Here is a 288,358-nt window from a genome sequence, read left to right as displayed (position 1 = left end):
TCAGTCCACTCCACACATTCATTTCCAACAAAGTGATTAATGTTAGGTAACAATTCTATACCCTCTTACCTAGTAGCAAACCTCATGTCTAGCTTCTGAGTAGCATTAAGCTCTTTTGTTCCCAGTAGTTAGAAAATTACTGGAGGGTTTCTAGTTTAATTGACTGGTAAACATGACACTGATCAGTTGATTTCCTCTCCCCCCATTAATTTACCAGAAACACCATTATTTATATGATCAGTGGCAACGGCCATTAGGCATGATGGCTGTTCACAACCATCAGAGGGAGTATGAACTTCTGATCCAATAGAGTTCTTCTTATTCTCAGTGTGTCCAGCAGTGAATTCAGTTTCAACTGCCCATCTGGCTTGCTTCTGTGCATGCAGATCTTGTCATCCTCCTTAGCTAGCAAAATGTCTTGGACAAGTCCTGCATACAATTAAGAGAACAAGCACATGTTTCAAATGATGGGGCGTTTATAAGGGTGAATTAGTCTTCTTTTAGTCTTGAATAAAGGCTTTAACAGGTACATTAGGCTTCTATCATCTTTGTATAAGAACAAATTTCACACTTGTCGCATTTTGTAAGCAGCTTAACAGCAGTAATAATCAGCCAACTATCTTCCTCTATTATTCCACTAGTGACTGGCTTTTGTGCTGGTGTTTAAAAGATGCACCTAGTGAAGAAACACAAGATTAAATAGCCAATGATACAGGACAACAGAGCTTTCTGGCATTAATATGAGTAATTCATTTACCACACTTTGCTGGTATGAGTAAATAGATTCCCCCACCCCATGCAGCAGAAGCTAATGACTGATTATAGTTGCACATTGCCATAGAAACTAGAAAGAGCTCATCCATAAATCAAAGGTTATAAAGTGAATACACTCAAAATGTGTCATTAGAGATTGAAGTCACCCTAGACTGATTCCTTTGCAAAATGCCCTGCGCCCAAATCTTATTTTTTTATTATTGTGTGCATCGAAGGAGGATTTATCTGCAAAGTGTTCTACAAGACAACTGACTAGATTATTTGTATTTGTAGCTATGTTTCCAAAGGCCAGCGTGAATGGCAGTGCAGGCTCTCTGTGGGATGGAAACCAGGCGCTGATGAGTCACTGTGTATGATGCTGTTTTACATCGGAGTTGCTTGCTGAACATACTGAGTATGTGTGCAAATCAATGAGAGAGATGCAGGAAAGGTACGTGCGGATTGCCCAGCATGCATCATATCAAGAGTCGTTACACCTCAGATCCTTTTGTTGCTCTCCCTGCAGCTGAACTCATCAGTTGACTAGGTTAGAAGAGGCAGGGCAGCAGGAGGGATGTAGAAGGCCTAGTACAGTGATTGGGAATTTCTTGTTATTCAGCCTTTGTTGGACTCCATCTCCCATGAGTCCCAGCTAGCATAGCCAATGGGCAGGGGTGGCGGCAGGTGGAATCCATAAATCATTGGGGGCACACCATTTCCCTTCCCATAAGCCCCAGACAACATGGTAAATGGTGAGGGCCCATGAGAAATGTAGTCTAGCAACATCTGAATAGCACTTGAAACTGCCTATGTCTCCCACCTCCTCAGTTCTGGGAAAGACATTTCTGGGTGCTTTACACGGTCATTCATTTTCCTTCTCATTTCACTTTTATCAGTACATGGGACAGCATGGCACTCCCCACATCTTTCTGAGTTATGTTTTTGCATCCATGGTATCCCAAGGGGTCAGTGCATATTTGAAAGCCCCAGTTTTGTTCAAGCATAAACCTCCCTCGTTCTCCATGCTTCCCATGTTACATCTCACTGCGCCAGCCTTTGTTTCCACGAGGTTCCTTAGAGGCAGGGCCAGCCTAACCATGAGGCAAGTTGACATAACTGCCTCAGGTAGCAGCATCCATAAGGCAACAGATCCCAATGTAGATATTATTTCCTCCTTTGTTCCTGATGTAACAACAACAACTTATTATTTCTATCCCGCCCATCTGGCTGGGTTTCCCCAGCCACTCTGGGTGGCTTTCAACAGAACCCTAAAAACAGAATAAAACTTCAAACATTAAAAACTTCCCTAAACAGGGCTGCCTTCAGGTGTCTTCTAAAAGTTGGATAGTTGTTTATTTCCTTGACATCTGAAGGGAGGGTGTTCCACAGGGTGAGCGCCACTACTGAGAAGGCCCTCTGCCTGGTTCACTGTAATCTCACTTCTCACAGTGAGGGAACTGAAACAAGGCCCTCAGAGCTGGACCTCAGCTGAGTGATGGGGGTGGAGATGCTGCTTCAGGTATACTGGGCCAAGGCCATTTAGGGCTTTAAAGGTCTGCACCAACACCTTGAATTGTGCTCGGAAATGTACTGGGAGCCAATGTAGTCACCAGTCTAGCTGCCACATTCTGGATTAGTTGCAGTTTCCAGGTTACCTTCAAAGGTAGCCCCACGTAGAGCGCATTGCAGTAATTCAAGTGGGAGATAACTAGAGCATGCATCACTCTGGCGAGACAGTCCGCGGGCAGGTAGGGTCTCAGCCTGCGTACCAGATGGAGCTGATAGATAGCTGCCCTGGACACAGAATTGACCTGTACCTCCATGGACAGCTGTGAGTCCAAAATGACTCCCAGGCTGCGCACCTGCTCCCTCAGGGGCACAGTTGCCCCATTCAGGACCAGATTTTCACTCACCCCTTCTTCCATGGTGTGGAGGGAACCCTGTATAGGGAGATTTTCAAATGTTTAATGTTTTATTATGTTTTTATATATGTTGGAGGCCTCACCGAGTTGCTGGGAAAACCCAGTCAGATAGACGGGGTATAAATAATAAAAATAGGTCCCTATTTTCGTCAGAGAATTGTTGGAGGGTATGCACTTATGTGGGTGAGTGTGGTTGCACAGCTGCAGAGACCTCCTCTAGCAGATGAAGTTGCATCAGTTACTTTATTTGGAAGAAAATGAGCACGCTCGAGGCATCCTTCCCACTTTGTAGTTTCGATTCAAAGTCTCTGATGGATTTCCCTATGCTGTTGCTAGGAAACCAAGAAGCTGTCTAACAAGGGCTGTATCGACTATGAATTATTCTTCCCCACCCCAAGAAAAGCCTGCTTTGTTATGGTAGATGTACTTTCACCGAGTGTAGGATTTATTGACAGTGGAAGCGGCAAAGCTGGGTGCATTTATTTGTTTATTTATTTATTTAGAGGAAAAACTTGTCTCCCACGAGGCAGGGCAGATGCCTCCATATGGTTTTTTTGCAAATGTCAACCAGCTTGCCTGACACCCTCAAACCACAGAAAGTCTGTAATGCTTGCTATGCTGATTGTTCCTGGTCTAAATCGATTAGGAAGATCAGCAGAGGTAATGCAGTTCAAATCCATAACTGAAGCACTAAACCTCCACGCTTGTTGTGTTCCCTCTTCCTCAAGGTAGCTGTTAAGTTGTCGGTGAACATATCAGACGAAACAGCGATTCTTCAAACAGCTCTCATTTATTCACAGCCCAGAACAGAACTGAACTGAAAGCCAGCCTGCTTACGGTATATAGAGCTCCACTAGAATGCAACAGTAACCATTTTCTGTAACTATCCAATCACTGAACGTCACTTTCAATCCCTTATTTGCATATGTGGACCTGAGTGAAAACTATCTACAGTATCCTCCTGCTAGCCCAGGGTGAGAACTTCAGTACATAACAGTACTGTAGCTTCCTCTCCTTAACCTCCAGGTTAGTGCTGCAGATCAAATTCCTCAAGACTCTATATGACATTATGCCAAGAGGTTGCGACAGTGAAACCTGCCCAGCTAGAACTTCTGTGCTGTTGCCAACTAGGACAGGCAAGTGAGCCCTGGATGGCAGAATAATATTTCTTCTCTCCCAGCAAAAGCAAACAATAGGGAGAGATGGACCCGTGCATTTTGGTTTCTTGTTTTCCAATCTTAAATTCAGTTTGGAGCATTTCTACTTCAGGTTGTGATTATATATGTATTTTTAAGTCATCACACAAAAACTTCCTTAGCATCTTAGTGTACATATGTCCTAATATACACATTTTCGTCTGCACCTTTCCTATGCACACATATTTCTGCAAGCAATTATCCTTCACATAATGCATCCTGTATGTTCTTTTCACTGCTAATTTTTATGCACACTAAAGATACACACATTTTGTAGGCAAATGTTATACACTGGTTTTGCTAGAAAGCAACACAAAACTCACAAGCATGAATTCCAAAGGGCTGCTGTGTTGTGATTCGTATATTGTTTTGCGAAGTGCAAATTGGGTAGGTTCACGTTTTAATGATTTTCTCCTTATCTCTAATTAGCAGTGTCTTTCTTGGCTCTACTGCTATCCAAGATAAGCAACCACCCATGGGAGGTCATCACCAGGTTCCCACTACACATCGCTGAGGATGAGGCCAGAGACAGTGACTCTTGTTTCTGACTGGGTTGCTCCAGCTGCTCTGAGTGGCTTCCCTGTGCTGGCAGGGGCTGATGGGAGTTGTAGTTTTAATCATCTGGAAGGCTCCAGGTTGTCGAAGGCTGCTCTACCTGCACAATCCTTTTGTTCCATCCTTCTGCTCAGACAATTATGGTGTCACAAGCTGGAGAGTGGGCCGCTCACCCAGGAGTTATCATTTCAAGCTGTCACGCCGAGAGATGAAGAAGCAGAACCATGAATCATTTGCCATTAGAAAGTTTCCTTTTTGCAAATGGTGGGAGTGCAACTGTTTGGCAGTTTTTTAAAAAACAGAAACTTAATTTCTGCCAAGACCAAAGTCTCACCAGCAGGTCACACAAATCACCTTGGCAAGGCATTTCTTCTGCCCACAGAAAACCCAGAACAAAACAGTGTATTATTATTGATCTCTGCTAAGTACTAGCACCATCTAGTGTTCCCTGAATGCCAAATAGCCCGTGTACTTCGAATTGCTTCATTTGTATTTCCAAACTGTAGCTCCCCCCCCACCTCAATTCTACTGTATATTACAGCTTTGAAGTACCATGTAGCAAAACAGCAGCTCAAGGCATGTGTGACACATGCATCAGATACATACCAGGCCTGGTGTCATCCCCCTGGCATCCCAGGGCAGCTGTCAGGGTCCACCAGTGCTGATACCTTCTCAGGGTCCTCCACACTGGGTAGCTGTGTCTGTGAGAGGTTTTAATTTCTCACCATGTTCCCGAGTGACATTACTTCTGGCATTCCAGGGAAATTTAAATGGTGGCTCCCAGCCATCTTGAAGTGCTGTTGCTATCACAACTGTCAGATGAGGCTGAGAAAGCTCATCAAAGCATGAGGAGACCCACCAGAACGTGTTTTTCTAAAGGCCCCCCATTTCAGAGCTCACCAACTCTTTGGGGCCAGTAGACATGTTTGGAATTTTGAGTAGGTGATGTGAGTACCAGTCACAAAATGGCTGTGGGCGGTGGGTGGGTGGGGAGAAGGGCTGCCATGAGAAATGTCTGCTACCTCTAAAAGAGCAAGAAAAGAGCCAGGATCACAAGGTGTGCCTGTCCACTCATCAACCCCCACTATAGTAACATAGACTGCCACTGTACTGTCTTGTGTAGAGGAGGTCTTTCCACCTCTCCTCCTTTGGGTGGCAAATGTGACCATGTTCAAAGGGTGATGTTCAATATAGGAGAGTGCGAACAGGAGCAGAGTTGGAAGAACATCTCCTCACTTTTACTGAGCAGAACAAGAACTTGACTGTGGATTTTTTCTTCTCAGCCCCCCACACTGAAATTACCCCTTGAGCCTGAAAAAGCACCCCATGAGTCCTTATTCCCAGGGCTGGCTCACCTACGAGTCAAGTTGAGGTGACCACCTCAGGTGGCAGGATCCACAAAGGCAACAAGATCTGGCCTCAAAGGAATATATCGCCTGCTGCCGCCACCACTGCAGTAGCAGCAATGACTGAGGGGCGCTTCTTGGAGGCCAGATCTGCTGCCTCTTAAAGAGCCCCCCCCCCCAAAATGCCATCTCTGCAGCATCCTCTCAGTGTATAGTAAGCACTGCAGATCCCCTCCCAGCCCTCAGGAGAAAATGGCAGGGCAGGGCTGCCCTCTGGGGTCTCTTGAGGTTTGATTCAGACCCTTTCCCACTAAATCAAGGCAAAATTTGATTTAATTCACCACCTCCTGTTGCCAGTGGAGATCTCCACTGCCCCCTTCTTCTCTGGTGGGAGGTAGCACCATTTTGTGGTTTGTTTCAGGTGGCAAAATGTCTTGGACTGACCGTGCCTTCTACATAGAGGTATATTCTCATGCCCTTGGATTAATCATTACTCTTAAGTGGTTATCTATCCTCTAATCCTCCATACACTTTTCTTATCCAGTTTTGAGCTGTGCTACCTTGTCTGCCAGTGCCGCAAATTCCATGCATCCATTTAGGCTTGGCATTTAAAAGGCTATTTGTTTTTCTTGGCTTTAAACCTGTTGCCTGTAATCCTGGTATAAGCTTGCAAATAAACCAGATCAGCTTTACTTTCTCCAGCCCGGGAAAGGGTGAAGAAGGTATTCCCTGTTTGCTTTTTCGCTTTGATCAGCATCATCCTAGATGAGTCATCTGTACTGGCAAGACATCAGTCAGAATTATAATTGTCAGTGATAATACCCCCTACGCTGCGATGCAGATGGTGGAACAGCTAACTAGTGTTGGCCAAATTCTATTTTCATTAAAGTTAAAAGGAGTTGCATTATGTACTTCCCCAGGATCATATGAAACCTTTAGCCATAATACGACTTACCCATGCAAAGCTTTGGTTTGGAGAGATGCAAATTAAAGAACAGAACAACAAACAGAGCATATAATGAAAGGCTGAGAAACCTGGCAATTTTCACTGACTGTGAAGACAATTAAGGCAGGACGTAGGAACAGAGATGAGTTGGCCACAGCTATCCACACTCTAGTAGGATTTGATCTGGGCTTCTTCAGTGTCTTATATGCAGGGCCTGTCTTTGAAGATTGTCAGGAAAGTGCAATTAGTTCAAAATACAGCTGCAGCAGGGCTATTTGCAACTGCCTCCATCCCTGTCTATTTCTGAATGCAAAACAATGGCTGAAATGGTTTGAGGCCCAGGTTACATAAGCCACCCCACCTCCCCTGTGAACCCACCTTGGTATTTAACAAAATGCTTGCTCTCTTCCTCGCTGCCAAGTCTGATGGAGACTTGAATGCAAACATCATTTGCATTCATTTATTTAATTTTATTCATTTAAACTGAATTATACCAATGCACTGATTATTGGCTTCAGGCTATATGGTGGAGGGATCGGTGACCTACAGTCTTTTCACCAAAGAGCCATGCTTTGTGAATATCCCAGTCTTCCTGGCAGGGCTTTTAACTTTGGGCTGCAGCAGGATAGTCCAAAGCAGCTATTTGGTCCTGCAGGACAATACATTGACAGGTGGGTGGGCAACCCACCTTTGGTCACATGACATAATTAGGATGGCAGATGATTGACAGATGGGCTGTCCTGCCCACCTGCCAAAATCTTTTACAGCAGGTCAAATAAAAATATCACACAACTTTCCATCCAAAAGTAGCCCTAAAACTGATCGTAGGAGCCAACTCCTAGGGGCTGGCCCCCGCGCCAGGTTCATGGGCATTGCCATTCAAATGGTGTGTGTGCACCATGTCATGTGATTGATTATGTGGGGCTTACCTGTGCCCCCCACAATATTTTATTCAAGTTGGCACCCCTGAAGCACATTAATGTCATGCCAGTCTTTTATGCCTCAACCCCAAAGACCAGCAAATTCCTTAAAAGTTATACTGGAAGCAGGTATCTTGCTTTCAGGGCTGAATGGTTGGGCAAGGCAGGTGGAAATAGGCATCTCTAGATGGCGAACATCGAAACTAGGGTTGCCACGCCAAGAGCATCTCAGACCCTGAGATTTCAGAGCCCACATCAAGGAGACCCCTGGTGATGTCACAAGGATGGGTCCTGGAGATGGAGGTTAATTGGTAGAAGGCAATGGAGCAGCAAAGATCCTCACCCCCGAGTGCTTATGCTGTAATTTGCTTCCAGCTCCTGCCAAGCTGAAGGTCGCACACTGCATGCACAGTCTCCTTAATAATTTCATTTTTTTTATTAAAAGCACCCTTGCTCTCAGCCATCTGGAGATCCAAGCCCTCGATCTGCCACCTGGATGGAGCCAAGCAAACCTGGAAACCTCAGGTCAGACCTGGAGGTCTGGCAATCGTAACAGAGATTCTTTCCCTACTTCAGAGGATGAAGCTATGGGCTTGCAGGAGCCACCAGAGAGTGAGGGAGTATTGTTCACAATCGCAGTACCAGCACAGGAGGAGTCCATTCTGCCAACATCTCTTCAACCTGAGAAACTCACTCTGCCACATTCAAGTCCTGAGGATTCCAATGGAATCAGCATCATCTCCCCAGTGCCATAGGAGTCTAAGGCTAGTGAAAGAGACAAGCTCCTTTAATTAATTATTATTGGCTCATTATTTACACTTGTATGCCACTTTGCCATATAAATATGCTCAAAGGTTCAAAACAGAACAACAGCAAAAAAAAGCAAATCAATGCATCATTACAATAACAACCCAATACTAAATTACTGCAAAACAGAACACAAAGATCCAACAAATGACTCAGTTGGATTATATGAATGTGACAATATTTTAAAGTCATCATAAAAGCCAAACTGTCCATCATACAACAAATAAAATAAGCATCCCAATGTTGCAGCAGGCCAGCAATAATATAACCACCACCAATGCCTGGCAGTACGAGACCAAACACTACAAAAACTAACAAAGCATATGATCATTTTCATAGAGGCTAAAATTTTAAAGTGCACTGGCAGTTTGATCACACAAAGAACAAAGTGTTATGTACTGAAGTTCTCACCCTGGGCCAGCAGGGGGATACTGTAGATAGTTCAGGTCCACATATGCAAATAAGGGATCGAAAGTGACGTTCAGTGATTGGATAGTTACAGAAAGTTGTTACAGTTACATTGTACTGGAGCTCTATATAAGCAGGCTAGCTGAACCCTTCAGTTCAGTTCAGTTCTGGCCTGTGAATAAACAAGAGCTGTTTGAAGAATCGCTGTGTCGTCTGATATGTTCACCCACAACTTAACACAAAGCATGTAATAAATCTACACAGTGGTACCTCGGGTTACAGGCGCTTCAGGTTACAGACTCCACTAACCCAGAAATAGTACCTCAGGTTAAGAACTTTGCTTCAGGATGAGAACAGAAATCGTGCGGTGGCAGTGGGAGGCCCCATTAGCTAAAATGGTACCTCAGGTTAAGAACAGTTTCAGGTTAAGAACGGCTTTCCAGGACGAATTAAGTTCTTAACCCAAGGTACCACTGTACTATAAAGGGCAACAAGAATTTGCAGAGGCTAAAAGATAAAATGCACACATTTCCTACAGGAGCGTCTCCCACTTGGGGAAGTGGGGCATGTAGACGCAGGACACATGCAGGTGGTTGTTTAATTGTCAATGTGTACACAACATGCAACTGATACATTAATAGCACACCTGAAGTGGATTAAGGTCACATTCACACCATACATTTAAAATACCGTGATGCCACTTTAAACAGTCATGGCTGCCCCAGAGTTCCCGGGGAAGAGGGGTTGCTCATTCTAGCGTTCTGGAAATTGTAGCTCTGTGAGGGGAGAAGGGGTCTCGTAAGAACTCTCAGCACCCTTAAACAAACTATAGTTTCCAGAATTCTTTGGGGGAAGCCATGGCTGTGAGAGAGTGTGAAAGAACAGGGCAAGCTCCTCCTCTTACCCATTTTTCATTTTTACACTCTTAAAGTTGTTTACGTTCAGGTAGCTCTGTTAAACCTTTGCGCGTTTTCGCCCCCACAAAAACCACAATCTAAAAAGTGATGTCTTTAATATTATAGGAATCTGTAAATGATGTTATTGCAACGATGGGGCTGTGTCTCTCCCCCCCCCCTTATTCTCACATGGGTGACCTTTTATTCCTCCTTAAACCTCATCCTTCTGTCCTCTTCAGAGATTTTAAAAATATCTTGACACCTTTTTGTTGGAAGTAAACCACCATTTAATAAGAATTTTTTTAAAAAGCCACCTACAACCTGTCAGACTCCTGGCAAGTGTTGAGAGTTAAACTAGCAATTTCAACAACCTTTGCAGATTTTGATGCCTCAGCTAAATGTGCTGGTGGCTTTCTCTCTTGCCTGGCTCTTAAAAAAAAAATTAGGAGTCCTTAACAATCTGCCTCAGGGGAAACAACAACAACAACAACAACAACAACAACAACAACAACAACAACAACAACAACAACAACAACTTTATTTAATGAGTATCCTGCGTTTCCTCCTAAAAGGAACCAGGGCTGCAAATAACAAACAATAGCATCTTTAAAAACAATTGCAAATCCGATGCACAGTGTGAAAGATCTCTAATCAAAAGACTTATTGGAAGAGGAAAGCTTTCGACAGGTGCTTTTCCAAAGCTCCAAACTAAAATCTCAGCTGGAGAAAAATCCTGGCTTCCCTCTTTGAGACAAGAACTCAATCTTTCATGGGTCACTAGACACAAAAATGGCATCCTGATGTGCCGTGCAATAGAGAGCCAGCACACCAACTCACGAGGACTCCAGGGAAAGATGATGGAGAAGGGGGGAACCTGCCTCTATCTCTTTCTCCATACACACTTTTCTTTCTTAACTTATCGGCGTACATCAGAGTGGATGGTGCAGGGTGTGTCTCAGTGTGTGTGTCTTTCTGTTTCTGTAACCTGAGATGGGGAAGGACATGAACTTCAAACCAAATATTGTGAGATGCTTCTTTTTATCAGATCTGCCAGGAAGGAAAAATAAATACACAACTTCCTTCAGAACAAAATTAAAAGGTAGCTTCTCTCAAGAAAGCTGCAACATTGGCACACATATAACTGAAACAGCTTTTCTCGTAAAAGCCCTTGTCTCTTCGAGCCTAGGTATCTGGTCAATCCTTGCTGTGTAAACATGGTCCACCATCTGCTCCAGGGTTGTCCACAATTCAGAACCATCGGTTTCAGTGGTGCTTGAGCTTGCAAATTGTGTTGGACCGTCATGACTTCATCATTGTTTAATTAGTTTTCAATCTGGTGTTCTCAGAAATGGGGGGGGAGCCCCATTCCATCTGGACTTCCCCTCCTGTCTCCCTTTACCCATGCTCCCTATTAATCAGAATTTTGATTAATTGTTGCATCGTGGTTTTCTTTATTCTGCATGTTATATACTGAAGTTCTCACCCTGGGCCAGAAGGGGGATACTGTAGATAGTTATGCAAATAAGGGATCGAAAGTGACGTTCACTGATTGGATAGTTTTAGAAAATTGTTACAGTTATGTTGTACAGGAGCAGGCTGACTGAACCCTTCAGTTCAGTTCTGTTCTGGCCTGTGAATAAACAAGAGCTGTTTGAAGAATCGCTGTGTCGTCTGATATGTTCACCCACAATTTAACACTGCATATATACTCTGTCTGTCTGTGTGTGTGTGTGTGTGTGTGTGTGTGTGTATGAGAGAGAGAGAGAGAGAGAGAGAGAGAGAGAGAGAGAGAGAGAGAGAGAGAGAGAGAAGGAGAGAGACTGACTTGTTGACCACCTTGGAATAATTTCTATCTTGAAAGGCAGACTAGAAATACTTGCCACAAATGCATAAAATAAACATATTGCCATAATACAGGAGCCAACAGTTGTGGTAACCTTTCTAATTTATTTATTATTATTTTTCACTCCAAGTACCTTTTGATGATGCTAGTTGAGGCTGATGGGAGTTGTAGTCCAACAGCATTCAGGAGGACTGTCCATGCCATAAAAGGATATAACATGGAACAGCGTATCATCCTAAAGAGGCATATTAGGGGTGAAGGTGTTGCCTAAGGCAAGCTGGACCCAATCTGAATAAGTCTCCAAAGCAGACAGGGAGAACCTGTGATGATGTTGGACTCAAACTATCTCCATCCCTGACAACTAGTTATGCTGGCTGATGGGAGCTGAGGTCCAATAATCAGTCAGTTTGGGGTCCAATAATATCTGGAAGGCCACAAGTTTCCCTGTTTTAGAGCCCAGCATATTGATAGCTAATGCTGTTGCACTGGAACTGAGCTGATAAATTAATCATCTCATATTAGTTAATGACCAAGCTATATAGTTCTACAATAGCAGCGAAACTCACAACAAGGCCTTTGCAATGGTGGAAATAAATTTAATAAATTCTACAATTTAATAAACCCAGGGCAGTTTAGGAGAATTTCCAGAGCAGCTCTGGGCTCCAACTCTGTCTTCTTCTGCCCTCTCCCAGTCCTGGACCCAAACCTTGACCACAGTCATTCACACCATGCTTAGATGTTCATCAAGGAGCCTGTATTAACCGCCCAGTTGTGTTATCAGGAAATTAGTCCTCAGCCAGTGGAAACGTGAGCTGCCAAGTATAACACTCTTAAGTAAATATGGAAACAGAGATCATTGTTTATGGTCCACCTATTCACCCATCCGAGTTACAATGCCTTGCGGCTTCCAAAATGCTGGGAAGCTGGAGGTTAAAAGTACAGAGATTATACTTTTTGTTGTTCTTGTTCTTTCTCCTCTCAAGAAAGCCACATGCTGGATCAAACTCTCATTGAACTCTGAGCATCTCTGCATGAACTTCACCAAACATGGCTGTACATTGTTGTTGTTGTTATAATATTAAGATACCGGAACTCACTCAGGCCTTTCTGAAGGAAAGGTTGGGTTTGGGGGCTCTGGGTCGACTGCTCTCATTGGGAGGAAACTCGAAAACAAGGAGGACACTACAGTAAGAGTCAACCAACAGTCCAGATACCTTCTGGATGTGGGATGGAGAAGGTGCCATCTTGTCCTTTGCCTCAGGCAACAAAATATCCTGGGTCAGCCCTGCTTACCCTCCATCCTTTTAAAACTGCAGCTTCTTAAATATTGGAAAACTTTGATCAACTTAGACTGTCCAAAATGAATACACAAACCTGGAATTGATTTAGAGTCCCAACCTGAAAATATGTATGCAATGCAGGGCTGTCTGAGTGATCTTAGCAGGTGTGTACGAAGCAAATCAGTAAATCAGAGAAGCTTTGCAGCTCTCCGCTTGCCTGCCTGTCTTCATAAAGGTTTCACCAGCTTCTCTGCTTAGTCATTGATTTGCAGAGCCAAGAGTTTCAGAAAGACCATTAGCCATTTCCATGGAGTGGAAGCTCTATTTTAAACTTATCCTATGCACAGTGACTGAAAACAAATGGCACTTCATGTTGTTGTCTGGTTTTGGTCATATTCTGCCTAACCTCACTGAGTCTTCATTTGCTCCTATTTGAAAACAATCCACACAGATCCGCTCATGAGAAATTGTTATGAATGAGAAACTTGTGGTCACTTAAGAGTGCATGGCACTTTTCCAAAATGAGCCAACCCAGCCAGCTGCAATCCTAGTTTATTTTCTGTTTGTTTCTTTATTACATTGATTTCCTACATTTTCTCCAAGGATCTTAAGGTGGTGTGCATGGTTCCCATTCTGCCTGTGCATCTTCACAACAACCCTGTTAGGTAGCTTAGGCTGAGAGGTGATGATCTAATGAACTTACTCAATGAGGAAAGCTTTTTCCTGGTGCTTAAAAGTACAACCAGATTTAGTGCTGACTCGCTGCTGTCTAGTAAAACAATAGGGAGACAAAGTTTAGAAGATTGTTTGAATAAACCACTAATATTATGAAGGCACCCATCTCCATAAGCATTGACAGTGGTCAGTGATCAAGATGGAACGCAGAGGACATAATCGCTGGGATTCTGGCACACAAACATCCAGCTGCTTCTTTGAAGGAATGTTGTTATTTTTCCTGTATTGGAGCAGGAAGATGACTCACTGGAACAATTTCATTTCCAAGCTGCATAACTCCTGAGCATGGCAGACTTCCCTTCATAGACACCATCGTTCCTGAGATCCATGATGAGAGGAGGGAAAATTAAAAGCAGGAGAAATATAATTTGTTGAGTGGATAATATACAGGCTACAGCACTGTGCAAACAGCCATTGATTTTCCTGTAATCTCCTGGTTTGAATAGTTCATGGCTGCAATCCCCAAACAGCTGCTTGAACTACCTACCTACATTCTTTACAGAATTTATTTTTAAAAAAACAAAGAGTTGTTGTTGATATTTTCTGTGGATAAGCTGCCACCATGTAAAAGGAGAGAGGCACAATCTATGATTACAGTGGAGAGATGGCTCTAAAAACAAAGACGTAAAGATACAGCCCCAAGGAATGGTTGATAAAATTACTGGACTTAGCTATTATGGCAAAGTTAACGTGTTTAATTAGAGAAAAATCATTACTAGCATTTATTAAGGACTGGAAACTTCTTATTGACTTTTTGGTGAAAGAGAAAAAATGAACTTGCAATATCTGGATTAGAAGACTGAAAAAATATTGTCTTATATAAAATAGAATAGTTGTGTGTGTGTGTATGAATGAATAGTACATTTAGCTACAGGACAAAGAACCGGAGGACTTTTGATCTTTTTCCATTTCTCTCTCCCCCCCCATTCATTCCCCCCTCCCTCTCTTTCCCTTTTCCCATCTTTCTGCCTCTATTCTTCTTTAGATTAGACTTTAGAAGTGTTTATTTTACTCTGGCGTATTATAAAATGGTGCTACACTCAATATGCCAGCAAGTTTGGAAAACTCAGCAGTGACCAGAAGATTGGAGAAGATCAGTCTACATCCCAATCCCAAAGAAGGGCAGTGCCAAAGAATGCTCCAACTACCGCACAATTGCACTCATTTCACACGCTAGCAAGGTTATGCTTAAAATTCTACAAGGAAGGCTCAAGCAGTATGTGGACCGAGAACTCCCAGAAGTGCAAGCTGGATTTAGAAGAGGCAGAGGAACCAGAGACCAAATTGCAAACATGCGCTGGATTATGGAGAAAGCTAGAGAGTTCCAGAAAGACATCTACTTCTGCTTCATTGACTATGCAAAAGCCTTTGACTGTGTCGACCACGGCAAACTATGGCAAGTTCTTAAAGAAATGGGAGTGCCAGATCACCTCATCTGTCTCCTGAGAAATCTCTATGTGGGACAAGAAGCTACAGTTAGAACTGGATATGGAACAACTGATTGGTTCAAAATTGGGAAAGGAGTACGACAAGGCTGTATTTTGTCTCCCTGCTTATTTAACTTATATGCAGAATTCATCATGCGAAAGGCTGGGCTGGATGAATCCCTAGCCGGAATTAAGATTGCTGGAAGAAATATCAACAACCTCAGATATGCAGATGACACAACCTTGATGGCAGAAAGTGAGGAGGAATTAAAGAACCTTTTAATGAGGGTGAAAGAGGAGAGCGCAAAATATGGTCTGAAGCTCAACATCAAAAAGACGAAGATCATGGCCACTGGTCCCATCACCTCCTGGCAAATAGAAGGGGAAGAAATGGAGGTAGTGAGAGATTTTACTTTCTTGGGCTCAATGATCACTGCAGATGGTGACAGCAGCCACGAAATTAAAAGACACCTGCTTCTTGGGAGAAGGGCAATGACAGGCCTAGACAGCATCTTGAGAAGTAGAGACATCACCTTGCCAACAAAGGTTCGTATAGTTAAAGCTATGGTTTTCCCAGTAGTGATGTATGGAAGTGAGAGCTGGACCATAAAGAAGGCTGATCGCCGAAGAATTGATGCTTTTGAATTATGGTGCTGGAGGAGACTGTTGAGAGTCCCATGGACTGCAAGAAGATCAAACCTCTCCATACTGAAGGAAATCGACCCTGAGTGCTCACTGGAAGGACAGATTGTGAAGCTGAGGCTCCAGTACTTTGGCCACCTCATGAGAAGAGAAGACTCCCTGGAGAAGACCCTGATGTTGGGAAAGATGGAGGGCACAAGGAGAAGGGGGCGACAGAGGACGAGATGGTTGGATAGTGTTTTCGAGGCTACCAGCATGAGTTTGACCAAACTGCGGGAGGCAGTAGAGGACAGAGGTGCCTGGCGTTCTCTGGTCCATGGGGTCACGAAGAGTCGGACACGACTAAACGACTAAACAACAACAACAATTATAAAATGACACGTTGTATTGGGTATGAACTTTTGTATATCTTTGGACAAGTTATCAATAAATATTGATATTATAAAAGGGATGGGGGCATTTATTTTTTTTGTCAAGAGTCTCATTGAAAATCAATTTTTCTTGATTTTACCGTTTTATCTTTTGTAAACGGCTTTGAGGGTTTTTTTTATAATCAAGCAGTGTATACATTTTATGAAACAAACAATGAATAAAATTACACTAGTGGAAAGTGTCAGGGGTCACATTCCAGTAGTGAGTGGGGCCAGCTCCCATTGTGGGCAGATCCAGACCAACATACAATCACACACCTTTCACATACACACAAATATAAAGCCACCCCTATTTTCCATGGAAACAGAAGCATACTGGTCTTAATGACTCCACTCAAGTTTCACTTTCATTTTCTTCACATACATTTTTCTTTCACACTTTGGAGAGGGGGAACCAACCATCTAACATCCTTTATCTCTCCTGGCTCTGCAAAAGTACAGTGGTACCTCAGGTTACAGACGCTTCAGGTTACAGACTCCTCTAACCCAGAAATAGTACCTCAGGTTAAGAACTTTGCTTCAGGATGAGAACAGAAATCGCACGGCGGCAGCGGGAGGCCCCATTAGCTAAAGTGGTACCTCAGGTTAAGAACAGTTTCAGGTTAAGAACAGACCTCCGGAACGAATTAAGTTCTTAACCTGAGGTACCACTGTACTCAAGTATCCCAGCAGAACACAAACAAGGCCAATGTACTCCGGAACTGCAAGCCCTGTCTTACAGTTATTTATGACTTCAAAATGCAGTTGCATTTCTTTACCAAAATAAAAATACAGTTGCATTTTGAAAAACTGTGTCCATGAAGTTGCAAAACACATGGGCTCCATTTTACAGATTTGCAAGGAGTGCAAGGCTGGATCTACACTGACCATTTTAACATTATCAGAACAATGTTAGATATATCGTTCTAAAACGTCACAGGGCATACTGTTAAATTAAGAATGTTCCTTACCTTGTTTTGTCCGTCCAAACACAATTTCCCTACTGCTGGTTTCTAGTTGCTCTGCAGTGCCTTCTGGTGTCACATTTTAATAGCACCTTATTAATGTTACAAGCAAAACGTAATGTGTCTATCTACGTTATGAAAATCATTCTTTAACCCTTCCTTAACTTCATAAACCATGAGTGTAGATCCGCCCCAAATCTGCAGCTATTTCCCTCTCTGTTTTAACCTTCTTGCTGAGGAAGACTCGGGGGCAGCACATTTCTCACACCAGGAAAATCCATTTCTCTCTCAGCTGCTCCCCACGGAACAGCTGCTGCGTGGGAGGACTAGATAATGCCTGCCCACAGTTGGCATAGAGAAGGGGTTACACACCCCTAATGTATATATAACATTCTGATCTGCAAATATTTGTTTGAATAAGGCTATATAGCACCGTATCAAGGCTCTAAACCTACTGGAGCGTCTGAACATATCCGAAGATATTAGCAAATCCTCTCCACTTCCCCATGGGGAGGAGTTGCGGTGGACCGCATGACCACTCACTCCCCTCCAGGGCCATGTCAGAGCCCGGCCAGCCAATCCGCTGGCTGGGGGGAGTGGCTGGGACCATTTAAACAGAGGTACGAGCCAGAGGACTTCCTCTTTGGCTCGCTTCCTCAATCACCCGTCCTCCCTCCCTATTTTGCAGGTTTTAGGTACTGGCCTTACTATGGACTTCAGTTGGTTGCCATTGAGGGGCCTGGTAGTAATTTTTCCACTTGGCAAATTGGCACTGGCCATTTGGTTATCGCCTACCTCGTAGCAATCGTCACAACTTTGTTAGGGTTGCGGTTAGGCATTGTTTGAGCTTGTGACGGGGGAGGGGAGGTGTGGCCATCACCTGCCTCTCCAAGCTTAAGGGTATTCTGTTAAAGGAATCCAGGAGTGTTGATCTTGTCCGAAGCCCGGGGTGGGGCTAGGGCCATGACATGACCCTGACGGGAACACCAGAGGGAGCTTGAGTTGGTCTGCATCAACAGGGCTCCCCCTTCCGGTGGTTTACCCTTACCGGACTTCCTGCGCATCAGGCAGGAGTCAGATATAGTCGGGTCCATTCAATGCCTAAGCCAATAAAGTTGTGGCCAAAATTTGCCCAGTAACATTAACCTAATATCTGTGTCCTTGTGTGTGTTATTTCTCAACGAGAGGGTGGCTTCAGGGTCTCGACACACAACCATCACCCATCCATCCAGTAAAGTACTAAGGTTGTGTGCCCAGGAACCATCATGAGACATCAGCAACTCTATGCCAGGACAAATTGTTGTGGTTGCTGTGCAATAGGCATCCACTGAGCAAGAGTCAGGAGACATGCCCAGGAGAAGCCAGGAATGAAGGATTTGATGCAATGGATAAACTAGAAATAAAATACTCCCAAAGAAGTGTATTTTGGAGCAGGCGAAGAAAGTGAGAATAAAATGTTTATTCTTGGGGGGGGTGGAATCTCAGTGAACAAAATATAGCATTTTTCATTAAGAGTGGTCACCTGTCTTGAACATCCAAGTCAGTTTTTTAAAAAAAGAAACACACTTATTGGCACACAGGGGACTGCACGGCAGGGGACAGTGGCTAATTTGGACAGTGACAAAGAGCCCTTTGTATTTCTTGACTCAAGTGCTTTCACACCTTAATGAAAAGCTGCTTGTAATGGACAAAGCTTTGAACCAAGCTCTTGCACATTTGCCAAGGATGTTTTCTTAGAAGTGTTGTAACAAAAAAAAACAGGAATCTACATCTTATAAAACAGCTTTATTTGCAGGCTTAATGAAGTAATTTGTTGAGTCGCCTCTTCCTTCCCTTTTTGTCTGTTTTCACTAGTGACCCTTACTAATTTGCATACTAATGTACGGTACTCCTGGCAGCCATATTTTATGGACAAAGAAAGCAACACACGTATATTTGATAAAGTTTGATTTTTCTCCCCCAAATGGTTGCAATATGACAGGTCTTCTTGAGCCTGGGAAATAATTACAAACTGTTTTTGCCTGGGGGTAAAATTTTGCTGCGTTTGCTGGGAGAAACAGCGAAGAAATTCACTCCAGCCAAACATGAAAATGGATTCATATAGCTATTATCAAATTTCATCCTCCTTCCTGCACTTTAATCTCTCTTGCTTATTGATCCACTAATCATGATGTCACAGTGAGAAGCCTCTTCTCCCACCCCCACCCCCGCACCACCCCCCACTCTCCCTTCCTAGGCTGTTGCTAGAATTAGATCTACTACGTTGAGGTCTAGTGCCTGGTTTGCCTACCAGAACTGGGTTGATTATTTAGGGAACTTTCAGGTCTTCTCCGAGATCTCCTCTGATTGCCCATTTGCTTCCAGGCCAACGTCAAGGCATTACTATTAGTGTATAAATCCCTTAACGGTTTTGGGCCACTTTACTTGCTGGATTGCCCTACCCCTTATTTGTCCATTGGACACACGCATACACACACCATTTCCCTGATTTAATTTTCTACATAAACCAATGTGACATCTTTCATCCCTTCTGGAGAGGTGGGCGAACATAGGTGGTGCTGTGGTCTAAACCACTGAGCCTCTTGGGCTTGCCAATCAGAAGGTCAGCTGAAATATACTCTATTTGCACAATGGGCCCCACATAATTGGCTAATTCCGGGATTCTCCTGTAGGCCAATCAGGTTGCGGATTCACTTCCAGCTGGAGCTGGCTCCTGTGGACCAATCAGACTACTGCATTCTGAATCCTATTGTTCTAGGACCAATCAGACTGCTGCATTTTGGATCCTATTCAACTCAGTACATAACATCAGCGGTTCGAATCCCCGTGATGGGGTGAGCTCCTGTTGCTCTGTCCCAGCTCCTTCCAACCTAGCAGTTCAAAAGCACACCAGTGCAAGTAGATAAATAGGTACCACTGTGGCGAGAAGGAAAAGTCTTTTCTGTGCGCTCTGGTTTCCATCACAGTGTTCCGTTGCACCAGAAGCAGTTTAGTCATGCTGGCCACTTGACCACCTGGAAAGCTGGCCACCTGGAAAGCTGTCTGTGGACAAATGCCGGCTCCCTCGGCCTGAAAGCGATATGTGCGCCACACCCCATAGTCACTTTTGACTGGACTTAACCATGCAGGGGTCCTTTACCTTTTTACCTCTACCTTCTGGAGGGGTGGGGAATGCAGGTACTAGCCAGCTGCCTATAATATTATTAATACCAGCTCAGCAATACAACTCGCTAAAGTTTTGGTTCAAGCGTTTAAAATCATGATGCTAACTACATTTGTGGATACATCTCAATAAGAGAACAAGGGTGTTGACCTTGCAGTTTGTTCAATTCTTTTAACTGTTTATTGTGGCAGGAGAAACAGCATATGTGTGACTCAGTTAATTCATTTAACACAAAAAACAGTGCTAGCTTGGCTTTTCTACTGCATTAAACCTCTCTTTGGGGGCATCCATCCATCCATCCTTTGTTAACTCATAAGCTTGACATGCTCGATGGATGAAGCTATTATGGAAGCTTCCCCAGCTCTTGTAATGACACATGATAGGCTCAGGTCTGTAATGTACTGTTATCATACTTACCTGAATGGATTAAATTATCCGTCTTTCAGAGCACAAGACACCCAGTTTCTAAAAGCCCAGCAAGAAGAATGATTGCAGATTGCAGAGGAGAATGTTCATTTTTTTGCTAAAACAACGTGAACTGAATTCAGAGCAATTATGATCCCAGTGTTTTGATGTGATTAAAAAGCTTGTTTTCCTCAAAATTACACCTTCATAAACACAAGATTTCTAACCACTGCTCATGCAGATGTGTATTTATTCCTGGATTTTGCAGGTCTGTGAATTACCCAATCTTGTGAGGCATGGTGTGAAGAAGTTGGACAGAGATGGGGGTTTTTCTCCCTCCCTCAAAATACTCTGCATTACCTTCAGGTAACATGCATCTGAACACCAGCCACTGAGGAACAAAAGTGGGAGAGGACTTCTGCCCTTATGACCTGCTTATAGATTTTCCAGAGGCATCTAAATCATTGGTCGATGTGATCCAACAGTGCTCTTCAAATAGTCTCATGAAAATCTCAATTTTTTGTTTTGATTTCCAAATTTGGTACGGTGAATGTGCAGTCACAATTGAATAAATGTTATTGCTTGCAGTCATAGGTCATTGCTTACAGTACAGATAGAAGAAAAATGTCTGAAACACAGGCATACAGCATGACCAGTTAAGCTACCAGGACAAAGTACGACGAAAACAACAGCTTCCAAAAGCTTTCTCTTTGATCAAATTAGTGAATCGCTTTTACAGCCCACTGCCACTTTTTGCAAAAGGCCTGCAGGGATTTTCTTTGCTCAGTAAGATTTATCTGAGTGTTGATAAACCACTGCACAACTTATACTGGCCATACTAGTGCGCAGGGACATCAAGAAAGTCCACTGCAGACTTGGCCAATGCTCTCCATTCATGGATACACATAAAATGTCTGAGTAACATAAGGATGTAAAGGATTTACAGTGCAGGCCTTCTACAGGACTATAAAGAAGAGAGTCCCATTGAGGTAAATGGGATTTAATCCCAGGTAAATGTGATGGATCCATAGTTTATCTAGAATTAGTTTCCATTTCCACAAAATGGAATGAAATAACTTGCCCTCTGATACTCGTTTGCCCAGACATGCGCATTATGTGACCCATGAGAGCAGCAAAATAACCAGACTGTACAATGGTGATGGGATAAAATCAGGCCAAATCTCTATTGACAGCAGCAGGCAGGGCAAGGGTTGGCATGGCATTGGGTCCCAGGATCAGTTCATCATTCCACAAGCCCCATGTTGATGATAATAATAATAATTTATTGTTTATACCCTGCCCATCTGGCTGAGTTTCCCCAGCCACTCTGGGCGGCTCCCAATCAGTGTTAAAAACAGTACAGCATTACATATTAAAAACTTCCCTGAACAGGGCTGATGGAATGGATCCGCTGGGTTTGGAGCGCTCCAAACCAGTACGATGGGAGTCCGTCAGTGTTGAACCTGGTGTCAGGGTGGGACCAAGGTGCAGATTCCAACCAGGCAAATGCCGAACCCATGCTTGGACGTGCAATGGTCAATCATCCCCTCAGCCCCCTTTTTTTGGGGTGGGGGTCCCTATACTATGTTGATCCTGTCCAGTGCCATTTCTGCCCTCATACAAACAACATTCTTCTGCCTAACAGAGGAAAGCCATAATTTCACTGAGGGAAAGGCGAAACACCCCCCCCAACCAATTGCCAATCAGGTTGAGAGAGAGAAAATTCTTTTACAGCCCTGTCAACCAATGACCCAAAATTGCTCTAACTTGAGGGTGGGTGGAAAACTCTCAAAGCTCCAGGGGAAGTAGCCCTATATAGGCTTTCCCTCCCTCTCTTCAGCAAGGGTTCATGGGACAGGCTTTTCCCATGAGCCCATCACATAGAGGAGAGCATATCTGAAGGAACATCTCCACCCCCATCATTCTACCCGGACACTGAGGTCCAGCGCCGAAGGCCTTCTGGCAGTTCCCTCACTGTGAGAAGTCAAGTTACAGGGAACCAGGCAGAGGGCCTTCTTGGTAGTGGTGCCCGCCCTGTGGAACGCCCTCCTACCAGATGTCAAAGAGAACAACAACTACCAGACTTTTAGAAGACATCTGAAGGCAGCCCTCTTTAGGGAAGCTTTTAATGTTTGATGCATTACGGTATTTTAATATTTTGTTGGAAGCCACCCAGAGTGGCTGGGGAAGCCCAGCCAGATGGGTGGGGTATAAATAATACATTAATTATTATTATTATTATTATTATTATTATTATTATTATTATTATTATTAGCAAAACCTACCTACCTTCCTTCCTCCCTCCCTCCCTCCCTCCCTTCCTCCCTTCCTTCCTTCCTTCCTTCCTTCCTTCCTTCCTTCCTTCCTTCCTTCCTTCCTTCCTTCCTTCCTTCCTTCCTTCCTTCCTTGCTTCTTTTACCCAGTAGCTTAGTTTAAAGGTTGTCCTCCAACCCTAGCTAGTTAGAAATGCCACAACAACAGATGAGTGCATGCTAGAATATACTGTTACGATGAAAAGCCCAGCAGTGTAATAAATTACTATAAGTGTGCATGTGTGAAAAATCGTCTCTACTTTCAACCTTTCTATGGGTAATTTGAAATATTGGCTTTCAGCAAGTTGCCCTGAACACTTTTGATTTTCGGCTGGTTACTTTACTGGCACAATTGATGGCTTTCCGTGGCATGGAAAATATTTCATCCTGCTTTATATGTCTTATATAAATTGGAAAGTGGAAACACAGACAGCAAGGGTGGGGGGAGGTGGGGTGGGGGAGGGGAGGTGCAATAGCTGGAAGGAAGCAGATACAAAGCTGATTACCAAGCAGCTGTAGTATCTGGGGTGTATTTTTTGAACACCGACAGAACTTCTGCCTATTCCTGTTATGTTTTCTGGGCTGATTTCCACAGTCACCAGTGTGTGGTAACTGCTAGAAATTTGTGGAACCTGCTGAATTATTATTATTTTACAATGCATGGTAAATTAAAATATTCATCTCACACACATATACACATCCTTCCAATCTGAGGGCCAAACGAGACACGACAAGTGCATATTTGCATTTATATGCCTTTTTTAAAATGCAAATGACATCAGCTGAAGGGGTGGGTGGGTGATAATGATGAGGACTGCAGCAGGCATATGGGGGAATGTAACCTTTTCCTTCCCTGCTGGTGTCCTAAGGAAAATCCCTCCTCTGAAACTTTGCACTGGGAAGAAATCTGCAAACCCAACCCAGCACTAATGGGGCACCTGCTCCCAAGGCTAACACTTCAGAGGAGGGAATTTCCTTTTTAGCAGGGAAATTGAAGGTTTCAGTTCCCCATACACAAACTGTTGCGGCCCTAATAATTGCCACATACATTTTTTAAATGTGAATTTCATTTGAATTAAAATGCAGGTTGATAAAATTTAAAGAGACAGAACAGCAATTTCAGAAAAAAAGCTATTTCTTGCTTGCTTGCTTGCCTCCCCCCATACCATCCTAATGCTACCAAGGTGGACTAATGATATAAGTACTTAATGAGTAGACCTGGCATCCAAAATAAATTATTATTATTATTATTTATAGCCCACCCATCTGGCTGGGTTTCCCCAGCCACTCTGGGCGGCTTCCAACAAAACAGTAAAAATACATTAAACGACCAAGCTTTTTCAATAGGTAGACCAGGAGTCTGAAAATCCCAAAGCATCTTGTATATGTGTATTTTTAGGGAAGGGAAGCTTAGTGTCTCATGTTGGGCATTGGGATGGAAGAATATATATCTCTATCTATCATAACTGTTTCCGTCACTTCCTCCAAGGAACACAGATAGTCATACACGAGATTTTCCTTACATAACATTGTTTCATTCCCACCCCACCACCCCCCAACAACCTTGTGAGGAACTTTAGGCTGCAAAATAGTGGCTGGTCCAAAGCCATTGCCTCAACGGGAACTGGAATCTAGGTATCCCAAATCCAAATCCATGTTTTGCTCACTGCCGCACCATGGCTTAGTCTTTGAGGTTCCAGGATAACTAGACTCCTCCTTCAAGGGGGAGGCAAAACAGCTGGGAAGCAACAGTCCAGAGCTCCATCCCAGATGGTTGGCCAGCCAGCTGGCTGATGCCTCAAGCCATCCCTGAAGAGTGTGCACTGGAGTCAGGAACTGCTAACTAACCCATATGGTGATGGGACACTTGTGGAGAGCCATTGTGGTGTGGTGTGGTGCTTGGACTAAAACCTGGGAGACTAGGATTCTAGATCCCAATCAGCCACCTCACTGGGTGACTTTGGGCTGTCACTGTCTCTCTGTCTAACCTACCTGGCAGGGTCGGTGTAAGGCTAAAATGAGGAGAGGTAGAACCCTGGACTTTGAGCACCTTGGGGGAAAAGATGGGGTATTAATAAAACATCAAGTCATGCCTACTGATTGAACTCTGTGAAGTGTGAGGTTCAAGAGGGGGTTGTTGTTGTTGTGTGTGAAAGAAGCAAAGGCAAGAAATCCAATGATGCAATGATTTGCAGCTGTGGAAAAACAATTTAAGCCACTATCAATGTAAGCCTGGTTTGTGCACCAAAATAAAGGAGAGACAGCTGATAGGCACTGCTAACAATGTTAAACTGAAGGAAGTTGTACCTCTTTATCTACATTGCTAAGGCCTCTGCTCTATGACATAAACTTGGCTTTGACGGGTTTTGGCCCAGGGAAGTTGTTGGCATCATTTCCTGACTCACAGAATTGCTGTATTCTGAAGTGGAAAGCTACACCCAGTGAATTGAAACAAACAAACAAACAAACAGGAGTCTGGGCACACACACACACACACACACACACACACAAAATGGCATAGAAGTCATTGCAGCAATGGAATGCACAAACTATCATCAGGGCAGGATCACACTTCAAAACGACCTTGACAGATTAGAGAACTGGGCCAAAACAAACAAAATGAATTTTAACAGGGAGAAATGTAAAGTATTGCACTTGGGCAAAAAAAAATGAGAGGCACAAATACAATATGGGTGACACCTGGCTTGAGAGCAGTACATGTGAAAAGGATCTAGGAGTTTTGGTTGACCACAAACTTGACATGAGCTAGCAGTGTGACGCGGCAGCTAAAAAAAGCCAATGCAATTCTGGGCTGCATCAGTAGGAGTATAGCATCTAGATCAAGGGAAGTAATAGTGCCACTGTATTCTGCTCTGGTCAGACCTCACCTGGAGTACTGTGTCCAGTTCTGGGCACCACAGTTCAAGAAGGACACTGACAAACTGGAACGTGTCCAGAGGAGGGCAACCAAAATGGTCAAAGGCCTGGAAACGATGCCCTATGAGGAACGGCTAAGGGAGCTGGGCATGTTTAGCCTGGAGAAGAGGTGGTTAAGGGGTGATATGATAGCCATGTTCAAATATATAAAAGGATGTCACATAGAGGTGAGAGAAAGGTTGTTTTCTGCTGCTCCAGAGAAGCGGACACGGAGCAATGGATCCAAACTACAAGAAAGAAGATTCCACCTAAACATTAGGAAGAACTTCCTGACAGTAAGAGCTGTTCGACAGTGGAATTTGCTGCCAAGGAGTGTGGTGGAGTCTCCTTCTTTGGAGGTCTTTAAGCAAAGGCTTGACAGCCATATGTCAGGAGTGCTCTGATGGTGTTTCCTGCTTGGTAGGTGGTTGGACTTGATGGCCCTTGTGGTCTCCTCCAAATCTATGATTCTATGATTCTAGGTTGGCTTGCTTAAAAAGGCACACTGAATAAATCCTAGTGTCCGCTGAGCTAGATGAAGACTAAGGCTGCTAAACCAGTGCTAGAGTATCTCAACTCACAGGAAGCCCCAGATAGCTGCATATAAACTCTGTAACAGCCCTACCTCAGAAATATTTAGAGTGGTTAAAGCAAGTCACCCTTGGGGTGACAGGACTGGATTTTGGTTGTGTAAAAGGTGCCAGGAGTGCTTTTGCCCAGCTTTGGCTAGGATGCCCCAGTTGTGCTCCTTCCTGGAGAATGCAGATCTGGCCATGGTGATACATGCTTCTCATTTCGATTTGTGCAATACACTCTCATGGAGCTACCCTGGAAGACTGTTTGTAAACTTGAGGGGTTGTAAAATGCAGCCACCAGATGGTTGTCTGACGTGTGCTTTATGAACTATTGAAGAATTATCTTTTATCCACTGCACTGGCTTCCAAGTTGCTCATTCTTGCCTATAAGGCCTTAAATGGATTGGGACCAAGAAAGACCACCTCCGTCTCTTGCGAGCATGCCTTGTATGTCCCACACTTAGGAGAAACTAGGCTCATTGGTACCTGGGACAGGGCCTTTTTGGTTGCAGCACCCCTCCACACTGTGGAACTTCCTCTCTAGGAAGTTCGAGTTGGCCTGAACCTGCAAAACTTTCAGCAGGCTATAAAAACTTTTTTTTTCTTTTGCCTGGCCTTTGATTCAAAACAATCTGCCCTCCAGTTCTGTTTCAATAAAGGTTTTGTCCTGTTTAAGTGGTGTTTTTTTAAAAAAAAATCTGTGTTGTTGTTTTTGATTATTGTATATTGCCAGGTTGCGGGGGCAATATACAATTCTTGTGAGCCAGGTTCTTGTGAGCCAGAAGGCAATAAATAATCAATCAACTGCTTAGGGGCTTACATAAAAACGACATCAACTATCTCTTATTTCACAAAAGCCACAGCACTGTCATGATTTTGTGATTTTATTCTACCACCACAAGGGCTGAAATGTTTACAAGATAACTGAGTTATCATTGCCCATGTCCATTTAGCTTAAATATTTTTTCACCCAACCGGTCCATCCTCTCCTCCCCATTTCCATTCCTGTTTTCACGTCGCATGTCATTTGCATTAGGATGTGATTTGTACTTAGATAGATAGCGGTTGAGCTTGCACAGTCTTTTGGAAAATTGAGGCCTGGCCCCGACACACAGCTTCTGTTTTGCTTCGTGAGAGACAGCCAAGAGTATAATCAGAGCATGCATTTTGAATAACAAAAGATGCCAAGGAGACTGACTCACTGTTTCCGATTTAATTAGCTTGGATCAGGATGTGGGGCTCATAAACACATATTGGGATGGGGGACTTTATATGACACAATTATTCACAGAGTCCGTGGGCCTCAGTTTTGCTTTGCCTTGTCTCAGACTTCCAATCTCCTAAGCATGATGTTTTGTCTGGCTGCAGCCAACCAATAACCTTTTCCTTAATGGTGTATCAGGTTTTGCTTCTGATGAGCTGCTAAAGATGAACAAATCAACCTATTCCCATGTCAGCTCTGCATGCTTTCAGTCGTAAGTCTGCTCTGTCCCCTTTTTTCTTTTTAAAAGGCACAACATTTAAAATGTGTGTTTTAATTGCATGGAGTTTTCCCTTACGTATGCACTTTCCCTTAAAATATACATTTCATATGCATTTCCTGCCCTAAAAATAAGCACCTCTGAATGCATTTTCTGGGAGGAGAGTAGGATGAGGTTATTTCCTTAACCAAAACTATATTGCAAACTTTGGAGCAGTGCACAAAGTTAATTACGAAGTGCATTCTGATAAGTCCAGGGACTGCAAATTAGCTAGGTGAACATTAAAATATGGACTAAGCTAAATTCTCTTCCAAACCTTACACATTGCAATGCCAAGAATATTGCTCTTTGCCTCATCCAAAGATGGATATGGGCTGGCACTTTCTCTTTTCAACAATGCATAGCTGTCAACTTTTCCCTTTAATTCTGAGGAATCCTATTCGGAATACAGTGGTACCTTGGGTTACATATGCTTCAGGTTACATATGCTTCAGGTTACAGACTCCGCTAACCCAGAAATAATACCTCGGGTTAAGAACTTTGCTTCAGGATGAGAACAGAAATCGTGCTCCAGTGGTGCAGCAGCAGGAGGAGGCCCCATTAGCTAAAGTGGTGCTTCAGGTTAAGAACAGTTTCAGGTTAAGAACGGACCTCCGGAACGAATTAAGTACTTAACCCGAGGTACCACTGTATGGGAATTTCCCTTAAAAAAGTTGAAATGTTGACAGCTATGCAACAATGTATTATTTACTTCCTTACGTACAGACTTCTAGTCTGCCTTTCACACACACCTCATAAGACACCTTACAGATTTAATTATAATTATAATTGTTATAAAAACTATAAATTCAGCAATATGAGCAAAGCATTAAAATTAAATTTAAAAAACCAGCACAGCTTAAAACAGAACAAGCCAGTTGGCACACAGAGAAATGAACAATAACACCCTTCTGGAGTAAGGTCACGACTACACCATACATTTAAAGCACATTTAGAGTTCATAGCTCCCCCAAAAGAATCCTGGGAACTGTAAATTTACCCCTCACAGAGCTACAATTTCCATAATCCTTACCAAATTACAGTTCCCAGAATCCTTTAGGGAAAGCTGGGGAAAATGATAATTTTGAAATTGAAAAATATGCAATTGTTTTTTCCAGCGCCTTTAGAGATTGAAAGGCATTTGGTTACTTTAGTAACAAAGTATTATGTATAACTTGATTAGCCATTAAAAGATTATGTTTGGTATTTTAAAAATACAATTAATTCAGTCAATAATTAAACATTGAATTTACTTTTTTTACAAAAATTTAAAATGTTTGTTTGTTTGTTTGATTGATTATACTCTGTCTTTCCCCCAACAGGATTTATTTCTAGCTTTAATTAGAAATCCAAGTTAGTCATGATGATTAACTTCAGTGGGCCTACTCTGAGTAGAGTTAGCACTGAATACCACGCAATGTCTCCTACAGTCCTCTAGAGCAGGCATCCCCAAACTCGGCCCTCCAGCTGCTTTGGGACTACAACTCCCATCATCCCTGACCACTGGTCCAGTTATCTAGGGATGATGGGAGTTGTAGTCCCAAAACAGCTGGAGGGCCAAGTTTGGGGATGCCTGCTCTAGAGTGTCAAGCAGACATCAAGCACTCATTTCCACAAAAAGAGCCGTGAAAACAAGCCAAGATTCAATTAATAGGACTTGAAATGTAATCAATCCATGTTGCAACACATACTTCCCTGCTACTAAATTTGTATCTGACAAGGGAAGGCAACTGAGCAGTTCTTGCCCATGATGTAAATTATTGCCAAGAAGGAGGATCGGGAATGGGCTGTGTTGAGGATTATGTGGAAGGGCTGAGGGGTTTCAGCAAGGTGGGGAAATGACTCAGTCATAGGACTGAAAATACATCATATGCTTGTCACCCTAGGAGAGATGATTGAGGAAGAAATAGCGTTGCTTGTGGCAGGCCATGAAGACAACAATGACTGCAGTAACCAGCCAATCAGTTGCTTTGGCTGAAGATCACCTTTAGCTTCTCCTGTGAACCTCCTCCAGCTAATCCTTAGATTACAGTAGTACCTCGGGTTATTTACGCTTCAGGTTACATACGCTTCAGGTTACAGACTCCGCTAACCCAGAAATAGTGTTTCAGGTTAAGAATTTTGCTTCAGGGAAGTTCATGAGAACAGAAATCGTGCTCCGGCAGCGCGGTGGCAGCAGGAGGCCCCATTAGCTAAAGTGGTGCTTCAGGTTAAGAACAGTTTCTGGACCTCCAGAACAAATTAAGTACTTAACCCAAGGTACCACTGTGTCTGGTTCTGAAACTACTTTTGCTCCCCTCTTCTCTAACCTCTTGGTTCAGTCCTCGGGGCAGGGGCTAAGGAAAGGAAGATGAAAAATTTGTCTGAAGGCAGGAAAGCAAACTGATGGCTTGTCTTTCATCACTTTATTTCCAGAAGTGCTCAGCTTATTTCTTCCTCTCAGTTGCTTTAATAAGCTGTTCCCCCAAAATGATAAAAAATAATATGAGGAGTGAAGAAAAATCAATTTGAAATTGCATGTTACCTGAATGAGGACATACTGAAGGTGTGTTAGCATAGGTAAACAGAGATATAGCTATAACCATAGCTATAGCTATAGATGAGATAGAGATAGAGATAGAGATAGAGATAGAGATAGAGATAGAGATAGAGATAGAGATAGAGATAGAGATAGAGATAGAGATAGAGATAGAGATAGAGATAGAGATAGAGATAGAGATAGAGATAGAGATAGAGATAGAGATAGAGATAGAGATAGAGATAGAGATAGAGATAGATACACTGTAGATATATAAAAACTGTGAATCTGGTCCTCTTCTCAAGCAAGATCTGCTCCCTTTGGAACCTTTCCTGACCTCTGAGGCTGAAGAAGAACAAACTAAAGTAGTAACAAAAACACGATTGCCTGCCAAGGAAAAGGAGTTCCTGCTAAAGGGCTGAAACAATAAATCTGAATTCCCAGAGGGAGTCTGTCGTATTTCCTCCTGTTCTTTATCAAGCTCCCAAAAATAAGCAGGACTGGGCAGTGGCCATTCATATGGGGAAAGAGTTTGGTGCTTTACTGCCTTTGGAAAAGGAATGCCTACAGCACAGAGAACAAGCATTATGGAGCTGTTGGGCAGAGTCCTCCTCTCTGTGGCTTTGTTGACCCTCTGCTGTGTCCACGGTAATGGTACATTCCTCTTTGCTACTCTTTTCTGGCTTGCTTGCTCCCTCAGAGCAGCTGGGGACAAGTAGAGGTTCCTGGCTAGGAAAAGGTTTGCCTGCTATACTGCTTTTTCTTGGGCTATACTAGAGAGTGCTTCATTGCCACACATGCATGGACTGGCTGATTGCATGACTAGAGAAGGAAGGAAGAAGGTTGTTTCTTATGGATCTCAGTGTATTCAGAGAATAATATCTCTTGCTGGTCAGCTCTTCTGGAGCTCTAGTATTTGAGAGTGGGCAGATTTATTTACCTATTGCATAGGGCCCTTAGGCCATGGTCACTTAGCCTAATTCACCACGACTGGTAGCTCCTTGAACACATCATACCTCCTGGAGATTAACCCCATCAGACTTTTTATTACAAGCAAAGAATAAGGCTGCATTTCTAAGCACACTTACTAGGAACTAAGCGTCTTTGAAGGTAGTAGAAATTGCTTCTGAATACACATGCAGATATTTGTACTGTTAAGAGTGGTAAGTATTGTTCAAAGGAGATTGAAACAAGTAGAGGAGTAAAACTGAGAGGGGAGTGTTGCATTATTGAGGTCATTTTCTAATTTTGTTCTTTTTTAATTTTAAATTTTGAAGGAAAAGGGACATGGAGAATAAGAAAAAAAATACAGAGATTAACACAGATATCATTGGGACTATGCAGATCTAGGATTCTTTCTTATTTTAACTTTGGATTCTAATCATTGTATATCATTCAATCAGTTTTTGCAGGCTGTAGTACAGAATTGTTGTGTTTTTTACAGTCCACAGTATTCAGTTTTAAAGCAAAACAAAGGCTGATAACCAGAGAACTGGAACTGTTATTTGAAAAGACAGTAATTCCATTTGATGCTAGGAAATGTTGTTTTTGCAGAAGGTGCTGTTTTGTGCAGTTGTCTCCTTTAAAAAGATGCAAAGTCTATACCCTTTCACAGATATATTATAAATAGACCAGTTGATTGAATGGTTACTAACCATGTAGCCGAATGCCGGCTGCTAAGTAATCACAAGTATTGGATCAAAGTCTTTTCCTCGGCTTACTCATTAGAATGGAAATAAACAGAAGCTTAGTGTGGCATAACCCGTGTTGTTGGGCAGGCTCGCTGCTGTTCAAAATGTTGACAAGGAGATTGGCACCAATGGTACCATCACTGAAAGATCTGCTTTCAAACCCATGTCATGTCAGCATACACTCTGAAAATGCTCATTGGAGCCCCATTGGTGTCCTTCAGCATTTAGAAGAAGGAGCCCCGATGCCTTGGTTAAACTTTGAAGGGGTTGTATGACTTCTGCAATTCAAGATGGAAAGGGGTCAATAGCAGCAGAAAGAGCTCGGTGTCCTGGTTATGAGAAAGCAGGGGTAGGGAAATTGGTCAATTTCAATTCTTCCAGTCTTCAGCTTTCCACATTTCCTCATCAGTTTACAAACTCTTTTTTTTAAAAAGCAAAAGTCAAAGCATCGCAAGAGGTGTTGAAATTTTGGGAGGTTGGATAGTTACAGTGGAATGGTCTTGAGGGTGGGGTGCACATTCTTATTTTTATTTATCATTATTACTTTGTTTTAAAAAATTTTAGTGCAAATTTATGCTAATATACATGTGTTTGTATGCAAGTTTGCCTAATATACCATTTCTGCTGAGCAATTCCCCCCATTATATGCACTTTTGTACATGTTACTTGGCTGCAGAACTGCATTGCAAAATTCAGAGAAGCGTGGCTTTTGAAAGATGACTTGCGTTGGGTCATGGATTGTTTCAGCAAGTGCAAGTGCAAAGATAGGTTTACCTTTAAATACAAATGAAATCTAATTCCCCCACCACCCCCCACTGCAACCCAGAAAGTGCCCCCTCTTGGTATGTGATGTTTCTCCCCTGCTGTGGCCATGCTTCATTTTCTAAGTATCTCTCTTCTTTCCAAATCAATGGCTGCACCTTTCCCCTCCCCCCCAAACTGGTGAGTAATTACTACAGGTTGGAGAGGTATATTTCAGCCTAGGCAGGCCTTCTCCATTAGAGCTTCTTCCTAACTGAGTTCAGAGTGGAAGGGTAGCCAAATGACAACTTTGGATAGTGACTTAACCCAAACTGCCTAATGCTGAGTTTCATGACACCCCACATCCAAAACGAACAGCCTACGCCAAGGATGGAGAACTTGGAACTCTTCAGTTGTTGATGGACAACAACGTCCACCATCCCTGACCTTTAACCATGCTGACTGGGTCTGATGGGAGTTGTTGTTCAACAGCATCAGTAGGGCAACCAGTTGCCCACCCCTGTACTATTATTTGAATGGAGGGGCTTGCATTTTCAAGCCCCTTCCCCTCTGCAAATACGTAAAGGTAAAGGGACCCCTGACCATTAGGTCCAGTCATGACTGACTCTGGGGTTGCAGTGCTCATCTCGCTTTTTTTGCCAAGGGAGCCGGCGTACAGCTTCCGGGTCATGTGGCCTGCATGACTAAGCCACTTCTGGTGAACCAGAGCAGCGCACGGAAACACCGTTTACCTTCCCGCCAGAGCGGTACCTATTTATCTACTTGCACTTTGATGTGCTTTTGAACTGCTAGGTGGGCAGGAGCTGGGACCGAACAACGGGAGCTCACCCCGTCGCAGGGATTCGAACCGCCAACCTTCTGATCAGCAAGCCCTAGGCTCTGTGGTTCAACCCACAGCGCCACCCACGTCCCTTGCAAATACATACCCCATCCCTAATTGTACATAAAGATATTTAAATTGTGTGGACAATGCCCCTAGCAATTAGTAACCATTTTTCCTCAGTTCTTCTCTTCCTTGTTGGCATAAATTAGAGAAATATTAAAACTACTTTAGGAATAATCCAGTTCTTAAGACATGCTGCTAATAAGTAAAACCATTCACACAATTACCCTAATCCTATTTGTGTTGACCTAGTAGCATCTTCCATATTTTTCATTAATTAGAGATTAAAATGACCTGACCTACTTAGGGGTATTATCCAGCTCTTTGAAAGGCAGTATATATATATATATATATATATATATATATATATATATATATATATATATATATATATGCAGGTTTTGGTGTCCTCGGGTGTCTTCCCGTGTAAAAGTTGGGGTGTCTAGGCGACGTTTCGACGAGGTCTCACTCGTCATCTTCAGGCTGGTGCTTTCGGCTTCTTGTTACTGGAACAGAGCAGGATCTCAGTGTTTGAGTTCCTATAAATACTGTTGAGGGGGTGTGGTGTATAGCCTCCAATGTTCTGGGCAGAGAGGAAGTTCCCAGGCTAGTGTGCCTTTTCTTCTTTTGTTCCTTAATTACTTGAGGGATATCTTGAGTGATTTCTTGAGTGATATCCTGAGTACCACTTAGGTGGGTCATTAGGTGTGGATTAGTTGCTAAAGTCTTTGTGTCTTGACCTCTTGAACTTTGTGAAGAGTTTTTCTGAGAAGATGGCTGTACTGCACTTAGTTGTGCTCTGGCTTGGCTTCGTGTATAGGGGCGAGCTGTGGTTTTGTGGCCTGTGTCAGCCAGATCTGTGTAGGGATTGCAGGTCTGGCTGACACAGGCCACAAAACCACAGCTCGCCCCTATACACGAAGCCAAGCCAGAGCACAACTAAGTGCAGTACAGCCATCTTCTCAGAAAAACTCTTCACAAAGTTCAAGAGGTCAAGACACAAAGACTTTAGCAACTAATCCACACCTAATGACCCACCTAAGTGGTACTCAGGATATCACTCAAGAAATCACTCAAGATATCCCTCAAGTAATTAAGGAACAAAAGAAGAAAAGGCACACTAGCCTGGGAACTTCCTCTCTGCCCAGAACATTGGAGGCTATACACCACACCCCCTCAACAGTATTTATAGGAACTCAAACACTGAGATCCTGCTCTGTTCCAGTAACAAGAAGCCGAAAGCACCAGCCTGAAGATGACGAGTGAGACCTCGTCGAAACGTCGCCTAGACACCCCAACTTTTACACGGGAAGACACCCGAGGACACCAAAACCTGCATTCCTGTACCCGTGAAAATCTACGAAAGCATATATATATATATATATATATATATATATATATATATATATATATATATAAACACACACATACACACATATTCCTTCTTTGAATATATTTTCCACAGCTTTGTCCAATCAAGGTTTTTAATTTATATGTCTTGAATGCCAAGGGGTTTAGCTACTCTCTCTCTGTCTTTTCATTGCAGGCTGATGTAATGGGCCTCACCACATGGTTATTTTGGGTGATATTCCATTTAATCAAATGCTATGACTGTTTAACAAAAATAAAAACCCACCCTATTGCCCTGTGAAATGGTCATCCCATTTCCCTTTATCTAGTTTCCATCCTTCTTTGGTTTTTGGCATTCTGATTCTTTGTGGGGGTTTTTTGAAATTGTCATCCTTAGCTGGGCTTCTCAACCCAGTCATATTGAGAAAGGGCACACCCTGCTAAGAATGGGTGACCCAACTGCATCCCCACAAGTCATTGCTTTTGATAATCAGTAATAGCCATGTGTGGCGCTATGGGTTAAACCACAGAGTCTAGGACTTGCCGATCAGAAGGTTGGCGGTTCGAATCCCTGCGACGGGGTGAGCTCCCATTGCTCCGTCCCTGCTCCTGCCCACCTAGCAGTTTGAAAGCATGTCAAAGTGCAAGTAGATAAATAGGAACCACTCTGGCAGGAAGGTAAATGGCGTTTCCGTGCGGTGCTCTGGTTTGCGAGAAGCGGCTTAGTCATGCTGGCCACATGACCAGGAAGCTGTACACCGGCTCCCTCGGCCAATAAAGCGAGATGAGCGCCGCAACCCCTGAGTCGGTCACAAATGGACCTAATGGTCAGGGGTCCCTTTTACCTTTTAATAGCCATGTGTAACTTTCTACTAGATGCTTTTTACAAGCATGGGCTTCCTTTACAAAGCTCTGCATGCAGCAGGCTGTTATCTCTGCCATTTTATTCAAAGTAGCCTCATAGAAAATGTAGGAAGCTGCCTGATACCAAGTCCACACCTTCCAACACGACGCAGGGAAAAACCAGGATGCCATCTTCTGGGGCCGCATACCCATGCAAGTCATGTGACCTGTATGAGATCGTGGCCCTGGGGAAAGTACTTTTCGGGGATGAGATTGCATCCTGAAAGAACACAAGAGCACAGGGCCCAAAATGGCCATAATAATTTAAAATTCAGACTTAAAAACAGTTAAATTAGGTTACTGTCACAAGAATAGGCTGGGTCCTGAAAACACACGACTCCAGTGTACAAGAACGAGGCTAAATCCCAGGTGAGGGCATCTGGTGAGTTTGTTGTTGTTGTTTTTTCCCCTCAGCCTAAGTCTGCCTCTCCAGATATCACAAAAAAGAGCACTCCACAGCTTTTGAAATGGCTTTACCATAATCCTTTGGGCTGGCCAAAGTGTGCTCACCTGAACAAGTAGATCTTTTATATGGAAACTACAAGTGATTCTTTGCTGAGGGGACTAATTGCACACAGAGAATGCTGTTCAGCGCGAGAGACCATGGTGGAAGTGCCCCTTCTGCTCCTTCAACAAGGCTGCTCATCCCTGCTGCCCAAGAATTTCAGGCAGCTTATCTTTCTGCGAGTTAAATTAAGAAGAGAGAGCCCTGACCATCCATCAAAATAAACTTCAGTATAAGCCGTAGGATTTCAATGGGGGTGGGGGAGAGAGAGTGATAATGTCAAGAGTTTGGATTCATTATGCAACGGAACCCTTTTTCTTTCAGGAGGGCAATGTGAAGCAATGTCAGAAGCTGCCTCATACTCTTTGTTCACCCAGCTCAATACAGTCTGCTCTGGCATCAGCTCTCCAAGGTCTCAAAGCACACATCCTCCCCTTCTTTGCTACTTGGTATTTTTCTGTGGAGGTATCAGAGACTGAACCTTGCACCTTTGGTTTGAAAAGCATATGCTCTGTCACCAACCTGTGGTCCTTCCTACCTCATTAACGTCCATCAGATGTTACTTTGTTTCTTCATTTAGCTATCTTCTACCAAAGGCTCCTCGCATGTAATCATCATCTGGATGATTTGAAGTTCTAGGTGTGTATTTTCAGTGTCCTGTAACGTGCCATATTCCACATTTGTGTACATAGACAGACTAACCTGGGTCATGGCTCAGTGGCAACACATCTGGCTTGCATTCAGAAGGTCCCAGAAAAACTAGATAGACCAGTAGACAGACACTTGTAAGGCAGGTTCCTACGATCCTTTGTTTACAAGGGAAGGACCATGGTAGAGCATCTGCCTTGCTGCCGTCTTCCCTGTTGGTCCCTGCAGGACTGCTTAGGTTTCCCATTGCAGATTAGCAGCCAGAACCTTTGATGTAACCTGTAGCTGTGTACTTCATAAAAGTGTACCAGCAGAGATGCTGCCTGACAGTAACATTCCCTTCCCCTGATCTAGGATATTTTGACATGTGATGCAGCTGTTTATACACACTCAGAGCACTTTTAAAAAATATATATTTATTTGGTTTTTCAAATTAAAATTTTACTGTCACATGTCCAACTTGCAACATAAAAACAAGATGACTTCTCTCCTCCCCTTTGTGGGTCCTATTGTTAATCATTTCCTCCTGCATCTTTTATGATAATCCAAAATCGTTTACCTCTCAATTGTGTCCAAAACTCACCATTAAACTACAAGTGATATTCCAATCCTACTAATGATTTTAACTGTTTACAATGGTTTCTAAGATAAGTTATAATTTCCCCCCATTCCTTATTAAACATTTTGTCTTCCTGATTTCTGATTCTTCTGGTCATTTTGGCTATTTCGGCATAATCCATCAACTTGATCTGCCATTCTTCTCTGGTGGGGGCTTTATCTTCTTTCCATCTCTAAACCAATAACATCCACACAGCCGTGGATGCATAGGCGCCGACTCCATGGGGCCTGAGGGGGCCCGAGCCCCCTCAAAAATTCGTTTTGGGGGGGCTCTGCCCCCCCAATAATTTAAGAAAATTATTACCGTATTTTTCCCTCAAAAAGAGGAAGCGGCTGCTTTCCTGCATTCTGCCTCAGGGTCTTACTGCCCACCCTCCTCTGTTTCCAGGGAAAGCCCCTCCCCTCCAGGCAAGCAGGCAGGAGAGAGAGAGAGAGAGAGAGAGAGAGAGAGAGAGAGAGAGAGAGAGAGAGAGAAGAGAGAGAGCTGGCTGGCTTGGGTGGGTAGGTGAGGGAAAACTTTTGCCTTCCTTTCCTCCTTGCCGTTATACCCCTCCCCTGCACCCCTCCCCTGCATTCTTAGCCAGCTGCTTCTCTGCACACCCCTCTCGTGCTCCTTGTCCGTTCTGTGTTTTTCCTTCCCTCCCCACTTAAAATTTGGTTTAAAAGCATGGATCCACATGGATCCTCAGGATCTTTGCATTGGGTCACCCCAAATTCACCAACAGATCACATAGCATGTCCATGGCTACAGCCTGCCCCCCCAAAATCACACACCCACTGTTGCCTGGGGCTGCAATGGTGCAAAAACGTGGTTACAAAGCATGGATCCACAGGGATTCTCAGGATTTTTGCATTGGGTCACCCCAAATTCACCATCAGATCACATGTCTGTGGCCACAGCATGAAGCACAAAAATGATACATCATTAATATTCACCGCCCACGGCGGCAGCCAATCGGCTGCCGCAAAGGGCGGGCCCTCACAGGTTCACTTAAGGTCGGGGCAGCCCGGGGCTCGCCCCTTTCGTTCCCCCAGCAGCAGCGGTTTGGAGGTCTTGGGCCCCCCCAATATTTTTTATAAGTCGGTATGGGCCCCCCCAATATTTTTTATAAGTCGGCGCCCCTGCGTGGATGCATACATAAATAGTCTTATCTGCTCCCTTGGGATTTCAGCACCTAGAATTCCTAAAAGGAAGGCTTCGGGGGGGTATTAACGAAAAGGTTACTTTAAACATTTTTTTTAACTCATTATATATCATTTCCCAAAATTCTTTTTACTGCCTTACATTTCCACCACATATGATAAAAGGTGCCTTCTTTTTCCTTACATTTCCAGCATACATTTATTCCCATTTTATACATTTCTGCTAATTTACTCGGAGTTAAATACCAGCAGTACATCATTGTCATAAAAAAAAAAATCTTTCAACGTGTAACATGCTGTGAATTTTAAATCCCAACTACTCCCATGCTGTTAGTTGTATATTATACCCAAAGTCTCTTGCCCAGTATAGTACATACGTTGTTCAAAGACTCATTTTAATGGCAGTCACAGGATGAGCCCAGACAGGGGTGCCATCTGGGGAGCCGAGAGGCTTAGGACCCTCCCAAAAAATTCAAGGAGAGGGCTGAGCCCCCTCAATATTCCACAACGACTGTGCACATGCTGGGCATGCACAACATGCAATGTGCTCACATCACACACTGCATGCCATGCGGCATGTGGGCAACACGCAAGCCATGCGGCATGTGGGCAACACATCAGCACGTCACATGGCATACGTGAGTGACATCAGCATGTCACATGGGCCCAGCTCCCTCAATCATGGGGGCAAGCCAGCACGCTTGAGCCCAGAGATCACCTCTTTGTCCAAGCAGCCACTAAACTTTAGACTCGAGTTTTCACTTTCTGGAGAAAACTGAGCATAAATAAGTCTGTAAAGAGGAGTGGGCAGCCATTTTTGGGGGGGGATGCAGTTGGAACCACAGTAATAACTCCTGACATGCTACCTCAGTTCACACTAACTGTTCCTCATATGGAGAAAGGTTGCCATATCTGCAAACATGTCTGTGTGATGGTGTGGAGGAATTCAGAAGAGGAGCTGTTAGTACAATGATAGGGTTGCCTTTACCTAACTGACACGTTCTGAAACCATTTGCCAATCAAAACACAGCCATCCTTTGAAATTCTCACTTCTCCAAATTTAGTACGAAAATGCATGATATAGGGCAACGTGTGCACAGAAATGCATATATCAGTGCAAAACAGCATGCAAAAATACATTATATTTGCTTTGCTAAAATGTGTGCATGAGGCAAAAGTGCATTGAAAAATCGTATATTAGGAGATGTTTGCACTAAAATGCGGTTGAAATTTCATGAGGATCTTTGGGGGGGGGTAGGGAAATGCCACAAACTGACGTAGAAATGTGCAGAACCTAGCTAAAGAGTGGGTTGGTGGGAGAAACGAAGAAGAACCAAAATGGCCAGATTTGCACATGTAAGAGAAGTCAGCAGATGGGGTGGGGGAACAGCTCTTCTGTTGTGTAGCAAACGATGGGCGGTGTTCTGTTTGCATTATTCAGTCGTATCTCGGTGTGTTGCTAGCTTGACCTTGCAGCTGCGGCTGTAATGCTCATATTTTTAGCATATCCTGTTATCTTCCACACACTCCCTGCAGCCACACCCTCACCACACTTCTCCCCCTGACACATTCCTGGAAGTGACTGCACTGGGATCAGGGAACAGAGACGGACTCCCACACGAAGCTTTCCGTGGGAATGTTGCTAGTCACTTCCACCAGGGATGGCAAATCCCTGCTGAATCCAGCCCAAGAGAGCCTTTCCTCTCAATGCTTGACAAGATGAAGCTGTTGCAGCTAAAGGGATATCAGAAAAGCACAGGCTGGGGGAGGAATAAGCAGGTGACTGCTAAATAGAGGAGGCCATGAGAGGACGGACAATCTTTCTATCACTGTAACAAATAAGGGGAACAAATGAGGGGAAGGGCCATAGCTCAGTGGATAGAGCATCTGCCTTGCAAGTGGAAGGTCCAAAGTTCAATCCCTGGTATCTCCAGGTAGGGCTGGGGAAACCGCTATCTAAAACCCTGAACAGCTGCATCCGGTCAGTGTAGACAATACTGAGCTAAAGGACCAATGGTCTGACTCAGAATAAGACAGCTTCTTATATTCCTATGACAGCCTTCCCCAACATGAGCCTTCTAGATACATACATACATACATACATACATACATACATACAGTCCAGCAACATCTGGGGGAACCACCCTTGAATTAAAGCAGGCATGAGGAGCCCTAGTCATCCCTGGTCATTGGCCATGCTTGCTGGGGCTGATGGGAGTTGCAGCTCAGCAACATATGGAAGACCACAGGTTCCTCTCACCTGGATTAAAGGATTAGTCCCATCCCTAAGCAAAATAGCTGACTTGTTGGTAACCATTCTGTGAATGCTCCTAGACAAACATTCATTGTTGACTCTGCCGCTCATGTGTGCAATTGTTGCTGGGGAGTTTTGCAGCATCCACACAATACTGCTGACATCAAAATGCCAACTCTATTCCTCCCCAGACCATTCCAGATCTACCCTTTCCAGGGAAAACCTCTCTCTCTCTCTCTCTCTCTCTCTCTCTCTGTGTGTGTGTGTGTGTGTGTGTGTGTGTGTGTGTTGCCAACCACCCATTTACAATATGAAGCCCCCCTTGGAAGCCCCCTTCCCTCATCCTTGTTCTTTGTCATCAGCTTGCTCCTCATCATCCTTGCTCTTCATCATGGACAGAGAGCTTTATTGGAGCTCTTGAGTGGACCAGAGGATTAAAGTTCTCCCTCTGGTCCACTCTGAGGCACCTAGTCCAACTGGCACCACTGGGAGAGTAAATGGCTATCTTTCACTTTCTTACTACTGTTATTATTTTTAAAATCTGCATACCGTCCTTCATCTGCAGATCTCATTGCACACGATGTGTCCTGGCTGAAGTGGGGACCACGTTTTTGAAAGACCCACCCATTTCTTCACTATCTATAGGAAAGGGCTACTGACATAAATAGTAAGCCTGATAAGATAGGGAAACAGGGCAGAAAGCTTCAGGTAGAGATATCAGAGAATTATGCAAAAGAAAAAGACATTGCTTTAGTCTGTGTGTTCACATCTGCAGTTTACATTTATAGTTAGAAATGGAAATCAGTCAAGTGGCTATGATTGATATTCATTGATATAATTGTTTTAAGTTCATACATAATTAACTATGGGGGGTTTTCTGCATTGATGTTCCCTTTACATTGAAATTAATGTAAGTTATAGAAGTTATATAAATACTTAATTTATGTAATTTACATTACATAGTGGACAGTGAGATGAATAATGCAATATTGGAAGAAACTGAACTGCAGCAGACCAGAAACAGCACCGATTGTGATGAATACAGGTTGGAACAGAAATTGCTGCCTTCTTCCATCTCTAGCTCTAGGCTGCAATCCTGTCTACATTTACCAGGGAGCAACCCCCATCTTACTGAGTGTGACTTTATCCAGAGTAAACATACACATCATTTAAGAGTAAATAAGCTATTAAAATGTGAACTTAAAAATTGCCCCCCAACAAATCAGGGGCCTTAACAATAAACAAATTCTCTGAAATGACACGCTCTTGAAGGGAGAGGTTCACAACTAAAGTTGCTTAAAATCCTATAAACTTCAGCTTCTTCTATAGATGCAAACCAGCCTTTTCATCCATTCATGAAGTAATAAGATGGTTCGAATGTCACATAATTTTCTCTGCCTATGTGATTTCCCCAAACATCTCCTCCTGTGCTGCTATATATTTTCTGCAATAAGGATTGCAATTTACATTGCACATTTGCACTGAAAAATTCAGACCTGTCATCACTGGCAATGGCTTTTTTCTGTGTCTGGGTTTGCTACTATAATTTGCTTTTCACACTGTAATAACTGCCGTATAATTAAGCTTTTCATAGTGGATTGACCCCTTGCACAGCAAAGTCAATGTGTTGAGAACAGGGGCACTTAAGTCTATTTACTGGAAAGAAATTATACGAAGCCCAGCTCTCCATATATTTAGCCTAGCTCCTTTTGGCTATGCAGCCATGCTATCGACTTCTGCTTATAGGTGCAAGTCCAGGAAAAAGCTTCCACTTAAAGGCACCAGCCAATTCCTGTTCCTGCTTTGAAGAAGAAAAAGAGAGAGAGTACATTTTTCATAAACAGGAAGCAAACTGTTCTTTCTGCAAACTGGTCTTTTCCTAAAATTACAAACCTGGTATCTCCTACTGTAGCTGTGAAATCATCATAATTTCAGTAAGGAATATCAGCAAAACACAACTGCCCACATTTTAACGAAAGGAGGATGTAAAAGAACAAAGTTGTAAAAAAAATTCCCCCAAAATGAATGTGATAGGAATTTTATGGTCTTAGATATATGGTAATGTTCATAAGTGTACCAACCAAGCACGTACATAGATCAGCACAGGAAGACCAACCTGGAACCATTTTGATTCCTAAACTGAGGCAATGTTTCTCTGCAAGGTCAAAGTGGGAAACCTCCCCATTGTCTTTTCCTTCACAAATCCTGTCTTAAGGGTATGTCTGTGTTTGAATAGGGTGTGAGCCTGTGACCTGGCCCAGGAACTAAGTATTTATCATTACAAAAGACTGGCCAGGCTACCCAGGAAATCTAACCTGCCAGACAGGAGATAAACAAGGACAGGAGAAAAACAACATTCAAATTTCTGTGATGTAGATATGATATATCTGAGGGGTGGTCTTAGGTTACACCCCTTCTGTGGTGTATGTATGATGTTTCTGGGGGTGGTCTTGATCTACAGGGTGGCAATTTCAAAAGTCTTTATAAGGCTTTGCACACCATTTTTCTGGGTCCTCCTCCTCTCCTGCGGGTGAGGGGAGCACCCTGTTGCAACAGATCAATAAAGATCAAGCTTACTAGCTGCTTTGCTTCTCAATATTCTCTGGTTGGCCTCTGTTATTTTCTTCTACCAATAGGGAACCTATGTAAGGATTCTATATGGGCTCTTGGATACCCCATAAGGGTGAAAGGGCAATTTTTGTTTACAACATGAACAAGCTGCCCTGAACACATTCTAGTACTGGTAGATAATAGGGAAATGCACCCAAATGGTGATTGGAATGGTAGCGCCTTATACCATTAAATAAGTGATGAGCTATAACAGAAAAGGTTAATCAATAAACCATCAAAGGAAAGCATTACCAACTGTTCAAACAGCTGCTCAGCAGAATGACTTCTGCTTTCATGGCATTGCCTCTGAGTGCTAATTCTTCATTTGACAGAGATTGTTGAGAACAATGATTAACACTCAAACTTATGTGTGTGTGTTTTTAAATCTTCAGGAGACATGAATACAACAACCAGCAAGGCCCAAACAACTCCTGGTAAGCAACAACCCTTTATTGTCTTATTTTTAACCATCTCTTGAGAAGAAAAATAAACTTCTTCCTTGTTGGTGTTTATCAGCAAAGCACATCATGGGTCCCTGCTGATTCGGGGCTTAACTATGATGGTGCATGAGAGCCAGTGCAGTCAGCTTAGTGGTTACAGTGTCAGGCTAAGATCAGAAAGATCTGGTTTAAATCGCTTCCCGTGCCCAGGGTGAGTATTCACTATCTCTTCCCAACCTACTTCACAGAGTTGTTGTGGGGATAAAAGAGTGAGAGAACCATATATACATCACCTTAAGCAGGGTATAATGTAAACAGCAGGAGTAATAGTAATAGTAAATATGTAATGCCTTGCCTCCTCTGTCATTCCCAAGGATTGTCAGAACTCCAGGGGGTCACTAACTTTCAGAAACCCTTATTCTTGCAATCTGGGGTGCTCATATCATCATTGATGCTGTCTGTTAGTTTGTTTTATTTCTCCAGGTATTCCTTTTACGCTCCCACAACCTTCCTTTAGCATAGGTCCCCTGCCTTATGAAATCCCTTCTCAACAATTATTATTAAGATGGCTGTTTAGTGTAACATTAATCTGAACTGCAAGATAAATCACCACAATGAATGCTTAATGTTATTTGTACAGGATCAACCACAACTATCTCAGCAACTACAGGTAAGCTATATAATTGTATATAATCGTCTGGAATTTTAAAGTCACTGCATATCATTTATACTAATTCATGGAAACAATTGTTTTTAGCTTACTTCAGTGTCCATTGAAGGGTCCACTCGATTGGGTTAAACGCCTTTGCATTTGGTTTCCATTGCATTCATTTGCAAGGACTTTGCTTCAAGGTTTCCATTTCAAATCGAAATGGATATATATATATATATATATATATATATATATATATATATATATGGAGAAGTTGGAGATTAGTGTTATAGTAAGTGTAAAAGGGAGGCTCCTTACTGTGGAGGTGAGAGGAATCCAATGGAAGAGGAGATATAATATTCAAAAGTGAAGCATGATAGGGCAATGGAGTCTGCTCCATTAGAGCAAATGGGCACTGCCCCACTAACCTTGATTCCACGAAGCCCACTTGTCTGCCTTCTGACTTGCAACCAGTCCTTATCTCCAGATAAGGTCCAGGCAGAAGGTACTATTTGTAGATCTCTGGGTTATTTGTAGCTAATCACCAATAACATCTGACTCCCAGTGGTTCAAAAATAGCACCAGCCTTTCCCCCCGAATTAGGCTTCTAATTTGTGTGGTGGGGGACTAGGATTTTTTTGTGAAAGAACTATGACCTCATTTCTGGTACTGAAGACAAAGTCTTGGGCCGAGAGATGCTTTGTTCTTTCATTCTAAGTGTATATGTGCCCTTCTTACATTTTGATACAGCTGGTATTTGGGTTTGTGGGTGGGAATCTGATCTTATAGGTTGGCAGTTCACCCAACCCTGCTTTAGATAATGATCAAGAATCCAGAAGTGAATTTTGAAGCACGCACTCACACCCACCATTCATATTTTCATAATAAAGCTGATACCAATTTGCAGTTAACTAGGATATCTTAGGGAACACTTTCCCTCAAATAGATCTGTCCTGTCACTAAGGTCTTCTTCCTGGGGCTACTTTTCCAAATTTTAAAAAACCAGGTTCTCTACTTAAATCATGATTTGTGTGCAGGAGTAGCTTGTCCCTCAAGTATCATGGTATGAAGACCTTTACTTCTCAAATAAAGTACAGCGAAATTGAAGGGTATTGTAACTTCAGAGGCCAATAAAAATTGTCAAATGCCTGGCTGAGCTCAGGAAGAGAATAGATTTTATTTTATTTTTTAAAAGGTATATTAAAGCTGTAAAGACACAGCAGTTTCATATACCAAAACCGCTCTCTTCATTTCCTAATACAAGCACAAAAGGGACAGGCAATGCTGCGAGATGGAACATTTGGCATGGTATATTTGAAATATGCTTTCAGGTAACTTTTATTTGAAATGCGGCATATATTGCCATGATATATTATCATGTTCCAAAAGACCATTGGTCAACATATCTGAACCTTCTCCTTTCCCTCAAGCAAACTTGGTTGTTTTTAATAATAAAACTCATTTTGCTTTACCTTACCCTTCTCATAGCAAGCCAAGAAACCTCTTCCTCTTCCTCTTCCACGACCACAAGCAAAGCTGAAACTGCAGGTAATTTCTTCAACATTTGAATTTTTTTTTTTTGCATGTGATTTCCTTCTTCTAGCTTCTGCTCTTTGATTAATCCATATCAGATGCTTTCCGCACGGGGTGCTGCACATAAAACCATGTTTGGCTGTGAAAGTGAGTTACAGTGAAGTTTGAAGAACACATTCTATATCTTGGCCACATCTGCACCATACATTTAAAGCACTGCTATACCACTTTAACAGTTCCAAAGAATTATGGGAGCTGTAGCTCGTTAAGGGTGCTAAGACCCCTCCTGCCCTACCAGAGGTACCATTTCCAGTTGCCTGGGAAGCAGGATTGATTGTTAAACCACTCTGGAAACTGTACATCTATGAAGGGAATAGGGTTTCCTAATGACTCTCATCATCTTTAGCAAACAGCAGCTTCCAGGATCCTTTGGGGGAAATCATGACTGTTTAAAGTAGTATAATACTGCTTCAAATGTAGGGTGTGGATGTGGACTTAGATTATGATTATGATTATGATTATGATTATTATTGCTGCTGCTGTTGACCTACAACTCCCATCATTCCCATCCATGCTGGTTACAATGGTCAGGGTTGATGTGGGTTGTAGTTCAACAACATCTGTGGAGGGACCCAAGCTTAGACAGCTGTCAGGCTTTGGGGACTCCCCCCCCCCTTTGGCCGTAGATAAGCAGGACAAAATGAAAAGAGTCGCTTATCATTTAAAGAGGCTTTAATGATCACAGCAAAAAACAACAACAGCCATTCTCAGAATGAAGGTGTTCCAATTAAGGTTTATACCCACTTCCCCCCTTGTCACTTCTGCTTCTTGCAACCTGATCTCACAACCACTGTGATTTTTTTGCTCCCCTTGACCTTGGACTGATAGGCTGCACACTTTCCAGTGAAAGAGTCTGTTAGCTCACTCTCTTCCTTTTCTTCTTCACTTTGCTGATCAACACACCATCCCACCCCGTTCTTCCCAACTTTTGTCTTCAGAACTATGCCCCTCTGCAAACCACTGTTCCAAATATGTACTGTTCCATTGCTCCTGGGCAACTTCAGGATCCTGGTCAGGAGCAAGGGGAGGGGGAGGTTCCCACGATTCCTCATCAGAGCTGTACTCCTCAGCCTGGTCTCTGACAACAGTATTGTAGGCAGTACTGTGCATGAGAGGCCTCTGGTCTGACTTGGAATAAGCTCGCTTCCTGAACTAAGCAGATCCGGAGCCGTCTGGGAAACCTACCTGAGAAAACCCAATGCATTATGGTTGAAAGGTAGGATATAATTGAGATGATGTATTTATTTACTAGTGTAAAACATGTTCATCCTGACTTTTGATATCAGGGTGGTGCAGAGCATTAAACGAAAACAAACGAAACAACAGCAAACCAGCTAGAACTTGCACAGTTAAGGCTGAAATCCTATGCACACTTACCTGGGAATAAGTCCCGCTGAGTTTATGGGATTGCACTGTAAATCAGTAAAATCTATTAAAATGTTTCAGTTTAATATCTAAATGATGGTGGGGTTGGTATTAGGTGAAGCCCTTTGGGGAGGCCATTCGGTAACTGGGCTACCACTGCTAATCAAGCCCTCTTCTTTTTAGATGATCTTCATACCTTTGATGGGAATATTTGGCTCAACCCTATCATTTTAGTTGACTTTCCCAGTATCTTCTTCCCTTCTGAGTCTTAGACACTTAACACTGCTAGCATAAGAAGGGAATGGAGCTGCATACACACCCACCCACCCCAGTTTAAAGGGAAAGCATGCACTGGCATCCGGAACAGTGTGGCAGTAAAAAAGCAAATCATGTTTGGAATGATTTCCTCAGAGTGCCATTTACTCTTCTTGAAGTGATTAATTCTGTGCCACTGTCTACGAGTGAGGCTGTGCTTTCCCTTTGAAGAGCTGCACTCTGATGAAGGTGAACACTTTTTTCATTTTCGAAAACGCTTTAGCGGCATTTGCTAATTCATTTTTTGCAACTCCTCTGCAACGTAAGTGGGTAATAATATCATCATTCCTGCTTTATAGAGAAGCCCAGAGCTATTGCCAGAGTCAGCGACAGAAAAGGAGGGCAAAAATGGAAGCTGTAGATGGAGGTAGCTTTCTCAATAGCTCTGACTTCAAAGCTGCTCTACTGTTTATGTGGGTATTTAAAACAACAATTAATTTTTTAATCATGGGGGGTGGGGGAATGCTACGAATCAATGAACACCCATATAATATGGGCACAATTTACTGCACTTCCATGTTCCCCCCCTCAAATTAAAATCCCCATATGCTTTCTAGAACATGTAAACAGTGATTTCATCATGTGGAGTTGAAATCATAGAGCACCTGACTGTGCAAAGCTTTAATAGAAATGGAAATTTAGGAAAGCAGCATTTTCCATTCCATTCTATAATTGCCACATGCAGCACTGCTCCCATTCCGCAGCAGTTCCATCTTCTGCCCAAAACTATGCTATTCATGTCAACTTAAGAGAAGTCGTCCCTGAGAAGCATCCTGAAACAGAAATAAAGCACGTCATCGACAAGGAGTGGGTGAAGTTGGTCCACTGTGGCAAAATTACATAACTTATGTGAATTACACTGGGTGGCATTCAGCTAAGTTTTACGCAGGGAAGACCTATTGAATGAACATGACTGATGAAATAATGAACATGAATGTGTGGACACCGTCAATTTTCACTCCTAGTTTTATTTTCATGTGAATTTTCTGACATCCCTACAGGGCAACAAAAATTAGACCTGAATCTCTTGTTCTTTCTCTTTGGACTATATTTCTGTCTGTGACAAGGATATATATATAGTCTCAGGTATAGCCACAGGAAGTGAATAATCACACATCTGGATCAACAGGAGTGTCATTTACATATGCAGACAATGGCTTGGAGCTGCATCAGGAACACGGAAAGTAAACAGCATGGAATGCTGGGAGTTCTGTTGTCTTTTCATAAGCAGTGTTAGCAATAAACCATAAGCATGTCACAGATCGGCTATGTTTATTTGGCAGAGGAAGAGTAACAGAAAAAAAATGTGTGTTCATTGTTTCAGGTAATACGACAACTACTGCGAATTCTTCAGCAATAGCCCGACCAACCCAGGCCTCTGCACATGGGTCACTATCAACACCCAACAACACAGCAAGCAGTAGGTATTGTGTTTCTCTGGTTCACTGGTGAATTCATTATAAGCCATACCTGAGGGTGAGAAAGGGCCACCATGGCTGTGAAGCAGGGCATTGGTTTGTGGCGAAAGTCTTGACTCACTGACGGAGCACATACATTGCACGCTAAAACCTCCCAAGTTCAATCCCCAGAATTTGCAAGAGACTCCTATGTGAAATCTTGGAAATCTGCTACCAATAGACCATAAAAGGTAAAGGTAAAGGGACCCCTGACCATTAGGTCCAGTCGTGACCGACTCTGGGGTTGCGGCACTCAGCTCGCTTTATTGGCCGAGGGAGCTTCCGGGTCATGTGGCCAGCATGACTAAGCCACTTCTGGCAAACCAGAGCAGCACATGGAAACGCCGTTTACCTTCCCACCGGAGCAGTACCTATTTATCTACTTGCACTTCATGCTTTCGAACTGCTAGGTTGGCAGTAGCAAGGACTGAGCAACGGGAGCTTACCCCGTCACAGGGATTCAAACTGCCGACCTTCTGATCGGCACGCCCTAGGTTCTGTAGTTTAACGCACAGCGCCACCCGCGTCCCACCAATAGACCATACTGAGCTAGATTAACCAATGATCTAACTTGGTACAAGGCAGTTTTCAATGTGTGACCCAGCTTCTTACCCCTGTGTTGGAGAACATGGGAGTGAAGAGTACTAGCGTAAGAGTGTTGGCTAGTCTTCATGCAGCCACAGCTGAAATAAAGGCTATGTACATGCAGGAATCTGTAGATCCACACCAGCTTAAAGTCTGCCCACCCCTGCAGTAAACCAGCATATTAATTGATGATGCTATCATTCTACAATATTTCCAGAGGGGTAGCTATGGTAATCTGCTGCAGCAGGAACAACAAAGAGGTCTGTGGCACATTAGCAATAAATCTGTTAGATCCTTAACACACTGCAAGACTCTTTTTCACGGTAGGCAGAAAAATGATGATGACAGACAGACAGTGTTGTATCTGCTCGCAAACTGCTCTCTGCAATGTCTCCACTGAACACATCTTGAGGAATAAGGTCATAGACCTGCATATGTAATTTTACAATCTATTGATACTTCATATATTTCAAAATAAATAGAGGAGAAGGAGAAATACTGGACTGGATATTACTTTTGTAGGGCAGTTAGTGGCATAATTCATATGAATAAATGTTGTGGAACCCCTCTGTCCCCTAGATTTTGGAGAAAGGTAAAATGGCAAGGGATCCGATTTCAAATCTCCACTGTCTCTTCTGTTTTTGGCCCTCAGTCTTGGGGATCAAGTGATAATGAAACCCAGTTTTCTTGCACAGGGTGCATTAGGCTAGATGAAGACATTTTCTTTGGCTTCTGAGCAGTTCTTTTGGGTCCACAGCTCAACTTTCAACACCTAAGCCTCTCTGAATATGAAAGGCCCCTAAGGAAGGGGGAAGTCTGACCCTTCAGTTCTTTGCAGAAGGTCATTCCAGTTGACTCTCGCATAACTCAAGCATGGCTACCGTCAGCTTTCTACATAAGGGTGTCTTATGGGGAAACTGTGGTTCTCCAGATTTTGTTGGACTCCAACTTCCGTCAGCCCCAGTCAGTATAGCCAATGTTCAGGACTGAAGGGAGCAAGGCCAGCCCACTCATGAGGTAAGGTGAGGTGACTGCCTCAGGCGGCAGCATCCACCAGTGCAGCAAATCCTGATGTTGATTTTTCTTCCCCTCTTGTTCCTGATGTAAATATTCCCTCACCCCTTCTTCCCTGGTGGGGAGGGGGTGCCATTTTAGGGATTGCCTCAGGTGCCAAAATGTCTTGGGCCTGCCTTTGATGGAAGATGTAGCCCAACCAGATCTGGAGGGCCACAGGTTCCCCATCTTTGCTTTAGTATGTGAATGGAATACTGTAGACATTAAAAAAAATATGTACCCATAAATAATTGCACACAAAGGCATCTCAATTAACCATAGTCTTTGGATGCACATCTTTTATTTTATACTTACCTACAGCACTAAAATACTGAACTGTCTGTCTCTGCTGTTACTGCACCAAAGGAAGATTTGCTGATGTAGAGCTGATGCTGTAGGCTATGAAGAAGCTTTAGCTTTTGTTTTGCTTTTGCCGTTCCACTTTATAGCAGAAGTCCTAATGGATAGAAACAAAACAAAACGAAAAGCCCACAAATGTGACTCCTTTTCTTTTAGGTCATGGAGAAGTTCCTCACTTGAGGGTATCCATAGAACACAACCACCTATAATTAACCTGTACTGAAAGCTAAAGCTTGTGGCATGTAGGGAAAAGCTAATAAGCAACGGCAGGCCTGTCTCTACAGCTTAGTTCATGGTAGTGCCCTGAATGAATACTGGAAGTTGACTACTTCCTTGCCCATAGTAGACCAACCTAGAACAATACCATTGATGATGGTTTTTACGATCAGCTTCAAAGCAGAGCTTCTCCACCCATTCCAAGTGACTTCCACAAGGGGTTTCGAGAAGAGGACAATGGCAGACGAGGCCTACCATGCCCACAAACTGCTTGTGAGCTTCTCACTAGCATCTGGTTGACCACTGGAGAAAAAGGATGCTAGATAGGAATTTGGTCTAATCCAGCAGACCTTTTCCTGGGTTCTTCACATTTATTTTGTGCTAACATTGTGGAAAATAGCTGTAGAAAAGACCTGGGAGTGCTGCAGCTTTTGGATTGGGAGAGGCATAAAAGCTGTTTCTCACAGAACTACACACCTTCCAGCAACCATAAAAAAAGACAGCTCTCGGGATTCTTTGGGGAAAGCCATGTGTTTTACACGTACGGTGTATATGCAGCCTCAGTCAGCACTGTGCAAGTGTTGGGCAGCTGCTGACTATTCACCCTTTCTGGCATCACCCCCACCCCCCAGATCAGCTTGCAGCAGTCAGTGGTTTCTTCTTTTAAAAAGATAACTGTGTCACTACTAGTCGGGTTGAACAGAACAGTCTATTTCTGGCCAGCGTGGTGTAGTGGTTAAGAGCGATAGACTTGTAATCTGGAGAACCGGGTTTGTGTCTCCTCTCCTCCACATGCAGCTGCTGGGTGACCTTGGGCTAGTCACACCTCTCTGAAGTCTCTCAGCCCCACTCACCTCACAGAGTGTTTGTTGTGGGGGAGGAAAGGAAAGGAGAATGTTAGCCGCTTTGAGACTCCTTCGGGTAGTCATAAAGCGGGCTATCAAATCCAAACTCTTCTTCTACTACTACTCTTCTTTAAGTTTCAGGTGGGTTCATTCGTAAGACCTACTTCATACCAATCTGTGACTCTTTTAAAATGTACCAAAGCCATTTTTTAGATATGTATCAATGCCTTTTATCTCAATATATACCTTTCCATATGCATTTTATCCTAAAACACTTTTTAAAAATGAATTTGATACTTTTCATTGTCTGGAACAGCATTGTGACATTCAGAGGAGTGCAGAATCTGAAGAATAGTTGCATTCCTATCAGTGTATCAATCCAGATGAGGTGAATTAGGCCAGTATGCCCCATGATTGTAAGATGAAGGGCGGGATAAAAGTGTACCAACTAAATAATTAAACGGGCATCAAAGGAAATCCTCCTCCTTCCCTATCTGCCTGCCCCCAATAGCTTGAGCACTCCCTCGGGTAATAAAAGTTACTGATAGTCTGAAGAGGGATTAGCAGATTTTGCTGTGGGAAGATGTGCTTTGCAGCATATCTAAGTCTCTCCTCTGAAAATCAGAATTTCAAACCAAGGCATTCCTGGCCCTTTTTTCTTTTATATAACTTTATATTCTAGGTTTATATTCTAGGCTTTATATTTTCTAGGTTGGTCCTGCCAACCTAGAAGTTCGAAAGCATGTCAAAGTGCAAGTAGATAAATAGGTACTGCTCCGGCGGGAAGGTAAACGGCATTTCCATGCGCTGCTCTGGTTTGCCAGAAGCAGCTTAGTCATGCTGGCCACATGACCCGGAAGCTGTACACCGGCTCCCTTGGCCAATAAAGCGAGATGAGCGCCGCAACCCCAGAGTCGGCCACGACTGGACCTAATGGTCAGGGGTCCCTTTACCTTTACCTATGGAATGATGTTCTTCAGGTATTCAAACATTGCGGTGCTTAGAACAAAACACCCCAAAGATAATCCCACCCTCTGCACACCCAGCTGATCTCTGTATTCTGCAGAAGAGGGCATCATACAACCAGCATTTCATTGTGAGGTCCATTGTCAAGTGCCAGAATCAGGCCTTTATTGTGACGGCGCCTACTCTTTGAAATTCACACCATCAGATAACCTCCATCCCCATTGTCTGTCTGGGAACTTGTTGAATATCTTCCTCTTTTAACATGATTTTTTCAAATCATTCATTGTTTATTTAATTGATTTTCAAATTGTTGTTTAAATTGATTTTTTTCTAAATTGCTTTTATATGTGTAATTGTTTCATGAATGTTTTTATTGTATTGTAAATCGTCTCAAGAAGACTCTTGGGAAGTGATTCAGAAATGAAATAAATAACTATTAATAATGATGATGATGATGATGATGATGATGATGATGATGATGATGATAGGCACAGTTTTAAAGAAAAAGATGCAGGGACCTGAGGATGTTGAGACAACAGCTCTGCAGGATTACTCTGGTTTTCCCCACACTTGCATACTGATTATTCCTTTGACAAATATGTTTTGAGAACAGCAGTTAACACACTGTCATTTATCTTATCAAAATATCAGCAGGGAAAGCTGAATCACCAGCACTGAGCTCTGTGACTTCATCTCACTTGGCTCTAACAACTCCTGGTAAGACATCCCCTTTATAATCTAATTCATAATCAACTGTTGACAACTGGCCCATTAAACAATTATATGACTGTATTATAGCAGCGGTTTTGCTTCTGTGCGGCAATGTTGAGTAAAGCTTCGGTTTCCTTGCAGTAGATGCAAGGCAGAGGTTTTTCATGCTTGATTTCCCCCTGTAGCTTCTGGTTGTCGGGTAAACTTGATGAAAGGCTTGCAGAGGATGGGTCCAAGGAAAAGCATTGCCCAGCATGCTGCAGGGAGCAAACAGAATAACCTTTCAGGGGATGCTGTCCCTGCAGTCGGTTTTAGGGCATCCATGTGCTTTCCTTTGCAGAGATGCTTGAAAAGCTATCCAGTCCCAAGCCTGGTTTAAATTGCCCACCAGCAGTTATCATCAGGACAGGGGACTAAATAGGCACCCAGATCACTATCCTCCCTGCTGTGATGAGATATATTGCATTTAAAAAAAAAGACTATTTCTAACTTTGCATCCATAAAATAAAGCAGCATATGCACAATTTATGAAAACCTGTGCTTTTTATGGGTAACGCATTTTCTGATTCCCACCACCACCCCCATGCATAAGCATCCATACTAGTTGACAGCGCTAAACTATATATAGACCAATGCTCTACCTTGGTATAAGGCAAGTTTCTCCTGCTCATATGTCATCTTGCAGCACTTGGGAAGGCTACAGATCCCAAGGGTTACTGCACCTTTTGTCCTGGCATGTTGCTACAAAGCATGATGAGGCCTCTCCCATTGTGCCATGGCTACTCCCACCAGCCAGATAAGTAGAGGAAAATGTTCTACAGATGGGTTGTGGCGTTTGCCCTCCTAGCTGTGTGACATCATACTGGGTTCATAAGGAAAGGGTTAACTAATTGTAAAATGACTAACCAATGGGAACCCAAGGGGCAGAGTTAACTGTGTATAAAGTTTAAGCACAAAGGGGTTTTTTTGGGAAGAGTTAGAGTTACGGTGGTTGAGAAGACAGTCTGGAGTTAGAAGAGACAGAGAAGATAAGTCTGTGGGTTGGGCTGGTCTGGTGTGAGAGAGTGAGAGAATTTGTTAAGAGGAGTCAGTCAAACAGTTGAGATAATCAGTCAGAAGGTATTAGGAAGGTATAGGCCGGTAAAGAAACTAAGGTTAAGATACTGACAGGAATATTATCTGAGAAACCATAAACTTGTTAATGTTTGTACAATAAACTTGGTGGGGGGTTTTTGGTTCACTTTTAACAACTTTCTGGACTCAGTGTTCTACCAGAGAGTAACTGGTTGGTGGCAGCAGGGAAGCGAGCACAGTGGTGGCACAGGGATCTATAGACTTAAACGTCTGGGGACCCTGTGTGACCGTCACAGTGGTGGACTGGCAAAGAGGGGATTCACCTCTACTCTGCCCCTCCAGATTCACTTCCACACTATCTCACCAGATCTTTCAATGTCTTATGAAAAGTCTGGAATGGGCACTCAGAAAGAGAGGGAGAGAAACTGCCTTTGTTTCTTACTGCAAGCAGTGCTTCCTACCTAGACAAGAGTCTAAACCTTAGGGTGGTTTTTGTGTTTTAACATGAGATTTGCTTCCTTACAGTTCAACATAACAAGACAACGACAACAACAAGGGCACTTCCCAGGGAGAAGGCCACTGAGAGAAGCATACAAGACACGCTTCAAAAAGTAACTGAAGTTCCAACTGAAAGTAAGTAAAGATTGTCTCCTATTTTACCTCCAGATTGCCAGCATTTTGTGGGAGGGATTCCAGTGAATATGGAAAATTTAGCAATTGACATGGGTTAAAGTGCTTTATTCCCCCTGGTGCATCAAATTCACTTCAAAAAACCAGTATTGCCTGTAGGGAAAGTTTTGGGGTAAATGCATTAAAATGTGTGGAATTAATAAATGATTAACAGGAAACCATTCTCCCATTCACACAGTGATTCCACTCCCCTTCCCTTCTTGCTTTGTGGCAAACCATAATTTGATATTATATATACAAAGGAGCAACCTTTCAGCTTGCCCTATAAATCTGAGTTGATAATCAGGACTCATAAATGAGTCACATATGGAGCAGCCAGTCTGTGCTTTAAGTTCTTGAGATCTTCTACTTTTGTCCTTTTTTCATTATTGAATTTCTATCCCACCCTTCCTCCCCCAGGAGCCCAGGGCAGAAAACAGAAACACAAAAACACAAAAACAAAGCAAAAACAAAAATAACACTGTAAAAGCAATTTAAAAGCTGTTACAGTTTAAAACATCTCAAAATAGTTACAGTTAAAAATATTCTTCCATCCAACAGTCTTAGGGTTGCCACCAAATGCTGGGGTAAACAGGAATGTTTTCAATTGCCTCCTGAAAGCTCCAGGTGTTCACTCTGAAACTCACCTACAGGTGGTACCTAACACCAAGAAAACTAGCGCTAATATGCCCAGGAACCTCACCAAAATGCTGGAGAGGGTGCACCTCCAGAGGCACATACCTCCAAATGTGGTGGGAGTGCCCCAAAATCCAACTATTCTGGACAACAGCCACACGAGAAATATGTAAAATAACTAAGCAAGTATTAGACATCTCCCCAGAATTGGCCCTACTAAACATCTTCCAAGATAACAATGGCCATTTACACCACAAAGAACTCATAACCCACCTACTTTCAGCAGCCAGAAACACCATAACCAGACACTGGAGAGACCTGTCAGGAGTAAGCATGAACCAATGGTACCAAATAGTATGGGAAACAGCCCTACTAGAAAAATTAACCAATAAACTGAAACTAACACGGGGCCAAACAGAAGAAGACGCCTTTACCCCGGTATAGCTCCCCTTTATCACATACACAGCCCAACAAGGCAATGACAATAATCCACCAACAGCATACAAATCAATATGGCTAACCTGATCCAAAACACCCACCCACCCCACTCACACAAAAACAAAGATCACCATAGCCAATCACAAACAAACAACCACAGCCTAGGCCAACCCCAACCTCTCTCACCACCAAAGGAAGCACAAGCAACGCTGACACAAAACCCTACATACATTAAGCATAATAGAAATATCGCCACCCAACCCCACCCCCACCCATCTTCCCTCCCTCCACCCCCTTTTTTTTTCTCTCCCCCTAATGTCTCAACAAACGAAACAGATTTGTAACAATGTTACATGGAAAAAAATATGAGAGACATTACACTTACTTCTGTAAAACAAGAAAATCTTTAAGAAAAATAAAATAAAAAATGAAAGCTCCAGGTGTTCAGGATAAAGGACCTTCCCCGCTGTGGGTTGATTTGTTCATTCTGCTTTCGGCAGATTTTTTTTCTATAATTTGGAGAATTGGGAAGTTTAGAACAACATACGTATGTGTCATTTTTAAAAAATGAAAAAGCGTAGATCTTGTTTGAGCTCCTCCACCTCCAAATTACAAAAACATACTTTGTGTATTTTAGCATCCCCTTTGAGCAATCAGTCAGGAGCGTACTTGAGCTTAGCTTCATTTGGTTGCCATCCAAAAAGGAAGGGGGGAAAGAAACAAACAGAAGAAGACTGCAGTTGTTTAGTCAAAGGGCCATTTGAGAACACAATGGAGGGAGGCTGGTTTGGGGTCTCTGTCTCCCATGCCATCTGCTGGTCTGTTAGCCACCTACTAGAATGAGGCAAGGCAGCAATGCAAAAAAGAAGGGGGAAAACAGGAGGCTTTCTCTCTCCCCGCTTCATAGCTCATTGCCCAACAACAACTTATTCCAGACAATATTGCCCTCCTCATTTTTCAGTAATGAGTCTGGAAGTCTTCCCAGATTCTTTTTATAGGGCAGCTGCCCCTCTAAACTCACAGCCCCCAAAGGAGCATAAGGTTGACATGGAAGAGGCATAGAACAAGTTCAATAAGTCTGCCAGTCATTGTCAATTTCTTGGGCTTTCTATAGCGATGACGGATGCGGTGCAAATTGCTCATTAAAGGCGAACTGAAAAGCATGATACTGTTGACCAGATATGCCTAACAGCACAAGGATATAAACAGCAGCTTGAGATTACTTGTCCATCTAGATAAACACAGTAGGGCTTATTCTGACTGATGGCAACAGTCTGGTGGCTACAGGAGATCCTTTAGGTCAGGTCTGGGGAACCTTTGGACTTCCAGATGTTGCTCAGCTACAATCAACTTCAGCCCTAGCAAGTATGGCCAATGTCGGGAGATGATGGGAGTTCTGATTCAGCAACATCTGGAGGGCCAAATGTCCCCTTCACCTACTCTTTGTGACCTCGGGAGATACCAACAATTTAACCTGTAGCTTTATAGCAAGGGTGGGGAGAGTTTTTGCAGCCCAAGGATTGGACTCCCCCTTGGTCAGCCCTTCAGGGGAACATGGCAGTGGCCAAGACAACAGTGAATGTGGCCAATGTGAGCATTTTCGCTTTTTCCAAGCCTTGTTGCTGACGGATGGTTACCCATTCCCTCCTCTGCTGCTTTTTCCAGGAGGACCTTCCTTTCCTCTGAAGCTATGAAAATGGTTCCATCACACTGCAGTTAGGCTTGGGAAAAGCCTTCCATTGGTTCCAATAGAAGGCTTTCTTCCAGCCTTGTTGCATCAGGAAGGGGCAGATGAGACTCTGTTGGCTGGGGGGAGGAGTGTGGCAGCAGGAGCTCTTACGGCCTGCAAGTTAGTGATTCCACACCCTTGTTTTACAGGCCTTTGCAGACAACGTTTATGTTCTGCTACCGTGCTATAGGGCATTCAATTCTCGGCCATATGGCAAACTTACCTTTCACAAATGGAGGGAAAGGAAACCCTAGGAATAAATATAATGATCACAATTCACAACAGAATTTATAGCAAGGTTGCTGTCCTTTGATATGCCCTATTTTGGTAAATACTGACAAAAATATAGGAATTAAAGCATCTCAGAAACTTGAGGAGGTTAATATGTGGGCTTTTTATTTTTAAAAAAATTCACCTGGGATTCAGATAATAAGGTAAAGGTTAGTGTGAACTGAGAAATGCTATCACTCAAGAAAAAAAGTAAAACAGATGCATATTTTTAAGACAATAACATAACCTAGAATGTAGGTTTCTTAAGTGTGTATGAAAATTCAAGAAAACATAATAATGGATGCCAGATTATTTTTCAAATAAATAATATCACATAGTAGGGAGGCAGAAAACTGCTGACCAGCATAAGATTTTGGTTAATTCAATAAGGTTGAACCTGGATCAGCAAAAAATGTAATCTAGTTTTAATGAGACCAGCAATGTCAACGAAGAGGGCTATAACAAAATCCCTGAAAAGCATTAAATAAGCCATATGCTATTCGTGTGCGTGTGTGTGTGTGTGTGTGTGTGTGTGTGTGTAAGGGGGGAGAGATCTGTGAAGTTGAGGTACTTGGATTTAATTCAGTCTAAATCTCTTGGAAGCAAATTATATTTAGTTGGCTTAAATTCTAAGCACTCAAAATGGAATCAGGGGAGTGAAATTGGGTTATATCCAAGTGGACTCGGCTAATATTTGAGTTATAGATCGTTCCTAGCTTGGGATGGAAAAGAAATTTGATTCAGTTTATATTTTAAGCCATATCTACCCGATTTGCTCTTTTTAAAACAACACATGAACTGAAGTACAGCCATCCTTCTCCAAATTTTTCAAGGAAGTTCATCGCTCAAGCAGTATATGTATACTTTAGGGTAAAATGTGCAGACCCATATATTAGTGAAAATAACATGCAAAAATGGGGAAACAGATTTGCAAAAATGTGTACATTAAGCAAAACCAGGGCTTTTTTTTTCAGCCAGAACTCACTGGAACGCAGTTCTGGCACCTCTCAAGTGGGCACCATTGTCATTCTAAGAGAAGAAGGGAGGTGTTTGTGGCGAGTTACGGCACTTCTTTTTCTCGAAAAATAGCACTGAGCAAAACTGCGTACAAAAAGGTGTCTTTGGGGAGAAATTTGTTACTAAAATGCTGGTGAATTTTCCGATGACAAAAATAAAAAATCGCAAGCTACTGTGGAAATGTGGAGAACTGACACTTGGAAAATGAGAAGGGAGAGAGGCGGACCAAAGCAGCTTCTCTTGTCAGAATAGTATCATAATAATTGCTCTTAAGTCTACTGGTGACTTGGAACTGGACAGCAGTGGGATGTGGGGAGATAAGGAAGTTGCAGTTGTGTTCATCTAAAGGCAGCCCTGTTTTGGGAAGCTTTTAATGATTAATAGATTATTGTATTTTAGTATTTGGTTGGAAGCCGCCCAGAGTGGCTGGGGAAACCCAGCCAGATTGGCGGGATATAAATAAATTATTATTATTATTATTATTATTATTATTATTATTATTATTATTATTCAACTGCTAGCTGAATTATTTTTTTAAAAGCAGAAACCATGAGAGTGAATGTTTTACTTTAATCACAGTTTTTCTTTCTCGTAGGCAACACTGTAAATGCACACGCCGAAAAACAGGATCACCCCTCTTATACCAGTAAGTACACTGAGTGTGGTGGTTTTATGGCAGCTGCCGAAATTAATTTGTCAGCAACTTAACTTCAGTCCTTGGTGGACAGTGAACCTAATTACAGAAAGCTGTCTACCTGCCTGCATAAGAGCTATCTGCAAGAGAGACAGGCTCTAATGAGAGCAGAACTGACATCGCCTTTCACCCTCTGAGCCCTGAAATTATTCTTGAGGATGGAGGTCAAAGCCGCAATATCATACAAGTGATAACCCTGGATCGGGTCATTCTTACAGAGAGCATGAACAGGGGGGATATGTCTGCCCAATAACATCACAAATACAACATAAATCATAGAGAATAATTAACAAATCATCAGTAAAACAATGTGTGGCATTTGCCTCCTATCAAAGGCAGCAGTTCAGTCCTGGACAAAGAAACCCACACACACACAAACATAACGTAATGACATAACATAGGATAACAACATAACGTAACATGCACGCACAATGCAATGCGCACACACAAATTGGAATTTTACTGCAGTCGCTGCTGACACTTTTTTGTAATCTCATCCTTAATTCCCCTAGGAAAAGTGTTATACACCTTTAGGCCTGTCAAGGAAGGGTATATATGGACGCAGGCCTCGCAGCAAGGATATTGCTGTTTACTGCAGAGGGAGGAAGTCAGGTTATGGTCTTTCATAATGGCTGTAAGCCTGCCACCCAGTGGTTGCACTGGAAAATAGGAAAGCTGGGAAATTAGGTAAGAATTTCCACTGCAGGCACTGTGTAGAAAGGGGTTAGGGTGGAACATGTTTTGCGTGTTTTTTTTCTTTTAAAAAAGAATCTAAGATGTTGACATGTATGAATTAAAACAGTTTTCCTCCATTGCATGCAGCCATTATTTTGCCGGTCATCATTGCCTTGATAGTCATATCCCTTTCCGTATTCCTTCTGGTGACTTTGTACAGAATGTGCTTGAAGACAACTCCAGGTATCTATTCAACTTTTAACCCACAAATATTTTTATTTTATTTTTTGAAAAATATATAAAACGGGTTTGAATTCTATTTCCCGTTGTAATTTCAGCTGCAGCATATTTGTTAGAATATTTTTGAACTGATTGGGATTTTTTGCGATTTGTAATCATGATGTTCAACATGTTGCACTGAGTTGTTGCTTATCCAGCCTAAGCATCATCAACCAGCCTCCTTGCCACAAGAGGGAGCTGTCAGCAGGCTTTTGGACACCCCACGGTTTGCAGAAGAACAGGAAACGAGTCCAGTAGTAGAGTAATGACTGATTGCAGAGGGTAGCTAGAATCCCAAACATCAGCTCTATTCACAGCAGTATTAAGTTGCAGATCAACATACCCATAACTAAACAAATAAAGCTTCTGTCTCTCTTCCCTGGGGGGTTGTCTATATGAGTTTGTATTTTATTTTGTATCTATATATATATATATATATATTCAGATGCAAGGGGGAATAGGGGGGATTCAATTCAGTTCACATTTAAAGGCGTTTCTGCCTAATTCACACTTTCTGAAACAATATGCAAACTAAAACACAGCCAGCCTTCAAAATTTACACTTCTCAGAATTTTGCAATGCAGTTCTCCTGCCAAGTAATGTGTACAACAATACATATGTTAGGGTAAAGTGTGTAACAACATGCATAGATTAGTGAAGATAACATACGAAAATGCACTATATTAGAGAAATTATAAGTATTAGGGGAAATATACTTTGCAACTAATATGTATATTAGGCAAAAGTACATGCCAGAAAATAAGGGTGTAACTACTTTTATTCTGAATTTTGAATTGTTTTAACCCACTCTGGGGCTTGCTGCTGAGCTAATATGGAAAGGTAGAGAACTGAAGATTTGAAACCTGAGGGATTGTGAGAAACTGTAATTCACATATTTACCCATCCGTACTCAGAAAAGAGGCGGTAGTTAGGCTCCCATTCTTATTGCTCCAGAAATTGCTTACAACTGTATAACCCTAGCAAGTAAATCATTCCTTATTGCCAAATTCAGTGAATGCTCACATAGCATGATTATTCTGATATGCAAGAAGGAGAAAATCCTGGCATGTGAAAGAGTTACATGTGATGGAGAAGACTAGGTAGGAATCTTACTCCCTGACAATTAGCGCTGGGATATCCATATCATGTGAATCTCCTTTTCCTTTCAGAGAGACAAGAAAACGGAACTGAACAGTAAGTTGTTTTCCTTTCCTTCCATCCTATGCTAACATAAAGGTGCCTTATGGAAGCAGTCCCTTGAAGGCAGCGAGAGCCAGGATAGTACCCTCCAGATGCTGTGGGGCTCCCCACACCCATCAGGATGAGAGTCGTAGCCTCGCATTGGCTACCTCTGCTATAATGGTCCAGGTTTTGAAAAAGAACTAGGTCATTCTGCCACTAGAAGCAGTTCGGCTATCTTGCAATTCCTGTCCCTTCAACCCAGCCGTGCATGTTCTTCAAATTCAGAAGAACCCCACTGTGGCACTGGCTTTCTGACAGCTTCTTTTGAGCTACAAATCCGGACTTATCAAGAAGGTCTTGACATCTCTACAGTACATGGTCAGGGTCATTCCCATAAATGAGAGAGAGACGAGAGATTTGCAGAAGTCCGTTCACAAAAATACACTCTGACACGGTCCTTCTTGATCTGTGTGCATTGCCTCTTCATATTTGTCACTATGTGAGAACAAAACACACCTGATGTCTGCACAGATTCATGCAGCTTTATCAGCGTGCCTCCTCTATTCAGTAGCTATCAGCCTCTGTAATAACCAGTGTGGGCTTGTTTGGGAGATAAAACTTCAGAATGAGGGCAGCTGGGAAGATTGATTTCTATCACTCCCCTGATAACACAGAGCCAGGCAACATCTTTCTTCCATAACTGCTTCATGGAATCATGGAGCTGGGATGGTCAACTGCAAATGCAGAAAATTGGCTGCTACAGAATCCCTCATAGCCTTTTAACAGGTTATTAAGCCTCTGCTTGAAAACTTCTACCACTTTCAGTGCTATTCAGTACCACTGCTGAACACTCTGTATACCCTGGGGTAGCCATTCCCCGTTGGGATTGGTAGGGCAGAAGACAAGGAGGCTGACAGTAGGTGGCGCCAGAGCCAACAACAGATTTGTTGTTGTTTAGTCGTTTAGTTGTGTCCGACTCTTTGTGACCCCATGGACCAGAGCACGCCAGGCACACCTGTCTTCCACTGCCTCCCACAGTTTGGTCAAACTCATGTTGGTAGCTTTGAGAACACTATCCAACCATCTCGTCCTCTGTCGTCCCCTTCTCCTTGTGCCCTCAATCTTTCCCAACATCAGGGTCTTTTCCAGGGAGTCTTCTCTTCTCATGAGGTGGCCAAAGTATTGGAGCCTCAGCTTCACGATCTGTCCTTCCAGTGAGCACTCAGGGCTGATTTCCTTCACAGTGGATAGGTTTTGTCTTCTTGCAGTCCACGGGACTCCCAAGAGTCTGTTCCAGCACCATAATTCAAAAGCATCAATTCTTTGGCGATCAGTCTTCTTTATGGTCCAGCTCTCACTTCCAACAACAGATAGTGCCAGCTTATTCTCACTTTGATCCCTGTTGATCTGTGTGAATCTTCCTCCCTGTTGAGTTCTAGAAGGCTAAGGAGGAGGAACTGACAGCCAGGACCTCCCCACCACCTCACCCTTCCCACCCTCCCTTTCTCCCTCCCAATAAGCAGCAGCAACTCTGCTGCCAGGAGGTCATGTGAGCACCACCCTCACAGTCTGCTACAGCAGCCTCAGGACCACTCCTTGGAATGGGAATAAGTAAGAGGGCAGGCAGAAGGGCATATTGAAGTTATTGGAACAGTGTCCCATTTGCCCTAACAGACATGCCTTTGCTGATTATTCTGCCAGGAAGTCCTTCCTCACATTAATACAAATCGTGTCCTCCCTAAAAGAGGGCACGTGTTGCAGTGAGACCTGGAGACTGACCACCTGTGTTGTGGGTGGGTAAGATTGGTCAGCCACAACACACGATTGGTAGGTCCCTCAATGTTGGGTTCAGTCTGACCAATGGGGTGCAGTCTAAACGGATCAAGGGACCTATATATACCCATGCATATGACCCAGAGCTTCCTCTTTTGGCGCGTGCATTCAGAACACCCACCCACATCACCCTACTTTTAGGGAATTTTGTGATTGACCTTGCTATGCTGTCGTGTGTCGTCTGTCATTGGGACAGGGGCATGGCAGGAATTTCCCCACTTGGCTGATTGGCGGTTGCCATTTGGGTTTTGCCTACCGTGTAGCAAATCATCACAGCTTGTAAGGTTGTGGATAGGCACTGGTTCAGGTGATAGGGATGGGAGAACGGTCTCACTATCCCTTTGTGAAGGGTATTCCGTTAAAGGAATCCAGGGACTCAACTGGGGGTTGTGCCCGTGTCTGAGTCCAGGGGGGCATCTGGGTGGTGAACATAGTCTGTTCCTGGCTTTTCACCTACCCAGGTGTTCACCCTAGGCTGACCTAGGCTGGTGCCTTGGGTCAGCACTGCAGGGAGCTAGTCGAACCAGAGCCTATGTAACCACTCACCTTCTGTAATCAATAAAGCTGTGGCCTAAATTCTACCAAAACTAAAATTTGAGTCAAGTGTGTCTTTATTTAGTGGGGAGGTCTCTGGGTCTGAACACGCAAAATCCTCTTTTTTATAATTTGAATGACTTTTGTGTTGTAAATGTATTTGGCAGAAAGAGTCCCAGGTAGCTCACTATCGCCAATACACACCTATATTGTGTAGCAGCAGTGACTGTTCCCAGTTCTCAAATGGCCCAAACCTTGTCCATCCTTGTTTATATTGTTTTTTTAGAAATCAATTATGTGCAGGAAGAAGTTGCCTTTTTCTTTATTAAGTCCTTTATTTGCTGATTCAGGTGGACTTCCTGGAGAGGTTTGGCACATTCCTCTGCTGCTGACCCAAATACCAAGCTATACTCTCTAACTACAATAAAATTCTTGACAACTTTTTTCAGCTCACTGTTACCTCTGGAAGATCTCTTTCAAACTTTTTCAAACAGTATTTGCCAAATAGTATTATGGATTTAGTCCGTTTGGCTATTCTTTCAGACAGAGTTGGTTTTTCCAAAACTCTACTGTCCCTATCTGGTTCAGAGAATGCGGTTGCTGCTTACAATAACATAGAGAGTATTCACCTTGAAAATGCATTGATACAGAACCTGTTTCCTTCACAAGGGGTACTTCTAGACTCTTGCTGTTTGGGGGCAATATTCAACCGTAGATTGGCAGATTAAGGTTGCACAATTAAAGTTGATTCCATGCTCTTGAGCAACAAATCTATCCCTCCCTCCCCCCAAAAACTGATTATTTTTTTTCTGATAAGGAAAAATACACTGAAAAGTGTGAGATAACTATTGTTCGATGCAACATCCAGCTCTGTCCCAGAAGGTGCAGGTGTCCTCAGTGGCCAGGAGTTTCTTTTACCAACTTCAGTTGGTAAGACAGTCCTGGCCATTCCTGTATTGGAATAACTTGACCACAGTCTTATTTATTTAAATACAGTATTTATGTACTGCTTGGATCGGCTAAATTGAATCCTCTTCTAGAAATGTACTCTGTCCCCCTCGTGCTTTAAATGTCTCCAAACACCTTCAACATCTCCCAACAGAGCCCCATCGGATAAAGAGAATGTGAAGCTTATTTCTGTGAAGACAACTTCTCCAGAAAATGGTAAGTCATGATTGCTCATCACTGCCTATACAGTGGTACCTTGGGTTACAGATGCTTCAGGTTACAGACACTTCAGGTTACAGACTCCGCTAACCCAGAAATAGTACCTCGGGTTAAGAACTCTGCTTCAGGATGAGAACAGAAATTGTGTGGCAGCGGCAGGAGGCCCCATTAGCTAAAGTGGTACCTCAGGTTAAGAACAGTTTCAGGTTAAGAACGGACCTCCAGAACGAATTCAGTTCTTAACCTGAGGTACCACTGTACTGGGAACTAGCAAATAGTAAAAGGTGGGTTTCTTTAAAAATGGTTAAGTTTAAAGGAAACATCTTTTTTTCTATTACCATTTCTATTAGACGTCATAGTTGGCCTGGGCATGAAAAGAGTGTACCCTTGTGGCACTCGGGGCAGAGTCCCATGTGACACAAATTTGCATTAAATTTGCATATTCTAAATTATGGGTATAAGTGCCTCCGCTGGGTGAATAGAGTCTCACCCAGTAAGTTTCTTAAAAGCTACAGAATGGGGCGAGAGGTTTGGAGCACAGCTCAAAAAACCTGAAGCTCAGCCCCTCTAACAATGCCCACAGCACATCCTCACCATGCCCAGCGCACCTCTGAGGCTCCCCATTACAGGGGAAAAGCAGTCATACTTTTCTCTATTTACTTACCATTACAATCCCTCCCCTCTATGGCTGGCCCTACAATGAGTCAGAGTGAATCTGCTGCCTCAGGTGGGTGCATGCTGTGGGAGGGGACGCCATCTTGCCCTTCTCCTGAGGAGACAAAATATATTGGGCCAGCCCTGCTCCTTCCTTCCATTACAGAACTCAAGTAGGTATATAACAGGAGCGAGGCAGCAGTAAATCATGTCATGCAAGTTGGAGTTCACTCTTTATAAGCAAAAACACGACATGCACAGGAGTGTTAGGCCTCATGAGCACAGCAACTCATATTCAGTAGGTCTTGCCCTCATGAAGCAGTTGCTAAGACTGAAGGCCCCTGTCTCCCCACAGCTGCCTAAGTCCCTTCCTTGCTTGGATTTTTTTTCCAAGCAATCAGAGTCTGTGTCTGTGCATCGCCCATCTCTCCTCCACCCTTTTCATGGCACTCCTGGTTCTGGGAGACAAGGGGGAAGGGGAGACACCTGTGACTCTTCACCAGCCTGATTCATCTCTGCCTTTTGGCCTCTCTCCTCCCATCCTCCTGCTTCAGTTTCTGCCTCTGATTTAGGATCTCTTTCTGCCACAGACTTTCCCAGCTCACTAAGCCCTGTTGCCTCCTCAGCTTCCAACACCTGCTCCGAGTCTTCTCACCTCTTTGATGACCCACCAGCACTCCCCAGGCTCTGAGCCTTCTTCCCTTGGGCGTTCCCCAGCTGGTTCCTCCTACCATTCCTCTGTGTCCAACCAGTACAAGACAATATACCTGTGGTTCTCAGGGACTCACTCACCCCTGCACTGACCAGACCCACACCTGAGCTCCAGCAAGATGGTTCCTTCAGACCAGACCCTAAGATTGATTATCCCACTAAAAAATCCCTAATAAAGCCTTCCCAAAATTCTAGGATTCAGTGGAACGCAGTTCAAAAAACACTACTATAGAGTTATCAAAGTATTCCTCTTAGCCTTGGTGATGTCTAACTTGCAGCAACAGGAGAATCACACTGACAGATTCTTTATTTTTTTAGGAAATTGGGAATGAGCTTCTAATGCCTCTGGGAGCTTCTGAATCTTCCACCTTGGCTCTGAGTCCTCTTTTTGCAGAGCAAAAGCTTGATAAACTCGTTACTGAACAATGTTGTGTGCATACTATATTTGGAAGAGAACTGAGTCATAACCACTCGAGAAACATTATTTTTCCCCGCTTCCCTCTCACACACCAGCTAATTTGATTCATATTTAATACACTTTGCAGCTGAATTTTCAGAAGTTTAATACCTTTTCAGCTCACACATATTTCCATAAGTATAAAATCCACTTTTGCCTTTCAGGTCCTATAGAATGTTGAGGGGTTTTTTTTCAGGAAAAGAGCTTGAAAGTGAAGGTTCTTCTCCTTCTAAATCCTCCTTGGATGTTCCTTTTTCATATGTGTAATCACATTCACCTTTATCTGTGTCTTCTGAAGGAGTGAGGCTAATTTTTTGAGATCTGTACACAACCCAGGTCAAAGCAGTTCAATAACAGCAGGAAATTCACAGAAAGATGGGCAACTGCCCAAAAGGTACAGCTTAGTTCTGTGCTGAAGTGTAGATTTAACACATAATCATGGTTTAAGAAAACTTAACCATGGTTATGGGTTATCTCTGCTCTGGTTCACACAGTTACTGCTTGACTTGGGATGCGAATGAAATTTGATTCAGTTCTCATGCAAAGGTGATCTTTACATCCACATTTCCCAAAGCAAAGCACGAACCAAAACACAACCATGCTCTGAAATTCGCACTTCTCTGAATTTGGCAGTGCTATTCTCCCACCATACTAGGGTAAATAAGCACAACAACATGCATGTATTTATGAAAATAGAACACACAAATGTTAGGAGAAATTGCTTTGCAAGATATATTAGGCAAAATTGCATATTAGGAGAAATTAGCGTAAAAATGATGGTGAATTTTCATGATGACTTTTTAAAAAATCACTAGAAATGTGGAGAACTGAACTTCAGATTAGAGGTATTAGAAATGAAGAGAAAAATTACAGATATATTTTTGGCATAACATAGACTATTGACCCTGTCAGTCATCTTTGAGTGATGGCACATCTAGTACCTGTTTTATATTCAAGACAGTGAATTAACTGTGCACTGTCCCCAGTGCACAGTCCATCCTCTCTCTTTTTTCCTTGATCTGGGGAATGGGGAGAACTCTTGCAGGACTGCACTAAGAGCCCTGACAGAAAGCTCCATAAAACCTTGTTAATACACCAGTGATGTTACCAATATCTGTTTGGGGCCTGAATTCCTTAACTGTGAATCAATAGACAGCGCAATGCCTTTGTAAGCATAATAAGCACCCTACTGGATCAGACCAAAGGCCTATCTAGGCCAGCATTCTGTTTTCACTATGGCCAACCAGATGGGTCTACAAGCAGGATGTTAGCACAATAACATTTTTCTGCTCATGATCTGTAGCCTCTGGCATTCTGTATGCTGATGGTGCTAAGCAGATTTGGTTTTCACCTAATATAGTTTAGTAAGATTTTGTATTATGCTTTACATCTCCGATATATATCTACTCCCCATTAACATTTATTTTCCTTCTGGGCCAGGAATGTCCAGTTTCTTGAATCTTTCCTCATATGACTTGCCTTTAGGCATGTCATTACCTTTGGAGCCCTTCAAACCAATGTGAGTACTCCCATTGGTTACAAGATCTCAGGCAAGGTCCATGCATTTGACTGTGTGCTTAGAAATTTGGTCTAAATTGATGCCATGAAGGTTGGGCTTAAGTTACTTCCAGAAGACATTTACCGTGGTGGTGGAATATATATGTGTGTGTGTAGAGCTACATCAGGGGAAGCCAATGTGGTGAGACCTCCAGATGCAGTGGACCACAACTCCCATCAGCCCCAGCTAGCATCACAAACTATAAGTGATGATGGGAGTTGTAGCCCAAAACATATCTCTGAGCTACCTATACTTGGGAAAAGATAAACCTTTGCCCCCCCTTTTTTGGAACTACAAATGAGTAGCTGAACTCATTTCTAATTATGCATCTATATGCAATGCAGACATACTAGATTAATATGTGGGCCACATTTCTCTGGATAGCTCTCATTTCTCTGGCTCTCCTCCACTGACTGCAATGGCCTATGGCTAATACAGCAAATTCTGGTGTGATTACGCCTTTGTGCCCTATTAATTGACATGCACTTCCTGTTTCTTAGGCGATCAGGCTACTCAAGGGAAGAATAGAACTCGGCAGCAGAATGATTCGTCTTCTTCGCACCTTGGCAACAAACGGGTATGTTCAAGACCTTCCATTTGCTAAACATGGCCTTGATATTTCTTTTTTTTTTTTTTAGTGCTAATCAAATTTTTTCGCTGGGAAAGGCAGAGAACCCTTTTCTTAGATAAACCTTCAAAGGGTTTGGAGCAAATTCTGCTATGGATTCCTGAACTACAATGGCAAAGTGGATATGGTGCCATTTGGAGCTTTGGAGCATCGGGATTTATAAGCCCTGGAGAGAGAAAATGGAAGGTTGTTTATGGAAGTTTTAGGTAGAATCTGGCCAGAATTTAACTTGGGCCTCATAAGACACTGCATAAAGGTAACATGGCACCTCCCAGCTGTATCATGAAGCAGAATACTTCAGCTGAGACCATCAAACAACGAGTTTCTTCACTCCCACTGGCAATGGCATGGGTGTGAATCACAGGTGGAGGAATTCAAAGTGTGATGACCCACCCAACTTATGCAATGAATTTTTTGCAGTACATCCAGGAGGTAGAAAACTTGCCACCAGAAGACAGTTTGTCATGATGTAGGTCAGGGATGTCCAACCAATTAACCACAACAGGTCGATCCCCGGATGGTCACGGTCTATCTTGGTCAATCACAGGAAGAGAAAAACAGGGTTGAAAGGGTTGCCCCCTGCGCTTTGTTCCTCTGTTGCGTCAAATGGGCAGTCTTCAATCATCTGTTGCCGATGAGTTTGCATACAGAAGTACTCATTACTGCTGCATTGTGGTTTAAATTTGCAAAAAAAACACCCAAAAAAGCTCAACAACTTTGGCCTTATACTGGGAGTAGATCACAGTCTCTTGGGTTGGACGTGCCTAGTGTAGGTAATGTCTCAACTGGTTCTTAGGTTGTGGTTAGGAAGGACTTGGCTTCTACGTTCACTTGTCCTAGAGATGTTAAGATAAGATAGAGTGGTGGGAATTTACATCTCTCCAAAGTACTGCCCATATCTGCAAATGAACCAACTCCATCTAAGAATTTAAGCTTTATAACTGCAGCTTGATACAACAGGGCTCATTTTGTTTTAGCATCCTAAAAGCAGCCTAGCTGACCTTCCTTTTATGGACCCAGAATAATCTTTCTGGAATAAATAACCCTGTGTAACATTACCGTGTTTTAGGTGTGAAGACATCCTGTTTCATGAATTCCTCCTGGAAGGAGTCACTCACCAAAGCAGACATTCCAATGGAGCAAGGTGGATTCATGGCGTCTCCATATCTACAGACAGAATGTGCACACTTACTTCATAATAGTTTTATCTACAAATTGCCACTTTCCCCCCTTATATGCCTGCTGTTTTTATATTTTTTTATAGTGGCTCTGTTAACTGGTGTATAGTACATATTTATTGATTTCCCCGTATGTAAAAGCACTGAAATGTTCACATTTTATAATACTAATGTCAAATCGATATTTGACTGTTGGTGAGAAATTCTGTATAAATAAAAAATGTTCTGCCTGTAAAGGGGGGAAAGTTAATACATTTTCTTGTACTTCCAGTTTTTCAAAAATACTCATACCACATGGAGGGCTTTGTGTAGGCAGAACTGCACACTGGTGTCCTAACTTTCCATCCATAAAAGGAAGGAGTTTGTGGAATGGAGCTTTCCAACCACTCCCTTCCCTTTGCAGTTCCCCGTGCCCCCAGAAAACTCTGCTCCCAGTGGTTGGGGAAGAGCCAATGTGGTGTAGTGGTTAAGAGCGGTAGACTCGTAATCTGGTGAACCGGGTTCGCGTCTCCACTCCTCCACATGCAGCTGCTGGGTGACCTTGGGCTAGTCACACTTCTTTGAAGTCACTCAGCCTCACTCACCTCACAGAGTGTTTGTTGTGGGGGAGGAAGGGAAAAGAGAATGTTAGGCGCTTTGAGACTCCTTCAGGTAGTGATAAAGCGGGATATCAAATCCAAACTCCTCCTCCTCCTCCTCTTCTTCTTCTTCTTCTTCTTCTTCTTCTTCTTCTTCAGAAAGCTGTGTGATCTGTGGCAGAGTACCACATACGGAGTGTGTGTTTGCAGGGGAGAATTTCCCCCCTGCTTTACTTGAACTTCAAGCACATATCTAATTCTTCAGATAATGACCTGCTTCACATATCACATACGGTAAACCAGAGTTTAAAAATAAGCCATGGTTTATTGTGAACTAGCAACATGCTGGGTGCATCCTACTCAAAAAAGTTTCCATGGCACTGCTCTCCCACTGCTGCTATGCTGTGGATGAAGCAGGCCAAATTCTGCCTTATCATGTCATCCATACCTGTACTGATGGTTAGTTTCCCCTCAAACAAATCATGAGCGGTAACAAAGGTTCATAGTTTGTTTGGAGGAAACAAAGTATGAGCTCAGGTTTTGATAACACGACAAGCCAGACTATGGCTTGGTTTATCTGTGGCATGGCGGCAGCAGGAGTGGGGAAGAACTTCCACAGGGAAAGCGCACGCTGCCTCATCGCATGAAACCATTGTTTACAGTATTTAAAACTATGGCACAATGCAGGATTGGAGATCCTGCGGCCATCAATATGTTGCTGGACCACAACTCCCATCATCCTTCATTGTTGGCCATGGTGGCTGCAGTGGCTGAGGTTGATGGCAGTTGGAGCCTAACAACAACTTGAGGGTTACAGTTACCTCAGTCCAGGTTTTACATGATTTGTCAGCTGTGCCGATATCACAAATGGTTGCAGTTCCTTCGATAAAGCTTTCCAAAGCTCGAGCTCATTAAAGCTTATCTGTTCCCAGTGGCTGATGAGAGACTGACATTCCTTGCTATTTGATCGAATGAAAATGCCACAGACAAGTCTTTGGAACGCAGCGATGCTGTGCTTCATTTTCCAAGGGCAAAGGTGGAAAAATGACCTTTTGAACTAATAGACCCAGGCATGCTGGATTCTAAAGCTGTCATCTGCTGTGTCTGCTCCACCCAGAGGAGGTGCACAGTTCCTGGTGTTACCACATTCGTTATTCTTTAAAATTATAAAGTTTCTGTAAGCTTGGGGGTAATACATTAGTTTTATTTACTTATATATGGCAGGAACAAAAAAAAGATGTACAGAGATCCATGTGAATGCAATAAATCAAATGTGCAAATTGTGCATCAAAGCCATGAGATGGGATATAAATGCATTAAAAATAGAGTATTGGAGAAATTGAGGAGGTGCTGAGTAGGCTCCTAAGCTTGGGTTCCACTTGGGGCTTTCTTAAATTAACAGCATTATTTAGCTATTTATACCATATTTCCCTCATATGAATTAGACCAGAGTAGTTCACACCCAGGAATGCAGGTGGCGCTGTGGGTTAAACCAGTGTTTCCCAACCTTTTTTGGGCAAAGGCACACTTGTTTCATGAAAAAAATCTTGAGGCACACCACCATTAGAAAATGTTTAAAAAATTAACTGTGTGCCTATATTGACTATATATAAAGTAACTCTCTTTAATAGGCATCAAATAAACACAAAGAAAGTATTTTATAATTACTTTATTATGAAATACGACGCACCTACTTTTTTTGGGGGGGGGAAATAAAGGAAAAAATTTTTTCCTTTATTTCCCCCCCCCCAAACCAGGTCGGGGAACAGTGGGATGGCGGTGCTGCGCCTCCCCGCTGTCCCCCGAGCTTGTGGGGCTGGCCCATGTCTGCCTGGCGCGAGGGGCGCTCTGCTTCAGGGCGCCCCGCGCGTCGGGCGGCAGGCTACAGTCCGCAGCATGGGGAACCCTCTGTTTCAGGGTGCTCCGCGCTGCCAGCTGCCGCCCGCAAGCCTTGCGCTCTCGGGGGGAGATCCCCCGGGTGCGCAAGGCTGGCCAACACCAGCGCGGAGCACGGGGCGTCCTCCGAAGGGCGCCCCGTGCTCCGCGCTGCCAGCTGCCGCCCGCAAGCCTTGCGCTCTCGGGGGGAGATCCCCCGGGTGCGCAAGGCTTGCTGGCACCAGCGCGGAGCACGGGGCGTCCTCCGAAGGGCGCCCCGTGCTCCGCGCTGCCGGCTGCCGTCCGCAAGCCTTGCTCCCGCCGCCCGACTCGCCCGCCTCCCTCCCACGGCACACCAGGCAACGTCTCGCGGCACACTAGTGTGCCGCGGAACACTGGTTGGGAAACACTGGGTTAAACCACAGAGCCTAGGACTTGCCGATCAGAAGGCCGGCAGATCGAATCCCCATGACGGGGTGAGCTCCCGTTGCTCGGTCCCTGCTCCTGCCAACCTAGCAGTTCGAAAGCACATCAAAGTGCTGGTAGATAAATAGGTACCGCTCCGGCAGGAAGGTAAACACATTTCCATGTGCTGCTCTAGTTTGCCAGAAGCGGCTTAGTCATGCTGGCTACATGACCCAGAAGCTGTATGCCGGCTTCCTCGGCCAGTAAGGCGAGATGAGCACCGCAACCCCAGAGTCAGCCACGACTGGACCTAACAGTCAGGGGTCCCTTTACCTTTTAGTTCACACCCACACATATTTGAATTTGTTCACGAGGAGCACATTTGGTTGCTGATTTTAAATATGGACCGGGCATATGTAGTAGTGGGCATGGAAAGGGGAGCAGAAGGACCAGAGGTGACTAGCATTAGATGAAGGTTGAATTCTTCATGTGTCCATCTACTTAAATAAAAGATGGGGCACTTTGGACGACTGGTGTGTGTGGAAAGTTTCTTCTGCATCTCCCCCCTTATCAGTTCATGAGGGGGGGATTGCATTTGAACATTAGCAGGGGGAGAGAAAATCCTGAAGCAAATCTCATGGGCTAGGTACATAGGTTTTGTTGTGCTTATTTTAAATTTGAGGTGGCTGAGGAGAGTTTTGTCAGTGCCCTGAGAAACAGGAGGGGAAACAAAGGATTACCGTATTTGCAGAGGATGGGGGGGGGGGTTATATTGTTGAGAACTGCCCTGAGACCTGAGGGTATACGGTGGTATACAAATTTAAATAATAACAACAGCAATTTATGAGGGCAGCTTTCGGCACAGCACCACCCCTGAAACTCCTGGTAATCTTCTTCAGCCTTCCCACTTGTGGACTTTTAAACCTGGATCCAGATTCTGCAATGCAGGTAAATATTTGATAATGAGTGCTGTATGGGAGGCAGAACTGGTTAAGACTTCAACTCTCTTGTCATTATGAGAAAGGTTAAGCCTCCTGGTTTTATAATCGCCCAAACCTGCCTCATTGCTTTCGAAATTGAGAAGTGAGGATGATTTATTGTGCTGGAAATTCCTTATCCTCTGTTGCTTTTCAGCTTAGTTGTCACTGAGCTTCTTACAAATCTCACATAAAGGGCACGGATGTGGCAATTTGCAAATGCTTGAAGGTAATCCCTATAGTTTTATCTACACTTTCAGCTAACTTTGTTGTCTGCTGCAAGCATTATGCAAACAAGGATACAAAATCGGAAAGATTTCTCACTCAGAACTGAACAGATTATCTCAACAGAAGCCAAACCTTATTTAAGGGATTATACTTGAAGAAGGATAAATAAATATTAGATGTTTTTAAATAGAGCTGCTCCAGAAAGCCAGCAACCATTGTGTTCAGGTAGGATATTGGGAGTTTTCTGTTGTATCTAAATATTGCTACAAAAATTCTGGTATACTTAATCTAATCCACAGTACTTTCCTTGTAAGCATCTCAAAGTTTTTCAATAGGTTCATGTTGTATCAATACTATTCTCTGCTATTATGGTATATTTTTTTACTCTGTACTAGAATCCTTTCAAACCAGCCTATCCTCTCCCATTATGCTGAACCCTGCAGTGTTATTTTTACCTTAACATTGAACATGCACTTATAAAGACATCACATCACAAACCCAGGAAGGTACTATAACAAATAATATTTTTGGGTTAAAGTAATTCAGTACACCAGGCAAAAGCAGGGCTTTAAAGGATCAGAAGGAGATTTTGGGCCCCTTTGCACTACACATTTAAAGCATCATCATACTGCATTAAACAGGCATGGCTTCCCCCAAAGAATTATGGGAACTGTAGTTTATCAAGGGAACTGAACATTGATAAGAGACTCGTATTCCTTCAAAGGAATTTCTGCCATTTGGAGAATTTGCACAAACATCCCATTCTCACTTTTTCTACCCAGGCACCCCCCCCCCAAAAAAACCCCAGACATCCCAGAAAATGTTTCTGTACATGTGCAGCGGGAAAGTTTATGTTGTTAATTCATTTTTCCCGGGCTGAGTGTCATATAAAGAGGCACCAGGATAAGAAATTAATCCCTGGCTGTATCTGTGTATGACAATGACCTAAGATGATCATATTTCCTAGAGTAACTCTAGGAGGAAAAAGTAAAGGCTTTACCTTTCCAATTCTGCATACATGTCTTTTGGTTCACAAAGGTGAACCACCCCAATATGAATATGCCCTCCACATCAGCCTTCCCTACACCAGAGATCCTGCAAGGCTTAGCTGTTGAACCAAGATACAGACATCTAAATTAAGTCAATAAAACCCCCATTATTGCTGTTGGGGTGGGAAAACGGAGATGGGAAATTATGAAGTCTTATTAAATGTTTGCTCAGGCAAACTCACTTTGCTGCACATTTGCATACCATTTTCATCCCAAGGTGCCAGGCATTTCGCAGATATGCAAAACCTGCATGCTAAATGTTTGTGTCATGCCAGAGATATAAAAAAGACAGGGCAGTATTTTTTAAAGAGCAACCATGACAGCGAAATTCATTGCTTTCTGTGCAATTGCTTGCCAACTTCCTGCACATACTTTTTTCCTAGCCGTAAAAGTAGCAGCCATTTGCAGTCTTTTGATGCAGGACCCAAAATGGATTACAGAATGTGTATTGTTCATGCTCCTTCCTTCATTCTCTTTCTTAACAGGCCTAAGCATAGCCATCAATCTCATTAGTACCTCCTCCTCAACCCTGCCATATAACAATACTAAAAGCTTATTGACAGTCTCATTAACAAATGGGTTAAGGAGTGTCTGTGTGTGTGTGTGTGTGTGTGTGTGTGTGTTCATTTCATTGTGAAGTGAAACGGCTTGTAATGGCCTTGAACGTATTTTCTGGTGTGTCGTTTTTCCTCTCTTGCCTTCTGCATTGATAACATTCAGAAAGACACAGGGCAATCTGCTGTTTCCAAGTGAATACTGGTGACAGCCTTATGTTCATGTCAGTTAATCTTCCAATGAATGAGAACCTGTAATCTCGGCAGGGCATGGGCTTTCTTTGAAAACTGAGTTATTGGCGGGCCAACCTGAAGATGCTCTCGCTAAACACTAGATGGTGCAGTGTGCGGGCTCTGACCTTTAGTTTGCAGGAATTGCTGGTAACTGCTGGTAAAGTAACTGGAACTGAGCATTTTACCATTATTTCTATCTAAGCATATTCTAGCCTTGTGGCAAGGGAGATGTGATTATTTCTAATTTGTCATTCATCATATTTATGCATTTGAGGTAATTTGATGAATGGCAATATTGGTGAAGAACCTGCCTTATAATGAGTCATATGAACAGTCCCATCTAGTTTGGTAATGTGTACAACAAGCAGCAAATTTACAGGGTTATGGGCAGTGGGGGAGACCTTTGTTTCAGCAGCACCTTGCTGCTAGCGAAGTGCTTTGTAGCTGCAAGTTTGGGCATTCAAAGCACCAAATGGTGCCATCATTGCGAGATCAGGTGATTGACAGATGGGTGGTCCCACATTCTATCAAGGCTAATCCTGATAAGGATCTGGCCCATGGAGTCAAAGGGTTTTCCCACCCCTGCAACAGATGCTCGAGAAACAACATTAGTAAATAAATTTTCTTTTTCTGTGCATAATATCTGCATGAAATCCCAGGATCATAGACTTGGAAAGGCTCCAAAAGGTCAAGTAGTTCAATCCTCTACTTATGCAGGATATCCCTTACTACAAGAGTGACCATCCAGCCTCTGCTTCAAAACCTCGAGAAAAATATGTACAAATACTCAAGCTGAATAGGGAGATGTACACTGACAACAACAAGGTAGACAACACCGAATTCCCTAAAAGCAATAGCATTTAGCCCTCCTAAGAATCTATTTGACTGCTAGGTACACTAAAGCAGGCTTCTACAACCTTGGTCCTCCAGATGTTTTGAGACTACAATTCCCATCATCCCTGACCACTGGTCCTGCTAGCTAGGGATCATGGGAGTTGTAGGCCAAAAACATATGGAGGGCTGAGGTTGAGGAAGACTGCACTAAAGGGTAACTCCTTCCTCCTTCCTCCTTCCTCCTTCCTCCTTCCTCCTTCCTCCTTCCTCCTTCCTCCTTCCTCCTTCCTCCTTCCTCCTTCCCTAGCTGAAATCAAATTTCATATTTCATATTTTGTAAAATATTTCTATCCTGCTTTATGTCAACCAATATCCGTGTAGGGTACCTCTTCCACAAAATAGTTAATTCAATGCAACTGAGCCACATGAAATTACGATCGACAATAATATCAGCTACCAGGAAGATCAGAAATCAGCTACCAAGCAGAAGGGATTTGCTTAGCTATTCCCTTTGGCACCCACCCAAAGAAGCAGTAGGGCATCTTATATCTAATAGCCGCCAGCCAGCAAATACTGTTAATCAAGCGATCAACCTTGACACAAGAGGTCTGCCATAAAGCCACAGCTCTATATGCGTGCATCCTTGGAAGTATGCACCACAGGACTAACGGTGATGACTTGTGCATGAATATGCATGGGATCATGGTTGCATACAGACTGAATGTGTAGTAAGCTGATTGAGAGCATACTTTTTCCTATCAAAAGTTACATGTAGTGCAAATAAGGTCTTTCTCCATTGATAATCCTTTACTCGGTTCAGCTTGATTCATTCATGGGGGTTTTAATATACCATTCCAGAAAGTATTTCCTGATCTTAAGAAGTACCCTATTGCTAAGATCACTTCAGAGAAAGGTCTTTGCAATAATAAGGCATCTGCTTCAGGGATATGTTCCGCTATCTCGGTGACATCTGTTGCAAACCGATAATCCTGTTTTATATCGCATACTGGTTTCTCCACATTACTTGATTCTCCCCCTTTGGTTTTGAATTTTATTTTATTTTTACAGTCAGGCAAAAGAAAAATGTTCAAGCCTCCAATGAACTTAAGCTCCATGCTTAACGCATGGAGGCCTGGCCTCCAGCATTTGTTTGTCAACCTCAGAAAGAACATTTATAGGGCAATCCTATCACCGTTGACTCAGAAATGAGTGCCATAGAATTAAATGGGGCTGACTCACAGGGAAGCTGCTGTCTTATTCTCCAGCAGACCTCTCCTGTCTTTGTAAATAAGCTGTAACCATTGTGTGATAAGAAGCAAATGGTCTAAAGTTGGTCTTTGTCTCACTTGCATGCTACCTGGAAATATGAACTAGCTGAAAGAGGCAACCCCCTACCATTATGCAGGGGGGCAATCTCTATAACATATTTAAAGTAATTGCTAATCCTGCCCCCAAATATTACTCATTTCCAGTATGTCAATGATTTCACTTAGGGCAAACCCTTCCAGGGCACCTCATGTACATTGTTAAAAACATAGGGTGGTAAGCAACACCACACCTGCTCAGAGTAGACCCATTGAAGTTAATAGGTATTACCAACTTAGGTTCATTCTGTTATGTATTAAGATTAGTGGCAGTTCTCTGTTATGTATTAAGATTAGTGGCAGTTCTCACTCAGGACCACCAGTATGTAAATGAAGGATTGAAAGCTGTCGCTCCTGATTGGTTAGCTAGTTGTAAGTTGTTACTGTTTCAAGTTACTTAGTATTATATAAAGCAGCCAGCTAGGCTGCAGTCAGTCTGATTCCAGGAGCAGTTCTAACTGCTTCAATAAAGAGCTGTGAATCCAACAGAGCTGTGTCCTTCGTCCATCTTTCCCACTATTCAACACATTCACTTCAATGGGTCTAATCCAAGTAGGATATAGTTGAATACAACCCATTACAATTTAAACAGTATCTTCACCATTTTTTACAAGAGGATAGAATCTGGATGAGTAGTTGGGGTTGTGTGCTCAAGCTTGAAAAACTTCCATTCGCTTTCAACCTTTGTTGAAGCTGGTTGCTGTCTGTGAACTCTCTGGGCTCTGCACACGAGCGCTACAGCTTTTAGTTTATTAGCTATCTCTGGCTGATTTTGGAGTATTTCCCCTTTTCCATCAGGGATAATGCCTTCTGAAAGTGTCCATCTAAAATGCTTAAATTGGTCTTCAATATGTTCTTCCGGGGCATCGCGGAGTTTTCATTTCATACTTTTATTCATGCCCGTCATTAGAAATTATACACCATTGTGCTGCAGTGAAAGAGAGAGCACTTAAAGGAAATGATAGATCTGACTTCTTGTGTAAAAATGGAAGGAGCTTGTCTGCTGCTGCTGCTGCAAAAAAAAAAAAACGTTCATTCTCAAGAAGACGTGTGTCTCCCCTTCATTTCTCTAAAAGGCATGGTTTGTCTAGACTTCCTCCACAACAAATCAAGCTGAAACAACCAGATGAGGGATTTAGAGATATCTTTCAGAGCAAGAGCTGGATAAGATTCTGCATGCCCCATGGGCTCTGCAACACAGGGCCCTTCCCAGGAGCTAACTGGATTAGCCAGCTGACCTTGGCAGAGGTGCAGGGACTGGGAGTGGACCTGAGAGAGAACCTTCTCACTCTGGTCTACTACTAGAGCATAAACTGAATGCTCCTATGGGGCTGACTTCGGTCAGTATTGATGGGATAGCTCATTTGATAGAGCATGAGACTCTTGATCTTAGGATTGTAGGTTCAAGCCCCACATGGGGCATAATCATCATCATCATCATCTATTATATGTAACTCACCCATCTGGCTGGGTTTCCCCAGCCACTCTGGGCGGCTTCCAACAAAGATTAAAAATACATAAAAATGTCACACATTAAAAACTTCCCTGAACAGGGCTACCTTAAGATGTCTTCTAAATGTCAGGTAGTTGTTTATCTCTTTGACATCTGATGGGAGGGCATTCCACAGGGCGGGTGCCACTACCGAGAAGGCCCTTTGCCTGGTTCCCTGTAGCTTTGCTTCTCACAGCGAGGGAACTGCCAGAAGGCCCTCGGAACTGGACCTCAGTGTCTTGGCAGGATGATGGGGGTGAAGACGCTCCTTCAGATATACTGGGCCGAGGCTGTTTAGGGCTTTAAAGGTCAGCACCAACACTTTGAATTGTGCTCGGAAGATTCCTGCATTGCAGGAAGTTGGACTAGATGGCCCTTGTGGTTCCTTCCAGCTATACAATTCTATGATTCTATAATACTGATACTACATGCTGGCATAGAACTCTCAGAAGGGAAAACGGAACCCCCCCCCCATACACACACACAAAATGCTGACCAACAAACCTCGAAATTACCAGGCTGATTTCAAATCAAGCCAAAGACCTTCACCGGTCACTGATGTTTCCCAAAAATGTTCACATATTCTAAGTGGGAAGTGTTCAGAAAAAGGAAGGGGTTGCTGGTATGCCCTAATATTTTTCTCCAAGGGTCTTTAATTATGTTCAGATGAGACTCCAGACCCATTCGGTTTTCAGCAGCAGCTTCAGGAATAGGATCATTAATAGGCTGTTGGTATTCAGAGCCAACATTAAATCTAGCCAAGTGGTAGCCATTATGCAAATGCATTCCGCCTTTGCTTATCCTGGTCTGATGTGCAAATTGGCTGTTTCTCTGCACTTTTGAAGCTGCATTAATTATTCTAGAATATATACAAACAGCATATCTGATGGATTGCACCAAAGAGTTATAGGCAGCATTAAGGATCTGAACATTGTGAAAGATTTAAATTCACCTGTGCTCCTCAGACTGTGCAGAATGCAGGGGAGGAAGTGGGCGTGGGAGAAAAGGAAAATTCCCTTAACTGGAGAGTCAGAATAATGATCTGCAACTGTGAAAATACAAATCCCAGACCATGGAGGAGAGATGCAACATATGGACCACAGCTCAGTAGTAGAGTACATGCTTTGCACGCCCCAGATTCAATGCTCGGCATCTCCAGGTAGAGTTGCCTGAAATCCCATCCTGAACACCTTGAGGATTGCTGCCAGTTAGTTAAAAAATACTGAGCTAGTTGTAGCAAGTTACTACAAGGCAGTTCTCAGCAATCTGATGCCCTCCAGTTGTTTTGGACTACAACTCCCATCAGCCAGGGCAACTGTAGAGTAACAAAGGAAATGGAGCCACTTCCCCTTTCACAATGAAAACAGTTTTCCCCATTCATTGAGCTCTCTGATTTTCTGTGCATGTGCATTTGTACTCAGTTGCTCCACATCATGGGTTGTTGTTTTTTGAGAAACTATTTTCCAGTAGCACTGTTATAATTCCCACTTACAACTGGGTTTTTGACAAAATTTAACAGCAGTCAAGAGTACCACGTTGCCTCTTTGGGTGCATCCAGGTAGGAGTTTTGAGGGGTGGTTTATTCATGTTGAGCGTGCATCTCCCCATTCTGTACCTATACAGCCACAACTACATCCCAAAATGCTCCCCTATCTTTCCAGGTCATTAGCTCTGCAAAGTGGTGATGCTAGAAGGCCAATGTTCACAGCAGATATTGTACTGGGGCCTGTAAAAAGAGATACCCATATCCACTCTATTTACTTCCTCAGTTCCTGCCGTCTAGTGCGGGACAAGTACTGAGCCAACACTATGATAAGCTGCAAAGCTTTTTGTTTTATTTATTTTTTAAAAAATATTTAATTGACTACACCGTGACTGTAATAAAAGATGAAGCAGAGGATGATTTATCTCTGCAACAGCTTTCACAATGTGGAACTATTGATTGTTGTATGTGAAAGAAATTTTCAATTAAATTTCTCATCCTCTAGCCTTGGCTGCTGATTTAGAAGAAATGGCTTGTCGTTCTGTTGATGAAACAGCTGTTTTTCAGCCAGCTGGAGCCTGAAGTTGCTGGCAAGAGTTCCCCAAACAGATAATCACAGTTCCGTGGCAGAGAGGTAGCATAGTGTGGCTTTCCTCCACATTCACAGAATAGGGCTTTCTCAACTCACCCTTCACTCTATAATGCTCCGCAGCCCCTCATCTGCTCCTGGGGCTCTGGGGGCTCTGGGAAATGGAGCGGGGAACTGTATATGGAAGGAGGGGCTCCAATGAATGCAGGAGGAATGCAACTTCACCTCCAAAGAAGAAACGGACCCACTCCCTGGTCCATACCATGTGAGGCCATGGGCACCAGAATCTTGAGCTCCAAAAAGATGCTTCTGCTGTCAGATTTTGGTGGCTTGACCACAGACCCTTAGGGAGATCAAGAGAACCCAGAGGAGAGATCACCACAGCTGGAAACCTTGAAGGATCCCACAACTGCAGAAGGCCATGAGACTTGAACCAGCAGTTTCCAGGCAATGGCTACCTAGCCTTGCTCTAAAACTCAGCCAGTTGCTTCAGGATCTCACTGAGAAAAGTTGGGTGTCTATCTGTAGCAATCTCTGTGATCCTGAGCATTCTCACCTTGAGCTCTCTCCAAGGTGCTGATTTTGTCTAAGTTTCCTTTTGAGAGCCTGCCTGAGGAACGGAGAGCTACCAACCACTCCTTGCTAAGGCAATCACCCCTCCATGGTGGGGGGCATCTCTGCAGACACATCCAAGTTTAAGAGTTCAAATCTCAGATTACTCTGAACTCACAAATGGAGGATTAGCCAAGCCTATGTCCCTATTCCGAGTAGGTAGTTTGATATTATTGGCCCACAGGCATTTAATGATTCCTGGGAAAGTGTTGGCAAAACACTTTGAGCAATCAGCAAATTGCTATAGAAATGCATATGATTTTTGTTGTTTTATCTCACACATACCAACAAAGCTGCAGATGAGCAATTAGAGTCCATGCAGACCAGCATTTTTAGCGCTGTCTACCTAGATTCAGAAATGTCTCTTCCCTTCTTCCACGTTTTCTCAAGGGAAAGCTGATTCAGGCATGAACTTCTTTTGCAGTTCTTCTAAAGTTCTATTGTCAAGCAGAAGGGCAGGATCAGAAAAGGAGAAAAGATATCCCACAGGAAAATTGTTAACCAGCACAGCAAAAAAAAAGATGTTACCTAGTGGCAGATCTGTGTTACAAGCATATATCGGTATTATAGAAGTTTAGCTGCTTGGGATTAACCCTCCCAAAAATTGGGAACTGTAGTTTTGCAAGAATGGTGAAGAATTCCTTATCAGATATTCCTACCCTCTCAGAATTATAGTTCCTCAGATTTCCTAGGGAGATGAAATTATTGTTAAACAAATTTAAGTCTGTGGTACACATATATGCTATATCAGGCATCCCCAAACTCAGCCCTCCAGATGTTTTGGGACTACAATTCCCATCATCCCTGACCACTGGTCCTGTTAGCTAGGGATGCTGGGAGTTGTAGTCCCAAAACATCTGGAGGGCTGAGTTTGGGGGTGCCTGTAGCTGCTACGTCTTTCCCAGTCCTCTTGCCACTTCAGCTGTTAAGTGTTTACAGGGCAGAAGCAGGATTGACCCAGCTGCAATTTGATACCAGCAGCAGTGCTAACTTGGCAGTCTGTCAATATGTGTAGGATCAGCCACAATTCTCATGTCCAGTATTCAGGAACCTAATTTTAGTCTTGTTGATTTTATACCAATGAAACCTACTCAAAGCCGCATTTTTTATGGCTTAACCACAAGTCACACTTAAAGTAGTACTGTTGACTTGTAAAGTAGGCTGTTTGTTCTCAGAATAACCTTTCAGTACTTCTAATGCCACTGAGGTCTTAGAAATTCCCTGCAAGTGTATTTGTACACAGTCACCCTGCTTCATGCTTTTTGTAGTCTAAAGAGTGCAAACAGCCATTACTACCATGCATATGTATTTTGCTCACTAGCAATTAGTTAATAAACAGGTATGAAATTAAGTTCCAACTAAGAGAGGAGATATCGTGGTTAAACAATTTAGGGGTCTTTCAAAGGGCAGGATTGTTGCATAGAAACAGGCTTTCCACTTACAAATGTTTCTTGAAATGTTACCATATTTCAAAAGCAGCACATGATACTCAAAACAGTGTAGAGAGAAACGCTCTCATTTGGGGCATGTGATTCACACTAAGTCTTTTTAAAACCAGCCCAAATGGAGGGGGCAATTTAAACTCATGTCAATAACCTGAAAATTAACACAAATAACAAAAGCTTAAATCCAACCCAAAGCTGAATGATCCTTCACAATCTCATATTTTACTATCAAATTTTGAAATTCAAATCTCAAATTTCAGTATTTAAAGATTGTTACATACTGGTATGAAAATCGAGCATTTGAATATGACTTGTTCGCCATTGCAGGATGTATCTGCATAGAGGCAGCATAGCTTTGTGACTGCAGTTACAAATCGACAAATAATAATAATAATAATAATAATAATAATAATAATAATAATAATAATAATAATTTATTATTTATACCCCGCGCATCTGGCTGAGTCTCCCCAGCCACTCTGGGCAGCTTCCAATTGAGTGTTAAAAACAATACAGCATCAAATATTAAAAACTTCCCTAAACAGGGCTGCCTTCAGATGTCTTTTAAAGATAAGATAGCTGATTATTTCCTTCACATCTGATGGGAGGGCGGGTGCCACTACCAAGAAGGCCCTCTGTCTGGTTCCCTGTAACCTCACATCTCGCAATGAGGGAACTGCCAGAAGGCCCTCGGTGCTGGATCTCAGTGTCCAAAGGGATGTTTTTGGCATTATTATTATTATCATCATTATCATTATCATTTTCTCTGGATCCTGATTCTGAAAAAGTTCTTCCATTTCTCTCCCTCTCCTGCTGCCCCTCGAATTTTCTGTAAGGCATTAATGATGCCCAAGCAAATAGATGCATTTTTCTTGTCCTCGTACAAGATCTTAAAAAGCAACTATGAAAACCAGCCAAATCCCATCATCTTCCACATCTTAGTTGTTTAAGCCATCAAGCCAGAGACCGAAAAGGAGCCACCTACAGCCACCTACCACTGTTTGGCCAAGCTGCAAAGTACGATAAAAATAGCACAGCAAATTTCAGTAATAAGAGATGCCTGTAGCAGCAGGTGGGCTGGGGATTTGTTTTGCCCTCAGCATCTTTGGCAGGGCTCTTGAAAATTAAACTGAAACATGAGCTACAACACGGTGTAGTAGTAAATACTAACCAGGAATAAACAATCCTGCAGCCTGCAGAAAAGTTTGACAGTTTCCTTGCAAAAGAGGTTCCTTGCTGCAAAAGATGTCCATAGCGGAATGACTCTCTCTCATTTATTTCTTTAGTTATTCATTAAATTTATATTCCACCCTCCCTCCCAACAGAGCCCATGGTGGCAAACAAAGTGAGAAAATGATAAAACCGTATGAAAAGCATTTCTAATACAGATGAAGACCGAGGAAAACCTCAGCTTAAAAGGCCTGTTGGAAAAGGAAGGTTTTCAATAAGTGCCAAAAAGACATCAGAATACAAAAAGGCAGGTTATAAACGTAATCATAAATCAACAACTCCTTAAAAGAAGAGTTTGGATTTGGTATCCCGCTTTATCACTACCCGAAGGAGTCTCAAAGCGGCTAACATTCTCCTTTCCCTTCTTCCCCCACAACAAACACTCTGTGAGGTGAGTGGGGCTGAGAGACTTCAGAGAAGTGTGACTGGCCCAAGGTCACCCAGCAGCTGCATGTGGAGGAGCAGGGAATCGAACCCGGTTCACCAGATTACGAGTCCACCGCTCTTAACCACTACACCACACTGGCTCTCACTTGGGCTGTAATCCTATGCACACTTACCTATTGAACTCAGCAGGACTTGCTACTGAGTAGACGTGTGTGTAGCTCTGATCAATGACACACCACTAGCAGCTTCCTAAGAACATTATAGAATACATTTCCACCAATTCCTATGGGTCAGGGCAAGGGGAATGGTTATCCTATCTTATGCACAGCATAGTAGCCTAATGAGAACATTATTTTAAAAAACTTCCCTCGACTGGGCTGCCTTCAGATGTCTTCTAAAAGTTGTATAGTCACTTATCTCCCTGGTTTGAGGGGTTGCATAACTCCATACCCTCCACCATTTCTCCACTGAAAGTAAGGACGTCTTAAAGAAAAGCAGTACATTCCAGGATCAAATAAGAAACAGGGACATCTGCTGTAAATTCAAGTCTGTGCCTGGAAAACAGGGACACTGGGAGGGTCTGCGGATTAAAAATTTAAACTGAAACTTTCCAGGTCCAAATCTTGCCCTATTATTTGTTTTATTTATTTGTTTTCATCATTTTTATACTGCCTCAATATCGTCCACCACCCAGAAGCTCTCCCCCCCCAAAAAAAAGAAACAGGAAAAAGAAACTATTCAGGTATGTTATATTAATAACAAGTCTCTCTGGGATTATGGAGGTCATTTGGCCACACCAATTTTGAGATACAACTCCCCAGAGGGTTGACCATGGGTCAATGTGTGTCTCTTGGCCTGAAAACGGTTACCCACCCCTTATATTAGGGGGACCAGATGCTGAGGTTTTCACTTTGAACCATATCAATACCCAAAACACAGAGCAAAATACAGATCTCAAAACAGCATCTGGCTGCTTCTCTTAAAAAATAAAATACTGTAAATAAACAAACCGCACCTGCTCTGGCTGCATCATTATACACCAGATTTGTTTTAATGCCTGCTAAATTATGTAAAATGAAGCCAATTAAGATATACAGTAGGAAAGATCTAGTTTGCATATCGTTCCGTCCAGAGTAGCTGGTGTGAGAGAGGCTTGGAAACTGGGAAAGATTAATTCGAATATATATATTTTCTTTTTTTATTTGCTGAAGCCATGGGGGGCGGCATGCATGGAGTAAAGTATAAAGAGCAGATAAGTACCAATGAACAAAAGGGGTTGAGTCAGACACATTCTAGTGGTTTTATTGGGTCTTAGGCCCCATCTGCAATATACATTTAAAGCAGGATCATACCACTTTAATCAGTCATAGCGCTACCCAAAGAACACTGAGGGCTGTAGTTTGTTATGGATGCTGAATACTGTTGGGAAACCCTCATAGAGCCACAATTCCTAAAGTTCCCTGGGAGGAAGGATTGATAAACAACTGGAAATTGTAGCTCTCTGAAGGCAATAAAGGTAAAGGTAAAGGGACTCCTGACCATTAGGTCCAGTCGTGACCGACTCGGGTTGCGGCACTCATCTCACTTTATTGGCTGAGGGAGCCAGCGTACAGCATGACTAAGCCGCTTCTGGCAAACCAGAGCAGCGCACAGAAACGGCGTTTACCTTCCCGCCGGAGCGGTACCTATTTATCTACTTGCACTTTTGATGTGCTTCCGAACTGCTAGGTTGGCAGGAGCAGGGGCCGAGCAACGGGAGCTCACCCCATCGCAGGGATTCGAACTGCTGACCTTCCGATCGGCAAGTCCTAGGCTCTGTGGTTTAACCCACAGTGCCACCCGCGTCCCTGTCTCTGAAGGCAATAGGGGTCTCCTAACAATTCTTGACAAACTGCAGCTCTCAGGATTCTTTGCATAGTATTCTATGGCAGCTTACAAATTGTATAACAATGCTATAAATATATAGTGTTGATATCTAGAGATGGCATAAACCTATCCTCCTTGGGGTGAGCCAAGCTGGGTGTGGGTGTCAATATCCCTTGTAACAATTAAATTTCCCAGGGCTGCTCACTGGCGGGTCACATGGCAAAGCACCAGGCATAAGTGTAGGCATTTCCCAGCCTTCTCTCCTTCTTCCTGCTTGCTGCTTGAATGGCAGCAGTGGTCAGGTGTGTAATAGGGAGGCAGGGACATCCTGAGTTGGAAGAAAGAGCTTGGGGTTGAATAGATAAAGGAGGTTGTGTATTGCATATGTGTGGCGGAAGACAGAATGCTTCTCCAAGCTCACAGGAAATCCAGCCCGTAAAATAATGATGACAGCTTAAGTCAACCTGGTACCCTCCAGGTGTTTTCGACTACAACTCCCATCAGCCCCAGGATGGTTTACTGGCTGGGGATGATCTGGGGGGCACCAGGTTGGCAAAGGTTGAATTATGAGGTCCTCATGCTTGCATCATATCTGAGGCTGCTTTACAAGCTTCCAAGGTTCTTATTTCTGAGGTACTTTTCTTCGGTGACTTCACTAGGAAATACATGTTTCAGTGACACCCGTACTCATGATGAACTCTGGCTTAGTTGGGGCCAAATATCAGTTTTCACCATTGCTTGTCTATAGGCCTGATGAATTCATATATAGTGCTGTAAACATCCCATTGTAACGTTGTGTTGACTAATTGTCCCCTCCTAATACAAACAATACAAAGGCTCCAATACTTTGGCCACCTCATGAGAAGAAAAGACTCCCTGGAAAAGACCCTGGTGTTGGAAAACACTGAGGGCACAAGGAGAAGGGGATGACAGAGGACGAGATGGTTGGACAGTGTTCTCGAAGCTACAAACATGAGTCTGAGCAAACTGCGGGAGGCAGTGGAAGACAGGAGTGCCTGACGTGCTCTGATCCATGGGGTCACAGAGAGTCGGACACGACTAAATGACTAAACAACAACAATACAAAGTGGAAATGGCATCCCCCATGGGGTGTAACTTTAGACCAAGATGTTCAAGCTAGCTTCTCTCTTCAAATCCACAATTTACTGCCCCTGGACAGTCTGTGAAAGGTTGGTTCTCCAGAGATTTCTTGGCATGCCACACCATTCCCATATAGTCCTAAGCAGTATATAAATATACTGGATGCTCTGGGTCTTTTCTGATTTACAGTTTATTATCTAGAACAGGCAGGCGGATGTGTGGGGAATTCAGGAGAATATTGTCCCGCCCCCCGCCCCCCCGCCCCATTTAGTCCTCTACAGTGTCAGCTTGGTGGTTTTGGAATGCTCAGAACTTGGCATTCTGGGCTGGGTTTATTTTTCCCTTCATGGGGCAGTGGATTGTTGGGACATTTGGACCGGGTTAATTCCGTCATGTTCTGCATAGAACCTTGCAATCAGGTTTTTCTAGAGGTTGTTAAAAACAACATTGTGGTTTGCTGCCTGATTGCTATGAATGAATAGATCACCATGATTTGGTTAAGGCAATGTGAGTTTCAAGTCTGGGACTTGACAGAAGAACAATGATCTGTTACTTATCAGCTTTGGATGATCTAGAAATGAACACACGTGTCTTCCAAATTCACGCCCAACCAGCTACTCCTTCCAGGGCTGGCCCAAGACATTTTGGCATCTGAGGCAGACCCCAAAATGGTGCTCCCTTCCCTACTGCGGAAGAAGGGGTGAGGGAAGATCTACATCTGGAACAAAGGTGGAGGAAAAATTGACATTGAGATCTGCTGCCTCTGTGGATCCTGCCACCTGAGGCAGTCATCTCAACTTACCTCATGCATGGGCCAGCCCTGCTCCCCTCTAATCCCCACCCTCTTCCTCTCCCTGTTTCAAGGATCAACTGTATAAATTTCCTACCCACCTTCCTAGGCTCCCTTCAACTCCCCACTCCCCCTTATCTTAACATTCCCTGCTCCCAGTAACTTACTTACTTCCCTCTCCTTCCTTACTGAACACAATCCCCAAACAGTGCATTGCATTATTCATTGCAGCGCATAGTTCATTTGCCCGGGATTTTTAAGATGTTGAGATTTATACAGTTTAATCTAGGACTTAGGTTTTCATCTTTGCTACTGCGATTTTATATTATTTTATGTTTTTAATTTTGCTAGCCACTCCTCAAGGTTTCTTTTCTACCCAAAGAGCTGGACAGAAATTTGTTAAGCAAATAAAATAACAATGGTTGATACGGGGCATATAGTAATGAAGCATTTTGTTGCATGCTGCCCATTCCTAAAATATTGATCTTAAATGCTTTTATTGCACCTCCGTGTTTCCTACCCTGAAATGTTCAGTTATTGTTCAGACAGGATCTCTCCCAAGAAGAGAAAACAAGGACCCAGAATTGAGGGGCGTTGAATTCCCAGGGGTGTCTAATGCCCATGGGGTAGAAAGCAGGGAATAAGCAATGGTCATTGGAGCTAGAGCCAATGTAAGGCACAGCCAACTAGTTTTAGTTTTGTCCTCAACCTACTCCATGCTGAGATCTGCAAGGGGAACTGTAAGACTAAGGAGAAGGAATACTACCCCTTGGACTAGGTGCAAGTAAGAAAGCAGACTAGACAAAGCTGCCTGGGGTTTGTTGGGCAGCGCCCCAATGGACTATTCTCCACTCTGCATTGCTTTCAGACGAGACGACTTCTGCCTTCTCATACAGATAATATTAAGTATGAGGTTTTTTGGAGGGAAGGCTGTATGCCTGAGCCCCCTTCTAATCTCTGGATCAGGAGGGTTTGGTGTCAACATTTGGCCTTCATTTCATTACCTTTGTGTGTAATGTGGTTCCTCTCATAACCATCAGGAGTACACAAGGTAGGCTGTGTGCCACTCTGAACTGATTCACCTACTGTGGAGATATATATATATAGACTACTGCTGGTAACTTTATAGTTCTGCTTTCATTGGTCCAATAGCTGTGGCCATCTTTCGTTACAGCTCATAAAGTCACTAAGTGCTCATCCACACTTTTGCCTGACCCATATTTTGATCGTATCACGTTCCTATTAATTCCCCAAGAGCTCCCAGAGCTTTTCTTGTTGTTCCGTGGCTGAGCCTTGGGAAGATCAAATCTTACCTGCTAAATTGAAGCTCGTTTAAGCAAAATATCTCTTCAGATTTTCCATCCGTCTGATAAGATCTGATTCAGTGGAACTTCCAAAAAGCAACACAACTTCAGTCACCCAACAGTAATATAGGGATAATGCTGATCTAGCCGACAAGATTGTTGTAAGGATTACAAGTTAAAAATAATTCACAGCTAAGGCTATAGCTCAATTTTAAAAAATGTGAATCATGTGAGGTAGAGTTGATTGATAGATATTGTGGTTGAATTTGCATCTGTTTCTGAAGTAAGACGTATACTTCCTTTGTTTTTAAATGAGAAGGTATCATCACAGGCATTTTCTTAGAAGAGATATTCTAGTCTTTCCTGTATGTATGAGAGAGAAAATGGAGGTACCCTTTTTAAGATGGTGGCTGCCAGTTGAAGCTTTTAGAAGCACTTCTGTTAATATTACTTTATTTTAAAAAATCTGCCTTTAAACCCATTTTAAATCAATAAATCTAATGAATTAGAATAGTTAAACATTGTAGTATATTTGTGTGTATCTCTCTGTGTGTGTGTGTGTGTTATTACTCACAGGATTAGCTCTTTCCAGAGGAAGGAGGTACATAGCTTATTAGAAAGCATATAATGTGCATATATGAAGTGCTAGGGGGGTGGTTTATTGGATTGTTGTGAGCACTCAGGGCTGATTTCCTTCAGAATGGAGAGGTTTGATCTTCTTGCAGTCCATGGGACTCTCAAGAGTCTCCTCCAGCACCATAATTCAAAAGCATCAATTCTTTGGCAATCAGCCTTCTTTATGGTCCAGCTGTCACTTCCATAAATCACTATTGGGAAAACCATAGCTTCAACTATACGGACCTTTGTTAGCAAGGTGATATCTCTGCTTTTTAAGATGCTGTCTAGGTTTGTCATCGCTTTTCTCCCAAGAAGCAGGAGTCTTTTAATTTCGTGACTGCTGTCACCATCTGCACTGATCATGGAGCCCAAGAAAGTAAAATCTCTCACTGCCTCCATTTCTTCCTCTTCTGTTTGCCAGGAGGTGATGGGACCAGTGGCCATGATCTTAGTTTTTTGATGTTGAGCTTCAGGCCATATTTTGCGCTCTCCTCTTTCACCCTCATTAAGAGGTTCTTTCATTCCTCCTCACTTTCTGCCATCAAAGTTATGTCATCTGCATATCTGAGGTTGTTGATATTTCTCCCGGCAATCTTTATTCCGGTTTGGGATTCATCCAGTACAGCCTTTCGCATAATGAATTCTGCATATAAGTTTAATAAGCAGGGAGACAATATACAGCCTTGTCGTACTCCTTTCCCAATTTTGAACCAATCAGTTATTCCATATCCAGTTCTAACTGTAGCTTCTTGTCCCACATAGAGATTTCTCAGGAGACAGATGAGGTGATCAGGCACTCCCATTTCTTTAAGAACTTGCCATAGTTTGCTGTGGTTGACAGTCAAAGGCTTTTGCGTAGTCAATGAAGCAGAAGTAGATGTTTTTCTGGAACTCTCTAGCTTTCTCCATAATCCAGTGCATGTTTGCAATTTGGTCTCTGGTTCCTCTGCCCCTTTGAAATCCAGCTTGCACTTCTGGGAGTTCTCGGTCCACAAACTGCTTAAGCCTGCTTTGTAGAATTTTAAGCATAACTTTGCTGGCGTATGAAATGAGTGTAATTGTGCAGTAGTTGGAGCATTCTTTGGCACTGCCCTTTTTTGGGATTGGGGTGTACACTGATCTTCTCCAATCCTCTGACCACTGTTGAGTTTTCCAAACTTCCTGGCATATTGAGTGTAGTACCTTAACAGCATCATCTTTTAAAATTTATTTAGTTCAGCTGGAATATTATCACTTCCACTGGCCTTGTTATTAGCAATGCTTTCTAAGGCCCATTTGACTTTACTCTCCAGGATGTCTGGCTCAAGGTCAGCAACCACACTGCCTGGGGTATACGAGACATCCATATCTTTATGGTATAATTCCTCTGTGTATTCTTGCCACCTCTTCTTGATGTCTTCTGCTTCTGTTAGGTCCTTACCACGTTTGTCCTTTATTATGGTAATCTTTACATGAAATGTTCCTTTAATATCTCCAATTTTCTTGAACAGATCTCTGGTTTTCCCCATTCTATTGTTTTCCTCTATTTCTTTGCATTGCTTGTTTAAGAAGGCCCTCTTGTCTCTCCTTGCTGTTCTTTGGAAATCTGCATTCAATTTCCTGTATCTTTCACTATCTCCCTCGCATTTTGCTTGCCTTCTCTCCCCCACTATTTGTAAGGCCTCGTTGGACAGCCACTTTGCTTTCTTGAATTTCCTTTTCATTGGGATGGTTTTTGTTGCTGCCTCCTGCATAATGTTACGAGCCTCCATCCATCGTTCTTCAGGCACTCTGTCCACCAAATCTAAATCTTTAAAACTGTACCTCACTTCCACTGTGTATTCATAAGGGATTTGATTTAGATTGCATCTTACTGGCCCAGTGGTTTTCCCTACTTTCTTCAAGCTTGAATTTTACTTTACTTTAAGCTTGAATTTTGCTATAAGAAGCTGATGATCTGAGCCACAGTCAGCTCCAGGTCTTGTTTTTGCTGGCTGTATAGAGCTTCTTCATCTTTGGCTGCAGAGAATATAATCAATCTGATTTCGATACTGCCCATCTTGTGATGTCCATGTGTAGTCGTCTTTTGTGTTGTTGGAAAAGAGTGTTTGTGATGACCAGCTTGTTCTCTTGGCAGAACTCTATTAGCCTTTGCCCTGCTTTGTTTTGAACTCCAAGGCCAAATTTGCCAGTTGTTCCTTTTATCTCCTGACTCCCTACTTTAGCATTCCAATCCCCTATGATGAGAAGAACATCCTTCTTTGGTATCATTTCTAGAAGGTGTTGTAAGTCTTCATAGAACTGGTCAATTTCAGTTTCTTCAGCACCGGTAGTTGTTGCACAAACTTGGATTACTGTGATGTTAAAAGGTTTGCCTTGGATTCGTATCGAGGTCATTCTATCATTTTTGAGATTGCATCCCAGTACAGCTTTTGCCATTCCAAACGTTACTTTTATCTAAAGGAGAGGTGGCCTTACACATGTTGTTGGACCATTGACACCGGCATAATGGCCAAAGGGGTGGGACGCTGGGCATTGAAGTCTAGCAACATCTGGAAGACAGCAGGTTCCCCACTGCGGACAAGGATTTCAGAAGACAGGATTTGTAAAGGTCTCCATCTGAAGTCCTGATGCAAAATTGTCATTCAGCCTAGAGATTGCCACTGGGATCTCCAGGAGTGTCATTTCACACATTCATTGTAAACCTGAACATTTTAAAGGTGGATGCCATAGATGTTTGCAAAGGCACTTGTAATATGAGAAACCTCTCTTAGCTACCACTGATGCTAATAATAATAATAATTTTTATTTATACCCCGCCCTCCCCGGCCAGAACCTGGCTCAGGGCGGCTAATAGCAATAGAATTACAATAAAACATAAAAGAAAAAGAAAAAAACAGTTAATTAAAATACAGGTTAAAATACTTTAAAATACAGCCTCATTTTAGTAGTAGCCAATAAATCAAAACCATAAGGGGGGGACATAAGGGTCAGACTGTATCCAAACCCAAGGCCAGGTGGAACAGTTCCGTCTTGCAGACTCTGCGGAAAAATGTCAAATCCCGCAGGGCCTTGGTCTCTTGTGACAGAGTGTTCCACCAAGTCGGGGCCAGTACCAAAAAGGCCCTGGCCCTAGTTGAGACCAATCTAACCATCTTGCAGCTTGGGACCTCCAAAGTGATGTTATTTATGGACATTAAGGTCCTCTGCAGGGCATACCGTACCCATGGCCTTGGTGTACATGGCACCTGACAGCATTAAAGTGGAGGTGCAACTACTTGCTATTTAAATTGTCCAGGATCCAAAGAACCACTTTAGCTTTAGCAACAAGGGCTTTGGGTTTAGGTTTCTATCCTTTGAACAGCTAGTTACTTGCATCACTCTCTCTCACACACAAGGTTGGAAATGATGTATGTCTCTATATCTTCCATGCCCATAATTATACTCCTGTTCTATGAAGGACCTCGTGCATTTTCTTGGAAACCCATTGGGCTGAGTCCTAGAATGAAGGAAGTTACTGTTTGTTCTTGCTAGTCCATTGGGCTTGGGACATGCTGTGCCAGTCTTCTTCCGAACGGTGCCAAGATGAGTCCGTTGAAGGTCACTGCAGCCTGCAGCCCCAACTGACGAAGATTGGATATCCCTGTTTGTAAAAATAGAGGTGTTATCCAAAATCGTCTTGGCCTGTGTCCAAGCTTGGCAATTACACGTATTCTTCTCTCAACTTAAAATCACCTTACGCCCGTCCAGTGGGATTGCATTCTTTCCCACTTCCCCTCCCACAAACCGAGTGTGCTGTGTGCAGCTGCCAGTTGCTAAACAACTGCCATGTTTGGCAGACCCGCGAAACGAGATCCCAAGTCTTGTTGGGGCAGAAGGGCAAGTCTGAGGAGGACAAGGAGCCTATTGATTGAAAACAGAGGCAACAGGCAGTGTGCAACACCTGTAGCATTTAAAATTAAAAAAATAAAAAAATTAGTTTGCATTTTGCAGACTCCAGTTAGGACAGGTGAATGAATAAAGAGTCACCCACAGCACACAGCAAGTCCTAAGTGATGGTGCCACTGTTGTTCTTTTTCACATCCAGATTTTGCAGCCACAGTGGATGCAATAGTGTCTTTAGCTCACAGTATTGTTTTTCGACCCCATCTGTACATTTAAAGCAGTATTTTGTCACTATTCCCCACCTCGGCTATAAATTTCCTGACATTCTATTGATTCATCTCGCAGCCAGCCTGATGTAAGCAGAATGGAGGAAAGCCAGAGAGCCCAACAGGCTTCTTTCCAAGATTGTATACTGCAGAAACACCAGGAGAGGCTGAAAAAGAATATGGTGAGTGTGGGACAGGTGATATAATGGACATCTGTGACTCACAAATATTTCCCAGGGGGAAAGTCCCCCAAAGTGGGAAGCTATCCTGCACTTCCCTCTCCCTCCTCCTGCCAACCTCCGGCATCTATACTATTCTGGATTGCATTAGGAAGGAGTGGAAAGGTTAAATGTCATTCATTCTACACACAGCTGACTAGAGCTCAAGCATTTATTTATAGGAACTTGGATCCCAGGGGGGCAAAGGAAATGGAGAGAAGCACCTCATGCAAACACTGTATATCATGTTTACTGGGCAACAGCAGGAACAGCACTAAAAAGGCCTTCATGTGAATCTGATAAGTGAGAAGCATCTCGTTCTGAGCATTTGGTAGATTGAGTATGAAATTGAGACGGGACACCTCTTTCCTGCTAGCTGGTTCGAGGCATTATTATTTTTTCTAGGTACAGTAACCAATGCTAACAGCAAAAAACTTTATTGGCCAATCCAAGCCATGTGGTGAGGAGAGATTTTTGGAGACTTGGAGGTGGTGCTACAGAGCTTTGAGTTTGCCCACTGCATGTGTGCTGATTTTTGTATCTGTGCTCCTGTCGAATCAATCTTGCAGATTCTTATTTTTGAAAACCACACAGATACTCTGAAAGCTCTAAGAAACCCTCACTGTTGCTCTACATTTTGGTAGGACGGTTATGCACACCTATTGGTCAGTATGATGAAGTAGGTCAGTCTCCAACTTTCCACAAAGTTCCTAGGGAATTTTTAGAACAAATTTTAAACATTTCTCTTGCATTAGTTTTTGCTTTAAAGGTCAAAGGATGAGCGCATATCCACATTATCTCATGTGAGTTGCCTCATATCCATTTAATTTCCATGTGAACTAAGTCTTCGGGTTTAATGTCACCAGCAATTTGTGGGACTGCTCCTATATTGAGATCAGGCAGACACTTACAGTTCTAGCATTTCGTCACCCACTGAAAATGTTTTCATTAAGCCAAGCGTTTAGAAAATCAGGCATTGTATACATAACTGGGTTAAAAAGCAGAAAAAGCAGTTATTTTTCTCAAGACAAATCAAAGCTGTTGCGGGGGGAGGCATAAAAACACCATATTTCATAACAAATGACAGAATAGATACATGCTAGGTACGAGTTGTGGCTAATGTTGTGGGAACACATTGAATGCATATTAAACAGGAGTGTGTATGCGGCCGTAATTCGATTCCGCACTGGCCATTTGTTCTGTATTTTATTATTGTATAATTTTATGATGCTTTACTGATTTTATTGTACACTGCCATGGTTTTTTTAAAGAAAATGTTTATATTATAAATAAATAAAATATACGAACCCATGTAATCTGTTTGTTTCAAAAGGGGTGGGGGAAAGAGTTCACTTTTGAACAGGGATGGGAAACTTGTGGTCATCCAAACACTGGGCTACAATTCCTATCATCGCTGACTGTTGGTCTCCAACTAGAGCTGGAGGACCACAAACTACTTGGATGGGGGATCATATGGCCCTTCGGCCACAGACAGACCACAAGAACCTTGCAGTCTGGTTTCCCTCAGTATCACTACTACATTTCCTTGTATGGGAATAGTAGGAACTCCTGGACTTAGGAAAACACGAACAGGGTTTTGCAGTTGAATTTCCTCTATGTATATTTGTCTAGCTACAAAGCCACTGATTCTGGAACAGGGCTTGTGCAATGGGGATAAGGAAGGGTAGTCTGAGAACGTGGATAATATGTATGTTTGTTCAGTCCCACTAAATTCAACGGAGCTTTTCCCCAGGCAGCTACAAAGCTTTTAAATGGCGCCTGTAATCTGAGCAATGGCCAGCAACAGAATTTCTTCTCTTCAACTCATCCATATCTTTATATGCTTTATTTATTTTTATTTTTTTTGCTGAATAAGTACTCCTCCACTTTTCAACCCAAATGCGAAAGTGCCCATCAACGGAGCACCAAAATGCCTGTAGAACATTCTCAATGATTGACTACCTGCTTATACTCTACACCCCATCTTTCCATATGCAGTTTTTTTGCACAACAAATGCTGGCCTCCTTGTGCTTGGGTACAGCAGCTTTAAGCTTTCCAGAAATTAATGGCATCTACAGGGAAAGCAAATATAACATAAATATCTTCAGTGTCCCATTCCCCTCTCTAGGCTATCAATAACAACACAGCAGCCTGCAATACCTGCAATGCAAGGTTGCCCAGGCAACAGGTGAATCCTGACTGCACAGAGCAAGGGGCATTGCTTTTCTGTCTCTCTCTCCACCCCCACCCCCAAGCCTCTATTTCATATTTGTTAAGTTGTGTGGCATGTCTTTACAGTGTTGTTTATGGAAGAGGCTCCCTTTTACATCCCCAAAGCACCAAAGAATCTGCTGACCCCATAAAGTTGCCAGAACCTAATGATGAACTAGCTAGAGTCCAGCCTCTGAATATGGTTATTTTGGTACAATCCAGTTTAAATTTAGCATGGAACTTTTTTCACCCCAGAGGCCACATTCCATTCCAGCCAACCTTCTGGGGGCCACATGCCAGGGGTGGGCAGTGCCAGGGCCAAAAGTGGGCAGGACGGCTGTTATGTACTGAGTTGAATAGGATCCAAAATGCAGCAGTCTGATTGGTCCGCAGGAGCCACCCAATCCAACTCCAGGTGAAAGTGAATCCGCAATCTGATTAGCCTACAAGAGAATCCCAGAATTAGCCAATCACGTGGGGCCCATTGTGTAAATAATGTATATAAAGCAGACATTTCGGGGGAACTTCCTTTCCTCACTACTCTGAGCTGAATAAAGAGCATGAAATCCACACTCGACTCCGAGTATATTTCAGCAGCTAATGTAAATGTTACTTTTGTACCACAGGGACACCCCTCTCTATGCTTTATCCAGGGAAGCAAAAGGCAACCTCGACATGCAAGGATATGTTCCAACCAGGCAAAATCAGGAAGGAAGGGGGCAATACAAGGCCAGTTAGGGTGTGGCAAGGCAGCTGGTATGATCTGGATGAAGTCCTGAGGGCCAGACAGAGAGACTTGGGGGACCACATTCAGCCTGCCCACCCCTCTCGGCCCGAGGTTCCCCATCCCTGGGATGGGTCTTTGCTCTGATCCAGGAGGGCTCCCTTCTGTTCTTGCGCTCTAGGGCTGAAAAGCATGTTATCAATCTATAAATAAATGCAATCAACTACTTTTAACTACCATTTAATTCAGGGAGACTTAAATGAGCTTAATTGTATTTATTTCATTAGATTAGTAACTGAAAGGGGCTTTTAATTCAACACCTGCACGCATCAGTTAATCAGGCAACACACTGTACATTTTTTTGAGAAAACACTTATGAAAAACTGGCTTTGGAGAGGTCCTCCAACCTCAAACAAGAGGTGATGCCTCTTTTTGGAAGATGTCTGCTGCAATACATACATGCAATATCTCAAAACAATAGAAGTCCCCCCCCCCCTCCAAGTATTGTCATATGCAAATATATGTAGGTTTATTCCATTAACTATTGGCCACAGCTCAACTCAAGATGGCCATAACGCAGAGGAATGGAAAGGGACCGGGTCATGTGCATGCACACATGCACACATAAGCGCCAAGACAGAAGTGGAATAAATATTTTAAAAAGAAATAACATTGAATCCAGCTTCACATCCCATTAAAGAAATATGGTGGTACCTTGGTTTATGGTCAATCCATTCCGGAAGTCCGTTCTTAAACCAAAGCGTTCTTAAACCAAGGCCTGCTTTCCCGTAGCAGTGGGGGGCTCAGTTTCCAAATGGAACACACTCAACATGTTCTTTTTACAAGGCAAAGTTCACAAACCAAAACACCTACTTCCGGATTTGCAGCGTTCTTAATCCAAGTTGTTCATAAACTAAGCTGTTCTTAAACCAAGGTTACCACTGTACCGGTAAGTGCAGTTTTTAGTCCTTATAGGAAGTTGAACTGCATCCAACAAATTAATGGCCATTCTCACATATTGAACGTGTTCGTGGTGGGTTTGTTATTTTAATGCGGGGGCACAATCCACTGAGGGCTTCTCCTACTTCAGACAATGGGGCTGCTTCAGGAGATCTGTACAATAATATTCTCATCTGTTATGTGGGCCTGTGGGGGGATAAATCCAGCTCCCCAAAAGTTTGTCCTAAGAGGCAGGATTCAGGTAGAAACAACGTCTTTACAAAGCAGAGACCTGGATTCCAGCCTATAACACAGCTCAGAACTGACATCCCCTCCCATATATCTCTGATACAATAGGAACATGCTTTGAAGAACTTTCTGAGGGCAGCAGTGGGACAGACTCCTTCGGAAAGTGGTGGACTCTCCTTCCCTGGGGTTATTTTTCCCATCAAAGGTAGAATCGCCACCTGTCAGTGATTCTTCATCTGAGAGTCCTGCATTGCAGTGGTTGGATGAGACAACCCTTCCAACTATGCATTTCTATGGTTCTATAATCTCTTTTTCTGTTCCAAAGATCAGAGCTTGAGTTTTCCCTGCACTGCACATTGCTGAAGACGCCTTCTCTGGCTGTTGAATGCTTCTGGTACTCTGGAATATAGCCTGTCCTCTGCTGAGGCAGTGTTTGCTCTTTTAGTTAAAGATCTACTAGAAAAACAATATGTTCATAAGCTATCATACTTCAAAATGTGTCTCATCCACAGCAGGGTAAAGCTGTGTGCAGCATGGTGCCTTAGTGCTCATGCGCAATCACACATGGGTGCATATCATGTGCTAGAGGCGATACACAATGACTGTGCTGGCAGGGGGCTGATGGGAGTTGTAGGCAGAAACCTAAGGTAACATTTGGGGCAGCTTCCATCAACTTCTTCTTGCAAACCATCTTCCAAATATGTGCAGCAGCCTCGTGCGCATAGCATCTCTGTGTAATAACCAAGAAGGGAACAAAAGAAGCAGAGGGCAGAAGATCTTCAGGACAAACTCTCATTAAATCTCAAGGACTGCCTCTCCCCATATAAACCCAGCTGGACCCTGCGATGATCATGAGGCCCAGAAGGTGGCAACATGAGAACTGGCCTTTTCCGCAGTGGTTCCCCACTTGTGGAGAGTTCTCCCCAGGGAAGTTCATCTACCACCTTCTTTATATATCTTTAGGTGCCAGGCAAAAATGTTCCTTTTCATCCAGGCCTTTGGCTGATTAATATTCTATAGCTTTTTGATTGAGTTTGTGGGAGTAGGAGGTTATTGTTTTGTTGTTTTTGTTTTACCATATTTTTCGCTCTATAGGACGCACCCGACCATAGGACGAACCTTGTTTTAGAGGGGGAGAACAAGAAAAAAAAATCTCCCCCTCTCTGCTCAGCGCCCCTTCAGCAAAGCGGCAAGAGAAATGGAGCCCCTTCCATTTCTCCTCCCGCTTCGCTGAAGGGGCACTGCACAGCTCTCCCTCTCTGCTGAAGCCAGGAGAGTCTTGCTCTCCTGGTTTCAGCGAGAGGAACCCGTAGCCTTCGGAGAGCAGCGCAAGTTCCTGCTGCGCTCCAAAGGCTTCAGGCGGCTATCCCTGAAGCCTGGAGAAAGAGAGGGGTCGGTGCACAACGACCCCTCTCGCTCTTCAGGCCTCAGCAAAAGCAATGCAAAGCCTCCGGAGAACGGAGGGAGTGCTCCCTCTGCGCTGCGGAGGCTTCGCGTTACTATTGCTGAAGCCAAGGAGCCTGCATTCGCTCCATAGGATGCACACACATTTCCCCTTCATTTTTGGAGGGGGAAAAGTGTGTCCTATAGAGCGAAAAATACGGTAACTATTTATTTCTGCTTGTATCTCATGTTTGTATCTTGTGAACCGCCCTGAGATCTTCTGATGAAGGGTGGTATATAAATCTTAATTATTATCACCATCCTCTTCTGCACCCCTTTCCTGCAGGGGTAGTCGATGTATTGCCCTCCCGCATGTTACTGGAATACAACTCCCATCAGCCTCAGCCAGCATGACCAATGGTCAGGAGTTCAGTGATGCTTCCCCAATTGCTACCACGTTACTGCTCTCTGGAGGGGCTTTAACACAACATAGTGAGGAGAATCATTTGTGATGTGAAAAGTCATGAGATTTCAGCAGTATGTTGAAGGATATGCACTGACTAGAAATGACCTGCTCAAAACCTTTGCATACGCCAACGGTGTATAACTGCCCCAGTAGCATCATAAGTGCAAATAATAATGGAAGTGCAATAAAAAGGATATCTATGGGGCCCCTAGGTGCTACATAGAATCATAGTGTCAGAAGGAACCCTGAGGATCATCTACTCCAGGGGTCCCCAAACTAAGGCCCGCGGGCCAGATAAGGCCCAAGGGATTCATTTATCTGGCCTGCGGCGACCCCTGCCACCTGCTGCCGCCACCCGCTCTTACTGGCGCTGCGCTGTGTGGCTGCCCACTTCTGGGTCAGAGGAGCACCGGAAATAGCTTGTGTGCATGCGCAAGCGTGTGCATGTGCAACCATTATTTCCGGTGCACATCCGGGTTGGAGGAGGCCTGTGCACATGCGCACAAGCTATTTCGGGTGCTCCTCCAACGCAGAAGTGTGCCGGAAAGCGCGTGTGCACACGCATATGGGCACGCGCTCCCCCGCCCTCCAGCCCACCGCACAATCGGCCCTGGAGACACCGGCCCAAGGTGCGGTAAGATTGCTGACCCCGATCTCCTCCAATGCCCTGCGATACAGGAATATGCAGCTGTCCCATACAGGGATTGAACCTGCAACCTTGGCATTTACACACCATACTCTAACCAGCTGAGCTACATTGGGTTTTGCTGGCATCAGACTAGAATTGACTATCATTCTGGAAGTTGGAACATCATATATGCTTAAGGGGTTGTTTGCCTCAGGCTTTTTCCACCCTTCCTAAACAACGCTTCTATAACATAGCAAGCTGGTTTTGAAATTCCTCTGACTACGGGTGGGGGAGGAGGAAAGCAGGGAGGCCTGCTACATGCATTTTAAGAGCTGCTTGCATTTCTCTGTGTCTGAGGCTTTATCTCTAACAAGAGTTGAAACTCCAGTACATTTAACACAAGGACACAGAGAAATCACTCGGCTCTGAGTATATAAGCTTGCAACACAAGTGTACATTACAATGTAAAGACGGGGTTATGTTAGAAGTTCAAATAGTCTTGAGGGCCCTGTTGGGTAAAACAGAACTTGTATCTCAGGCTCCGTCGACCTCCAGTTATCAAAAGTTGTGCAAATCTGATTATGTAATCTTGCAAAAGGCTGATTCTAGCAAATACTGGCTATGTAATAGCTGGTGTCAGGCTAACTAAGGGCTACATGCAGAAAACCTGGTGTTTGCTGTGACTACTGATCAGCAGAGAAATCCCACCAAAGCTCCTCAGGATTGAAAAAGTGGCAAAACTGTGAAATGAGAGGGTTCAGATAATGCCCACAATCCTTGTCTGCAGCCAATTTTAGGGGCTGTTGAACTCTTTTCAAAGAATCTCCCTGGGAAATAATGGCCTAAATGGCCATTATTCCTCCTGAATATTAATAATGTGAGAGACAGGTGCGCCTCATCAAGGAGGGCATTCCACAAATGGGGAGCCACCACTGAGAAGGCCTGCCATGGGTCAAAGACAGCCACTCTACAGCGGCCTTCCCCCAACTCGGTGTCCACCAGGTATTGGGGGGGGGGTCCAAATCTCATCAGCCCCAGCCAATATTACCACTTTTCAGGGATTTGGAGTCCAGCAACACTGGGCAGCGTCAGGTTGGGCTTTTCTAGAGCATGACAGCAGGAGTCCATATTTCAGCGCCCAGAGCTGAGCCTTAAACACAGAGTAAAGGTAAAAGGATCCCTGACCATTAGGTCCAGTCGTGGCCGATTCTGGGGTTGCAGCGCTCATCTCGCTTTATTGGCCGAGGGAGCCGGCGTACAGCTTCCGGGTCATGTGGCCAGCATGACTAAGCCGCTTCTGGCGAACCAGAGCAGCGCACAGAAACGCCATTTACCTTCCTGCCAGAGTGGTACCTATTTATCTACTTGCACTTTGACACAGAGTACAGAATAGCAAAGTCTGTGGCTGCAGACACACCATACATTTAAAGCACATGGCTTCCCCCAAAGAACCCTGAGAGTTGTAGTTTGTTCAGGATGCTGAGAATTGTAATAAACTACAGTTCCCAGGATTCCTCTGGGGGAAGGCAAATGTCTTAAATATATGGTGTGTATGCGGCCTCTGATGGTGAAGTTCCTTTACGAAATCTCAACCCTATCCCTCTCTCATTCAAATAATAATATAAATGCAAATAGTTCCCAGTGGAAGTATCTGTTAAAAACGTGCTGTTTAGATGCAGATGATACAGGCTAAACTTTAAAAGTCTGCAGAGGTGTAAGTTGCACAGATACAAATAAGATACAGCAAGCAGGCTCCGGAGATCACCCTGTTGAGTGCTCCAGAGTTCAGGCATCCTTAAATTTCAGATATAAAGTTACCAAGTGCTTCTTGCCCAAAATCCTGACTCACATGCCCTTTGAAATATTTCTCCCATGTGACACCTGATCCTGAATGAAAACTGGAGAGTTTAGCAAGTTACCGCAAGCTTTTAGACACACAACTGTAGGAAATTTCAGGAGAAGAACCCAAGGGCTCTGCACATATTATTTATTTGTTTGTTTCAAAATAATATTAGTATGTATGTATTTATTTTATGAATCACATCCCATGAAACATCCCAAAATGGTTTTTTAAAATCAACAAACATAGACCAGATAGAACACAAGACTCTTCATCCCAGGGTTGTGGGTCTGAGCTTTGTTTTGGGTAAAAGATTCCCACATTGCAGGAGTTTGAGCTAGATGACCCTCATCATCCCTTCCAACTCTACAATTCTATGATACTATTAAAAACAATTTCAAGCTGCACAGATAAGTAAAGGCACCAGTCAGCCAGAGCTGCCCATCCATTCTGCTACAGTTTGGCTTATGTGGGCATATACCTTAGGTGGATTTCTGACCACAGTCAAGTCTTCCGTGGACTCAACTTCTGAATTATATTTCTTGTGATGAGAATGTGCACCTTGGAGTGGATCCAGACAGTTGCTATTTTGGGGTGGGATTCAGTCAGATACTGACACACTCAGGCTGTGCCATTAAAACTCCAGGCTCCAAACCCACCTTAGATTTAAAGCACACACAGCGCTGCCTCCCGGTAATCCTGAGAATGGTAGTTTCAGTCTCGGAGAGCTACAATTCACAGCACCCAGTCCCCAGGATTCTTTGGGGGTTAGAAATGTGGTTTGTATGTGCTGGATGGAAGGGTCCGTGTCCAAAAAACAAACAAACTATCAATCATGTTGCAACAGATGCTGCTCATTTACATCTCCTTTTCACCAGCTGGTGCTACTTGGGAGGGCAGGCTTGGTCGAGGAGCCGCCAGCTGCCAACCCCTTGGGCTAGGACTGGTCCACAGCACTGGCAACTCTCGCCTCAGCTCTTGCGCAACAAACCACACAGATTTTCCTTTTAATGGGCTTTTTTGCAATAAGGAAAGTTATTTTTTAAAAAAGATATTTATTAGAATTTTCAATATTAATACAATAAAAATCAAAAAAGAAAAAAGAAAAAAAGAATAACAAGAATACAAAAATAAAAATAATTAAAAACACACAAAGTTTCCATAACTTATTTTCCTTTAACTTATTTCCCAGACCTCCTCATACCTCCCTTTTTTGTATTCCAATTCAAATTGTTAATTCAGCAAATCCTTATCAATAAATCCTTATCAATAAGTTTTTAACCTGCTTCTAAACCTTTTTTCCATATTCTCTTAAAACATTACAGCTGGAAACCACTTAATTTCTATCCGACATTGTTCTAACATTCATTGATTTTGCAATATTTCTGTAAATAGTCTTTGAATTTCTTCCAATATTCTTCCGCCGACTCTTCTCCCTGGTCTGCAATAAGGAAAGTTATACGCTGGAAAGTATGAAATAACATCGGCTTAATGCAGGTTTTATAGGGGCAGAAATTCCAAAAAAAAAGTCACATTTGTTTATGTACATAACAACAGCAGCTAGGATTCTTTATGTGCAGAAATGGAAGGAATAATAATAATAATAATAATAATAATAATAATTTTTTAAAAATATTTATATCTTGCCCTCCCCAGCCGAAGCCGGGCTCAGAGCGGCTAACAACAATAAAGGAAGAAGAAGTTCCCACTAAAGAAGAATGAATAAGCAAGATAATGGACTTTGCAGAATTGGCAAAATTAACAGCAAAATAAAGAGACTCCAATGATGAGTCTTTAGTGGAAGAATGGATGCCTCTTGGACTACATAAAGAACTTTCCCAATCGCCAAGGCCATGTTAAAAACTAGGCTGTGGGACATAGATCGTCAGGAACTAATCTCAGCTGCAGAAAAAAACATGTTCCCCTCTTTATTTTCGACTCTCTTGGGCGCAATAATTTAACCTTAATTATTTACAGTTTTGTTTAACCCGCAAGAAAGAAGGACTTTTTTGCTGGCTAGGTTCAATTCTAATCCTTCTAACCTCCTTTGGGGTAGGTTTGCGGATATGGTAGAAGGAGATAGGATCTGCCCATGTGATGCCCACCTGGTGGAAACTCTAGCTCACATGGCCCTCAAATGTAAAATGTATGATGATCTCCCCCAACAATTTTTAAACCATCTATGGAACATGGTTTCCAACATGGAAACCAGAGACAGAGGTTATATGCTTCTTATTACAGGGGAGAGACCAGGAGCTCACCAAGACAGTAGCTAAGCTCCTCTATTTGATTTTTTGTCGCCAAAGTACGCTACAGGATTCTGCCCTTGCTAGAGACCCACAGAGATGAAATAGATTGCTCGCCTCTTCTTCCCTTTGGCAAATGACTGTACTGTTGAAATGGTAATGAGATCGCACTGGCTTATTTATTCTGAATGTTTGTAAGTGATGCCAATAAAGGTTTGATGATGATGATGATGATAAAGAACTACTAGAGTAAGATGAATTTGCAAGCAGGATTTGAACTATGAGCAACAGAAGGAACTAGGTTATAGCATTGTGGTTATGGTTTAATAGATAGTTTTTTTACAACAATTCCATGGAAAACTGGGTGGGAAGTCGACAAAAATAAGAGAAACAATGTACTGTAATTGTGTATAGGATTGTATATGTTAAAAATGTTGAAGCTTAATAAAATACAATGGGGAAAACATCTGCTTAATTCAGCGTCATATAACCTCCCTGCAGAATGAATGCTCAATAAACAGGATGTCTTGAACTGGTCAACCCAAACAGGTTGTTGAGGATGGAAGAAGGGAGAGAGGGAGGGAGAGGTCTTTCCCTCCTATTTTCTTTAAAGCTTAGTTTTGTTTTCCCTCTGCAAACTGACTTCATACTTGAGGAAACAAAAAACAAAACAAAAAATCAATGATGTATTCCTGCCTATTCTGAAAGGCTGACACCATTTGTAGTGAATGTTATTAAAGTTCAGCATTCCACTGAGACTCAACCTGTTCACTGCTTCAGAAATAAAACAGCAATATATTTTTTTTCTGCCTGGGCTGGATTAGAAGGAGCATTTCTCTCCCCCATCCTCAGACTCAGAACCTTACTCTTCTGAATCCAATAGGGTTTGAATTAAAGTGTTTGCCCCACACAGTTTCATATTCTTAGGTATTTGGCTGTTACACTGAAATACAATTGCAGAAGAGAAGCAGTGCCAGAGCACTGTTGTATTGTGAGTGCCTGGTGTTCAACATCAACTTTTCCATAGTTTAGTTGTGTGTGTGTGTGTGTGTGTGTGTGTGTGTGTGTGATCCTAATTTGGGAAACATAATCTAATACTGCAATCCTACGCATATCTACTCAAGGGAATAAGTCTCACTGAGCTCAACCTACAGAATAAGACTGCAATGTAAATCCGCTATTTACAGCTATTTTTATTTTTTTAATAAATCAGTCAGAATTTCTCACCATCAAAAGACAGTTTCCCTATAAAGAGTCCAACCAATAACAAGGTTAAAAATGGTAAGTTAGGAAGATAATCAAGCATACACCCAGCCAAATTTAACCTACATAATTATGGATACGGAGGACTTAAAACACAAGAAGTCTATCCATCTGCCATATTTTTGAACATATAGCACCATATTTTAGGTACAGGCATATGCATTTGTGGACTGTAAGTGATTTGAAGCCACAATCTCCAAGTTTCTTATTCTGGAAACGATATCAAGGAACTTCTAGTAACAAGACAGAAATTTGCATCTACATGATGGGAAAGCTTGCGTATTATGCATCTGTTAGAGAGTGACTCAAAGCTTTTGTCAGGGGAATAAAGATCAAGAATGTAGTTCTAATAATACCCAGCTTAGAACTAAGTCCCACGTTGTGTACATTTGTGCACACATACACACACATTTGTGTATAGGCTATGAATCAGCTCATCTAGATCTGCCCAGAAGAATCTTGGTGCATCTCTTATGCAGGTACCAATGCACTGATAGCAAATGACATGGTTCTGGATTGGCACCGGGTGCAACTAGGTTATGCAACTGGGTGCAACTAGGTTATGACTCAGCTGTTCCAAAAGGTTAAGCTTTCCATCACGACAGCCATTTTCTCTTCTGTTCTTACTTCCTCTGACAGTGCATATTCACAAAACCCCAAAGCTTGGAACTCCTTTATATGACAGATAGGTGGATGGATAGATTTAAGTTTACATCAGCCTAGAATGAAACTGCCTCATGAGCCCAGAGTGAGACCGCTATCTCAGATGGGGGGGGGGGTGATTGGGGACAAGAAGTGGTGGTGAGAAACTTGTTCACACATTATGCCAAACACAGGTACAAAGTACACATGTATAGTCTTAGTGTGAAAGAGTTTACACTGGCTGATTTGTACAGCTCTGCTACTCTGTGCACAGGTATGCAGGTTGTACACTCCTTACATGTGAAGAACTGTATGGGTGTGCAGCTCCACTCTTTCTGTACACAGGCACACAGCTTGTACACTCATTCAATATAGAATGTGAGCACTCCAGTCCTCAAGTATTGAAGGACAACAGAGCTGTGTGTGCCACATGTCAGGTATTTCCCCCTCCCTCTGGTAGCTTCTGATAAGAAGTAGCAAGCCTTTGGCAAGTTTATAGTCTGTTTTATTTACAACAACATACTGAGATCTGCATCAGGCCGCCCTCCCCATGAATGGCAGTTGCTCACTCTGAGTCCCCTATCCTTCTGTAGCAAGAAGTGTGCCACCAGACACCTGTCTCTCCCCTGCGTTTCTGTTGTTCTTGGAGGCTTTCAGTCCACTGAGATCAAGGGGAGGGAGGGACTTCCCCACCACTCTCAACTGAAGAATCTCTAAAGGCTCCCTCCCTCCTGGTTGCCTAGCTACTATCTCAAAACTGTCTATCTCTCCCCCCCTCCCCGCGCCTCGAACGAGCAGCTTCTGAATCTGCTGGTCTCTCTGCTTCTGGGAACATGTAAGGCAGGGGGTGAATCCTCTCCCTCCTCTGTCAGAGGCTGCTGTGCATGCATTCCTTCATCTTCGGAGTCAGACCAGTCTCTGGCATCTGATTCAGACTAGTCCCTGACACCACACACACTCCTTCAGCTATCCGGCTGCCCTCCAATGTGGTAAAGGATGATGCCTCACAGCCAATGTTGAAATAAGATTCACTGTGGTATTTGGATAGGGAGGCACCATTTCATTCTTCACTTCAGGACTCAGCGGTTCTCAACCTGTGGGTCCCCAGATGCTGTTGGACTACAACTCCCATCATCCCTGAGCTATGGCCTTGCTAACTAGGGGTGATGGGAGTTGCGGTTCAACAAGATCTGGAGACCCACAGGTTGTGAAAGGCTGCTTCAGGTAATAAAATGCATTTGGCTATTCCTGGTTGTCCCCCACACACCCACAATTGACTGTGGGGCAGCCTCACAACCTGGCTAAAAAAATATGGATGGAGTCCTCGCCCAGTTCTTTCGTGCAACTGTGATTTATGTATGAACCAGCATTAAATAGGCAGAATCTTGTGCTGTGGGATAAAAATGCACATACTCTATAAATTACTTCCAGTAAGAGCAGACATTGTTATAGCATGATGCTGAGTTCAGAGAATGTGTTCCGCAGAATAGGATCACTATGGCAACAATTTCTCGTCTTAGAACTGAAAAGCAGCTGGGATTGTGATCAAAGGGGCATGTTTTCTAGCGAGATTGGCTACAGACTGTAATTGACCTAGTGCTTCACATCTTGACATAGCAATGATATCGAAAAGAAGAAAATCTTGAACATGCTGTCAGGGATGATGGTGGCAAATGCAGCATCTGAGGAATATATGAGAAAAAGCTGGGGGTGGTTTCTTTTCTGAAAAATAGCAATAATAAGGACCAGACTTTTAAGCACTTTTACATACACTGAAGTTATTGAGCATGTGCTTAAAATCTGAAGCTAAAGGGTTAGGGTCAGTTTATATGCCAGACAAATCAAATGGCAAAGCGTCTCCAGCATTGTATCACTACAGCATTCAAGTGTAGGGCTGTATGTGACTCCTAACCTACAGAGGCAGGGGACACTTTCTCTGCCCATAGAAAAATATTGTGTTCCGAAAGAAGCTGAGCTCTTTAAACGACATGCAATATTGCTTTATTCAGAGATCCTGCCACCCCCAAAATGAGGGAGCATTCAAACATGACACAGCTCCCCAAAAGACCTGGCCACTTGATTGTGACAATTTAACAATGTGCATCAATTTGGCTCATAATAAGGAACCCAAATGCAGTGACGGCTAAGGTGCCCTACAGAATTTCGATTGTTTCTACACAAGGGACGTGCATGGCACTGTGGTCTAAACCACAGAGCCTAGGGCTTGCCAATCAGAAGGTCGGTTGTTCGAATCTCCACAACAGGTGAGCTCCTGTTGCTCGGTCCCTGCTCCTGCCAACCTAGCAGTTTGAAAGCACATCAAATGCAAGTCGATAAATAGGTACCGCTCTGGCGGGAAGGTGAATGGCGTTTCCATGCGCTGCTTTGGTTTCCCCAGAAGCGGCTTAGTCATGCTGGCCGCATGTCCTGGAAGCTGTCTGTGGACAAACACCGGCTCCCTTGGCCAACAAAGCGAGATGAGCGCACAACTCTTACACCATGCTACTGACGTATTTGTAGTGGATTTGTACTGGAGTGTCCACACATCATTTTGCTTCATTAGTTGTAAATGCATTATTGTAATCTGGAGGTTCGCTCTTGCACACACACGCACACACCCAAAAAAATTAACACCGCTGGAACATTAGTGGCAGAAAAAGTATCAGGATTTCAGCAGGATATGACAGGGCATGCAACTGATTGGAAACAAAGTGGTATATCTGCACTGAAACATTTGCAGTTTTGAAAGTGGATCGCAGAACTATACCAATTATGAGCATAAATCGTCAGGAATACACAGTAAAACATACATCTGGAAGGGCTTTAAATGTCATTCACTAAAAGAGAAGAGCCCAGATATTGTTTTTACTTCCTACAGGATTAATTCCAGGGGAGCTGGTACAGGTGCATTTGTCTTCCATCCCATGCCATGCACTCCCCAAGTGAAGCTTTGTGATCTCCCCCCAAGCCAAGCTGTTCCACAGTATATTTGGAGTGAGTGGCAGAGTCCTGTGCCAACCCCACTGAACTTAATGCAGCCAGCAGCTTGCCTTGGGGGACGACTGCTTTTTTTCTTCCTATGGCAGAATGTTGGGCAAAGGTGGTTGCCAGACAAACATTAATCCATCAGGCTAATGAGCCACAAACAAATCACTTAGGCTCTCTTGGAGCTGTTCCAGGCAGCAATCAAACTGGCAGAGAAGTTTTAATTAATGAACCGCTGAACTGACCACTTAACAGAGCTTTACTTTTAAAGGCAGAAAATCACATAAGATGCCAAGCCCTGTTCTTTTACATTTCCCCCTCAACTTTTTAAACAAAATTAAAAGCAATAACCACTTCTTCCTTTCAGCTACATGGTGGGTTTGATGGGCAGTCTCCCGGAGAAGCAGATGCTTGAGATCTCCCCAACGCAGAGTTTAATTGGAGCTATCTGGACACTTGCCTGATAATAATTGCACTCTAGCATATACCTCTTTCCTCCCCCAATTATTTTCTCGGCTCTGAGCAAGTTCACCTGCACCCAGGCCCTCCTGCTCCTGCTTTCACCATTTTGAGGAGGAACAATTTGTTGTGCTCTGTTCACCGCCTTCTTTCACACCTGCTGAAAAAGCTATTGTTATAGGTTTGCGGGGGTCAGTGTGGATGGCATTCGTGGGTCCCTTCAGGCCTGTGGTTCTGTATCAAGAAAGCTTAGAAGAGGCCACTGAACCAGTCAGACCATTTCCTTTGTCAAGGTAATTGTCAGGAATTCAGCCTACCCTTGAGTAGGACCCTGGCAGAGACATATGCCCGACTGGCATGTTCTCTCCCTCCTGGTCCATCGTTCGGGAGCTTCATAAGCTTTATTCTGCCAACCAATGCCAACCGACACCAGCACACTTAGGGATCCACAGAGTTTGTGCAGTTCTGTAACAGAACCCCAGCAACTCAGCATTTTGGCTAATCTACTTTATTTACATATAAACACACACGGAGCACTGCAACATGGCTCCCTCTCTCTCTAGCATCAGACAGCAAAAGGGAAAAAGAACAAAGGACAATAGTCCCACTTCACGGAACAAAGTAACACAAACATCCTGTCTCCATCACTTCCCACTCTGTGGAGTCAAAACATATACCGTCATGTGACAGGCAAAAATCCCATGACTGCAATCATGGAGCAGGAATTCCAACAGTGATAGCCTTAGCTGGCTAGTTAAGTACTGCCAGATACATGTCCAAAGAGGTTGCTCTGTTGCCATAACGACAAATGATGACTATGTACTACCTCCACTGTGGGAAGCAGTATGCCCCTGAAGGTCAGTTGCTGGGAATCACAAGTAGGAAGAACATCCCTGTACTCAGATCCTGCTTGCAGGCTTTCCACGGCCATCTGGTTGACCACTGTGAGAACAGAACACGGGACTAGATGGGTTTATGGCTTGATCCAGTGGGATGCTTCTTGCACTCTTATTTAGGAATTGCAGCTTTCTGCATCAGTGCATTGCCATCCCAGTAAATGTGCTGATTATGGGTGGAAGCTTCACCTGTTAAAATTCTACCTGACCTACAAACTGTTCAAACTATATGAACCTGGCCAGGAACGTGGTAAACCGAAGGACATATGGAATGGAAGGAAAATACATCCTCATTTTCCTTCCTTAATTCAAGTTCAGCAGTACTTTTCCAGGAGTATTCGGGGTAGTCTATTACAGCAAACACACACACAATAATATTGTGGTATCCCAAGACTGGGGGTCAGACTACACCTTACGCAAAGTGCATCACTTGGAAACACATGAGGCTTTTAAAAAATAAAATCATTAGGCACAGAGGGCCCTGATTTTCACCAGGACCCCAGAGCACAGGAAGAGGAGATTTAACCCTTCCTTTTCTAGCCCCGTTCCCAATAATTTCCCCTCCTCTCCTCTGCTTTTAACCCTGGAGGAAAGACCCACATTAAGTACCCATTGATCTTCAAAGACCCAGTCTTGACTCTCCTTGTAGAAGGAGTAGGGAAACTATGGTGTTTCAGAAGATGCTAGTCCACCACTCCCATTGTCCCTGATCATTGATCATGCTGGATGGGGTTGATAGAAGTTGGGGGTCCGACAACATCCAGAGGACTACAAATTCCCTGCCTTATAGGGACACTCCAGAAGATGCAAAGTCCTAAAACACTCGTGCAAACTCCTGTTAATTTGGCTAAGATGCTGGTTTTCTTAGCCATCTCACTGAGCAGGAAAAACAGCCTGATGTTCATGGGGCAAGAGATTCCCCTGGCACCAAACTAAATCCCTCCTTGCAACTCATCTGCTTCTCCTGGTGAGCTTGCTTACTCCCTGATCACAGAAATAGGTCCAGACACATGTTGGGCACATGTGTCCTCTGTCCCTGAGCAAGAGCGGTAACAGATTGTGCGTTAGGAGCAGTGCCTTTGTAACACTGGCAACCTCCTCTGTTCATTAAGTCCCAGTCGCTTTTTTAGTAAAGCCTGTAGCATTTAAATACTGCATTTTTCCTTATTATATCACTCCGGTGCATAATTCTGTCTCCTCAGATTAAGGGGTGGGTGGACGGGTTCCGGATACCACTGTGCACACATATTTTGCAGATTGCAATGAGAATAGAGTTGCAAGATGGAAAATGTCATGTTAGAATCATAGAGTTGAAAGGAACCCTGTTTCAAGTACAAATACCTGCTGGAAAGATAAAGTAGGCACCTTTTATCATATGTGGTGGACATGTAAGGTAATAAAAAGCATTCTGGGAAATGATATATAATTAATTGAAAAAAATGTTTAAAATAACTTTTATTTTTAAAAAACCAGAAGCTTTTCTATTAGGAATTGTAAATACCAATATTCCAAAGGAGCAGAAAAGACTTTTTAGGTATACGACAACAGCCGCACGGATGTTATTAGCCCAGAGATGGAAAGAAGACAAAGTCCCTACCAGAGAAGAATGGCAAACTAAGCTGTTGGAACATGCCGAAATGGCAAAACTGACTGAAAAGCTCAGGAACTAAGAAGACTAAAACTTTAATAAAGAATGGGGGGAAATTGTAACCTATCTGGGAGACCACTGTAAGCAGATGAAAACATTAGCAGGATTGCAATACTACTTGTAATGTAGCAAATACTGTGGACAAAATGGAGAGATATAAAATATGGATTACAGAATAATATGCAGTTGAAAAGGTTGACAATAGGACCTGTGGAGGGGAAGGTGGGAAGTCCAGAGATTTGGAGGAATCTCTAAATAGGGATATGTATTATGTATTGTTATACTGTAATTTTATACTTGTAAAACCAAATAGAAATTATTTCAAAAAAGGAAGGAAGGAACCCTGTTGTTTGTACCCATGACCCTGAGATTAAGAGTCTCATGCACTTCTGACTGAGCTATCCTCTTGGCCAGAAGGAAATGTGTCTTTACCCCTGAGTTAGTATGCCAGGCTAGGACCTGGGTTCAAATCCCCATTTGGCCACGAAGCTCACTGGGGGGGGGGGCAGTCACCATCTCTCAGCCTGAACTACCTCACTGGGTTGTGATGAGGATTAGGAGGGGATTGTGGGGGGGTGGGTGTGAAAACCACGTGTGCCCCTTTGAGCGATTTGGTGGGCTTTAAATGTAGCCATCCATAAACTAATAAACAACTGGGCCTTCGGGAGCGGGGGGTGGGCAGAGGCGGGGAAACGGCCACTTGCTCCCATCACGTCACCCATTCACACGCACACGTGCGCAACCAGGTGAGCAGCAAAAAGCAAGGAGAGAAGCGGATCAAAACACTGCTGTGAGTCAAACACTGACAGAGAAGGATGGATGTGTGTGAGAGAGACAGAGACAGAGAGAGAGGTCAGGTGACCGATGTTTTCCTCTCTCCCAAGTCTTTCTGACATTCAATCTGACCAATCCAGTGATCAGCTCGCCTCCCCCCCCCCCCGCCGCTGCTCCGCATCTCTTCTTTCACATGGGTGAACTGAGTTAAGAGCCTGTTTGCTCCTCTTCGCCCGACGCGCAACTCACCTTCACGCAGCCGCCAATGGCGAGAGAGATTCGCCTGCAAAGTTTGCCGCTGCCCCCAAAGACCTGCGGAGGAGGTGGAGCATTGGGCGCGGGTAGCAGAGAGATATATATAGATATCTGTATATATAAGTCGCTCTCGTAGTACGAGAGAGAGAGAGGAAGGGTGGGTGGTGTGGAACAACGGGTGGAAGTTTGCACTTATTTATTACTTTTTGTATAGCTAGGTGGGTTGTTGTCGTGTTACTTTTGTCTCTTTTTTTACACTTTTTATTTAAAAACTTATTTCCAATGAAAGCTGAAGTTGCTTTTCTAGAAAATTAAAATTTCCGTGCACTTTACTTGACATTTTCAGCAGGTAAGAGGAGCTGTTTGTCTTGGGGGCTGAATTAATGGATTGTGTTTACTGTTCTGCAATCTGCCTGTGAACTGCTCTCCCCTTTTTTAAAAAAAACAACAACAAATAAATTCTCTAGTTTTCTTTAAAAAAATAAGTGTTTGATTTCACTCTCCCCCCCCCCCCGACTTTAAACTGCTAAACTGCTAATGGATTGTAAATAACACATAGATTGTTTTCTTCAAAACCTTGTGGTCTGATGCATATCAAATTTCTCCTGGTGCAGCTTTTCCAGTTTTGAGAATTGTGTGCTGCTATCTTTTTATTGTCTAACGGCCTGTCAATAAACTATATTTGCTTTTTTCCCCCTTCAGTTAACCCAGAGAGGTAAGCCCGCCTCTTGGTGGCAAGGACAACTGTTCTTCAGAATGGTGGCATCCAGCAGCTTAAACATTAAAAATTCTGCATGTATCTCTGAACTGATACAGCAACGCTTTCAGCCAGCACCCGTGACTGGTGAGTGGGTTCAGATGCTGGTGGTTAATGCCACACTTACTAACTGAATGCAATCCAGGTTCCATTAGGCTGTGATGCAAGATCTGCAATTGTGCTTTTGAGCTTGCATGTATACACACAGAGAGGTGCTTAGGCTACAAGTCTTCTGCAATGATAATAATAATAATAATAATTCATGCAGTTTGTTGGTTTATGAACGACCCTAAAATTGAACTTGGTGTCAGCTAGTGTGAACAGCTGGAGGATATAACAATCCCCCCCCCCCAATTTCAACTTCCAGAAAGATCAAAATGATGATGAGATTCACACCGAATTAAAATTGTTTGTGGATGCGTCATGGAAAATTATGCAAAATGTGTGTAGCATGTGTGGAATGGATCTCAGACTCTTCCTAAAGCCTTGAAGCTCTTCCTAAGGCCCTGAGGTTTGGTCATTCAACTGCATGTTAAGCAGCAAATCCCCCCCCCCCAATTTAGCCTGCAAGAACTGAACAGTGTACTATTGTTAGGCCTTTGCAAAACATTGCTCAACACTCTTAGCAACTTTTCGCTATGCTATGTGTGCTGTGCCCAAATTATCACGCCAAAAAAAGTAGTTGAAGACAAATCACATTTTCATGGGAAAAGCATACTGTTTTCCTGATAGGAACATGGGAAGCTTCCTTATACTGAGGTCATTGGTCCAGCTAGTTCAGTATTATCTACACTGACTGGAGATTCCCTATCTGGAGTTGCTGGGGCTCAAACCTGTGGCCTTCTGTATGCAAAACAGATGTTCTACCACTGAGCTATAGCCTTGTGACAACTTTGAAGAAAAATAGTATCCACAAAGGACTGATGGACTTGTTAATTTTGTTTCAATAGGTTGCTTTCAATGCCTTTAGTGATTTTTCTCTCTTAATGCTAGAACTTCTGGTCATCTCATGAATCTGAAACAGGCAAGAAGTACTTCTCCACCCCAGGGCATGGTTACACAATGGAATTTGCTAGCACAAGATGGCTGTGAAATGGAATTTGATAAATTCATGGAGAATAAGGCTATCTGTGATTACTATAATGATGGTTATATCCCCTGAATAATAGTCACTGGCTGAAGAGCAAGACTAGTGACTCATTGTGCTCATGTACTGCTTAGAATCATAAAATTGTAGAGTTGAAAGGGACCCTGAGGATCATTTAGTCCAATCCTCTGCAATGCAGGAATCTCAGCTAAAGACAGATAGATGGTCATCCAACCTCTGCTTAAAAACCTCCAAGGAAGGAGAGTCCACCACCTTTCTAAGGAGTCTGTTCCACTGTCAAAGAGCTCTTACCATCAGAAGCTTCTGGCTGATATTTAGTCGGAATCTCTTTTCTTGAAATTTGAATTCATTGGTTCAGGTCCTACCCTCCAGAGCAGGAGAAAACAAGCTTGCTCCATCTTCCATGTGACAATCTTTGAGATGTTTGAAGATGACTATCCTATCTCCTTTCAGTCTCTTCTTTTACAGGCTAAACATACCCAGCTCCTTCAACCATTCTTGGCGTCCAGAACTTGGTGCCCTCCTCTATGCACATTCCAGCTTGTCAATATCCTTCTTAAACTAGAACTAGACACAGTACTCCAGGTGTGGTCTGACCAAGACAGTATAAAGTGGTACTGTTACTTTCCTTGATTGGGACACCATGCTTCTGTTGATGCAGCCTAGAACAGCATTGCCCTTTTTGCTGCTGCATCACACTGTTGACTCATGTTAAGCTTGTGGTCTACTAAGATCCCTCAATCCTTCTCACATGTACTACTGGTAAGCCTGGTGTCCTACATCTTATATTTGTACATCTGGTTCTTCCTGCATAAGTACAGAACCTTATATTTCTCCCTGTTGAAATTCATTTTGTTAGTTGGGACCCAAGTCTTCAATCTGTTAAGGTCATCTTTAATGCCAGTTCTGTCTTCTGCGGCACTTTGGCACCTGCACATTTGATGAGCATCCCCTCATTTCCTTCATCCAAGTCATTTATGAAGACTTTGAACAACAACAGGCCCAGGACAGAACCCTGTGGCACCCCACTTGCCTCTTTTTCCAGAATGATGAGGAACCATTAGTGAGCACTTTGGTCAGCCAACCAGCTACAAATCCACCTTACTCATCCCACATTTTACCAGCTTCACTGCAAGAAATTGCAGAAGACTTTGTCAAAAGCCTTACTGAATTCAAGATACACTATGACCACAGCATTCCCTTGATCCACCCAGCTTGTTTGTAGACTTCCCAAAGCATCTGGTTGTCCACTGTAGGAGACATGATGCTGTACTACATGGACCATTGGACTGATCCAGGAGAGTTCACCATATAAACTGTTCTGAACACTAATCACAACCAATAGGCGACATTTGCAAACCAGCAACATGGCTGTGTTCACCAACTATTGTGAAAAATCATACCCTTTTTTTTTTACACCAGCTGGGTATCAACTTTGATTTTTTTAGGGCTGGTCCTTGGAATGTGTTCTACCAAAAGAAAGCTACACAAAATTTTGCAGAGAACCTTTAACCCAAGGACTGGAGAAGTTATTGCTTACCAAAATAATAATGCCATGAAATCCATTTTCTAAGCACTATCTTTATCAGTATGCATCCTAATATGAAAGTCAAAATGAATAAGGACTAAATAAATGGTTGTGATTTTAGCAGAGCTATCAAACTAATTCAGTAGTTTCCAGATGATTAGTATCTGCATTATATTTGACATCTGCAGGCTAAGCACTTATTGGAAGTAAAAGAGCTACCACTCAGCCCTTTCTTGCAACACTACCTGAAATATTTCTAAAAGTTCCATCCCCTTTTAAAACTATCCTGCCACAATCAAAATAGCCCCAAGAAAAACAAACATGTTTACTGATGAAAACTAAACCTCCTCCTCACCAGCTTTGTGACCGGATAGAGCAACTGAAGCTTGCATCCCTAAATTTGCACATAAATATTAGCAATGTATTGACATATACCTTTTAGCAAAACTGAAGCATTCCTATAGGTGAGAAATAACTTTTCATCCAACTGGACTCAGCAAAACATTAATTCAAATTGATTGCAGCCTTACAGTTTTGCTTGCTATTCTCTTTGCCACATAAAAAGATGTGGTGAAAACTGTGCCTAACTTTCCTCCAACATTTAATTTAGTGAGGTAAACAAATTGCTTCTCTTTGGGGCGTGTGTGTGTGTGTGTGTGTGTATGTGAAGCAATTTGGCTCAGCCTCTGACAGCCTGCCCAAATGTAATCTATTAAGAAAAGCATGATTGGGTCACTTGCTTAGGAGTCTTGTATGTCATCTCTGTGTGTTTTTCTACTAACATCTTCTTCTGTTCCTTTTTAGTAAATAATCAAATGTTTGTTAGTGGCAAAAGGGCCATATCCTGATTGCAGTGCACTTCATGACTCTTCTGTTGTAACCACTTTGTCAGGGGAAAGTCAATTTGATAAACTGTTTATTTCTGCATGAAGTCAAAGTGGGGTTGCTTGTTGGCAGCAGATACAGTAGACCTAGCTGCTATTTTACATTAGCTTGGGGGGACAACAAACACACTATATATAATATGTGAATTCTTGGCTTGCTGTAATTATTTGATACTGCAGGTGGTGGCTGGCTGGCTTCTTGCCTGGTAACTGAGAATCTCTTTCCTCTTCTCCTATCCTTTACAGATTTTGACTACTGGGATTATGTAGTGCCCGAACCCAACTTTAATGAGATGGTGTTTGAGGAACAGAAATGTCAGAGTCTAGTTAGAATGCTGGAGAGCTGCCTGTCTAAATCAAAACAGACTAAACTGTGTTGCTCTAAGGTTCTAGTCCCTGAGAAGCTAACCAGGAGGATAGCCCAAGATGTCTTGCGTCTCTCTTCCACCGAGCCTTGTGGCTTAAGGGGGTGTGTCATTCACGTCAACTTAGAAACAGGAAATGTGTGTAAAAAGCTGGATAAGATTGTCTATGACCCCACTGTCGTTCCTACTTTTGAACTGACGCTGGTGTTCAAACAGGACTGCTGTTCATGGCCGAGTTTCAGGGATTTCTTCCCCAGAGCTTGCTTCACGTCCGGCATCAAACGTACTCTGATCCTGAGTCCTGGGTTTCGTCTGATTAAGAAAAAATTGTATTCCTTGATTGAAACAGTTGTTGAAGAATGCTAAAAGCACACACACAAAAACACCTGTTTTTAACAGTTTAAATAACTGAGCCTGAAACCCTTAGAAATATGATTTTTATTTTTTTTAAGAAGATTGCGACTTTTGCACATATGCCCTCTATTTAGGCTAGCTAAACTTCAGTAAAGCTACTTGGTACTGGGTAGAATGAGAAGGAACACAGCTATTAATACTTGAAACATTCCTTGATCAGCACCAGAAAGTCCCAATAGCCAACATGATTGCTGCTTATTGCTAGCCACTATACTAAATGTTCTTGACATTGGCATTCTTGACTCCCACCTTCCTTTATTTTTAAAAAAGAAAAAAACTAAGTTCTCTAAATTCAGCTTCTTTAAGAAGAACTAGGGGAAGTTATCCTTTATAGCCTTCAAAGAACAAAAACAGTTGGCAGTGTCCTTTTGACATAAATACAGGAGTTGGGAACCTTTGGGTCTCCAGGTGTTACTGAACTACAAAGGTCACCATCCCTGCACATTGGCCATGCTGGCTGGGGCTGATGGGAGTTGTAGTTCAGCAACTACTGTGTTAATAGGAACCATGCTTCCAAATGTTGTTTGTAGCACCAAACACAGAGGTAGAAAGTATTGTAAGGAGGTGGAACTAAAGTCTTTGTGGGGAACCTGTTCTTCAGCTGTTCCTGGGCTACAACGCCCATCATCCCTGGTCGTTGGCCATGCTGGTTGAGGCTGATGGAAACTGGAATCCAACAACAACTGATGTGCTACAGATTCAACCATCCTGGAATGAAAAGTTAAGGCTTGGGTGGCAAAGCAACAGTAGCTTCAGTTTCATCCTGCTAGTATTTTGTGGGGGACTAACAAAAATTAGCATAGTTCTGTTCTTATGGGATCCTCGAGATGGAAGTGTTTATGTTAAAATAGTTTCCCTAAAGTGTCAGTAACAACTGCACTATATTTCAATTGAAATGTGTATTTTGAATTCTGGCTTTTGGCACTAAATGCTGCATTTATTTTTTCTCAGTCTTGTAGAAGTGCTGGTGGTGTCCATCAATATTCCTGACCTACCTCACATCTATTTCTGAAAAAAGAGGGGGGCTATTGCTCTAGTACACAGTTGCCTTCCACTTTTGGTGTGAAAGAACACCTCATACAACCACTTCTTGGGCTTCCCTTCAGTGGTGGTGATGCCTAAAACGATTGCTGGTTTTCAGGTGACTGCTTGATCATCTGAAAACCACAGCCGGTTGACTTTATTATGGTCCCGCAAACGATTCATAGTTGACGGGTTCAGAAGGCTGCTTTACCACAGACTGGGAGGAACACTTTGGTTCTCTTTCCACAGGATATTTTTAAAAGGAGTACCCAATCTGATGTTCACTGTTGTTTCCCTCTTAGAGTTTCTTGGCTTAGCTAAGGGGAAATCTACATGGCCATGGGGGCAAGAGAGGCCAGCTGAAGATTTATTTTTTATTTTTGCTGAGTTGCCACCCATGCGTACTCCAGACATGAGCCATCTATGATCCAAAGAGCAACATATATGTGTGTTTCCTAGTCTCCATAATCCTTTTGTCAAGGATGTTCCCCTACTTCAGCAGCATTAGGAAAATGTTCCTTATTAATTTTAAGGCTATGAAAGGCTTATTTCCCTTGAAAGTGCTAAGATGGAGGTCTTTCATCTTGGTCATGCCAAACCTTCAGCTTTTGTCTCTTGCCGGGGCTCCAGCTATTAAGTTGCCCATTCCTGTCCTTTCAGAAACCCAGTAATCACATTGAGGGTGGAGGGGGTGAGGTTTGCCACTCTTTTAGCCCCCATTGAATCAAATCGGCTGCTTGTGTCAAGCAAAGGTATTGCACTGAATGTCTTTCGTTAATGCCTCTTGGCTTTAAACTCCTATAGCTCACAGCGCTGAGATTTAAGCACTGTTCATGCAGATGGGCCATGTTAACATACCAGGATTCGTGGCTTTCTTTGGAAAAAGCACTTCGTGAGGGACCAGATCCTACCATACATAAATATTGAGAAACAGGGATATTGAGAAAAGACTGTTGTAGTGGGAATAGTAGGCAGCATTGTCTAATGCCCCAGGAATTTTCGTTTCTGCGTCTGTGCTAGTTTAGCATTTTGCTAATAGGCAATGAAAAAGGGGTGATCTTGGAAGCTTCTACAGGTGACACTCCTGATTTCCTTCAAATGCTATTATTGCGGGGGGCAAACTTCTATGTACATGGCATATATTTCAGAAAGACTTGGGCAGGGAGTACTGCAGAGAAAGGAGTGTCTCTGTTGCCTGATAAGTTGCAGAACACTAAATTTTAAAACAAAAAAAATTCCTTCCAGTAGCACCTTAAAGACCAACTAAGTTAGTTCTTGGTATGAGCTTCCGTGTGCATGCACACTTCTTCAGATACCACTGAAGTGTGCATGCACACGAAAGCTCATACCAAGAACTAACTTAGTTGGTCTTTAAGGTGCTACTGGAAGGAATTTTTTTTGTTTTGACTATGGCAGACCAACACGGCTACCTATCTGTAACTGGAACTAAATTTTAAATAGCTGACATTGAAATAAAAATTGACCCATTTCTCTATACCAGCTACTGAACTTCTGTCTTGTTGCTATTAGGACCATTGTAAACTCACGATGCACTTAAAACCGCTGTTAACCTTCTGGTGTTAAATGGCCGCCATTTGTATGGGTGGATGTTGCACTGATGCAGATGCCAGAATTGTTTTGAAGTTGCAAAATGTTTTTGGTTCTTGCATTGCCTTGTTGTTATGGTCTTAGCATTGATCTTAAAGTGTTGGTTCCTATGGAAGGAGATGTAAGTCTGTCTTATAAATAAAGGTATATTTTTAATTCTCAGATCTCGGGTTTTCATTTTTCTTTAGTCTCGAGAATAATTAAGGTGTCTGGCCTGTCACTTCAGGAAAAGGCCACCAAAATGTAGAAGGGGATGTAGCGTTGCAGAAAAGTTTTTTTCATAACACTAGAAATTGTGGACATTCGATGAAGCTGAACCTAGGACAGATGAATTATGGAATTTGCTCCTGCAGAGACAGTGATGGCCACCAACTTGGGTGGCTTTAAAAGAGGATTAGACAAATTTATGGAGAAGAGGACTATCAGTGGCTACTGTCATGAAATTCTACTCAATATTGATCTAGAGTAGATTCCAATGTATAGTTAGCAGAGTAAAAACTTTAACATGTTCCAGGATTCCCCCAAAATAGATCAGAGGCAATTGTATTTCTTCCAGCAGAGCTTTACTGCTACTGAAGGCAAATGAGCATAATGGTCACAAATCCAATACATTCAGGACTGGCACTGTCCATAAGAAATCCAGTTGCAGCATACTTAACTTAAACTTACAATAACTTGTAGTAAGTCTAAACCTTAACATTATAGCATACTATGTACAGAACACCACACCAGAAGGAAAAGAGATAAAGTGAAACCCAGGCTCCTTCTGGCCGTACTTTTATAGTCAGCATGATTTTGACAGAAGAGATAAGAGAACCAGTTTAAACCAGCTGTACAGTGGTACCTCTGGTTGCGAACGGGATCCATTCCAGAGTCCTGTTCGCAACATGAGCAGAATGCAAGCGGCATCTGTGCGTGCGCTGCGTCTGCGCATGTGCGTGACGTCATTTTGCATGTCTGCGCATGAGCGAGCAATGAAATCCAGAAGTAACCCTTTCCGGTACTTCTGGGTTGCGGCGGAACGCAACCTGACAAAATGTATCATGAAGCAAACACAACACGAGGTATGACTGTACTCAGCTTCTCTAGAAGTATAACCCAAACATCATTAACCTTCTGCTTTCAGAACCCTCTAGAATGAAGTAGAATAGGAAAGATCTCTACACATCAGATCAATACTTTCTGCACCAAGAAATGCAAACTGACAGCTACAAGGCATGGTGGCTATTCTCTGTCTCCACATATGGAGGCAGCAATGCTTCCGAATTCCAGTTCCTGGGAAGTCATGGGAGGAGAGACTTCTCTTGTGCTCATGTTCTGCTCCTTGGTTTCCCATAGACATCTAGTTGGCCACTGTGAGAACAGGATGCTGGACAAGATGGGCCATTATCCTGGTCCTGCTGACTGTTCTTACATATGCTTCACCTTTTTGAAAAGCAGCATGGAGGTGGGAAAGAGGAGAGTAGAAATTCCGCATCTCAGAAATGCCCCATTCAATTCTTAAAATAGAGGGAGATCTGAATTCTTCAGATTGACGGAAATAAACCTAACTAGCCTGTGTTTGACAAGGTGTATTTCTAGGTACAGAGTGAGCTCCCATTCATTAAAACATACAATGCAAATTTTGACTAAGTGGCTGTAATGGTTATATGGGGTTGCTCGTGCGTAAGTTGCCGCCACTCCTGGCTAGGTGGCCTGGTTAAACCTTTCCTGGCTGGGCAGCCCTTCACTTCGTGGCTGTTCAGTCGCTAGCAGAATCCCTCTGTGGGCGTTTCTTGAACCTCTTCCAGCAAAGAAGCTCTTTGACGCCAAGTCGCCGCCTACTTTCCCTGCGCGGAAGTCTTCTGCGCAGGGTGGGTTTGGGCAGCGGAGGGCCTGTGCTCTCCTCGCTGGTCTCCTGCGAAGAGTCCTGGAGCCCCCTCTCCGATTCCCCCATCCGCCCCCCTCTATCCCTGGTGTAGTGCTGATTATCTTCCCCAGCCGGAAACCTGCCTCTCTCCTTGCTTGGCCCCTCTCCAGCATCACTGTGGAGCCGCGCCTCCTCCGCTAGTTGCGATGGCAGTTCCCTGACATTGACCATACTTTCTTTTCCACAAAATGGAAACTTCAAAACCACAGGTTATGCCAAAGTTAAGCTTCTTAAGCATACATTGATACTTAATTCTCCTCTCCAACGTGTTGTTAGACTCTGGAAAAATTATGCAACTTGTTCTGCATCCACCATGGTCTTAGGGCTTGAGGATGGGAGCCTTATATGACAAACTGCTTTGGAAATTGAGGGGATTTCTCAGAAACTCTGTGATGTGGCTTTGGAACTTGCAGAATAGCTGCTAATGTAGTTCTGTCCGAGTAGCAGCAGAGAAAGCTTAGTAAAATTGTATGTACCTATGCCAACCACAGTTTTCTCAGAAGCTAATGTGCTTTCCAACCTGTACTCTGCAAACAATACTTACACTAATAATAATAATAATAATAATAATAATAATAATAATAATAATAAATTATTTTATTTATACCCCGCCCTCCCCAGCCAAGACCAGGCTCAGGGCGGCTAACATCAAACAGTTGATTAAGATACAACTTAAAAACAAGATTAAAATACAACATTAAAATGCAGCCTCATTTCAAAACAAACTCAAATAAAAAACTTTTGGGGGATGAAAATGTCAAATCTTCACCAAGGATAACTATTCAGACTGGTCTACATGGGCCAAAAAAAAGCCAGGGAAGTCCCCAAATAGGAGTTCCATCACAGAAGGAAAAAGGAAAGAGGGGGAGGGTATCAAGTTGCTTCCAAGCCAGAGGCCAGGCGGAACAACTCTGTCTTACAGGCAGAGGAAGAAATCAGACACTTAAAACCGACTTGGGTCCCATTGGGACTGGTGGTGTGGAAGGCAATGTACTTAATGGCTGGTGAAGGCAGGTACAGCCAACTAGTTTTAGCTTTGTTCCTATTAACAAGAGCAACACTGAGCCTAAGGAGAAGGAAGCACACAGCCAGAACCAGCCTCTGGATTGGTTGTTAAGTAAGGACTGACAGACAGTAAGAGCTGTTCAACAATGTAATGGTCTCCTTCGGGAGGTTGTGGACTCTGCTTCATTAGAGGTTTTTAAGCTGAGGATAGATGGCCATCTGTCCTGGATGCTTTAGCTGAGATTCCTGCATTGCAGGGGGTTGGACTAGATTAACCTTGGCGTCCCTTCCAACTCTACAGTTCTCTGATGCTATGATTCTATGAAGAAAGCACAGGTGGTTTTGGAGGAATCAAGACCGAGGTTGGTGGAGCAGTGCTCCATTTGCTGTAATGGCCCAGTCTTCACTGCTCAAGGTCCTCCACCTTCTAATGGAATTACACTGTTCTGAAAGCAACTCTGGAAAGAACTGCATACTTGTAGGAGTGATATTGCAAGGTGAGGGTCATCAGTACACTGGAAAAATTAGCATGGAGCGAGGGTGGTTGGTGGTAACAAGTATCTTGTGAGCTTTTACGTTGCATGGAAGTTTCCTTGGCAGGCAAGGCTTGTTCTTAAGTTTGCTCTTAAGCACTTTGGGCTAAACAAGCTTCCTAGGCCTGGAATAAGGAGTACACATCTCAGGGTACACAGAGATCTGAACGAAGAGCTTCCTGTTTGCTGAGACATGCTTGAACATTCTGTCTGTGTAGAACACCCTCGCATCTAGTCCTTTCCAAAATAAGCACTTGGCTTCTTAAGACTCTTAATACATCCCCCTCATGCTTATTTTGGTTTTCAAAAGATGTTTACTTGCAGAAGCGACTTTCCCACCAACGAGGCAGCCCTTCTCCAACTGAAATCAACCGACCCAACTCCCCACAAATTCTCTCTCCCTCTCTCTTGGCCTATTGTTTCCCATCTTAGGATGTCTTGGCACCCAGGAGATGATGTGGAGAAAGGCCCACTTATTTGTCTCCATGACACTCTCTTTGGGCATCTACATGGCACTACTTAACTGGCCAGCCAAGGCCATTACCTTAACAAGGGAACTGGTTGGGCTGGTTTCTTCTCATAGTTTCTAACCTCACATGCACAGAATCATAGATTTGGAAGGGACCTACGGGTATCATCCAGACTGACACACACACACACCCCACATACACACCCACCCTGTAATAGTAGATACTACATATGCCTCATACAAGGAAGAAGGTAAACAAAGCAAAACTAAAGCAAAACCTCCAAGCTGTGAAGCAATGAGTTAAAGTAGAAGTGCTAAACCAGTACCACTGTTATATTTGCTTTTCCTAATCTTATTATTTGATAGGAATTGCAGCAGTGTAGGATAATCACAGCATTTTTTTGCCTTTATGTATCAAACTATTACGAGCTCCACATGACATCTATTAGGTTCTTTTTCACCCTAAGCAAACAGAATATTTGATGTCGGCTAACTACAGATTCTTCCCCCCCCCCCCCGCTCGCTAATCTGAATCAATGTGATGAGATTAACATCATTTTTTTTAAAAAAAAAGAGTGCAAAAGTAATAAAGTTGCATAATCAAGTATCTGCAGGGGGGGATAACATTTCAGTTTGTTGGAACCATTTATAACTTTAAATGTCCTATTTGCATAGCTTGTAGCAACGAAAATGATGCTTAGTCCTGATTCAACATTAGTTTTGTTTTCGCTTAACAAAACAAATGTATCTCTTTGAATGATTAAATCCAAAAATATCTTGAACACTGGGCTTAGCTCTTTTTCTCTCTGCCTTTGCATACTGGGATTAAGCTGCACCTTCCCAGTTTGGAAAGAATCCTTTGGAGCAGTGGTGTAGCGTAGGTTGTCAGCACCCGGGGCAAGGCAAGTAATTTGTGCCCCCTAACCCGTGGATTTTAGTAGGGGCAGAGAGCTGCGAGTGCGAGCGCCTCCTCCCCCCCCCGATGTTGCACCCGGTGCGGCCGGGGCCCCCCCCCTGCACCCCCCACGCTACACCACTGCTTTGGAGCTCTTACAGGAATGATTTGGTGTTTGTTTGTTTGCTTTTCTAAACCACTTAATATTGAACCAATGTCATATTAAATGTCCCATTTTAAAACTTTTACCCCATTCCTCAGTTCAGATGAAAAGTCAAAGTAGCTGACAAAAGAAGCAGAAATACACCATGCAGTATCAAAATTGCAAATTGTTGCAGCAACAACAACAGGCATTCATTAGCAGCAGCAAAGGAAGTGTTGCATTTACCTGCAAAATTCAGCCACTTCACTATTCACACCTAACTTCAGATAATTTATGAACACACTGCTGAATCTTAAATACTAGATGCAAGGACAAGAATGTGGAATGATATCATCCGGAAAGCAAGCAAAATGTCTGCATTGTAAATTCACAAGAATTGACAGTGACAGGCTTTAAGCCTACCCTTTAATCTTCTCATAACCTCTTCTTGTAAACTAAAGAAAATGCTGCCTTAAAAAAAAACAAAAAACTTCCAGAAATGCTGGCAGGATCCCACCCCACGTCTCCCTTGAGACCAAAGCAGAAAGTAGTAAACAACCCATTCATCATTGGGTGCTGTGAAGTGCTGAGAGGTGTGAGATTCAGCAACAGGGACATGATAAATTGTCCCAAGCCCCTCATGCTTCTCCACTGCAAAAATATATTTTAAAAATTTGCAAGCTGATAGTCTCATTTAGTCCCTCAGCATGGCAGATTAGCAGCAAAGGGCAGGATTACAAAGATACACGGGTGGCGCTGCGTCCAAACCACTGAGCCTCTTGGGCTTGCCGATCAGAAGGTCGGTGGTTTGAATCCCTGCAGCGGAGTGAGCTCCCATTGCTCTGTCCCAGCTCCTGCCAACCTCGCAGTTCGAAAGCATGCCAGTGCAAGTAGATAAATAGATACCGCTCCGGTGGGAAGGTAAATGGCATTTCCGTGCGCTCTGGTTTCCATCACGGTGTTCTGTTGTGCCAGAAGCAGTTTAGTCATAGTCATGGCAAAGGATTTGGTTCCCCAGAAGTACTCATGCCCCACGATACCCATGCCCAGGAAAAGAGTATTTGCCTTTGGACATGCTGAACCAGAAGTTTGTTAAGTGCTCAGTGTTGTGCTTAAGAATAATTCTGTTGTATTATTCGTGTGGCATTTCTCGGTAGATCATTAAAAAAATTCCCAGAGTCATCAGAGCGCAGGGCACTGACAGGTTTTGGACACTTAGTCAATGTTTTTGTTCATTAGCTCCACTGGCAACTTCAGAATACCTCTGACACAGGCAGTCATTGTTCTGCATTAACTTTGCAGAGAAGGTGAGGGGAGTATTTATTTCGTTTGCTTGCAGGCTTGGTATGCCAATCTTGCTCTCACTGTAGTCAGCAAAAAAGAAAAGAAAAAAATCATGCTGGTATATTATTTGTTTTGGGCATAATCCAGCCAAGGGTAAGCACTTTTGAAACCCATGTATATTTATTTATTTATTTATTCATGGCAACTGTTTTAAACTAATGTTCTCTGGGCGACTTACACTAAAAACATTTTTTAAAAAAATTAAAAACCCCAAAACCATTTAAAGGCAAATTTATCAATCTCAATAAAAGAGGAATCAGCATGTGCTTCATCTCTGAGGGCCATGGAAGGTGTGCACCCACCAACAATTCTTTTTGCTGAACTGTTGTCATGGACTAGCTGGCTGCAGAGGAGTGGTGGGAGGCAGTGGTGGACAGGGGACCCCCTAGGGAACCGCCAGGGGAGGGAGGCTCTGAGCCAGGGGATTGGTGCTGGGACAGTGATGAGTGTTCAGAGAAAGGAGGAGCACACTGGGAGGAGGAGGTGTCAGCAGCAAGAGAGGCAACCGGCTTTAGTGAGCAGGAAGAGTCTGTGGCAGAGTGCAGTTCAGATTTGGAGGCTGAAGCAGAGGCTGGAGAGAAGTGAGGTGAAGAATCCAGGGAGTCCCTCTCCCCGCTGTGACCAGCTCCCTTCCTTCCCCCCCCCTCCCGATCTTCAGGAACACACAGAAATGAAAAGAGCAGAACAGAAATTAGTTGTGCACAGGCAATTTGAGACTGCATGGAGAAAACCCTGGAGAGAAGGAGCCTTAGAGAGGGGTGAGAAGGACCTTCAGTCCTCACAAGTGCTTTATTGGGGCAAGACCTCATTGGAAGCCTTGCTGAGACCACTAGGCCGGAGTTCTATGGTTTGTTTCATTGACTAGAGATTTAACTTCACTGGCCTCAGGTGATTTGTTGTTTTTGTTGCTGACCTTTGCCTGACTCAAGCCCTGGCAGCTGTCCTGGCCAGCCAGTAGCCTCACTACAACTGCACAGCTGTCATGCAGCTTAGAAGTATCAGCAGCTTTGGAGCGGCATCTCAAGGCTCCACCAAAGCCTTTTTATGTGTGTGACATGGATTTTTGTGTGTGCGCGCACGCTTGTGGCAGTCATTCCAGGCAACATCCTATGAATACCAAGTGTTCCACTTGAGCTGGCCCTCACTGAACAAGATCACCTGTTTTTTCATCTGACAAATGTTTTAATGCATCTCGGCAGCTTTGTTTGCAACCTTAAGGCCAAACACAATTCACTTTCAATGATTCGGAGGGCACTGTTTCCGATTGCTTTAATTTGTCTTCCCATTTCTTTACTTATTCCTTAGCCTGAGGAGCAGCCAAAGGCATCCAGGAAATACAAAATCAGCTCACAGTTCTTTGGCGTATCCGACACCTGTCATTGCTGAATGCAACTGCCTCAGCAATCCTTTACGCAAGGCTTTGCCAAGCTGGTGCCCTACAGGGGTTTTGAACTACAGCTAGGAGCTGATGGGAATTGTAGTCCAAAACAGCGGGTGTGCACCAGGTTGATGAAGGCTGTCCCATAGAATTGCTGAGCTGGTTGTATTCAGCAGGAGTAAGCAGTGTTCAACTGGCAAAGCGGCTGACATATTCTCTATCAGCACAGAACAGAAAGGGAAGAGAAAACATGATAATTCAGAAAACTGTTCAAACTGCCCACCACGGAATAACAACATCCACATTGTAGCCCGTGTAGCCAATAAACTAACAGCAATGAGGATACATTTCCAGAGCACAACTCTGCATTGCAACACACAACCAGCATGCAACACACAGCACCCTGCATCACCCCAGTCTATCGGTTCCTGTGGCACAGCCAGCAATGGCCCAGCTTCTGCCAGTCTTTGGGCATCTCTCCAGGTAAAGGTTTGATTCCCCTGCTGCTGCTCCTAAGCACAATTTTGGAGGGAAAGTAGGAAAGCCTGTGCAACACAACACAGCACCTAAGCAGTCCCTCCCTGGGCAGGAGGCATGCCCAGTCCTTCAGAGACAAAGGGTCCAGTAGATCCACTTAGATAGGGAAGGGGCCTTTTGCAATGCAGCCCAGGTCACACAACTAGAAAAGTCGCAGAAAGTATTGGTAGCAGCCACATCTAGTGGTTTACTGCATGGAGTGGAAAAGCAGGAGGTGTGTGTTTGGTTCCAGCAGGGGCGCAAAACTCATACCTTCTGCTCTGACACTCAACTTTTTGCACACCTGGCCCCAAAATCGTCATGTCAGGTACAAAAGAAAGGGAGTTCCCAGGAATCAAACTCATTGTCAGGAACTGGCAGGGCTCTGAAGAGTGTGAGGCAGGGGACCAGGGAGGGACCCAGAAGAGATCCAAACAGACCTCAGTCCTTAGGAGTTGGATCTCATACTCAATATTATGGACACTGACTGGCTGCAGCTCTCCAGAGTTTCAAGCACATTTCTCTTCTAGCTCTACCTGGAGACACTGGGATCAAACCCATGACCTTCTGTATTCAAGGCAGGTGCTCTACCACTGAGCTATGGCCCTACCCCCAAAGGTCTGCTTAAGTGCAACCCTCCATTGAAGACCTGTCTAATCCAATTTCGCTTTAACAAAATAAAGAACCATAAGGAGGGAGAGCAGGGACCTTGAAGTTGCCCAGCAACAATAAGCCAACAATCTGGGTAGCAGATGGAGCAGACACATAGATAACCTGGTCGCAGTCCTCTGCACCAGGATGAGATTTCTATTTGCAGGATGATATTTCTATTTAAATTATAGCCCTTATTTTGAAGTTTGCATTGCTACAAATAAATTAGCACCTGCAAGCGTGCCCCCTGACCTCGGCCCTTCTTTTTTGGTGATGCTTAAGCAGCCACCTTACCAACAAACCACCATCTCAGCCAACAGGCATCACTGTCCCACTGCTCCTCACTCACCATCGTCCAACATTTATCCCTCACTCTCCTTCCACTTCTGCCGATTTGCCACCCCACTAGTGCATCCTGGGAGGTCAGTCCAGGAAACCTGAGTGAGCGGGTTAAGGAGCCCACTGGCCCTGAGCCCATCATACTGCCTGCCACCTTCTGAATGTCATCCTGAGCTCTTATTAGGGGGTTGGAAATGGATCTCTTACCTGCCGGCCCCTAACGACCAAGAAGCAACACATGGGACAATGCCAAAGTCTTCGCAGAACAGCATCTGGGCTGGAGGAGGTCCCAAAAGGGAAAACCATATTGTGTGAAGCCAGTGACTTGACACATGCAGTAGGGTAGCCGTAGGTGCCATGTCTGTTGTGGCACTGGCTCCATGCTAGGAACATCTTCACCTGTTGCATAAACTGTATGTCACATATGTTTTGAGGCTACAGGAGCTTGCCTGCAGCAAATACAATTAAGTTCTTAACCCGAGGTACCACTGTACCAAGGGGCTGAAACACCTCTCTGGGCTGCAGATGGTGACACATGGAAAAGGCAATTATAGGGTACATCCCATAATGAATTTCATTCCCATGATCATGTTCACTTAATTGCAGCACCTCCAGCCTGAAAGCTATTTTGCAAAAACGAAATAGAAGCTAATTAAAACATATTACCTGCTTTCCTCAGGAAAATTACTGCCTCAGTCTAACCAAGCTTTGGGGCACTGCTCTGTAGAAGTCCTCTTTGCCAGCAGCGGGTGAGTAGCAGTTACAACTTTGCTACTCCTGTGAAAATTTGTGTGTTTGTGTGTGTGTGTGTGTGTGTCTGCACACCACTTTGAAGGAAAGGGGTGGGATATAAATGTAATATATAAATGGCAATAAATAAAGAGTATAGTGCTATCTGGGAGGCTTACTGTATTTCACCAGGCACAAGTTATTGTTCTTTGAGTACGGAGGAAATGTTATAACTACAGTAGAAATACTACTTGGATTCCTGCATTGCAAGGGGTTGAACTAGATGACCCGAGGGCTCCTTCCAACTTACAATTCTATGAATCTATTATTCTTTTTTTCAAAAAATGTATTGGTTTTCACAATGTTATAAACAAACAAACAAGACAAACAAACATAAATCATAGCCTTATTGAAAATTACACTTATTGACTTTGTTAAGTGACTTCCTCGCTTCCCCTTGATTGAATTTCATTGCATGTCCTTTTAACGGTTTTCCAAATCCCAATTCTTATGAAATTTAACTGAAACATTAACATCCTTAAATCTTCACCTTATGGAATTAAACATATTAATTCATCACTTAACATAAATAAAATCCTAAGCCAATTAAGTATCTGCAAGCTATTTTCAATTAATTTAACTTAACAAATTTAACTAGATAATCATTAAATTTATTCCACTCTTCCTGATACTCCAACTCCTTCTGGTCGAGGACTCTTCCGATTAGGTCGGCAAGCTCTGAAAAATCCATCATCTTCATCTGCCATATGAATCTATGATTCTACGGCTGAGGGTCCAGAAGCCATAAAGAAGAGGGTGGAAAGAGGATGGGGTGGGAGCCATGATGAGGAAAGGTCCTTATTGAGGGACATCTCTTATTTCCGGAGGGATGGTGGGGAGGGATTTGGAGGTTAGAAAAAAATTGTGAGTTGCAAGATGTGCAGGAAGGCAATGGAGTGGAGAGGCGGCGGTTAACTTCAAATCTTCACATTCTAACCTCGTCTACCAACCTTAAGCCTATTTGATATTCACATTTGGCCGTGGTTTTCACTTAAATTAATGGCATCGGTTGCTGATTGGTATTAGGAATTCAGCCAAAGAATTGGCCTCTGTACTGCTTCATTCTCCCGGGCCAATCCAGTACAATACACTTTTAATTGTTCCACTCAGTAACCCTGAGAGGACAGGAAAAGCAATCACAGAGGGCTGGAAGAGTCAACAGTCTGCTCCTTCCAGAGTTATCGAGCTCATTTTATCTGCCCTAGGCAGAAAATACCCGGGAGACTAATCTCATTAAAGCAGGATTTCTCCAACCTTGGACTTGATATAGTTGTATTTTTCCAAGCCAAGATACTGTCATGATGAGGAGACGTGGGGCCACAATCCTACACGTACCTCAGAGTAAACCCCATTGAACTCAATGGGAATTGCTTCTGAGTTGGCTGTAAGTGGAGATGGTGCCACTTTGATCTCCCCAAAGGGCTCACATACAATGCTTGAACTTCTTTTCTTTCACATAGACTATTAAGTTAAGAACTACTACCGTTAGCTGGAAGACCGGGTCTCCAAAACCACCCCTCGCTTTCACAGGAAACAAATGACACGGGTAGAAAGAGGGGTAATTTTCTGTCCAGCTTTAGTTCAGACTAGTGCAGGGGTTCTCAGACTTACTTACCTGCAGGGCCCACTTGAGACAACGGAAAAGTTCTGAGGTCCATCAGTCACAATATGGTTGTGCAGGGACAGAGCTAGTCCCAAAATGGTGGCAGATGGAGGCAGAGTGCGGCATAGTAAGATGGCAATCACTAGCAACATTTTCTACTGGTATCTAAACCATCTAAGGAAATGACTAAATTCTTTCCCACAACATTTTCCCTGTAGCAAGGAGTTTCATAGTTCTCCCTTTCCATCAGCTAAGTGCAGGCAAAGGCTCTGGAATTATAGTGACTCAACGCCCTCATTTTAGGCAGAATGAGTTGACCCAGAGCCTCTAGAACTCTCTTATATTTTTCCCTTCCCATTCCTACTTGCCTCTCAAAGTTTTCTTTATCCCATCTCCTATAATTTCTTCCTCCCGTCTCCCTTCACACTCAGCCCTTATCCCTCCAGCACTCCAGTTTCTTTCACACCTCCTCTTTGGTCCTTTTACATTCACTTCTTCCTCCTGCAACGCTTTTCTGCTCTTATGCCCTTCCTTTCTATTCCCAGTTTGCCTGTTTGTTGTAAAAAAAACATCATTGCCCAATACCTATTAGCTTTTATCTCACTTTCTGATTTCCTTCACCACCTCCTCCAGCCCTTCTGCTCAGAGGAGGGAGTTCTTCCTCTCCTCAGCCCAACCCATGCTGTATTTCTGTTTCCCAACCACCTTTACTCAGCAAGGAGTCCCTTGATTCCAGGGTATTAATCATCTTGAATTGTATTGATCATTTTGATGAACAATTTTTGATATTTTGAATGACTATGATCTTATTAAACTGATGAATTCATTGTTGTATGCTTTATTTGCATGTTCTTGTGTTTGATAGTATAGTGGTTGTAATGTTTGTTGTAATGTTTTGATGCTTTTATGATTATTGTGAGCCGATTTAAGCTCAATGCTGGTTATTGGAAAAGCAGAATAAAAATGTCATATCAAATATTAAATCAAAATAAGGGTGGGGCAGGCAAGTGAGGAGGCAGTGGGCAGGTTGGGGCGCAAGCGACCACCTAAAACGGGGCCCAAGGCCCACCATTCGAGAAGCACTGCGTTATATACTGTCTATACTGCTGTGACCTACACGAAGAACTGTGTTCCTGTGAAAAGTTCAGACAGTGCTTTGGCGACTCCTAGTGTTCACTACATGGAAGGTCGCATCCTTAAACCAAAACTCACCACCTTAAAATCAAAAGCAGCAAAAGAGGAATCATTTATTAGGAGGACGAAGGAAAGGGTTGACAAACAGTGGTCAAACTTTTGAGTAAGCTCACTGCTGCTTGGGGAGGGGAGTTCCCCCCTGAATGGACTAACATGGCTGGATGTTTCTATATTGTGGTTTTTTGTTGTGAAGATATCAACATTTTCAAAAGTAGGGGGTCCATGGCTTGGCTTTTGAAAAAAACATGGGGTGCACAGTACTTAGCTAATAGGGAACCACTGTTCTAGAAGAACACGAGAAAGGACGTGAAAGGATATGACAAGAGAAAGGAAACAACAAAAAGCTCCAAGAGCCAGACTTTCACCACTCTTATAGTTTTGATTAAAAACCGCTGTAAAATGGCAACTCTTCAAAACTGGACTCTGTCATGTGCCTTGTGATCCTGTTCCTATTCCCAGGTGCTCTTGTAAACCCCAAATTTGACTGTAGCAACAACCCTCCAGATCATGCTTGTAAAATGCCCCATGTTGCGTCATAAATATTTTTTACCGAGCAGTCGTGACAAATATATGAGAGAGCACAGACTGAAATTTCTCATGAAACAAGACTTTATTACCCACAAATATCATATATATCTAGGCCTAGGAACTGTGCCTTCTGCTCAATATAATTATTCCCCTGGTAGCTTGAAAATGAGGGTATCATGAATGTGGAGGCAGCTTCTGTTCAATGTAATTAGTTCCCCCAGCTACTTGCATTGTGAAATGTGCAGCTGTTAAGCCATAGTGAATGCTAAATGAAGGTAATTTCCATTATAGATTGCATGGTAAAGATGCGCCATGTTCGCTTCTGTCACAGCCGACTATTACAATGCATAAATAAATTCTACTGCTCCAGTGACGGCCTTAAATCCTAAACCACGCTGTCTGGTACACCGTGTTATCATGAATGGGGTATTTCTTCCTGCATCATATGGTAAATCATGCCAATTAACTCCACATATAAGGAAGCAGCAGTGTTTCCAAAACCAAGCATCAGAAATACAAGCAGAACCAAAACACACAAAATATACTCGGAAACCATGTTGTTCAATAGCCCTGGTCTCTCAGGGTAGATGCCTGTTTCGGATGTTATCCAGGAGATTTTGGGCCTCTTGGAGTCCATGACCAGCAGCTACATTCAGAAGCTTTTCTACATCCCTGGAAGATACACAATCATTATCAGATAAACAGGCAGACAGAGAGGAGAAATGTGAACAGTGTGGGAATGGGCAGTTTTGTGCTTGCGTCGCTTCTTCATTATCTGTACGTTTGCAGTGATGCCCACTGGTGTGTCCAATACATTGCCAAAAAAATAAAGACTGGTGCAGATTTGCATAACATTTGCACATGCTATTGCATACAATGCAAATTACCGTATTTTTCGCCCTATAGGACGCACCGGCCCATAGGACGCACCTAGTTATTTGGGGGGGAAATAAAGGGGGGAAATTTTTTTTCCCCAGCCGCGAATATCTGCCCGAAGCGCGGGGTGCTCTGCTTCAGCGCGCCCCGCGCTCCGTGCAGCAGGCTGCTATCCACAGCCTAGGAAGCCCTGCGGGAACTCCCACAGGGCTCCCCAGGCTGCAGATGTCTGCCCAAAGCACGGGGCACTCTGCTTCGGCGAGCCCCACGCTCCGTGCAGCAGGCTGCTATCCACAACCTAAGGAGCCCTGCAGGAACTCCTTCATTTTTGGAGGGGAAAAAGTGCGTCCTATAGGGCAAAAAATACGGTAAGAAATAACTAACAGAATATAAGCAAAAATAATAATACACCTCACCAGAGTGAGGAGCAAGACTGTGACCAATTGACAGCAGGTGCATGCCTGCTTAGTCTGCTGTGGGGAGCTACTTGTTGATGGGCAATTTGAAGCCCCCTCCTGGGACTCAGCTTGACTGGTAAAGAAAAAGCATTGTATATGCAATATAACACTGAGACACCAGATGGCGCTGTGGAGTCCTGTCTTTCCCTACCAGGTTTCCCTGTTACAGTTGCCATATTTTGAAGAGCAAAAAAGAGGACACCTTTGCTGACTTCTGCTTTTAATTATGGATCTCTGTGATCCATAAAAAGAGGACGCGTCCTGGAAAAAGAGGACATAGGGCAACCCTACCTTAAATTTACAAAGTGTTTAATTGAAACACTTCTTTGATGTGTCTAGATCCAGCCCTGCTCTCCCTTCTCGGGTTTCTTTTTCTTTAAGTCACACTTGGACTGAACAGCACTTCAAAGAGAGACAAGGAACCTTGTTCAGCTCAGGGGCTGCATTCCCATCTGGCTAGTTTTCTGGGGGACATATGCTGACAGTGGACCGGGCCTGAGGCAAAAGTGGATGAATTGTAATCTTTGTGCTATAGGCTATACTCACGCCCCCATTCTGTCCTGTATCCAGACAGAGAAGAAGCGCAATTTAAGGAAACTTTCTAGTCAGGGAAAGACAAGGAGGGTTGGTCAAGAACATGCTCATGGAGAAGGGAGAACTTTGATTGACTATTGCCCTAGGAGCAGAAAGAAATGAAACATACCCTTCTTCAAGGATAGTTGTCATGTTCTTCAGTTTCCCCACGGCCAGGTTGAAAGAGGAGTGTGGGTGACCTTGCTCTGCTGCTTGTCTGAAAGAGAGAAGATGAAGGAAAGAGGCTCCAAATTGGGGTCAACATGGCGACCAGATCAGACAGACTTGCAGAATGTGGCACCTTCCAACATTTCGATGATGAAATGGGGGCATGCTTGAAACACCTTTACTGCCACAACAGAGACACCAACTTGTGAGGGAGATTGGGGGAGAATTCTGGGAACTGTAGTTTACCCCTCTCAGAACTACAATCCCCACACCCTTAACCAACTATAGGTCCTCGAATTCTTGGGGGTGGAGTGGGGGCTTTAAACATATGTGTGTTACACATCCATACCTAGCTAGGCCCAAAGATCCCACCGCAGAATATGAGGTGAATTAAGTGCAGGCAGTATACGTCCAAAGAAACCTTACGGTGACCACGTGTCCTATTTTACAGAGACTAGACCTCCATTTTGAAGGCCTGATAGAGAACAGCCCTTTATTTAACATCATCCTCAATTTGAGGACTGTCCAGTCCAAGTCTGGTTTACAGTTAAGGAACCATAAAAGAGGACAGTAAAACCCTTGAAGTTGCCCATCCATAGTCAGGAGTGCCTAGTCAACAGACTGAGCAGGCACACAGGTCACCTAGTGTCTTCTGTACTGTAAGGAAATGTATTGTATTTTTATTTAAATCATGGCAATTATTTCTAAATTTGCGTCTATACTTATAAATTACCATGTGCAAACGGACATCCTCCTTTGTCCTCTTCTTTTTGGCTATACAAATCTGTTTTGGCAATGCATAACTGGCCACCCTAAAAAAAAACCTTGTCCCATCTGGACTTCCTGCTGGCGTGGGACCTTCAAACCGCTCTCCAGATGGCTATAAGCTCAATTACCACAGCTAGAATAAATTATTCTCATCGATTACTTCTTCATATCAAGGTGCTTAATGGAGAAACATTTAGGAAGCATGTTGAAGAGATAGGTTGAGCATGCCCGGCTGCGGGATTTAGCAGAGGAAGGGCGATCAAGGACAATGGGATTTAGCTACTATCCATGGCTACTAGACACGTTGGCTATGTTCTGCCTTTGAATCCCAGACTCTGGGAGTCGCAGGTGAGGAAAGTGCTGTTGCACTCAGGTTCAGCTTGCAGGCTTTCCAAGGCCATCTGGTTGGCCACTGTTAGAACAGAGTGTGAGGCAAAATGGGCCTTTGGCCTGATCCAGCTGAGCTCTTCTTATGTTCTTAAATTCAGCAGGTGTTAGTGGTACCATCAAGGCAGGGCTTTGGGGCAGATGTCCAGGATTGAGCAGGAGGACCCCCAAATGCAGGAATGGCTTGACACATCAAAATGTATGTGAGGGAAACCCTCTTAAGACTATTTCATAGAATCATGAGATTGTAGAGTTGGAAGAGACCACAAGGGCCATCTAGTTCAACCCACTGCAATGCAGGAATCCTTTGCTCAAGGTGGGGCTTGAACCCATGACCCTGAGGTTAAGGATCTCATGCTCTACCAACTGAGCTATCCCATGGATGGCAATCCCAGACCCAGAGGCTAAAATTACCTGATTGCAATATCGGCAGGTACAGCCATTTAATTCTTACTTCTTCTTTACGAGATGCACTTGCCCACGTTACAGTAAGGTAAAGGTAAAGGTACCCCTGCCCGTACGGGCCAGTCTTGACAGACTCTGGGGTTGTGCGCCCATCTCACTCAAGAGGCCAGGGGCCAGCGCTGTCCGGAGACACTTCCGGGTCACGTGGCCAGCGTGACAAAGCTGCATCTGGCGAGCCAGAGCTGCACACGGAAACGCCGTTTACCTTCCCGCTGGTAAGCGGTCCCTATTTATCTACTTGCACCCGGAGGTGCTTTCGAACTGCTAGGTTGGCAGGCGCTGGGACCGAGCAGCGGGAGCGCACCCCGCAGCAGGGATTCGAACCGCCGACCTTTCGATCGGCGAGTCCTAGGCACTGAGGCTTTAACCCACAGCGCCACCTGCGTCCCCCACGTTACAGTATCTACAGTTAAATGCTCAGGAGCCTTTTGCTTCTGGCCATCCCAATGGAGATGGCTGTTTGTTGTTGGAATTGAGCCCTCAGATCCCTCACTATGCCTTTTCATAAACAGGGGAGTTTTAGAAACCAAAATACCAGGAAATGGTTACTTTGCTGTTCCTCCCATTGGCCCTGGAGCTCTGGACAGCTATGGATTTATTTACTTTTAACAAATAGCCACAGCAGGCACTGCAAACTTCCAACAGTTTGACTTCAGCCCCAAAGGTTCACTCCTCCATTGTCTCCTGAGACAGACGGATGCCAACAACAACAATAGAACGAATCATTACCCGCTTCTCACCTGAACCACTCCATGGCTTTCTCTTCATTCTTTTCCACACCAGCTCCTAGCAATGAGGCAAAGTCACAATCAATATGGTTGCTAACTTTTTTTTACTGGTCCTTGCTACTGCAATGTTAAGGGCAGCTTGGTTTACAGACCTTAGCAGACGGTGGTGATAATTGAAGATCTCCATGCTTTGAAAAACTTGGCTTGGCTCATTTCCACAAGTTGCCATTAAAGGAACAAGCCAGACCATCAGTTGACAACCTCACAATACAGGCCTGTTAGGTGAAAAGCCTACCCCTATTATCCAAAATATTGAGGGCAGCTATCACAGCAGCTGAAAATACAGAGGGGGAACCAGGATGCACTTGTGATCCAGCTGTGCAACAGCTGCCACAAGCCCACACATTCAGCCTAATATGTGAAAGGGTCCATGTACACACAGAGATCTTCCATCTAATCAAGAAGCCCAGATTATTTTATCTAATGTTTTCCAACATTCTTGCTCTCTATTTGGTGCAAAAAAAAAGAAGTTCAAGTTCAGTCATGGGTAGCCTAGATCTGTGTGAACAGGGCAGGATCCTGCACTAATGTCCTTTTCACAAATTCAAAGGTTGCTAATTGGGCACAGAAGTCATCTGATGGTGACCAAAGTTAAATATTACCTTTTAGGTATCTCTGTCCCACAATGTGCTGAGCACTGGGGTACCCTAGATGAGCATACATGTGAGCCACATGGAAATGGAAGTTCTCATAACACAGCATGATGTAAAGCAGAAGAAAGATGGAACCAATGATAGCCACCAGCTGTAAAGAAAGAAGAAAGGACTGAGAGGTTTGCTAGCAGTCTTTTTAGACCAAAGACCACTAATCCCCAAGCTTGTTACCGTAGAAATGTTTCTCTTCCTCCCTCTGTCTCACAGTCATTCTCCTTTCACTCTTTCTTCTATCCTGGGTGTGTACACACACCATATATTTTAACCCCCCCAAAAAATCCTGTAAACTGTAGCTTGCAATAGGTGCTAGAAATTATAGGTTTGTGAGGTGCAAGCTACAGTTCCCAGCATTCCTTGGGTGCTTTAAAAGTATGGGGTGTGTGGCGCCTGTTTCCTCCCCTCTTTGTTTCTTCTTTAAAAGCATACTGTTACATGCCACCCCAATCTCTGAGTGTTGCGAGATTCCAGGGGTCCGGGGTTTGTGTTTCCTTTGGGAATGAGGCACAGCGGAGACAGTGATGTCTTTATGATATATGGTTTATTTACACTTATATACAACCTGAACCTATGATGGACGGGCTCCCAGGATTACACTCTAAGAGGGTTCTGGCTCTTCTGTTGCTGCAAGCCTCAGAAACAAACAGAAATCAAACATGCTCCAAAATGTGGCTTTCCGACTTTAACAAACTGAAACGATTTTCCTCCAGCTCACATCAAGCAAAAGCTGCTAACCTGAAGCTCCACTGCTGGCCTTTGTTTTTCTAACTAACCCTGACCTCAACCCCTACCCCTCCACATCCAGCAGAGAGTGTTTGCCTTCTTGATGGCTTTCCTGATGGGTCACCACCCTGTCTTTGTTTGCTTAATGACTTGGCCATTATCAGGCTGGACATGGGAAGCTAAGTGTGGCTATTAAGAGTGTGCTTTCCAATTTAACTCTCCAGGCATTGATTACATTCTAACACTTACTAAATCTAGAAATTATGAGTGCCTGACACTCACAAACTCTGACACCCGAAACTACTAATAAAACAGTCCACAAACGGGATAACAGGGGCTCTCAATGAACAGTTATTACCCACCTAATTCCACCTGGAAGGGCACTTTGAAACAGATGGTTAAATTTTGGACAGCTCCGTGCAGGAGAAGGTAGTCCTTTAATAACTCCCTTAGTCCCCAGCTATTTAGGGCTTTGAAGGTTAAGACCAGCATTTTGATTTGAGCCTGGAAACAAAATGGTATGATTCACTGTACTGTATATGAATTTGGATCTCCATGGTATTCTAAAGACCTTCTGCGGGAGAGCTCAGTCGGGAGAGCATGAGACTCTTAATCTCAGGGTTGTGCAAAACGATTCTTGTATTGCAGTGGGTTGGACTAGATGACCCTTCATGGTCCCTTCCAACCATACAATTCTATGATTCTGCAATGGCTGGCTGCTTCTTTGGGTGCCAGTGGGATTGTGATCTTCATCCAGAGCCGCTACTTGTTGCATCCGATAAGAGATCATTTAGGACAATGGAATTCATTTTAAGAAAGCAATTTAGGAGATACTGCCACGGCTAGAACACTAGTTATTGTGGACTTTTTAGTTCTTAATAAATGGTTTCAGTTCTTAATAAATGGTTTTCTAATATGCCTGGATGGATGGACGTCTCTTTAGTTGGGTTATTGCAATTCCCCACTTCTATGTGATGAATGAGGAGCACAGACTTCTTTTGTCTAGGTCACTGATTGGCCAGCTTATCAGCATATTTGCAGGCCGTGGCTGACAATTTATGCAAAGCAAACAGTATCAAACCTAAGAAATCTCTGCCTTTCACAATGGACTCAAATTGCTGTTAGACAGCTCCTTCTTAGATAAAGCCCATCTAAGTCCTTTAAACATGACAAATGTGCTTTTATCATAGGGCACACAGATGTTTTCGATGACAAGCTGTTACAAAGGGTAATAGATCACCCTGTCTGAAGCAAAAGGTGGGTACCACTTTGAATGAGGCTTTAGAAAATAGGACCCTTGCAGCCTTGATATGCAATGATTGTTTCTCCTCTACCTGTTGATTTCCTGACTAAAAGTGCTTGATGCCTTTAAATGTGTTCATTCTGGATGTAGCTTAATGAGAGCTATTTTTCTTTTTGTTATCTTTGTTGTCAGGAGGCAGGTTCTATTTGCAGCATTTGAAAAATAAATAAGAAGCAGGAAACAGGAAAACAGAGATATGTATCAGCAATGAGAAAGTTGAGGGGGGGACGTGGGAATCTGCCTTAAACCAACTTAGACTATTGGCCCATCTAATCCAGCATTTGTCTACTGTTATGGATTATTGGTGAAATATTCTGTGGAATTAGCCTTGCACTGGTCTGGGAGTAGCATATCCTGAAGCCTGGAGCAAGATGGCAGAAAACCATTCCGTTGAAGAAGAAAGACCGTAGCTCAGTTGAGGAGCACAGGCTTTGCAAGGTTCAATTCCCGGCATGTGCAGGTAAGGGCTGGGAAAACCTCCTGTCCAAGATTCTGAAAAGCCTTTGCCATTTAGTGTAGCCAACATGGTGCCCCTCCAAATATGGACTACAACTCCCATCATCCCTGACCATTGGCCATACTGGCTGGGGTTGGCGGCAGTTGTAGACCAAAACATCTGGGTGGCATCAAATTGTCTATGCAGTTTAGATGGACAGGCAGTACAGTGGTACCTTAGGTTAAGTACTTAATTCGTTCGGGAGGTCCATTCTTAACCTGATACTGTTCTTAACCTGAAGCACCACTTTAGCTAATGGGGCCTCCCGCTGCCGCCGCACCGCCGGAGCACGATTTCAGTTCTCATCCTGAAGCAAAGTTCTTAACCCGAGGTACTATTTCTGGGTTAGCGGAGTCTGTAACCTGAAGCGTCTGTAACCTGAAGCATATGTAACCCGAGGTACCACTGTATTTCTATGAACAAGAAGGGTTGGACTCTGGAGTTTCTCAGCTACACAGTGGCTGGCATCATCACCACCATCTATACTGCTGTTGTTGGTTGCATTACTACTACTGATACGTTCATTGTGCTGGGCACTTACAGCGGAACAATAAGAAGACAGATCCCTGCCTCGTGTTGCTTTACTGTCTAAAATTCATAGTGTAATAGCAGCGTACCGGCAGGGATACAGCGTGTCTGTTGCTCTCATCCAATGTACTAACACTAAACTCATTCACCGTGTGAATCCTTATGCAGCCAAAATGGCAACATTCCTACATAAGGGAAAGGAGGAAGCAGGATCGGGGGAACCCAGAGATTTGCAGAAGTTCAAAAAAATATTCACAAATATAAACCCTTTAAAGGGAGAGGGAAGAAAAAGCAAAAGCAGTCCAACGAAGACTGAGTGTACCCATTTGGCATGGAATATTGACTGCTGGGGTGGGCAGGGGGAGAGAAAACGGGGTTGGGGGAGGTGGAATGGAATGGAGTGTCCTGGAACAGGGCATAGCTGGCTGGCATGGGGGAGGGGAGAATCTTGAACAGGAGCAGTCCATGCTGCAACAATTTGTTGCAGCTCCCACTTCTGCATCCTTTTATACTGCCCCTGCCACCTGCAACGAATAATAATCATGGCTATCCTTTCTGCCTTTGAGCAGAGATGACCCGGAAAGTGAACCACAGCCCCAAGTCCCCATCCCTGGTCACTCACCTCCCATCTGCTCCACTCGGAAAGAGAGGTTTTCTTAATCCTCTGATGAAGAGGAGCCTCCCAGATCTCCTCAGGACCTGCCTGGCTCCTTCTTGTCGCTTTCCTCTGCATTGTAGCCGCTTTCATGCCCCTGCTTCCTCTCGCATGCTTCTTGCTAGCCAGTTTTTTACTCCAGCGAAGAACAGCCTGCTTCATTCCCCTCCTCCGGATCCCATTCACAGTTTGCGCTCAAGCCCAGATCTTCCCGTCAGCGGGCAGGTGCTCAGTGTGGCTTCTACCTCTGATTTATGGGCAGCAAGAAAAAGAAAAATATGCACTGCTCGTGGAAGCAAAAAAAGGGGGGGACAGTTTTCCTTTTGTATGGGTTCATTGCTTTTTCTTCCCAGCAAGGCTTCTGTGCTTTGGCTGCATGGTAGACAGAAATTCAATAGATGCTGCTTTCAAGAACATATAGTGATGGGGGGGGGGGATAAGCCAGCAATCCCACCTGAACAGAAAGAGGGGAATGGTGACTTTTCCTTTAGGGAGCTTCTCAACAGCTCGTATTTCAAAAACAAAAAAGTTCATGTTAAGCTTCTCGGCTTCTCTCTGATTTGAGTGGCCATTATGCACCCCCATCAGCTATCAACTTTTTTTAAAAAGCATTTTTGACCCCTATGTTTTCAGCTCATTTCTCAACATATAGGTAAAGGTAAAGGGACCCCTGACCATCAGGTCCAGTCGCGGACGACTCTGGGGTTGCGGCGCTCATCTCGCTTTATTGGCCAAGGGAGCCAGCGTACAGCTTCCGGGTCATGTGGCCAGCCTGACTAAGCCGCTTCTGGCGAACCAGAGCAGCACACAGAAATGCTGTTTACCTTCCTGCCGGAGCAGTACATATTTATCTACTTGCACTTTGACGTGCTTTCAAACTGCTAGGTTGGCAGGAGCTGGGACCGAGCAATGGGAGCTCATCCCATCGTGGGGATTCGAACTGCCAACCTTCTGATTGGCTAGTCTTGGACTCTGTGGTTTAACCCACAGCGCCACCCGCATCCTCTCAACATATACGTTTCATATATAATTCTGAGTTTCTTGTTAGCAATGGAGATCTCACTGCTAAGAAAACTGGAGCAAAAAACTATGTTCCTAATAATTTTATTACATGTAAAAAGAAACTGTTTTTGCTGGGACAGCTCAGTTGGTAGAGCATGAGACTCTTAATGTTAGGGTTGTGGGCTTGAGCTCCACATTGGGCAAAAGATCCCTGCATTGCAGGGGGTTGGACTCGATGACCCTCGTGGTCCCTTCCAAATCTACAATTCTATGGTTTTATGATCCTTAATAGGAAAAGAGAGGAACGTAGAAAGCTGCTTTAAGTAGAGTCGGACCAATTGCCCATCGAATGTCAATAAACCAAACAGAATCAATTGGCTCCATCTGCCATTGGCTCTGGTGTCTTTTTTAATCTTGTGTTTTTATGTTGTGAACCTCCCTGAGATCTAAGGATGAAGGGTGGTATACAAATTTAATTAATAATAGTAATAATATTATACAAATGTACATGTCTGCAGTTCTTATCTACCAATTTGTGCACTCATTCTGCTGTTTATCATCATCATCATCATTCAATATGCTGCAGCTCAATTGCTGACAGAAGTAATACCAGTCAGCAAATTACGCCCACTCTAACGCATCACTCTGCACTGGGCCGGCCCACTGGAAATTGATGGGTGGGTTGTAGCCCATTTTTTGCCCTCTGATGATTGAGTGGCCATGTTAGAAGCAGTGATAAAGAGCCATCCTTATACCATGCTGCCATCGTGTGGCCATATTAGCTTTTTATTGCTACAAGTTCCAGAGTGTTGTAAAGAAAATGGAATCCATTTTAGCTAGCATTTCCAGAGACAATCAGCTAACTAAAACAGCACACTTGGGAAATTCTACACCCTGGTCCAGATAAGGAGCTCCATGTGTGGCAGAGTGGACATGCATCCTAAAGGACAGCTATCTGTTTTGAAGGGCTGTCAGAGGACAGTTCTCTATTTCAAGGCATCCTGTCTGGTTCAAAGATAAAGAGCCATAAGAAATAAGAACAGAGGCTTTTCAATTGCCCATCATATAACCTCTAAGTGTCTCTTTTTTCCTGGGACAGTCCCAGAATTACAAAAGCCACCCCGGGTTCAGATTTGATCCTGGAATGTCACCAGTGCCATCACCGGCACTTGTCCTCAGTAACTATGGTGGTGACAGTGGCGAATGCCAGGGAGCATCTTGTTGCTTCTCCATGGCCTCTCCATGGCTACTGCTGCCGATCTCCTCCCTTGGGCAACTCATAGCAACGGCTGGAGAGCAGGTAAGGAGGAAAGACTGCCACCTCTGTGGCCCAGCCCTGGGTGACACACCAGCTCTGAGGTGCAGGCAGAGGGCAGGGCCACCCTGGGCAGAAAGAAAAGGGGAGCAGAGCAGAGTGCAATGTGTCTTGATTTTTTAAAAAATGCTTTGTGCATCTGCATTTAATCTTGCCCTTTCTAAATGTAGTTATTGGTGTGTGCTATTCTTTTGGTAAAGTCAACAAATCTGTTGGTTGCTGCAGCTCAGACTGTATGGCTCTTACAAGCCACTGTATGGCTCTTACAAGCTTATAGCTCTGAGCTAACGCCATTGTAGGAGGAAGAGAGAAGACAAGGCAGATTCATGAAGGACACTGACAAACTGGAACGTGTCCAGAGGAGGGCAACCAACAACTCAGGAACTTTCACTGCTGTAAGCAAGTCAAGTTTTACTGTCTGTGCAACTTGTTCTAAATGCTAAATGGGTAAACACATGAACCTGATCTTTGGAGAGCTTGTAAGGAAACCATTTTTAACTTACCAAATGTGTAGTCTTTTTCTATGCTAGGGGAAGAGGGGGATTCTGGAAGGAACTTTAAAGGGCACATTTTAAATGTCTAACAGTCTATATTTCCACACTTCACATTGCTGCATATTTTGTTATTTTAAGCTTCTGCTGACATTCTCTCACTAAAGAGTACTTGCCTCAAACTTTGATCTTGGTGTCCAGGAATTTATTTTACCTTGAACCAACAGTAATGAGATCAGGCAACCCTGCCCATCAGTCAAAGTGGCCTACGGGTGGATGTGGTGATTGAGGAGCCAGCCTGCTAGGCTGTAAATGTTCCCAGTGCTGTTATATGACTCTATATGGATTGCCAGAATTATTTAACTGTTATGTTCACAATTCCAGTTAAATGGAAAGCTTGGTGTGCTGCAAGCCTGGAAAAAAATAGGATTTCTGTGCAGACTTCTATTTTATTCCAAATGCCTCTCTGTGACTTTCCATATGCCCACCATGCCTCAAACAGAAATCTGAAACCAACCTCCTCTGACTCTTAACTGCTGTTGCCAGTAGGGTGGGCCCACACCTTATACCTACTATTTCCATTGTTCTCATGTTAATTGATAAAATTCCCTGTTCATCAGGGAATTTTCCTTGGGGGAAATCACATGCCTAGTAGAGGAAAATGGTGGGTGACTATGAGCAGCTAATTAGGTTGGGTCTAGAGTACAGACCCAATTTAAAGAGCTGTTTCTGGCTGGATGTAAGAACAGCCAATTTAATTTATCTAGATTTGAGATTAATTTGGTCACCCTCTTTTGACTCCAGCTTTCTCTAAACAACTTGGCTCTCCTTTCAGAAATATGCAGTTTGGCATTGTAAGGTAACTAGATGTAAAGGAAGGCAGGGGTCCTGAAGGTTGTGCAGGAAAAGGCAGGACATTGCCGGAATTCATTCTAACCTCAGTGTTCATAAATTACCTTTGTGTTCTAGTAAAAAACAAAAAAAGTACATACAGTAGCTGAGACGAGATGAAGGTTGTGTGTGTTAAAGTCGACTACATGAAAAAATTGTAGGACTAGTCTGCAGTTACTAGAAAGCTGCAATACTAAGACCCATTCAGTATGGAAGAATTTGACTTTGGAGTAAGTGAATGGCCTTGGATTAAGTGAAATGTGTAAACTCAAGATATAGAAAGCTACCCATGTGCAGCGTCCTACGTAAGAAGCTAGGAAAAGCAAAGCTGGACTAGACAAAACATCTAAGTCTGGCATCCTGTTCACACAGTGGTGAACCAAACATTATGTGACTGTTTTGATTATATGTAAGCCAGTCTCAGAACTGTTTTGGTTGAAGAGCGGGGTACAAACGCTCTAAATAAATAAATAAAAATAAGCCCACAAGCAGAGCTGAGCATTACAGTCCTCTCTACCTACTTGTGTTTCTCAGCAATAGGTATTTAAAGACATACTGCCACCAACACTGAAGGTAATATATATGGCTAGCATCCACTCATTTTTCCTCCTTCTCCAGAGAAACTGATGTGTGATTCACAAAGGGTATAGAAAATATGTCTGTTGTCCAACTCTGTGTTTACTCAAAAGTAGGTGCCACTGTATTCAAGAGGCTTGCACATAAATGAACATAGGAAATCATCAGAGCTGGAAGCATGTCGCAATCTTCATTTGTAATTGTGACCTTGAAAGTTGGGTATTAAGAAAGCTTATAGCTCTGAGCTAACGCCTTTGTAGGAGGAAGAGAGAAGACAAGGCAGGTTCATCCAAACTGGAACGTGTCCAGAAGAGGGCAACCAAAATGGTCAAAGGCCTGGAAACAATGCCTTATGAGGAACGGCTAAGGGAGCTGGGCATGTTTAGCCTGGAGAAGAGGAGGTTAAGGGGTGATATGATAGCCATGTTCAAATATATAAAAGGATGTCACATAGAGGGAGAAAGGTTGTTTTCTGCTGCTCCAGAGAAGCGGACACGGAGCAATGGTTCCAAACTACAAGAAAGAAGATTCCACCTAAACATTAGGAAGAACTTCCTGACAGTAAGAGCTGTTTGACAGTGGAATTTGCTGCCAAGGAGTGTGGTGGAGTCTCCTTCTTTGGAGGTCTTTAAGCAGAGGCTTGACAACCATATGTCAGGAGTGCTCTGATGGTGTTTCCTGCTTGGCAGGGGGTTGGACTTGATGGCCCTTGTGGTCTCTTCCAACTCTATGATTCTATGAGAAGTTCTCCTTTTCCGTATAAACTGAAAGTTGCTCTAAGTAAGTACTCGGGGTGGATATTTGGCATGGGCTGTTCATGCAGATGCCAACAGAAATATGCCAACAGTTTCTAATTACTGGACTGTGTCACACAATTGGATTGCACAAGGGCCGCCACCCCCCCATTTTGTGACTCCTTATGTTTTAAGTGCTGCAGGTTTGACCCACAGTATTGGAAAGACACTGGAAGAAAACAATGAATGGCTCACTGATTACTGTGCTCACTTCACAAATGCACTCAAGTTTTTCTATCCACTTCATCCATGCAATTCATAATTTTATAAATTGAAATACTTTACACAAGCACCTCCCACTCAGCTCTCTTAGTCTTAATTCCCATTTACTGACACACACACACCAAACCCAAAAGTCAGTTGCCCCGTTGTTATCTTTTCATTCAGCAGCCTAACAGCCCACTGATAGAAGATGTTCTTTACCCTGTTGGTGCGACTAATCATGCCTGAGGGCAGGAGATCAAGAAAGTGCTGGCCAGGGTGTGAATCATCCCTGAGAATTTTCCTCTCTCCTGAGACAACGTCCTTCTATTTCATCCAGCGGATTCACAGAACAGCTCATAATATCTTGTGCTGTATTCACCACCCTCTGTATGCACTTCCTATCAGTTGATGTCAAACCAGTGTACCACACTGTGATGCAGCATGAAAAGAAATCCCACCTGATTTGACCAAAACGTCATGACAAATTAGATGCAAATTCATTTTAGTGCACTGAAAAAAAATTCAGTTCAGCCTTTACTGGAGAACCCACACGATGGTGTACGCAGGTGAGGAACTCAAGGCCCTCCATGTCTTCCTGGCTGACTGTCCATGGCTCAGTGATAGAGCATCTGATTTGCATGCTGAAGATCCCAGATTCAATTTCTGGCATACCACCGCTAGCAAATGCCTACTAGGGATAGCTAACACGGTATCCTCCAGATACTGTGGATAATCATTCTTGACCATTAGCCATGCTGGCTGGAGCTGATAGGAACTGCAACCCAGCATAATCTGGAAGGCTGCAGCATGGTTATCTTAGGTGTGGACAGCACTGAGGAAGAGGGAAGCAATGAGCAGACTCGGTATAAGGAAGCTTCCAACATTTCATCATGATCCTATAAAGAAAAGAGAGGTCAGGTTTGCAGTTCTGGTGGCAACCTAAAATGCAGATTTCAACAAAGTGTTTGAACATACAAGTTGCAAAAGGGGCTGGTCCCACTATGGAACACCTACTCCCTTAATTTTCTCCATCTAAAAACTGGCATTGCACAGAAAATTTCCCAGGGAAAGAGAATCTGAGTGTGTGCGTGCATTTCTGCTGGGCATACTTTGCTGTTGTTGTTGTTGTTGTTGTGGTTATTGTTATTATTATTATTTAAAAAGTATGCACTAACCTTCATTAAAAGCTTTAATTTTTTTAAAAAAATGCTAATTATGGTTTCTAACCAATCTGTCCATGAAATCCAGCTTTTGTGCCACTTGCCTGAAAAGCTCAAATTGCATTTTTCCCATTTGTTTATTAAATTTCTATACCGCCCTTTGGCTGAGGATCCCTGGGCGCTTTTAAAAACACAAAGGGTGTCGTTAGGCTGAAGGGTGGCTTTAAAATCACCAACACGAAACCTCCTTCGACTGGTTCCCACCCTGTTCCTGTGGGGTGGGGCTAAAGGAAAGAACCCAAGCCCTGGGCAAAGGCGAGACTACTCGCTCCGCGGGGCCTCGGCCACCTCCTCCCGCCTCAGACGACCAACAGCTCTCAATGCGGGCGGAGTTCGAATGGGCGGCTCGACACGAGGTGCTCCGAACAAGCGGCCTGGTTCCCGCCCCGCTTTCCCATTGGCCCTCCCGGAGCGCAGAGGCTCCCGCCCCTTCGCCGCGATTGGCCGGCGTCGGGATCCGGGTTCCCGGATGCGAGGACGTTGGAGTCGGGTATAAAGGGATCGTGGAAGGCGGGAGTGGACGCAGTTTTGAATTGGAAGCCGCCGCCGAATAATTGGGAGGGTGAAAGGCGTCCATTGAGCTCCCTTCAACGTCTGTGAAGCGCTTTCCACGAGGAGAAGCAGTACCCGTTCGAGATGGTGAGTAGAACCGCGGACGAAAGAAAAAAGGGTGGCTGAAGAGAGGGTGGCGGGCTTGTTCGCAGCAGGCACGAGCGCGCGCCTGAGCCTTGGGGGGGGGGGGGAGTTGTTGCCGCCGCGAGGCGAACGTAGGGGACTCGAGACCCGCTTAGGGAAACGTACGTCTCTCGCGCTACCAACGGTTCTCTTTAGCATACCCGCCTGTTGAGGGAGAGCTGTGAGGGGAAAATAGATAAGGAGGAAAAGGGGCGCGGTCACAGACATAGCGGACGGGTATGAGGTCCCTACTGAGGCGCATGCGCCGCGCAGCCGGCTCGTGGCGGCGACTGGCGCATGCGCGTCGAATCGGCGGCTGAAGTAGGCGCGACTGTGGGGGGAACGACGGGCTGCGAGTGAAATACGACCATATGTGCGCATGCGCGGGCTGCTACTAGTTGGCTGTGAGATTTCCCCGCCTCCCCATTTCTCTTTCAACAGCCGGGAAATTAAAGCACGTGGTTCTAGTGGTGGTAGATATGACCAGTATTGATTTTTCCTCACTTTTGTGCACTAGGCTGGCGGCAAAGCTGGGAAAGACTCTGGCAAGACTAAGACCAAAACAGTATCCCGTTCGCAAAGGGCTGGCTTACAGGTATGTATGTGAAGGAGGTTTAAAGTGGGGGTTATTATATTTTGATACAATGGAGGAAGCGTCCGTGCTTCACTTCCCTACTGCACACTTAATGGATAGGCTGGCTTCTAGACATTCCCATGAAAATATGGAGATCTGTTTGTTAGCGTCATCTGTTAAAGACTAATTTTGAGGCTTTTAAGATTGGGTCTCCTGGCAACCTAGTGGTTCGAAAGTACATCAAAGTGCAAGTAGATAAATAGGTGCTGCTCCAGCGGGGAAGGTAAACGGCGTTTCCGTGCGCTGCTCTGGTTCGCCAGAAGCTGCTTAGTCATGCTGACTATATGATCCGGAAGCTGTACGCCAGCTCCCTCGACCAATAAAGTGAGATGAGCGCCGCAACCCCAGAGTCAGTCACGAATGGACCTAATGGTCAGGGGTCCCTTTACATTTTTAAGATTGAGTATGAAACTACTGGGATCTATTTGAGCCTTGACTACTTTTCTGTGTGTGCAGTTTCCGGTGGGTCGTATTCATCGGCATCTAAAATCAAGGACTACCAGTCATGGACGTGTGGGAGCTACAGCTGCTGTGTATAGTGCTGCTATCTTGGAGTACCTCACAGCTGAGGTAAGAATCTGGAAAGGAGAGAAACCACTCTGCATTGTACATGCACAATAGAACATAGCTTGACTTTTTGTCTTGTTATCCCAATAAAATGCCCCATATTGTAAAGTGCAAGGTAGTAAAATCCTGTAAGTTACTAATCCTGACCACTAAGCCCACTGAGGATGTATGCTTTTGGAAAACATGCTGGTATTATTTAATATATTTTAAATCTGTTTCCCCAAACTATTAAGCTTAAGGAAACATGATTTGTTTGTCTGAAATTTGCTCATCAGGGATTGTTGTGTAATGGTACTAGCCCATGCATTGCATGTAGAAGGGTTCAATTGCCAGCCAGGATTAGGAAGGCTTCTTGAACACACAACCATTGGTGTTGAGTCTACACCAGCCCAGTGATCTCCAGATACTTTGTACTACAAATATCAACCCCATCCAGCACAGGTGACTGGTGGGAGTTGCACTCCAAAACATCTGGAGTACACCAGGTTGGCAAAGAATGGTGTAGGCAACACTAAGGTAGATAGACCAGTAGTTTTCTTCGTATAAGGAAGCTTCCTCTTTTTCTTTATAATTTCCTCTGTTAAGGAACATGACTGGTTGTGTTCCTTATAGTTTGAAAGTGACAAGAAGTCAACAAAAATCACTTCCACATAACTGAGGCTGGTGGGATGCCCTAGGTATGCAGGTGTTTAAGCTTCTAAATTTGAAAGAACATGACATTTTTTTACTAAAACCAAAAACCACTTGTTTAGACCAGGGGAAGACACCATGGTGCCCTCCAAACTTTTTTGAGTTCTAATTCCTATCAGTCTCAGCTAGTGTGGCCCACACTTTTTTAAAAAAAAGGTAACTGAAGCCCAACAGTTACCATAAGGGCACTTTGACACTCCCCAATACTCTTAACCCTGTGTGATTAGTACTATACTGGACATGTCTGAAACAAGAGGCTTGTTCTCTAGGAGCCATGAAATGTTAAATGTTATTTGGAAAGTGGGAGAGGTGTTTGTAAAGAGATGGGCTAAATTGGAGGAAGCCATTGCTGACCTACACCCGGAACTGCTGTTAGACTGAGAATATAATGTACTGTTTTCTCAGGTTCCACTTTTAAGGTATACTTAACAGTAACAACTGTTTCAGGTTCTTGAATTAGCAGGAAATGCATCCAAAGACTTGAAGGTGAAACGAATCACTCCCCGTCACTTACAGCTTGCAATAAGAGGTGATGAAGAACTGGATTCCCTAATCAAAGCAACAATTGCTGGTGGAGGTAAGTGACAATTTAAGTGACTTAGTCTGCCATCCCCACAGTTAGTAATGTGGCTTCGTTTTAGCACTTAATAATCTAATCATGTTGGTGATCTCATAATTTGAATCAGTCTTTTTATTTCCTTCCCACAGGTGTAATTCCACATATCCATAAATCTCTGATTGGAAAGAAAGGACAGCAGAAAACAGTGTAAAGAAGGAGCATGGGATTCCTTATTAACTTGGGACTCAAATGCTCAGTTGTCCAGTGTTGGTGGATTTCCAGTGGACTGCATCTGTGAAACACTTTTTGCCTTTCTGTAACCTTGAAGCTGGAGCCCATCAAGCTTTCTAACAAACCAAAATTCTATATTTGAAGTCTTAACCTTATTTAAGTGTTACATGGCTTCAGAGAAGCTGTTGTCGTGGTTCTTGACTGTTTTAGATATGTTGGATTTTAATGAAATTCTTGACATTGTTGCTCATTTTTTATGCTTGAAGTTGCTTTACTCAGTTAAAATTTAACTACAAAGGATTGGCACAAGCATTTTATGAAATAATTAAAAACAACTAGAGGTATTAAAACGCTGTTGCTGCTGTCAATCTCTTGTAGTTAAATAAGAATAACCATTCTGACAAGCAGAAACAACAGACCTTTATTCCATTCTGGTCAATGAGTTCAATAAATGTTACATTATTACATTTTTATCATTTTACTTGTGTCTTTAAGAAGTGGAATTGCAATTAATTTGAACTGACTAGCTCCTAACACAGACCAATGTCTGCGTGTAACCAGAGGAAAGCTAAGGTAAATGTAGGTGCAAAAAACGGACAGCATTGGTTCAGCAATAGTAATTGCTAATCATGTACAGTGGTGCCCCGCTAGACGAATGCCTCGCAAGACGAAAAACCCGCAAGACGAAAGGGTTTTTCGGTTTTTGCGACGCTTCGCTAGACGATTTTCCCTATGGGCTTGCATCGCAAGACGAAAGCCCATAGGGAAATCTCGGGGACCTTTTTTTAAATGCTGGCGGTGGGGAGCAAAGCCTTCCCCCCCCTCCGGACTTCAGAAGAGGTCCAGGAAGGCCGGCGGGGGCGAAAGGCTTTGCTCCCCACCGCCAGCATTTTAAAAGCGGTCCGGGATAGCAGGGAAGCGCTTCCCGCTATCCCGGACGGCTTTTGAAGGCAGGCAGGGGGGGGCAAAGACTTTTGCCCCCCCTGCCTGCCTAACCGGGGGCTTTTAAATCGCCCCGGGACTGTCCGGGGCGATTTAAAAGCCCCCGGACGGCTTTTGAAGCCCTCCCCCCCGCCCGGCTTCGGGGCATCATCCCGATGCCGGGCGGTGGGGCAGGAACGCCTCCCCCAGCCGCCCGGCTTCGGGGCATCGTCCCGATGCCGGGCGGTGGGGCAGGAAAGCCTCCCCCAGCCGCCCGGCATCGGAACGATGTCCCGAAGCCGGGCGGCCGGGCGGGAAAGCCTCCCCCCCCCGCCCGGCTTCGGGGCATCGTCCCGATGCCGGGCGGTGGGGCAGGAAAGCCTCCCCCAGCCGCCCGGCATCGGGGCATCGTCCCGATGCCGGGCGGTGGGGCAGGAAAGCCTCCCCCAGCCGCCCGGCATCGGAACGATGTCCCGAAGCCGGGCGGCCGGGCGGGAAAGCCTTTGTCCCCCCTGCCTGCCTTCCCAGGGGCTTTTAAATCGCCCCGGACAGCGGAGAAGTCCTCCGCTGTCCCGGGCGATTTTAAAATGCCGTCCGCCAGAAGAGGTCGGGGGAAGGCTTTTTCCATAGGAACGCATTAATTGATTTTCAATGCATTCCTATGGAAAACCGTGCATCGCAAGACGAAAAACTCACAAGACGAAGAGACTTGCGGAACGAATTAATTTCGTCTTGCGAGGCACCACTGTAGGTACTTGGTAATTTGTATTTATTGGCAGTTGGCCAATTAACACAGCATATGCTGTAAGGGGGAAACAATGGTCGATTCCATTTTGTCTCAAAGTAGGAATGAATAATTGGTCTCTATAAAAGGGGTGATGATGTAGGCAGAACAGCCTGCCACACTTCAAGCAGATTCTTGTTTCATATACTATCTCCAAAGAACCAACTACTGTACTAGAATTTTTTTACATTTACATTTTTTTATTCCAGAGATGGGACTCTTTAAAGTGATAAAAAACTGACCTTTTCTAATTACACGCCTAATTAGAAACCAGCAGTTTCCTTGCAGTGCTTCCTCCTTACTCTTCTGGGTTTCCCAAAGTTGGGTCTCCAGCTGTTTTTGGACTACAGTTCCCATCATCCCTGACCACTGGTCCTGCTAGCTATGGATTATGGAAGTTGTCCAAAAACAGCTGGAGACACAACTTTGGGAAACCCTAAATTGTTACCTCCTCCTTGTGTACAGTAAATGTTGGAAGGGAGCTTCCTATCCAAGCATCATTGCATTCAGTCCCCCAACACCCCCACTGGACCGTTTTGGATTCATTGGGCTTCTTATGGTCTTTCTAAGAGGCTTGTTTTGTACTTCTGTGAAGCTTGGCCTCCTGGAGTGGATTGTGCTAGTTTAGCTACATGAGAGTTTTGGGGCCTACTAAAGCACAGAAAACATAAATATAAAACATTTCAGAATGCGCTTGAGTTGGCTTAAGAAGCCTGTATGAAGTTGAAAAGCAGGTGCAGGTTGGGTTGATGAATATTTGTTTAGTTGTGTACGACTCTTCGTGACTCCATGGACCAGAGCACGCCAGGCACTCCTGTCTTCCACTGCCTCCCGCAGCTTGGTCAGGCTCATGTTAGTAGCTTCAAGAACACTGTCCAACCATCTCGTCCTCTGTAGTCCCCTTCTGATGAAGATTACCGATTTCTTAACACTCCACCATGAGGCACTAGGGTGGGTTATGATTTAAAAACAGCAAATCCATGTAGCCAGCACGGTGTGAGTTGGGAGTCCAACATCTGGGGGCCACGGTTTCCCAATCCCTGTTGCACATTCCCAAAAAAACTAGATGTCCTCTTAACACCTTGCATTTTCGGGACAGTGTGATCTAATTCAGCTTGTCCTAAAATCACAGCTAGAGTAAGATACAAGAGAGTGCTTTTCACCCAGAAAAAGCAGTCTGAAGTGTACTGAAAGAGGTGAGGAGCAGGCAGGTCCCGGTAAGTTGCCCACCTGCCCGCCGGGTTTGAGCTGCGCCCCCTATTTACCGCTCGGGGAAGCCGCGCTCGCGTCGTGGCATTTGGGAGGCGAGTGTTTCTTTCGGACGCGCCTGCGCAAAGCGATCCTCTGCCGGTCACGGAGCCTGTCCCCGGAAGCGAGAGCGGCGGCGGCGGCGGTGCTGGGCCCGGCCGGCTCCGGTGCGTCGAGCAAGCGGCCTTAAGCCGACGTCGCTGACGGGAGCGAAGCGGAGGGCAATGCAGCGGAGGGCGCCCGCCGCCGCCGGCAGCGGCCCCAGAGCCGCGGAGTGAGGCGGCCCACGGCAAGGCCCCGGCGAGCGCCCCTCTCGCCAACCCCGCCACCCCCGGCCTCCTCAGCGCCCCGGCGGCGCTCGCCCGCCCGCCCGGCTGGCCCCGTCAGGCGCCTTTTCCCTGCGCTGCGGCGGGCGGAGGCGGAGGAAGGACAGGCCCATGGAAGGGAACCGCGACGAGGCGGAGAAATGCATCGAGATCGCCCGCGAGGCCCTGGAGGCCGGCAACCGGGAGCGGGCGCTGCGCTTCCTCAACAAGGCCCAGAAGCTCTACCCGACCGAGACCGCCAAAGGTGAGCGCGGGGCTTTTGGCCGAGGCTGCGCGCCTCCCTCTGAAAGGTGGCCCTTGTATCTCGAGAGCGCCCTTGGGATCCTAGCATGGCCTCCCTTCACGGTCAGGTGTCGGGAGTCTAGAAGGAGAAAAAAATAGGGGGGGCTATAAGGAGGTGTCGGGTAAACTCCGTCGCCTCATCTCTGGGGTCTGGTCTCGGGGAGCCGGCAAGAGAGAGGGCGGCGTTTGCTGCTCTTGCTCTTTATAGCAGACAGGGGAGCCAGCCTTTCTCAGCTTTGGGACCCCAGCCCATTAATGATCCTGTTCCTGAAGCTGCTGCTGCTGAAAACAGAACGGGCCAGGAGTCTCATCAGATCGTAATGAAAGACGCTTGGACAGTATTAGGGCATGCACTTTCCATTTAGAATATACAGTATAAACATTTTTGGGAAACATCAGTAATGGGTGAAGCTCTTTGTTAGATTTGAAGTCAACTTGGTAATTTTGAGGTTTATTGGTTAACTTTTTTGGGGGGTGGGGGACCTCCTGAGAGTTCCATGCTGGATTGAAGTATCAGTATTATAGAATCATAGAATTGTAGAGTTGGGAGGGACTACAAGGGTAATCCAGTCCAGCCCCCGGCCATGTAGGAATCTTTTGCCCATCGTTAGGCTGAAACTCCTGACCCTGAGATTAAGAGTCTCATGCGCATGACCCTGACCCACTGGTCATGCTAGCTAGAGATCATAGGAACATAGAATCTTAGAGTTGGAAGGGACCCCAAAGGTCATCGAGTCCAATCTCCTGGAATGCAAAACCTCAGCTAAAGCATCCATGACAGATTGCCATCCAACCTCTGTTTAAATACCTCCAAGGAAGGAGAGTTTACCACCTCTTGTGGGAGTCTGTTCCACTGCTGAACAGCTCTTACTGTCAGAAATACTTTTTGAATGTTTAGTGGTGCCCAGAATTGGACACAGTATTCCAAGTGTGGTCTGACTAAGGCAGAATAGAGTGGTGCTATTACTTCCCTTGATCTGGACACTATACCTCTGTTGATGCAGCCTAGAATAGCATTAGAATTTTTTGCCGCTGCATCACACTGTTGACTCATGATAAGCTTGTGATCCACCAAGACCCCTAGATCCTTTTCACATATACTGCTAGTAATCCAGGTGTCCCCCATCCTATATTTGTGCATCTGGTTCTTCCTGCCTAAGTACAGAACCTTACATTTGTCCCTATTGAAATTCATTTTGTTAGCTTGTGCCCAGTTCTTCAGTCAGTCATTTTGAATTCCGATTCTGTGTTCTGCAGCATTAGCTACCCCTCCCAGTTAGGTGTCATCTGCAAATTGATGAGCATCCCCTCAATTCCTTCATCCAATTCATTTATAAAGACATTGAACAACAACTGGCCCATAACAGAACCCTGCAGCACCCCACTTGTCACTTTTTTCTAGGATGACAAGGAACCATTAATGAGTAGTCTTTGGGTTTGGTCAGTCAATCAGCTACAAATCCACCTAACAATTACCTCATTCAACTCACATTTTATCAGCTTCCTCGTGAGAATATCATGGGGGACTTTGTCAAAAGCCTTACTGAAATAAGAGACAGTATGCCCACAGCATTTCCCTGATCCACCAAGTTTGTAGTTCCATAAAAAAAAGAAATCAGATTGGTCTGGCATGACTTATTTTTGAGAAACCCATGCTGGGTCTTAGTAATCACAGCATCCTTTTCTAAATGTTTACAGTCTGACTGTTGAATTATCTGTTCTAGGACCTTTCCTGGTATCAATGTCAAGCTCACCAGTTGGTAGTTACCTGGGTCTTCCTCCCCCCCCCTTTTTGAAGATGGGGACAACATTTGCCCACCTCCAATCTGTAGGAACCTCACCTGTTCTCCAAGAATTCTCAAAGAAAATAGACAAAGGCTTTGAAATTACATTCACAAGCTCCTTTAGTAGCCTTGTATGCAGCTCATCAGGCCCTGGATATTTGAATTCATTTGAAGTAGCTAGGTGTTCCCTTACTACCTCTTTTCCTATCTTGGGCTGCAGCTCCCTCCTTACATCATTTATTCTGTTATCACCAGGTTGGGCATCACTTTCCTTTTGGGTGAAGACAAGGGCAAAGTAGGTGTTAAGTAGTTCCGCCTTTTCTCTGTCACCCAATTGCATTTCTCCGTATTCCCCATGCAGAGGACCTACCACTTGCTTGTTCTTCCTCTTACTTCAGACATAGCCAAAGAAACCTTTATTATTATTTTTAACCTCTCTTGTAAGCCTGAGCTCATTCTGAGCTTTAGCCAGCCTGACTTTCCCCCTGCAACTGTTGCCACACTCCTTTGTGATTTCCCCTTTCTTCCATTTCTTATACATGCCCTTCTTAACTCTCGGCTCATCTGTAAGCTCCTTATGCAGCCACACCAGTTTCCTTAGATGCCTCCCACTTTTCTTTCTTGTTGGTATTGTCTGCATTTGGGCCTTCAATATTTCTCCTTTTAGAAACTCCCATCCTTCTTGGACTCCCTTCTCATTGAGTATTTCTGACCATGGGATCACACCCAGTAGCTGCTTCAGCTTTTTGAAATCGGCCTTCTTAAAGTCCAGAGTACGTGTCCAACTACACTCAGTTTTCCCATTCCTCTGTATCCTGAAACCCAGGAGAATTTGATCACTTCCTCCAAGTTTCCGAGCACTTCCACTTCATCAATCAGTTCCTCCCTATTGGTGAGGGCCAGGTCCAAGATAGATGATTCTCTTGTTGGTTCTTCCACCTTCTGAGAAATGAAATTGTCAGAGATGCAATGGAGGAATTTGTCAGACCGTACACTCTTGGCAGAGTTTGACTCCCAACCATTATTGGGGAAGTTGATGGGAGTAAAGGTAAAGGATTAGCAACAACACCTGGGGACCCAAGGTTGAGTAAGGCTGCTTCAGACTATACTTCCCCAACCTGATGGTCTCTGGATGTTGTGGACCCCAACTCCCATTAGCTCCAGGTAGCATATCTAGTGGTTGGGTATGGTGGCAGCTGGAGAACTTCTGGATAGCTGTGGGGCTTGGTCATCCCCGCAGTGCCACCCAAAGCAAGTGTGTATTGTGTGAGCTGCTGCCTCTATACATTTATGCACCCTCCCTTCATGGTACACAGTGGAATTGGGAGCGGGTGGCACTGTGGTCTAAACTACTGAGCCTTTTTGGCTTGCTAATCAGAAGGTCGGCAGTTTGAATCCTCATGACAGGCTGAGTTTCTGTTGCTCTGTCCCAGGTTCTCCCAACATAGCAGTTCGAAAGCACACCAGTACAAGTAGATAAATAGATACCGCTGCAGTGGGAAGGTAAACAGCATTCTCATGCGCTCTGGCTTCCGTCACTGTGTCCTGTTGTGCCAGGAACGTTGTGCTGGCCACATGACCCAGAAAGCTGTTTGTGGACAAACACCGGCTCCCTTGGCCTGAAAAGCAAGATGAGTGGTGACTGGTCCATTAGGGCAAATAGGACACCAGCTCCTCCAACCTCAGTCAGCCATGGCCAGCCCCAACTTACCTGTCTTCCTACTTAGTCATTCTAGGGGGTGGCCCTGGCTGTCAGCTTCTACTTGCTTAGTCTCAGTGCTGCCATTGTAGAACTCAGCAGGAAGGAGGATGGGAATAAAACTAGATTTTGTTGGCTCTGCCTCTTACTGGCTTTGGCTCCACCTGCTGTTTGGCTCTCCACTTTCCACCTCACCCAGTGGTTAGCAGTTGCCACCGGTGTCCCCATATCCTGAAACCAATCCTGATGACAATATTATGTAGTATTTATAAATAAGTTTCAACATGTTTCATGCCCATTATTTCATTGATGGATTACAACAGCAACTCTGTAAGGTAGCCCAGAGAGTCAGTTGCCTAGTTACCTAGTGAGTTCACCTAAAGTTACCTAGTGAGGCAACCTTTGAACTGGGTACTCCCTTGCTATAGAAATCCTGTTGTCATGTTTCATAACTTCTATAGGATAATTAGCAGAGATGATTCTAGCCACAATTAGTAGGGAGTAGGTGTAATTAAATTTCACAGGTCTTACTTCAGTATCGACTTAGTTAGCGTTGCACTGTATTAAAAGTGCCTTAGTATTTTTGCAACTCCCCCCCCCCCACACCTTTCTTGTTATACAACTGGAGCCAGCACCGTTGCCTCAGTTTGTTCGTTCTTTTTGCTATTGTAAAAAGCAAGAAAGTATGTAGTCTTGTTGGAAAAACACTTGGTAATACGTGAGTTGTACCTGTTGAAATTTTAGAAACTTGATCTTTGGGGTATATCTACACAACAAACAAACCAGTTGTGTAGTGCAATCCTATGCAGGACTATTCAAGTGCCACTGAGTTCATTGGCATTTAGCCTTAGGTAAGTGTGCATAGCGTTGTAGCTGGGTGGTCTGGTTTAGCTGGTTTTGACTTCTGTAAGGGGATCCAAGGGAATCTGTTTCCATGAGGGCACTGAGAAATGTTAATAAATTTCTAGTTTCTTAACTCTAGCTTGCTGGCAGGGGTTCAGTTTTAAGTGTGGCAGTAAGCAAGTTCAGGTTTCCATGAACTTACATGTATATCCTGGGCTTTTGTAGAAACTTTAAAAAGGGTGACCTAGATTTTTCCCAAGATATATTTGCTTATTTTACATGATTTTAGTTTCATCAACCATGCATATCACTGAAACCCAGGTCGCTCAAAATTCTACCCAGCCTCCATCTTTCTTGCCCACATGCTTTAAGCATATCTTTGCAGGTTTAGAAGCAGTGGTGTGAGTTTTTTTCTAGGCAAGGGTAACTTGTAATGGAAAAAGTTTCTGATACCCTAGAGAGTGATCAAATTTAGCATGTCTATTGTACTTTTATTTAGTGAATACAGCAAAAATGTGAAGCTTCCAGACTTGCCTAATACTGTATTTGGAATTGGTATCCATTCATTGTTACTAGTAAATGTATAAAATGATATTTTTTCCGTAGAAAAATGAAGTACTGGATTTTTTTCTTATGGAAGATTTCCCACATGAACATCACTGGCTTGCTTCTTTTAAAGTAAAACCGTAGATTCTCAGGAAGCTGAATTTATTGGATGTCAGATTCCTACATATGATTGTGGAAATGTGCTCAGCCCTTAATCTTTTATGCTAAGCCTGCCTCCAATTTTCCATTTCCTTGTTTCACTACTTAGCTATTCCCCATGCCCAAATTATGTCCTGTACGCTGTAGACTGCACAATTGTCCCAAGTTCCCTTTTATTCAAGCCAGTTTCCAACTGCTAAAAGCATAGGAGGACTTGAAATCTGGTTAAACTGTGGAATCAAGGCTGGATATTTGAAATACAAAAGTGAAGAGATGGTAATGTTTTGAAATTATCATTCCCTCCACAGTCTAGAGCTTTTTCTGGGATCATACAAATATATGTTGTTCCTGAGATACCTGCTACACATTACTCACTTAGCCTAATCTAGGCTGATCTGTGACGAAACCCAGTCTATGAAAGTACAAACAGCTTTGCTAATATATGTTGTATCTGATAAACCTCATTTCAAATCCCTGGTTATATTTCAGGTCACAAATACGTGTACCCTGGTAATCTGGTCTGAAGGTAACATGTTCAAAAATATATGTGGCTTTCAGGGCAATTTGTATCGTCATTGCCCTGGACCAGTACATATATTACTTGAAGATTTTTCTGCAAATAATAAAAGTAACATTATTATTATTATTTACATTTGTTAGTTACATTTTGCAAAAAAGAAAAGGAATACAAAGTACCTAAAGTGCTCATCCAGTAACACACTACACTAATGGCAAATCCTATGCACCCCATTAAAAGATAAGCACAACTGTGGTGCCCGGCTTTGTTGACAAAAGCCTGAGCAAATGTAAAGATCTTGAGCTGGCACTTAAAAACTGATAATGATGGTGCCAGGCACTTTTCCCTGGGGAGAGCATTACATGTATGAGGGACCACTTCTGAAAACGTCTTGTTTTCATGTGGCCTACTCTGTATCTCACTCAAGTAAGGTGCATGGAGGAGGAGAAGGATCTCTGATGAAGACCACAGGGTCTGCGCTATTTCATACAGGGAGAGGTGGTCCTGAGCTGCATAGGGTTTTATAGATCAAATGTCACGGCCACCCAGGTCTGGTCCCAGCTCACAAGAGACCTCACTCCGTTGCAGCTTATTTACAGGAAAAGTTTATTGAAGATTTCTGCTTCTCATACAGTTCAGCATTGTGGCCGTACGTCTGCCACGTTAGACCGCTGAAGTCCCCTCTGACTCCTCCCCTCTTCCGCACCAACTTAATAGCCTGGCTCTAGACCACCTCTTCCTCTCCTTTCTTTTCCGCAGGGTCTTCCTGCCCCCCTGGGTTCCCTCTCTCCGTGACTCGCCTGAGGCTGAATCCTCTGCCGCCTCTTCCCCCCTCTTTCTGGCTTTAGGGCCGGGCTCCTCCCCTGAGCTCTCTCCACTTCCGCGCGCCTCTACGTTTGAACTTGGCGCGCGTACGTTGCTGCTGACCTTTCTTTCGACCGCTACACCACCCCCTGCTCTGCTCTCCACCCTTTCCGGCTGAACACCCTGCTCCAACCCCCTCTCTCTGTTCTCTCCTAATCCTGCTCCCTCCGAGAGGCTGACGACTCCACCCCCTTTACTCCGTTCCGGCTGAGACGTCTCTTGCTTCCTCTGTCTTCCACTGGGCTCCTCTCCGCTTCTCCCTTCTCCTCCCCTTTGCTTGATTAAGGTAACCCCCTTTTGAGAATCCTCTGACTCGCTGCTCAGACTCGTGGATTCCCTCAGAATTCCGTCATCTTCTTCCTCATCCTTCTGCCCCTCCTCCCACTCGCTCTCCGTCTCCTCTGTCATCTCCTCCTCTCTCCCAGAAACCCTGACATCCATCCCCCCCTCGAAGCCCCCCCTTCCCCCCTCCCGCTCGCCGGGGACCGGTTGTGGAAACTGCGGCTCTTCGGGGGTAGGCTCAGGATACAGGTCGTCTACGTCAATGTTCTCTGCTGGCAGTTCTGTGTAAGTGTATTCGAAGTCGGGTTCTTCCCCCAAATGCTTCTCAGTCTCTGCTTCCATCGCTACTTCCTCCGGTGCTGCCCGCCAAGGACCTATCAGCCACCTCTTACGCCATTCCTCCTCTGGCTGCTCCTCCCACCAATAAGGGGTTTCCGTGTCCACCCCCGAGCACGATCCCCTGGGCGGGCTTGATTCTGGTGTCCTTTCCTCGGGGGAAGAGAAACCCCTGAACGTGCTATCTGACAATGTGGGTGTGAAAAGCCAGTCATCAAAGTACTCAGCTGGCATGGGTCTATGTGGGAAAAGTGCATGGAACTCTTCTTTCAAAAGGGGTTCGTCTAACTCGTAGCCTGGCACCCAACTATTAGCAGCGGCTGGTGTGCCCTCCCTGGCGAGAAAATATTCAACTCCCTCCTCCCCCCATCTCGAGTCCAGTATCTCTGTGACCTCGTTAAGAGGTTCTGGTCTTGGCGATTCCCCCCTCTCAGGCGCCCTCCTACGTGGCTCTGGGGGTGCTCCTGACTCTTGAAACCTGTGTGGGGTTTTGTAGGGAGTGAGCACCGACCTATGAAAGACCGGGTGCACCCTGGAACCTTCCGGAAGGGCTATACGAAAAGCCACCGGATTGATCTTAGCCTCAACTTGATATGGCCCTAGCTGCCTGTGTCCTAACTTCTTCTTGGCCAATGACCTGGCCGGCATCGCGTGGGCTGCTAACCACACCCAGTCCCCAACCTGGATGTCCTCTCCCGCCCTCCTGTGCTTATCGGCCTGCACCTTATACGCCTGTTTTGCCAGCTCCAAATGTCTCCGCAGCTCCTCGTGCACCTCTTGCAACTCCGCTGCAAACTGGTCGGCATCTTGAGGCCCCCCCCCTCCTGGTGCCGCAAATCTCGGGAAGGTTCTGGGATGACGGCCATTGTTCGCGAAGAAAGGCGTCACCCCGGTGGATGCGTGTTTCGTGTTGTTGTAGGCGAATTCAGCCATCGGCAGATAGTCCACCCACGCCGCAGGTCGCTGGTTGGCGTAGCACCGCAGGTACTGCTGCATGATCGCGTTGACCCTCTCCGCTTGACCGTTGGTTTGTGGATGCCTCGCCGATGTCAGGTTGATTTTGACGTGCAAGATGCCCAGAAGCTTTCGCCAGAAAGTGGAAACAAACTGGCGCCCCCTGTCGGACAAGACGGACTGCGGAAGTCCATGCACTCTGAAGACGTGATCGATGAAGAGCTTTGCGGTCTGTTCTGCCGTCGCCACCTTGGCACAAGGGATGAAGTGCGCCATCTTGGTGAACAAGTCCACCACCACTAACACCGCCGTCTTACCTCTGGAGCTGGGCAGGTCTGTAACAAAGTCCAACGCTACCCTCTCCCATGGTTGCTGCGGTGTCTCCAGCGGTTCTAGCAATCCCGCCTGCTTCTGGTGCACTGGTTTGGACCTCTGGCAGATATCACACCTGGCGACGTAGTCCGCCACCTCTCCTCTCATCTGGGGCCACCAAAAGTCTCTAGCCACCAACTCCATCGTCTTTTCTTTGCCGAAATGGCCTGCACTAGGGGCGTCATGCAACTGTTGCAGAACCTTGGCTCGAAGATCGTCGGTGGGCACGTAAAGGGCACCCTTACGAGTCAAAAGTCCATCTTGTAATTGAAACTCATCGTTGTGTCGCGACCCTCCGCGTAGCTCCTCCATCTTAGACTGTGCAAACTGATCCCTTTGCAACGCGCGTCGCACCGCGTCCAGGTCGACTGCGATGGTAGCGCACGTCCACGCCTGCGGTGCGAAAATGTGCTTTGCTGCGATTGGAGCTGCTTCCTCCAAGTATTGCGGCTTTCGGGACAGCGCGTCTGCAATAACATTGGAGTCTCCTGGGATGTATTCTATTTTGAAGTCGAAGTCCGCAAAGAACTCCGCCCAGCGCATGTGTCGCTGGGTCTGCAACTTAGCCGTCCGCCAATACTCTAAGTTCTTGTGATCCGTGCGGACCTGCACCGTGTGCTTGGCTCCTATTAAGAAGTGTCGCCACGCTTTGAAAGCTGCATGAATGGCCAACAACTCCCTGTCCCATATGGTATAATTGCGCTCCGTCTTGCTGAGCTTCCGGGAGTAGAACGCACCCGGTCGCCAGTTGCCTTGTGAATCCTCTTGCAAAAGAACGGCCCCAACCGCTCTATCCGACGCATCGGTCTCTACCCGCATGGGTCTGCCGGGATTCACGTGGAGCAGCTGCTCTTCGGAGGCGAAAAGACCCTTAAGCGTCCGGAAGGACCGCTCCGCTTGTTCGGTCCAGACGAACTTCTTCTTCTTGGAACTGAGGGTGTCAGTGATCGCCGCCGTCGCGTTCGCAAAACCTTTAATAAACTTGCGGTAAAAATTGGCAAAGCCGATGAACCTCTGGACCTCTTTCCGATTTCGAGGGCTTTTCCAGTCCAACAGCGCTTGAACCTTAGCCCTGTCCATGGCCAGTCCCTCGTCGGACAACTTGTAGCCAAGGAAATCAACCTCTCTGACATCAAACTGGCACTTTTCCAACTTGGCGTACAGCCTGTGTTCCTTCAGCCTCTGCAGGACCTCCCTCACGTCCTTATCGTGATCCTCCGGCGATTCCGAGAAAATCAGGATATCGTCGAGAAAGCAGACACACTTTTTGTAGAGGAGACCTGCTAGCACGTGGTGCATAAATGCTTGAAAAACGTGGCTGCCATTTTGGAGGCCGAAAGGCATGACTCTGTATTCGTATGTGCCCAGAGGGGTGAACATGGCGGTCTTCCACTCATCTCCTTTCCGGATGCGGATGAGATTGTAAGCTCCACGTAGGTCCAGCTTGGTGAAAATCTTGCCCCTCCTGACGGTCGCTAAAAGGTCGTCAATCTTGGGCATGGGGAAAGCTTTGGGCTTAGTCAAGCTGTTGATGAACCTGTAATCCACTATAAGCCTTTTTTGGGGCGTGTCCTTCTTCTTCACAAAGAAAACAGGGCTGCCTCCCGCTGCTTTAGATTCCTGGATGAAACCGCGCTTGAGGTTATGGTCTATGAACTCCCGAAGCTCTTGCATTTCGTCCTCCGACATGGAGTACAGCTTGGCAGCAGGCAATTGCGCCCCTGGCACTAAATCAATCGCGCAGTCGTAAGGTCTATGAGGCGGCAACTTGTCAGCTTCCTTCTCACAGAAAACCTCCAAGAAGTCCTGGTACTTGTGAGGCACTGTTTGCACCATACTCAGATGCAATGGTTGCTCAGCTTCTCCTCCCTGATCGGTCTGAAAGCAATGCTGAGCACAATACGATGAACAAAAGTTGATCTGCCTCTGGTACCACGCAACCGCGGGACTGTGCCTCTCCAGCCAACTCATGCCTAACACGATGGGTGTGTCCGATAAGTGGGTGACATTGAAACTAATAAGCTCTCGATGGTTGCCAATCTGCATCATCATGGGAGGGGTTTGCTGCACCACTTGCCCCCCCAGCAACTTCCTGCCGTCCACCGTGACCACGTTCAGAGGCGTCGTTGCAGGCAGGAGCGCCATGTTGTGCTGCTTAACGAACTGCAGTCCCATGAAGTCGGCGTTGCTTCCCGAATCGATCGTTATTGGAACCTCGAGGAGTCTCCCATCAGGCAACTGGAGTGTTGCTGTGAGCAGAACTGCCGGTTTGGGAGGCAAAGGGTCCACGCTCTGCAGTGATGCTGGGGGCTTGTCTACAGATCCGCCTGGCTGAGCCCCAGTAGCTCTGCTTCCAGCCAGGCACTGTCGTTTCCCTGAAGCTGCTCCCCTGGTTGCACCTCTGCTGTTACAGTTGCCAGCGCTGCAGTGTGTTTCTGGAGCCTCTGGGGGCACTCTTTCGCCATATGGTGCGCACTGTCACAGATGTAACACTTCCTGGTTCCTCTAGGAGGCTTCGCTTTGGCTGCACCAGGGACAGGGCTCTGGGATGGCTTCTGAGCCCTAGCACCACCAATCTCCATTGGCTCCTCTCTGTCCTTCCCCATTGGCGAGGGGTGCGCACGGCTGAAGTCCCTGTGCCCAAAAGGGAGAGTCCTTGCTTGCGCACGCGCTTGGGGCCCGTCCTCCTCATGCCACGGACGCCCCTCATGTCGAATTCCAAGAGCTAAAGCCCGTTGCACCACGTCTTCTAGGGTCTGGGGTCTGTCCCCCCTAGCGATCTCATCCTTGATGGGGGGGCTCAATCCCTCCCAAAAAAGATCTCTGACCGGTTTACTGTCCTTTGGCCAATCTAAGGCGGTGAGCAATGCAAAAAATTTAGAGTGGTATTGGCGCACAGTCGCTTTCCCCTGCCTCAGCCCGTGCATTTGACGGCGCGCAATGTCCACATCCACAGAGGATTGAAAACAAGAATCCATCGCTTTGATGAACGCAGTTGAATCGCGACGGGCCGGTCCATCTTCGCGCCACAAATTGCGTAGCCAAGCCCTGGCCTCCCCATGCAGGTGCGAAACAATGAACCCCACTCTCTCCTCCTCATCTTTAAAATCGTGACGGAGTAAGTGCAGTGCATATACAACGTCCGCTCTGAAATTGGGATAGTCTTGCAAGTTGCCATTAAAATGCGGAACTAGGGCACCCCCCCTCCGTCCAAGCGCAATGCCCTCCGCTCTGGATCCTGGGGCCCCCGCCTTGTCCGCGCGCTCCCACCTTGCCTGCAAATCCTGGCACGTCTTCTCCAAGTCGTCATTCTTCTTCTGCGAAGCAATGACTGCCGATGTGAGAGCGGTAACCTGATTCCGCAATGCAACCAGCTGCTCCTCAGCGCTCATGGCTGCTCCCGTTCGTGAGCTTCGCAAAAAAAAATTTTTGCTTTCAGAGAGGGGACTTACTGTCACGGCCACCCAGGTCTGGTCCCAGCTCACAAGAGACCTCACTCCGTTGCAGCTTATTTACAGGAAAAGTTTATTGAAGATTTCTGCTTCTCATACAGTTCAGCATTGTGGCCGTACGTCTGCCACGTTAGACCGCTGAAGTCCCCTCTGACTCCTCCCCTCTTCCGCACCAACTTAATAGCCTGGCTCTAGACCACCTCTTCCTCTCCTTTCTTTTCCGCAGGGTCTTCCTGCCCCCCTGGGTTCCCTCTCTCCGTGACTCGCCTGAGGCTGAATCCTCTGCCGCCTCTTCCCCCCTCTTTCTGGCTTTAGGGCCGGGCTCCTCCCCTGAGCTCTCTCCACTTCCGCGCGCCTCTACGTTTGAACTTGGCGCGCGTACGTTGCTGCTGACCTTTCTTTCGACCGCTACACCACCCCCTGCTCTGCTCTCCACCCTTTCCGGCTGAACACCCTGCTCCAACCCCCTCTCTCTGTTCTCTCCTAATCCTGCTCCCTCCGAGAGGCTGACGACTCCACCCCCTTTACTCCGTTCCGGCTGAGACGTCTCTTGCTTCCTCTGTCTTCCACTGGGCTCCTCTCCGCTTCTCCCTTCTCCTCCCCTTTGCTTGATTAAGGTAACCCCCTTTTGAGAATCCTCTGACTCGCTGCTCAGACTCGTGGATTCCCTCAGAATTCCGTCATCTTCTTCCTCATCCTTCTGCCCCTCCTCCCACTCGCTCTCCGTCTCCTCTGTCATCTCCTCCTCTCTCCCAGAAACCCTGACATCAAATGTTGTCCTTAAGGCTTTCCAAACTATACTTCCTGTGGATGTCATGTTTTGAATAGCTGTATATCCAAATTTGTAACTGGTATGGACCTAATATTAAAGATGAAGGTAATGAACTGGATATTTTAAAAGCACAAATAAGACTTAGCAGTAAATGCCATTGTAGAATGTACACCTAGCTGAGCTCTGTTTTATTCAGAGATTCTCCAACAAGTATGATCCAGCTGAAACATATTGCCAGACATTTTGTAAAACCCTTGCAGCATTCCATGTCTCCAGTATCTCAGATAAGCCAGATCAGTTCACCTGGGTGTGCAGTGTTAGCATGTCACATACCTAGCAGCAGAGGTCTGCAGGGCTGTGAAATGTTCCATGTCTAAGTTCTTGCACTCTTAGTGTCATGTTTAAATTGAACCCTATACCGTATTTTTGGCTCTATAAGACTCACTTTTTCCCTCCTGAAAAGTAAGGGGAAATGTGTGTGCGTCTTATGGAGCAAATGCAGGCTGCACAGCTATCCCAGAAACCAGAACAGCAAGAGGGATCGCTGCTTTTACTGCGTAGTGATCCCTCTTGCTGTTCTGGCTTCTGAGATTCAGAATTTTTTTTTTCTTGTTTTCCTCCTCCAAAAACTAGGTGCGTCTTGTGGTCTGGTGCGTCTTATAGAGCAAAAAATACGGTAATTAAAAACCTGAGGAGCGGGCAGTTCAGTTTAAATTTCTGAAAAGAGCAGATTTACCTGCATAATTTAAGGGAATGGTGTGTGTTTACGTTCCCTTCTGAAAGCATCTACAGTATTCTAGGCCAGGCACGTACAGTGGTACCTCGGGTTACAAACACTGGGTTACAAACTCTTCTAACCCAGAAGTAGTACCTTGGGTTGAGAACTTTGCCTCAGGATGAAAATTTCATGACAGCGGCATCGGGAGGCACCATTAGCGAAAGCACGCTTCAGGTTAAGAATGGTTTCAGGTTAAGAATGGACCGAATGAAGCTCGTCATCCAAGGTACCACTGTATATATGGCACTATATGTCCTGGGGTAAAATCCTAAAAAAAGCTCAACAACTGGGGTAAAATTGTAAAAAAAAAAAAAAGCACAATAGGCCTACCAAAAGGCCTGATGCTAGTCCATGGGAGTTGCTCTTGTTTATACTGCTGTTTACTTCAGTAGATATAAAAGCAGTAGTATAAATTGCAGTAAGCAGTGGAACTGGATCTTTGCAGCACATGTAACATTATCATAGCCCTGCTTCAAATCCAAATTTGTAGTCTTCACCAGCCATAAGAGCTGCAACCATGGCAAATAATCAAATCAAGCCTAGGCACACCTAGTTTTTGCAAATTCAGTGTAAAGTAAGTACTAAAGAATTACTCCTAAGTAAATTTCACAGGAATTCACTTTAAGGAATTTGTCTTAGTTAAGGAGATCTGCCTGAATATCTGGATGAGGGATGTCATAGGGCAGAGATGGTGAGCCAGTGTCGCAAAGGCACTTGCAGCAGCCCGCCAGCTCTCTTTCAGATGGAGGTATCTTTTCTGCCTCTGGCGTAATGCAGTTCTTAGTAGGCCTTTGTGTTTGGGAAACGGGAGCGCTTAGAGTAGACCTTCTAGGAGTGGCTCCATGCCAGAGGGAGAAGAGGCATCATTGTAAGTAAGTCACGGTTTCCTTGCAATCACAACACTAGGCTGTGGAGGAGAGGTTCCTCTTGTAGGCCAGCACTATGATGCTCTTCAGAGACTGATATCTCTGAAGAACAGAGACAGTGCTTTTATTCCCTGTTGGAGTGCTAGGCTGATCAGCAGAAAGGAGGGGTGTGCTGCTTGAATGTTTCTGCCTGCCTCTCTGAATGTACCTATGTGTGTGGTGAGTGTGTGCATGTGAGTGTACAGTGGCATGCAGTCCTTGAGGGGGGCGGTGATGATACTACAGTATAAAAATTTATCACATACCCTTCACTCGAAGTTCCCAGAGCAGGTTACTGCAATTAAAACACAATATTAAAAATAGTTCTAACCAACCTTCAATGTGGTTTTTGGGCTGCAAAATGTTAGCCACCCTCTTTTTACAGGACGTTGGCCCTCAGAATGTCAGGTAAACTTGTATCACTTTATTTATATTTATTTTAATTCTTTTAAGTCTGTTCTTGGAAGAAAGAATGACTTTCAATGTCACTTTAAGCCAGTGATGTTGCAGTAGTTTGACTACTTTCCTATAGAGGTAGTTTGCACGCTTAAGACTGATGGGACTTCAGCAAATATTTTGCTTGCAATCTTTGATTCCCTGGAGGGACCTGTTAAGGGACTGTATAGCACCTGTAGGCCTATTTGTTCCTGATTTATTTGTGCCTTCTTTGGGAGCAGAAGGATCTGTTCTTCCATCTAAACAGCTGGTATTTTTGTTTTGTGCTTTGAGAAGCCCAGGCTGGTTTTTTGTGTTTCCTTTAGGCATGATATGTCCATATGTACTGAAAAGGTTTTGGAGGCAGAGAGTTCTGAGGGATAAATTCAATCTATTTACAAATGAAAGCATCAAGTCAGGAATATGGGACTGTATAGACACGCCATTTGACATGGTTCTGTATAACATGATAGCAACCATACACAAGCAGGAGAATAGATTGTACCTTTCATAATCAACAGCAGACACAACAAAGGGCATTGAAAGAAGCTTATAATTGTGGAAGTATTTCAAGGGCTTTACAAGAGTGAAGTCTGGATTTGAATTTACTATATAAATAGCATTGTACTTTACTGGCCATTTCAATTCTTCCTTAGAGCACTGCATATGTCCACATCACTGAGGCATATTGAAGCAACTAATTTATATGCTTTATTTGCATGTAAATAGTATGCATACTAATGTGGATGATTAAAAAAATCAATTGGATATATTTTGTCTTATTTAAAAATTATTATTTTAATCTTCTAGTGAATTTGTATCCTTATTTCTGAGTTGTGAGTGCAATAATAAGAGTTGCCATATTAGCATTTCATTCCTGGTACTTGAGGGACAGTCTTCCTGTTGGGATTGCAAACTGACTGGGGAAAACACCAGCAACCTGGCCTGCTTTTGTGCTTTTAACAGCAGCTTTATTTGTAGAAATTGGCAGATGCAGTTCTTCATATCTTAGTGAGAAGGATTATAACGTTCTTAGACATTTTAATAGAAATGTGAATGGACTAGAAAAGATACAAATTGGTAATCCCATTTCCTACCCACAATATTTGTCTTCACATGCTTCACACTAACAGCCTTTTCATTCTGTTTGAAGTCCTGTTAGTTTCAAAAATGTGAATTTTCTTAACAACTTTGATTAATTAGAAGTTTCCCTTCTGCATTTTTACAATGTTGTAATAGTAATGATCAACAACAACATGGTAGAAAATAGTTTTCTTCTAAGGCTGTTGAAGGCATATTTTTTCCTTGCAGTTCTGATTTAACCCATTTCAAGACAATGGCTGTATCTTACAGATCCCAAGTGTATTTGCTCAGAAGTGACCTGCACAGAATTCAGTGGGAAATGCTCCCTGATAAGTGTGCTCAGGATTTTCCAATCTTAAAACTTATTTTTACTAATTCAAGAAAGTCTTTTTAATCTAATATTAATATCATATACGTTTAAAATTACATTACTTGGGAAGTTTAGGATGTGAGTTAGTTGATTGCTCAAATATACTACTGTCAAAGATTTCATCAAGCCGGAATGGAGGCCCTTGTGAAGGTGGCAGCTTATATTTCTTATTTTAGTAATTTAGTTGCATCATAGTATCGCCTGATGGTATCATCTAACCTATTCTATTTTGCTTCTTACAGCAAAAAGAAATTGATTAAACTGAAACTATAGGTTTCAGTTTTCAGGAAGAAATAACTCAAGTTTAGCCCCTTTCTGTGGATTTAATAATTTAGATGTCAGAACATTGTCTGAAATGGGGAAGAATCAACCTTTTTGGGTGCTACATTTTGCTGTGTGGTTCTCCATAGAAGACTTTGCAGGCAGGACTGAATCAACCAGACAGTGCTGCCTCAGCAATTACTGTGAAATGATTGCTTGTTCCCTTTGCCTTAAAAGCTGTGTATGGAGATGCAAGAAAACAATTCTTTTCCTAGCAAAAGGAACTACTGAACTTACCGTACTTTTTGTGATAATAGTAGCAGCATGGGATCATAGAGTCATCTAGTCCAACCCCTGAAATGCAGGAATGATTGTGCAGGTACTTATAGTAATGCATAGGCACCTTTTGTATGGCACTCATGACATCAGTCCAGGTGTCTTGTGTCACTTTTAACTATCCATTTTATGTGCTTAAAAATATATATATACTCTGAGGATGTCTATAGCAGTGTGTCAGCACAAAGATAATAAATGAATAATAAACCACAGTAATAAACCAATTAACTGATCAATCTTCTGTACAATTCATCAACTAGTTTGGCATAATCTCTTTCTGTTATGTGGGGGACAAGGATATTTCTTGCTGTGGGATCTGAGATTGGGCCTGTGTGTATGAAGCAGTGGATCCAGCACTGCTTCCCTAACTTTGGGAAGAGGGTTCTTCCTTCCTTTTCATTGTGCAACCTCCAGATTGACATAAAGGAAGCTCAGGGATTGCTGGTGCCACAGCCCTTCAATGCCTTGTTTGGGGGCAGTTGCTACCACTGGCAGGAGAACGTCTGACAATAGCTTTCCATTAGCACTCATCTCTGGTGGCAGAAAGGCACATATGCACTGTCTTAACTCCTTGGGACGTTGGTGGGATGGTTCAAATTGTGCTCTAAAATGCTATCCTATACACGCTTACTTGAAAGTAAGTTCTACTGAACTCAGTGGTGCTTATTCTGAGTAGATCTGCTCCACAGGAATGCATTGCAAATATTAGCCTAGGAACATAATTAATTTATCTGATTCTTTCCCCCTTTTGTCCTCAAAATGTAAGCCTATCGGCAGTATCTTCTATGCTTATGTAGCTTACACTCCTTTTCTTCTGTAGTGTTACTGGAAGCAATTTCAAAGAACGGGAGTGCTGCCGGGAGTGGTGCTTACTGTCGAAAACCAGCAAGTGGAAGTGATAAGAACAAACCCAATAGCATGAAGGACAGCAGTGCATCTGCTGCAGGTGAAAGTGGGAAGACCTACACCAAAGATCAAGTTGAAGGAGTGCAAAGGTATTTTCCTAAATAAACAGATTGCCTGTTGATAGTACTGATAATAAATTACAAGTGTATCTGACAGCACAGCGTTCCCCAACCTGGTGCCCTCCATCTGTTGTTGGACAGCAGTTCTAATAATACCTGACCGATTGCAATGCTGCAATTTCAGGAGAAGAAAAGGCTGAAGAGTAAACCCTATAAAAATCCTAAGTGGAGTCTCTAAGGCATCTTGTAAGCCTCCTACAGGCAACTCCTGGTGCCAAGCTGGTGCAAAACATATTGCTGTGCTTTCCTTTGGATCACATCAGCGAGGCCAAAAGGGGAGTCTTGTCATCTGGGCAGCCCAGGACTTTCATACACACTGCCCAGGCTAACAGAGTCATTTGACTTCACCCCCAGAGGCACACTCCAGACGGATGCCAACAACAACAACATTTGCCATGCTGACTGAAACTGATCAAAGTTGTAGTCTAAGCCAGTGTTTTTCAACCTTTTTTGGGCAAAGGCACACTTGTTTCATGTAAAAAAAATCACAAGGCACACCACCATTAGAAAATGTTAAAAAAATTAACTCTGTGCCTATATTGACTATATATAAAGTAATTCTCTTGAATAGGAATCAAATAAACACAAAGAAAGTATTTTATCATTACTTTATTATGAAATAGTAAGTAAACAGAAATATGAAAAATTATAAAATACTTTATTTTTAAATCTTTCGAATTTTTCAATTTTTCCCACGGCACACCAGGCAACATCTCACGGCACACTAGTGTGCCGCGGAACAGTGGTTGAAAAACACTGGTCTAAGCGACCTGGATGGCACCATGTTGTGGAAGGCTGGCCTAGCTAAAAATAGTACCTCTTCAGATGTTGCCAGTGTGAGTTCAGCTTAAGAATATTAGCTGAGAACATCACACTGCTCTTTACGAAGGTTTTAAGCCAACCTTTTAGAGCAGTACAGCTGTCGCTTAAATGTTCTGATGCGAGAGCTAAACTCATGGATTCCATTTTTGAAAGGTCTCATAGTTTGAGCGCACGGCCGCTATGTTGACTGAATGCTTTGTCAATATCAGCTAGAGCCTGATGTAGCTTGTTATCATTTCAAACAGTAAATGAGATGGCTAAGAAAGTTTTGCCTGTATAAACAGCAGCTGTGTCAATATGTTGAATTGTTCCATATACTGAAGTGTTTTAATTCAATTCTACTATTAACATGGTAGGTGAATAGGTCCTTTCCTACTTCTTTTCCTTTAGTGCATGTATTAGTGACTCTTTCACCTCTAACCTGAATCCAATCAGCAATTATATTATGAGGAACACGTGGTCCTTGACCCAATTTGCAAGCGATAAGGAGAAAGAAAAGCAGGGGCATGGAGAGCAAGCCCAAAAGCAAGAGGGTGCCCCCCCTTGGACTTTGGCTCCCCCACCACAAGCTTCAGCCCTATTCACTTTAACATGCACGCCTAATAGATTGGCCCAAGGGGATGTGGCCCTCAACAGAAAAAAAAAGGTTCCCAACTCCTGATTGAATCTCTCATTGAAGTAAGTGAGATAACTTTTCCAGTGCAGGAGGAAAGGGTAAAAGGCCCCTTAGCCCATGTCAGGGTTTTGATCTGGATTGGCCCCCAAGCTTGCAATCTATTGTACTTCTGGACTAGCTGGGGTCCCATATGCTATCGGCATGAATGTCAAGGAGGAGGGGCAAAACTGAAGAAAAGAGTTCCTAGTGGCTGATGGGAATCTTCTGGGAGCCAGATATTTGCTGGCAGGCCAGAGATTCTCCATCCACGTTCTAAAATATGGTGCACATGGTCTAGTCATGCATTTGCTGCATCCTGGGGTTTTTATTCTTATTTTTATTTATTAAATTTCTATTTTGCCCTTCCTCCAAGAAGCTGACAAGAGATGGACAAGATTTTTCTTCTCCCCAACCCCCATCTAACTTAACAACTCCTCGGAGTAGGTTCAGCTAAGAGATAGTGACTGGCACATAGCCAGTGAGCTTCATGGCTGACATCGATTTTCCTGCTACTTTTCCAACATGCTACTTAACCTCTGCACCTCACTGAATATGACAGAAGCTATACCAACATTTGGATTGCATGTACATCACCTGAATGTTTTGACCACAGTGTTAAGAAGCACAGGAGCACCATTTATAGAGCAGAACAATCTCCAAGTGATTAGCTTAAGCATATTTTTGCCAGGTTAGAATCTAATAATGTGTGTTGACAGGCAGAAATATAAACAAGCATTTTAGTTTCTTCCCCATCCTATACACAAGAGAGAGTGCTTGTACTTCTTCAATAGAGTGTTGCTCGGTGACAGTATCTTTCAACTGGGAGCAGTGCAAGATGCAATAACTCTTTACTGATTGCATAAGGGTTAAGCAAGCTGAACAGAAGGCTGCTCACTTTATTGCACCAAAGAGGTCTGGTGATAATGTCTTCTCATGTGGGCAAAATTTCATTTCCAAGTTTCTGAAACAAAAAAAATATGGGCTTAGCTTTCTAGTAAAGAGCTATCATCTTCAAAACCTGCACAGCTACCAATGGCAGCATAAAAATGAAATGGAGATCTTTCTTATTGTAATGCTGGTGTCTCTGGAATATCTATCACAGCATTTAATCTCATTAAGTTGGGGGGGAAACCTGATGGGTTGATCATTTTCGTAACTATTATTAGTAGGAACTACTACATTATCTTATTGGATTAGTGTTGCTCTGAATCAAGGTGGGATTTTAAAAACCATTTAGCCGAAATATCAGTGTTCCTCCAAAATATTCACCAGTTATCCTTGGTGCATCTTGGAACCAAGATGAGACTCCAAGGAGTGCACTTTCCTTGTTGAAGCCACTATAAATCTATTACCCTTTCAGGTTCCATGCAGATTTCTTGCTTTTTTTGTTAAAGAAATATTCAGATCTGCTTTGAGATGTTACAAATTTTTTTACCTAATGGAAGTTTACCAATTCTTTCTTCAGTATAATGATCTACTGTATATCTGCCATGCATGGTTGATATTCATTGATACAAGCAAGAGTTCATGAGAATGATTTGCCTCTTCTTAATACATAGATGTATCAAAGAACTCATCTGTTTTAACAGAATAATTTTGTGATTTAATTTCTTTAGAAATCGCTAACCTATCTACTTCTAGGTGTTTCCATAATATTCCCTCCTATGCTTCTTAACACTTTTGTCCAAACTTTCAGTTAAAAATGTACATGCAATTCAAATATTGTGGGTATAGCTTTGACCCACATTTAATTATTGTACCTCGATAATAGTAATAATTTCACAAGTCAGCCTCTGGATTCTATGGCAATAGGATAAAAGTGTCCTTTGGTTTGAGGAGAAGACACAAGAGCTTTGCTTGCAAACTGCCATCATTTTTTCTAATCCATCCCCGTAAGAATAGTTGTGCTGTTTGTCCCTGGAGTTTATCTTTTATAGTCTCTGGTGTTTGAAGCCACCTCTTTCTTGATGGTTACATCATTGACCTCATAATGCTTTTGCCATCATGAACTGTAAAGATATAACTGGGCAAAGAATAAAAACTGCTGCCCACTTAAATGGGTTTCAGGTAATTGTAATATTGGATGTGTGTGTGTATTATATCTGGGATTCCTTTGTTAACATTGCTTTACAATAAAACACATTACCAACATTAGGCATAGTTCTACATATGGATTTTCCAATGTATGTGTAATATTACTGCTAAAAAAAATTCAAAATACTGGTACTGTGGTTTCTGTGCATAAGATGAAGCTGTTTGAAAATGAACTTTTCAAATTGTGCTTTAAGAGTTGATAGTTGTGTTTTAACATTGAAGTTATTTTGTTTAATGACCTCTTGCAGTATAAAAAAATGTAAAAATTACTATGAAGTCCTTGGAGTGTCCAAAGATGCAGGTGACGAAGACTTGAAGAAAGCTTATCGAAAGCTTGCTCTGAAGTTTCATCCGGACAAAAATCATGCACCAGGAGCAACAGAAGCTTTTAAAAGTAATATTTTCTAATTCACTTGTAGAAAAGAAAACATTTCAGGGGCAGGTGTATCTCTTTTGCCCAACTGCTTGTGTTAATGCACATCCTTTTAACAATGGGTTGGGTCCAAAGGTGCTCTTTGGTAGCTGCAAAAGGATGGCTTTTTACACCTTGTAGCCAGAGCATTTTATGTGACAGTGAAACTAAATCTGTGATCATCTGCTTCTGCAAGTGGAAGGATAAAAACTGCTGTAGAAGTAACTTATTGCAAACCTTTCAAAAATAGCATTGGTTATTATTTTCCTCCCATTTATGGTCCTTTGGTTGTAGCTCAGTATATTCAGATCCTCATACCCAAGGTGGTAGGCATTGGGTTGTAAAAGCAAACCATCAGCTGGAATCCAGGCTAATGGGAACCTTGTTTCATGTGCCCAGGGGGTGCTGGGTTTGTCAGTCTTGAGCAGGGTCCCTGTAGGTTGTTTCAAAAGCATTCTTAAACAGTTTGTGATATGACATGAACACTTACTACAGTGGAACCTTGGTTGTCAAACGTAATCCGTTCTGGAAGACTGTTCAATTTCTAAAAGGCTCAGCAACCGAGGCGCAATTGCTGGTCAGCAAAATCCTTTGGAAAAATGGAGAAATGCGCCTCGGAAGCTGATCTACGTCCGAGGTGCATTCAAAAATGGAAACATTCCTTTCTGGGTTGTTGGCGAAAAAACCAAGGTTCCACTGTATTTAAATAAAAAAATCAACTGGGCACAGCTATGGCCAAGCACTGCTTGCACCAAAAGAACACAAGTTTATATGTTACCGAACACACTTTCTGTTGTGATACCTACTTGCATTGTTATTTATTTTATTTATAAATAAGTTGCTTCCTATGAGGCATCCCAAAGCATTTCACAGTACTATAGTCACACTGGTATCTGTACTATACATTTGTTTCCATGTTTCAAAGGGGAGGGGGAATGGACAACAACAACTTACTCCTTTTAGACTGTGTGCCATGCATCAACCCCCAGACATGTTTGAGACCATGTCCAATGTTGTCTATGTGCAGTGTGGAAAAGTGGCTCACTGCAAGTCAGGCAGTCTGGGTCCCCATCTGACCTGTGAATTAATACAAGTACAATGTATCACTCCCTTCTCTGTGTATCTAAAATGTTTCTTTTCTCCCATGCTTCTTTCCCCTGCATTCTGCATTTCAGAGATCGGAAATGCATATGCTGTGTTAAGCAATCCAGAAAAACGAAAGCAATATGACCTCACAGGCAGTGAAGAGCCATGCAGCCATCCCGGCAACGGTAGATTTAACTTCCACAGGGGATGTGAAGCAGATATTACTCCAGAGGACCTGTTTAACATGTTCTTCGGTGGGGCATTTCCAACAGGTATATTCACTGATCACCTCGCCTTAGCACACTACTTCCATCTCACTCCCTCTGTATCATCCTTCCCATTCACTTGTCAGTCCCAAATATCTCCCACTTCCCTTTCCTAAGGTAGATCAGCCACCTTGAGTTGTACATATGTATTAACTGAATGGGGTGTAAGAAGTGCTTTTGTAACTGATTAAATCTATTCTAGCATGCTCAGCCTCCTGCCAACTTATCAGTTCGAAAGCACAAAAAAAGCACAAGTAGATAAATAGGTACCGCTCCGGCGGGAAGGTAAACAGCGTTCCCATGCACTGCTCTGGTTCGCCAGAAGCGGCTTAGTCATGCCACATGACCCGGAAGCTGTACGCCAGCTCCCTCGGCCAGTAAAGCAAGATGAGCTCCACAGCCCCAGAGTCGGCCACGACTGGACCTAATGGTCAGGGGTCCCTTTACCTTTTAGCATGCTCAGCAACCATTGCCTCATGTACCAGCAAGGTTCTCATACAATGATATCAGAGCTCCCATGAACTATTTATTGTTTCCCAGTGCTTTGCTTAAAACCAAATTTGCTTTTCCCAAACCTGAAGAATGAGTTTGTGAAACTTAAATGCTTGCCTTACCCACTAGCAGCCAGTGGTCCAATAAACTGTTATGCCTTTTTCTTGAAGGCGCAATATATTATTTGAACTAATTAGTATGGCATTCTGCATTGCCTATAGTGTTGCCTCAAAACGAGTACAGCTGAGTACTTACTTTTTCACCTTGTCGTGTTTTTTCTGCTCCCAATACGATCTTTTAAATGTTTTCTCCCCTGTAGGCAGTGTGCATTCATTTTCTAATGGAAGGTCTGGCTACAGTCACCATAATCAACATCGTCATAGTGGGCATGAAAGAGAAGAGGAGAGGGGTGATGTATGTTTGTCTTTGGCATGAACTTATCTTTTTTGAAATATCATCCCTAGAAGTAATATTAATGAGCAGCAGCCTTGCAGTTCTGTTGTCTAAATGAGTGCCTGTTTAGTAAACAGATACAAGGAAACAGTAACAGTTAAAAACCTAATTCCGAATTTTCTGAACTAGCGTATCTAATTTTAATGGAGGAATCCTATGCATGTTGTTTACTCAGAAGTAAGACCCATTGTGGCTCATCCCCAGGTACTTCTTCATAATATTGTAGCCTGCCTTAGATTTTTGGCTACAGTAGTGGCACCTTAGGGACGCAGGTGGCGCTGTGGGTTAAAGCCTCAGCGCCTAGGACTTGCCGATCGAAAGGTCGGCTGTTCGAATCCCTGCGGCGGGGTGCGCTCCCAGCGCCTGCCAACCTAGCAGTTCGAAAGCACCTCCGGGTGCAAGTAGATAAATAGGGACCTCTTACCAGCGGGAAGGTAAACGGTGTTTCCGTGTGCGGCTCTGGCTCGCCAGAGTAGTGATGTCACGCTGGCCACGTGACCCGGAAGTGTCTCCGGACAGCGCTGGCCCCTGGCCTCTTAAGTGAGATGGGCGCACAACCCCAGAGTCTGTCAAGACTGGCCCGTACGGGCAGGGGTACCTTTACCTTTACTTTACCTAGTGGCACCTTGCACTTAATTATATAGGCGGCATAAAGTTTATAAAGAGGAGCTAGCAGCGGTTTGCTTTTGCTCCTCTATGGGAATTCCTGCAATTCCTCTAAGCCAGTGGTTCTCAAAGGGTGTAGTGAGTCACACTAGTGTGGCAGGAAAGGATGGTAAGTGTGGCGGAGAGGGAAAAGTTTGAGAACTGCTACTCTAAGACATGGCTTCACATGAGGATAGGACATGAAGTGATAGGTTTTAACAATATGAAGTTAAAGAAAGACTACACATAAGGCAACTATTCATTAGTATAACCTATCTCCTTCCAAAGCTTTCAAGAAAAGACTGGAGAGGAATCCACTATAGGTCTTTTGGGGTGTACGCATCTTTGCTGTCTATGAAAGCGGTGGTGATGGTGGACTAGATTCCTTCCAACAAAAACAAAACACCCTGTGATTTGTCTACCTGGTTGCTGTTTCCTTCTCCAGGGCGGCTTCTCTATGTTCATCCAGCTGATGCCAATTATTGTGCTGATCCTTGTCTCTTTGCTGAGCCAGTTGATGGTGTCTAATCCTCCATACTCCTTATATCCAAGATCGTAAGTAGTACTATTAATATTTGTATGATTTACATGGATATTTTAAAATACCTCTGCTGTTCCTGTATTTTTTCAAGCTTTATGTATTGCAGAGCTTTTCTCCTTTGTGTGCACCAATTCAGAAATGATCAGGAAAATCCAAAAGCAAGAAATGCTCTTATTACCCCCTTGAAAAACTAGCTCAATATAGAAGCTCAGTTCTGCTGAACAATGGCTTATTGTGGGTCTGTGCTATGTTTACATCACTTAGGTCAGTGTTGCTAAGGGTTTCTGCGACTTATTTTTGACCTTCACAGCTTCACTGGGAAAAGAGGCCTTAAAGCTTTCTCACGTGGTTGTCCTTGACAAGGTTTGGACAGTTTGACTTAGAATATCTTTAGGAAAGTAGATTTAACAGGGGTTAAAGTAGAGCTTACAGTGAAATTTACCCATTTGGTTGCACTTTAAACTAGCAGCATGATGCTGTAGAAGTATTTACAAGTGGTTCTGAGTTTTGATTTTTAGAATTGGAGATCTGGAGATGGTGACCACAGCTATTTTCAGGCTTTTTGTGAGTGGAATCCTAGTGCTTATTTGGATTGCTTAAAACAAATGGCTTTCCTTCTGGTACTTACTTCTGTTGGTAGTTTATCTACTAACGCAGGGGTCAGCACACTTTTTCAGCAGGGGGCTGGTCCACTGTCCCTCAGACCTTGTGGGGGGGCGGACTATATTTTTTGGGGGGGGGGAATGAACGAATTCATATGCCCCACAAATAACCCAGAGATGCATTTTAAATAAAAGGGCACATTCTACTCATATAAAATCAAGCTGATTCCCTGACCATCCACGGGCCGGATTTAGGTGATTGGGCCGGATCTGGCCCCCCAGGCCTTAGTTTGCCTACCCATGTACTAATGCAATGTGCATTATGTTTTCATGCTAATAGTAGATTCGTTGTTAGTATCTAGACTGCAGTTGCATGTGTCAGAGGCCAGGACCTCCTACCTGAGTGATAGCCTCTCCCTAGAAGGTGAGAAGTCCACAGCATTACTCGCTTCCAGTTTCCTATGGTAATGGAAGCCACTATCTTAACCTGGCTGACTCTGTAAATATAGGCAATTAGGAACAGAAGGAACTTCTTAATTTAACCCTTTAGTATGAAGATATTTCTTCTTGTCTATTAATTTTAAAAAATGAAGCAAAGGCAAATATAGAGCACCTCTCCAAAATGAACTGTAAAATTCAGTTCAGTGTAAAGTGTTACATGTGAGGGGGGGGGATCTTACTTTCACACATAAGCTCATGGGGTCTGAACTGGCAGTGACTGACTCAGGAGTGAGACTTTGCAGCTGTGGATAATTTGATGGAGATGTTGATCCAGTGTGCAGTAGCTGTGAAAAAGGCAAATTGCATGCTAGGATAGTTAATGTGGAGCCTTCTAATTAGGAGCAATCTAACTCAATAGAATGCCCACTTCATTGTGATAAGCTCTAGACATGTTTTAGCAAACCAGCTACATGGAAGGTATAGCGTTTACAGAAAATCGGACACCAGATACAAGACATCATTTACAACATTGCTGTTTCTTGCTTTACAGACATGGCAATTAGGTGTTGTATATATGTAAAAACTTTTGTGAAAACTCTTATTTATGTTGCAATGAATCTGAAACCCTCTTTGATTTTTCTTTGCTGACAACAACACTGGGGACAGTGGCACAGGCTGACAATTAGTATGGGATCTCTTTACAGGGGTTCAGGACAGACCATTCAGATGCAGACACAAAACTTGGGTGTTGCTTATTATGTCAACAAGGACTTTAAAAATGAATATAAAGGTGCAAATTTGCAGAAGGTGGAAAAGAGCGTGGAAGAGGACTATGTGTCCAACATTCGAAATAACTGTTGGAAAGAGAGGCAACAAAGTAAGTAGACCTTATGATTTTTTAAAAAATAAAGGCATTATATCGAAATAACATGTAGCTCTGAATAGAATGAGTTACTGCCATGGATCCTAAGGGAGTTTCCCCCCTTTTCAGAGGTTTGTAAGATCCAGTTTCATTTTCCCTAAACCACACCCACCTGCCCACCTGGTTTGACTTTTAAGGCTCTTCTTGTATAAGAATTATTAAGGTTATCTTTGTAGAGTGCTTCGAACAGTTGCAGTGGAAGTGCTATATTTGTTGTCAGCAAGAGGGGGAATGATCCCAACCTCCTCAGAAGCAGTCATAAAATTCCGGGGGGACGGGACGACGACACTTTATTTGAATACTTCAACAAATATATTCTGGTGGCTAGCATCCTCTTCCTGGAGAAGATGTTCAAGCAGGTTGCTGACCAATTCCAGACACTCTTGAAATAAACTCTTTATAGATCCATTTCATTCACGGTTTAGCCTTGGTTTTGGCACCAAAACTGTCTTGGTTGCCTTGTGGAATTATGTTTGCTAGTAGGGAGACACAGTGTAGCCTTGTGGGTTTTTTTGGACACTGTTCTTAATAGTATCTGTTATAGTAACCTCCTAAAGATGTTGCTTGATTGGGTGTAGACAGCATTGCTGTTCAGTAGTTCCTCTTGTACTTGGACAGTAGCGGGTGTTCAACTCCATCACTAGCTTTGGGGTCCTGAAGGGTTCTGCCTTATCCATGCTTTTTAACATCTACACGAAATGGCTTGGTGAGGTCATCTGGGGATTTGGAATGTTGTGTCAGTTAACATCTAGGGGTTCCCCCCTTCCTTTATATTGAATCCAGATGAGGGTGTCTATCTTGTTCAATGCTGGGCTGTGGTAATGAGGAGGATGAGGGCCAATAAGCTTAGGTTCAGTGCAAACTATAGAGAGGTATTCCCCCTAAAGGACTGGGTTTGTAAGTTGCATGAGTGGCTTGGAGCACCTTCCAGCTGGGATTGGTACACGGCTTCTATGATCCATTGTTATAGGGCGGTTTATATATTAAATAAAAAAGGGGAGAGAGAAAATTGAAAGCCACATGGCATCCAAGAGAAGAGGGTACTCTCTGGCAGGTTGAAAATTTGTAGATCTGAATCATTTTAGTATTGGCATCATATGAAAGAAGTAGATGGCATTTTATTGTTTTTTCTTTTTGTAAACCACTTTGAGGTTTTTTACAATCAAGTGGTGTATACATTTTATGAAATAAATGACATTTGTCAGCTATTGCCAAAATGTTTTATTTACTTTTTGTTTTTGTTTTTAAAGAAACAGATTTACTGTATGCAGCAAAAGTGTACAGAGACGAACGTCTTCGAAGGAAAGCAGAAGCCATCTCCATGGACAACTGCAGAGAGTTAGAACGGTTGACCAGTATCTATCGGGGAGAATGAGCTAGATCCTGAAATGTACTGCCTGTACATGCTCTCGCTCTCTCTCTCTATGTATAAAAAGAAAAATCTGTAAACTGAGAAAATACTATTCCGTCATGAAAAGGAAGAGGGATGTAAAACTGCTGTCTAGCTGTTTCCAAAAACCTTACCCTGAAGTACCAATATAATTTAATAGCATCTTAGTCTGAAATATATGACAAGGTCATATATTTACATCATTGAATTGTCATTTAAGTTTTACTCCCAGAGCTTCTGTGATTTCTTTTTCTACAAGAAGCAGCTCCAATGTGCTGCTACACTTGTGGAGATGTAGACATAGTGGTTCTTCTTCTGAAATACTTGCCATGTAAATATGTGTGGAAAAAGAAGACTTGTGTATATAAAAATGTTTAAAGAAATCTCAAAGGCATTTAGATGCATTAAACCCTTTAATCTCATGGATGGAACAAATAGTATGACTACATCATTCCTTATTCAGATGTCAAGTGTGTGGAATTGAAAGAAAACAGGAACAACTTTCTCTCTGCATAAAATCTACTAGGTTGAAGGAGTATTTTTTAAAAAGTAATTGGCCATGTGGATTTCTTATGAGATGATTGGATAAGACTGGCTGATACCAGAGTTTCACCATTCATGCTGTAAATTTAATGCTGTATATCTAAGCAGTGACAAACCAGACATCTGTACCAGACTGTTTCTTGCCAAGTGGCACACTGGCACAAAAAAAGAGAAGTGAACAGATACTGCTTTTAGTACTTAATCACATTCTGTTTTGGTGTTCCAGAAAAGAACAAGATGTATTTAAGCAAGTGCTGCTGTACAACCCACCTCTCCATATTTTTTAGTTTAGCATGACTTAGGGTCACGTGCAAATCCTTTAGAAATGGAAGGTGTTAAATCCACTTGCTAAATACACAAGCATGCTAAATATACATTCATAGGCTGCTTCTCTTTCACTAAAAAGCAGAGAAAATAACGGAGTAGCATTTTTTTTTTTTAAGTTGGGGAATTTGGCAGTTGTGTTAATTTACAACTCTGTTTTCTGTGTAGGTATCAACAGTTGATCAAGTCACTTCTAGGGCATTATCCAATGTCACACCAGTGGATATAATGGGATTTTCCTTTCTTCTCCTCCCCGAGGTGACCCCACAATTGACTCAGAATATTCCCACCTCTGGAGCAGATATTGAGGGTGTGCAGGGGAGAGAAAAGGAATAAGTCCCCTTGCACAAGCAGAAGTCCACTGTGCAAGGATAACACTGTTGTATGTCACCTCTAAAGTTCAGCCTTGTGCCTTTGAACCCTTTGCTGATTTTTTTACAATTATTTTGTCTTTGAATTGCTGCTTTAAGTTGTGGTTTTGCTTGTTGACAAGAGCTAAGAAGCCACAGTGCAACAGTTTCTGTCCAGATGTGTACAGGGTAGATTTTTGTACAGAGGAGCATTGAGAACACTGATGAAAGATAAGTCCTATAGTTCTCAGTGATCACATGCTTTAAAAAGGATATAGTCACTTTTGCTGGTGTAAATTTAATATGCGGTTTTGGAGAAACTTTAAACAGGAGTCTTGGTGCCTGAGTTCCGACTTTAGCAAACCTTTGTAAGCTATTTTGGGTCTAATACTGCATATAAAAATATTTATGTTCCATTTGTTTTGTTCTAAGGGCAGTGTGGTTTATCTTAGCGAATATTTACTTCAAAATGAATCTGCAAGAGAAAACAAAATTTCTCTGTGTTAATGGAAATATAGTACCTCAGCTGATCCCCTCCCCCCCGTGAAACTAGTTGTTGTAGTCTGATGTATACAGAATTCAGTTTTTAAAATAGATTAAATGTTACCTGAGTGGATCTGAAATCCATTAGCCTTCATCAGACTATTCCCATCATCCCAGACCGCTGGTCCTGTTAGCTAGGGAGTTGTAGTCCCAAAACATCTGGAGGGCCGAGTTTGCCTATGCCTGGCCTTGATTTAGGAGACCACATGAACACAGAGTTGGATGGCTGAATACAGAGCAAAACTACACCATTATTTCAAAGATGTTTTTCTGGATTATAACTGCTTTGCATAACCTTTCCTAGATAATTATAACTGTTGCAGGTGGAGAAAGAATGTTGGTTGGAACAGACTGACTTGAGTAGGACAAGTAGTATTAGGCACAGGGAGAGTGTTTCCAAAGTGAGCTTCAAAGAATATGTGGCAGTTGAGCACTTTAATCAGTTTCCCCTCTTTATTCTCCCAGTTAAGCTATGGGGTAAACAAAAAGAAGCCATGCAGCAGTACCTAAGCATCTTTATATGCAAGGTTCCATAAGTGATAATCAGTAGAGGTTCCTGATGCCTGCATTATCTGATCAATATATGTGAACCCTGTGCGATTATTTTGTTTTGAAGATCACACAATTTGTATTGAATTGCAAAACTAATGTTGTATACAGTACTTTCTGATACTTAGAATGTACATGCAGTATCATAACTTGAATAACGCCCCATCTGCCCCACCCACTTTAATTTGCCAGTCTTCCTTGCATGAACAAAACGGTAGAGACAGGCATTTTCAGTATGGGTGGAGCCAAGGTGCCTTTTGGATTTCTAGCAAAGTAGATATTGTAGGTTCCATTTTTTTCAAAATCTTGGGACATGCCTGGAACTAAAATATGCCTAATTTGGTTTAATGTATTAGATGATTCTGCAAACCTCTTTTACTTGGAACTGAGTTCTCCACTCTTCCTTGTAATTTAATTAGGATTACGTTCTTAGATACATAAGTCACATCTGTGCATGGTTGGTTTGTCTCGCGGGGCTGGGGTTCTTGACCAGGGTTTCTTGATTGGACCTGATGATGTTTCTTTGAATTTTTGACAACTTCCTTGTTTTTTTTAGTGGCGCTGCACAGTATGCTGCCCATTTTTTTCTGAGTGTTGAGGTTCCCCAGATCACTTTTCCTGAATTAGCAAAACTAAATGTTGCAAGAATCATTAAGCAGTTATTAAGCTTTGGAAAAAAAATACTGGTAACCAAAGGTTAAAATACATTAATGGTCTTCGGTTTGGTTTTGTAGAAGCTTACCCAGGATTCTGCCATGAGAATATTGGTGAAAGAAGAAAAGCTTTCCATTGACACGCTTCTTCCCCTGCCATACTGCAGGTGCAGCAAGAATGTAGGGCAGGCATAGGCAAACTCGGCGCTCCGGATGTTTTGAGACTACAATTCCCATCATCCCTGACCTCTAGCCCTGTGAGCTAGGGATGATGGGAGTTGTAGTCCCAAAACATCTGGGGGGCCAAGTTTGCCCTATGCCTGAGGTAGGGAATGCTATAGGCACACACAGTATTTGTGACAGGCTACAACCAGATCCAGCAGGTTTCATTCGAGTAAACGGAAGGCCGCACTAGTACTCACCCCAGCAATAATTGGACCTACTTCCCATGATAAAGGCTAATTTCAAGCAGTTAATACTGCCATTGTAAACCCGTGGGGATTGGATACAAAGCTTCTCTTGTCCTTGCAGAAAGTTCATCTGCTCATACATGAGGCGCATCCTTTTTGCCATTGATTCTAGTCTCCTTTTTGTCACATCCCATGCCATCCAAGTCTCTCCAAACCCTCGGGAGCAGCGTGGGAGGGGAAGAGGGAGGTTGCAGAGAATAGGATTGGTGGGAAAGTCCTCTTGTGTGTAAACTGACTTCCACTTGTGCATCTTTCAATCCAAGTGGTAATATTGAAAAAGTACTGAAATGTACTTGGAGAATGCTCATACTGATTACAGTTAAACTTCTAAATCTGCAATATTTGCTGAACTGGGTCAACCTTCTATAACAACCAAGACCTGGTATACTAGATACTTTATTCTTGCAATGCAAACAAGTGTGTGTTACTCACAGCATAAAGTCCTCCATTTTTAAAAGTGGCCTGAAATATCTGCTTTTAGTGTTAAGATGTCATTCTTTGATTTTGTTGTTGCTGTTGTTGTGCATTGTTGTTCTCCTTAGACTTTCAGGAAACTTTTTTTGGGGGGTGCTCTATGGACTGTAATTGAAAAATACATTGTCAAGCAATATGTTCAATTGAAAACACAAGCAGTCTTTTCTTCTTAACATATTCATTTCCCATAATTAGTGGTTTTTTGATGGCATGGGAAATAGTCCGTTTGCAATTAGAATAGTTTAACTCTGTAACTGTCATGCCTTTCATGTCTTCTCTTCCCATGAGGTGACCAAAGTATTGGAGCCTCAGCTTCAGGATCTGTCCTTCCAGTGAGCACTCAGGGCTGATTTCCTGAAGAATGGATAGGTTTGATCTTCTTGTAATCCATGGGACTCTCAAGTGTCTCCTCCAGCACCATAATTCAAAAGCATCAATTTGGGTAGATGAGACTAAAAAGCCTGGGACACAAACTTTCATGGCCCTCTAGCAGCTATGGCAGTTTATTTAGTGTTAACTCTAGAAGTGTATACTGTACTCGATTCTGACCAAACTAAGCCTCCTGATCTATATTGTGCTCTAGGATGCTTGGTTTGGTCCAAACACTTTCAGAGTTAATGCTAAATACATTTCTTCTGGCAAATGAGCTGCCTAAAGATTTGTATCCCAGGCTTTTTATCTGAAATCAAAGGGGCACATTTGTTGCCAGATATGAAATACATTGGTATTTTGGATAGGGGGGTAGGAGAGCTGAAAATAATGCCAATTTCTCACCCTGAATCTATTAGCAAATTCCGCTTTAGATTTTGGTATCAGGAGTTATTTATACTGGAAACAGCAGAGGAATCATTACTAATCTCTTGTATAATTTAGCCCTTGGTACCCACTACCTAATCTACAAACTAGTTATGTCTGAAGCCCTTGAAGATGCCAGATTTGATCCTTTAATGCTGAGTGAAGCTGCACAGAGTTAAGAGTACTGCACTTGCTTTGATTTAAGTAATTCATGGATTGAACTGTCATTTACTTATTTCTGAGCCATCACAATTCTCCTTATAGGCTGCCTTGAAGTATAAGAGGACTCCCATGCAAGATGTTTCATTTTTATGAATGGTGTGCAGCTCCTTCATATTATACATTGTAGGTTCTGTGTTTTTTCTGTAAGTAAACCAGGTATATATTTATTTATTATTTGCAAAAGTTTCTATACCACCAACATCAAATAAAAACATGGCAGTGAACAGCATAAAATCGACAATAAAATCGCGTCCATAAAACAAATTAAAAATATATCAAAAATCAGTAGATCAGGCTCATACACCAACATATCTGAAACCCTCCTCAAAGCCTGAGTGAGCAGCTGAGTTTTGAGCAGGAGACTAAATGTCAGTACTGTAGCTGTAAAGAATAAATCTTGTCCCTGAGCTGGAAACCTAACATGGGTGCTTTGCTTCTGCTCTGTTCAAAAATCCTTTTTGTGCTCTGCATAGACATTTCATTTTTTAAACTGTGTAGTTGGCCAGTGAACGCATTTACAAGATACAGCAGAACTCCGATTCAGACCATTTCTCAACTACTGAGAAAAAATTGTGTCCATACTAATGGACAGCTTTGTACCTGCCTGTCCTTTAGCTCCCCTATTATTTAAAGCAAGTTATTTTGAGGGACTTGGAGGCAGCTATTATGACATGGCTAGAGGGAAAGAAAAAGTACACTCTTATTGAGTCAGTGGACTGGCTGGCATATCAAGGTAATTGTGAAAGAGAAGCAGGCTAATGCGTGCTCCTATTTCATTCTGCCCTGCTCTGAGTAATAAACCAGTAGCCTTGGCTTAACACTGTGTGAACCACTGCTTGTTCTCGGGGAAAAACAAGCCTTGATTGCTGGTTTGCATGCCACTAAGCCAAGGCTCATGTTTTGTTGCTGCTACAACCAGGCAGAGCGGGACAAAACAAGCAAGTCAGGAACGCATGTTTGCACTCTGCTGAATCACAGCAATCTTAACATAGGTGAAACAGCAGATGAAACAGTTGTTGTCTTTCTAACTTTTATAATACTAGCACTGTAGATCCCAATCTATGTCAGTTTTGCAAAGACGGCCCACTTTCTGTGCCCTCAATGCTTCTTCCTCTACTTCAAAAAAAATGCTGCCTTTCCCGCTTCTCTGCTGCAAAAAATTATGGGATGGCAACAGCAGCAAATGTTGCATGGTTTTAACAGGTTGTTAAGACTGACTGAGCCACAATCCACAGGATGAGCTCATAAGCAAAAGCAAGCTGCCTCTTCTTCGAATAAGATTCATTTAGAGCAGATTAGAATATTTCTTCTAATTTGGAAAGAGACTGGGGGGAACAATGTAGTTGAGGTGCAGCTGATTATTCATACATAACTATGCCTCAACCATATTTGAGGGAGGTTTTGCAGAGGTGGCGTATGTTAGGTGGGGCAATAGTGTTTCATTAACAGCAATCTTGTGCAAGTTCAGTTAGCGCTGATGCAATCCATTGACAGGTCAACCTCATTCACCTCAGTAAGGCTTGTGAGGGTTTTTAAGCAAGCACTATTGAACAAATGAAAGTTGTCCTATTGAAGTGCCTAGCATATTGGGCCCCATAGATTTAAAGAGTATATGAATCATCTAGTTATACTGCAACTACAAATTTAATAAATAAAAACAAACTTTTTTAAAAATTGAAAGGCAGCAGTATGTTCAACTGTCAATTGCCAGTTTAGGTTTTTTATTTTAAAAAGATCTAGGAAAAATGTATACCTTATGTTAAGGATTATTTCAAAGTTTCAGGTGGTCTTGAAAAATAATTTGGGAAAGCATCTTGGAATGTGTATTTTGTCCCTCACTTTATTTTCACTCTGCACTAAAGTCTATTGGTTTGGCGATTACTGTGTTTGCAAATTACTGTGTGGGACTATTTGTGTGCGTAGATGTGTGTATTGTCCAGCTTCATAACTCAAACTTGGGTGTAATATTTTACCATTGTATGTTTGCACAGAGTAGCACAGGCAGTTGGGATTTTGGTGTCATAATGACAAAAAGCATTTTTGCCTGCATTTCTCTCTTTCCCTTCCACCCCGCCCCCACCTCACATTACGGCCCAGTGCAGTCATAACAATTAATTGTGATTAGCAGCAGCCTTTGTTTGTTGCCTGAACTTTAGTTACAACCCCACATAAAGTGAAACCCTGGTTTCAGCTAGCCAAAGTAAGCTCTGCTACTAAAGAATGGAGAAGGGAGAAACAGCCTTAATCATGTATAGAGATTAACACCAGGGATTTTCAAATAATGGTTTAGGTATTCCAGATGCAACTTTGTTTAAATACTATGTCTGCACGGGGCCTGTGTGAGAGGACAATCAAGTTTTCACAGGGTCAACATTTCAAGGGAAATCCCATGTATTGTTTTTCCCTGGAGTGCGAAAATAAACAGAAGCATTCCTCCACTAAACTGTGAAATAACATTGGAAATGTCCTAAGGACCAAACAATGTTTCCAAACCAGTTGCTGACCTTGGATGTTCTTCTGATAGTAACCACTTTTTTTCCCCCCTGACGTTTCATAAGTTGATGTCAAAAGCCTACAAGCTTAACTTGGAAGTAAGCTCTATTGGCATCAATAAGTTATTTTTAAATAAATGTGCTTAGGGCAGAACTGCCAGACATGTCTTTTGCTAGCTTTAAAAATCTGAAGGAACTTCAGTGTTGGCTCTTGAAGGGCTAAGATGAGAGCTTTGATGTTTGTGAATCATGCTTTTAAAAAAATGAATGCAAAGAAAATTCAACTAAATTTACGGTGGCATCTTAAAAAAGATCCTATTTTATTTAACTGTAGATTTAATTGTTAGGTTTTAAAAAAGATCGGATTTGTAATGTACCTAATGTAATATCAAACTTATATCAAAATAAAATTATTTTCAATGTGAATAAAAGACTTTTTACCTGTTTATATAGCCCTATTGCATTCAGGAACTGGCATGTTAAAAGGAAGCATCTACAGCAGGCATGGGAAATCTTTTTTAACCAGAGGTCCACATTCCCTTCCAGGCAAACTTCTGGGGGCCACATACAAGCAGTGGGCAGGCCTAGAGGCAAAAGTGAGCAGAACTAACATAGCTTTCCCACTGTACTAAGATTAGTTTCTACATGCATCCCTCTCTATTCTCCATCCAAGCAAGCAAGAGTTTTAGGACACATTACAGTCAAGCAAAAACACTCAAAGGGTGCAGAGTACGACAGGGGAGAGTTTCAAGCATCAAACAGATCCCAGCAACCCTGGCTCAGGACTCTCTTCCTATCATCTCATACCCAGTTATCCCGGCAACCTTCCAAATGTCACAGTTGGAATAAGACATATTTTCATTGCACTCTCATAGGAAAAAACTTAAGAGGTTTGACAGTACCAATGTAATTTATTTGGGTACATTCAAGTCCTTCACAAACAGATTGAGTACCGCACAAGAGACAAAGTCAGCTTTGCAATATCTAATCTTTATTTTAGCTTTCACGCCATCTTACCTTCCTGCCATTGTAACAGCAGCCATCGTATCCTTGGCCATGTGATTTTCCTATTCTTAAGCCAATAGTAGTATACCCACCGATAATTGTATAGCATCAAACTCATTTAGTATTCCAAAGCTAATGAATTCTTCCCACATGATATTTTCAGTACCAGCTGCATCAACAGACACCAGGCAACAATTACAAATACGCAGAAGAAATTCAATAGAACATAATCCCTTAGTGTTCATTTTCCTCTACTAGATGCTTCACAGCACTTGTCAGTTTGACACACATGGTTATTCAGGTTTGCTTCCGATGGCCAACAAATTAGTTGAACGCACTTGAGCACTTCTGTCCAAGTACTTGAAGTATGATTTCCTGCACTTTCATGAAATACTTTTTGCTTCATAAAAGGCATAGTGGTGAAGTCTGTGTATGTTGAAGGATCAAGGTTCAGCTTCCCACATAATGAAAATCAAGTGCCCCTTAGGCACCATCTTTTTGCACAAGAATCATAGTAAGTTAATTTGTATCTATTAGGAAGTGCGTAATCTCCCTTGAGTTCAATGGGACTGACTTCCAGGTAAGTGTTTACAGGACTGCAACCTAAGCAGCTCCTTAAAACACTGCAGTGGAAGTTATTTCTAGAGCTGGTCACTTTGTGTCAGTGCATCTTCTGGGTGATTGAGTTGATTTATATGCCGCTTTCCCACAAATAGCTGTGCCCAAAATGGCTTACAGGGAATGTTCAAAACATCAAAATACAAATATACAAAATATGCCAATAAATTAAAAAATGACGCCCAAAAATGTTAATAAGTCACGACGAAACTTAAGCAGAAATGGCGAAACTTACCAGAAAAATAAGAAATCAGTATAAACTTTTTAGAAAAAGAATGGAAATAGTTTATTGAATATTTACAAATAAACTCTAAACAGATAAGAACACTGGCAGGATTATTATAATAACTGCAGTTTTTTAAGAGTATACACTTAAAGTAGATGAATAAATAAGTTAATTTTGAATATGCAGAAAAAACAAAAAATAGATTTAAGGAACCTCAGAAAGAGTTGGAAGGAAGTCGAGTTTAATGTCAAAATGATTGTAACATTATTGAAATATATAAAATTGAAAATAAAAAATCAAAAGTTAAAAAAGTAAATTCAAAAATGACAAAACTCAAGCAATTTAACAATAAATTCAATTATTACCAAAATAATAGTAATCTAGGTTTAAGTACATAAAGACCAAATCAAAAACGACATTGTTAGCCGACATTGCAGTTGTCTGGTACTAGTCTTCCTGCACTCTAAGGAGCCTGGAATAAAACACAGTTCAGGGCGACATATCGCTGGCTCCCATCTTCTTACTCTAGAGGAGGCTGGCAGCAGCAGCAAAAAAAAAAAAAAGGCAAATGCCGGAGACACTCCTCAGCAGCCTGATTGAAATGCACTTCAGAGTGTGAGCCTAGACCACACACAGCTGGAGCCTTTGACGCTTTGCGCGCGCACCCACGCACCTGTCGCAGCAGCAACCACGCGTGCGCAGTAGCGGACGCCTCTCCGGCTTGGAATCAGACACTCTCCCGCTCAACCCCCGTCCCCTCTCCAGACCGGAAGTAGCGCGTGCGTCTGCCTTCCCGCCCCCGACGCGTCCCCGGAGCCGAAACGGAAGCGGAAGTGACCCGGAGAAGTTGCTCTGCCTCACGCTTGGCAGTCACGCGACCTGGTAGCCGGGAGGGGGAAGGAGCTCGCTTAAAGGGAGGGCGGCTGTTAAAGGCGTTGAACCCGGAAGAAAGCGGAGGTGCGTATGGGGAAAGGGGGACCCGACAGTTAAGAGGCCTTCAGGAGACCGGCAAGGGGGAGGGGGGGAGGGAAGGCAGGAAGGCGCCGGGTGTTGACCCGCGCTTGTCGCTGTGGGACCAACAAGTGGGTTACTGTTGTTGTTGTTATTAGTTATTAGGACACGCTTAGTTCATTCCGTACGCAAAAGAAGGAGTGGCGATTAATAATAATAATAATAATAATAATAATTTATTTGTACCCCAGCCACTCTGGGCGGCTTTCAACAAAGATTAAAAATACATTAAAATGTCACACATTAAAAACTTCCCTGTCCTCTCCCTTTCCTGATAATTTCGGAGCTGAAGCCGAAGCCATCGGCCCTTGTTTCCTCAACTGGGTTTGGGCGGCGACGGCTGGAAGTTTCTGGCTCCGTCGGGCTTCTGTACCAACTTGAATACAATACTGGGAGGGGGCTGGGCAGGTAAGCCCCCCCCCCCCACGTTATCGATCACACATACAGTATTTGACTGAGGGGGCTGAAGGGACCTCTGCCCTAGAAGAGTCGGCTCCTACGCAGGGAGGTAATGATGGCGCGGTGATTTGGTCATCGTTAGCGCTGCTGATGACATCCTCTGCTTCTCTCTCTCTCCCCCCCCCCCAGTATATAAGTGCCAAATGGTATGTATTTGGTACATTTTTGCTTTCGCCTTTATCTCTTCATGTGGGCGTCCAGGAAAGAGCTTGGGAGAGTCACAGCCCTACCTTGGTAGATAGACCGCGATAAGATACTGCTGGTGTTGTACAGTGGTACCTCGGTTTAAGTACTTAATTCGTTCCGGAGGTCCGTTCTTAACCTGAAACTGTTCTTAACCTGAAGCACCACTTTAGCTAATGGGGCCTCCTGCTGCCGCTGCGCCGACGAAGCACGATTTCTGTTCTTATCCTGAAGCAAAGTTCTTAACCTGAAGCACTATTTCTAGGTTAGCGGCGTATGTAACCTGAAGCATATGTAACCCAAGGTACCACTGTATCACCGTTTACACTTGAAAGAGAGATAGAGAGCTTTCTTATTGCTGGTGGTGCACATGACTCCCACATAAGCCGCAGGAGCACACATTCATGATTATGATTATTATCCTTTCACCTGCAGGTTCCAGGACAGGTTATGACAATTTAGAATTAAAAACAGCTAAAGCAGATTACCGGGACGCAGGTGGCGCTGTGGGTTAAAGCCTCAGCGCCTAGGACTTGCCGATCGAAAGGTTGCGGTTCGAATCCCTGCGGCGGGGTGCGCTCCCACTGCTCAGTCCCAGCGCCTGCCAACCTAGTAGTTCGAAAGCACCTCCGGGTGCAAGTAGATAAATAGGGACCGCTTACCAGCGGGAAGGTAAACGGCGTTTCCGTGTGCGGCTCTGGCTCGCCAGAGCAGCGATGTCACGCTGGCCACGTGACCCGGAAGTGTCTCCGGACCCTGGCCTCTTAAGTGAGATGGGCGCACAACCCCAGAGTCTGTCAAGACTGGCCCGTACGGGCAGGGGTACCTTTACCTTTACCTTTAAAGCAGATTACAATCAAGAATGGGGTAGGTCAAAGGGTACGTGGCGAAGCAGAGGAGGTCTAAAGGAAATGACTGAGCTTATCTCCAGCAACTGAAGGGCGGATCTATCTTAAGGTTGCAAAATTAGGAAATATAGTATATGTATTCTGCAATGTAATGTAAAGCACTGAGTCGTTTCAAAGGAAGAGTAGCTATTGCTCCTTTAGCCCAAATATTGCTGCAACCTGATAGCCTTCCCCCCCCCCACCAGATGGGGTCAATCCAGTTAAGCCCATGTATAAACTCTTCCGCACCACTGGATTTTTCATCCAGCCCAACATTATCTCCCACCAACCCCTTTGGGGCGGGGTTTAGCATTTGGCTGAAGAAGGGTTCATTTTTTAGTTATTCACTTTTATGTCGTTCCAAATAAAGGCTTTGGGTAATAGTCAACTAAGTTTTACTTAGAATGGGCCCATTGAAATCAGTGGACTTAATAATGTAAATTACTTTCAGTGGGTCTGAGTAAAACTTTGTGCCACACATACTCTTGGTATTTGAATTGGTTCCCCTAGTGGATCAGCACGGTAAGCCTGGGTTTTTCTTTTCTTTTTGTGTGGGAGGGGGCCGTTGCAGTCCTGTAACTCTGTACGTTTTGTATTCTTCTCTGGCTTTTGTTTATCATTCAGAAGGGGTTCCAATTACAATATAGATTTTCCTCCTCCTGTGTCTATAGGATCCCTGTAGTATAGTACATTTGCACTCCAGACAAATAAGTGGGTATACCTCTTTACTCTTTCTGGGAGAGTTGTTCTGTTGTCTAAAAAAACCATGGTCCCATGCCTGGGTGTCGGGCTTCACAGATTTGGCTTGTCACGGGTTGGAATTGCTATGGGTTGACATTTCCCAATAGCAACTCTGCATTGAGTGACTTTGAGAACAAGCTGTGAGTGCTAAGTGTAGCAGGGGTGGTGTAGTAGAAATTTGTTCTCTGTTATATTCACATAGAAGGGCAAATTGTTTTGTCACAAAACATGCAACTTTTTTCCCCCCAAAGGGTTTGGACTGTTCATTTGAACACTTCTGACAACATGGCGGATGTAAGTATAATTAGCACTAATAATGCACATTTTGAAGTGGCTTGTTGAATGTGACAGAGAGCTGTGTACCAAAGTATTATGCCTAAAAGAGTGGCCATTTCCCCTGCTTTCAGGGACAGCTTATGGTGTAATGGAGGTTTCCAGTGAGTGATTATGAGTGTGAATGGAAGACGTAGTTAATTCTCCAGTACATGACCTCTTAATGTGTGCTGTAAGTGACTAAGGTAAACAGTTTCCTTTTCTTTCCTCTTCTAGGAATTGAAAAGGTTCCTGTACAAAAAGCTCCCAAGGTAAGGTACCTATGTAGATTTACATTCTGAACTTTTGAGTTTCACATATCAGGAAACCTGTGTTGAAATTTCAAACCCAGTGCTAAACCTGTTCTCTAAGTGGGAGTTGGGAATAATTCTCATTTATCTCAAAGCAATGTCCTGAGTCAGTAATGCTTATGGAGTCAGCCTTAGTAGGATTTAATGTGTTCTATGAATACTGTACCTTGAAAAATTTAGTTACAGATAGGTAGCTGTGTTGGTCTGCCATAGTCAAAACAAAAAAAAATTCCTTCCAGTAGCACCTTAAAGACCAACTAAGTTAGTTCTTGGGATGAGCTTTCGTGTGCATGCACACTATCTGAAGTATCTGAAGAAGTGTGCATGCACACGAAAGCTCATACCAAGAACTAACTTAGTTGGTCTTTAAGGTGCTACTGGAAGGAATTTTTTTTGCCTTGAAATTTTTTTACTTTCAGGTACCTAATTGGAAAGTGTTGGGGGGTGGGAGCTGTGTCCCTCCACTTATTGAGGAACTTCATACTGGGGTCTGTAGGATATTGCATGGAGGTACACAGCTTAAGTCAGGGAAACTTGCAACACATACCAACCATGTTAGCAAGAGACTTCTGTTCTCTCCCCCACCCCCGCTCTCTCACACACACGTGTCTGTGGCTCCCAGCCTTGATTTAGTAACCTAATAATTAGGTAACCTAATATTAATACTAAATGGTTCCAAAGTTTTGACACTACAAGCCGAGACATAATACTTCATTAGACTTTTATCATCCTTTCTCCAAGTAGAATATATGCATCTGCTTAGCTTCAAAGTTTGGTCTGTATTTCCCATCAAATTCTTTTTTGGACCAAGAATGGGAATAATTTTCTGAACCTTTAAATTCTTCAAAGGGGTTTGAGAATGTTGTGGGTTTTGATTGAGGCATTAATACAGTGCTGTAATTGTTAAATTGCAGGTTGTGATTAATTGATTAGCTGAGTAAGGCTAAAAAAAGATGCAGGTGGCACCATCAATGTGAAATAGTTGACAGTATTTCTGGTTAGGTTGCTAAAAATTCTACCTCTTTTACTTTTCCAGTGTTGAGGGACTCCATGCTATTGTAGTGTCAGACAGAGATGGTGTACCTGTTATCAAAGGTAAGAGATAACCTGTGTATTTATCTGGATAGGATATTTGCCTCAATTTAATGGAAATATAAAATCCTTGTTTGCTCAAAAGCAAGACGTTTCCTCCTACTTTGAAATAGACAAAAACATGAAATCATTTTCACCTTTTAAACTTTTCCCTTGTGCATCCTGATTCCTAAGGAGAAATTTTAAATATAACTAGGCACACATATCGACTCCCTGTCACCCTAGTCTTCTGTTGGCTTCTAGTGTAGACATGAGTCAGCAGAGATCGCAGTGCCTATTCGTCAGCTGTGATGCACTTTCCTGGATAGAATAAGTGGAAGAAAAGAATACTGTTTGAGGAAGCTGTATGTGTAAACCACTTTCTTGGTGCTTTGGTAACGGTGTGAGCTGGTTTCCTTCCGAGTTACATTAGAAGAAAAAGCTGCATTCAGGGCTGTGTGCACTCAGTCCTCAAAACTGCAGTCTTCATTGCCATACTGTACTGCATTAACAGTGTAAAATGGCAAATAGTTGCTTCATGTTTACATGTTTTGTATATTTGTGCCTTTACAAATATAGTTGGACTATAACTTCTATCATCCCTGACCATTAGCCAGTGATGTGGGATAATGGGAGTTGTAGTCCAACATCTTATTGGGCCCCAAGCTTCAAAAAGGCTGGTATATTGCTTGATGATTTAATTTGTATACTGCCTTCAATTCTATTATGGGGTAGGGAGTTGGGTAGTTAGAAGAGATGGAGTTCAGGAAATTCTGCCTGAAGCAGATCATGGATAGTTGACCTTCGAGGGCACTTTAACTCCACTTGCTGAGCATTAGGAACCCACTTGAACACACCTTGGCTTTGTCAACAAGTTCTTTCACAGTCATGACTATTGACTATTTTTCTTTTAAAAATGTTAACTGTGCCATAGTATTGCAAGATCTTTTGGAATTGCACTGTGCTTCAATCTCACTACACTTGCGAGGACTAGTCCCTTGGGTTTGTGCTTCTGGTTCAACTAAAAAATGCCTGTTATCTGTGCAAAATGTGTCTGTTACAATATTTGGAGACTGGCTATAGAGTGTCCTCTTGTTCTAGTTGCCAACGATAATGCTCCAGAGCATGCTCTTCGACCGGGTTTCTTGTCAACTTTTGCACTCGCAACAGACCAGGGCAGCAAGCTTGGGCTTTCAAAAAACAAAAGCATCATTTGTTACTACAACACATATCAGGTAAGATGTATTGTGTTCCTTCCAGAATTGGCGGATGAATGGATTTTGCAAGTAATGTAATGAAGCATTGTATTGGAATGGGAGGAGTGGTGTTCTGTTTCAGCAAGCAATCTGCTTGTGTCTAGCTGTTTTGGCCAATATCATAATCTGGCAGGATGTTTCCTTCACCTTTTTAATTAGTCTAGAAAATTATTGTTAACAGCACTACATTGCTGATGCATTGTGTGCCAGTGCCTTGTAAAAATCTATTCTCATCCTTACCCCACCAATGGCTGCCAGTAATGTTGTGTAAAGTTGGGCTCCAACTGCCATCAGCCCCAGGCAACATGGCCAATGGTCAGAGCTTATAGGAGTTCAGCAACAAATGGAACCTGGTTAGAACTATAAGAGGCTAGTGAACTGCCTGCCAGGAAACATTTACTGTGTGCTGGATTTTGAAATGAAATGTCTTTCTTCTTGTAGGTGGTTCAGTTCAACAGGTTGCCTTTGGTTGTGAGTTTCATCGCTAGCAGCAATGCCAACACAGGTACGTCTTCAGGACTGAGAGGCTTTGCTGCCTTCAGCACCCATACTGCTAGATTTAAGTTGTAATATGTGGGTACACTTGTGGTTTTTCAAAATGCTAAGTACTTAAAAGAAAAGGGCCAGTTGCATGAAATTGGCAGGCAGTTCCTCTCCAACTCCCAAGTTGTAGATAATATGATAGAAGCAGAGCCGTACAACAAAAGTCACAGTGACCGGACAGCTCAGCTCCACTAGTCCCCTCACCTTGAAAAAGCCGCGTGAGATTTTCCTAGGGCAGGGGATGGGCCAACTGGGAGCAAGGCATCCCTCTTTCTCTCTTCCTCCTTGCCCTGTGGACTGTGTGGGAGTGGGGAGGGACAGTTTGCCCATGCCAGAGGTCTAGGTTTCCCCCACCTGCATAAAATTATGCAGGAACACAGGTTCTCCACTCCTGTTAAGGGATGGCTCAGCAGAGGTGATTGTGTATACTGCTGCTTTGGCGCAAGGAGCAGAGTGTGGTTTCAGCACGTGAACAAAGGGAATGAAAGCTCTTATGGGCCAGATCCTGTGTTGCCTCTGCAAGTATCTAGTTTATAGTCAGTGGCAGTGAGAATGTCTTGCTCCTGTGCCAAAATGTTGGCATGAAGTTCAGTTTCCCCAAATAATGTATAGACAGGTTATCAGTTCACGTTTACAAATGGATCCCTCCAGTATGATATATAAACTTTGTTTTTCTCTCTCTTCCCTTTCTACTTTATATATATGGTTGTGTAGGGCTGATCGTAAGCTTGGAAAAAGAGCTTGCTCCCTTATTTGAAGAGCTATGGCAAGTAGTGGAAGTCTCTTAACCTGGCACTTTATCTCCAGAGTGAAGCATCTCTTGAATGCTGGACAGGAAAGATTGATTTGTTTTTTCCAACTCACTGCCGTGTAACAAATGTCTTGGAGCAAATGCTACTTTGTCTTGTTTTAAATAATTTAAACAAGTTGCATATAGAGCAAAATGTAGAATACGATGGGGAGAAGGGGGTTCGGGCTGCAGGTGCATTTGTTAAAACTACAGGGTATTGTGGAGACCAGCTGATGACTCCCATGGAGTTAACTTCAGGCATGCATAATATATTTCATAGGAAAAAAATGCTGTTCAGAATTGGCTACCCCCAGCTCACTTGCTGTACGAGTAACGGGTGTGCCTGTCTTTGAACTACCACTATATGAACAATGCAAAAATACGTTTTCCTTTCCCATTCTTGCAATGAAGACTTCCTAATATTTGCTCACATTGTGCATCAATGCTAGAAAAGCTTCCCCTCACAATCAGTGACTCATGGTTTGTTTGGATAGAGAAATACTAATAGCCTGGAAGCTTTTTTTAAAAAAACAGGTACATGCTAGTTCTCTTCAATACTGCTACAGCTGAGCTCTTAACAGAGATCGCATCAATCAGTGTTCTTTTTGCATATCTATTTGTAAAACAGAAGGATGAAATTTCTTGTTTTATCCCATTTCTATTTAAGTTCATGTAATTCTGTTGCTTTGCTGCTTCATCTTACCTTTTTGCATGTCCCTAAACAGATTGAAATAAAAGTGTGAATAAGATGTGTAGCCTGATTATTACCAGAGAGAAGAATCTTGCAAAACAGCATTCTGGCTAACTTGCTTAGATTTGGATAGTGTTTCTGTGGTGCAGATGTGGAGAGAACTTTGGCCCTCTATATGATGTAGGATTACAACTTGCCACTGTCCATGCTTGCTGCAGCTGATGGGACTTATTGTTCAACAGCATCCGGAGAACCCACTCCTGCTTTGATGAGGTAAAATGAAAACCCAGGCAAGGGTGAACTTAGTTGGACACTGTGCAGAGAGAAGAACAGCACAATCCCTGTTTAATTCAGTGGTGCTTATTCTTAGCCCAAGTATGCAGTTGTAACCCCACTTAGCTGTGAGTAAGTCCTGTTGAATTCAGTCGGGCTTCTGAGTAGGCAAGGATAGGACTGCACTGCTATTATCTCTTTGCACTGTACTACCTATGTCCCAGGGAGAGAAGCGTGTGTCAAATTCCAGGAAAGGAAGGAAATGCTGCAAGTATCTGAGCATTGCACAAACATTTGAGACATCTGACATTTCTCGCTAAAAGATGCTTAGAAAAAAACAACAGGTCCTTGACTTGCGAATCTGGACCCTGTTACTCTAGCATACAGACAGGATGTTCTCTTTTCTGTTTATTAGAAATTTTACAAGAGATACAAAATGCATTAAATTGTTCCAGATACAGCTTTGAAAAGCCTTCCTTCGTATTCTCCTGTTCTCTACACCTACCCTGATTCCCAGCACTCACAGTATATTTTGAAATGTTCCTGCTGCTAACACAGAAGAATATTAAATAATAGAACACACAGAGAGAGAATAAAAATGGTTGCTTTACAGGGTTAAAAAAAAAACTAGTACAATAGGCTGGTCCCAGTTATCTTACCTTACAGTAATCAGAAGAGCACTTTGAATGCTGTTGGCACTTATGCTCATTAACACGCACATATAAAAAGGACATTTTACTAAAATATATTGGCAGTCGCATCTGCTTTTGCATGCCTCCATGGTAATTTTCTCCAAACCAAGTGCCGTCTTGAGCTTGGTTTCTAAAGAGCATGTGGGAGAGGCTTGTAATTATTGGCATTGTATGCTAAACACATGCCCTCCCATGTGCTGCTGCTGGTGTGCTTCCATAAGACTTGGCTGGTCACCATGGAAGACAAAAAGCTGGTCTAGATGGCAGTTTTGTCTGATGCATTTTTCATGATCCAGCAAGTAAGAGAAATAACTTCCTAATGCGGTTTTCCCTGCTAGACCAAAGAGATTTCATTGCTGGGTGCACATTCCGACACACAAGTTCCATTTGAATTAGCCAATAGAGATGAATCTTTCCATCTGTGCTGCAGTGCACATGGGAACAAACATTCTCAGACACGGTCATGGGTCACTAACAAATTGCAGAAGTCCACTTATGATAGAGTACATGGTGTAAATGGCTGAGAAAACAGTCCATGCCAGATGTGTAAGGATGAACATCTTCAGAGGTAACACAATGGCCCATGCTATGAGAAGATCCAAGACATTTAAGCTGAAAGTTCATTCATTTGGTGCAGCAGGTGTGTGTGGAAATCACACCATGGAAGTGGAACCTTAGACATCAGCGTATTAGGATCAGCTGTTCGTGAATATGTATGATGGCTTTTAAAGAGGATTAGACAAATTCATGGAGCATAGGTCTTCAGTAGCCATTAGCCACAATAGCTAAAAGCAGAATACCCATCTTTAAAGGTCGCATTCTTCTAGTTATCAGATGCTGGGAACAAAGATTGGCATTTCCAACATGCCACTTTTGTAGGTTTTCTTTGGGCATCTGGATGGGCCTGATGGGTTTTTGCTTTTAAACAGTGCAGAAGTTCTTACAGTCACAATGACAGGTTTGATGGAGCATTAATTTGAACTAACCTGGGCCTTTGTGGCAGTTAAGATTTGCTGAAGAAATAGCTACGGCCTGAATGTGCCTGAGTCACGCTGGCGTGCTTGTCTCCTTATCTGCGACTACAAAAAGAAAAAGAAAAACCTGGTATTTATATAACAGAAAGATGTTTATCACAGCCCTATTCTCGCCGGAGATTAGCGCCCCGTTCCCAAACAAAAGTAACCCGGAGACGAACAATTTAAAGGCTGAATAATTTTGGAAGCGGAGCGTCACCGGGGGAAAAACGGAGTTACAGGGGTTCTGTCTTTATCAGGAATTGAAGGCTATGCAGTGAAACGGCAGAGCAGGGTAAAAGGCTGGAGTTACCACCAGAGATTACATTGTTTCCCTGAAAGACATACTTGCTAAACACCAAACCTCTTTTGAAAGAGGCGTTTAAACAGGGAACAGAAAACGAAGTTACTGAATTGGAACAATCTAAATAGCCTAAAGGGAGCGCTGGGAAACAATAACTAGACTGCGCTACACCCAGCAGAAAGCGGAAGAGAAGGACGGTATCGGCGCCATTAACGGAAGCAGAACGGGCTAGCGACTAAGCAAAAAAAAACAAACAAAAAAACCAGCAGCTCAAGCTAACCTGATCCAGCAACTCTGTGACTGTGTTCTTATCCAATTGTTAATCGACGAAATTGACTTGCCCAACTCAACCTCATTTGCGCTTTTCGCGATTTCCGTGGATTGTTTAAGAGCCGGGAAGCTGCCCTCCACCTACGTGGTCAGACTCCAGGACTGCCTGTGTGAAGAGTTTGCCTAACGGACTAAACAGCGACAGAGACGCCACGCATATACAGCGTTGCTACTCTGCACCGCAGGATCTTCCGACGCGTTCTGGGTCTGTGCCGAGGTCTTCCTATGCAGCGAATCTCTGAATCATTGAATTAAGTTATACGGCGAACTAAGCCAAAAAGTGACAGAGAGTGCCACCTTGTGGTCAAAGTAATATCGCATGCGGAATTCAGTAATTTGATTCAATCCTCTTCCCTTCACTGCACTTTAATTAGGCAACAAAATACCTTAATCCAGTAACTTCTCCCTCTCCCCCACCTTCTCCACCTTCTCCACTTCCCACTCTTTCTTTTTTCTTTTACTTTACTTTTTTTATTTTTTATTCCCTTCTTTCCCCTCCCTCTTCCTTCTTCTCCCTTTAACTTTTTCCTTTCCTTCTCTCCTTCCTCCTTTTTTCTCTTCCTTCCCCACACATCTAACCTCTCACAGGTAGAACGGGGTTTGGACTATTGACTAAGAAACCCTAGATCCTCCATCAATTCTCTAAAGAACTATTTACGCTGATTGGAGATACACCCCCATCGGCTGACGTTTGAAATCTCAGACGTTTGAACCTTAACCTAAGGGTTTTTGTAAATATCCTCAACGAATAGGTGAAAAGGAATAAGGACAGACAAAAAAACTGGTAAAAACTGCGGGGGGAGTTAATCAGGGTAAATTAGTTCCAGGCTAAGATTGTTGTATCCATATTGTCTGTTGTATTAAGCATTAAGTACTGATCTATTCTAGTACCAAGAATGTCAAATACCGGGAAAAGACCAGAAGGAGGAACACCAGTGGAAAGAAAAGGATCAAAACAAGAGGGGGACTTTAGAGCAGAGATTCTGAGAATGTTTGCGGAGATAAAACAGAGTGAGAAGAATGTAGAGTGTAAGTTAGGTCAACTAGAATACAGAATTGGGGAAGTAGATAAGAAGCTAGACGAAACAGTTAATGAATTAAAGATTCAGCTGAAGGAGGTATTTAGGAGGACACAGACAGTGGAGGAAGGTTTGAAAAAGACAAGAGCAGAAGTGAGAGAGGTAAGACGAGAGGAAGAAAAGATAAGAGCTGAGATTCTGGATTTGAATAAAAGCCAAGAGGACATGAAAGATTGGATTGCACTGAATGAATTAAGACAAAGAGAGTCTAATCTTAGGATGAGAGGCATACCCGAAACACCGGGAGAAAATATAAAAGAGAAAATAATAGCAGAATTGGCCCCCTGGTTGGAGGTTCCAATAGAGGAGGTTGGAAAGACAGTGCAATCGGCTTTCAGACTAAAAACTAAGACATTAAAGAACAAAAAATTTCCAGGAGACTGCCTAATTGTGTTCAAGGATAGAGAAATAAGAAATAGGGTCCTTCAAAAGAACAGAGAGAAAAGGTTAGTCATTGAAGGGATGAACATAGTGATTTTTAAAGATATCCCAGTTAGACTTCTAAAACGTAGGGACCCCTATAAAGAATTGGTACAGATACTCAAAAGGAATAACATCGAGTTTAAGTGGGAGTTTCCCGAGGGCATTTCTTTCGTATATAAGAGTAAAAGACAAAAACTGACGAATCCAGAAGAAACAGATAAGTTCTTAAGGAAATATAAAGAACTGAAACCGCAAAGGGGGGAGAGTGGAGGAGAGGAGGAGGGCGCCGGAGGGGATCTGGAGGGGGGAGAGAAGAACCAGGGAGGGGAGGGGGGAGAGGAGGGAGCGACGGAAGAGGAAATTTAAAAAGAATAACAACTTCTCCTCTTCCTCTGTATAAATTAAACCAAAATGGCGTTGAAAGTGTACAGCTGGAATGTTAAGGGGATGAATGATAAAGGAAAGAGGAATAAAATTGAACATATTTTGAAGAAAGAAAGCCTAGACATTATCTGTCTCCAGGAGACTCATATAGCGAGGAAACACAAAAGAGTTCTGATTAACCATAGACTGGGGAATGAATTTGTATCCTCAGACCAGAGCAAAAAAAGGGGGGTAGTTATCTATATTAACAAACAAATCGAAGCGAAACAACTATTCAAAGACGAAGAAGGAAGGATAGTAGCAGCTCAAATCAACTGGCAGGGAGAAAAGATAATAATAGTGGGAATATATGCCCCCAACGATAACAAATCAGAGTTTTATGGGAGGCTCGAAGAAAAGTTGCTGGACTACGTAGATCAGAAAATTATATTACTAGGAGATATGAATGGCGTGGTGTCGTTAGAGCGAGATAGGCAAAGGAATACTAAGAGCAAAGAGGGGAAGTTACCTAGAACTTTTTTTTCCCTGGTACAAAACTGTAATTTAGTAGATATTTGGAGATACAAATACCCCCTGGAAAAACAATACACTTTCTTCTCAGAACCTAATGAGTCGCTATCGAGACTCGATCAGATTTGGATTTCGAAAGCATTAGTCTTAAGAACGACAAAGGTAGAGATACAGGTCAGAACAATTTCAGACCATAACCCAGTAAAAATGGAACTGAAAGGGCAAGAAAGCAGATTAAACAGATGGAAGCTCAAGGACTATCTGTTGGATGACCAAGAGATAGTAGAAAAGGCCCAAAATAGACTAAAAGAATATTTCGAAGAAAACGTAGGCAAAGGCACAAAAATAAAGGTGGTCTGGGATGCTGGTAAGGCGGTAATGCGCGGCTTCTTTATTCAACAGAGTGCAATTAAGAATAAAAAAAGGGAAAAGGGGAAAAAAGAAATCGCAAAGCAATTAGAGGAGAACGAACAGAAATTAAGTCAAAATCCAAAAAACAAGAAAATAAAAGAAAACATTAAAGTATTACAATCCCAATACGCAATGTTGATAAACAGAGAGGTAGAATGGAAAGTCAAAAGATTGAGACAGAGGAATTTTGAATATGCCAATAAATCTGGGAAGCTTCTAGCGTGGCAACTGAAAAAAAGAAAGGAACAGAACACAATAAATAGGATAGTGGTGGAAGGAGAAGAGATAAACAAGCCAAAAGAAATAAGGAGAGCCTTCACGGACTTCTACGGAGGACTCTTTAAAAATACAGGAAGGAATATGACGAGAAAAATAGAGAGATACCTAAAATCCAAAAATATCAATAAAATCACCACAGCAGCAAAAGAGGAGTTGAACGCCCCAATTAAGACAGTAGAAATTAAAGCAATAATAGCAGATTTAAAAAATGGGAAAGCCCCAGGCCCAGATGGGTTCACTGGCAAATATTATAAAGAGTTGGAATCGGTCCTGTTGAACCCATTACAAGAAGTGATGAATAATATCCTTAAGGAAAGAGAAATACCAGAGACTTGGAAAGAGGCACTGATTACACTAATCCCCAAACAAGACTCTGACCCAGAACAAATCAAAAATTACAGACCGATTTCTTTGTTAAATATAGATTACAAGATCTTTTCAGGAGTCCTGGCAAGGAGACTAAAAACTATTCTGGTAGAAAGTATTCACAAAGATCAATCCGGCTTTTTGCCAGGACAGGAAGACAAATGAAAGACAATATAAGGAGTGTTATCAATATAATAGAATACCTAACAGACAGATGTGACAAAGAAGGTTTACTGTTATTTGTCGACGCCGAGAAAGCGTTTGACAATGTAAACTGGGAATTTTTGTTGAAACAATTAGAATACATGGAAGTGGGCACCGAATTTTACAATGGGATAAAAGCAATTTATACCGAACAAAGAGCAAGACTGATAATAAACAATGTGGAGTCGACGGAACTGATAGTAAGCAAAGGTACAAGACAGGGGTGCCCGCTGTCCCCACTATTATTTGTAATGATATTAGAGGTATTATTAAACTCTATTAGAGACAACAAAGAAATCAAAGGAATCAGAGTTGGCCAACACGAATACAAGACTAAGGCTTTTGCGGACGACTTGGTCGTAACAATAGAAGACCCACTCGATTCAATAAAAGAAGTTCTGACGGAGTTCGATCAATATGGGGAAGTAGCAGGCTTCAAATTGAATAAAAAGAAAACAAAAATAATAACTAAAAACATGCTAGCAGATAAAATTGAGGAACTACAAAGAGAAACAGAAATAGAAGTGACTAAGAAAGTGAAATATTTGGGCATATGGGTAACGTCAAAGAACATAGACTTATTTAAAAACAACTACGAAACAGCATGGAAAGGAGTTAAAAAGGATATAGAAACGTGGGGTAGACTCAAACTGTCATTCTGGGGGAGAATAGCCACGATTAAAATGTCGGTACTTCCAAGACTGCTATTTTACTTCCAGACCATCCCGGTGATTAAAGGCATAAAGATATTCAAAACCTGGCACAGGGAGATTTCCAAATTTATCTGGCAGGGGAGGAAACCGAGAATAAAATTTAAACTATTAACGGATTCTAAAGAAAGGGGAGGCTTTGCCCTGCCAGATTTGAAAATATACTTTGAGGCATCATGCCTGTGCTGGGTTAAAGCTTGGATAAAATTAGAAGAGGTAGAAGTGTTAGACTTGGAAGGCCATGACAATCGATTCGGGTGGCACGCTTATCTGTGGCATGGGAAGAAGAAAGTACATAAAGATTTTGGGAATCACATTTTTAGGGGCCCTCTGATGGAAGTGTGGGAAAGGTATAAAGATGTCTTAGAACCTAAAACACCACAATGGCTGTCACCACTAGAAGTCATGTCGGTTAAAAAGAGCGATAAGAGAACCAAATGGGCAACCTATGAACAACTATTAACGAAGGAGGAAGGGAAGTGGAAATTGAGGCCGTATGACCAGGTTAAGTCCCATGTGTTTGATTGGCTGCATTACCATCAGATACACGGAATGTTCAGGAAAGATGTAAAAGAGAAAGGATATGCGGATAAGAATTCTAAATTCCAAACCGAGATTTTGGAGAACAATACAAAAATTTTGTCCAAAATGTACAAAATATTACTGGAATGGAATCTAGTGGACGAGGAAGTTAAGGCAGTAATGACACATTGGGCCAGAGATCTGGGTCGTAATATTTATTTTGAAGAGTGGGAGAAACTCTGGAACCAACATATCAAATTTACGGCCTGTGTACTATTAAAGGAGAACTTAATGAAAATGTTTTATCGCTGGTATTTAACCCCTGTAAAATTAGCTAAAATGTACGGATCCGATAACAAATGCTGGAAGTGCAGAGAAAAGGAGGGGACTTTCTACCACATGTGGTGGGAATGCCAAAAGGTTAAAGGGTTTTGGGAAAGCATTTACAATGAAATGAAGAAAATGCTAAAATATACTTTTGGTAAAAGACCGGAGGCGTTCCTGCTGGGTCTGGTAGGTAGAGAGATTAAGAAGAAAGATCACAAGCTGTTTCAATATGCAACAACGGCAGCAAGGGTCCTAATAGCGAAAAACTGGAAATCAGAGGCTATACCGACACGGGAGGAATGGCGATCAAAACTTCTAGATTATGTGGAATTGGACAGGTTGACAGGAAAAATTAGATACATCAAAGATCAGAGGTTTATCAAAGATTGGGAAAGTTTTACAAGATATCTGGAAAGTCTAACAGAGGATCAGATAACTCTGGTGGGTTTTAAAGATGCTCTGTAAAAGATAAAGGGTAATGTTCAAAGGAAATGCATAAATGAGATAGTTTAATGGCATTACAAACAAAGGAATGCAGAAATAATGTTTATTATGAACAAGGACGATTTGTGGTAAGACTGAAGGAAGTCACCATTTCAAAGATAATGTAAAGAAATGTAATAATTTGCTCTTTACTTTGATTTTGTAAACAATAAAGATTATGCATGAAAAAAAAGGGAAAGATGTTTATCAAATGGGACATTTTCTCTCTATAATCTCCATTAAGGTGCTGATATTTTTGGTTGTTCCCTAATCATCCAGCTTGGTAGGCCTGCACTGGCAGGTATCAGAAGTTAACTGGCGGCAGTGGTGCAGACAGTTGGCCTGGTTTGTTTTATCACGCTAAACCAAACCGTAGCTTAGTGCAAGCATGTGAGTTCCTGGAAGGAAGGTCTATGGCCTCTGGACATTCTGCTTCTGGGCTGAGCTGTCAAGTTTTGGCTTAGAGTGACATGCAAACCAGGCTACTGTTTCCGCTATGTGCTGCTCAAGAAATAACTGAGCCTAAACATGTGCAACTGCTACGCTTGTAATCCTTTCCTCCTGGGTCCTCTGCTGCCGTCACCCATCGCCTCCAGGGATGAACAGCTATGCCCTCCATGTCCAAGGTAGCCCCCTCACTTCTGTTGCCCTCCTTCCTCAGTAATGTACGTTTCCGATTCCAATTCAAAGTGTTGGTGTTGACCTTTAAAGCCCTAAATGGCCTCAGTCCAGTATACCTGAAGGAGCGTCTCCACCTCCATCATTCTGCCTGGAACTGAGGTCCAGCGCCGAGGGCCTTCTGGCGGTTCCCTCGCTGCGAGAAGCCAAGTTACAGGGAACCAGGCAGAGGGCCTTCTCGGTAGTGGCACCCGCCCTGTGGAACGCCCTCCCACCAGATGTCAAAGAGAACAACAACTACCAAACTTTTAGAAGACATCTGAAGGCAGCTCTGTTTAGGAAAGCTTTGAATGTTTAATAGGTTATTGTATTTTAGTCTTTTATTAGAAGCCGCCCAGAGTGGCTGGGGAAACCCAGCCAGATGGGCAGGGTATAAATAATAAATTATTTATTTATTTATTTTATTATTATTATTATAGCTATGCCCCGTCACCTCAGTGAGCGGGGCTAGATGCCCACACCCTAGTGCACACTTATAAACAAACCGTTGCTACAATTCAGCCTGTGGAGCAGGGATTCAGAGTTATTTCCTCCCTTATGGTTTTGTCCCCCATCACCAATGAAGCTTGGGGGGGGCGTGTTGTCTTACGGAAGTCGTCTCAGATGCAGTGCAAAAGAACAGCAAATGGAATGGAAAACTGGGTCTGTGCTGCACAGAAGCACCATGACTTCTGCACTGGCTTTTGGATAGGAAAATAGGAAGTTGCCTTACCCTGAATCAGAACATTGGCCCATCTAGCTAACTCAGCGTTGTATAAACTTTATACTCTCTGACAGTGGCTCTCCAGCAGACTCACTCCTCTTTGTGGAGAGGCTGGGTACGAAATGATATTGTTTAGGTAAAAGCATGTGCTCTATATCTCTGAGCTACAGACCTCCTTAGCTTATGTACCGTATTTTTTGCTCTATAAGACTCACTTTTTCCCTCCTAAAAAGTAAGAGGAAATGTGTGTGCGTCTTATGGAGCGAATGCAGGCTGTGCAGCTATCCCAGAAGCCAGAACAGCAAGAGGGATTGCTGCTTTCACTGTGCAGCAATCCCTCTTGCTGTTCTGGCTTCTGGGATTTAGAATATTTTTTTTCTTGTTTTCCTCCTCCAAAAACTAGGTGCGTCTTATGGTCTGGTGCGTCTTATAGAGCGAAAAATACGGTGTACTTGTTTAAAGGCTAGGGATATCACTTTCTCTTTTTACATGCATAGTAAAGCCAGTGAGGAAATAAAGGGTTCGGCGTTACACATTTTCAACATGAAATGTTTCCTTTTATCTTAAATGCACCAAGTGAAAGCTAAAACACTCATCTGAATTTGAGGGATAGGCACTTCCTTACCAGTTTCCATTGCAGTATTTTAATCCATTCATCTGCTTCTACTCCAGTCTTTGCATAAAGGTAATAGGTTCTCAGTGGGAATACTAAACTGTAAAAAGAAAAATTGTAAAAAGACTTGGTATCACAAGCATAAGCAATACTAGCTGCAGCCAACACCCATACTCCATTTTACCAAAGAAGAATTGAAGCTAAATTTGGTTTTAGTTTTGGTTTGTTTTATTTTAAAAAAAACAAAAATGACCTCACTTTTATTCCAAGTAAGAATTCAAAGCAGCTAACATTAAAAAACTGAAAAGTAGGGTCAAAACACCAAAGTAAAACACAGAGCCAGTGGCAAAATTAATAAAACCAGCTGAAAAAGACATTTTCCCTCTGTCACTTCATCAGCATACAGAATTAACTTAGGGTCTTCAGCAGCACTGTTGGCTTTGGCTACATACACACAACCAGCTTAAAATGCTTCTCAATTTGGATCAAAGCTGGATTGCAGGAAAACATGTAAAAATGCAGTATATTTCTTAAGAAACTACAGGATAGATACAGATTCTGGATAATGTAGATTCAGTATACTGCTTCCCAGGCCCACAATGGGAGCACACTGGATGCAGAGTAAACAGAGGGTGTACACCAGGCATGGCCAAACTTGGCCCTCCAGCTGTTTTGGGACTACAGTTCCCATCATCCCTGACTACTGGTCCTGTTAGCTAGGGATGATGGGAGCTGTAATCCCCAAACAGCTGGAGGGCCAAGTCTGGCCATGCCTGGTGTACACACAGCCTTGAAGGAGAACTGGAGATTTAGAAATTTGTCCCTTTCTCATGTGTAAAATGCGGGAGGAGGATATGATTGGTTTTAAAAAAATAGAACATTTTAAAGCATATATATTATTAGCATATTTATCAACAGAATTTTGTAAGGGTACGTGCTTCAGGGCATTATTGAATAGCCAAGGTTTTGCATGCAGAAAACACAACAAATGTGGAACTCAAAGGCTGCCTTGGTTAAGAATAAGCTCATTCATAGACACAAAGGAAGTTGACTTATACCGAGTCAGACCACTGGTCCATCTTGCTCAGCATTATCTGCACTGACTGACAGTGGCAGCTCTCCAGGGCTTCAAGCAAGAGTCTTTCCCATCCCTACCTGGAGATGCCCTCTGCTAGCAAAACAGATTTTCTGCCACTGAGGGATGCCCATTCCCCCATGGTAAGCCACAGTAAGACAGAAAGCAAGAAGGAAAGAATAAAGTCAAGGAAGGGGCAGCTGTCATGAGACACCAAGGAAAGCAGGAAAATCACTCTGTGGAGTTCAGAGGAGGGGCTTGTTGATGGGGCTGGTAAATTGGAAGAGTGGGCATTCACTGGGCTCCTGAGAAGACAGACTAATAAATTTATTGTCTTCATTTGTGATAGTTCACGAGTATTGAAATAATTTTACAAACACAGCAATTTTCATCTAGATCTCAACTTACCAAAAACAATTGACTTTGTCCTGGGAATAGTCGAACTGCACAGCTGAGCATTCTGTTAGGTCGAGCGCTCTGATTGGCTCTGTGGACTTAAAAGTAAGTTATCTTTGAAACAATCATTCTTCCCCCTCCCCCTGTAATGAGCAGAACCCCCAACTCCCCAAATAAAGATGCCGAGGAATAAGTGAGGCCCTGTCTGCACAAGCACTGTTACCCACATATGTACTGCCATCCACCTATATAATAAAGAAGCAATGCTTGCGTCATCCACCCACTCCCCATTTTGACTGAACAGACAAGCCAGAAATGACTAAGACTTCCACGGAGTAATGTGAAGCGCGTGGGGACCACTGGGAGCCATTAGCGGGAGGGCATTTGCTTGGCGAAATTGCCTTTGGCCCACATGATTTGGAAGGATCTCAACACTCATGTCCATATGCAACAAACTCAAGAGATCAAAACATGGCCGCCCAAGTGCAACTTGCCAACTCACCGTCTGGTCTTTGTAATATTTCAGCTCATTCCTATGCAATGTAAACCACCTGGTTTTCCAATTCTGAGAGAATAAAGAGGGTGGTATTAAAGGAACTTAGGCATTTGAAAAAAATACAAGAATGAAAATGGCAACACAGGCATTGAAAATGAGCTCCCTTTCTTCTTTTCTGCTTCAGAACATGTATATAGTACTAACAACCATATACTTCTTGCTGTGCAGATCATATGGATTATTTTATTATTATTATTACCAGGGCTTCTTTTCAGCCAGAATTCACTGGAACTCAGTTCCGGCACCTCTGAGGTAGGCTCCATTGCCATTTTAAGAGAACAAGAGATGTTCCTAGTGAATTCCAGCACCTCTTTTTCTAGAAAATAGCTATTTTTTAAATTAATAAACTATTATTAAATTTGCATTGCCTTTATACACAGAAGGAAAGGAGAGGCACACAAGTCACTGACATTTCTTACCTTTACTATTCTGCCTTGTTTCGTCAAATATCCTTCTTTTGTGCCTAACTGCAAGGAAAGAGGTAAAGGTTAACCAAAAGGATACGACAAGTACACATTAGCCTTGATAATGGTCATTACACAAGCTGGCGAAGCAAAACACAGCAGTAGCTTTTATGACCTCATAACTGTCTGTTCATTTTATCCTTAAAACTGGGTCACTGTGTTCTCTACCAAAAATATGGGCCCCTGTCTACACCTGAGGTAAACACACAAAATAATTCTGTTGGTTCTGATGAAATGACACCCTCTTGTATCACAGATTAAACCAGGCACTTGTCATATTCTCTAAGGTATATGCTGTCAAAGGGCACAGAGGGTCAAACTTTAAATAAATCCTAGGGCAATTCAGCATTGTTTGACTTCCAACAATGTGTTCATTGTATATGTGCAGTAACGTGGCACTAAATGCTGAACTAGGCCTTGATGGCTAACAGCATGATGTGTCTCAGATGGTCAAAGACCATTAATGACACAGGCAAGAAAGCAGAAGTGGTTTTAAAAAACCCAAAAAAACCCTTCCAGGCAATGACAGCCCTTGTTCTCTACAAAGACTATTATTAATTATTATTTCACTTTCAATTGTTTCCTCTATGAAGCTTAAGGTAGCATACATGGTCCTTCTCCATTTTCCCCCTCACAACAACCCTGTGAGGTAGGCTACAATGATAGACTCTGACTGAACCAAGGTCACCTGATGAGCTTCATGGCTAAGTGGGGATTTGAACACTGGTCCCACGAGTCCTAGTCCGACACTCTAACAACTCACCACACATAGCCAAGCTCAAATAAAGAAAGAATACTGTGCTTTTAGTAGGGTTGCCATATTTTGAAGAGCAAAAAAAGAGGACACATTTGCCAACTTCTACTTTTAACTTTGGATCGCTATGACAACTCTACCCATGAAAAGGAGGATGTGTCCTGGAAAAAGAGGTCATATGGCAACCCTACTATGCATTATTTATAATACCTCAAGGATCCTAGAATGAAATTATCAGCAGCCTGAGACTGGGATCACTTATTGAACAAATGACTGAGATAAGATTCAAACCAGGAACCCCTGACTCAGTTCACACACCCTAAGGGCCAATCTAGATGCAATGACAAAAACGCTTTTGCAAATTGCAGTCAGAGGAAAGGGAGGAGAGGTGACTAGATACAATCAGGACCCAGGTTGCAGACCTCGAGAAAAACTATAAATCTTCCCCAAGCTGCTACTGAACAGTGAGTAACACTTAAAAGCAGTGACTCACTGACGGCGCATTGGGGACAAGGTCAGTTTCCGTCTTTCCAGTCTGCATTGCCGTGTGAACCCGCACAGATTCGTAAATGGAGGGCTCTTCCACCATCTTCGGATATGGGTTCTTCAATATAATCAGGGTACCTAAAAGAAAGTGGAAGCTAAGTGACCTGTACAGAAAAGGAAAATGCAGGAAGCACTCAAAAAAACCAAATGGCAGATGAGCTGGCAGCAAGATCAAGCAATAGTTCAAAAAAGCCACAGGATCAAGCCAATTGAGAGACCTAAATGAATCATATAGTCTAGTACAGTAGGCACACAACTTACGTGGGGATCAGGGGGTTTGTGTGCAAAGGCAAAATTGAGCAAATTCAGGAAGACCCCCAGAACCAGCCCTGTGTGACTAACCCTACCTCATTGGGCTCTGGGAAGGGAGTGCGAGGCCTCTGCAAAGCCTTCCAGAAACCTTGATGTGTGCCTCAGAAAGAGGTGGTTTCATAAGCTGGGTTTCACAATGGAAAAGGACTGCCTCCAGGTTGTCGCAAGATGGGCTTCAGCAAGCTGTGGCACAACCAAAGACCTTAGCTCATGGGCAGGTGAGGTGTATGTGTCCCAGCACATCTTGGAGTGCCACACCCTGAGATTACGTGCCACTTCTTTGGTACCTCTTAAAACATTGTCCCCCTCAAGCAGACCTTCGGCTGGACCAGCCACTGACCTGCCAATGTGGTGCAATCTTCTGTCAGGCAGTTCAGTGGTGGAGGAAGTCTCTCAGGCACCTGGTGCGGCGTGCTGAGGGGCAGGGCAAAGTGCCCGGCAGTGCACGCAACACCCAAAATGGATGCACAAACGGCATGCATGGCGCCCAATACAGACGCACAGATGGTGTCGCCACGCCTCAGCCACCCTACAGCTAGGGTAAGGAAGCGGGCGGACAGCGCAGAGCTTGCGGGCACCTGAGACACATGGCTCGGGCATGCTGCAGGCCCCACAGTGAGTGCCACCTGCCATTTTGTCACACACACCCTCAGGGTGACACCTGGGGCAGACCACACACACCCATCCTACGACCATGAGGCAGTTTCTCCTCTTAGTCGCTGTTATAATGATAGGCAGCAGCCACATTACCCTGAGTGTGACCTGCTTCACCTTCCCTGAGGCAACACAAGAGCTTCACAGAATTTTAATTGGGCAAAGGAAGGTTTGAGATTTTTAATCTATTGAGCCGTTTTTTAAATCTCCCAGGCTTTGTGGAATTTGCATCGCTTGCATTATGATCTTCGAATTATTTAGCTCAAGTGTCAACCTTCTGTTCCTGAGTATTGTTTCACAGAGGCAAGCAACGTGGAAGTGGTACTGTCAAGTTCAACGCCTGTTTTCCAGCTGGTGGCACTGTCCATTTTAGGCACATGAAAGGAGCTTCACAGAGCTCGCAGAATCTGATTAGGGAGCTGGTAAGCCACTGGGCAAGTCTATCATTCAACACTGGAGATCAGATTCACTGATCTCAGGCGGCATTAACTCCTTAACTGTTAATGGATCTAGCAGATGGTCAGGGAGTTGGTGGTGGGGCAAGGATGGAACAATTGTGTGCAAGGTTAATCAAAAAAGAATTAGGGTGTATAAGTGGGATAGGCATTTATTCTGTTGTATTTTTAACAGCTTACAATGGAGGGGAGGGATGAAGGATTTACATTGGGCAGGGAAGTATCATTTTTCTGTTTCTTTTTCTATATATATTTGTTTGCTGAATATACTGAAATGATTGTTCATTCTATTTATATTGTGGTGACCTATGGCTTTCAGCAATAAAGTTTTATTCAGTCATTCAAAAATAAACCAATTACTGTATAATCTAGCTTTTAAAATCAAGCTGAAATCAACGGCTCCAAGATAAAATAAGATAGTTCTAAAAGGTCTAGGAGATTAAATGCATTTTCACCTGATGCTAAAAGCATCTTAATGCAAGCACAATACAAGTTTCATTGGGGAGGGCATTCTATAATCTGGGCACAATCAGCAAAAAGGCCCTCTGCTTAATAGTCATCCACTTCACCCCTTTAAGGTAGGGAAAACTGGAGAAGGGCCTTCTATGAAGAATTTAATGTTCGGGCAAGTATAATAGGGGCTGGTGATCTCTCACCCACCCACAACAGGTTGTATCCGAAATAGTCCCAACTGCACAAAGACTTCCACTTGTGCAATTGAATTTACCCTCCCTCTCCTTTCCCTGCATAACCCCCAAATCTGCTTGAGATTTGGGGAAAATCCCAGAACAGATTTGGGGTTGGATGAGGCAAGCAGAACTCCTTCTGTCAATAGGATGACTTTGATGGATACAATGCAAGTCTTTTATTTGACCATTGATATCCCATTTTCCATCCACAGAGCTCAAGGCCGTATCTACAAGATTCCCAGCTGGTCTCTCACCCAGATACAGCCCAGACTCACACCTACAAACAGCAAAGATAATGTTGCACCGATTTCTGGCCATGTCCTGAGTCTCTTTGGTTTTATTTCTGGAAGCAATAAACTTGGGAAGCTTTGGGAAAGGGACTTATATTTGTACTGTTGATTGTTCTTCCTCTCCATCAAAGAAAAGGATAAATGACAGTAAGGTGAAATCACTCCTGACACATAGAAATTATGGTGGTCCAGACTATGCAAAGACAGGAAGAGACAGGGCTGAGTAGAGGACTGGAGTAGAGTTAAGGCATGCTAAAGCAGGCCATTGGTTTGTATATGTCCCATATCCACCAACCTCTCACCAAGCAAAGGAATCCTCAGATGGATCTTTCTTTAAACCCCAAAATCTGAACAAAACTAATGTGGGCATGTAGGGAGCTGATTCAGAAAAGGATATCCCCTTCACAAAGGCCACAGGGGCAGGATTCTGTCAAAGTATGAATTAGAGCCCAGGACTGCTCATAGTCCTTGACCAGCTCTGCTTCTTTCAGGTTAGCCAGATATTTTAGTGCTCTTGAATTTCAGTCCCCATAAATCTTATTTGCCAGCTAATCAGTTGATAATTGGAGCCTTTATTTTCCTTCTGGACCAATACCAAACACTGCAGGGTGGGGAGGACCTCGGTCACCTCTTGTGTTAAATAACAAACCTATTTAGGAGCTGTTTAACAACAGAGCTCAAGTTTCAGGGCACTGAGTCAGTCGGGGCCAAGTCAATGGGGGTTTAACACTCATGTCAGGAAATAGATATGACACTTCAAAGAGATTAAACCCTTTCTGGCCTGGAAAGCAGTGGCTCTTTAAAACTGCACCAACACCAGACCCAGGGGCTACTCTTGGTTCTCTATCACCACTTTCATCATTAATCTGATAAGATCTATTGAAATGTAAATATTAAGAAAGGAGGATAAATTCTTGATCCAAAAAGCAATACATAAAACAATGCTTGTAAAAAAAAAAATCAGACTAACTGTTGCATCAGGAATCTACTGGCAGCACAATCCTATATATTGTGAAGTGAACCCCATAAGAAAACCCCATTGATAGGAAGAGAAATAAACCCCATTGATGTGCATAGGGTTGCAGCCTTCAGAAAACAATAAGTTTTCGGATAACACAGATTTGGGTTCAATGGGAAGAGCTGCCCTCTGGCTGACGGAGTCCTTCCCTCGGAGGAACCTTTGGGTCCAACCCATAGAAGCCAAGAGGTGCCAGGGCCTGGGTGGCGGCCTTAACAAAGCACCTGCATGCTGCCATGAGGGAGTGTCTTAATCTGCTGAATGCCCTATAGGACATGTATTTTTTTCCACAGCCAGCAATTTTAAAGTCCCTCTTGTGGACTAGGCTGAGAGTGTTTAACATCCCCACCCACTGCAGTGCTGTGTCTACTATTTTATTGTTTCATCTCACTTCATTTCATTTTTGATGCCACCACCGAATCAGTAGGATCTTGGGGTGCCAGAAAAAATGAATGTGTGACCTGGCCCCCAGGGTGGAGCTTAGCCACCCCAGCTTCAATGCCTAAAAGTTTATTTTTCACTCTACTGTGCAAAATAATATCACTAGTGCAATGTCTGAACACCAAAGGCAGTCTAATATAATGTGATAGCCCATGTGATTTTGTACTGCAACTCCCATCAGCATCAGCTAGAGGAGAGATGGAAAGGGATGATGGGCTAAAATACCTGTTGGCTATACCCTGATATACAGCATAAGGAAGCACAATGGGTAGATTCTGTCACATCTTAAAAGTGGGAAGAACAGAACTAATAAAACAAAGGAATATCCAAGTGTATAAAGAGATACTCAGCTCCTACTCAGAATTGAACTCTTGAAATTAATGGACATGACTAACAGAAGTCCATTCATTTCCATAGATCTACTCTTAACTTAGGTCAGACACAACCCAGGTTAACAAATATAATCTAAAATATTTTTAACAGCTAGATGGATAGATAAGCAAATGTAAGTTACCTGTCTCGCTGCCAATTAAAGGCTGATTTGCAAAGTGCATGATCAGGTCTCTCAAGCTTAGAAACTCGTTAAATCCAAACTTGTATGAAGACCCAGTGTACTCCACGTGAAAATGTTTCACAGAATCCCTTGCTCTGAAACAAAAATAAGGCTGTTGAAACATGAAATATGCATTCTTCTTAGCTCAGGAAGGATAGTAAATTTTATGGAGATATCAAGACACCAGGTGAGCCATCAGAGAAGACAACCCTTTGTATGCATGAGCGGCTTGTTCCTAGTCTGTCTTTACAGCCTCCCTCCATCTGCCTGTTGCATCCCACCAATCACAAGAGTTTGTTAGTTGCCCATTTTCAGCAAGTCCGGTTTCATTTTCTGTTGTCCCATTATTGTTGTTCCCATGGCATACAGAGCCAGGGGCGCCGACTTATAAAAAATATTGGGGGGGCCCATACCGACTTATAAAAAATATTGGGGGGGCCCAAGACTTCCAAACCGCTGCTGCTGGGGGAACGAAAGGGGCGAGCCCCGGGCTGCCCCGACCTTAAGTGAACCTGTGAGGTTGGCTGCCGCCGTGGGCGGTGAATATTAATGATGTATCATTTTTGTGCTTCATGCTGTGGCCACAGACATGTGATCTGATGGTGAATTTGGGGTGACCCAATGCAAAAATCCTGAGAATCCCTGTGGATCCATGCTTTGTAACCACGTTTTTGCACCATTGCAGCCCCAGGCAACAGTGGGTGTGTGATTTTCGGGGGCAGGCTGTAGCCATGGACATGCTATGTGCTCTGATGGTGAATTTGGGGTGACCCAATGCAAAGATCCTGAGGATCCCTGTGGATCCATGTTTTGTAACCACGTTTTTGCACCATTGCAGCCCCAGGCAACAGTGGGTGTGTGATTTTGGGGGGGCAGGCTGTAGCCATGGACATGCTATGTGATCTGTTGGTGAATTTGGGGTGACCCAATGCAAAGATCCTGAGGATCCATGTGGATCCATGCTTTTAAACCACATTTTAAGTGGGGAGGGAAGGAAAAACAGAAGGGACAAGGAGCACGAGAGGGGTGTGCAGAGAAGCAGCTGGCTAAGAAGGCAAAAGTTTTCCCTCACCTACCCACCCAAGCCAGCCAGCTCCCGAGTGCTCTCTCTCTCTCTCTCTCCCCCCCCCCCTCCTGGAGCACAGAGACGACACTCTGCTTGCCTGGAGGGGAGGGGCTTTCCCTGCTCTTTGTTCCGTTTGAGCAAACACAGCAAGGAAACAGAGGCAGAATGCAGGAAAGCAGCCGCTTCCTCTATTTGAGGGAAAAATACGGTAATAATTTTCTTAAATTATTGGGGGGGCGGAGCCCCCCCAAAAGAATTTTTGAGGGGGCTCGGGCCCCCTCAGGCCCCATGGAGTCGGCGCCTATGTACAGAGCAACCACAGTGGAAAGCACCGTATTTTTTGCTCTATAAGACGCACCAGACCACAAGACGCACCTAGTTTTTGGAGGAGGAAAACAAGAAAAAAAAAATCTGAATCTCAGAAGCCAGAACAGCAAGAGGGATCGCTGTGCAGTGAAAGCAGAAATCCCTCTTGCTGTTCTGGCTTCTGGGATAGCTGTGCAGCCTGCATTCGCTCCATAAGACGCACACACATTTCCTCTTACTTTTTAGGAGGGAAAAAGTGAGTCTTATAGAGCAAAAAATATGGTAGATGGGGGGGCTAGATGGGGGTAGATAGAAGTGATAGGTATGTGGGCAGGCAGGCAGACAGGTAGGTAGGTAGATGGATGATATCAATATCACACCAGGCTCTCAAAGCTAGCCAGCTCAACATTGAGCACTCAATGATGGCCGATCTCATTTGGGAGTATATTGAATAGTCACATGCCATTACAGTAAAGGCCCTGTCTGTCGTAACCCAGACACCAAATATATGACAGAGATGGGACATCATCATCATATTAACAACAACAACAACAAATAAATTTCTTATACCCTTCCCATCTGGCTGGGTTGTCCCAGCCACTCTTGGCAGCTTCCAATAAAAATACAGGAAAAACAGGAGAAGGAGGAGGAGGAGGAAAGGAAGGTCACAACTGTTGATCTCAACAGTATGGGATGACATAAGGGATAGTGAAGATACTGTACCTTACTGAGAGAGAGTAAAGATCAGCCTTGCCATCGCTCTTCCTTAGGAGGTAGCTTCCATCACTGCCATTGGAAAGAAGAAGTGCCTCTGCTGCATGACGAGTAAGACTGTCATGGTACCACCTAAGAAAACATCAAAGTTCAGCATCCATTAGCTACTGTATTGTTAGCTATAGTGGTGGTGGGAGAGACTTTTCTGTTATGAAAATCTTATAAGATCAAATTATCAGGGGGGGTAGCTGTGTTACTCTGTTACAGCAAAAGCAACAGAGACTTGAGGAAGATTATTCTTATTTATTATGCCATAGGTTTTCATGAGCCAGTGCCCACATCATCAGGCATGGAATGTGATCTGAGATGATAGATAGATAGATAGATAGATAGATAGATAGATAGATAGATAGATGATAGATAGATGATAGATAGATGATAGATAGATGATAGATAGATGATAGATAGATAGATAGATAGATAGATAGATGATAGATAGATAGATAGATAGATAGATAGATAGATGATAGATAGATAGATAGATAGATAGATAGATAGATAGATAGAGATAGATAGATAGATAGATAGATAGATAGATAGATAGATAGATAGATAGAGATAAGGGGAGGAGAACAGGATCTGACTAGGCTGAATCCTGAACTTCACCAACACACACACACACACACACACACACACACACACACACACCGTGGTGACTTGGCATCACCATAACATCTAAAGAACTTAAAAAGAAAGCATTGGGAGCACATTCGAAGAGCACTCCTAATTGCTTTTTCCTTTCCTTTGTATGGGCAGCTTGTGAGCTGCGTCTGCAGTGGAAGATTCTGCCCCCCTTTGTAGTCTCTGCTGCCCTTCATTCCAACCCTCCCCCCCCAAAAAAAAATTATAGGCAAGCATTGGAACAACTGGAATCTCTCGCTGCTTGGAGAGTGGGCTGTTGTGTAGAAACGTCTACCATATAGACTCTACTGAGCAAATACACAAAGGGCATCTAAGGATCACTTTAAAAGAGAAACCTGCCAACCACTCCACATATCTACCTGGGTGCATCTTCCACCCACCCACCATAAAATCTATCATCTACAGCCAACAAGCCCTACAGTACGACGACATCTGTGTGCCTGACCCATCCAACAGAGACTTCCAACTTAATGATTTATACCAGGGATTTCTTAAACTACAAAACCTGCCCCAATGAAGTGGAGAAGCTGATCAACAAACCCAGACTGGTACCCAGGAATACTGATACTAATAATCTTATTTTTGTATTCATTATTCATCCTCCCCATGAGCCACAAGAAAATTTATGCAAAATACTATAGTTTTCCTGACACAGAATTTTGAATGTCTGAATGCCCTTTTTTGCAGGCAGTGGAGGAGTAAGCGATTCGATATATAGATACACACAGAGACTTTATGATATCCCTATCCAATATTGTTCTGTTTGCCCCACCACCCCATCAGTATGCTTTTCCATGTGTAAAGTTCACTATCATTCTTATGTCGTTTATTTTAACAGGTGGGTTAGGCTGAAAGAAAGGAATCTGACAAGGTTAGTGTTAAGAATTTGTTCAAGGCATTTTGCTGCCTGAAGCACATCCTGCTATTTGCCTCCCCACCCCCACCCCAAGGCAAGCCGTGTGATACCCAAGACTGGCCAAGTAATTTTGGCACCCGAGACAGAAAACCCTACAAGCAACTCCCCACCCCACATCTCTTCCTGGCTGTAAAATGACAACAAATACCTAACAACCTGCTACCTTTTCAAGACACCCTAAATCAGCTGCCTGGTGCAGCTACCTTTCTCTCTGCAACGCTTGGGCCGTTCCTGGTTTTATTTATTCATATGTTTTCTTATCTACCCAGTAACTCCAAGGCAGGTTACAGCAATGGAAGATACAGTTATAAAAAGAGATAAAACTGTTATAATTATAAAACCCAGTATGGTATGGTGATTAGAGTGTTGGCCTAAGACGGGGAGGTCAGAGTCCAACTCCCCATTCAGCTATGAAGCTTGCTGGGTGACCTTGGGTCAATGACAGCCATTCAGCCCTCTCTCCTGCCCTCCCTCCCAGAGTTGTTGTGAAGATAAAATGGAGAGGAGCAGAACCACGTATGCAACCTTGAGCTCCTTGAAGGAATGGTAGGATACAACTACAATAATAAATAGATAGATAGATAGATAGATAGATAGATAGATAGATATAGATAGATAGATAGATAGATAGATAGATAGATAGATAGATAGATAGATAGTTGCTTTCGTAGATTTTCACGGGTACAGGAATGCAGGTTTTGGTGTCCTCGGGTGTCTTCCCGTGTAAAAGTTGGGGTGTCTAGGCGACGTTTCGACGAGGTCTCACTCGTCATCTTCAGGCTGGTGCTTTCGGCTTCTTGTTACTGGAACAGAGCAGGATCTCAGTGTTTGAGTTCCTATAAATACTGTTGAGGGGGTGTGGTGTATAGCCTCCAATGTTCTGGGCAGAGAGGAAGTTCCCAGGCTAGTGTGCCTTTTCTTCTTTTGTTCCTTAATTACTTGAGGGATATCTTGAGTGATTTCTTGAGTGATATCCTGAGTACCACTTAGGTGGGTCATTAGGTGTGGATTAGTTGCTAAAGTCTTTGTGTCTTGACCTCTTGAACTTTGTGAAGAGTTTTTCTGAGAAGATGGCTGTACTGCACTTAGTTGTGCTCTGGCTTGGCTTCGTGTATAGGGGCGAGCTGTGGTTTTGTGGCCTGTGTCAGCCAGATCTGTGTAGGGATTGCAGGGGGGTGCAGCATCCGGAGGTGCCACCATGGTTTGGCTACTGGATGGTGTCTGTAATTTATCTGTGGAGAGGGTCTGGGTTTGGGTCTGGTGTGGTTGATTGGTGATGGCGTTCTGTGTGCCTCTGGATCTGGTGTCAGTTTTTGTGGGGAGGGCTAATTTCCCCCAAAAACCAAGACACAGAAGAAAACAATGGCATGGCCCTCCTTCCTTATATCAAGGGCACTACAGATAAAATTAGCAAAATCCTCCATAAACACAATATCAAAACAGCCTTTTGCACCAACCAAAAAATAGCCAATATCCTCAGAAACCCCAAGGATAAAATCCAGTTGGAAAACCAAGGGGTCTATGAAATACCCTGCAAAGTCTGCCCAGCCACGTACATTGGACAAACAAACAGACGAATAAATGCACGTATCGCAGAACACAAGAATGCCGTCAAAAAAGAAGAAAAAACTTCCTCTCTTTTCCAACACATGAAAGAAACAGGACACGAAATTAATTTTGCAGATTCCAAATTGCTCTTTAACATGGAACATCACCACAAGAGAATAATCATGGAAGCCATCGAGATAGAGAAACACCCTCACAACATGAACAAGCGTGACGACACATCCCGCTTGCCAGACATCTGGAAATTAGCCCTCCCCACAAAAACTGACACCAGATCCAGAGGCACACAGAACGCCATCACCAATCAACCACACCAGACCCAAACCCAGACCCTCTCCACAGATAAATTACAGACACCATCCAGTAGCCAAACCATGGTGGCACCTCCGGATGCTGCACCCCCCTGCAATCCCTACACAGATCTGGCTGACACAGGCCACAAAACCACAGCTCGCCCCTATACACGAAGCCAAGCCAGAGCACAACTAAGTGCAGTACAGCCATCTTCTCAGAAAAACTCTTCACAAAGTTCAAGAGGTCAAGACACAAAGACTTTAGCAACTAATCCACACCTAATGACCCACCTAAGTGGTACTCAGGATATCACTCAAGAAATCACTCAAGATATCCCTCAAGTAATTAAGGAACAAAAGAAGAAAAGGCACACTAGCCTGGGAACTTCCTCTCTGCCCAGAACATTGGAGGCTATACACCACACCCCCTCAACAGTATTTATAGGAACTCAAACACTGAGATCCTGCTCTGTTCCAGTAACAAGAAGCCGAAAGCACCAGCCTGAAGATGACGAGTGAGACCTCGTCGAAACGTCGCCTAGACACCCCAACTTTTACACGGGAAGACACCCGAGGACACCAAAACCTGCATAGATAGATAGATAGATAGATAGCAGGGCTTTTTTCCAGCCAGAACTCACTGGACCTCAGGTGAGTTCTGGCACCTATCTCTCTCAGCTGGGCGCCATTGTCATTATAAGAGAAAAAGGGCAGCGTTCATAGTGAGCTGCAGCACCTCTTTTTCTAGAAAAATAGCACTAGTAATAAGTAAATTTGTTCCAAACGGAACCAAATACAGTGGTACCTCGGGTTACATACGCTTCAGGTTACATACGTAGCAGGAGGAGGCCAGCAGCAGGAGGCCCCATTAGCTAAAGTGGTGCTTCAGGTTAATAACAGTTTCAGGTTAAGTACGGACCTCTGGAACGAATTAAGTACTTAACTCGAGGTACCACTGTAGTATAAACTTGGCAAAAGAGGTGGGATGAATGAAACAAAAATGCTTTACCTGTCGAAGGTTGGGTTAAAGTGCCTTCTGTGCGTCCATGTGTAAACCAGTGGTTTCGGCTGCACAAGACATTCTCGAACCGTCTTGGTGAGTTTCTAAATCTGCATTTCCTGAAGTCTTTTTTTTTCCAGGAAGCCATCTTATTGTTACACTTCCCCTTTTGGACAGATGAAGCATGCCAGAAATGCTGCTGTGCTGAGCTACATATATACAGTACTTCACACACCCCTCTGCATGGAGCCAACCTCAATCATCTACTACAGATTACATGTAGTAGGCATCTAGTGACCCAAGCTAGGCAGTTAAATGCAAGATGTTTTAGATATAAAACCAGTGTAATTGAGCTGTAGATACGGAAGGAGGGACCAAAGTTGCAGTACTGTTCACAAATATCAATCTTTTGCACTGGGCATTAGCAATATGAGGGTCACATATTATTATTATTATTATTATTATTATTATTATTATTATTATTAATTGTTGTTATTACTACTACTACTACTACTATTATTATTATTATTGGAAGAGCTTTACAAATATTGGTATTTTATAAAGATACATAATATGTGGTCATTGTCCTATGAAATCTCAGAAGTCGAAGAGGGCCAAACAGAGTTCCTTACCATTATATATGGTAATGCCCATGACTTTATCTCAATTCATACCATAGCTCAGCCTTTTTCAACCTGGTGCCCCTGAAGCCAGCCCCACCCAGCTCCCATTTTTGCCTCATTAACCCAATTCAATATCCCATAATGTAATGAACTAGGGAGCAAAACCTCCACACTATTAATCCTGGCCATTTAAAAAAGCCAAAATGAGGCTACATGCATTTGCGAAATATGCTGTTATTTTTATTAGTCACTTTTGTACTCTGCTTCTTCAAGACCCTGGAAGACGAGGAATCAAATCCCAAATCAGCCATGAAGCTTGCTGGGTGGACTTGGGCCAGTCACTCAGCTCAAACAACCTTACAGGGTTGTTGTGAGGATTAAATGGAGTGGGCTGGGGGCCAAGGAAACCATGTATGCCAACCTGAGCTCCTTGGAGGAAAACTGGAATATAAAGGTAATAATAAACCCAAAGACTGAGGTGGCTCACAACATTAAAAAATAAATAAATCACAAGCTATTGTGCTATCAATAAGGTAACACAATTAAGTGTTGTGTTGTCTTAAGAAATGTGCTCATCAAGGGTTGTGGTGTCATGGTAAGGAGACATAATCTACATGTGGAAGGGTCTAGGCTGACTCTTCAGCTAAGACTGGGAAGGCAGTCTACCCCAACCTTCACCAACCAGATGTTTTGGACTACAAGTCCATTCAGTTCTAGCCAGCACAGATGTTGGTGGAGACTGGGGCTGATCAGTGGCATAGCGTGGGGGGTGCAGGGGGGCCAGCCGCACCGGGCGCAACATCTTGGGGTTAGGGTTAGGGGGCGTAAATCCACAGGTTAGGGGTCGCAAATCCATGGGTTAGGGGGTGCAAATTACTTGCCTTGCCCCGGGTGCTGACAACCCACGCTACGCCACTGGGGCTGATGGAGGTTGTCCAAAACATATAGTGGCAGGGCTGGCTGCTGGCCTTGCCAAAGAAAAAGGATTCCAGGTTCCTGGATCGTGGAAGTAAAAGAAGCAAAGGCATATAGATTTGTCCTATCTTAATTGGAATTTGGGCTACTGGGTTAAGCTCAACACACTGAAACCTAAATAAGACATGTGAACGAAACTGAATGGTGGTTATTGATTTGATGTGAACGATTGTTGGACTAGCGGGAGGGGGAGGTTTTGTTTATTTTTATTTGTTCATTAGTGGGCCTGAGTATTGCTGTGTTTATTATTAAAGTACAGTGGTACTTGGTTTGCATACGTCTTGGTTTTGCATACGTTTTGGATTACAAACACGGCAAACCCAGAAGTGCATGTCCCAGTTTTCAACCTTTTTTTGGATTACTACCTATTTTTTTTTGGATTACGAACCAAAATTTTTTGGAGGCCCCATTGGCGAAAGCACGCCTTGGGTTACAACCTGTTTTGGTTTACAAACAGACCTCCGGAACAGTTTATGTTTGTAAACCAAGGTATCACTATATGCTTTATTTAATGGATGTTATATGAGAGTCCCATGGACTGCAAGAAGATCAAACACATCCATTCTTAAGGAAATTAGCCCTAAGTGCTCACTGGAAGGACAGATCCTGAAGCTGAGGCTCCAATATTTTGGCCACCTCATGAGAAGAGAAGACTCCCTAAGGAAAAGACCCTGATGTTGGGAAAGATGGAGGGCACAAGGAGAAGGGGACGACAGAGGATGAGATGCTTGGACAGTGTTCTCGAAGCTACAAACATGAGTCTGACCAAACTGCGGGAGACAGTGGAAGACAGAAGTGCCTGGCGTGCTCTGGTCCATGGGGCCACGAAGAGTACGACACGACTAAACGGCTGAACAACAACATATGAAATCTTAATGTATTATATGATTCCGCCCCACCCACCCACACTTTTTCCGCTATGGTAATATGTATTGTATATATATTTTTCTCTCTAAGTCACCTGGAGACCTTTGGGTGACTATAAATCTAATAAATGAAATGAAAATTCTAGCAAGCAACAAATGCTAAGATTAGAAGCTACTCCGACAAGCACCTACACAGACCCCGCAGAAAGAAAATATAGTGGAACCTCGGTTTTCAAACGTAATCAGTTCCTGAAAACTGTTCTACTTCCGAAATGTTTGAAAACCGAAAATTGAAAGCAGAAGCCTCAGTACAATAGGAAAACTCAAAATGAAAGTTGCGTGGCACATTCGGCTTCCGAAAATTGTTCGAAAACCGAAACAGTTAGTTCCAGGTTTTCGGCGTTCGAAAGCCAAAACGTTAGACTACGGAGGCGCAGGGGCATACAAAGTGGGGGGCGGAGGGGGTGTGCCACCCGAGGTACAACTTGTGGGTGTGTGACAAGATGGGCCCTGCCTCCCCCCAGCTGTAGAGCAGCCAAGGGTGCATGCAGTCAGTATGGGCACTGCTCGCGCACTGTCCATACGGGCAACCATACAGGCTGCCATACATGTGCACTCCGTACAGGATGCCATACATGTACACGCCCATGTGGCATCCCTTAAGGTTGCCATGCAAGCGGCAGCCTGTACAGACAGTGCGCACGAGTGGCATCCCATACGGAGTGTGCAGGCTGCCGCGCATGCTCACTCCGTATGGGATGCTGCGTGTGTGCAGTCAGTACAGATGTCGCACGTGCGCCACCAGGCGGTTCGCCCCGCCCCCGGTGCCGGAAAGGGTTACTCCGCCACTGCAGAAACGTTCGAAAACCGAGGTTCCACTGTAATAATAATAATCATTTTATTTGTACCCTGCCCATCTGACTGGGTTACCCCAGCCACTCTGGGCAGCTTCCAGCATATACAAAAACATAATGAAACATTAAACATGAAATACTTCCCGATACAGGACTGCCTTCAGATGTCTTCTAAAGGTTGTGTAGTTACTTATAGTTACTAATCTCCTTGGTTTGGAGATCACAAGGCCATCCTTAACACATGTTGTGAGCTAGTTAATAAATTTCCAGAATGAGAAGCAGTCAAAGAGCAGTTCTGAGATGATCTGATAACAAGATGAGGATGATCAGATATAGTGGGGAAGGTAGGTAATCAAGGTGGATAAAAATGATTTTTTTGGTAAAAAATATATTAAAAATTGGGGTTTTTTATTTAAATCATTTTTTTTAAATTTAAATCAGATTTTAAAAATAAAATGCTTTGGGAGGAAAAATATTTCTAAAGATAGTTTTCTGTTTAAGTTACATTATAGTCCAAAGGCTATTCATCAGGAAATAAGGATTTGTTTTAGTTTTTCATGTGTGCTAAAACTTAGTCTAAGTTTCTTAAAACAACAGCAACAATGTTTAACCACATCAGTTAACAAACATGGATATATATGCTATAATGTTATTGCATTAGTTAAATAAATTGTTTAAATTGTTATTAAAGAAATGATTGTTTTTCTCCTTCCAATAAGGTACAGCAGAAAAGCTGAAAAGTATAAACAGTTACCAGTAACTTATTAAACCTCACAATAATTTCATAATTATCTGTCTATGTATTTCTAATAGCATAACCAAATCAAATTTTTATATAACTGTAAAAACTACTATGAATATTTATTTCAAAAATGAAACCTTCCTCTGGTTGTAAATATTAAGATTATACCAGCAAGAATGAGTCTTTTTATAAAAAATAAAAAATGATTTAAATCAAATCCACCCTGTAGGAAATGCAAAGGGACAACACATTCTGGCAAAAACAAGTGCCCAAAACATATAATGTTGCAGTCCTAAGCATATTTATGTGGGAGTAAACATCAAGCGAGAGGAAAGCGGGTGGTGCTGTGGGTTAAACCACAGAGCCTAGGACTTGCCAATCAGAAGGTCGGCGGTTCAAATCCCCGCAACGAGGTAAGCTCCCATTGCTTGGTCCCTGCTCCTGCCAACCTAGCAGTTCGAAAGCACATCAAAGTGCAAGTAGATAAATAGGTACTGCTCCGGCGGGAAGGTAAACGGCGTTTCCGTGCACTGCTCTGGTTCGCCAGAAGCAGCTTAGTCATGCTGGCCACATGACCCAGAAGGTAAACGCTGGCTCCCTTGGCCAATAAAGCAAGATGAGCACCGCAACCCCAGAGTCGGCCATGACTGGACCTAATGGCCAGGGGTCCCTTTACCTTTAAGCATCAGTGAACACAGTGGAGCTTTGCACTGAATAAATGTGCATTGTCAGGAACATTGCCAGCAGAGTGGTGGCAGTGAACACCTGAGGCTATACATGTGGGACATACACCCGAGTATGTGCATTGGATCACAACCTTATACAATTTGGCACATGCATTTAAATCTATCCAGCTCCTTTGGAGAAGGCATGCAACTGGGGAGCTGCCAAGGCCAAAATTATCACCTGCTTTCACACAATAACTATGTACAAATTAGACAAACAGGTATGCATAACCCAAAATAAAATTCAACAAAGGGAAGACAGGAGCAGAATTGGCCAGTTCTCTCTGGACAGCTATTCTGATAAAACAAAGGTCATCCTTCTTCCCAGTACAAAGCAGCCAAAAAATGCATTCAGCAATACAGTGTTTAATTGCACTTGGCAACTTCACTAAGCCTTATTTGCAGCTTCAAAAGGAAGACCAATGAGGGGTCTGATGCAACTTATTGGGATCAGGTCACATCAACTTACACTGATCCCAGTAAGTTACATCAGGCATCTGACTGAAGAATGCAGTAAGTGTGGGTGTAGAATTGAGGTTGTTAGGAAAGTGAGCCACTTTGCCCCTTTAGAAGGAAAACGCCTGGAAGAAGAGGTTCAAAATAGAAATTGTGTGTCAACAGAGCTGTTCTAAAATACCAACATAGAGCATGGAAGATGGGAACATGGAAAGCTGCCTCATACAGAGTCAGATCATTGGTCCATGCAGCTCTGCACGGTCTATATGGCAGTGGCTCTCTCAAGTTTCTAACTGGGAACATCCACAATCAGCTACTGTAGACTGAAACAGATCTTCTTCATGCAACGTATGTGTTCTATGGCCATTATGTCATGGGCAAAGCCTATATATACCAAGTCAGAATTGTACTCCACCTAGCCAAGTACATTGCCTGTCACTGATGACTCCAGATCTTTGGGCAGGTATTTCCTAAACCCGATGTTTTAAACTGGAGATGCCAGGGCTTTAACATGGGACATTCTGGAACTAAAGCTTGTACTCTACCCCTCTACAGAAGTTGTGATGCTGTGTGGGGAAAACTTAAAGGATTCCCCTTTCCCCAAGCATTCTATGTTCCCCATGGAAAATTTTCCATTGCATAAGTTTATTGGTAACAACGAATGAATGCCAACTGCGGATACGCTATTAGGCAAGCTTGGCAGCTTCCAGGTTTTTTGCTTTGTTTGCTGAATACAAGTAAAAGCACGCCAAGCTAGGTCACCCTTTAGGGCATTAGAAAATTTTCCCAGTGCAAACAGAACATTTTCTGATGCAAATTAGCCTGTTTCCCAGGTTACGTGGTGAGTTCCCCCTCCCCCAGTGGAAATAAAGACTCATGAAACAATTATTAAGGTTAATGGGCTAAATAAGGCCACAACTTTATTGGTTACAGGTGATGAGCAGTATTGGCTTAGGCATTGGTCCTCACGGACTATATCCGGCTTCAGCCCGTCCGCTAGAAGTCCGGGAAAGGTTAACCACCAGTAGGGGGATTCCTGCTGATGCACATCAACAAGGAACTCCCCGGGGTCACCGCTCGGGGGCGTGCCTTAGGCCCTCACCTCCACAGGCTTCGGACAGGGCCACACCCCCCGGAATCCTTTATCAGACTACCCTTCGATATGCAGGGCAGGTGGTGGCGCTTCCTCCCCTCCTCCATCTACATAACAATACCAATACCAATGCCTAACCGCTAATACCAAGAAAGCTGTGATGATTTGCTATGAGATAGGCGAAAACCAAGTGGCCGATGCCAATTTGCCAAGCAGAAAAAATTCCTACCAGGCCTCTCAACAGCGACCAACCAAGGTCCATAGCAAGGTCAAGGAACGAAAAACCTTAAAGGGCGGGAGGGTGCCAACAGGAACAGCTGGAGGTGGCAAAAGAGGGACATCCCCGGCCGCACCTGCGTTAAATAAGGCAGGCCACGCCCCCAGAGCCGGCCGATTGGCTGGCCAGGGGATGACGCGGCCAAGGATTCCCCCAATTGTGTGTGTTGGGGCCATGACGCCCGCAACCCCACCTCCTCTCTAGGGCGGAAATGGCTAAACCCACATCACTGAAATTGCGTGATCATTTTTGACCAGGATAGATGGGAGAATATTGGGGTCCTTGTGGCAGGGACTCCAGGGCTTAAATCAGAAAATCTGTAGTTTGAGGCTGGTCTTAAGGAGCTACCAGGGGCTGTAGTCACATCCATTTAAAGCGCATGACTTCTCCCAAAGAATATTGAGAAGTGTTTGTTAAGGTTGTTAGGAACTGGAACTGTGTGAGGGGTGAACTACAGTTCTTAGAATTCTTTGGGGGAGTCATTGCTTTAAATTGATGGTGTGGGTTTGACCAAAGTAGGTTCAAGCCTTAGATCCCTTCTGAAGTGTAGACAGAAATAAGACACTCAACATGTTCCCTGCAAAGGGCAGGTATTGTGAAGCTTCTAGATTGTTGAATAGGCAAGAGGAGAAGGCCTCACCAAAGAGTACTTTTTGCATAGAGTACTTTTTGCAGGGACCCAGAGCTGGAAAACACACTTTCAGATCTAGATTTAGATATACTGTAGCTTTGCCCTGATATTCTGTGGAATTTAATTGTATTTAGAGGAGACATGTGCATGATAGATTTTGCAACCATCATAGTTAGAGCAGCCAGATTTTTGTGGTTCATTCAAAAAAAGCTTAGGTGGCGCTGTGATCTAAACCACTGAGCCTCTTGGGCTTACCAATTGGAAGGTCGGCAGTTCAAATCCCCACAACAGAGTGAGCTCCTGTTGCTCTGTCTCAGCTCCGAAAGCATACCAGTGTAAGTAGATAAATAGTACTGCTGTGGCAGGAAGGTAAATGGCATTTCTGTGCACTCTAGCTTCAGTCACAGTGTTCCATTGCACCAGAAGCCGTTTAGTCATGCTGGCCACATGACCCAGAAAGCTGTCTATGGATAAACACCAGCTCCCTCGGCCTGAAAGCGAGATGAGCGCCACAACCCCATAGTCGCCTTTGACTGGACTTAATCGTCCACGGGTCCTTTACCTTTACCTAAGTGATAAATATATGGTGTTGAGTTTAACCATTTCTTATGGTTCAGTTCAGTGGTTCCCAAACTTCCCCCTGCCATGGGCTAATGGAAAATAATGGTGGCCAACTTGGTGCTTTTTTCCTACTTGATGCACCAATTGCAATTTCATGAGATTCAGATTGCAATGCAACACAATACAACATAAAAGTGAGAAGCAGTTAAAATGCAATTAAAAAATCAACATGACTATTCAAAGCAATTGATGTGCTGTCTCCCATCTTCAACCACAAATCCACAGGCATGCCATGGACCACCTGAATTAAGTTCACCGATGGTCCACGGAACACAGTTTGGGGACCCCTGATCTAGTTGGATGATGCAGTGACAAGAGAAGTAATTGATTGAGGGTAGGCATATCAACAGACTCTATCACGTATCTTCATTACATATGATACCAGAGACAAACGCTGATCTTAGAGAGCCCTCCACATTGACAGTATTTGAGAGTCAGAGAGCGAAGCCTCATGTACAAGACTTGGCATATAACTATAGACGATACAATGGAAAGAGAAAGCAGCAGTGCCACTAATTACATGGAAGTAACATGGCACCTTTTAAAATTATTGCTCGTCTCTGAACATATTGCTAAGACCATCTATGACTCATTCTCAGTGTTTACATGTGCTGTTGAAATGACTTATGAAATAACGTGTTTGTGGTTGTTCCCTAGAACTTCTCTGGGTTGCATGAGTTGCCTCTGAATATTGGCCAACATCTCTTCACACATACCTCTCAGGTCTCATCAAACAGGACGGTGCCTTAAGCCAATTCAGTTTCATCTCCTTTTCTAGCAATGCTATGTACCTCTTCTGGTTCAGGAATCCCACTCTGATAACCATAAAATCAGAGTATTTTTAGATATATTTTACTCATGACCTTTCCTGGCAATGTATGCATGTGTATATAAGCACACACACACACAACTACCAGTCAAAATGTGCCTGTTTTCACCCCTGCATGCTACTCTCGCATTGTGCATGTCTGTTAAGGTAACCATGTATTCTACTTTACAGGGGAAAATCCCTCATTTGAAGGTGTCCTCTCTTTGAAGGGCTGCCTAATCAATGTGTGGTTTAAAGATATAAAACCCTAAGAAGAGAGGGCAGCAGGGGTCTTGAAGTACAGTGGTACGTCGAGTTAAGTACTTAATTCATTCCAGAGGTCCGTACTTAACCTGAAACTGTTCTTAACCTGAAGCACCACTTTAGCGAATGGGGCCTCCTGCTGCTGCCGTGCCGCCGGAGCACGATTTCTGTTCTTATCCTGAAGCAAAGTTCTTAACCTGAAACACTATTTCTGGGTTAGCGGAGTCTGTAACCTGAAGCATATATAACCTGAAGCGTATGTAACCCGAGGCACCACTGTATATTTTATGATGTAAATTGCAGTCAAAAGTGTTCTATACATACATCAGTTAATGAATGATGGGGTGGCAAGGCTAGCATGTGAGCGCTTGTCTGGTATGATTCTAGTTGTTGATTTAGTGGACAATATTTTTTAAAACCAGAATCTTAATCTGTGGTGGATGGTCAATTCAACAGACAAAATTAACAAAATATAACCATAGATGGAAAATTAAGCCCCAAATGGCTATCTGCTACTTCACAGGAAAATTGCTGAGGTCAGGAATATGATTGTCAGCCATGTTTCATAGAACTGTAGAGTTGGAAGGGACCACAAGGGTCATCTATTCCAATCTCCTGCAATGCCGGAATCTTGTACCCAACTTGGAGCTCAATATGTTTAGTGTTTCCTCATTTGGTCAGTTCTGCCATTTCTACCCACTGACAAATAAGAAACAGAAGTCAGCATAGATGGGAAGTTCAGTCCAAAAGCAGCTGTAGAGATCAACCCTCAGTTAAAACATTATCGGGAGATACTTGCTGCTCTGCAGAAAAGTCACTGAGGCCAAGATGATGTCACTGCAGTTTCTAAGAAGATTTTAAAGATTTCCTCATTTTAGAAACAACAGAATAGCCACTTTCAATTCAGTTTAGCAAACTAATGAACATTTGTGTCCAAAAGCAAGTGTGCCATGCACCCATGGATATAAAAGAAGTCTAAACAGTGAGGCCAGAAGTCCAAAAAAATACAGCCTGGGACATTTCTATGCAAAGCTAAGCACAGTAACTGCTTACAGCAGCAATAACTGGTGATAACGCAATCCATCTAGAAAAAAACCCTGGTCTTGATTGAGCCCTAATCTTTATCCTGAGATTCCTTACATTGAATGCATGAAATCCTCTTAACAGCTTGTGAGCTGTTTAAAGATATTTGTTTCTATAAACCATTTAAGTTTACCCTCTGAAGATGGTACACATACCACAGGAGGTGAACACTCTCACAAAGAATTCTGTGTGACACCTTCAAGACTGATGGATTTATTGTTGTGTAAATGTCTGTGGATTAGAGCCCAAGTCTTTTTAGTCATTAAGGTGTCCTAAGACTTCTGTTTCTATTGCCTTTTATGAGAAGGTGTTGGGAATTTCTGTTTTCCAAATTACTTACAAGTGCCCCAAGACAACGATGACCGGTGGCTTTACACAAGCAAATACCTGTGATGTTTAGTTACATTACCATTATTTGCTTGTGTACATGACATCTCCTTAAAAGCTTTCCCCACACAAACATGTTCAATCCTTCTATGAGAAATAAAAGCATAAATAAAATGCTCTCTCAGAATACACAAGTGCCCAGACTCATAAATGCCTAATTATATGGTAACTCCCTCTTCATTCCTAAGATCACTTAAATACAGCTTTTATATCTCTCTGGCTTTTACAACTCCACATTCCCATAGCATTTCCTTGTTAACTTTGTTCCTCCAGAAAAATAGAACTCCAAACTGAAAACGCATAGAAAAGCTCAAGATACATGTTGATCTACCCACACGTAGTTGTTATCTCTGGGAAACGTAGAAAATAACAGGATATATTTATACGAATTCTTCAAACTTACACAACCCTTTAAAAATTAGATGATGGTGATTACATCCAAACAGGGCCCTGTCTTGGTTTCTGATCCGTAATTGGATATACATATCCTTATGAGTTTGAGTCTGTAATCTCTGTTTGAGTTTGTAATCCTTGTCAGAATACATACTTTTGAATGGATTAGTTTTTATTACAATTGACTATTGATTTGCGAGTAGGGACCACTCCCACTATTGAAACTTAATTGGCCGGAGTTCTTGGTGTGCTTTTTTCTTGGCACACTGAGTAATAAAGCCAGTCTGCCATTAGCTGAAGCAGGGTTGCAGTAAGATCATAGAATTGTAGTATTGCAAGAAACCCTGATTATCATCTAGCCCAACCCTCTACAATGCAGGAAAATGCAGCTGTCCCATACGGGGATTGAACCTGCAACCTTGGCATTATCAGCACCATGCTCTAACCAATTGAGCTATTCAGATAAAACATAGTCTGTCGCTTCTAAATTCTGGACGCTTCCCGACTGTTGGTATTAACAGGTGGGATTCCATCATAAACCAACTAGTTCAGGTTGCACGGTTTTAGACGATCTGGAGATCTTGTGTAACAAATCTGCTTCCCCGAAAGCTCAGACCTTTTGCAAGGAGGGATGGGGAAATGCACTAGAAAGTGGGAGATAACACTTGTTTTGACACAACATCAAACCTCACAAATAAATCAGGGTGAATGCTTATTAAATAGCCGAATCTCATTAAGTCGCCTAATCTCCTTGCAAACAAATCAGGATGAATGAGGTCTCCTGGAAGCTCCCTCTGTGACCTTTTATGTAGGTATACAACTGAAAATATAGTACGTACAGGGAGAAACCACCTTGTGTTTTTCAACATGGAAAACCAACGTCAGACTCTGCCCCCTGCCCCCACACAGTTGCTCAAAGAAAACCAAAAGTGTTGTGAATAACTGCTGAATCTTAGGAACTTCTGACCCACAGACTTTTATTCCCTTTCTCTTTTCACAAGAAATCACATAATCACATGATCATTTATGGCAGAGAGAGAGAGAGAGAGAGAGAGAGAGAGAGAGAGAGAGAGAGAGAGAGAGAGAGAGAGACCTTAATGTCTGAGACAGTTCAGCATCTCAGTGAGAACTATATTTTAGTTTTACAAGGCACAATGTGTCTCCTGTACATTATTCCGGCTGGCTACATGGCAAATGTAACTTACTTAAGACTTGGGACATCAGCACAAGGGAAGTAGATCTGATGGTGAAGAGCACACATACACACCACACCTTTAGGGATACTGTTTGTGTGGCTTTAGCTGTTAGTGCTACACTTCTTTAGGGGTTTATTAATCCAGGCAAACACAAGAAGAGCCCAGCTGCTCAATGGGAACAAAGGTCTAGCTAGTCCAGGGGTCAGCAACCTAAGACCCATGGGCTAGAAGCGGCCCGCGGAGGTCGTTTGACCGGCCAATGAGCCACCCCCAAACTGAGCCACCCGCTCGTGTGCTGCGCTAAACTGGTGTGGCGCAGAGACTCACTTCCACGGCACTGGAAATCGCATCTGTGCATGCACAGATGCCCCAAATCATGGGTGGGCGTGCTAACGCAGGCGTGCAGTCCGGCCCACGGAGGTATCTCCGTGGGACCGATCCAGCCCAGGCAAGAGAAACCTTGCTGACCCCTGAGCTAGTCCTATGACAAGACCACAATCAGGACAATTATTATCCCTCACTGTTGCCCCTCAGCAATTGGTATTAAGGGCATTTAGAGGCTGCAGAACTTTGTGGGGGGGGAGTGATTTACAGTCACACAGGAATGACTTAATTCAAAACGACAGACCACATCTCCCCACCATGGTTTAGAGATTAGGAGTGTGCCGCAAACTCCCATACCTTCACACCACATCCTACCCTGCTCTTGTGCTAATTTCCTTTTCTCTTCCATAGTTATCGAGAACAATAGTTTAGTGTTCTGTCTCTATCAGGCAAACCATGGTTAAAACCAATAGCCTCCTAACTATACCTATAGCTATTGCTGTAGGCTGTCCTGGTTAGCTCAAACTATAGTTATCCTAGATGCAAATGTAACATTAACAGTGGTTATGGCCAACCATGGGGATAGACTATAGCTTGATGGTAGACTACATGCTTTGTATACAGAAGGTTCTAGACTCGATCTTAACATTTCTGGTTAAAATAAATAAATCAGGTAGTCAGCAATATGAAAAACCTGGAGACCTGTTGACAGAGTAAACAATATTTCTCAAAATGGACCAATAGCTAGAAATGGCACAAAGTTGCTCTCTGTGTTCATGGGAGATAAGTATTCACATGGGAGACTGGAGAGCAGAAACCCAAACTATGGACTGGAGATAGGAAACAGTGGTTGTTACTCAGCTGTTGAATGAGATCCAAAAGTTTTCTCATAAAGTAGCACATCTCTTGCAGAGAAACTGCATTCTCGCAGCATCAAACGAGAATGTTTCGTCATGTTATCTGAAGCATGTGTGCTTAGCTCTGAATACTTTATATAATTGGTCTGTAGGCTGAATACACAATTAAACCGGCTGACTGAATATTTTGTCACTGAGGGAAAGCAGTATGGGATGCTAGGAGTGTTATCCTGTTGGATAATGCTCCAATATTGCCGATAACCAGTAACACAGCATTATTTCATTTAAAGAACAATTGAAGGACTTCTTTTGAGGACGAATGCACAGTAACCTGCACTGCAAAAGATGGTTCTTGAAGGAGTTTCAAGTAAATAAGTATCCCTAACTGAACACTTTCTCTCATCCCTTGCCCTTTCATAGAACTGTAGAGTTGGAAGGGACCTCGGGGTCATCTAGTCCAACCCCCTGCAATCCAGGAATCTTTTGCCCAACATGGGGCTTGAACCCATGGCCCCGCAATTAAGAAGGAGGAGGAAGAGGAGGTGTTTGGACTTGATATTCCACCTTTCACTCCCCTTAAGGAGTCTCAAAGCAGCTAACAATCTCCTTTCCTTTCCTCCCCCACAACACACACTCTGTGAGGGCAGTTACAGATAGGTAGCCGTGTTGGTCTGCCATAGTCAAAACAAAAAATTTTTTCCTTCCAGTAGCACCTTAAAGACCAACTAAGTTAGTTCTTGGTATGAGCTTTTGTGTGCATGCACACTTCTTCAGATACCTTCAGATACCTGAAGAAGTGTGCATGCACACGAAAGCTCATACCAAGAACTAACTTAGTTGGTATTTAAGGTGCTACTGGAAGGGGAAAAAAAATGTTTTGTCTGTGAGGGCAGTGAGGCTGAGAGACTCATGCATTTTTAAATTCAAGGCTCAGAGCTTCAACTTCCAGCACAGAAACACACCTGCCCTGTTTACTTCCAAAAGCGGGGAGGGAAGCAAACAGGAGTGTCAGCTTGCAATACAACTGTTCCTGTCCGCCTAGTCTATTGCACGGCGTTATCATGTGAGCTAGCACTAAAGAAATAAAGCAGACAAGGGTCAGCAGGAAAGGTACCTCTGGTGTCATAACATCAGCTTGATAATGTCAGCAGGCTTTCTTAGCCTTCTCAGAGCTTCCCTGGGAATGGAGGGTTCCTCTGTCTGCTGGAATTACGCACAGCTACTTGTTCTCACCCTAGATTCTGAAGCTCCTCTTCTACATCACTGTTCCCCAAGTGGCGGCGCTGATCCTGATGGTAGCTCATCCTCCTTTCTTCCATCTCGGCTATGCCCATCCGTAGCACCTGTTGAGGCTCCTCTTCAGGGTACCATTGGCCAGAGGAAGAAAAAGGTGGGAGGCAGGGAACAAATGGGCATCCTTTTGCTTCGGCTTCTGCCTCCCTTCTGTGGACAACAGGAAATCTCTACAACGCAAGCAAGCATGCAAGCAAGCTGTTTCTGCTGCTTCTGCTGCTGCCTGGAGTGAATGAGGAAGTGAAAAATGAGTCCCTCCCAGCTTACACCAAAGTGCCCTCCCTTGCCTCTCCAGTTCAGGCGGAGAATGCCGCCCGGGCTGTTCCGCCTCTCCTGCTGTCATCACTCACTACAATGCTGGGAATGTGTATATACGGAACTAGCATTGCCTGAGCAAGTGTTTGTCTCCAAGATTGTGTCTGTGCACATGCATGTGTGAAAGAGAACATTTGCCACTTTGCATAACCATTTGTGCCTCCCTGCATGTATGATTTTGCTATTGAAGAGTCCTGGAAGGTAAAATGTCAGCCTGGATTTTGTTTGTTTGTTTGACATCATAATATGTGCACACAGTGAAGCAATTGCCTGGTGATGTCAACATACACCCAGTCTCACTCAGCGCTCTCCTCAGACCATATTCCGATGTTCCCAGGGTTCTGCAACTTGGATGTCACCCTGGGAGCAAAGCAGCTTGAAACTTTCTTAAGGGTTTCTTTTGCAGAAGAATTCTTTTAGAGAATTGTCTGGAGCCAGGTTGGCCAATGAGATGCCCTCCCGTGCCCTGAACCCCTGACCTACCTGGCAGCAAATTACCATGCCAAAGTTCAAAGTCCAAGGGCCAATCCACACAAGTCCAAAGGTCAGGAACTGCAGTTCGGGGTCAATCCAAATAGCCAAATCTGAAGTCTAGCAGTCAGGATACAGTCCAGAGTCAAACCCAAAGCACAATCCCATAGAGGTCCAGGAGCACCCAAGCCAAAGTTCATCAACATCAGCAGTTGAGCAGACCCAGCACCTGAGCTTTGCTTCCCTTTTGTACTTTGCATGTTGATTGCAGCATCTGGGCTCGATGAGGCATATGGCCCTCACCTGCTTCAAGCCCACTCCAGTTGAGGTATCAAACCCCTCCTCCCAGAGCTAGCGAGTCCCACCTGGCCAACTAAGGAGCTGAGCTGTAGGTCCTTGCCTGCTTCAGCCTCCTAGAGTGCCCCTCCTACTGCTCCCTACACCTTAGTGCCCACCATGTTCATGGAGACAGGAGCCCCTCCAATGATGGGTTCTTCTGCTGCTCTGGTTCCTGTGCATTGACCCCCATCACCTCACCATCCTCTGTCACCATGTATTTCCTTCTCCATTCCCTGCTTGTCCTAGTGTGTCCTAATTTTGGTGACATCTCTTGCTGGGTCATCTCTCTTCATCCTTCACATCACCCTGCCAATTCATGACATCTGGATGTTGAGCTCCAGCTTCCATCATCCCTGAACATTGGGGCTGATGGAAATTATAGTCCAATAACATCTGGAGGACACAACTTTGGCTATCTCTGGCCTAGAGCGCTAGGCTAGGATCAGGGAAAACCAAGATTTAAATCTATGCACAGCCTTAAAGACCATGTGGATAGCCTCAGACAAGCCATAATCTTCCCACCTAGTCTACCTTGCAGAGTTGTTTTGAGGATAAAAAGAGACAAGCTTAAGAGTGCCAGCATGAAACCATGGAAGAACAATGGGATGAAAATGCATTAATTCAAGGAAATTGACTTTTTTGTGAGGCTCTGTGTAAGACCAAAATAGCCAGTATGGATGCTTCTAGACTGAGAAAGTCTGAGGTGTGCCAGGCATGCTGATTCAGCAACCAGGCACACCACCTGAGGATCAAACAGCTTAAACAGAAAACTAAAGTGGCACAGCAGGAAAGAACGACTCTAGTAAATGAAAGTGGCACATTCCTCCCTGCCAACTTGGAATTTGTGTTCCCTGAGGTAGCTTCATCTTTCACTTCTAGTTTAGCACTTTAACTTTCTTAAAAGGAATGAGGAACAAGCCATAAAGTTTCTGTCTGCCAAGATGAGGTCTCATTAGCTTACAGTCTCCTATTAGAGAGGCTGGCCTAGATTGGCGCTGTTTAAACCAGTTGATGCCACAATGTTAGGTAAGCACGCACTGTCTCTTAGACTGCTGCCCACACATCATCTTGGCTTTCTGCCTTGGCTTTCTCTTCTGCTTTTGAGCTCAGTTTTTATCCTCTTGTGACCTGTAGCTCTGGTGGGCACCACTCTGGTTACAGTCAACACACACAGTGTGCTCCCTCAGGTGAGCTGCTAATTAGGCATTGGACCTGATTTCCTTACAGCAGAGGTTCTCAAACTGGGCCACGCTTTCAGAATATAAATTTCCAATATGTGCTTGGATCTCTCCTGCAAAATACTGATGGTCTGGAGTAGACACACACAAACACCTGTCTTAAACAGAGTCAAACATAACCCACCACCAAATCACAAGCAGTCTGCAGTTTAAAACAATCCAAATTCCATCTCGCTTTTCTAGAGTTTTCAGGGGGTTTGTACAGGTTTTGTTTGTTTGTTTCTGTTTATTTTATGTGATTTAATTCTGCTTGTGGTGTCAGATTGCTGCCTTCAAATGTCCTGTGATAGACAAACAAACAAACAGAGCACCAAAGTGAACTCATAAAAGATGATGTATTTTGAAGTCTGCCAGCTTTATCCTCTTTTAGGCAGTATGGTAAAGCTGGTCTGATACACCAGTCAAATTTTATTTCTTGTATGTTCCAGTCTCCAAGTGGTAAGAAATTTCAGGGGCACCAACACATACCTCTGGTTTGGAATGAAGGTCCTTGGAATGCAGGTCTCCAGAGATGGTGGTGTCATCATTATTTATTATTTTATTTGCACATAAATGCATGCTGAACATAAGATGAAATTACTCACAGCATTAACACACTGACAGAGATTGTTTCCCATTAGGTTTCCAGGGGAACTCCAAAGCCATAGTTTTGGATTCAGTACAAAGATCAAGTCCAGATTAGTAGCTCTTCCCAGCCCAGTGGCGTAGCAAGGTAAGGTGGTACCCGGTGCTGAAAATTTCTTGTCACCCCCCTCCACATTGAAATTATTAAAAGAGAACATAAAATACAGTTGCAAGTGTTATTTTCTGGTTTATTTACTTAACATTGTGAGCATAAGCACTTAAACTATTTCTTTCGTTATGGGAATTCCTTATGAATGAATTTTTTTACTTAATTTCACTATTTTCCAGTTTTGGCTTAACATACAAATACAAACAAATAGCATATATCATAACATTTACGTTACTTACTAAGCTCAATATCATAGAGTAGAGGATGATCACAATGAATCAATGAACTAAAAAATGTTACAAAAATAAACTCAGCACGGCACTTATAAGCTTCAGTGATAATGCACAACTAACTCAACAGAATGACGTGGGGTGACTGACAGGCATGGCAGCAAATAGGATTGGTTGCGGGTTGAGTGATGATGAATCACCGGTTGTTTACGTCTTGCTTGAGTACAAACTGCAGAGACAGACTTCAGTGAATTGGCAGACAGAAACACCCCCTCCCTTTTCTTATCCATACGCTCTCCACTACACAGCGTCGAGTTCAGCCGCGTTTTGTTGCATTTGTTGACTGAACTAAAAAATTTCAATACATATTATGTTGGCTTGTTGAGGTAAATTAATTGTCACATGAAGTTATTAAACTCGTTTTAAATAATATTATTTCCCCCCAAAAAAAGTGTCATGAGCCCCCCCCAAAAAAAATTATTGTAAAAACACATGTTTTGCCATTTTGTCACCAGAGCCGTAGCTAGGTGATCATGCGTCCCTAGCAGAACTGTCCAGATTGCGCCCCCTAGCCAAGGCCACCACCCCCTGCTCTGGAAGTCCTCCTGGCGGCACCGGCCCTTCCTTCTTTCTCTCTCCCCCCTCACCTTCCTCACAGAACTACCCCCCTTTCCTCTCTCAGCAACACCAACACAAAAATATGTGCGTGAGGAAAAGTCTCTCACCCCAAAAAAACTTTGTCAGGGGGAGAGAGAGGGGGGAAGTGGGGGAAGAGAGAAGGAGGGAAAATAAAGGTTTGCTGAGGGGTCAAGACGTGAGGAATTTGAGTCTGGTCCTTCTACTGGTTGGGGAGAAGGATGGGGGAGGCTGTCCCCCATCTGAGAACACAATGGCTCTTCCCTCCTCCTCCTCCTTCGCTGTCCCCTCCTGCCGCTACTGTACCTCAGAGCAGCTTGTTATTGGTCCTGGAGAAGGCAGAGAGGTGGTGGGGAGAGGAAACGGGACACTTTTCTCTCCCCCCCCCTCTTTTCCTTGGGAAAAGCCAGGAGACCCAACAACGCCCAAACCAAGACTAGGGAAACTTTTATTCTTAGGAGAGTGAAGCAGCGCACCTGGTGAACGGCCCAGGAACATGCTGTCCTGCCGCCACGCTGCTCCTGCCTCGGCTTCTTGGCTTCCTTATCAGCTCAAGGCATCCAGACGCCGCTGGAGAGAAAGACGGAGGGAGATGGAAATAGAGGAGCCTGCCATCCCGGCAAGAAGCGAGAGCACTCCACAAAGAGGAGAGCAAACTTGGGTCACATATGAGGGCGCCCCTGGCGGGGACCTTCCTCACCACCTCCTAGCCATGGCCATGTTTGTCACCCCCCTCAGTGATGACACCCGTGGCGATCCGCACCCACCACACACCCCTTCCTATGCCATTGTCCCAGCCTAGTCCAAGACTAGGCTGGCCCCAGGTCTATTGTTCTCCTGACATCATCCCCAGCTGGAAGTGGAGGGGAAAACCTGCCTTGCCCCTTAGCCGACCTTCTGGAGGCTTCTTCATCTCATAGTTTCTGCGGCAACCAGTCATCCGTACTCTTTAGTTATGCAAAGAGATACTTAACAGACTTGGACCGACTTAACAAAAAGACTGATTTGACCATTCCAGTAGTCTTTTTTTCGCTACAGAATCCCACATTGCATATATAAAACTACAGGCTTGGAGGGCATCCCAAAAATGACACCCAGACTAACCCTTGCCCAGTTCTGTAACTATATAATTTGTGATTTTTAAATTCTCATTTCTAAGAGAAATGGCAACAAATAATATGAAGTAATAATATGAAGTAACTCAGTTTCGGAGGCATTTCCCACTACAGAGGTGAAATCTTTGAACTGGACAGAGAAATCAGAACTGACGGCATTCTGATAAGCCACAAAAAGTTCATGCCACAACAAATTTGCTAGTCGTTAATGCCCTGCAAAACTCTTTTTGCTGGAGCAGATTAATACAGGTACCCGTCTGTATATTTGCTAAGTACTTCCGATCGAGGGTGAAATTTCACAGGGCTAGCTTGAGGCCTGATCATTTAAGTACATCGTGCTTCAGATACCAACCAAAATTCAATCTGTACTGACACACGGCTTTCTAGCAGCAGGAGATTTGTTGGCCTCCATCCCAAAGGCACAGTTTATCTGAGAGGTTATTCCTTGGAAAGAGAAAAGTGAGGGTGCCAGGTGCATCCATCATAACAACCAGTGCCACTAGAAAGCAACAAACATATTTACAGGGCACAATCATGGAGTTAGAAGGTCTCTACCTAGCGCAACCTCCTGTTCAATGCAGGCTCACCAATGGAGGGTGCAACTAAAGCATCTCCTACTGATGACCCTCCATGATGACTGGCAGAGGTTGATCAGTAAAGAGACTTGGGTCACATCCAGACCACACCATACATTTAAGGCACATGGCTTTCCCCCAAAGATTACCAAGCAATGTAGTTTGCTAAGGATGCTAACTAAGAGTTCTGTGGAGAGTAAACTACAACTCCCAGGATTTTCCTAGAAGGCCCTCGTAGGTGGACCTCAGTGTCCGGGCTGATCAATGGGGGAGGAGATGCTCCTCCAAACCTCCACCTTTAGGTTTGGTGGAGTGAGGAAACAGGCTCACCTCAGAAAGTTTCTTGGTCCTCAGAGTCTATCTAGAACAGGGATGGGTAACCCATAGCCCTCCAGATGTTGTTGGATTCCAATTCGCATCAGCCCCAACCAGGAACCAGAAAATCATAGAATTCTAGAGATGGAAGGAACCTTCAGGGTCATCTAGTCCAAGCACCTGCAATGCAAAAATCCAACTAAAGGATCCATTACAGATGGCCACCCAACCTCTGCTTAAAACATCCAATGAAGGAGAGTTCACCACCTTCTGTGGGAGTCCATTCCACTGTTTAACAGTTCTTACTGTCAGAAAGTTCTTCCTGATGTTTAGTCAGAATCTCATTTCTTGTAACTTGAATCCACTGATACTGGTCCTGCCCTCTGGAGCAGGAGAAAACAAGCTTGCTCCATCTTCCATGTGGCAGCCCTTTAGATATTTGAAGATGGCCATCATATCTCCTTTCAGCCTCCTCTCTACCAAGCTAAACATACCCAAAATCCCTTAACCATTCCTCATTAGGCTTGGTTTCCAGACCTCCTCTGCACACATTCCAGTTGTCAATACCCAGGGCTGTTTTATCAGCCGGAACTCACAGAAAATCAGTTCTGGCACCTCTTAGGTGGGCACCATTGCCATTGTACAAGAAAAAGGGAGGCATTCATGGTGATTTCTGGCACCTTTTTCTAGAAAAATAGCACTGTCGGTATCCTTTTTAAATTGTAGTGCCCAGAACTGGACACAGTATTCCAGGTGTGGTCTGAGCAAGGCAGAATATGATGGTGGGAACTGTAGTCCAGCAACAACAGAAGGGCCACAGTTTTTCCAGCCGTTCTCTAGTGTGTCTCCTCATAACCAGGTATTCCATTGTTTCCATGATCTGGGAGAGCTACGAGAATGTAAGGACAACCCTACTGGACAACCCCAAAGGACTATCAACTCTACCTGTTCTGTTATTATTGCTTCTGGAGTTTAAAATGTTGTTACATGCAGCCCAAAACATTAGGAACATGAGAAGAACCCTGCCCTATAAGGCCAAAGGCCCATGCAGTCCGGCCAACCAGATGCCTATGGGAAGCCCACAAGCAGTGTATGTACAACACAGACCTCCACACTTGTGATTCTCAGCAAGTGGTATTCAAAGGTATGCCATCTTCAACAGTGGGCATAGACTGGGCAGGCTTCCAGTGAGGAACAGTCAGCCTTGGTACTGGGTGTTATTGCTGGCCAGACCTAGCTCTCACAGAGGCCTGCCTCCTGCCAGCTTCTCCCACTGGCCGTAGTCCCAGGAACTTGCGGCTCCTTATTCTCTCCCTCACTAGCTCCCTTAAGGCCGAATAAGGTGTGGCAGTAAACACATCTTTAGCAATCAAGTTGGGTTTTTAAAAATAACAGCAACAGGTGTGGGGCTGGGTGTGTGTGTCTTTTTATGAAGACCATAGAGTGTGGGTGGGTAGGTCCTCCCCCCACCCTTCCCCTGCCATGGTCCTGATGAAAATCCAACACACACACACACAACACAGCCACAGTTAGCCTTGAACAGGAAAGCTCTTATTAAAGCCATGGATGTCTAGCAGCAGTCAGGGCTAATTGCAGCTGTGGGAAGGGAGATTTTTGTTAGAACCACAGCAAGAGAGGAAAGCACGTTTCCTCTGCACCTGCTACAGTCCCCATGAAAAGCACCACACACTTACTATTTAAAAAAAGAAAAAGGAATTTAAACTGACCCAATGGTTCAAGATGCATTTAGGAAAGCACTGTTTGGTCCTTAGAAGTTGCATAACGGCCAGCATCACACTTGCAATTTTGCATAGGACAAAAATTGAAGCATGCATTACCCCACCAGCAGCCTGATGTGGGATAATGGCAGGAACTCTGCATATGCTCCCTAATCTAGTATCTGCACAAGTAAATTGTTCCTAAAATTCAAAATTAGTTGTGGTGGTCATTATGAGTGGACAGGAAGGTTGTAGAATATTTCTTTTACAGTACAAAGCAGTGAAGTATAGGCCCTTTAAGCAATGCTAGAGAACCAACTCGTGAAATTCCTAGCAGAGTGGAATTCCCATCCAGCCTTTGACATCCCACCCTCTTTTGTCTGCTGATCTCCCGTTCTACCTTGTCAGATTAGCAGAGGCAGCCTGCGGAGAAATCAACTCCCTTGCATAGGGCTGTGGTTATGGCTCCACCCTAATGGGGAAATGGAAGTTGCATGAGTAGTTGAGTAAAGAGGACATAGTGTGTTGATTCCGTCTGGTCAGAGTCAAGAGGGATGGGGTTGAGAAACAGGCCATCTCTGTCTCAGGTTGTTTAAATAGTAGCTGCTGCCACACAGTCAGCAGGCCCACTGGCTGGCAAGTCATAAGGATGTAAGAAGAGCCCTGCTGGCACACAACAGATGCCACTGATGGCATGTGGCATAATAACACATAATGTGTTGCTTGCTGCAATACCTTTACGGTATGCTGTGTGAGTAGCTGTTGTCGTTACTGCTGCTGCTGCCTGTCCCAGGCACTTACACACCAGTGCAAATCCCAGGCAACCCTCCCAATAGTCCCTTTTAAATACCAAGACACAAGGGACCAACCATTCAGAGTTTAGAGAAGATGTACTGGACTGGCTGGATGCTGAGGAGTGGTGGGAGCCATCAGCTGGGGAACCCCCAGGGGAACTCCAGCAGAAGAAGGCTCAGTGCCAGGGGATTGGTGGTGGGATGATGATGAGTGGTCAGAGGGAGAAGAGGGATCTGGGAACTGGGAGGAGGAAGTGTTGGAAGCTGAAGAGACAACAGGGTTTAGTGAGCAGGAAGAAGCTGGGGCAGAGAGCAGTGCAGAATCAGAGACAGAAGCGGAAGCTGGAGAGAAGTGGGAGCCATGGGGCTGAATAAGCCAGGGAGTTTCCACCTCCAGCTCCCCTTCCTCCTGGTCTCCCAGAACATACAGAGAAATGAAGATAGCAAAGCAACAAGAGGCAAGACGACAAAGTCTTAGGCTGCTGGGGAAGGAACTGGTGAGCGGTGGGAAGGCAGGGATCATCAGTCCTTGCAACTGCGAGGAAGTGTTTCTGTGACCACGAGGCATGAACTGTTTTTGTTTTCTTGAATAAAAAGTTAACTTCACTAACATGAGGTGATTTATTGCTTTATTGCCTGACTCCGACTCCTGACAGAAGATATCTGTGAGCTATCCTATACCTGCAACAGGATGAGATGGTGCAATCACGAGACGGTAGGGTAGACTATACTACTTTAGAACTTCTTTGACTACTCCCCCCAGACCACCCTAGAAGGGAAAAATCAGGGGCAGCTGTCAGGGAGGAAGGGGCACCACCATGCCCCTGGCCTCCTTTCAGCGGCATCACTGTGCTTATTAGGAGGGAGAGGGGTGAAGCAGTGGGGAGGTTGACATGGTGCAAGTGCACTTGTGGAGCCAATCCAATGTGTTTGCACCATGCCAACCTCCCCACATCCTTTTACTCCCCCCTTCCCAGTCAGCAACAACATTAAATGTGCATTAAATGTATGGTGTGTATATTTCCAGATGCTAGTGGTATCTCTGTGCTACACATGCTTGCTTTCTGGTGACATACGTGTTGGTTCACCAGCCCAGCTTACTCTTTCAGTTCTGTATGGGCATGGCTTAGCCACCATTAAAATGTGTGTAACCAGAAACCACAAAGATAACAAATGGGAATTTGAGACGCCAGTGGCATTTCCAAGCCATTGACAGCTTGGCTGATTATTTAAAGTCGTCAAATGCCACCACTGCTCACTTGCACGAAAGACTTCTAAGAAGAAAAGGGCTCTCATTCCAGAAAGGCATTCAAAAGAGTTAAGAGGCTTTTAAGTCCTGTTGAGCTGTGTCCAGTGCACTGCATGCTGTATATTCTGACTCACCCGTCTTTCTCCGTTCTCCCCCTCACCAGTGCTTGATATGAATGACGAATCTCAGCTCTGCTGTCTTCCATTTTGGGTTGAGGCATCTGAGCCATGGTAAAAACCAATACTTTGTCACATTAACACCTGGTGCCAACAGCCTATCAGCATGCCGGTTATAAATAGAGATCCTCTCGAGAGGCATAGTCTTACCTGGAACGGCCATTTGGGAGTATTAAAAGCCATGATTCGTGCTTGTCTATTACTTGGCACTTCTTATCCATTTTCTTTTCCCCTCTGGAGGAGGAGAAGGAGGCAGGAAGTATTTCTTTCAGTACTGTATAATGTGCTTTGTAGGCAAGTTTAAGGGAGCGTTAATAAGATAATGCACTCTTTGGATCCAGGTGAATCTGTTCAGTACAAACATGATCTTCTGGTGCTCTTCTTGTGATCACTAAAATTTGCATCTGACTAGGACACCCCACTTCTCATATGCTAATATATGAATGTTATGTCCTAGATTCAAAAAAACTGGGGCACTCTTGATGATCACTACTACATTCCTTAAAATCTTTAAGGAATATCAAAAGTCTTCACCCAGAGACTGAAAAATCTTGATACAGTCAAAATAAATCACTCTGATCTAGAAAGTTATTCATGCATTATTACCATATTTGGGCTGCAAATATATTTCTTCAATTAAAACTGTTCCACTACTAACAATAGACACACCTTACCAGTGCTCATAGTATCTCTTGTTCACAGAAAATTTACTTCTCTCATTGTTTGGATTCCTTTTGTTTTTGTTGTTTAGTCATTTAGTCGTGTCCAACTCTTCGTGACCCCATGGACCAGAGCACACCAGGCACTCCTGTCCTCCACTGCCTCCCACAGTTTGGTCAAACTCATGTTCATAATTTCAAGAACACTGTCCAGCCATCTCGTCCTCTGTAGTCCCCTTCTCCTTGTGCCCTCTTTCTTTCCCAACATCAGGGTCTTTTCCAGGGAGTCTTCTCTTCTCATGAGGTGGCCAAAATATTGGAGCCTCAGTTTCAGGATCTATCCTTCCAGTGAGCACTCATTGTATTCCTTTGGCATTATTTTAAAATGATCGTCTGTGACCACATAGTCTAGAAGTAAAATTACTTTAGGACAAAAGTAGGGACAAAAGGCCATTTAATGTAAAAGGCCATTTGAGTGCCCCTTTGGGCGCTCAAATCTCAGTAGCACCCCATGCAATGCTAAAATCTGCCTCCCACCCTTGGTTCTACATTGTTTTTGTACCACCCTGCAGAGGGCACCCAGGGTTGTGCTACCCTAAAACTGCCACTGCCAGCCCACTCCTGCTTGTGATTACTCTTTGTCCTTGAGTAGCAGTGGAGAGCTTTTTCCAGCCCAAGAGCCACATCCCCTTCTGAACAAGCTTAGAAGGACCATATGCCAGTGGTAGGTGGGGATAGAGACAAAAGTAAGTGGAGCAATGAGTGTTAATGTTACATTTTTTTACAGTAGGATAGTTTCTACTCACATTCATGCACCCTTCTCTATCTAGGCAAGCAGGAGACATTGTCAGAGTTCAAGGATGCACTGCAGCCAGACAAAATCCACCCAATGAGCTGTAAAGAAGGCCAGTATGGGGTGTGGTTGAAAAGGGAATGTGGTCTATAGAGGGTCCCAAGGGCTAGATCATGGAGGGATGCATCCAGACCCCACAGAACTGAAGTTCTCCACCTCTGTCCTTGACAAAGGTGTTTTAATGCCCCCCCAAGGGAGATGGTGACTTGTTATTGGATCACCCATTTTGGAGCCAAATCTAGCAGTCACATTCTTTATGTCAATCAAAAGCCCATTCCCACTCTCTGCAATTTGATGGCTTGAATTGTCAGTGATGAATAGAAGATGTAGGTCCTATCCCAGAGGTATTCCCAAGTACAGGATGATGTTGTCCAGCAACTCCCATCAGCTCCAGCCAGCATGGCTTAGACAAATTCATGAAAGATAAGTCCATCAATGGCTACAGCCACAATGGTTGTGCTCTTCCTCCATGTTCAGAGGCAGTCACCGCAGGAGAGAGGAGTGCAATTGTGCTCAGGTCCCACTTACAGGTTTACCATGGGCATTTGGTTGGACACAGTGGGAAGAGAATGCTGGACTAGACAAGCCATTGGTCTGATCCAGCAGGCTCTTATTGTTCTTAATGTTCAGGGGTGATGGAAATTGTAGTCCAGCAAGGACTAAATGGCTATCCCTTCTCTGGACTGCTGAGGTAGGAACTGGGAAACCAAGCTTAAAATTCCCAATGGACCCTGCAGCTTATTGGTTTGATACTGTCCTGGTTTGCACATAATGCTAAAGCAAGTGTGGGTCGTCCCACAGATGAACAAACCAACCATGGCTTGTTGCTCCAATACTTGGCTTGATTTCCAGCTGCTCTTGCCTCACACGTCTGGGGTGGGCTGGTCAATGAAGCCATGGTCAAGGAAGAGTGCTAGGTTCACACGTAACACATAAAACAAACCAGGGTTCATAAATCAACCATGGTTTTATTTTACACCTCGATGGCCATAAACAAACTGTAGTTAAGCTGCCGGGCAGGGCTTACACATTATGCTAAACCATAGTTTAATAAACAACTACTTAATAAAATACGGTTTGGCATTATGTGCAAACCAGGCCAATGAGTTAGGCTGCAATCCTAACCCCACTTACATGGGAGTAAAAAGGTAAAGGTAAAGGGACCCCTGACCATTAGGTCCAGTCATGACCGACTCTGGGGTTGCGGCGCTCATCTCGCTTTACTGGCCGAGGGAGCCAGCGTAGAGCTTCCGGGTCATGTGGCCAGCATGACTAAGCCGCTTCTGGTGAACCAGAGCAATGCACGGAAACACCGTTTACCTTCCCACTGGAGCGGTACCTATTTATCTACTAGCACTTTGACATGCTTTCGAACTGCTAGGTTGGCAGGAGCAGGGACCGATCAACAGGAGCTCACCCCGTCGCAGGGATTCAAACCGCTGACCTTCTGATCGGCAAGTCCTAGGCTCTGCGGTTTAACCCACAGCGCCACCCGCGTCGTACCTGGGAGTAAGCCCCACTAAATTCAATAGGACTTACTTCTAAGTAGATATAGCCTTACAGGGTTGCTGGGAGGATAAAATGGGGGTTAAGCCATGGGTGCCATCCTGAGCTCTTTGGAAGAAGAGTTGCAGTGAAAATGTAATTGAAATACCATCTTGCTGAATGAAGGGCTTTGTTAGTTTAATCACTGGTGTAGGTGAGCTGAGCATGAAGTGATGCTTTACTTTCTCGCCCTTGTCCTTGCCCCCCCCCACCCAATCCAGTGTGATCCAGTCCTTTTCCTTTGGTTATTTATTATCACATAGGTGATAACAGCTGCTCAAGGGCCCCACGTGGCCGACATGCTCGCTTTCTGCCAACAGGTCAGCCAGTCCATCAACCCTCCTTTTTTTTATTTTTACGGCATCTATTCATAGCAGATCTCTCGACCCACTTCAGAAGAGTTATAATTAGACTGCATTAAACCCCATTCAGATAAACAAAACACAGATGGCACACAAGCAAGGGAGCCACAGAGACTCATTCTTATGGGCAAATAAGGCAGGGTGGCTTGGCTGCGGAGGCTCCTGTCCAAAGCCCAGCTTGCCTGGTTTGAGATAGGGAAACTGAAGCCTGTACCCTCCTCCTCCTCCTCCTCCTCCCAGGTACAGCTTAGCCCAATTTGGTCTGTTCATCGAAGGGAAGTGTTTGTTTTCATTATATTTGCAGCGAGGCAAGTGGCTATGGCAACATTAAACAGATCAGGTTTCAGTTCCTTGTCGGAGGGACTATTTAAAGCCTGCCTGGCCCCTTCGTGGTCACTGCTGTAGGGTCTTTTGTTCAGGTCACTGCTGCTCAGTCATTCATGTGCACGCCTAAGGGCTCAGAGAGCTAATAACAATATTATTGCTGTTGTTGTTGTTACCTGCCTTGGTGCTCTTTCAAAAGAAATGCAGGAAATGATGCTGATGATAAACTGGGAGGCGAATAACATCTTCGTTCCCCCAGCACCTCCTGCATCTGCCTCCATGACAAGGGCTTAGAGAGGTGGAGGAGGCGGCGGCGACAGCCACCCAGCAAGGAAGTTCTCCTGGCCTATGTGGGTCAACCATCTAGCATTCTAGCGGCTTCCAAAGGCCAGGAGACTCAGCTGCAGAATAACACTTGTCAAAACATCAGAGAATGGTTGGGGTGGGCATACACCTCTACTCTGCTTCCATGACTTTTGTATCGATGTGTGGTTTATTGTGTTTTAAACATATTGTAAGGCACCTCGAGAACTTTGGTTAGGTGGAACTAGTATAGGGTAATGTCAGGGCCGTCTTAAGCATATCTGGTGCCATGGTGCAAAGATCCCTCTGACAGCGCCCCCCCCCCCGTTTCCCAGAGTTGCCAACCTTTTTTAGGGAGGGCAGCACTGCCAGCAACATGCCCAGCTTTGCGGGGCTGGAGGAGGCGGGCAGCAGCTGGAGGGCAGCTCCTCCAGTGGGGAAGAGGTGGAGGCTGGATGCAGTGGCTCCCAGCTCAGCTGGCTGCTTCGTGCAGTGGTGGCCACGGCAGGTGGAGGCTCCGGGTGTGGCGCTGCTTCGGCGCAGCATGGCGGAAGCGGGTGAGGGTGGCGAGCTGATGCCGGGAGGTGCCGTGTCCAGCCTCTGCCTCTTCCCTGGCGCCCTCCAGAACTTGGCGCCCTGGCGCCTTGCGCCACTAGCCTCTATGGGTAAGACGCCCCCGGGTAATGTGTTGGGAAAGGACTAATCCCCACCAAGCCATGAGTCTCAGTGGGTGATGCTGGGTCAGTGACTACCTCTCAGCCTAGCCTACCTCACAGGTTTGTTGTGAGGATAAAATTGGGGAGAGGTGGAGCATGGAGGAAAAGGTGGCGCATAAATGTAACAAACAAATAAAATACTCCTAAGTAAGATGGGAGAAGAGCTCATCTTTCTTTCAAAAGAAAATGAAGGCAGCACACACACACAGCAATTCACAAAACCCAAAGAACAGTGAAATTATTTGGAAGTACAAAAGGCAAGCTTTAAAACATGGGGTCAGGAACAATCAGTCAGTTAGGTTTTTATTTGTTCCAATGTGTTAATTGATCAGTTAGGGATGATAGCTTAATAGATGAATTAATCACCCAACAATTAAACAAAAGAGCACCCAGAAGAACAGAATGACAACAAGGCTGACAATAAGGGCAGCCATGCGTCCTACTTTACAAAGAGTGGTCCTCTATTTGAATAGCTGTCAAGTCCAGTTGAGAGATGAAGAATCATTAAAATGGAGAGCAGGAAAAGCCTTGAAGCTGCCCATCAAGAGTGAACACCAAGAGATACAAGAATCTTGCTTCCCAGGTCACCTGGTCACAGCCTTCCCCACTCTGGTGAGGTGTATTGTATTTCCATTTAAAGTGTAGCAAGTATCTATAGATATAAATTTAGCATGGACAGATGTTTGGTGATGAAAAATCCTTTCCCCTGCATGATCCATTTCCTTTTGGGGGGTGGGGAGATGTGTAAGTGGCCACCATGATCACAAGTCCATATGCCAGATCCCCAAATTCCAGCTGTTCTCTATATGGCAAAAGCAGAAGAATGCAGAAGCCAGATAGGCCTCGCTAAGGATGGCATTCGACATCTCATGTTGCCATAGCTGAAGGAAAAGGCTCTTGCCTCTTATATCCACCTGCTGAACTTCAGGCTGTAGGAGAACATGAAGCAGGAGCTCTGAAGCAGATCTAATTGAGTCAGGCAGGTGCAGGCAGGAGGAGATATTCCTCAAGGAACACTCATCTCAGAGCATTCAGGTCTTTCAGTTGAGCCCATTAACAAAGAGGCAACCAATATACCGGTAGTTGCATCTCACTCCAAAATAGTGACAGTCGGAGGTTCACACAATAAAATGGTGCAACTTTAGGGTTCACATTTCCAGACACAATTCCAAATTTGGATGGTTCCCACTCCATTAGAAGAGTTTAAAAAGAAATGCTTCTTTTCTTGGTCAGATGAAAGCACAGGATACTTTGTGAACCGACTGCAAATGGTGTAGCAGAGTTTCTGGCAAGCCTACACCTAAAGACTTTACAGTAACTCTATCTGGATGTATGAGAGAGGACGATCTCCTCAGAAGATTTCATGTGAGCATTTACCGGTAATCTATCTCATATTTTGCAGGTGATAAAATTTGTTTTTATTAGTCAATATATTCCCCACCCCACCCCATCACATTGGTCCAGAGCAACTTACAAATCCAAAATAGTCTGGAGATGATGGCTCAGAAGTGCAAAAATAAAGATAGCAGTCAATAGCAAATGTGTGAAGAAAACCTAGCGGGTGAATTTGGATGCAGGTTTTATTTGGTGTCAAGAATGAAAATGTTGCACTGGCTCAGCTTCCTGGAAAAGAGATCCAGCGTCAGATCTTGGTATTGAAGTCAACAAATTTAATTTCAGTTGCTGAAATCTATAGGATTCCAGGGGTTAAAAGGCGAATATTGGAGAACCTGCAATATCTGATATTTTGATTTAAGCTTCTTGAAGGTGTTTACCCCATTGGGGACTTCCCTGGCTTTTTTCTGGCCCATGTAGGACCAGTCTGGAAAGTTAGCCTTGGTGAAGACTTGACGCTTTCATCCCCAAAAAAGGTTTTGATTGGAGTTTCCATTGAAATGAGGCTGTATTTTAATGTTTAAATGTTGTATTTTAATCTTGTTTTTAAGTTGCATTTCAATCAATTTGTTTTTGTATCAGGTGTTAGCTGCCCTGAGCCCGGTCTTGGCTAGGGAGGGCGGGGTAAAAATAAATTATTATTATTATTATTATTATTATTATTATTATTATTATTATTATTATTAATAGATCAACTGTTGCAATTATTTCCTTGCGTGTTGTTGGAAAGGGCACCCCAACTCCTTTATCTGGACTTTCCAGTGCTTCTTTTCTCTCGGAAGTTTATTAAGTTCATCATTCAACTCATCAATCCTGCATTCACCTAAGCAATGGCTTCCTTGTGGAGCTTCTCCAGACAACTTGTTTATTGAGCATTTATCTTGATTTGATTGCACTAAACTTATGGGCGCCTCCAGACTTATGGTTATGTCAGTGAGACAGTAATAGTGCATTTGTGACTTGGGTCTCCACAACATCATTCTGCTTTATTAGTTGTACTGCAGTGCATCCTCAGTGTTACCGCATTGCTGGTATCTGGAGGGACGCTATTGCACTATACTGCAACCAAAGCAGGTAAAAACAACAACCCAGACACGGAACATTCGTGGTATGAAAAGTTACATGATTTTAGTAGGAAGTTACAGGAGAATACAGTATGTTTGCCCCAAAACTTCTGCAGGTACAAAGAGTACTGAAACCAGAATTCTCCCTGATTGTTTTGTGGGGTGTTCAAATGTCTTCCTGCTAATCATACCACACTTTCTAATGTATTTCCCTGCAAAAAGTCATTTTAAAAAGTGGTGTGTGTGTGTGTGTGTGTGAGAGAGAGAGAGAGAGAGAGAGAGAGAGAGAGAGAGAGAGAGAGAACTTTAATCCACTTTAATTGTACAAACCTAAATTTCCAGTATGTGCTTGAATCTCTCTCAAAATACTGACAGTAATGAGCAAGTTGATCCCATCCACTGCACAATAACTTTATCCCACCTTCCCTTCAGTTAGTTCTCTCACCTACTCATTTTTACCCTCATAACAACCCTGTAAGGCATCTTAGGCTGAGAGATGGGATTGGTCCATGGCAACTCAGTGATCTCCAAAGTTAAGTGGGGGTTTTAACCCAGTTGTTTGTGGAATAGACTCTAAAGACTACCCTACCCTGGCTCTCAGTGTAGTTCAGAACATACCAATATGGGTTATATCTCTGCCTAAACTGTTTCCCAGATGGCTTCCGTGCAGATGTTGCTAGTCTTATAAAACATCAAATCAACTTTAATTTGGCTCTGATCCCTCAAAAACAAATATGAACAAGCTCCAAGTTTCAATACCCCATGATTCCTTCTCATGAAACTCAAGGCACCCAAATGTCTTCCCTTCTGCACAGATCATTCACAAACCACAAGACTGATTCTGAATGAGCAAGAAGTGGTTCCAAATCACGACTTGCCAAATCTTTCCAAATGTCACTAAGCAATATATATGAACAGGACGCAGTGCCATGCTAAATTAAACACAACCCTCTTTAGACTTCAGGGTCCTCCATGCTAAGGAAAGGTTACAGATCTCTTTATACTTGTACGTGTCTAGCAGACAAGTGTATGGTTCCAAACAACAACCTAAACTTAGCTTATTTGTGAGAGGGGCAGGAAGGAAGATCTGAACCTGGCATTCCTCATCAATTAAGACAAAAACACTCCCCCAAAGAGGTAGGAAAAGTGTTGCTTACTGAATGGCCATACTTTGTGTGGCGGGCAAGCTGATGTAGCGTCCTTTCCCCCACGCAATCCCAGGAATGGTTTGGATACAAATCAAGAGAAGAGAGAACATAATAACATAAGAAGAGCCTGCTGGATTAGGCCAGGGTTGGCAGGAGACATTTTTGCTGCCTGAAGCAAAGGACATGGCAGTGTTTCCTCTCCACCCAATTCCTTGCCGGGAATTGACTGGATTTGCAGTTGAATCTTATTTCAGCACTGGCAACGGGATAGCATCTTCCACTGCACCTGAAGCAGCCCAGTAGTTTGGGGCAGGGGTCAGCAAACTTTTTCAGCAGGGGGCCGGTCCACTGTCCCTCAGACCTTGTGGGGGGCCGGACTATATTTTGGGGGAGAGAAAAAAACAAATTCCTATGCCCCACAAATAACCCAGAGATGCATTTTAAATAAAAGCACACATTCTACTCATGTAAAAATACCAGGCAGGCCCCACAAATAACCTAGAGATGCATTTTAAATAAAAGCACACATTCTACTCATGTAAAAATACCAGGCAGGCCCCACAAATAACCTAGAGATGCATTTTAAATAAAAGGACACATTCTACTCGTGTAAAAACGCGCTGATTCCCGGACCATCCACAGGCCAGATTTAGAAGGCGATTGGGCCAGATCTTGCCCCCGGGCCTTAGTTTGCCTACCCATGGTTTAGGGGGTATATGACAGGCAGTGTGGTACATACAGCTCAGATAGCCAATGATGGGGTATGGTCAGGGGGTCAGGAGGAAGCTGCCACTCCCTGCCCCATATCTGCTACTTGGGTCAGTTGCCTCATTTTTCCTGATGGTATGACCGGTCCTTCCATGACTGACAAGGGCTGTTGAAAATCTTGTTTAGTGACACCTGCACAGACCAATCTAATCTACACTTCCCAGACGAGGATAGCAGATTAAAACCAGATACACAACTCCACGCTAACCTTTAGTCCTTTATTCAAGGTGTAGTTAAGGTATCCCACATTACTATGAAAGAGCTCAAAGGCATGCAAGGGCTGTTGAGAGCCAGTGCAGCTAGATCAGAGTATTGTATGATGAGGCCTAGTTTCAAATCACTGCTGAGCCACAAAGTTTCTTGGGTGAACTTGTACCACCTATCTTCTCCCAGCCTAATCTACCTCTTAAGGTTCTTTCAGAGGATAAATGAGGAGATGAGCGAGGAATACAGGCACCTTTAGCTCCTTGGGAGAAAGAATGGGATCAAAGTGTTATGAATACCATTTGAAAAGAGTAACCCATTTCCAGCACTAAAAGGTAAAGGTACCCCTGCCCGTACGGGCCAGTCTTGACAGACTCTAGGGTTGTGCGCTCATCTCACTCTAGAGGCCAGGAGCCAGCGCTGTCCGCAGACACTTCCGGGTCACGTGGCCAGCGTGACAAGCTGCATCTGGCGAGCCAGCGCAGCACATGGAACACCGTTTACCTTCCCGCTGGTAAGCAGTTCCTATTTATCTACTTGCACCCTGGGGTGCTTTCGAACTGCTAGGTTGGCAGGTGCTGGGACCGAGTGACGGGAGCACACCCCGCCGCGGGGATTCGAACCGCCGACCTTTCGATCGGCAAGTCCTAGGCGCTGAGGCTTTTACCCACAGCGCCACCCGCGTCCCCATATCCCAGCACTAGCCACTATCAATAAGTGAGGGCACCATTATATCACTCAGCTGAATGGTAGTGATCCCACGACTATATTCTGGAAGATGTGACTTTTTAGAAGGGAGGATTCTTAATAGCCAATTGAGTTTCCAATGTGGCTTTAAGCCTAAAGCACAGCACAGATTCATATGCTGAGGTTTATGCCCTGCTATAGAATATGTTCATCATATTGGCCATTTGTTCTGAACTGTATGATGCTGTGATGTTTTCATTATTATTATTTTTTGTTCACCACCGTGACATTTTAAAAATGAGTTACCCATATGTAAATACTCAGATAAGTGAATAAATAAAATTAACCACCCACTTGGCTGTTGTTTCCATCTTTACTATCACTTGCTTTAGTGGAGGGAGTGCGCAATTCTGCGCATGCATTTCTTGAACGGGGAAGTCTGCATCTCGATGCCAGGGAGAGGATGACATCATCTCTGGTGTGAGGCACATCTGTTCTCACCTTCACTGAGAACAGCAGCAGCAGGAGTTTCAGTATAGCAGTTGAGATTCCCCCCCACCCAAAACGTTTGTATTTATAGTAAATGCAAATCCATGGGACTTTCATGTGGTTTTTCTCTAGAAAATTGTTGTGAATCTTGTCTCCCATGCAGGCAACCCCCCAAACAAGACGTAAATGACGGGGGTGGAGCACATTATACAGAAAAGCCATTGCCAAAATTGGTAGGGTTAAAAAGATGGGGGGGCAGATTAGCCTCCCAGGCAGGGTGTTTAATCACTTTTGCCCTAAATAGTTTGGGATGAGGATATCTGTATAACCATTTGCTCTTGTATGAACCTGCTGGGCCCAGTTTACATGCACACCACAAAGGTCAGTTAGAGTGGTGAGTATAAGAAATTGGGTCTTTTCACAGGAACATAAGAATATAGGAAGCTGCCTTATACTGAGTATAAGCTCACAAAAGGAAGGATAAGAGCATAAGAATATAAGATGGGTCATCTAGCCCAGTACAGTGGTACCTCGGGTTAAGAACTTAATTCGTTCTGGAGATCCATTCTTAACCTGAAACTGTTCTTAACCTGAGGTACCACTTTAGCTAATGGGGCCTCCCACTGCTGCCGCCGCGCAATTTCTGTTCTCATCCTGAAGCAAAGTTCTTAACCCAAGGTACTATTTTTGGATTAGCAGAGTCTGTAACCTGAAGCATCTGTAACCTGAAGCGTCTGTAACCTGAGGTACCACTGTATTGTCTACACTGGCCAGCAGTAGTTCTCCGTGGCTTTTAAAGTAGGGGACATTCCCAGTGCTGCTTGGAGGCCCCAGGGATGGCATGCAAGGCGAATGCTCTGCCACTGAGCTACAGCCCTTTCTCCATACATAGCAGAAAATTCCTGTTTTGTCCGGAGGCCATGGAAGTCTTAGAACTTAGTCTCTTGCGGCTTATAAAAACCAGGTTGCATTTACCTTCTCAGGAGTCACCTATTCAAACATAGCAAAACACTCCCTAGTTCTTCCATGCAGTGTTCTGCCAGCCCAGCTAGTATATAGCATCATGTGGATGAGCCCAAGATGCTGGCTAGGATCAAGATCTATTGCATGAACTACAAGCCCCATGAACCGCCAGATCACATTTGGTTAATTACAAATTACAAAATGCAGTTATGGTATGGTTTGGGTCACCATCCATCAGTATCATTTTTTGTTTTTAAATGTGTTGTTAAATTATCCAGTTGTTTTTTCTTTTCTTTTCTTTTTGCAAGAGCCCTGTTTGGTCTTTGGTTAGGTAACTGTGCCTCCTGTTTCCTTGGGAATTAATCTTCCACGAAAGAACAGCTCATCTCTTACACTGTGAAGAAAATTTGAAAGCAACCGAATGCAGGAGACTGATTTAGAAGCAGCAGAGCAAAAGTCCATTAGCAAGCCAATTAAGGTCACTGAACTTTCACTTGAGACCTCCTGGAATTGCTGGCATATTTCTCTCTCAACCGCCCCCCCCCCCACTGCCCCATCAACTCTCAGCAGTCCTAAGCACACATGCCCACAGGAAAGGTTTTGGCCCCTCGGGCGAGAGAGAGGCAAAATTAGTGGCATTTGTACAAGGAACTATTTTTTTATAGTAGCTTTTTTTTAGGTGAGGATAGGTGAAGTGTTATTGCCTGGCCTATCTAGAAGGTTGGAGAAAGTGGTTTTTGTTTTTTAATCCAACAGGCTACTGGGGATAGAAACCCCTGCTGGCATGTGAGTCAGTGTTTGTCCAGATTTATCCAAGTTTCACTGTGTAGCTATGTGAGTGGGCTGTTGATTGAGAATGTAAGATTAAAGTATGGGAGTGGTTTGATGGTGTGTTAGAATAGTAAGTTTGAGTATAATGGTTTAGAGAGTTTACATGTTTACATGATGTGAGTGTGTACTTGAGCAGAACTGTATGGAATGCATTTTTAACCATAATTAGATCAAATTGCTTTTATTGCTGTAAAGGGGATTGAGAATTTAATTGGATTCACTTGTCTAATTGTTATGAATGATTGGGCATATGATGCTTGGGTTTTATTTTATCCAGTTATTTAAAAATGTGGAGTTTGTAGATTTTCACTTGTAATGATGTTTAGATAATATTATGTCTAGTTGCTTATTGTATTTTTCAATGTGAAGTTTTCTATGTATTTTTGTAGCATTATGTGCATTTTTATTTTGATGCTAAAGAAGATAAGTTATTTAGTGGTTAATTGTGCTATACAGAATATGGAGGTTTTCTGGGCTTTTTTGAATCTGTTTATTTTATTTACTATGTCTTAACCTGTGCTATAAACCACTTAGAGATTGGTTTAAATAAAAGTGGTATATAAATTGTCCAAGTTATAAAGAATAATAAAACAAAGAAAAACCAAGGATTCCCTTTTCATAATTAGTAGCTGAAGCCTTGGTGCTGTGATTTCATTATCCTATTATCCCACCTCCTTTCTACAGAAATAATTAAAATAGGTGTAAGGAGTCTTTGGGCCTCCAGATGTAATTCCCACCATCTCTGACTGTGAGTGATGAGTCCAACATCGGGGAGGGGATTCCCCATCCCTGAATTAAAGTAAGAATCTTCTAGACTAGAAGAAGATAGAGCTGCCAGCCACTCAAGGCTGGACAGTAAAGGACCCGCATCCTGTACAAATCCAGGAATGAAAACATGGCCAATATGGTGAATTCTGTATCTCAGACCTGCTTCTCAGTCCCCTGCTCCCAAGTACACAAGCAGTTGTTGTTCATAGAGCTGAATCACCCATTCATACAGCCAGTTTCAACCTCATGAATGATCAGGGCAGACAGGTACAAACTACATGTGAAAGGTCTGTCGGACCCATGCCTGGAGCTTGAACGGAGGCTCACAAGAGCCCTCTGAGGAAAGAAAGCTTTAGTATTTGTTTGCTGGTGCTGCAATCCCACTTGTTTTGTCTGAGTAGGCCAAGCACATAGGTAAATATGCTTTCACTGTTAGCTAGAGAAGGCACCTTACTGTTCTCTAGCTAGAGAAGTTAGAGAATTCAGATGAAAACAGAAAGAAGCAGTGGAAATTGTTCACTAATTCATCTAAGGTGCAAAACAGAAACCAGTTCAACTAATGCCTGACATTGGTATTGGCTGTTGTTGCTTTCAGTTCACAAATGATAATGTTTCCGCTTTCCCCTTGCATTGTTTCTTTTGCACAGAAATGCATAGGATGGAATAACTTAAAGGCAACGTAATTTACGTAGATAATTAGGTAACTTATGTAATTTCACCACAACAGACAGAGAGACAAATAACATTTTGGCAGAAGACAAACTGCAGCATAACGGAAGCAGTGATGTGTGGGGTGGATGCAGGGCAGACTGGAAACAGATGCTTTCTTACATCCCTTTCTCTAGCACAGATACAAGAGTAATAGTGCAATAATGGTACAGTTCCTTAGTGGCTACTGCCAAGGAAATGCAGGCCTAGTGCACTATTCCCTTCCGTGAGAGAGAGTAAATGATTCAGTAAGCAAGTGCAAGCTATAGCACTGGGAGGGCTGGAACACGTTTAGCTATGGGTCCTGTAGCAGCTATCAGTTCTGACTGCTGCTGCTACTGTCACCCAGAGGCTTCTGAAGATGTGATGGCTAGTGGCCATCCCTGTGTGCCGCTTTGTGAAAAAGACGTAACCTATGTGATTAGTGATACCTCCAAAAAGTAGGTATTCCTGAAACAGATACTTGAAATACCTGTGGATACCTGTGGAACCTTAAACATCTGGCGCTGTGCTCCCAGAGACCTGTACAATATGATTCAGTCAACCTGCCAGAGAATTCTGCCTTGTGACTTTTCTAAGCCCTTTTGTGGCTTTCGGGTATTTCACACTCCTAAGTGTTTCTCTTACAGAAAATTCTGATTTCTGCTTACTGATTTCTGCTTCTTGCATACACACCATACATTAAAAGTAACCCCTAAAGTGTCCTGGGAACTGCAGTTAGTTAAAGGTGCTGGGAACTGTAGCTCTGTGAGGGGTGCTTTAAATGTGATTTAAATGCGTGGGGTGTGCACACACATTTCAACGTAAGCTTGGCAAATGGATTTATCATTAGGATCATGGTATACTGGAATAAAGGTATGCAGGTGGCGCTGTGGGTTAAACCACAGAGCCTAGGACTTGCCAATCAGAAGGTCAGCAGTTCGAATCCCCACGACAGGGTGAACTCCCATTGCTCTGTCCCTGCTCCTGCCAACCTAGCAGTTCGAAAGCACGTCAAAGTGCAAGTAGATAAATAGGTACCGCTCCGGGGGGGAAGGTAAACGGTGTTTCCGTGCGCTGCTCTGGTTCATCAGAAGTGGCTTAGTCATGCTGGCCACATGACCCGGAAGCTGTACGCCGGCTCCCTCGGCCAATAAAATGAGATGAGCGCCGCAACCCCAGAGTCGGTCATGACTGGACCTAACGGTCAGGGGTCCCTTTACCTTTTTATACTGGAATGAAGCTTCCCCCCCTCCACTCAATACAGTTCATCTGGACTTGCTGGTGTGGGTGTGCTTGGGTATATGTGTGAACAGGTCTTTTAAATCAAAAAGCAGACATTTCCCACCTTGTTCTACCCCTTCCCATTTAACATTTCAAAGTAACCCAAGGCCACGATCCCCTCCCCCTTAGTTCTAAGGTGCGGGTGGACAGCTTGTGATGAGGTATGTATTTTTACCCTCAGCTCATCAGAAGCTGATGGGCCACCTGGCCATGTGGTGAAGCAATTAGTCAACCGCTTCAACGAGTGTCCACTGCAATGCAGCAGTAGCACGGATCAGCTCCCATGCCAAGAAGTGCAAAGGGTTATGTGAACCGGATCTCAGATAAAGCTACTGAGAAGTGGAGAATTTGCAACAGCCCATGAAATTCAGTCAACATCTATCGTGAAGCGTCAGCGAAAAGGCAAGGGGCACTTCAAAGGGTTCAGCATCACTTCTTCAGCCCTGACCAGTTTTACATTGATGGCACAAATCTCTAAATAAGAGCATAGGAGCCCTGCTGGATCAGACCAAAGGACCATCTAGTCCAGCAGTCTGCTCTCACAGTGCCCAACCAGAAACATATGGCTACGAACCTGAAAAGAAAAGAGCAACCAGAATTCTTGAGAAACTCCCGTATGAGGAAATGTTACAGCATTTGGGGCTTTTGAGTTTAGAGGAAAAGGTGAGTAAGAGGCAACGTGACAGAAGTGTGCAAAATTATACATGGCTAGAGTGGATAGAGAAAAGTTTTTGGCCCCCTTGCATTACACAAGAACTTGGGAACATCCAATGAATCTAAATGTTGAAGGATGAAAGGAAGTACTATTTCACACAGTTAAACTATGGGATTTTCTCCCCTGAGAGGCAGTGGTAGCCATGGCCTTAGAAGATTAGGCAAATTCATGGAGGATATGGATGCAAATGACTACTAACCTCCAACTCTGCTGTTGGAGGGAGCATGCTTCTAAAAACCAGTGGCTGGAAAATGCAGGAGGTGAGAGGGCTCTTGTGCCTGGGTCCAGCTTACAGGTTTTCCCCAGGCATCTGATTGGTCACTGTGAGAAAGGATGCTGGACTCAAATGGACCACTGGCATAATCCAGCAGGCTCTTTTCTTCCTGTGACTTGAATGCAACCAAGCTTGTGATATATTCCAACAGTGGAGGCAGAACACAGGCTAATAACCATGGTCATCCTCCGTGAATTTGTCTAACTATCATGAGTGTTTTTCCAGAGCAATAAATAAAATAGATTCTAGAGCAGGGATTCCCAGTCCTGGACATCTAAGCACCGGAACCTCTTGCTCCAGAATGAAAGTTCACCCTTCACTTGGTAGCTCAAGGTAAAGGGACCCCTGACCATTAGGTCCAGTTGTGACCAACTCTGGGGTTGGGATGCTCATCTCACTTTATTGGCCGAGGGAGCTGGCGTACAGCTTCCGGGTCATGTGGCCAGCATGACTAAGCTGCTTCTGGTGAACCAGAGCAGTGCACGGAAACGCCGTTTACCTTCCCGCTGGAGTGATACCTATTTATCTACCCGCACTTTGACGTCCTTTCGAACTGCCAGGTTGGCAGGAGCAGGGACTGAGCAACGGGAGCTCACCCCGTCATGGGGATTCGAACCGGCGACCTTCTGATCGACCTTCTGATCCTAGGCTATGTGGTTTAACCCACAGCGCCACTCGCGTCCCGTAACTCAAGGTACACAGATGCAAATGCACAGGGCTGCACAATTCCAGCAGGCTACTCCAGCTCCTCTCTCCACTCTTCATTTTACAAACGCTTGCAACAATTACAACAGATCTGCCATTACCCAGGACAATTATTTTTGTTTTCCAGTCCTTACAGTCATTTAACAAATTAACTGGGCAACCATCACATTCTTCCTTCCTTAACAGAATGTCTCTATAACTCATGTTCTGATGCGTCAGCATAGCCAGCCAGGAAATGGCTCTGCATAACACATCAATTGCTTTTTAAGATTCATCTGAAAGATCAGCACTTTTCACAGGGATAGTGACAGACGTGGAGGCAGCTTTTAGCAAACGCTGCTGCACTTCATGCACTGAATAGATCAAGCTTATTTTTATTTTTAATGGTTTCTGGTGTTAAAAATGCACAGAACATTTCAGAAAAGAAAAATAACAATGCAGGATCAGGCCAAAGGCCCATCTAGCACTGCAACTTCCTTTCTCAGTATTCATCCAGATACCCATGGTAGGGCCTGAGTGCAACAGCCTCTGAACAGTTGTCCATAAATGGATGCCTTTTCTGGTTGTCTTGTTTTTTTTACATCAGACTAATTGCTCTGGTCTGGATTTTAGACCTGGCAAATAGACAAAAGCAGCTTCCATATGAGTTTTTGTCTGCTTCTTCTTCAGTTACCCCCTTCACTGTTACCTTGGATGACTATTTTTCTAAGTTAAGGAAGAGAATTCATGCACCAGAGAGTCCATCTTCATCTGTTTCCCCGCTTTACTGGATTTATGAGCCCTGGTATCATTCCTGGGGCTGGTCCAGATTCTTTTCTTGCCTCTGGGTGGCATTTTAGATTCAGGCTGAGTTAAAATCTCAGTCGTTAAGAGTATCAAATTCAGCTGACTTCCACACTTTTCACTTAATAAGTGGGGTGCTGACAGTGCAGATAAGCTCCAGCTCCAGGTTTGTTAATTACTGCTTACCTCACAGCTCAACATTCTTCTGCTCTCGAGCTCCAGGTTAAAAAGAAACGGTGGGTGATTAAGAAAAACAAAATACTTGGTCCAAAATGAGTTAAAACGAGATAAAATCAATTAAAATTCAGTTAAAAATTGTGGAGCTCTGGAGCTGACAGCCTGGCCTGCCGCCATCTTGACCCGAAGCTCACGCACCAGAACTCTCCTTCCATTACTGAGGTCCCAGAAGTCTTGAGCCGAAACTGCTGGTTACATTATATTTGAAAATTGATTGGGACACTTACCTTGATGGCTTTGTCATTTTATTAAAGTCCTCAGTTATATTTGGCACTGTGTTATTGCTATTGTTGCTGCTATTACTAATACTGATACTGCTGCCGCTACTACTACTACTACTAAAATGCATGTACATTTCAATCCTCCTTAATCCATAAAGGGTTGTGATAGGGCAAAGAATCAGATGTACAGCCAATCCCAAACATTTTAAAGTACCAAATATTTTTAGTAGAAAAATATGAGGGAAAACCTAGAATAACTAAAATATATTTATTCTGAAGCAAGTTCCCCCAGGTTGAATGGGAATGTCATTCGTGATCATTTGTACTCATGATGGTATCAGAATGGTTATATGCTTTCAATACTGTTTGCACCTGCAAATGTTTTGGACCTGAGAATGCCTTTTTTCCAATCAGTGGATGCCTTGTATCTTGCTGCTATGCTCCAGTAACTTCTCTTACAACAAATGCTCTGGTTCATTTTGAAATGCAAGAGTGCCCCTCCAGATTGCAGGAATGTAGTGGCATTGGGGAAGCATCACAGACCCAATAAAGTATAATGATGTGTGGACAGTCCAGTCCTAACCCACTACTAATCCATCATTATTGTACCAATAGGTAAGGTAAAGATAAATGACCCCAGGATGGTTAAGTCCAATCAAAGGCAACTATGGGGTACAATGCTCATCTCCCTTCAGGCCAAGGGAGCCGGTGTTTGTCTGCTGACAGATTTCCAGTTCATGTGGTCAGCATGACTAAACCACTTCTGGACACCATGATGGAAGCCAGAGCGCCACCATCATCATAAACAACAAAACCCCACTGCAGCACCCAAATTACAAGAAAAAGGATGTAGAGAAAACTTTAGGAAGAACATCCTGATAGTACAAGCTATTCAACTGTGGAACAGATTGTCTCAAAAGGTGGTGGACTCAGTGTTGACAGCTAGGCAGTTTTAGCCTCGGGACCTAATGGTCTTATGGGGGCTACCTCTTTAGATGGCGATATGTGCTAAGCCAACCTGCTCCTTCTGTTAAGCGGGCTCCTGCTCTCTGTCTGCTCCTGATAGTACTACTGGGGTGTGCTCTTCTTCATTGCAGGTTTTTAAGCAGAGGCTGGGTGGCCACCGATCAGGGTTGCTGTAGTAGTCTATTCCCTGAATTGGCAGGGCGTGAACTGGATATCATTTGAGGTCTTTCAACTCTATGGTTCCATGGAGCATTCCCTGTGGGAAGTTTTGTAGACTGATCTTAATAGGCAATAGGCCAAACCAAGGAGGAACATCTTGCCCAATGCCCTGATACCCCCCAAAATCTGCAGCCAGCTCTCCTTAGGTCGAAGTAAATGAGCATAGGACTGTAGCCTTAAACAGATAAAATGCTGGTGCTAAGGCCTCTCTGCCTTAGAGGATTAATCGTGGATGCCAAAGGAGTCGTATCATTTGCCTGACTCATGTGGTATGAACATTATTTGCGCATCATGAGATCCAGACATAGGGAAGTATTCCTCTAGTAACAGATAAATCAATTTCGAGTGTGTAGAGGGGAAAGGATCCATGGAATAAGAGAGCCATAAGATAATTACCCACTCTATAAAGCTGGTTAAACATCATTCCCTCTTCCCAGGAAACCTAGGGAACTGTAGTTCTGTCAGGTGAGATGAAGGATCTCTGAAAAAGATTGCCACTTTGGCAAACTATAGTCCCACTCAGAGTAGACCCAATGAAACTAATGGCCCTTAGTCGTGTTACATTTCAATGGGTTTAATTTGAATAAAGCTCAGCTGAATACCACCCCAGGATTATTTGGAAGAAGCTGTTATGACAGCCAACTTCTAAAACTGATATGAGTTTGCAGAGGAGCCGTGGAAAGAGACTCAATGGGTTGGGTGGCTGAAGAAGATATGTGATAGAGATGGTGAAGTTTTCGTTTGTGTGAAAAGTGGGGGGAAATTGGGATAATGTCACTGTCTTTCAGCCCAGACTGCAGAGCTTGTAACTACCAGGTTCATTAGCAATTGCCTTTCTTGGAGGAGGATGGAAGAGCTGGTGTCCTGCGTGCCGCTGTCAAAATGTGAAAGAGATTAAAGGAGGGCACACCTGTTGTGTTTGGAAAGTACCATAGTGTCTGTAACACAAATGCATCAGGGCAGGCAGCTGGCAAATGCATCAGAAGCCCGAGCTCCCTCTCGATTATCAGGCTGCCAACTGCAAAGCTAAAACAGCTTAAGGAAAGGAGAGTAGCTGTGGGAGAAAATGAACCACACAGATCTCCATGTGTAGGAAGGGGGAAATAATTCTGCAGGTTTTTTGCAAATGCGTGTGCTTATGTGGGGGGGGGGGGGGATGTGGCAGGTTGCAGAGGACGGCCTTGTGAAATTTAGAATGTTCTGAACTTCGCGGGTCAGGCTCCGTGTTAACTAGCTTTGTTCAGTGGGGTTTCCTGTGATTAGGCAACGGCAGGCTGCAGTACCCTGAGTTCAGTTACAAAGACAAGCAAATGTTTCAAAATACAGTACCAGGCTGTATTCATGTGCACTGGGGTTGAATGCACTTCTCCTGTACAATACTCATTTAAAAAGTGAAAGTTACGAAGCACATGAAGTACCCAACCCGGGCTTTGGTGCTATCTACCTATATTCTGCCACAATATCATTTTTCAGTCTCGTAAAAATGTCAAGTCATTAGAGATTTGGCACGATCTGCTCTTGAACCTGACCTTTACAGTGTGTTTTACAACTAGATGGAAATTCAATTCTGAATTCTGTTCAGAAGCTCATTAAGGTATACAGGCTCTCATTCCTGATACATTTTAGCTTGCAGTTAATTTAAAAAAACTATTTTGAGTTTCTGTGATGCTTTTAAATGTTTATTGATTACTACATTTAGTTTTGTATCACGGATGGTAATTATTACTGCTATTAGACAATAAATGAATAACTGAACAAGATTGCACCTTTTGACTTACTGATTTTTTTACAGCAGCTGTAGTGTTAAGACTCCAAGCACCACCTCTCACTATAATTTGTATTGACTAATTTACTAACACCACATTCCTAACCACATTGACTCAAATTAAGTCCTATCAAATTCAGTGGGGCAGACTCCCAGGTAAGTGGGGTTAGGATTGAAGCCTAAATGATATTAAATGTGGTGATGTGCATGACAGAGATCTAATTGTATCTCAGTGTGTAGGTATGTATGTATAAACACACACTCACACAAATAATCTCAAACAGCAGGCTGGAAAACAATTCACAATGGTGTTTATTGCACTCATCTATATATAGCAAATGCAGTTTCATGGAGGCTTTGCTCTGAGAGCTGGTTGATCTGCTTTTCCATCACCATGTGATAGAAATACTTCTTTGCCCCACAAGGCAAGCCAAAGAAGAAATTTGCAGTGCGTGTGCTTCAGTTAATATCACCAAAAGCAGGTGTCACGGATTGTCGCTAATATGGCAAAGAACATTAAAGCAGTGCAAATCCTGGCTGCTGCTTAAATCCAATGTCTCAAGCTGGCAGATCAACAGCATAAATATAGATTAATCTGCACATTTCATCCCATTAAAAATTGTTGGGGTGTAGTCAAGGACTGGTGCAGAACGACGAATACCTGTATGCTACTTCGGGCAAAAAGTGTACATTTTCCTGTTATGCACAAATCAACAATGTGGATTTGTGTATGCATAGCAGAGAGGGGAAACCAAACATACCCACATCCCAGAGTCAAATTTTCATTAGACTAAAATTAGCGACTGGGTATGTTCAATGTTCAATGCATGAGTTTGACCAAACTGCAGGAGGCAGTGGAAGACAGGAGTGCCTGGCGTGCTCTGGTCCATGGGGTTACGAAGAGTCGGACACAACTAAACAACAAATGTTCAATGTCCATCTGCACTGAAGCATTATGGAACTTGTTTCCAGATTTACAGCATGTAGCATAAACAGGACCTGCATTGGGATGCCTCACATCTTAATGCTGTTACATATCTGCACCCAATCTGTGCTTGCAGTTCCCAAACCAGCAGGGGACTCTGTGCCTTCTATACGTGTATCTTGATTCCTGGTTCAGAGTGAATGTGGATACAGTATTTTGAATCTTGCTCTGTATTTTCAGGAGAGGGTGGCTATGAAATCATGTGGCAGAGCAGCAGCACAAGTGGCACCACCCCACCATGCAGAGAACCTGCAATGTTCAGCATAATGGCCATCAGCATAATCAGCCATTCATGCTTTGCGGAGGATCCCAGTTCACAATGCAGGCTATCTGAGAGGTGGACACGCTACTGCAATAGTGCACTGACTGAACATGGGCAGTAAATAAACATTAAGGTGTCAATGGAATGATGAACAAGTGAAATGAAATATCAGTAACTGGCTCAAATGAGTAACTGTCCAATGCGCCTGGTCTGTGTGACAAGAACCAGGCAACTGATTTTCTAGATACATTTCAATCAGTTTAGCCCTAGTTTTAGCACAGAAACTGCTCTGGTCACCTCTGTTGGAAGAGAGACAGGGGAAATGTGTCCTTGTTCGTTCTCCTTGACCTCTCAGCAGCTTTTGATACCATCGACCATGAAATCCTTCTCGAGTGGCTGTCCGAGTTAGGGGTGGGGTGGCACTGCTTTGCAGTGCTTCCAGTCCTACTTGAATGGTTGTTTCCAAAGAGTGCTTAGGGAGTGATCTTTGGTCCTGTGGAGACTTCAGTATGGGGTTCCTCAGGGTTTGATTGTATCCTCTACGGTGCTTAACATCTACATGTCAGATGTTGGAATGTCTGCTTATGCCTGGCCATGTGTCCTACACTCTGCCATTGTACCTGCTGAACCTTGCAACCTTTATTCTGAACGGATGCAAAGATTGCGTTACCGATTTCCTTAATAAAACTTTTAGGGTTTCCCATGCCAAGAGTCTGAGTTGTTTGTCTGTTGGTGGGAACCCGGACATTGATAGCCTTACCCTCCATGAATCAATCTAATCTTCTTTTAAAGCTATCCAAGGTGGCAGCTGTCCTTCCATTTTGTGGGAGCCAACTCTATAGTTTAATGTGTGAAGAAGTACTTTCTTTTGTCTTGCCTGAACCTTCCAATATTCATCTCAGCCACTGCTCATGGTGTCTCAAGCAGTGAATGATGGCACTGCAAACCAAACTTCCATCACTCAGAGCTCCTTATGAATCTCAGCTATTTGACCTCTCACACACTATTACAGTCCATTCCATTTATATTTATTTCACAAACACACAGTTAGTACAAATGACTGTTTATGCTGCACACAACAACAACGCTGCAGAGGCGTAGCCAGAGAAGCAGCAACTGGAGGCCGAGAAATTCTGCTCAGAAAGAGAAATCAAATGGTGCAGCAGTTGGACCATCTGTCCCTGGGAATGCACTGCTGGTACCCCCAGGTACCTGCCTGCTGTGAGGATGAATTGGGAGCAGTAGCAGACAGACCCACATGACCCAGGAGGTAGGCCTGTCTACATGGCAGTCATTTTGGTTTGGTCAGGGCTGTTTCCGGATAGAGGCACAACTGGTGCAGATCACCATCGAAGGTGTTTCTCCTTTTGTGTCAACCTGTTGAGTTTGCACAAGGGCCACATCCTTTTTAGTCTCTATTTCTTAGGGAGGAGATTGTACTTGACTAGGAAACTTTGGGCAAATTGCTGAATTCTCTCCCATTGTGCCATCCATTAATAAAGGCTCCAAGTCTTTTTTTTTTAATTGTTTGTTTTTTGAGTAGTTATTTACATAGATTGCTTGTTCATCCTGAATCCTTGAGTAGTTAGAATGGGGTGGTAGAGGTCACAGCACCAGATAATACCTCTAAGTGGGATAAGCATTTTTTTAGTGTCTCTCATTGTCTGTGAGTAGTTACCAAGGGTATGGGATTTAGGGCTGGCGAGAGAATGATTTCATCCATTAGCTTGGGCTGGGGCTTCCGTAAAAACTTGTCTCCTTTGCCAACATGGTGCTCTCCAGATTTTGTTGGACTATCATTCCCATCAGCCCCACCAGGTGGCCTCAGGTGCGGTGTAAGACACTGTCTCTCTGCTATTGTTGAAGTAAGAACATGAGTCCTGCTGGATGAGGCCAGTGGCTCGTCAAGTCCAGCATCCCGTTCTCACGGTCGGAATTCAAGCCTCTATCAGTAGTAACTGGCAACTCTCCAGGCACCCGGCTTGATCTCCTGTTGACCTCCCTGTTTGCATTCCCCAGCAAGATCCAGGCAAGGTCGCGATAGGCCATTCTTCTCAGCGTGGGAAGAACACCCCCCCCCCTTTGTTGCCCCCCTGGCAGGGGAAAGAGATAGACAGAAACGTATTTACATGCCTTTATTTCTGTCTTTGCAGTGTTACAAAAAACATGACTGCTCTCTTCAAGCTCCAGCAGTCGAGAGACAAACACTTCCTGTACTTCCTGTACAGGAAAAAAAGGAAGAGCTCATATTACACTCTGAGCTAATTCCGGTGCTTCGCACTGTGAATTGACTGTCCCTCTGTTTCCCACGGACAGTCCCAACATTTCCATCATGTTTTGTTTTCAAGCTAGCAGTTAGCAGCTGCATTGCATCCATATCGTAACACTCACAGTAGTCAATGAGATGCCTATAGGAAGACCATAAGCAGGACCTAAGAACAAGAGCACTCTCCCTCCCTACAATTCCCAGCAACTCTTATTCAAAGTCCATAATGCCTCCAACAGTGCAAGTAGAACAATGTCATGTTAGCTAGTAGCCATTATCCTCCATGAATTTGTTGAATCCTTTAAAAAAAAATGGCCCAAGTTAGTGCCCATCACTACTTCTTGTGGAAGCATATTCCATAGTCCATTTGACTATGCTCTGGTTGAAGAAATATGTTCCCTTGTCTGATTTAAATAAGTAAGTCCAGTCACTTTCTGTATGTGGAAATGGGAGAGAGGCAACCATTTTGTCCTTTATTCTTGTCTATGCCCAAATATTTGAAGAACTCCTAGATTTTCACCTCACTGATTCCACCACCCCACCCAATGAAGGCCTTTTATCCTCTGTTCCAAGGACAAAAGGGACTAAAAGGAAGCACATAAAAGTGTGTGTGTGTGTGTGTGTGTGTGTGTCCACAAAACTTCTTGTCTTCAATTTTTCTCATGATACACACTGCTTGTGCTTGAAATGCTATCTCCTTGGATTTCAGTAAAGCCAGCTATTCCCATAAATACTCTTTCATGCCAACAGCACTGTAAATTCTAGATGGATGTAGTGAAGATTATTTGCATGTCAGGATGGCAGGTGTTTAGCTCTTAATCTGTTTGGTGGAAAGGCATTCATGCAACAGAAATCGAGCAGTAGTTCTGCTTTCTTTAAAAGGTGCTTCTTTCTAAAATAAATGCAGCATGATGAGCCGGGGGGGGGGATGCGAAAGGTTAACAATTTAATAACTTCATCATGCCTTGGTCAGCGTGTTTGCAAAGAGCATCTGGCGTGATGGTGTGACTTGATTAAGGGGAAAGGGAGTACTTTTTTGTATCTGTTATTTCGCAAGTACTTCTGCCCCTGACACTAACAGGGCTTCAGTTACAAGGCAGCACATTGCACTGTGTAATACAGCATGCCAGAATATGATCCGTTCTCATCCTGGAGAGGAAATGCAGTCTCCCATTCTAAGGGGCAATGTAAGGCCTCTAAATCCTTTTAATCTCACTCAGGTTAAGGTCTTGAAACCTGTCCAGGTTTACAGTTCCATTCCTTGGAAGAGGGTTGCGCTTGCAGGGAAAGGCAAATCTGAAAAGGTTGCCAGGAGTGTTTGACATGTGCAAAATAGCTTATTATGAGCATAATTTCTCAAATGAAACAGGGGCTAAAGATTTGGATTTTTTTAAAAAAACAAAACGTTTTTAAGGTCATGAAAATAGGTCTCTAATGCACAGAAGTCCTGGTTTTGAGATGTTCAGAATGCTTTAACAGAAAAGACAATCTAGTATAAGTTGTTCAGGAATAAGGTCAGATCTACAAATGTAGCAGAATGGAAGTGAAATGTTTGTGCCACTTCAAAATGAAGTTACAATTTTTGTTCCTGCTTTTAAAGAAATGTAGCTCAACATTATAACATGAATATAAAAATAAATTAAGTTAATGATAGTAGTTATTCAAGTACACCACAAGAAACAACCCATCTCAAAAAAAACCAAATTCTTCCCATTTCCAATTCCAGTTCTTTAATGCATTTGTCCTGTTAACTATCCATCTAAATGACAGGTACTACTTAAGCCAAACTGCTAAGGATCACACTAAGGATAACGAGATTTTGCCCCTGTGTAATTATCTTAGCTGCAACACATTATTTTAGCTGCAACAGATTCCGCACTCTTCCTCCTCCTCCTTCTCATAATCAGTTTCCTAATTCTTTAAATTTCAGTGGATCCCACTCATTATTAAATATATACTGGTTATTATTTTCCTGACAAAAAAAAGTTAGCATGGAAAGAAAACAATTCCACTATGTAGGAAGTTTCCAACAAGCGTAAGATTCATGAACCAGGAAGGAAGACATTGGTATAGTGTTTTCAGCAGAGTTTGACCTGCAAGAAGGCCCAAAGTGGCTCTACATTTAGATGTTTTCGAAGCAGTTTTGTCCCACCTTTCAACCAGAAAAAAACATACAGTGGCTATAAAAATCATTAATAAAAGGAAACTCAGCCACCTGATCTTAGTTTTTATAACAGTCTAGAATAAAAAAAAAATTAAAGAGGCACCAGAAGTTGGTCTCTCAGTTGAACAGATGGAGTGGCCCTGCTTCCCTTCCCTTCCCCGCCCCTCTCTCTCTCTCCTGCAGACTGATGGAATAGGTGCTTATGTAAAGTAAATCACTTTGTTGTTGTTGTTTAGTCATTTAGTCGTGTCCGACTCTTCGTGACCCCATGGACCAAAGCATGCCAGGCACTTCTGTCTTCCACTGCCTCCCGCAGTTTGGTCAAACTCATGCTGGTAGCTTCGAGAACACTATCCAACCATCTCGTCCTCTGTCGTCCCCTTCTCCTTGTGCCCTCAATCTTTCCCAACATCAGGGTCTTTTCCAGGGAGTCTTCTCTTCTCATGAGGTGGCCAAAGTATTGGAGCCTCAGCTTCATGATCTGTCCTTCCAGTGAGTACTCAGGGCTGATTTCCTTAAGAATGGAGAGGTTTGGTCTTCTTGCAGTCCATGGGACTCTCAAGAGTCTCCTCCAGCACCATAATTCAAAAGCATCAATTCTTCGGCGATCAGACTTTTTTATGGTCCACCTTTCACTTCCATACATCACTACTGGGAAAACCATAGCTTTTACTATACGGACCTTTGTTGGCAAGGTGATGTCTCTACTTTTTAAGATGCTGTCTAGGTTTGGATAAACCAGACCATGTGGGAAGAGTGCTATTGCACTGAGGTCCTGCTTGTGGGTTTCTTGTAGGCATTCTGGTTGGCCACTGTAAAAATAGGATGCTGGACTAGATGGTCCTGTGGTCTGATGCAGCAGGGCTCGTCTTATGTATTAATTCTTTTTTTCTTTCTTGCATCCGTATCTAATACTTATGAAAAATGTTCTATATTAAACTTTCCTAGTAGCACCCATGTTGCAGACTAAAGTAAGCGATTACATATATTTTTGAAGGCGTGTCTTTATCTTCTGAAACACCAAGAAACTAATACAATATAATATTTCAACACTAGAGGGCCGTTTTGTACAAGCTAATGGAATTCTTGGTGCTATCCAGTCAGCCCATGGTGACTTGCAAGCCTCAAAAAGCAAGCTACAATCTGAACCCCTGGCATGTAGTGGAAACTTCATTAAATGTGTTGTATTTTCATACTGGGTACAGAGATGACAGGTTGTAACTGGGGATTTTTTTTTGCAGGCAACTCTTAAAACAAGACGTCCTTCCAAACCAGTTTTTGCCCTTCATAATCAATTTCCTCCCTGGAAATTATCTTTCTCCCACTGGACCTTCCTGGACACTTGAAATAGCTCTCCATGACCAGATGCTAAAGTGTGAAATTGTGATGCTTTTCCTTTCTACTGCCCAGGGACTTAAATCCCTCCCACCTGATCTTAGACACAGATGTCCTGAGAAGTGATTCATGATCCAAATTGATTCCCAAATTTGGCTATCCTGTATGGCAGGTTGTTACATTTTGAACACTGTATGACTGGCTCAGTGCCTTACTCTGATTGAATGTCCAGCCTGTAATATAACCTGAGCATTCCATTTTCCTAGAAATGCTGTCTTCAATCTAACTATAATTTTAAAACTGTCTTATTTTGTAGTCACAGAATGCTTCTGGACAACAATTACTTCAAAATTATCAGTTATTAATAGACTATAGTGGGTAAATTAGTAATAAAAAAACACACCCTCTTATCTGGATATTCTCCCATTGTTGAGTATCATCAAAATTCTTCTCCTAAAAAAGATGGAATGTGGCACGTGTCACTCTCTTTCCCTCCTTTCTTACGGATCTATTTTCATTCTACTTCAATATTAATCATCTTTAGTGTTAGTAATCTTTCTATCTACTAAAGACACATAACTCCATCTTACATTGTTTCACAAGTTTTACCTTATGCAGTATTGCCAATGTTAAATAGAAGTCTACCCCAACCAGCTACCTGATGTTATGAGGAAATGTTACCGACCAAAACTGAGCTGTCATAGATAAAAAGAAACATTCACTGTGGAACACATCACTCCTTCCTTTTTCGAGTTTTCTACTCGGAGTTGAGAGTGGATTTCATGGTCTTTATTCAGCTCATAGTGGTGAGGAGGAGGAATGAAAGTTCCCCCAAAATACCTGCTTTATATACATTGTTTACACAATGGGCTGCACGTGATTGGCTAATTCCAGGATTCTCCTGTAGGCCAATCAGGTTATGGATTCACTTACACCCGGAGCTGGACCAATCATACTGCTGCATTGTTCTAGGACCAATCAGACTGCTGCATTCTGAATCCTATTGTTCTAGGACCAATCAGACTGTGGCATTTTGGATCCTATTCAACTCAAGTACATAACACTACTGCTGTTCCTTTTCCCACTGATGGAAAGGAAATGTCTTCAAAGGATCCTTCTCACAACAAACAAATCCCTATTGCATAACAATAAAGACACCCAGGTTACCTAAAGGTCTACCTTTGCCAATATTAATTTACTTTAGCCCGAAGATAGGCTTTGGGCAGTCTTTGGCCTGTCTCCAGTGGAAAGAGAGGATGCCACTGTGGGTTTGACTCCCCTTTCCAACCATTTACAGACATATCCGAAGTACTTGGGCACCATGGAAAGGGTCTTCTGGGTGGTGGTGCCATGATCATGGCGCTTTCTCCCTGAATAGATCTGACAGGCTCCCTTACTTCCTGCTTTCAGGAAGTCTATAAACACATTTTTTATCCAGCCAGGCACTTGATGTATGCCCCATCACCTGCTGTTTTAAAAGTTATATGCTGTTTTAGTGCTGCTCAAGTGTTTATTCTTTTGAAGTTTTAGAATTCTGAATATTTAGCATTTCTTTTTCAAAGAAAGTGAATAGAAATAAATCATATGGTTATGGAACTGTTCCCTTAATTTTCATATTAGCCAACATTGTTTTAAAGCAGAACATTGTAAAGAAAAAACATGGTAAAGAAAATTGCCGCTGGTCCAGAAGAAGATACACATTTGGAACATGGTTTTTCCAACCACAGGTTACCCAAATGAAGAATTTTTCCAAACTACAGTTCCTATGCAAATGTCACTTAATTCTACCTCATCCACAATTTCACATCTTTCGTTTGTATTTTCCTTGCTCTCAGTAACAGCTTTCCACCTTAAATATTTGAAAGTAGATAGATGGGCAAGAACATTTTATTAGTGGGGGTTGGGATTCTTGCTGTGACTGATGGCTGAACACATTTATTTCTGCTATGTACAAATGTGATAGTTTAAAATAGTACTTTATTCAATCGGATGATATGACACACAGTCTATGTATAGTTAATAGTTTTGACCTAGCAAGCTACGCTGATCTTACAAAAATGCTCCACAGTTTCATTACTCTCACCAAAGTGGCTATGAAAATCCAAACCAGTTTAACATTTTCCCAGTGCTTCTCTTCAACTTCCCTTTCCAGACGGTTAAAGACATATCTGAAGATTCAGTAGGAAATTATTTTCTTCTTGTGAGGTACAAAAAGTTGCTTGTTATCCAAGGAACAGCTTTACAAGAGTCAGAGAGAAGGTAAATGATTTGTTACCCAAGATTATCAATTGTCTTCTGTGCTGAAATGTGATTAGATCTGATTATAACAGGTGGCCATAATCCAGCATAAAGTTAGACATGCTTAAGTCCCCTTACTGTAATGGGAATTAAGTGCAATTAATTGTGACTGGCATGCCTTGACTAAAACTCTTTCCTCCTATACTCAGTTAAAAGATTGAGGGTTCAACTGATAGATTCTGTGTAATTTAAAATTACCTAAATTCTTTTATTTAACTAGATGTGTTCTAAGATATCCAGAAGATGTCTGCTTCAAGTATTTTGGAGGAAAACAATAATTTTGATATGGGGCTACACTAAAGAAAAACTATTTGAAATACCTTGAGCATGAAATACTTTAAACATTTTTGCATGAAATTTCAACCAGGTGCTAGACAAACTAACTTCTCTAATATGAACTAAAAATCGGAAGTTTTAAAAAGTTTACTATTAAAAATGCAAGTAATTTGTTGTCTTCAATGCTGTATGAAAACTTAGTTCAATGTGGGCCTCTTGCCCATGCAAACAAGTGTCTGGAATTTTTATTTATATATTTAAAATTAGCACTTCAAACAGCACTATATGCTTTCCACCCTTCTTCTTGTCACAGAGCATTCTCTCCGTCCAAATACTACGTAATAAATAAGGCTAATATTCCTCTAACTATATAATGACAATATACTGAACGGGACCCCCCGCCCCTTTCATAACTAGAAGTACAAGAATTTCCATATGCTTTCTCTTCATTTTGGGATGTCTGGGGAAGCTGAGCTGCAGATGCTGCTAATACTGCTACTTCAGTTACCAATGGCATTCAGACTGACAGCTCTTCGTGCCAAACCAACAACTGTACTTCATAGCTCTGGAATAAGACACTGGCAGCAGCAGCTACCCCCCCCATCTCCGCAGAGACAACAGCAGCCACCCGCCTTACTACCGCTGCGGGACTATCGGGCGTCTCTCCAGGGTCTTCCGCTAAACTGCAGGGAGTGAAGTTGGGAACCAACCACTGGAGACACGTGTCTGTGTGTGTCCCAGCTTCGGGTCTTGGTCGAAATCTCTTTGTTCCCTTCAATCAACTTGCAGTGATCGGAATGGAACTGCTTACAAAATCGCCTGCTGAGCAGATCATCACTCAAAAAGGGAGTGCTGGAGAAAGCAACAGCCGGATGATGAAGCACCATTCTCAAGAGCCATCAACATCCTCATCTGAGGAATCAAAATATGTGGAGATTTATGATTTCCCTGGAGGGAGGGGAGAGAGTCCCCAAGCTCTAAAACTGACTTTGGCAGGGAATGGAAGTAAGGTGGCCGTTATCAAACCTAAAAATGGACCTTATGGGATCAGTGAGGTTAACAGATTGGCTAACAATATGCTGGCAGACAAATCTGCAAATGAAGCACCCCAGGATTATAAATCTAAAATGGAAGGCACTCCTTCCCCTGTGGGGATGAAGGCTGATGAGGTGGGGGGAAGCATCACTGGCACCAGCTCAGAAGGGTCTGAGAACACTTTGTCCCCTAGTATCTCCAACATTCAGCTTTACACAAATGGCTGCCCAGAATCATCCTCATCCTCTTGTCCTTCGCCAGTACAAGAGACAGGCAGCTTTCCAAAAATGGATGACATGGGAACGGAGGGGAAAACCTCCTCTTCTTCATTTGGATATGAAAGTGATGAGGACGATGATGCAGACTGCAAAGAAATCTGTCTGAGTAACCAGAGAGGAGGGTGCAGGCGTGCTTCACAACTGATGCACTCGCAGCAAAGCTACACCAGTGAGAACAACTGTAACAATAATGATGAAGCACATTATATTACAACCCATGAAATCCAGCTTAGCGAAGTGGACCATGACATGGACTTTGATTATGGGTTAGCCTCTCGGTGGGATTTCGAGGACAACAATGTGATTTATTCCTTTGTGGATTACGCTTCTTTTGGGAGTGACGAGACTCTTGCGGATACCCAGACGGAAGAGGACAATAGCTGTTATCTCAGCACGACCACCAGTGATGCCAATAATCAGACAGACAGTATCGATAATACCAGCAGTACAGAGATAGTCAGCATTAATTCTGAAAATGATACCCCTAGCACAGACAAATGCGCCAGCTCGGAAGAAAGTCAGTCCAAGAACCTCAGCAACATGAGTGAGAATTCTGCAGGCCAGATACTCCTATCAATCAAACCAACTTCCAGGGCTATAAATGAGCCTAGCAACCAGCACGAAAAGCAAAACATTATTTATGCTGCCAAGCATGAAGGCGACATGAGCCTCTGTGTCTCCACAGCTCATGAACGAAATTCAAGTTTGAAACAAGATGTGTTTCATGACTATGCAAAAAAATTTATTGCAGTTCCTGCACGTTTGCAAACAAGGTGTGGAGCCATAAGAGCAAGAGAATTGGGAGGATATTCAAGCGGTGCCTCCAGCGTGGTAAGTGAGTTGGATGATGCAGATAAAGAAGTAAGAAGCCTGACGGCAAGGGCATTCCGCAGCTTAGCTTATCCCTACTTTGATACCTTGAACCTGAGCTCCAGTGAATCCTCCACATCTCTTTCGGATCACACACTAGGAATCAACCGGTGGTCAACTTACTTGGAT

General features: G+C 43.6%; 8 protein-coding genes across 15 annotated transcripts in view; 6 read left to right on the top strand and 2 right to left on the bottom strand.

The window, feature by feature from the left end:
* The first annotated feature begins 30,947 nt into the window (after positions 1 to 30,947).
* Positions 30,948 to 72,013, top strand: EMCN (endomucin). 2 transcript variants are annotated; one of them, XM_081925396.1, is made up of 14 exons: positions 30,948 to 31,114; positions 44,220 to 44,261; positions 44,908 to 44,937; positions 46,408 to 46,467; positions 49,517 to 49,612; positions 54,326 to 54,391; positions 55,985 to 56,092; positions 60,814 to 60,864; positions 61,735 to 61,830; positions 63,036 to 63,060; positions 66,518 to 66,579; positions 69,845 to 69,923; positions 70,463 to 70,539; positions 71,660 to 72,013. In XM_081925396.1, the coding sequence occupies exons 1-13, from the start codon at positions 31,021 to 31,023 to the stop codon at positions 70,488 to 70,490; spliced, it is 837 nt and encodes a 278-aa protein (XP_081781522.1). In that variant the 5' UTR covers positions 30,948 to 31,020; the 3' UTR covers positions 70,491 to 70,539; positions 71,660 to 72,013. The 2 variants fall into 2 exon arrangements, with proteins under 2 accessions (XP_081781522.1, XP_081781523.1); XM_081925397.1 differs by lacking the exon at positions 69,845 to 69,923 and having other exon boundaries at positions 30,952 to 31,114.
* A 44,680-nt stretch (positions 72,014 to 116,693) lies between these two features.
* Positions 116,694 to 121,814, top strand: DDIT4L (DNA damage inducible transcript 4 like). Of its 2 annotated transcripts, none has more exons than XM_081925470.1 (3): positions 116,694 to 116,808; positions 117,443 to 117,584; positions 121,264 to 121,814. In XM_081925470.1, the coding sequence occupies exons 2-3, from the start codon at positions 117,497 to 117,499 to the stop codon at positions 121,746 to 121,748; spliced, it is 573 nt and encodes a 190-aa protein (XP_081781596.1). In that variant the 5' UTR covers positions 116,694 to 116,808; positions 117,443 to 117,496; the 3' UTR covers positions 121,749 to 121,814. The 2 variants fall into 2 exon arrangements, with proteins under 2 accessions (XP_081781596.1, XP_081781595.1); XM_081925469.1 differs by lacking the exon at positions 116,694 to 116,808 and adding an exon at positions 116,871 to 117,089.
* Positions 121,815 to 137,785: 15,971 nt separating this feature from the next.
* On the bottom strand, positions 137,786 to 153,399 carry LOC309377747 (uncharacterized protein). 4 transcript variants are annotated; one of them, XM_081925471.1, is made up of 6 exons: positions 153,148 to 153,399; positions 146,528 to 146,807; positions 142,808 to 142,949; positions 142,158 to 142,203; positions 139,760 to 139,846; positions 137,786 to 138,394 (listed from the first exon to the last, which is right to left on the bottom strand). In XM_081925471.1, the coding sequence occupies exons 2-6, from the start codon at positions 146,720 to 146,722 to the stop codon at positions 138,301 to 138,303; spliced, it is 564 nt and encodes a 187-aa protein (XP_081781597.1). In that variant the 5' UTR covers positions 146,723 to 146,807; positions 153,148 to 153,399; the 3' UTR covers positions 137,786 to 138,300. The 4 variants fall into 4 exon arrangements, with proteins under 4 accessions (XP_081781597.1, XP_081781598.1, XP_081781599.1 ...); XM_081925472.1 differs by having other exon boundaries at positions 146,528 to 147,014; positions 153,258 to 153,399; XM_081925473.1 differs by having other exon boundaries at positions 153,258 to 153,399.
* A 126-nt stretch (positions 153,400 to 153,525) lies between these two features.
* On the top strand, positions 153,526 to 156,876 carry H2AZ1 (H2A.Z variant histone 1). The gene is made up of 5 exons (XM_081925496.1): positions 153,526 to 153,692; positions 154,246 to 154,323; positions 154,819 to 154,932; positions 156,067 to 156,196; positions 156,328 to 156,876. The coding sequence occupies exons 1-5, from the start codon at positions 153,690 to 153,692 to the stop codon at positions 156,387 to 156,389; spliced, it is 387 nt and encodes a 128-aa protein (XP_081781622.1). The 5' UTR covers positions 153,526 to 153,689; the 3' UTR covers positions 156,390 to 156,876.
* A 2,600-nt stretch (positions 156,877 to 159,476) lies between these two features.
* Positions 159,477 to 189,330, top strand: DNAJB14 (DnaJ heat shock protein family (Hsp40) member B14). The gene is made up of 8 exons (XM_081925222.1): positions 159,477 to 159,932; positions 177,539 to 177,713; positions 181,563 to 181,708; positions 182,902 to 183,084; positions 183,890 to 183,984; positions 185,114 to 185,223; positions 186,957 to 187,129; positions 188,425 to 189,330. The coding sequence occupies exons 1-8, from the start codon at positions 159,800 to 159,802 to the stop codon at positions 188,547 to 188,549; spliced, it is 1,140 nt and encodes a 379-aa protein (XP_081781348.1). The 5' UTR covers positions 159,477 to 159,799; the 3' UTR covers positions 188,550 to 189,330.
* A 9,312-nt stretch (positions 189,331 to 198,642) lies between these two features.
* On the top strand, positions 198,643 to 206,141 carry LAMTOR3 (late endosomal/lysosomal adaptor, MAPK and MTOR activator 3). Of its 2 annotated transcripts, none has more exons than XM_081925499.1 (7): positions 198,643 to 198,785; positions 201,361 to 201,403; positions 201,659 to 201,693; positions 202,769 to 202,827; positions 203,905 to 204,038; positions 204,501 to 204,564; positions 205,317 to 206,141. In XM_081925499.1, exons 2-7 carry the CDS (start codon positions 201,395 to 201,397, stop codon positions 205,388 to 205,390), a joined length of 375 nt encoding a protein of 124 aa, XP_081781625.1. In that variant the 5' UTR covers positions 198,643 to 198,785; positions 201,361 to 201,394; the 3' UTR covers positions 205,391 to 206,141. The 2 variants fall into 2 exon arrangements, with proteins under 2 accessions (XP_081781625.1, XP_081781626.1); XM_081925500.1 differs by lacking the exon at positions 198,643 to 198,785 and adding an exon at positions 198,820 to 198,910.
* Positions 206,142 to 207,536: 1,395 nt separating this feature from the next.
* On the bottom strand, positions 207,537 to 245,866 carry DAPP1 (dual adaptor of phosphotyrosine and 3-phosphoinositides 1). 2 transcript variants are annotated; one of them, XM_081925407.1, is made up of 9 exons: positions 245,562 to 245,866; positions 226,686 to 226,808; positions 224,552 to 224,685; positions 220,126 to 220,256; positions 218,834 to 218,881; positions 218,361 to 218,423; positions 217,871 to 217,947; positions 216,400 to 216,487; positions 207,537 to 208,127 (listed from the first exon to the last, which is right to left on the bottom strand). In XM_081925407.1, exons 1-9 carry the CDS (start codon positions 245,660 to 245,662, stop codon positions 208,074 to 208,076), a joined length of 819 nt encoding a protein of 272 aa, XP_081781533.1. In that variant the 5' UTR covers positions 245,663 to 245,866; the 3' UTR covers positions 207,537 to 208,073. The 2 variants fall into 2 exon arrangements, with proteins under 2 accessions (XP_081781533.1, XP_081781532.1); XM_081925406.1 differs by having other exon boundaries at positions 217,871 to 217,956; positions 245,562 to 245,865.
* A 39,797-nt stretch (positions 245,867 to 285,663) lies between these two features.
* LOC309378041 (uncharacterized protein C4orf54 homolog) overlaps positions 285,664 to 288,358 on the top strand; it is a gene marked incomplete at its 3' end in the record, with an annotated part of 6,160 nt that continues 3,465 nt past the window's right edge. The window contains exon 1 of the mRNA XM_081925829.1: positions 285,664 to 288,358. This exon is cut by the window's right edge and continues 3,465 nt beyond it. Coding sequence (XP_081781955.1) covers positions 286,844 to 288,358 — 1,515 coding nt within the window. The 5' untranslated portion in view covers positions 285,664 to 286,843.

Source organism: Podarcis melisellensis (genome assembly GCF_964234715.1).
Source record: "Podarcis melisellensis genome assembly, chromosome: 9".
NCBI lineage: Eukaryota > Metazoa > Chordata > Lepidosauria > Squamata > Lacertidae > Podarcis > Podarcis melisellensis.
Note: the sequence above shows the minus strand (reverse complement) of the source record. Positions and strands in the feature narration are given on the sequence as shown.

Coding starts and splice junctions, on each gene's coding strand:
- DAPP1 (XM_081925406.1), bottom strand. CDS start 245,662: ATGGGCATAGCCGAGATGGAAGAAAGGAGGATGAGCTACCATCAGGAT. Junction 217,957..218,360: donor AATATTACAAAGACCAGACG/GTGAGTTGGCAA, acceptor CTTACTTTTAAG/TCCACAGAGCCAATCAGAGC. Junction 216,488..217,870: donor GACAAAGTCAATTGTTTTTG/GTAAGTTGAGAT, acceptor TTCTTTTTACAG/TTTAGTATTCCCACTGAGAA.
- DDIT4L (XM_081925470.1), top strand. CDS start 117,497: ATGGTGGCATCCAGCAGCTTAAACATTAAAAATTCTGCATGTATCTCT. Junction 117,585..121,263: donor TCAGCCAGCACCCGTGACTG/GTGAGTGGGTTC, acceptor TATCCTTTACAG/ATTTTGACTACTGGGATTAT.
- LOC309377747 (XM_081925471.1), bottom strand. CDS start 146,722: ATGAAGCAGGCTGTTCTTCGCTGGAGTAAAAAACTGGCTAGCAAGAAG. Junction 142,204..142,807: donor GGGACAGAGATACCTAAAAG/GTAATATTTAAC, acceptor CCTCATTGCTAG/GAGCTGGTGTGGAAAAGAAT. Junction 139,847..142,157: donor AAAGCCATGGAGTGGTTCAG/GTGAGAAGCGGG, acceptor TCTCTCTTTCAG/ACAAGCAGCAGAGCAAGGTC.
- EMCN (XM_081925396.1), top strand. CDS start 31,021: ATGCCTACAGCACAGAGAACAAGCATTATGGAGCTGTTGGGCAGAGTC. Junction 44,262..44,907: donor CAAGGCCCAAACAACTCCTG/GTAAGCAACAAC, acceptor TTATTTGTACAG/GATCAACCACAACTATCTCA. Junction 56,093..60,813: donor AACTGAAGTTCCAACTGAAA/GTAAGTAAAGAT, acceptor TCTTTCTCGTAG/GCAACACTGTAAATGCACAC.
- LAMTOR3 (XM_081925499.1), top strand. Junction 201,694..202,768: donor CTGTACAAAAAGCTCCCAAG/GTAAGGTACCTA, acceptor TTACTTTTCCAG/TGTTGAGGGACTCCATGCTA. Junction 202,828..203,904: donor TGGTGTACCTGTTATCAAAG/GTAAGAGATAAC, acceptor CTCTTGTTCTAG/TTGCCAACGATAATGCTCCA.
- H2AZ1 (XM_081925496.1), top strand. Junction 154,324..154,818: donor CGCAAAGGGCTGGCTTACAG/GTATGTATGTGA, acceptor CTGTGTGTGCAG/TTTCCGGTGGGTCGTATTCA. Junction 154,933..156,066: donor TGGAGTACCTCACAGCTGAG/GTAAGAATCTGG, acceptor CAACTGTTTCAG/GTTCTTGAATTAGCAGGAAA.
- DNAJB14 (XM_081925222.1), top strand. CDS start 159,800: ATGGAAGGGAACCGCGACGAGGCGGAGAAATGCATCGAGATCGCCCGC. Junction 177,714..181,562: donor CAAGTTGAAGGAGTGCAAAG/GTATTTTCCTAA, acceptor GACCTCTTGCAG/TATAAAAAAATGTAAAAATT. Junction 183,985..185,113: donor GAGAAGAGGAGAGGGGTGAT/GTATGTTTGTCT, acceptor TTCCTTCTCCAG/GGCGGCTTCTCTATGTTCAT.